At 50.7% G+C, this 244,939-nt stretch overlaps 13 protein-coding genes, 2 long non-coding RNA genes and 2 other non-coding genes across 99 annotated transcripts, besides 40 other annotated features; 13 read left to right on the forward strand and 4 right to left on the reverse strand.

Annotated features, from left to right (window-relative positions):
* Positions 31,820-32,159: a silencer, noted in NCBI's record as "silent region_14958". NCBI's record gives its function as "represses an Ori minimal core promoter by ATAC-STARR-seq in GM12878 lymphoblastoid cells {active_cell/tissue: GM12878}" and the evidence as "EXISTENCE:reporter gene assay evidence [ECO:0000049][PMID:35858748]".
* VWA5B2 (von Willebrand factor A domain containing 5B2) lies at positions 32,052-44,796 on the forward strand. Of its 10 annotated transcripts, none has more exons than NM_001320373.3 (20): positions 32,052-32,263; positions 32,847-33,134; positions 33,214-33,384; positions 35,645-35,921; positions 36,043-36,200; positions 36,733-36,864; positions 37,098-37,222; positions 37,620-37,775; positions 38,619-38,729; positions 38,810-39,018; positions 39,105-39,216; positions 39,693-39,878; positions 40,770-40,941; positions 41,027-41,340; positions 41,861-42,050; positions 42,156-42,503; positions 43,258-43,395; positions 43,491-43,574; positions 43,654-43,871; positions 43,957-44,796. In NM_001320373.3, the coding sequence occupies exons 5-20, from the start codon at positions 36,170-36,172 to the stop codon at positions 44,503-44,505; spliced, it is 3,075 nt and encodes a 1,024-aa protein (NP_001307302.1). In that variant the 5' UTR covers positions 32,052-32,263; positions 32,847-33,134; positions 33,214-33,384; positions 35,645-35,921; positions 36,043-36,169; the 3' UTR covers positions 44,506-44,796. The 10 variants fall into 10 exon arrangements, with proteins under 10 accessions (NP_001307302.1, NP_001377771.1, NP_001377773.1 ...); NM_001390842.1 differs by having other exon boundaries at positions 35,645-35,876; NM_001390844.1 differs by having other exon boundaries at positions 35,645-35,864.
* On the forward strand, positions 43,872-43,956 carry MIR1224 (microRNA 1224). Its single transcript, NR_030410.1, has one exon. It is a non-coding gene; the product is annotated as a microRNA 1224 (primary transcript).
* Positions 44,388-44,682: a silencer, noted in NCBI's record as "tiled region #15257; HepG2 Repressive DNase unmatched - State 25:Art". NCBI's record gives its function as "represses a minimal TATA promoter and a strong SV40 promoter by Sharpr-MPRA in HepG2 cells {active_cell/tissue: HepG2}" and the evidence as "EXISTENCE:reporter gene assay evidence [ECO:0000049][PMID:27701403]".
* Positions 44,768-51,992, reverse strand: ALG3 (ALG3 alpha-1,3- mannosyltransferase). 4 transcript variants are annotated; one of them, NM_005787.6, is made up of 9 exons: positions 51,212-51,429; positions 48,180-48,279; positions 47,935-48,082; positions 47,665-47,825; positions 47,068-47,188; positions 46,258-46,463; positions 46,021-46,097; positions 45,280-45,424; positions 44,768-45,143 (listed from the first exon to the last, which is right to left on the reverse strand). In NM_005787.6, the coding sequence occupies exons 1-9, from the start codon at positions 51,405-51,407 to the stop codon at positions 44,981-44,983; spliced, it is 1,317 nt and encodes a 438-aa protein (NP_005778.1). In that variant the 5' UTR covers positions 51,408-51,429; the 3' UTR covers positions 44,768-44,980. The 4 variants fall into 4 exon arrangements, 2 of the variants coding, with proteins under 2 accessions (NP_005778.1, NP_001006942.1); NR_024534.1 differs by having other exon boundaries at positions 44,796-45,143; positions 51,249-51,438; NM_001006941.2 differs by lacking the exon at positions 51,212-51,429 and adding an exon at positions 51,693-51,992 and having other exon boundaries at positions 44,796-45,143.
* Positions 50,010-50,753: an enhancer, noted in NCBI's record as "H3K27ac-H3K4me1 hESC enhancer chr3:183965331-183966074 (GRCh37/hg19 assembly coordinates)". NCBI's record gives its function as "activates a minimal SCP1, AML or CMV promoter by ChIP-STARR-seq in primed H9 embryonic stem cells {active_cell/tissue: H9 hESC(primed)}" and the evidence as "EXISTENCE:reporter gene assay evidence [ECO:0000049][PMID:30033119]".
* Positions 50,754-51,497: an enhancer, noted in NCBI's record as "NANOG-H3K27ac-H3K4me1 hESC enhancer chr3:183966075-183966818 (GRCh37/hg19 assembly coordinates)". NCBI's record gives its function as "activates a minimal SCP1, AML or CMV promoter by ChIP-STARR-seq in primed H9 embryonic stem cells {active_cell/tissue: H9 hESC(primed)}" and the evidence as "EXISTENCE:reporter gene assay evidence [ECO:0000049][PMID:30033119]".
* Positions 51,696-51,745: an enhancer, noted in NCBI's record as "active region_20905". NCBI's record gives its function as "activates an Ori minimal core promoter by ATAC-STARR-seq in GM12878 lymphoblastoid cells {active_cell/tissue: GM12878}" and the evidence as "EXISTENCE:reporter gene assay evidence [ECO:0000049][PMID:35858748]".
* Positions 51,826-51,885: an enhancer, noted in NCBI's record as "active region_20906". NCBI's record gives its function as "activates an Ori minimal core promoter by ATAC-STARR-seq in GM12878 lymphoblastoid cells {active_cell/tissue: GM12878}" and the evidence as "EXISTENCE:reporter gene assay evidence [ECO:0000049][PMID:35858748]".
* Positions 51,916-52,025: an enhancer, noted in NCBI's record as "active region_20907". NCBI's record gives its function as "activates an Ori minimal core promoter by ATAC-STARR-seq in GM12878 lymphoblastoid cells {active_cell/tissue: GM12878}" and the evidence as "EXISTENCE:reporter gene assay evidence [ECO:0000049][PMID:35858748]".
* On the forward strand, positions 52,139-61,226 carry EEF1AKMT4 (EEF1A lysine methyltransferase 4). The gene is made up of 3 exons (NM_032331.4): positions 52,139-52,357; positions 59,940-60,223; positions 60,755-61,226. The coding sequence occupies exons 1-3, from the start codon at positions 52,162-52,164 to the stop codon at positions 61,040-61,042; spliced, it is 768 nt and encodes a 255-aa protein (NP_115707.2). The 5' UTR covers positions 52,139-52,161; the 3' UTR covers positions 61,043-61,226.
* EEF1AKMT4-ECE2 (EEF1AKMT4-ECE2 readthrough) lies at positions 52,139-95,498 on the forward strand. The gene is made up of 19 exons (NM_014693.4): positions 52,139-52,357; positions 59,940-60,223; positions 79,359-79,494; positions 79,718-79,933; positions 80,392-80,516; positions 80,634-80,780; positions 80,959-81,024; positions 86,252-86,440; positions 87,430-87,572; positions 87,945-88,059; positions 90,304-90,414; positions 91,904-92,002; positions 92,108-92,185; positions 92,722-92,825; positions 93,024-93,134; positions 93,260-93,327; positions 93,507-93,697; positions 93,811-93,906; positions 94,529-95,498. The coding sequence occupies exons 1-19, from the start codon at positions 52,162-52,164 to the stop codon at positions 94,703-94,705; spliced, it is 2,652 nt and encodes an 883-aa protein (NP_055508.3). The 5' UTR covers positions 52,139-52,161; the 3' UTR covers positions 94,706-95,498.
* Positions 61,558-61,744: a silencer, noted in NCBI's record as "fragment chr3:183976879-183977065 (GRCh37/hg19 assembly coordinates)". NCBI's record gives its function as "represses an EF-1alpha promoter that drives an FKBP-Casp9 reporter gene in an ReSE screen in HepG2 liver carcinoma cells {active_cell/tissue: HepG2}" and the evidence as "EXISTENCE:reporter gene assay evidence [ECO:0000049][PMID:32094911]".
* Positions 61,680-64,020, reverse strand: CAMK2N2 (calcium/calmodulin dependent protein kinase II inhibitor 2). The gene is made up of 2 exons (NM_033259.3): positions 63,584-64,020; positions 61,680-62,694 (listed from the first exon to the last, which is right to left on the reverse strand). The coding sequence occupies exons 1-2, from the start codon at positions 63,750-63,752 to the stop codon at positions 62,624-62,626; spliced, it is 240 nt and encodes a 79-aa protein (NP_150284.1). The 5' UTR covers positions 63,753-64,020; the 3' UTR covers positions 61,680-62,623.
* Positions 62,124-62,674: an enhancer, noted in NCBI's record as "H3K4me1 hESC enhancer chr3:183977445-183977995 (GRCh37/hg19 assembly coordinates)". NCBI's record gives its function as "activates a minimal SCP1, AML or CMV promoter by ChIP-STARR-seq in naive H9 embryonic stem cells {active_cell/tissue: H9 hESC(naive)}" and the evidence as "EXISTENCE:reporter gene assay evidence [ECO:0000049][PMID:30033119]".
* Positions 62,675-63,226: an enhancer, noted in NCBI's record as "H3K4me1 hESC enhancer chr3:183977996-183978547 (GRCh37/hg19 assembly coordinates)". NCBI's record gives its function as "activates a minimal SCP1, AML or CMV promoter by ChIP-STARR-seq in naive H9 embryonic stem cells {active_cell/tissue: H9 hESC(naive)}" and the evidence as "EXISTENCE:reporter gene assay evidence [ECO:0000049][PMID:30033119]".
* Positions 65,112-65,874: an enhancer, noted in NCBI's record as "H3K4me1 hESC enhancer chr3:183980433-183981195 (GRCh37/hg19 assembly coordinates)". NCBI's record gives its function as "activates a minimal SCP1, AML or CMV promoter by ChIP-STARR-seq in primed H9 embryonic stem cells {active_cell/tissue: H9 hESC(primed)}" and the evidence as "EXISTENCE:reporter gene assay evidence [ECO:0000049][PMID:30033119]".
* Positions 78,489-95,498, forward strand: ECE2 (endothelin converting enzyme 2). 3 transcript variants are annotated; one of them, NM_001100120.2, is made up of 19 exons: positions 78,489-78,659; positions 78,948-79,172; positions 79,359-79,494; positions 79,718-79,933; positions 80,392-80,516; positions 80,634-80,780; positions 80,959-81,024; positions 86,252-86,440; positions 87,430-87,572; positions 87,945-88,059; positions 90,304-90,414; positions 91,904-92,002; positions 92,108-92,185; positions 92,722-92,825; positions 93,024-93,134; positions 93,260-93,327; positions 93,507-93,697; positions 93,811-93,906; positions 94,529-95,498. In NM_001100120.2, the coding sequence occupies exons 1-19, from the start codon at positions 78,621-78,623 to the stop codon at positions 94,703-94,705; spliced, it is 2,436 nt and encodes an 811-aa protein (NP_001093590.1). In that variant the 5' UTR covers positions 78,489-78,620; the 3' UTR covers positions 94,706-95,498. The 3 variants fall into 3 exon arrangements, with proteins under 3 accessions (NP_001093590.1, NP_001093591.1, NP_001032401.1); NM_001100121.2 differs by having other exon boundaries at positions 78,948-79,034; NM_001037324.3 differs by lacking the exon at positions 78,948-79,172.
* Positions 101,376-101,715: a silencer, noted in NCBI's record as "silent region_14959". NCBI's record gives its function as "represses an Ori minimal core promoter by ATAC-STARR-seq in GM12878 lymphoblastoid cells {active_cell/tissue: GM12878}" and the evidence as "EXISTENCE:reporter gene assay evidence [ECO:0000049][PMID:35858748]".
* PSMD2 (proteasome 26S subunit ubiquitin receptor, non-ATPase 2) lies at positions 101,708-111,517 on the forward strand. Of its 3 annotated transcripts, NM_002808.5 has the most exons (21): positions 101,708-101,868; positions 102,318-102,374; positions 102,747-102,911; positions 104,004-104,125; positions 104,314-104,538; positions 104,837-104,995; positions 105,146-105,290; positions 105,469-105,529; positions 105,787-105,933; positions 106,110-106,216; positions 106,414-106,541; positions 106,771-106,858; positions 108,235-108,397; positions 108,521-108,622; positions 108,817-108,962; positions 109,218-109,301; positions 109,824-109,992; positions 110,081-110,175; positions 110,357-110,483; positions 110,916-111,034; positions 111,175-111,517. In NM_002808.5, the coding sequence occupies exons 1-21, from the start codon at positions 101,734-101,736 to the stop codon at positions 111,355-111,357; spliced, it is 2,727 nt and encodes a 908-aa protein (NP_002799.3). In that variant the 5' UTR covers positions 101,708-101,733; the 3' UTR covers positions 111,358-111,517. The 3 variants fall into 3 exon arrangements, with proteins under 3 accessions (NP_002799.3, NP_001265637.1, NP_001265638.1); NM_001278708.2 differs by lacking the exons at positions 101,708-101,868; positions 102,318-102,374; positions 102,747-102,911 and adding an exon at positions 103,048-103,152; NM_001278709.2 differs by lacking the exons at positions 101,708-101,868; positions 102,318-102,374; positions 102,747-102,911 and adding an exon at positions 103,048-103,152 and having other exon boundaries at positions 104,325-104,538.
* Positions 116,496-116,996: an enhancer, noted in NCBI's record as "H3K27ac hESC enhancer chr3:184031817-184032317 (GRCh37/hg19 assembly coordinates)". NCBI's record gives its function as "activates a minimal SCP1, AML or CMV promoter by ChIP-STARR-seq in naive H9 embryonic stem cells {active_cell/tissue: H9 hESC(naive)}" and the evidence as "EXISTENCE:reporter gene assay evidence [ECO:0000049][PMID:30033119]".
* Positions 116,496-117,153: a biological region, named in NCBI's record as "H3K27ac hESC enhancer GRCh37_chr3:184031817-184032317".
* Positions 116,824-117,153: a silencer, noted in NCBI's record as "silent region_14960". NCBI's record gives its function as "represses an Ori minimal core promoter by ATAC-STARR-seq in GM12878 lymphoblastoid cells {active_cell/tissue: GM12878}" and the evidence as "EXISTENCE:reporter gene assay evidence [ECO:0000049][PMID:35858748]".
* On the forward strand, positions 117,073-137,825 carry EIF4G1 (eukaryotic translation initiation factor 4 gamma 1). Of its 8 annotated transcripts, NM_001194946.2 has the most exons (34): positions 117,073-117,141; positions 117,956-118,012; positions 118,230-118,323; positions 118,599-118,685; positions 119,180-119,200; positions 119,788-119,964; positions 120,184-120,283; positions 122,156-122,268; positions 123,097-123,189; positions 123,394-123,460; positions 123,749-124,570; positions 124,829-124,917; positions 125,011-125,197; positions 125,288-125,421; positions 125,550-125,708; positions 125,875-126,060; positions 126,247-126,444; positions 126,668-126,814; positions 127,345-127,581; positions 127,736-127,840; positions 127,947-128,106; positions 128,318-128,418; positions 128,994-129,096; positions 129,348-129,450; positions 129,683-129,915; positions 130,053-130,171; positions 130,297-130,469; positions 131,098-131,223; positions 131,376-131,457; positions 133,733-133,831; positions 133,939-134,073; positions 134,195-134,276; positions 134,413-134,553; positions 137,194-137,820. In NM_001194946.2, exons 3-34 carry the CDS (start codon positions 118,264-118,266, stop codon positions 137,373-137,375), a joined length of 4,821 nt encoding a protein of 1,606 aa, NP_001181875.2. In that variant the 5' UTR covers positions 117,073-117,141; positions 117,956-118,012; positions 118,230-118,263; the 3' UTR covers positions 137,376-137,820.
* Positions 117,174-117,883: a silencer, noted in NCBI's record as "silent region_14961". NCBI's record gives its function as "represses an Ori minimal core promoter by ATAC-STARR-seq in GM12878 lymphoblastoid cells {active_cell/tissue: GM12878}" and the evidence as "EXISTENCE:reporter gene assay evidence [ECO:0000049][PMID:35858748]".
* Positions 117,174-118,342: a biological region, named in NCBI's record as "H3K27ac hESC enhancer GRCh37_chr3:184033042-184033663".
* Positions 117,721-118,342: an enhancer, noted in NCBI's record as "H3K27ac hESC enhancer chr3:184033042-184033663 (GRCh37/hg19 assembly coordinates)". NCBI's record gives its function as "activates a minimal SCP1, AML or CMV promoter by ChIP-STARR-seq in naive H9 embryonic stem cells {active_cell/tissue: H9 hESC(naive)}" and the evidence as "EXISTENCE:reporter gene assay evidence [ECO:0000049][PMID:30033119]".
* Positions 128,163-128,238, forward strand: SNORD66 (small nucleolar RNA, C/D box 66). Its single transcript, NR_003055.1, has one exon. It is a non-coding gene; the product is annotated as a small nucleolar RNA, C/D box 66 (small nucleolar RNA).
* Positions 129,820-130,320: an enhancer, noted in NCBI's record as "H3K4me1 hESC enhancer chr3:184045141-184045641 (GRCh37/hg19 assembly coordinates)". NCBI's record gives its function as "activates a minimal SCP1, AML or CMV promoter by ChIP-STARR-seq in primed H9 embryonic stem cells {active_cell/tissue: H9 hESC(primed)}" and the evidence as "EXISTENCE:reporter gene assay evidence [ECO:0000049][PMID:30033119]".
* Positions 137,151-137,300: an enhancer, noted in NCBI's record as "active region_20908". NCBI's record gives its function as "activates an Ori minimal core promoter by ATAC-STARR-seq in GM12878 lymphoblastoid cells {active_cell/tissue: GM12878}" and the evidence as "EXISTENCE:reporter gene assay evidence [ECO:0000049][PMID:35858748]".
* Positions 138,271-138,700: a silencer, noted in NCBI's record as "silent region_14962". NCBI's record gives its function as "represses an Ori minimal core promoter by ATAC-STARR-seq in GM12878 lymphoblastoid cells {active_cell/tissue: GM12878}" and the evidence as "EXISTENCE:reporter gene assay evidence [ECO:0000049][PMID:35858748]".
* Positions 138,271-138,817: a biological region, named in NCBI's record as "ReSE screen-validated silencer GRCh37_chr3:184053938-184054138".
* FAM131A (family with sequence similarity 131 member A) lies at positions 138,393-148,742 on the forward strand. 7 transcript variants are annotated; one of them, XM_047447437.1, is made up of 7 exons: positions 138,393-138,590; positions 139,778-140,185; positions 140,854-140,996; positions 144,191-144,284; positions 144,533-144,715; positions 145,211-145,327; positions 146,962-148,742. In XM_047447437.1, the coding sequence occupies exons 2-7, from the start codon at positions 140,098-140,100 to the stop codon at positions 147,435-147,437; spliced, it is 1,101 nt and encodes a 366-aa protein (XP_047303393.1). In that variant the 5' UTR covers positions 138,393-138,590; positions 139,778-140,097; the 3' UTR covers positions 147,438-148,742. The 7 variants fall into 7 exon arrangements, with proteins under 7 accessions (XP_047303393.1, NP_001353063.1, NP_001164564.1 ...); NM_001366134.1 differs by having other exon boundaries at positions 139,778-139,838; NM_001171093.2 differs by lacking the exon at positions 140,854-140,996 and having other exon boundaries at positions 139,778-139,838.
* Positions 138,617-138,817: a silencer, noted in NCBI's record as "fragment chr3:184053938-184054138 (GRCh37/hg19 assembly coordinates)". NCBI's record gives its function as "represses an EF-1alpha promoter that drives an FKBP-Casp9 reporter gene in an ReSE screen in K562 erythroleukemia cells {active_cell/tissue: K562}" and the evidence as "EXISTENCE:reporter gene assay evidence [ECO:0000049][PMID:32094911]".
* Positions 138,741-138,810: a silencer, noted in NCBI's record as "silent region_14963". NCBI's record gives its function as "represses an Ori minimal core promoter by ATAC-STARR-seq in GM12878 lymphoblastoid cells {active_cell/tissue: GM12878}" and the evidence as "EXISTENCE:reporter gene assay evidence [ECO:0000049][PMID:35858748]".
* Positions 140,609-141,220: an enhancer, noted in NCBI's record as "H3K27ac-H3K4me1 hESC enhancer chr3:184055930-184056541 (GRCh37/hg19 assembly coordinates)". NCBI's record gives its function as "activates a minimal SCP1, AML or CMV promoter by ChIP-STARR-seq in primed H9 embryonic stem cells {active_cell/tissue: H9 hESC(primed)}" and the evidence as "EXISTENCE:reporter gene assay evidence [ECO:0000049][PMID:30033119]".
* Positions 143,312-143,391: an enhancer, noted in NCBI's record as "active region_20909". NCBI's record gives its function as "activates an Ori minimal core promoter by ATAC-STARR-seq in GM12878 lymphoblastoid cells {active_cell/tissue: GM12878}" and the evidence as "EXISTENCE:reporter gene assay evidence [ECO:0000049][PMID:35858748]".
* Positions 146,563-147,315: an enhancer, noted in NCBI's record as "H3K27ac-H3K4me1 hESC enhancer chr3:184061884-184062636 (GRCh37/hg19 assembly coordinates)". NCBI's record gives its function as "activates a minimal SCP1, AML or CMV promoter by ChIP-STARR-seq in primed H9 embryonic stem cells {active_cell/tissue: H9 hESC(primed)}" and the evidence as "EXISTENCE:reporter gene assay evidence [ECO:0000049][PMID:30033119]".
* Positions 147,316-148,067: an enhancer, noted in NCBI's record as "H3K27ac-H3K4me1 hESC enhancer chr3:184062637-184063388 (GRCh37/hg19 assembly coordinates)". NCBI's record gives its function as "activates a minimal SCP1, AML or CMV promoter by ChIP-STARR-seq in naive H9 embryonic stem cells {active_cell/tissue: H9 hESC(naive)}" and the evidence as "EXISTENCE:reporter gene assay evidence [ECO:0000049][PMID:30033119]".
* Positions 148,068-148,820: an enhancer, noted in NCBI's record as "H3K4me1 hESC enhancer chr3:184063389-184064141 (GRCh37/hg19 assembly coordinates)". NCBI's record gives its function as "activates a minimal SCP1, AML or CMV promoter by ChIP-STARR-seq in primed H9 embryonic stem cells {active_cell/tissue: H9 hESC(primed)}" and the evidence as "EXISTENCE:reporter gene assay evidence [ECO:0000049][PMID:30033119]".
* Positions 148,652-164,072, reverse strand: CLCN2 (chloride voltage-gated channel 2). Of its 7 annotated transcripts, none has more exons than NM_001171087.3 (24): positions 163,884-164,072; positions 161,442-161,598; positions 161,149-161,280; positions 160,649-160,777; positions 160,429-160,562; positions 160,246-160,323; positions 160,087-160,165; positions 159,829-159,954; positions 159,649-159,733; positions 159,460-159,561; positions 158,161-158,245; positions 157,841-157,996; positions 157,371-157,440; positions 157,015-157,074; positions 156,568-156,781; positions 156,129-156,262; positions 155,717-155,889; positions 155,500-155,614; positions 155,204-155,277; positions 154,910-154,963; positions 154,760-154,798; positions 154,480-154,584; positions 149,402-149,488; positions 148,652-149,267 (listed from the first exon to the last, which is right to left on the reverse strand). In NM_001171087.3, exons 1-24 carry the CDS (start codon positions 163,944-163,946, stop codon positions 149,073-149,075), a joined length of 2,646 nt encoding a protein of 881 aa, NP_001164558.1. In that variant the 5' UTR covers positions 163,947-164,072; the 3' UTR covers positions 148,652-149,072. The 7 variants fall into 7 exon arrangements, with proteins under 7 accessions (NP_001164558.1, NP_004357.3, NP_001164559.1 ...); NM_004366.6 differs by having other exon boundaries at positions 157,015-157,125; NM_001171088.3 differs by lacking the exon at positions 161,149-161,280 and having other exon boundaries at positions 157,015-157,125.
* Positions 148,821-149,572: an enhancer, noted in NCBI's record as "H3K4me1 hESC enhancer chr3:184064142-184064893 (GRCh37/hg19 assembly coordinates)". NCBI's record gives its function as "activates a minimal SCP1, AML or CMV promoter by ChIP-STARR-seq in naive H9 embryonic stem cells {active_cell/tissue: H9 hESC(naive)}" and the evidence as "EXISTENCE:reporter gene assay evidence [ECO:0000049][PMID:30033119]".
* Positions 161,704-162,217: an enhancer, noted in NCBI's record as "H3K4me1 hESC enhancer chr3:184077025-184077538 (GRCh37/hg19 assembly coordinates)". NCBI's record gives its function as "activates a minimal SCP1, AML or CMV promoter by ChIP-STARR-seq in naive H9 embryonic stem cells {active_cell/tissue: H9 hESC(naive)}" and the evidence as "EXISTENCE:reporter gene assay evidence [ECO:0000049][PMID:30033119]".
* Positions 162,218-162,729: an enhancer, noted in NCBI's record as "H3K4me1 hESC enhancer chr3:184077539-184078050 (GRCh37/hg19 assembly coordinates)". NCBI's record gives its function as "activates a minimal SCP1, AML or CMV promoter by ChIP-STARR-seq in naive H9 embryonic stem cells {active_cell/tissue: H9 hESC(naive)}" and the evidence as "EXISTENCE:reporter gene assay evidence [ECO:0000049][PMID:30033119]".
* On the forward strand, positions 162,794-163,778 carry LOC124906311 (uncharacterized). Its single transcript, XR_007096193.1, has 3 exons — positions 162,794-163,224; positions 163,331-163,417; positions 163,686-163,778. It is a non-coding gene; the product is annotated as an uncharacterized LOC124906311 (long non-coding RNA).
* Positions 163,847-164,436: a silencer, noted in NCBI's record as "silent region_14964". NCBI's record gives its function as "represses an Ori minimal core promoter by ATAC-STARR-seq in GM12878 lymphoblastoid cells {active_cell/tissue: GM12878}" and the evidence as "EXISTENCE:reporter gene assay evidence [ECO:0000049][PMID:35858748]".
* POLR2H (RNA polymerase II, I and III subunit H) lies at positions 164,177-171,058 on the forward strand. 24 transcript variants are annotated; one of them, NM_001278699.3, is made up of 6 exons: positions 164,177-164,613; positions 165,340-166,041; positions 167,433-167,516; positions 167,600-167,693; positions 169,184-169,267; positions 170,644-171,058. In NM_001278699.3, exons 3-6 carry the CDS (start codon positions 167,468-167,470, stop codon positions 170,759-170,761), a joined length of 345 nt encoding a protein of 114 aa, NP_001265628.1. In that variant the 5' UTR covers positions 164,177-164,613; positions 165,340-166,041; positions 167,433-167,467; the 3' UTR covers positions 170,762-171,058. The 24 variants fall into 24 exon arrangements, with proteins under 24 accessions (NP_001265628.1, XP_006713729.1, NP_006223.2 ...); XM_006713666.4 differs by having other exon boundaries at positions 165,340-166,032; positions 170,580-171,058; NM_006232.5 differs by having other exon boundaries at positions 165,340-166,032.
* Positions 164,997-165,266: a silencer, noted in NCBI's record as "silent region_14965". NCBI's record gives its function as "represses an Ori minimal core promoter by ATAC-STARR-seq in GM12878 lymphoblastoid cells {active_cell/tissue: GM12878}" and the evidence as "EXISTENCE:reporter gene assay evidence [ECO:0000049][PMID:35858748]".
* Positions 165,337-165,606: a silencer, noted in NCBI's record as "silent region_14966". NCBI's record gives its function as "represses an Ori minimal core promoter by ATAC-STARR-seq in GM12878 lymphoblastoid cells {active_cell/tissue: GM12878}" and the evidence as "EXISTENCE:reporter gene assay evidence [ECO:0000049][PMID:35858748]".
* Positions 165,667-165,846: a silencer, noted in NCBI's record as "silent region_14967". NCBI's record gives its function as "represses an Ori minimal core promoter by ATAC-STARR-seq in GM12878 lymphoblastoid cells {active_cell/tissue: GM12878}" and the evidence as "EXISTENCE:reporter gene assay evidence [ECO:0000049][PMID:35858748]".
* Positions 166,067-166,186: an enhancer, noted in NCBI's record as "active region_20910". NCBI's record gives its function as "activates an Ori minimal core promoter by ATAC-STARR-seq in GM12878 lymphoblastoid cells {active_cell/tissue: GM12878}" and the evidence as "EXISTENCE:reporter gene assay evidence [ECO:0000049][PMID:35858748]".
* Positions 166,547-166,616: an enhancer, noted in NCBI's record as "active region_20911". NCBI's record gives its function as "activates an Ori minimal core promoter by ATAC-STARR-seq in GM12878 lymphoblastoid cells {active_cell/tissue: GM12878}" and the evidence as "EXISTENCE:reporter gene assay evidence [ECO:0000049][PMID:35858748]".
* THPO (thrombopoietin) lies at positions 174,402-182,155 on the reverse strand. Of its 11 annotated transcripts, NM_001290027.1 has the most exons (8): positions 182,058-182,155; positions 180,542-180,844; positions 178,714-178,871; positions 178,355-178,482; positions 177,982-178,068; positions 175,882-176,049; positions 175,565-175,645; positions 174,402-175,448 (listed from the first exon to the last, which is right to left on the reverse strand). In NM_001290027.1, exons 3-8 carry the CDS (start codon positions 178,724-178,726, stop codon positions 175,065-175,067), a joined length of 861 nt encoding a protein of 286 aa, NP_001276956.1. In that variant the 5' UTR covers positions 178,727-178,871; positions 180,542-180,844; positions 182,058-182,155; the 3' UTR covers positions 174,402-175,064. The 11 variants fall into 10 exon arrangements, with proteins under 11 accessions (NP_001276956.1, NP_001276955.1, NP_001276951.1 ...); NM_001290003.1 differs by having other exon boundaries at positions 174,402-175,645; NM_001290026.1 differs by having other exon boundaries at positions 174,402-175,628.
* On the forward strand, positions 182,521-193,206 carry CHRD (chordin). 14 transcript variants are annotated; one of them, NM_001304473.2, is made up of 24 exons: positions 182,777-182,933; positions 183,159-183,262; positions 183,543-183,597; positions 183,702-183,831; positions 183,963-184,091; positions 184,183-184,282; positions 184,400-184,487; positions 184,856-184,997; positions 185,101-185,241; positions 185,352-185,405; positions 185,483-185,630; positions 185,779-185,885; positions 185,990-186,109; positions 187,004-187,160; positions 187,485-187,705; positions 188,513-188,626; positions 188,959-189,222; positions 189,312-189,405; positions 189,518-189,574; positions 189,841-189,944; positions 190,398-190,500; positions 191,054-191,208; positions 191,360-191,462; positions 191,834-193,206. In NM_001304473.2, the coding sequence occupies exons 11-24, from the start codon at positions 185,528-185,530 to the stop codon at positions 191,887-191,889; spliced, it is 1,758 nt and encodes a 585-aa protein (NP_001291402.1). In that variant the 5' UTR covers positions 182,777-182,933; positions 183,159-183,262; positions 183,543-183,597; positions 183,702-183,831; positions 183,963-184,091; positions 184,183-184,282; positions 184,400-184,487; positions 184,856-184,997; positions 185,101-185,241; positions 185,352-185,405; positions 185,483-185,527; the 3' UTR covers positions 191,890-193,206. The 14 variants fall into 14 exon arrangements, 13 of the variants coding, with proteins under 13 accessions (NP_003732.2, NP_001291401.1, XP_016862877.1 ...); NM_003741.4 differs by lacking the exon at positions 183,543-183,597 and having other exon boundaries at positions 182,521-182,933; positions 185,323-185,405; positions 191,834-192,296; NM_001304472.2 differs by lacking the exon at positions 183,543-183,597 and having other exon boundaries at positions 182,521-182,933; positions 185,323-185,405; positions 191,837-192,296.
* Positions 188,466-188,967: an enhancer, noted in NCBI's record as "H3K4me1 hESC enhancer chr3:184103787-184104288 (GRCh37/hg19 assembly coordinates)". NCBI's record gives its function as "activates a minimal SCP1, AML or CMV promoter by ChIP-STARR-seq in primed H9 embryonic stem cells {active_cell/tissue: H9 hESC(primed)}" and the evidence as "EXISTENCE:reporter gene assay evidence [ECO:0000049][PMID:30033119]".
* On the forward strand, positions 204,004-242,115 carry LINC02054 (long intergenic non-protein coding RNA 2054). 2 transcript variants are annotated; one of them, NR_161199.1, is made up of 4 exons: positions 204,004-204,152; positions 225,420-225,599; positions 229,059-229,482; positions 241,711-242,115. It is a non-coding gene; the product is annotated as a long intergenic non-protein coding RNA 2054 (long non-coding RNA). The 2 variants fall into 2 exon arrangements; NR_161198.1 differs by lacking the exon at positions 225,420-225,599.
* Positions 218,746-219,247: an enhancer, noted in NCBI's record as "H3K4me1 hESC enhancer chr3:184134067-184134568 (GRCh37/hg19 assembly coordinates)". NCBI's record gives its function as "activates a minimal SCP1, AML or CMV promoter by ChIP-STARR-seq in primed H9 embryonic stem cells {active_cell/tissue: H9 hESC(primed)}" and the evidence as "EXISTENCE:reporter gene assay evidence [ECO:0000049][PMID:30033119]".
* Positions 242,116-244,939: the final 2,824 nt, after the last annotated feature.

The following is a 244,939-nucleotide window of genomic DNA, read 5'->3' on the forward strand; positions in this document are numbered from 1 at the left end:
TCGGCCAGGGACTTTTTTTTTGTTTTGTTTTAACTTCCCCTTGTTTCAAGACAATGCTAAGGAACTTTAAAATTGTAGCAGTTCATATTTGCTGGGCTCTTACTGTGTAGTGGCAGGGTTGTAATTGCGTTACCTATATTAACTCAGTCAATCCTTACAACAGCCCTATATGACTGGCATAATTATACCCTTGTTTTGTGCATGAGGAAATACAGGGAATTGACATACTGGATGGCAGGGCTGGGACTCAAGGACAGTCTGACTCTGGAGCACAGCTCTTTTGTTTTTCTTTTTTTCTTTTTTCTTTGTGTTTGTGTGTGTGTGTGTGTGTGTGTGTGTGTGTGTGTGTGTGTGTAGGAGAGAGAGACAGAGTCTCGCTGTTGCCTAGGCTGGAGGTGCAGTAGCTCAATCTTGGCTCACTGCAACCTCCACCTCCCAGGTTCAAGGGATTCTCCTGCCTCACCCTCCCCAGTAGTTGGGATTACAGGCGTGTGCCACCACCCCCAGCTGACTTTTTGTGTGTGTATGTGTATGTTTTTTTTTTTTTTTTTGAGACGGAGTCTCGCTTTGTTGCCCAGGCTGGAGTGCAGTGGCGCGATCTCTGCTCACTGCAAGCTCTGCCTCACGGGTTCATGCCATTCTCCTGCCTCAGCCTCCCAAGTAGCTGGGACTACAGGCGCCCACCACCACGCCTGGCTAATTTTTTGTATTTTTAGTAGAGATGAGGTTTCATCGTGTTAGCCAGGATTGTCTCGATCTCCTGACCTCGTGATCCACCCACCTCGGCCTCCCAAAGTGCTGGGATTACAGGCGTGAACCACTGCGCCCGGCCGACTTTTTTTTTTTTTTTTTTTTTCTCAAGACAGAGTCTCACTGTGTTGCCCAGGCTGGAGTGCAATGGTGAGATCTCGGCTCACTGCAACCTCCACCTCCTGGGTTCAAGCGATTCTCCTTCCTTAGCCCCCCGAGTAGCTGGGACTACAGGCGTGTGCCACCACACCCAGCTAATTTTTGTATTTTTAGTAGAGACAGGGATTCACCATATTGGCTAGGCTGATCTCGAACTCCTGACCTCAGGTGATCCGCTTGCCTTGGCTTCCCAGAGTGCTGGGATTACAGGCATGAGCCACTGCGGCCGGCCGAGGAGCACAGCTCTTAACTGCCACACTGTGCTGCCACCTGCCTTTTAATGTGCAGTAGAGTCGTGGCTTGTTAATTCCATCACTTAAAACTCATCCTTAGTGGCAGGGGCAGGGGCCTTGAACACACTTCTCTCAGGAGAGCAAGCCGGTGAGTAGAAGTTCCTGGGACAGTGGCTGACACATGCTAGGTGGTCAGTGAGTAGTTAGTTGTTCGTGAAATAAATGGGGCTGGGCACGGTGGCTCACACCTGTAATCCCAGCACTTTGGAAGGCCAAGATGAGCAGATCACTTGAGCCCAGGAGTTCAAAACCAGCCTGGGCAACATGGCAAAACCTCGTCTCTAAAAAAAATACAAAAATTAGCCAGATGTGGTGGTGTGTGCATGTAGTCCCAGTTACTTGTGGGGCTGAGGTGGGAGGATCACTTCAGCCCAGGTGGTTGAGGCTGCAGTGAGCTGTGATCATGCCACTGTACTACAGCCTGGGGGACAGAGCAAGACCCTCTCTCAATAAATAAATAATTAACACACAATTCATGGAAGAGTCATGCACTGGGATTAGCCCAGCTCTACAGCTGATGGTCTTAGGCAAGTGCATCTCTCTTGGAGTAAATCATTCTAACCCATAAAATGGGTGTAACAGTTTGTCTTGCCTGCTTCTTTTGGTAATTGGAAGGATTGAATGAGACAAGGTCCTGTGTAAACAGAATAAAAATTTTTGTAAAGTCTTATGGATCTAAGAGGTGTTATTTCATAAGGAGAGAGCTGGCTCTGGGGTCAGCAGCCTGGAGCCTCCTTGAGACACATGCTTACACACATGCACATAAATATTCCAGGCCATCCTCACGATGATCACCCCAAGACAGCCCCCATAGCCTCCATGTCTGCTGAACCAGGCATCAGAAAGCATGCGCGTAGCTGGATGTGGTGGTGCAGAACTGCAGTCCCAGCTATTCAAGAGGCAGGGGCAGGAGGACCACTTGAGCCCAAGGCTGCAGTGAGCTATGATCTCATCACCTCATCCAGCCTGGGCAACAGAGCAAGTCTGTCTCTAAAAAATAAGGCCAGGCTCACGCCTGTAATCTCAGCACTTTGGGAGGCCGAGGCGGGCAGATCACTTGAGGTTAGGAGTTCGAGACCAGCCTGGCCAACATGGTGAAACTATGTCTCTATTAAAAATATAAAAAATTAACTGGGCATGGTGGCGGGCACCTATAATCCCAGCTACTCAGGAGGCTGAGGCAGGAGAATCGCTTGAACCCGGGAGACCGAGGTTGCAGTGAGCCAAGATCGTGCCACTGCTCTCCAGCCTGGGTGACAAGAGCGAAACTCTGTCTCAAAAAATAAAAATAAAAATAGTAAGCATGCACTCTGGCTGCTCAGATGTGAGGGAAAAAAAAAAGCGTGCACATAGAAGTGCCACATGAGGCTCTGCCTGGCACCCACTGATTCCCATGGCGTGAGGCAGAAATCACCATGCAATTGAAGCCTGTTCTAATAATATGTATAGATCATGCCCTGTCAGTAATTCTAGGTTTCTTTTTTCTTTATGTTAAATAAATACGTAGTTTGGAAGTGATTTCTGTTTTACTGTATATAGAGAAACCTGTGAAACCCTAAATTAGAATAAATATTCATCAGCCCATACTACAGCATTTTTAACACTGGGGAATGCTTTCCCAAATTTTTTTTTTTTTTTTAAGACAGTCTCATTATGTTGCTCAGGCTGGCTGGAGTATAGTGGCTCGATCTCAGCTCACTGCAACCTTCATCTCCTGGATTCAAGCGATTCTCATGCCTCAGCCTCCCAGGTAGCTGGGACTATAGGTGTGCACCACCACACCTGGCTTTTTTTAATTTTTAGTGGAGACGGGATTTCGCTATGTTGGCTAGGCTGGTCTCAAACTCCTTTGCTTAAGTGATCCACCTGCCTCAGCTTCCCAAAGTGCTGGGATTACAGGCGTGAGCCACCACGCCCGGCCTCTGAACCTTTTCTTTTGGTCCTCTCAAAAGCCAGGCGTGGCGGCGGGCGCCTGTAATCTCAGCTACTTGGGAGGCTGAGGCATGAGAATCGCTTGAACCTGGGAGGCAGAGGTTTCAGTGAGCCAAGATCGCACCACTGCACTCCAGCTTTGGTGACAGAGCGAGACTCCATCTCAAAATACAACAACAAGAGGAGTTTGGGGCAGAAAGATGTTGTTTTGCTTGGTTTAAATACCTGTGTGCACAGAGATGGGGCAAGAACCCAAGTATCTGGGTCCCAGCCTTTTTACATCCAGGTCAACTGGTCTCAAATTTGTTTTGAGCCCCCTGTGGGGCTATTCATGCAATGGGTGACATTCTCATGTCCCTCATGCCTTTGAGCACACCCAGGGGCATGCCCATCTGTCCTTTTAAGGAAGTATTTTGAACCCAGAATGAGGGATAGTGAATCTGATTTAATTTGTTTTTAACTTGTAAATTAGGGAGCCCACTCTGGAGTCAGGAAGAACTGCATTTGAGTCTGGATTCTATTATGTATTGGTTGTGTGACCTTGGCAAATTAAGCCTCTCTGCACTTCAGTTTCCTGTTCTATAAAATGGGAATGATAATAGACCCTGCACTGAAGAATTACGGTGAATATTAAATAAGACAATACAAGCAGGCCAGGCACAGTGGCTCACGCCTGTAATCCCAGCACTTTGGGAGGCTGAGGCAGGCAGATTGCTTGAGCCCAGGAGTTCAGGACAAGCCTGGGCAACATGGCGAGACCCTGTCGTCTCTATTTGAAAGAAAGAAAAATAATTTTTTTAAAAAAAGATAATGCAAGCAAAATTCTCATTATGGTTTCTAGCAGTTCAATAAGTATTAGCCATTATGATGACTATTAGTATTTGTTGAGCCCCTCACTACTTTGTTGATTTTTAGTGAGATATTGATTGTAATGTTCTGTGGCTGAGAACCACTGTAGGGTCAGACCTCCATATCCATAAATTTCACATCCATGGATTCAACCAACCATGGATAGAAAATATTCCAGAAAAAGTCTGGGCGAGGTGGCTCACACCTGTAATCCCAGCACTTTGGGAGGCCAAGGCAGACAGATCACAAGGTCGAGAGTTCGAGACCAGCCTGGCCAACATGGGGAAACCCTGTCTCTACTAAAAATACAAAAATTAACCAGGCATGGTGGTGTATACCTGTAATCCCAGCGACTCGGGAGGCTGAGACAGGAGAATCGCTTGAACCCAGGAGGCGGAGGTTGCAGTGAGCCGAGATCACACCATTATGCTTCAGCCCGGGTGACAGTGCGAGACTCAGTCTCAAAAAAACAAAACAAAACGAATATATATATATATGTGTGTGTGTGTGTGTGTATATACACATATATATGTTCCAAAAAAAGAGGCATCTGTACTGAACATGTACAGACTTTTTTCTTGTTATTCCCTAAATGATACAGTATAACAACTATTTACTAACATTTACAATTTGAACAATCTAGGTATTACTTAGGTATTATAAGTAATCTAGAGATGATTTAAAGTATACGAGGGGGAGGAAGTGCGTAGGTTATATGCAAATGCTATACCATTTTATATCAGGGACTTGAGCATCCACAAATTTTGATACCTGCAAGAGGTCCTAGAACCAATCCCCCATGGTTACCGAGGCATGGCCATATTTAGTCATAGTGCCTCAGCAAAAATGAAAAGGTATCCTCGCCTCCAACTTTGTTTCCTTGGGCCCAGAAGAAACCCCTCCTTGGTTGCCCCCACTGCACACACATGCACACACACACACATACACGTACTTCTGCTTCTTTCTATCTTGTTCCAGGTTGGTAACTCTCCATCAGTGTAGGGTCCAGGTGTTTCTTGACTGTTAAGGACCCTTGAATGTGGTCATTCTTTTATTTTTATTTTTATTTTTTTGAGACAGAGTCTCGCTCTCTTGCCCAGGCTGGAGTGCAGTGATGCAATCTCAGCTCACTGCAACCTCCACCTCCCAGGTTCAAGCAATTCTCCTGCCTCAGCCTCCCAAATAGCTGGGATTATAGGTGTGCACCACCGCGACTGGCTAATTTTTGTGCTTTTAGTAGAGACGGGTTTCACCATGTTGGCCAGGATGATCTCAAACTCCTGACCTCGGGTGATCCACCCATCTTAGCCTCCCAAAGTGCTGGGATTACAGGCATGAGCCACCGCAACCAGCCCAAGTGTGGTCATTCTGAACCTCCTTCCCACCAAAGATCCAGTACTCTTCTTCCACCATGAACTCTGCAGTGAGAACACAGGTATAGCATACCCAGAACTTGGGAGTAGAGTTATATTAGAGTAAAACTAGTGAGAACCTACAGATAGTGGTTGAGATGTAGAAGTCATTCAAGATATTGTAAACAGTGGTTTGGTGGTGTCAGGTTAGGGGCATATTTAAGAACCATCAGGTTGGCCGGGCGTGGTGGCTCACGCCTGTAATCCCAGCACTTCGGGAGGCCGAGGCGGGTGCATCACGAGGTCAGGAGATCGAGACCATCCTGGCTAACATGGTGAAACGCCGTCTCTACTAAAAAATACAAAAAATTAGCCGGGCATGGTGGTGGGCACCTGTAGTCCCAGCTACTCAGGAGGCTGAGGCAGGAGAATGGTGTGAACCTGGAAGGTGGAGCTTGCAGTGAGCTGAGATCGCACCACTGCACTCCAGCCTGGGCGACAGAGCGAGACTCCATCTCAAAAAAAAAACAAACAAAGAAACATCAGGTTGACTAGGGCACAATAAGCCAAAGAAGAACACAGTGATTGGAAGAACACGTGAGGTATGATCGGATCCTGCAACGGGGAAGGGTGTGACGGAGCGAGCTGTGGTCACGGGATCCCCAGCCCTGCCTTGGAGGAGGCAGACCCTATCTAGTGACTGTCCTGCGAGCAGGACTGGGCAAGGCCCTGGGTGCCTCAGTTCATCAGAGCTTGACACCACCGGCCCCTGAGCTCCTTCTCGTTCCCTAACTGCATTCCACTCTCGCGTAGCTCCTTTGGTGTATGACTCGGCTTCTGGTGTAACTTCTCACCCACAGAGGATGTGCTGACTTAGGAAGACGGACTTTCAGGCCACCTGTCAGCTGCGTTTCTAATGATGAATTAATAAACTGGCATCTAGCTTACATATCAGTCTCTAAGTTTCACCAGTATAAGATAGAACCCCTTAGCTTGATCCAATAATAACACAAGCATTCTGTACAAAGCATTGTTCTAAGCATTTAACATGAATTAACTCATTTAATCCTTACAACAAGCCAATGAGGTATGATTTACACCCCATCCTTTTTTTTTGAGACAAAGTCTCACTTTCTCTACCAGGCTGGAGTGCAGTGGCGCAATCTTGGCTCACTGAATAGCCTTAACCTCTCTGATTCAAGCAATCCTCCCACCTCAGCCTGCCAAGTAGCTGGGACCACAGGCACACACCACCACGCCCGGCTAACTTTTGTATTTTTTGAAAAGACGGGGTTTTGCCATGTTGCCCAGGCTGGTTTCAAACTCCTGATCTCTAGCGATCCTCCTGCCTCGGCCTCCCAAAGTGCTGGGGTTACAGGCATGAGCCACCACACCTGGCCTTATCCCCATTTTATAAATGAGAAAATGGAGACCCAGAAAAGTTACATAAATGAATGTTTGCTCAGGTCTGCCCAGCTAGTAAGACTCTGTGTTGGGCCTTGAACTAAGGTCACCTTGGGCCCAAAGCTTAAGCATGCCGACTTAGCACAGCGAGACACCCCAACCACGGACACTGGGGACATGAGGTAGAGGGACCTGGTGCTCTGTGCTGTGGTGACCGCTGAAGGTCATATCTGAACAGCCTTCCTGGGGCATACCACATTTCAAAAGACTTTATCTATGAAACAAACCTAATTTGTTAAATAACAATTATTTTCCATAAAAATTTCATCAACTAATACTAATCATGGTTTCTGATCAGCCTTAAATAATCACAGTTGTCAACTCAAGTTATCTAATATCAGCTTCAAGAAAATAAATGTGGGCTGGGTGCAGTGGCTCATGCCTGTAGTTCCAGCACTTTGGGAGGCCAAGGCGGGTGGATCACCTGAGGTCAGGAGTTTGAGACCAGCCTGGCCAACGTGGTGAAACCCTATCTCTACTAAAAATACAAAAATTAGCTGGTCATGGTGGTACACACCTGTAACCCCAGCTACTTGGGAGGCTGAGGCAGGAGGATCGCTTGAACCTGGTGGGTGGAGGTTGCAGTGAGCCAAGATTGTGCCACTGCACTCCAGCCTGGGTGATAGAACGAGACTCTGTTAAAAAAAAAAAAAAAAAAAGAAAGAAAGAAAGAAAAGAAAAGAGAAAAGAGAAGGAAAAGAAAAGAAATGTGGCCGGGTGTGGTGGCTCACACCTGTAATCCCAGCACCTTAGGTGACTGGGGTGGGAGAATTGCTTAAGCCCAAGAGTTCAAGACCACCCTAGGCAACACAGTGAGACTCCCATCTCAAAACATTCTCATTCACACTTTTTTTTTTTTTTTTTGAGACAGAGTCTCGCTCTGTCACCTAGGCTGGAATGTAGTGGCATGATCTTGGCTCCTCATTCACACTTCTTAAAAACTGTCTTGAGGCCGAGTATGGTGGCTCACACCTGTAATCCCAGCACTTTGGGAGGTCAAGGTGGGTGGATCATTTGAGGTCAGGAATTCGAGACCAGCCTGGCCAACATGGTAAAATCATGTCTCTAGTAAAAATACAAAATTTAGCTGGGCGTGGTGGCGCACACCTGTAATCCCAGCTACTGGGGAGGCTGAGGCAGGAGAATTGCTTGAACTTGGGAGATGGAGATTGCAGTGAGCCAAGATCCTGCCACTGCACTCTAGCCTGGGCCACAGAGTGGGACTCTGTCTCAAGAAAGGAAACAAATAAAAACCTTCCTGAACTTTTTTGCTCATTATATACAGTAGCTTTATTTTTCTGCAGTATCTTAGAAATCTCGTTTAGGGAAATTATCATGCTAGGAATTGTGAGATCATCTCTCTTTCTCCCCCTTCCCCCTAGTCCATCTTTATCTCTGTCTCTGTCTCTCTCTTTCTCTCTCTCTCTCATGGCGTTGTTTTCCCTGAAGCTTGTTGAGCACCAGAGATCCTATGTTTCTGAGACAGTGAACACATAGACAAGTTTTGTGCAGCAAAATACATTCAGCCCCATAGAAAAGGCGAAATTAGGGTTGGCGTGGTAGCTCACACCTGTAATCCCAGCACTTTGGGAGGCCAAGGTGGGAGAATTGCTTGAGGCCAGGAATTTGAGACCAGCCTGGGCAATACAGAAAGACCCCATCTCTAAAAAAATTAAAACCCGCAAAAAAAGAAACCCCTTCCTCCTGAGTAGTCTCTCCCGCTCCTCCTCTGGCTTCCTATGGCACTTTGGTTCCACCCCTCTTGGTGAACTGGTTACTTGCGGCCTTAAAGGACCATCCTCTGCATACAAGTTGCAAGACAAGAGGCCCTGTCTGATTCATCTTTGAATCCCTTGTGGGGCCAGCATTGAGCCAGGAACACAATGGCAATACTCAAAAGTATGTGGAAAGGAATATTCTTAGGTCTCCATAGCTGCACTTCTCTAGCCTTATGGGTCTATATCCCAGCAAGTCCATGGAAGTATTTGTACAATTAACAGTGCTGTGTATGGTTCCTTGCGTTGGAACAGCTGGTGCAGCTCCTTTGAAAGAAAGACTATGGCAAGCACTTATTTAGCATCCTCCCTCCCTCCCTCCTTCTCTCTCTCTCTCTCAATCTCTCAGATTGCTGTCACCCAGGTTGCCACTGAAGATATTAGTTGTGCATTTCTGCTACTGCCTAATTTCAGGTAAAGCTTTCTACTGATTTTGTTTTTGGTTTGTTTTTTTTTATAAAAGCAATTAGCACACTGGTTGGATTTTTGAAAATTAAAAAAGTCCTGCTTCTTCTTCTTCATTCTTCCCCTTCCCTTCCTGAGTAATTCAGTCCTGATGCCATTAGGTGGAGAAGAATGGGGTTAGGTATCTGCACTAGGGTTGGGGGCTCCCTTGGTATTTCAGAGCAGGATGTCCGACCCTGAGGAGGGCATCTGTGTAGGAAGGTTGCCCAGTGTGAGTGTCAGAGCCTGAGCAAGGTGAGGACATCCATGTATGGCCTGGTACCAGAGCGTCAGAGACTCAACAGCGTGAACCTGCAGCAATGGGGTGGGAGTGAAGCCCGGTGTGGAGAGTCAGAGCCCAGGAAGGGCCCAAGGAGGGCATTGCTGAGGAAGGAAGGGCCAGGGCAGGGTGTCTGGCAAGGCTGGGATGCAGAGGGCATTCATCATTTATCGTAGGTGATGGGGAAAGCAACCCAGTGCAACCCAAGACTGAACAAAGTGAGAAGGGCACTGAGTGTGGAAGCGGGAGCAGTGACAGGAGACTGATCTAGAGGTAAACGTGTGAAGGAAAATGAGAGCCAAGATTCTCACGGGTGGAGAAAAAATTACAAATATAGAAAGAAGAAAACTAGAATGAACTCTGTGGTGCTGGATCAAAAATGTAGATACTGGTGTGAACTCACGATTTTCAATACAAAGAGGCAGATATAGAAATAAATACAGATTTAAGTGTGTATGTAAGCTCTGTCCCAGCTCTGTCCATTGAGAGGGACTTGGAGAAGTGACACCCACGCCCCTCTCAATGAGCACACCCAGCGTCCAGATCTTGGGTTCCTTTTTTTGAGACGAAGTCTCACTCTGTCACCCAGGCTGGAGTGCAGTGGCAAACATCTGTCTCCTGGGTTCAAGCAATTCACCTGCTTCAGCCTCCTGAGTAGCTGAGATTACAGGCGTCTGCCACCACGCCCAGCTAATTTTTTGTATTTTTAGTAGAGACAGGGTTTCACCATTTGTCCGGGCTGGTCTCAAACTCCTGACCTTGTGATCTGCCCGCCTCGACCTCCCAAAGTGTTGGGATTACAGGCGTGAGCCACCACACCCGGCCCCAGATCTTGGCTAAATACCATTCTCTACTATAAGGTACCAGGGCTCCCTGGTGAAAAGCCTGAGACAGAAATTACAGGATGAGTCTAGGACTCTTATACTAGAAAGCAAAGAAGCACTGAAACAATGATGGAGACATCTAAAAAGGATACAGGGCTGGCACAGTGGCTCTTGCCTATAATCCCAGCACCTTGGGAGGCGAAGGTGGGCAGATCTCTTGAGCCCAAGAGTTTGAGACCCCTGTCTCTGCAAAAAATACAAAAATTAGCTGGTGGGCTGGGTGCAGTGGCTCACGCCTGTAATCCCAGCACTTTGGGAGGCTGAGGCAGGTGAATCACCTGAGGTCGGGAGTTCGAGACCAGGCTGAACAACATGAAGAAACCCCGTCTCTACTAAAAACACAAAATTAGCCAGGCATGGTGGTGCATGCCTGTAATCCCAGCTACTCAGGAGGCTGAGGCGGGAGAATAGCTTGAACCTGGGAGGCGGAGGTTGCAGTGAGCCAAGATCGCACCATTGCACTCCAGCCTGGGGAACAAGAGTGAAACTGTCACCAAAAAAAAAAAAAAAAAAAAAAAAAAAAAAATAGCTGCTGTGGTGGTGTGCACCTATAGTCCTGGCTACTCAGGAGACTGAGGTAGGAGGATCAATTGAGCCTGGGAGCTCGAGGCAGCAATGAGCTCTGATTGGGCCACCGCACTCCCTGTCTCAAAAAAAAAAAAAAAGAAAAGAAAAGAAAAGAAAAAAAGACAAAAAAGTCAGCTCGAGGTGCTCCCACTTCAAATTAGGGACTGTTTGAGCATCAGCATAAATAATGATAAGTCTGAGGGTAGTGGCTCATGCCTATAATCCCTGCACTTTGGGAGGACGAGGTGGGCGGATCACTTGAAGTCAGGAGTTTGAGACCAGCCTGGCCGACATGGTGAAACCCCGTCTCTACTAAAAATACAAAAATTAGCCAGGCGTGGTGGTGTGCACCAGTAGTCCCAGCTACTTGAGTGGCTAAGGCAGGAGAACTATTTGACCCTGGGAGGCGGAGTTTGCAGTGAGCCAAGATGGGGCCACTGCACTCCAGCCCAGGCAACAGAGTGAAGCTCTGTCTCAAAAAAAAAAAAAAAAAAAAAAAAAATATATATATATATATATGTATGTATATATATATGTATGTGTATATATATGTATGTATATATATGTGTGTATATATGTATGTGTATATATATGTGTGTATATATATACATATATGTGTATATATGTATGTATATATACAATATATGTATATATGTAAGTATATATACATATATATGTGTATATATGTATATATACGTATATATGTGTATATATGTATATATACACATATATGTATGTGTATATAATGATAGCAATGAATTATAACCCCTGAATAAAGTAGAAAACCACAGGTTCATACTGATATATATAAATACATTAATACAGTAAAAATTTAATGAGAAATGAGATACATATGTTGAACATATCTCCACCCCAAACATTAATTCACTATGGGGGCGGGGAAGAGTCACTTTGCAATGAAGGAGCCTGGCAGACACCGCTTTAATCAAGTAATCGAGTGAACATCATGAATAACGGGATAAATCAGCATCTTGTGCCACCCGATAGGAGGCAGTCAGAAGAACACAGCATTGCTTCTGTGATATTCTTGCCAAAGTTGCATAACCTGAATCTAAGCCCAAACTGAGGGACGGTCTACAAAATAAACATCCTGTACTCTTTCAAAATGTCAAGGTCAAGAAAAGACAGATAAATTGTTCTGGAGTGAAGAAGAGATTAAAGAAATATAACAAAATGTAGCATGTAATCTACACTGGCTTTTTTTGTTTTTTAAGAGACAGGGTCTCACTCTGTTGCCCTGGCTGGAGTTCAGTCATGAAATTATAGCTCACTGCAGCCTCAAACTTTTGGGCTGAAGCAATCCTCCCAGCTCAGCCTCCCAAATAGCTAGGGCTACTGGCACTCACCACTGTGCTGGGCTAATTTTATTTTTGTAGGCATGGTGGGAGGTCATGGTTTGCTGTGCAGGCTGGTCGTGAACTTCTGGCTTCAAGCGATCCTCCCACTTTGGCCTCAGAGCGCTGGGATTACAGGCGAGAGATACAATGCCCAGCCAGGAATTTTTTTTTTTTTTTAAGACAGAGTCTCACTCTGTCACCCAGGCTGAAGTGCAATCGTGAGATCTCAGCTCATTGCAACCTCCACCTCCCAGGTTCAAGCACCACCATGCTCAGCTAATTTTTGCATTTTTAGTAGAGACAGGGTTTCACCATGTTGGCCAGGCTGGTCTTGAACTCCTGACCTCAGGTGATCCGCCAGCCTCCGCCTCTCAAAGTGTAAAGTGTTGGGATTATAGGAGTGTAATCCCAGGCCCAGCCAATTTGTTTTGTTTTGTTTTGTTTTGTTTTGTTTTTTAGTCTCGCTCTGTCGTCAGGCTGAAGTGGAGTGGTGCGATCTCAGCTCACTGCAACCTCCGACTCCCAGGCTCAAGTGATTCTCCTGCCTCAGCCTCCCAAGTAGCTGGGACTACAGGCACCCGCCACCATGCCCAGCTAATTTTTGTATTTTTAGTAGAGATGGGGTTTCATCATGTTGGCCAGGATGGTCTCAATCTCTTGACCTCGTGATCTGCCCACCTCGGCCTCCCAAAGTACTGGAATTACAGGCATGAGCCACTGCGCCCAGCCAATTTTTTTAAATTTAATTTATTGAGACACTAAACAAAACTGGAATGAAGTTTGAGGATTTGATGGTAGAGATATATCTAGGTTAATGTCTTGATTTTGATGGTTGTGCTGTGGTTATGTAGGAGAATGTTTGCATGAAATATACTGAAGTATTCAAGAGTGACAGGGCATCAGATTGGCTACTTACTTGTAAATGGTTCATGGGGTAAAAAAGCTATTGGTTCTGGGACTACAGGCGCCTGCCACCACGCCCAGCTACTTGGGAGGCTGAGGCAGGAGAATGGCATGAACCCAGGAGGCGGAACTTGCAGTGAGCCAAGATCATGCCACTGCACTCCAGCCTGGGTGACAGAAGGAGACTCTGTCTCAAAAAAAAAAAGAAAGAATAAAAAAAGCTATTTGTTCTGTACTTCCATTTTTCTGTATGCTCAAGATTGATTATAGCTCATTGCAGCCTTGAACTTCTGGACTCAAGCAATCCTCCCATCTCAGCCTTTCAAAGTGCTGGGATTATAGGCATGAGCCACTGTATCCAGCCCAATTTTCTTTATAGAAAAATACAAACAGCTGGGCGCGGTGGCTCACGCCTGTAATCCCAGCACTTCAGGAGGCCAAGGCAGGCGGATCACCTGAGATCAGGAGTTTGAGACCAACCTGGCCAACATGATGAAACTCAGTCTCTACTAAAAATACAAAAATTAGCTGGGCGTAGTGGCACACACCTGTATTCCTAGCTACTCGGGAGGCAGAATCACTTGAACTGGGGAGACGGAGATTGCAGTGAGCCCAGATCCCGCCACTGCACTGGGGCCTAGGGGATAGAATGAGCCTGGGGCCTGGTGGATAGAATGAGACTCTTGTCTCAAAACAAACAAACAAACAAAACAAAAAAACAAAAAACAATGTTTTTTTGATTCAGGATCCAATTCAGGATCCCATATTGCATTTAGTCGTTACATCTATTTAGGCGTCCTTTTATTTGGAACAATTCTTTAGTCTTTATCTTTCATGACCTTGACATTTTGGAAGAGTGCAGGGCATTTATTAATTTGGGCTAGTCTGGTGTTTTCTCATGATTAGATTGGGGCTATGCATTTTTGGCAGGAACACCACGGAAATGATGCTGTTCCTTCTCAGTGCATCTTATCAGGAGGCATGTGATGCCAATTTGTCCCATTACTGCTGATGTTAACTTCGATTACTTGGTTAAGGTGGTGTCTGCCAGGTTTCTATGCTGTAAATCACTATTTTTCCCTTTGTAATTAACAAGTTTCCTGTAGAGAAGAAATATGTAATTTTTATCTAATACAAATTATCGATGTTTTGCAAGAATAATTTGTTCTTTTGAAGCTTTGAGTCCTTGAGATTTTCTACACCATTGTTTTCTATTGATAGTATCATTTTATTTTTATTTAGGTCTTTAATCCATCCAGAATTCACCCTGTACGTACTGTTGTATAGGAACATGCTTTTCATTTCTCTCCATAGAATGAGCTAATTTTTCCAACATTACCTATGAAACAGTCTGTCCTCTCTTCAGTGATGGTGATGCCACATTTACGCACATGATGTTCTCATTTATATTACATTGTGGGTCAGGTTCTGTTTTGGTCTCTTTGTTCTTACACCCGTACCATACTGTTTTGATTACTGTAGATTAGAATCTTTTTTTTTTTTTTTTAAGACAGAGTTTCACTCGTCTCCCAGGCTGGAGTGCAGTGACACGATCTCAGCTCACAGCAACCTCTGCCTCCCAGGTTCAAGCAATTCTCCTGCCTCAGCCTCCTGAGTAGCTGGGATACAGGTAAGCGCCACCAAACTCGGCTAAATTTTTTTGCATTTTTTAGTAGAGATGGGGTTTCACTATGTTAGCTAGGCTGGTCTTGAACCCCTGACCTCAAGCAATCCGCCCACCTTGGCATCCCAAAATGCTGGGATTACAGGTCTGAGTCACTGCGCACGGACTGATTACTGTAGTCTTTAGTCTTGTAGTATGTCTTGATATCTGGTAGAGCAAGCCTCATTCTTTTTTTTTTTTTTTTTTTTTTTTTGGAGTTGGAGTCTTACTCTGTTGCCCAGGCTGCAGCGCAGTGGCACAATCTGGGCTCACTGCAACCTCTGCCTCCCAGATTCAAGTGATCCTCCTGCCTCAGCCTTCTGAGTAGCTGGGACTACAGGCACATGCTGCCTGTGCCACCACGCTCGGCTAATTTTTTGTATTTTTAGTATAGATGGGGTTTCACCATGTTGGCCAGGCTGGTCTTGAACTCCTGACCTCAGGTGATCCACCCACCTCGGCCTCCCAAAGTGCTGGGATTACAGGTGTGAGCCACTACACCCTGCCCAAGCCCCACTCTTTACTCTTCTTTTTATATATTGACTTTGCTAATTTTGAAAATGAACTTCTGCAAATAAATACTAAAGTAAGTTTAAGTTTTTCAGAAAATTCCCATGGATTTTAAGTGGAATTGCATTGAATACACACATTAACTGGGGAGAACACTAATATCATTTGTTATTAAGCCATTCTGTCCAAGATAATGAAATATCTCTCTATTTTATTTGGATCATCTTCTGTGCCCTTTGAGTTTTTTTCCCCCATAACACTTCTATTGGACTTTGAGTTTTAATGTTTTCTTCAGAGTTTGCTGTGTTTTGTTTTGCTTGAGATGGAGTCTTGGCTCTGTTGCCCAGGCTGGAGTGCAGCGGTGTGATCTCGGCTCACTGCAGCCTCCGCCTCCCGGGTTCAAGCAATTCTCAGCCTCCCAAGTAGCTGGGATTACAGGCACCACCAGCACACCTGACTAGTTTTTGTAGTTTTCAGTACAGATGGGGTTTCACCATATTGGTCAGGCTGGTTTCGAACTCCTAACCTCAGGTGATCCACCCGCCTTGGCCTCCCGAAGTGCTGGGATTACAGACATGAGCCACCACGCCTGGCTATAGAGGTCTTATATTAATTAAGTTCCTAGATACTTTATAGTTTTTGTCATTATTGTGAATGGCTTCTTTGATTGTCATTTTCTAGTTGGTTACACCTGGTATAGAGATATGCTATTGAGGCCGGGCGCAGTGGCTCACACCTGTAATCCCAGCACTTTGGAAGACCAAGGCGGGTGGATTACTTGAGGCCAGGAGTCCAAGACCAGCCTGACTAACATCGTGAAACTCTGTCTCTACTAAAAATACAAAAATTAGCAAGGTCTGCTGGCAGGCGTCTATAATCCCAGCTATTTGGGAGACTGAGACAGGAGAATTGCTTGAACCCAGGAGGCAGAGGTTGCAGTAAGCCAAGATCAGACCACTGCACTCCAGCCTGGGCAAGAGAGCAAGACTCCATCTCAAAAAAAAAAAAATAGATACGCTATTGATTTTTGTAGATCTTCTATCTGGCTACCTTGGTGAATTCTCTTACTAATTACAACAGCTTCTTGACTCTATTGGTATTTTGAAGTATACCACATAAATAATTATGGTGTTATGTATATGAATACATACCTATAAATATTTTTACATGTGGCTATCTATATCTACAGTAAGCTACACATGGATTCATACTGATGACTCCAACTCCAATCCATTACTGCATGGATCATTCTGACCTTTCCCCCTTGCTCACCTATATGTTCTCATTCTTCTTTTTTTTTTTTTTTTTTTTGAGATGGAGTCTTGCTCTGCCACCCAGGCTGGAGTGCAGTGAGACGATCTTGGCTCACTGCAAGCTCTGCCTTCCGGATTCATGCCATTCTCCTGCCTCAGTCTCCTGAGTAGCTGGGACTACAGGCGCCCGCCACCATGCCTGGCTAATTTTTTGTATTTTTAGTAGAGACGGGGGTTTCACCGTGTTAGCCAGGATGGTCTCGATCTCCTGACCTCGTGATCCGCCCACCTCAGCCTCCGAAAGGCTGGGATTAGAGGCGTGAACCACTGCGCCCAGCCTATGCTCTCATTCTAACAGCAAAAACCTGCCTCTTGGCTAGGCACAGTGGCTCATGCCTGTAATCACAGCACTTTGAGAGGCCAAGGAGAGCAGATCACTTGAGGTCAGGAGATCGAGACCATCCTGGCTAACATGGTGAAACCCCGTCTCTACTAAAAATACAAAAAATTAGCCAGGCATGGTGGCGGGTGCCTGTAGTCCCAGCTATTCGGGAGGCTGAGGCAGGAGAATCACTTGAAACCAGGAGGTGGAGGTTGCAATGAGCTGAGACCTCATCACTGCACTCCAGCCTGGGTGACAGAGCAAGACTCCGTCTCAAAAAAAAAAAAAAAAAAAAAAAAAATCTACCTCCCACCATGCACCACTGGAACTTAATTGTTCAAATCCAGGATACACGTGGAGTGATCTCAACAATTGTTAACCTATTTCCTCAAGGAAACAGCTGTATCCACAAGAGTACAGTACTTGTGTACAGTTCATTTTACCTTTAGTCTTACAGACTCTACACATTTCCAGTCGACTTAGGTCAGCACCATTCTCCCCACTACTCTTCTTCAGTGAAGTTATTTCATATGTTTGTAATACAGGTAGATTCTTTTATTCCATTCTTCACTCCATCCTTGGATCTCTCAATCTCCTAAATGATTTTTTAAAATTTGCATACATGATGTTTTACTCTTTGAGCTGTAAGGGTCTATGGGTTTCCACAAACACATAGTGTCACGTATCTATAATCACAGTATCATACAGAAAAGCTTCAATGCCCCCCTCCGAAATTTCCTGTGTTTCCTCATTTAACCCTCACTGCCCCCTCCCTCCCAAACCCTGGCAACCACTAATTTGTTTGTTATTTCTATAGTTTTTCCTATTCCAGAATGTCATATAAGTTACATTATACACTCGGTAGCCTTTTCAGACTGACTTCTTTCGCTTAGCACCGTGCATTGAAAATTCATCTATGTATTTGTGTGGTTTGATAGCTCATTGCTTTTTATTGCTGAATAGTATTTCATTGTAGAGATGTATCACAGTTTGTTTACCCATTCACCTATTGAAAGATATTTTGGTTGCTTCTACTTTTCAGCAATTTTGAATAAAAATGCCATAAACATTTATGTGCTAGTTCGCTAGTTTTTGTGTGAACACAAGTTTCGCATCAGCTGGGTAAATACCTAAGAGTGTGATTGCTGGATTGTGGGTAAAACTATGTTTGGTAAAACTATGTTTGGCTTTGTAAGAAACTGCCAAACTATCTTCCAAAGTGGCTGCATCGGGCCAGGTGCACTGGCTGACGCCTATAATCCCAGCACTTTGGGAGGCCGAGGCTGGCGGATCACCTGAGGTCAGGAGGTCAAGACCAGCCTGACCAACATGGCGAAACCCTGTCTCTACTAAAAATACAAAAATTAGCCGGGCATGGTGGTGGGCACCTGTAATCCCAACTACTCAGGAGGCTGAGGCAGGAGAATCGCTTGAACCCAGGAGGCAGAGGTTGCAGTGAGCCAAGATAGCGCCATTGCACTCCAGCCTGGGCAACAGAGCGAGACTGTCTCAAAAACAACAACAACAAAAACCGAAGTGGCTGTATCATTTTACATTCCCGCCAGCAATGAATGAGCATTCCTGTGTCTTCACCTCCTTGTCAGCAATTGGTATTGTCAGTTTTCTGATTTTTGCCATTCTAAAAGATGTGTAGCAGTTATTTATGGTATTTTCAAAGTGTTCTTTTTGTTATTTATTTTTAGTTGTACTGCATAATGGTTAGGGAACATAGTCTATGTGACACTGATGTGGATCTAATGGTGGAATGAATTTTGGTCTTTCTTTGTGACCTAATGCATGGCTTATTTTTGTAAATCTTCTGAGTGTACATGAAAAGAGTATTTCCTGTTTGTGCAATCCAGCAGAACACAGGAGTTCAGAGCATAAGCTTTGGAGTCAGCCTGCGTAGTTTCCCACCCTGCTCTAAGGTTAGTAACAATATGAGCTCAGGCAAGCTTTATTCCCTATGCTTCAGATCCTTTAATAAATGGAAATAATAACAATAGTATCTACCTTTTAGAGTTATCGTAAGGATTAAAACAGCTAGTATTTGTAAAGTACCTAGAACGGTGCCTGGCACTGTAGTAAGTATGATATAAATGTTTGTAAAATAAACTAATGTATCTAAACTTATTGTATATTTTAAGTCTTTTACTATTTTATTTCTATTTATTTATTTATTTATTTATTTTTGAGACAGAGTCTCGCTCTGTCACCCAGGCTGGAGTGCAGTGGTGCAATCTCAGCTCACGGCAACTTCCGCCTTCCAGGTTCAAGCGATTCTTTTGCCTCAGCCTCCCGAGTAGCTGGGATTACAGGTGTGTGCCACCACGCCCAGCTAATTTTTGTATTTTTAGTGGAAGTAGGGTTTCACCATGTTGGCCAGCTGGTCTCGAACTCCTGACCTCAAGTGATCCACCCGCCTTGGCCTCCCAAAGTGCTGGGATTACAGGTGTGAGCCACCGCGCCCAGCCTGTTTTTATTTTTTTAGGGAGAGGGTCTCACTCTGTCACCTAGGCTTGAGTTTAGTGGCACGATCATAGCTCACTGCAGCCTCGAACTCCTGGTCCCAAGTCATCCTCCCGTCTCAGCCTCCTTAGTAGCTAAGACTACAGGCGTGCACCACCACATCCAGCAAATTTTTATTTATTTATTTTATTTCTTACAGACAGGGGTCTTGCTATGTTGCCTAAGCTAGTCTCAACCTCTTGGCCTCAAGTGATCCTCCTGTCTCAGCCTCCCAAAGTGCTTGAATTACAGGTGTGAGCCACTTCACCTGGCCTATGTTTTTGATTTTTCCTTTTTTTTTTTTTTTTTTTGAGACAGAGCTTCAATCTTGTCACTCAGGCTGGAGTGCAATGGCACAATCTCGGCTCACCGCAACCTCCACCTCCCAGGTTCAAGCAATTCTCTTGCCTCAGCCTCCCCAGTAGCTGGGATTACAGGCGTGCGCCACCATGCCAGGCTAATTTTTGTATTTTTAGGAGAGACGGGGTTTCACCATGTTGGTCAGGCTGGTCTTGAACTCCTGACCTCAAGTGATCTGCCCACCTTGGCCTCCCAAAGTTCTGGGTTTACAGGCATGGGCAAACATGCCCGGCCTTAACTGCAGTTTTCATATCTAAGAGGTCCACAATCATTTACTGAAAATCCATGGGTCCGGGCCCAGTGGCTCATGCTTGTAATCCCAGCACCTTGGGAGGCCAAGGCGGGTGGATCACCTGAGGTCAGGAGTTCGAGACCAGCCTGGTCAATATGGTGCAACCCCGTCTCTACTAAAAAAAAAATACAAAAATTAGCTGGGCGTGGTGGCATGCGCTTGTAATCCCAGCTACTCGGGAGGCTGAGGCAGGAGAATTGCTTGAGCTTGGGAGGTGAAGGTTGCAGTGAGCTGAGATTGTGCTATTGCACTCCAGCCTGAGTGACAGAGTGAGACTCTGTCTAAAAAAAGAAAGAAGAAAAAAAGAAAAAATCCATAGGAACACATATTTTTCAGAATTCAGAATATTTCAAATTTTAGAAAGTTAATACAATAATACTTTAACACAGGAGTCCTCAACCCCTGGGCTGCACATCAGTACCCTATTAGGGTGGCCTATTAGGAACCGGCCGAACAGCAGGAGGTAAGCCACGGGCCAGGAAGCATTATCACCTGAGCTCAGATCAGCCCCGCATTAGATTCTCATAGGAGCGCAAACCCTATTGTAAATTGTGTGTGCGAGGGATCTAGGTTGCCTGCTCCTCATGAGAATCTAACTAATGCCTAATGATCTGAGGCAGAGCAGTTTCAACCGGAAACAGTCCCCTGCATCCGTGGAAAAACTGTCTTCTAAGAAACTGGTCCCTGGTGCCAAATAGATTGGGGACCATCGTCTAATTCAATACTGCGTGTTAGGTAACATCCCCAGTGGGGTCTGGAATGGTACTCTGTAATCAGACACATTCTTACTTCTGAAGCAAAACATGAATATTCACCCTGAATGGGATAACTACTATTATTATATAAACAGCCCCTTGTTGGTTCAGATTTTGCTACCCAGTGAGTATTGTCCTCAAAATTATTATTATTGTTGTTGTTGTTATTTTGAGACGGAGTCTCACTCTGTTGCCCAGGCTGGAGTGCAATGGTGTGATCTCGGCTCACTGCAACCTCCGCCTCCCGGGTTCGAGCAATTCTCCTGCTTCAGCCTCCCGAGTAGCTGGGGTTACAGGTGTGAGCCACCACATCCGGCTAATTTTTGCATTTTTAGTGGAGACAGTGTTTCACCACGTTGTTCAGGCTGGTCTCAAATTCCTGTCCTCAAGTGATCCGCCCACCTCGGCCTCCCTAAATTCTGGGATTATAGGCATGAGCCACCATGCCCGGCTAATAAAACTTCACTTTAGAATGTACATGTTGTTCAGTTTGTTGTCCTTCACCTGGACTCCCTAAGTGTGTGATGATTTTGGCCTGGGAGCTTATATTCCGCTGGGGGGTCTCAGCCATTCCATCTGGTAGAGGGTGTTGGGAAAGCTCTGAAGGCTATATCACCCAGTCTATGGTAGTCCTGGTGAGTTCCAGGAAAGAACCCTACGGCAGAGAGCAGCACACTACACGACTAATCACTCCCATTTGCTGCCACCCACCAAGACATTTAAGCCCTTTAAACTCATAGGGAGAAGCAGGTGGGGAGGAGGTAATCTCCCAGCCCTGGGGTTTTAGAAAGAGGAAATGGCAGAGTGGTGCCAAGGTGATTCAGTCCCCTTCTGTTCTCATCAGATCCTCTCATGGCAGGACTTCTGCACTCTCCTGATATTAGAGGTAGTGATAATTTTTTTTTTTATAAAACAGGTCATAAAAGTGATAAACGTGATCTAGAAGACATTGACAATTATTTGTTTTTATAAAAATGGAATCATACTATAAAATCATTCTGCACTCAGCTTTTTAAAATTTTATCGATATACATAAATAGAACCCATTCTTTTTTTTTTTTTTTTTTTTTGAGATGGAGTCTCCCTCTGTTGCCCGGGCTGGAGTGCAATGGCATGATCTTGGCTCACTGCAACCTCCGCCTCCCGGGTTCAAGCAATTCTCCTGCCTCAGCCTCCTGATTGGCTGGGATTACAGGTGCCCACCACTACACCCGGCTAATTTTTTGTATTTTTAGTAGAGATGGGGTTTAACTATGTTTGCCAGGCTGGTCTCGAACTCCTGACCTGGTGATCCACCTGTCTCAGCCTTCCAAAGTGCTGGGATTACAGGGGTGGGCAATCACGCCCGGCCAGAACCCATTCTTTTTAACAGCGGCACAAAACTGCACAATATTTTCTGGTATGGATGCACCATCATGTATTCAATGGTTCTCTCTTTGGTGAACATTCAAGTTGTTGCCCTCTTTTTTTGCCCCTTCAGACAGGTTTGTATCTGTGACTATATTCCCTTACCCAATAGTGTGCTCATTTCTGTAAGACAGCTTCCCAGTGTATTATGGAAGGATAATAAGAGATACCGATAGCACTAATTACTTCTAGGAGTGGGACAGAGAAGGGAAAGGGGGGTACTTTTTACTTTCTACTGAATACCCATTAAGACTTTATATCTGGAATGTGAACTAATTTTACAATATTAAAAATAATTAAAGCACAACAATGTGAATGTACTTAGTGCCACAGAGGTGTATTTAAAAATGGTGAGAACAGTACATTTTATGTCATGTATATTTTACCATTTAAAAATATAAATATGGCCAGGTGCAGTGGCTTATGCCTGTAGTCCCAGCACTTTGGGAGGCTGAGGTGGGTGGATCACTTGAACGCAGGAGTTCGAGACCAGCCTAGACAACATGGCAAAACCAAAAAAAAAAAAAAAAAAAAAAAAGAAATACAAGAAAGCTGGGCATGGTGGCGCACACCTGTAGTCCCAGCTACTCAGGAGACTGAGGCAGGAAGATGTCTTGAGCCCTGGAGGTTGAGGCTACAGCAAGCAGAGGTCATGCCACTGCACTCTAGCCTGGGCAATAGAGCAAGACTCTGTCTCAAAAAAAAAAAAAAAATATATATATATATATATATACAAACACACAAACACACACACATATATATACACACACAGGTGCACACCTGTAGTTCCCAGCTACTCAGGAGACTGAGGCAGGAGGATCACTTGAACCCAGGAGTTCGAGGTTGCAGTGTGCTGTGATTGCGCCAGCTTGGGTGACAGAGTGAGGGTCTGTCTAAAAAAACAAAACAAAACAAAACAAAAATAACCCTCCACTAGTTTCCAAACAAGTTTGAAAGTCCTTATCAAGGTTCCAAGGCCCTGAGTAATCCAGCACCTCCTGACTTCTCCAGACTGTCTGGCCTCACTCTCCGCTTGCTTTCACAAGAGCTTCCCTTCATCCCCTGTTAGGCTCCAAGCTTTCTCTCAACTCATGGCTTCTGCACACACAGGTCCTTGTGCCTGAAAACTTATCCTTCATCTTATTTGCTTTACTAATTTTTTTTTTTTTTTTTTTTTTGAGACGGAGTCTCGCTCTGTCGCCCAGGCTGGAGTGCAGTGGCGCAATCTCGGCTCACTGCAAGCTCCGCCTCCCGGGTTCACGCCATTCTCCTGCCTCAGCCTCCCGAGTAGCTGGGACTACAGGCGCCCGCCACCACGCCCGGCTAATTTTTTGTATTTTTGGTAGAGACGGGGTTTCACCGTCTTAGCCAGGATGGTCTCGATCTCCTGACCTCGTGATCCGCCCACCTTAGCCTCCCAAAGTGCTGGGATTACAGACATGAGCCACCGCGCCCGGCCATTTTTTATTTTTTTATTTTTTATTTATTTTTGAGACAGGATCTCACTCTGTTGCCCAAGCTGGAGTGCAGTGGCATGATCATGGCTCACTGAAGCCTCAACTTCCCAGGCTCAAGCAATCCTGCCACTTCAGTGTGCACCACCACACCCAGCTGATTTTTGTATTTTTTGTAGAGATGGGGTTTCACCATGTTGCCCAGGCCGGCCTCAAACTCCTGGCCTCAAGTAATCTGCCCACCTCAGCCTCCCAAAATGCTGGGATTATAGGCATGAGCCACCACACCTGGCCAGCTCACTAATTTTCCTTTTTTAATTATTGTGGGTAAACAGCAGGTGTATATATTTACGGGGCACATGAGATGTTTTTATATACCATGTTGCCCAGGCTGGTCTCAAACTTCTGGTCTCAAGCATTCCTCCTGCCTCGGCCTCTCAAAGTGCTGAAATTACAGGTGTGAGCCACCATGCCTGGCCTTTTGTTTTCTTTTTTTTGAGACAGAATTCCGCTCTTGTTGCCCAGACTGGAGTCCAATAGCGCAATCTCAGCTCACCACAACCTCTGTCTCCTGGGTTCAAGCGATTCTCCCGCCTCAGCCTCCCGAGTAGCTGGGATTACAGGCATGCGCCACCACGCCCAGCTAATTTTGTATTTTTAGTAGAGATGGGGTTTCTCCATGTTGGTCAGGCTGGTCTCGAACTCCCGACCTCAGGTGGTCCGCCCTCCTCGGCCTCCCAAAGTGCTGGGATTACAGGAGTGAGCCACCGTGCCCTTGTCTTTTCAACAAGTGGTGCTGGAGCTATTGGATATCCACAGACAAAACTAACAAACAAAAACTTGACCTAAACCTCATACCTTATACAGAAGTTATTTCAAATGGGTCGAAGATTTAAATGTAAAACTATAAAACTTTTATAAGCTAACTAGAAGAAAATATCTGGGATGCAGGGCTTAGTGAAAAGCTATTAGACATGATACCAAAAGTATGATCTATAAAAGAACAAAACAATAAACCGAGGTTTTGGCCGGGTGCGGTGGCTCACACCTGTAATCCCAGCATTTGGAAAGGCTGAGGCAGGCGGATCACCTGAGGTCGGGAGTTCGAGACCTGTCTGGCCAACGTGGTGAAACCCTGTCTCTACTAAAAATACAAAAGTAGCCAGGCATGGTGACAGGCACCTGTAATCCCGGCTCCTCGGGAGGCTGAGGTGGGAGAGAATCACTTGAACCCGGGAGGCAGAGGCTGAAGTGAGCTGAGATCACGCCATTGCCCTCCAGCGTCGGCAAAAAGAACGAAACTCCATCTCAAAAAATAAATAAATAAATAAATAAACTGAGGTTTGGATTTGTGTTGGTGAGGCTGTGGGGAAATAGAAACCCTTACACATTGCTGATGGAAATGTAAAATTGTCCAACTGGTGTGGAAAACTTCAGCAAGTTAAACACAAAATTATTCTCTGACCTAGCAATTCTATTCCTGGGTGTACACCCAAAATAACTGAAAACAGTTGTTCAAACAAAAACTTACATACCAGTGTTCATAGCAACATTATTCACAATAGCCAAAAGGTGGAAACAACCCAAACTTCTATTTACAGATAGATGGATAGATAAAATGTGGGATATCCATACAATGGACTATTATTTAGCCATAAAAAGGAATGAACTGGCCAGGCGTGGTGACTCATGTCTGTCATTCCAGCAATTTGGGAGGCAAAGGTGGGCGGATCACCTGAGGTCGGGAGTTTGAGACTAGCCTGACCAACATGGAGAAACCCTGTCTCTACTAAAAATACAAAAAAATTAGGTGGGTGTGGTGATGCATGCCTGTAATCCCAGCTACTCGGGAGGCTGAGGTAGGTGAATTGCTTGAACCCGGGAGGCAGAGGTTGCAGTGAGCCGAGATCATGCCACTGCATTCCAACTTGGGCAACAAGAATGAAACTCCGTCTCAAAAAAAAAAAAAAAAAGGAATAAACTGATTAATACTACAATGTGGATGAATGTTGAAAACACTATACTAAATGAAAGAAACCAGACACAAAAAGTCATATATTATAGGATTCCATTTATATGAAATATACAGAATAGGCAAAGCTACAGAGACAGCCATATTGGTGGTTTTTAGAGACTGGGAAGAGGGGAAATAGAGAGTGACTGCTTAATGGATACAAGGCTTCCTTTTGGGGTGAGAAAAATGTTCTGGAGCTAGATAGAGGTGAATGAGTGCACAATATTGTGAATGGAGCCAGGAGGGGTGGCTCACACCTGTAATCCCAGCACTTTGGGAGGCCGAAGCAGGCAGGTTGCCTGAGCTCAGGTGTTTGAGACCAGCCTGGCTAACATGGTGAAACCCCATTTCTAATAAAAATACAAAATTAGCCAGGTGTGGTGGTGGGCGCCTGTAATCCCAGCTACTTGGGAGGCTGAGGCTGGAGAATTGCTTGAACCCAGGAGGCAGAGGTTACAGTGAGCCCGGAAGGCTCCATTGCACTCCAGCCTGGGCCACAGAGACTCCATTTCCAAAAAAAAAAAAAAAAAATCAATCAATCACTATTGCAAATGTGCTAAATATCACTAATGGCAAATTTTATGTTATGTATATTTTACCACAATAAAAAATAGTGCATTTTACTACATGTAAATTATACCTCAATAAAACTGATGTAAAATATTATTTAGGTAATTAATGGATGCTAAAACTGGTGGGTGAAACTTTGATGACGATTGGAATAGTTACATACAATCAAATTGTCTCCCTACAAATGTACTTATTTAATTATGAAAAGAAAAATAGTAGCATTATAGTGGAGAAATCTGGCAAGCAACACCCGTGATGGTTAATTTTATGTGTCAACTTGAAGTGTTTTTGAATGAGATTAACACTGAAATTGGTGAATTTTGAGTAAGCACATTGCCCTCCAGAATATGGGTGGGTGTATGAGTCACAGTTCTCCAGACAGACAGAACCAATAGGGGATAGATGATGGATGAATGGTTGGATGGATGGATGGATGGATGGATGGATGGATGGACAGACAGATAAATAGATAAATGGATGAGAGGGGATTTATTAGGCGAATTAGCTCACATGACTATGGATGCTGAGAAATCCCACAACCAGCCCTCTGCAAGCTGGAGACCCTGGGATGTGGCAGTCCAAGTCCAAGTCCAAATCCAAAGGCCTAGAGCCAGGGAAGCCAATGGCGTAACTCTCAGTTTGAGGCCATCGACAACCTGAGAACCTGGGAGGCCTCTGGTATAAGTCTCAAGGCCAGAGAGCCTAGAGTTCTGATGTCCAAGGGCAGGAAAAGGAGTGTCCCAGCTCCAGGAGAAGGAGACAGAGGAAATTCTTTTCTCTCCTTTTTTGTTCTATGTGGGCCACCAGCAGATTGGATGGTGCCCTCCCACAATGAGGGCAGATCTTCCCTACTCAGTCCACTTACTCACATGCCAATCTCTTCTAGAAACACCCTCACAGATGCACCCGAAGGAATGTTTTACCGCTTCTCTAGTCTTCTTTTTTTTTTCCAGACTATAGTCAGGCTTCTTTTTTTTTTTGAGTTGGAGTTTCATTCTGTCACCCAGGCTGGAGTGCAGTGGCGTGATCTCAGCTCACAGCAACCTCCGCCTCCCAGACTCAAGCAATTCTCCCACCTCAGCTGGGATTACAGTTGTCCACCACCACACCTGGCTAATTTTTGCATTTTTAATAGAGACAGGGTTTTGCCATGTTTGCCAGGCTGGTCTCAAACTCCTGACCTCAGGTGATCTGCCCACCTCGGCCTCCCAAAGTGCTGGGATTATAGACGTGAGCCACCGCGCCTGGCCCCGGCTTCTGAATAGGTCTTCCTTAATTTAGTCAAGCTAAGACCCAGAGTTAACCTTCACAATGTTCCTCATCTAATCACTTGAGGCCTGAACAGAACAAAAAGATGGACCTCCATGAGAAAGAGGAAATTCTCCAGCAGGCTGCCTCCAAATTTCATCTGCACCATCCGGTCTCCAGGGTCTTTAGCCCGCCAGCCCGCACTGGACTTGCCTGTACAAGCACACGAGCCAATTCCTTATTTTATATATACGTATTCTCTCTCTCTCTCTCTCTCTCTCTCTCTCAATCTCTGTTGGTTCTGTTTTCTCTGGAGAACCCTAACACACCACCTTATTGAAAGGATCAAAGTTAAAATCGCCAGTAACTGTAACTGACATGTACATCCTCCCAATGAGATATAGTGAGAAGGGTACAACGTCACTTATGTGGTGTTCCTATGGGAAGTGCATATCCTGAATCTAATTATGAGGAAACAACAGACAAACTCAAACTGACGGACATTCTACAAAACAACTGGCCAGTACTCTTCAAATGTGTCAGTATCACAAAAGACAAAAAGGAGAAACTACTCCCAGTAGAAGACTCTTAAAGGCTGGGAGCAGTGGCTCACACCTATAATCCCAACACTTTGGGAGGCTGAGGCAGGCAGATCACTTGAGGTCAGGAGTTTGAGACCAGCCTGACCAACTTGGTGAAACCCCATCTCTACTAAAAATACAAAAATTAGCTGGGCATGGTGGTGGGTGCCTGTATTCTCAGCTACTCGGGAGGCTGAGGCAGGAGAATCGCTTGAACTGGGAGGTGGAGGTCACAGTGAGCTGAGATTGCACACGCACCACTGCACTCTAGCCTGGACTACGGAGTGAGATTCCATCTCAAAAAATAAAAATAAAAACAAAAACACAAAAATTAGCCAGGCATTCTGGCGTGCACATGTAGTCCCAGCTACTCTGGAGGTTGAGGCATGAGAATCACTTGAACCCGGGAGGCGGAGGTTGCAGTGAGCTGAGATTGAGCCATTGCACTCCAGCCTAGGCAAAACAGTGAGACTGTGTTTCAAAACAAACAAACAAACAAACAAATAAAAAAAACTACCCCCCCCCACACCAACTGGCTGGGCATGGTGGCTCACACCTGTAACCCCAGTACTTTGGGAAGCCAAGGAGGAAGGATCCTTTGAGCTCAAGAGTTCAAGACTGCAGTGAGCTATGATTGTGCCACTCCACTCCAGCCTGGGTGACAGAGTGAGACCCTGTCTCTGAAAAAAAAAAAAAAAAGAAAAGAAAAGACAAACCGAAGTGTTTAGGGGTAAAGAGGTCGGATGTGTAAAACTTAATTTGAAATGGTTCAGAAAAAAATGCTTTATTTGCAACTTTTGTAGAAGTTTTGAAGTTATTTTGAAATACAAAATTTAAAAATTAATTGTTTAATTGACGTCTTTCGTGAGGGGAGGGGCTACCACTGTCTTGTTTTCTGCTGTAGTTCCAGCTCTAGCACACCGCAGGCTTCAACAAGAAATATTTCTTGAGTGAACAAATGAATTAATGAACTAAACCATCTTCCAATTTGGGTTTCAGGCAGGGGCTGGGATTTTGGAAGTCAAGCTTTAGACAGCAAGAGGCAAAATTCCTCTTTTTCTCTAGGTATATCTCTTCTGGAGCTCCAATCTGAGAGGGTAGATCATCTATAGTTTGGGGAAATAAGACCTCTGCCCTCCAAAGGCCGACAGGCAGCCCACAAGCAGGAGATAATTGAGTTGTGCTTTGCAACAAGAAGACCTGGCTGAGTGCCATTTTCTAAGTCAGTTCCCTAAGGTTCACCCTATTCCCCACATCACCACCACCCTTGGTTAAGATTTGTTTTTTAATTTTTAATTGTTATGGAGATAGGGTCTCCCTATGTTGTCCAGGCTGGTCTCAAACTCCTGGCCTCAAGGGATTCTCCTGCCTTAGGCTCCTGAAGTGCTGGCATTACAGGTGTGAGCCACCGCCAGCCAGTTAAAAGCTTTTATAATATCCATTACTATTACTCTTGTAATGCAGCACTTATCTCAAGCTACTGTAACTGTATATTTGTCTGCCCTTTTCACTAAAGTGTGAGACTCTCCTAGGCAGAAGCTAAGTCTTTTCAGCTCAATATCCTCCTATGGGCCAGGCGCAGTGGCTCATGCCTATAATCCTAGCACTTTGGGAGGCTGAGGCAGGCAGATTGCCTGAGCTCAGGAGTTCAAGACCAGCCTGGACAACATGGTGAAACCCTGTCTCTACTAAAAATCCAAAAAATTACCCAGGCATGCTGGTGCTCGCCTGTAATCCCAGCTTCTCAGGAGGCTGAGGCAGGAGAATCACTTGAACCTGGGAGGCAGATGTTGCATGCAGTGAGCCGAGATCGCTCCACTACACTCCAGCCTGGACGACAGGGCGAAACTCTGTCTCAAAAAATATATCTATATATCTATATCTATATGTATATCATCTATATCATCTATTCTCCTATGACTACCACGTAGCCCACCCCATGCTATCCCTCAGCCCGGCCTCAGATCTGGAATCTGGTTCCTGTGCTGTCCCCTTCTGCCCTTGGCTGTCATGCTGCTGCCTCACCACCAGAGGGCCTTCCAGCTGGGCCTCAGAGACCCTTCTTACTGCCCCACCCAAGGTGCCAGGCAGCCAGCACTGGCTCCCCACCCCCTGCCCCTCATCCTGCAGGGTGCCCTATGCTTTTTGTGGAGCCATTCACCTGTCTCTCCCTCCATTTGCCTCAGCTAAGGAGACCTTCCTAGCAAGATCTCAGGGTTGGTCCAGCTTTGCAGCAAAGTTTGACTTCTGCCAGTGTGTGTGTCTGGTCTCTGATAGGGATGCTATCTTCCTGGGAGGCTGTCTTACATCTAAGCTCTCCTCAGGACCAAACAGAAGGACCTCTTTTTCCATTTCCATGTGTCGGAGACCTCCCTAATGACTGCTATTTGCAACCTCATGTTTGTCCAAGGGCTACATGTAGCTCTTGGTTCATTTGTAGAAGGGGCAGAGCACAAGGTGCTTGTGGAAAGGTGGCCACTGCCTGGACCTTTGTGAGGCCCTCAGGGCCAGGGCTGGTCCTACCTGAGGCCCTGGATCACCTGGAGGGACCATCAGCCCATCCACTGTTTCTCCCTAGGCCTGAAAGAGGGACCCTCGTTCAGGATGAAGCTGAGAACAGACTCAGTAGAGAAAGGGGGAGAGAGGTGAATGGAACCATGACCCAGGTAGTATGGAAAGAGGGCTAGGACCCAGCTGGAGCTCCCTGTGTGTTGGGTACGTGTGACTGTGTCTGTGCTCCCTGTATCATTCCTGTGCATTTCCACCCATGAAATTCCCTGGGAAAAGGTCAAGCTCTCTCCACCATGCTAAGTAGGGTGAGCAAAGGAGATGGTTGGGGTTGAGGGCTCAGATACTCAAGGAGGCAGGGATCCCCCGGGGGGATGATCCCTGGTGATAGTGATTGAAATCAGAAGGAGAGAGTTAATGCGGAGGAGTGAGAACCATGGGCCCGACTCGAAAGCTCACTTCCTACTGGCTGTCCTCCATCCCCAGCTCTCCTCAAGCTCTCTCTGCAGAATCTCAGTATGGCATCTGCCAAAAAGCTTACATGGATGATCCCCAAACATGGTCATCTCCTCTCACTTCCCCAGGGCTCTCAGACTCTTCCTTGGGGGACCTGGGAGAGGTTTTCCGGACCTTCCTACTTTTTGACAGCATAACACTGTCAAGCACATGCAAAGTCTGCCAATAACAAGGGGCCCTCCTGACAAGCAGAGATGTTTTCTCTTCAGGGCTGCGGTGATGGGTGGGGGTCACTGCTATGAGGGGACGGTCTGCAGCCATAAGAAGGCTCTTCAGGCTAGAAGGCTTCACTCCCAAGGCCCGCACAGCTGAAGAGACCAAGGGGTTATAGGCTGAGGGCGCTATTGTGCACACCCTCCCACCCCAGCAGAAGTGGTTGGCACTGCAGCGATGCCAAGGCCGGCTGCTTGGGGGTGGGAGGAGGTCGCTGCAGTGATGAGGAATCCCTGCTTGGAGTGAGTGGTCACTGAAGTGGCTGCATGAACTAAAAGTACCTGCAGGGATGGGGGAGGTTTTCTGCAGTGATGAAGAGCACTTTGCAAAGGAAAGGGGCCAGCTTCTTGGGGGAAGAGTCCTGCGGTGACGGTGATGGGGGGCTGGGGGGTTCGCTGCAGTCAGGAGGGAGGGTCTCTGCAGCGATGGGAAGCAACCCAGGGCAGGGGGTGGGGTGGGCTGGGGAATGGGATGCCGTCGTGGTAATGGGATAGCTGGGGTCGCGGCAGTGTCGGTGGCACTTGCAGGACGCCTGATTCCTGAAGAATGGAAAGGGTGGGGTCTCTGAGGCCTCGGTCCTGCAGTGACGGGGATCCGTGCGGCGGCGGGGACGCGGTCCCTGCACTGCGGTGCCCAGTCTGGCTCGGGCTGCCGCGGCTGGCGCGGAGGCGGTACCGCGCCCGAAGGAGGGGGGAGCGCCAGCCCCGCCGCAGCAGCAGCAGGCGTGGCCAGGGCAGGCTGGAGGGGCGGCCTCTCGGAACGGGGGCGGGACCACCGCCGGCAGGGCCCGCGCCCCTGCCGGGACTCAGAGCCGCTGCAGCCACAGTCACGAACTGGCGGCCGGCAGGTGCCGGGACCGAGGGCCACCCGGAGCGCAGAGGCGGCACCACCCACACGGATCCCGTGGGCACCTAGAACTCCGCGGAGGGCGCGACGGTGAGGCTGAGACTGCCACAGGGAGCGGGGCGATCCCCAGAGCCAGCCCGCGGCATCCCCTGCGCGGGCCGCGGCCACTGCAGGTGCCCCCTCCTCCCACATCAGCTCTGCCGGGGTAGGGAGCGGTAACCTGGCGGCTCCCACGGACTCTCCCTGGCCCGACACCTCTCCCGGGCTTGCCTCCCAAAGACCCCCTCTTTTCGCTTTCCCAGCTCGTTCTTCCCACCCTTAACCCCTCCACTCCGGCCAGCACCCCCGTCGGATGAGGCACCAGGGAGAGAAAGACCAAGGCCCTTTCGGCGCCCCATCCACCCTGCCCCCGCGATCCCTCGCAGGGCCGGGGGCCTCCGGGGGGATTCGGGCCCTTTAAACCTCCGCCTTCCCGGAGCATCTTCCATCTCCACCCGCGCCGCTTCCGACAGCTGGCGGCCGCGGGGGGCCCCGGGGGGCCGGCAGGTACGGGGGTGGCTGCGAGGTTGGGAGTGGGCGGTGGAACAGCTGTGACCGCCCCCACCCCCGGGGGAGCCGCGGCGGGACTGCTGGGCGCCGAAGCGCGCGTTAATCATTAACCCTCCGCGGCCCGGCTGCCCAGGTAACGCGTGAGGATGCCCTCCTCGCCACCACGCCTGCCGCCCCCTTATCTCCCCCGCCACCTGTCGCCCTCAGGAGCTCCCGCTCGGCCTCGCGCCCCGGCAGGCCCCGTCCGGGTGCTGGAGTGAGACTCTCGCGCTGGCCTCTGGAGCGCGGGGTGGGCGTCCCGTCACCCTGCGCCCAGCTTCCCCGGCCCGTTCCCGCAGGGCCGGCCTCCCGGCGCCATGCCCGGCCTGTACTGCCCCTCCAGCTGGACGCCGCTGCCGCTCACGGACTCCTGGGTCCGGGCCTGCGCCAACGGCCCCTGCCTCAGCGTGCGGGCCCGGCTCACCTACCGCAACCCGCAGCCGCAGCCGGTGGACGGTGAGGCCCGGGTGGGGCGCGGGCGCGGCGGGGGGTGCGCCGGGCAGGGTCCGACGCCGCCTCCCGCCGCCCTCCCCAGGCGTGTTCGTGTACCCGCTGGCCGAGGCCGAGGTGGTGTCCGGCTTCGAGGCCGAGGCCGCCGGACGGCGCGTCTCCTTCCAGCTGCAGAGCCGGCGCCGCTCGCAGGCCGCCTGCTGCCGCGCTCTGGGCCCGGGGCTGGGGACCCCGACGCCCCGCCGCTGCGCGCAGGGTGAGTTCCGCGCGCCCGCACCCGCGCTCCTGAAAGCCGGGCGCAGCTCAGGCTCCCGCATCCGCTCGGCCTCCGCCCGTCCCCCGCCTTCCTCCGGGCACTGCCTTGTGCATTCATTGGCTCATCCTGGTATTTAGCAGTCGTGGGCTGGGCACCTGACCTGCGCCAGGTGCTGGGAGAACATGGCCCGGAGGTTCACAGCCTGGGAGACAGACACAGCAGGCAGCACAGGGCTTGCGGGGGCGCCAGCAACCCTTACAGCCCAGGAGACCGGTCTCTCTAGGGGGCTGCAAAGGGAGCCTTCTCCCCTGGTGGTCCCCTCCGGCCCCTTACTATTTTAGGCTGCACACCTCAATCCGGCCCCGCGTGGGCCAGTGAATCAAGTGTAGACTCCTGTGCCTAGCAGCCAAGGCCCTCGCTCTCACCCCATTCCATCCCTCTCCCAGCGACCCCATACACCAGGTACCGCTGCCGCTGGCCACACTGACTGACAGGTCCTTTCCCAACTCTCTGCTCTGTCTTTCCATCTTCTATTGAGCAAATTCCTACTTGTCCTTTAAGATCCACTAAACGTCATTCCTAGGGAAACCCTCCCTGACTCTCCCACAAATAGCTGCACTGTTTCCTGGCTCCCCAGCCTTTTGTGCCCCCTCGTTATGGCACTTACAGGGGGAGTCATTGTCACAGATCTGCCTGTCTGTCTCCCCGCTGGAGCATCTCCAAATCCCAGCACCTCACACAGAACCTGGCACTATGAGGCCCAGCGAGTGCCCGGGGAAGGGACAGAAGCCCAGCCCTGTGCTGTGTGCTGTGCTTGCACCTGGTTCTTTCATTGATTCATTCATACATGGCTTTGATTCCTGCCCAGGGGATTTGCAATCCAGGTAAGAAGAAGAGGAACAGAATCCAGTGGTGTTGAGAGCTGGCATAAGCCCAGCACGTTAGGGGCTTGTGGTTAGAGGCTAGAGTGAGCTCTGGGCTGAGGCCCCAGGAATGTTCCAGAAGGAGGTAGAGCCAGCATTTGACTGCAAGAAAGGGTAGGACTCAGTTAAGTGGAAGGTAGGGGCAACAGTATAAGCAAATGCTTATAAGTAGGTTACAGTGGGTAATGACAATAAAATATCTCATGTTTATAGTGATTTACAGTTTACAATCGCTAGTATCACCTCATTTGAATCCCAAGTAGTGGGTAATGCAGGCTTCTTCCTGTTATGGGGGATGGAAGGGGGATAATCCCCCTTCCTCCTGTTATGGGGGATGAAAGTCATAGCAGGGGTCACTGACTTATATGTTGGGTGCTTTGCATACATTGCCTCATTTGTTCCTCACCACAATCACAGAGTTATTATGATCCCCACTTTATGGATGAGGAAACAGGCTCCTCAGAACAAGAGAGCTGCCAAAGGACTCAATTAGAGGTCACCGAGCTGATATTTAAAACTTGATGCTGTGCTGTCTCCACTGTGTCGGTTGGCTGGGATGGAAGCCCCTTTCTTTCTTTCCTTCCATCTTTTTCTTCCCTTCAGTTATTCAGCAAGTATTTATTGAAAGGATGAACAATTGGTCATTGTGAGGAAGTGAGGTACAGTAGGGCTGTGAACGTGGGCTGGGGCCAGACCACGTCGGTGGTGTACACAGCTGCCACTGTACATGGCTGGTCATTATTCCTTTAGCAGCCCCACCAGTCCCCAAACAAACCTAGGAGCTAAATAAAACAGTGTGTGCAGTGTGCAAATGGAGCTTTATGTCCTCCAGCCTGCTTCCTGCTTCTCTATTCCTCCTGCCCGGGAGGAGTAGAGAATTCTGGAGCCACCTTAGTGGGCAATGGGGGAGCTCCTGATGGTTCAGGAGCAGGAAATTTATGAGCAGAGTGGGGTCCCAGGCCACAGGGAGATGTCTATCCACAAGGGATGGTGGCCAAGGGTTGAATGGAAAGAGGCAGGCAGGGGGAGAGGGGCAGAGGGTGTGGGTATTCCCAGGGCCTTGAGAGTGGACATGGCCCCTTCTCCTCAGCCTTCCATTAGCAAGGATGTCACTGCTGCTCTTGCCTGATGACAGCCAGATCTGTTCACAGTTAGTCTGCCTCTCCTGCCATCATTCATCTCATGCCTCCATCCTGCGTCACCAATGCATTAGCCTAGTGCCAACACGCAAAGTCCCCCTTGCCCAGGCTCCCTGACCCAATGCCTGCTTCCACATCTAGCTTCCTCCCTCTCCTCTGCTTCCAGCATGCTCTGACCCCATTTCTCACCCATCATAGGTCATCTTGTCTTGGATCTGGCCCAGGCCCGGTCCACGTTGGTGCTGCCCACAGGCATTATCGCCGCGGCTGGCACCATGACGGTGACCCTGCACAGCAGCCGGGAGCTGCCCTCAAGGCCTGACGGGGTGCTGCATGTGGCCCTGCCCACTGTGCTCACCCCGCTGGCCCCGCCAGGCCCGCCGGGGCCCCCCAGGCCTCCGGGGCTCTGTGACGACAGGTTGGGCCTATGGTGATTCTCTTCGTCCCTCCCTCGGCTTCTCTGGGTCTAGTGCGGGTGAGGGGGCACTGGCAGGGTACCCAGGGATGGGAAGGGTGAGGAAGGGCTGGGGCCAGTCAGCCGGAGGGTTTAGGGGCCTTCACAGTGGCCCAGTGACCCTCCTCATGCTCCCTTCCAGCCCCACCAGCTGCTTCGGGGTGGGCAGCCTTCAGGAGGAAGGGCTGGCCTGGGAGGAGCTGGCTGCCCCTCGGGACGTGTTCTCAGGCCCTGCCCGCTGCCCTGCCCCATATACCTTCTCCTTCGAGATGCTGGTGACTGGGCCATGCCTGCTTGCAGGTGGGTGCATCTGGCTGGCCTGCCCTCTTTTCAGATGCCCACTCCACCCAGTGTAGTGACTGGAAGGGAAATAAGGCTCAGGGATAGGAGGGACACAGGACAAAAAGACAGGGACCCCAGCCTCCGGAACATCTGGGTTAGTGGTGGGAGCATCCCCTGGTCACCTCTACCCAACACACACACCCCAATTTTATCAAGGTAATTTATTTATATCTCATCCCACCCAGCAGTGGGAAGAGAGATACTTACAATGGGACTAGTACCTGTGATGAAGTAGGTTTTCCTTACACAGAAGGTGGGGGGTGAATGCTAAATCAGCACCTGGCTGATGCATGACTCTTCGACCAGCCAGAAACCCTGCTGGAATCTACTTCCCAGCCCATGAAAGCAGGCACATCCTCCCTCGTCCATCTGACCCCATATAGATCAGACTCTGAGAGCTGACTGAATCAGCCATGACCCCTGCCAACATTTGCTGTCCCTGGGAAGGTGTTATGGCTACATCTCCCCTTCCTGCCTCTATGTCCCTCAGGCCTGGAGAGCCCCTCTCATGCTCTGCGGGCAGATGCCCCCCCTCATGCCAGCTCTGCAGCCACCATCTGTGTCACACTGGCAGAGGGCCACCACTGTGACCGGGCCTTGGAGATCCTGCTGCACCCCAGTGGTGAGAGACTGGGACACACCGTGGGCCGGCTCTGACCTGCTTCTACATGAATGGGGGAAGCATTTCTTAAGTGCAGGTTTCTGGGCCCCAGCCAGATGGACTGAGTCATCTGTGAGGGCAGAGCCTGTGGTGCAGGAAGGCTGGACCTGCAGGCTCCTCCTGGACAGTGAAACTGGGCACTTGGGGTCCAGAGGCAGGGCCTTCCTTGACAGAATTGTGTCCTCTCCTCTCAGAGCCCCATCAGCCACACCTGATGCTGGAGGGCGGCAGCCTGAGCTCAGCAGAATATGAGGCCCGGGTGAGGGCCCGCCGAGATTTTCAGAGGCTACAGCGAAGGGACAGTGATGGGGACCGGCAGGTACCGCCATAGGAGCCTGGCCTGGCCCCTGGCCTTGGCTGCATTTGTGCACAAGGAGCAGGCAAGCAGGCTTACATTGGAATGGGTGCGGGGAGGCCTCTTTTCTCGGTAAGATCTCTCCACAGCTGCCACCAACCATCACAGAGGACAGATGAGTATTGTCATTGGAGGGCCGATGTGAATCTCTCTGGGGTGTGTCTCAGAGGATGGAGGCTAGGTCTGATATAAACAGAAGACAGCCACCTGCCTTTGCTCCTGCCTTTATTCGAATTACTACAAAAAGATGTCCCCTCTGGGTGGATCAGACAGAAAAAGGCCCCAGAGCCAGTCCCACTGCCCACCCTCAACAAAGTAGCACTAAGCCTTGCCCAGGCTGACTTGGGACTCCCCCGCTCAGGTGTGGTTCCTGCAGCGACGCTTCCACAAGGACATCCTGCTGAACCCCGTGCTGGCGCTGAGCTTCTGCCCAGACCTGAGCTCCAAGCCCGGACACCTGGGGACAGCTACTCGGGAGCTACTCTTCCTTTTGGATAGCAGCAGCGTGGCACACAAGGCCCGTGGGGGTGTGGTGTGGGCAGGCCTGGGGGTTGGGTGGGGCAGTGGGTCTGAGGAGGGCTGGGGGCAGCCTCTTGAAGCCAGGAGTTACCTTGTTGCTTCAAACACCATCTTCCAAAGAGGAAGCAGATGGCAACTCCTCAGGGGATTCCCTTAGACAGCAGCCCTGCTCCAACCGCCAAACAGACACTGTCACGCTCTCTTGCTCATATTCACGCACACACATCTCTCCAGGATTCCAAGAGCCTCTCACACATAGACTCGCACTCAGTCACAGGGAGTCACTCCAATCACAGGGACACTCAAGTTTCATGTGTACCTCCAGAGTCCCACACACAGCCATGTGTACCTCCAGAGTCCCACACACAGCCATGTGTACCTCCAGAGTCCCACACACAGCCATGTGTACCTCCAGAGTCCCACACACAGCCATGTGTACCTCCAGAGTCCCACACACAGCCATGTACACCTCCAGAGTCCCACACACAGTCATGTGTACTTCCAGAGTCCCACACAGTCAGGTATACCTCCAGAGTCCCACACACAGTCATGTACACCTCCAGAGTCCCACACACAGTCATGTATACCTCCAGAGTCCCACACAGTCATGTATACCTCCAGAGTCCCACACACAGTCATGTGTACCTCCAGAGTCCCACACAGTCTCTCACACACACTTGGGGGCTCACTGGCACACTTTCCCTCACACCCAGGGCCTCTCCCAGGTTACCACAGCCTCTCACTTGAATCACAGCCTGGATAACGCAGTGATCTGGCTTCCCTTGCTCTGTATCAGGGCCCATGGGGCCGGCCTCACGCCGCCCTCCCTGGCCCTCCACAGGATGCCATTGTTTTGGCTGTGAAGTCCCTCCCGCCCCAGACGCTTATCAACCTGGCCGTGTTTGGGACGTTGGTGCAGCCACTCTTCCCAGAGAGCCGGCCTTGCAGTGATGTGAGTGTGGTCCAGGGATCTGGGGGCCTTACAGAGAGGTTTCAGCCCAGTGCGTCCCAGCCTGTGCCTTCTCGCTCCAGGATGCTGTGCAGCTGATCTGCGAGAGCATTGAGACCCTGCAGGTTCCGAGTGGGCCCCCAGACGTGCTGGCTGCTCTGGACTGGGCCGTGGGGCAGCCCCAGCACAGGGCCTACCCTCGGCAGCTGTTCCTGCTCACTGCTGCCTCACCCATGGCCGCCACTACCCACCGAACCCTGGAGCTCATGAGGTGGCACAGGGGGACAGCCAGGTATGGGATGGGCAGAACCAGATGCGTAAGACTGAGCCCCCACAAGGGGCTCCTGAAGATCACAGCTGCTTCCTTTCCTTCATCAGATGCTTCTCCTTTGGGCTGGGGCCCACCTGCCACCAGCTGCTCCAGGGTTTATCTGCCCTCAGCAGAGGCCAGGCCTACTTCCTGAGGCCTGGGCAGAGGCTGCAGCCCATGGTGAGCTTGAGCCTGGGCCCTGTTCCCTACACCTGGAAGTTTTTCTCCCAAGTTACACATCAAGTCTGAAACAGAACTCAGGCAGGCCATGGGGGCTCCTGGCGCCCTCACCAGGCCTTCTCCCCACTCCAATCAGGGGAAGAGCTGTTGGTGCTGTGAAGGCCAAAGGTGTCAGGACACTGTCTCTGACCACCCTCTGAATCCCATTTAGTCCTGGAACGGAGCCTCGTCCTCACAGTCTTGCCCCATCCATGTGGCAAAGCTCAGGCCAGGAGACAGACCAAATCCTGAGGGCTGAGCACTCAGCCCCCTGCTTGCTCCTACCCTCATTCCTTCTCCTGACCCCAGCCTGGCCCTGTGCCCCATCAGCTTAGGGGCTGGGCAGATGGCATCAGGGGAAGGGCAGCCTTCCTGCTCTGTCTGGCCGTATGACACCTCTTTCCTTCCCATGTCTTCCCTGTGGCCACTCCCCACAGCTGGTACAGGCTCTGCGGAAGGCACTGGAGCCTGCTTTGAGTGACATCTCTGTGGACTGGTTTGTGCCCGACACTGTGGAGGCACTGCTGACCCCCCGGGAGATCCCAGCACTCTACCCTGGGGACCAGCTGCTCGGTTACTGCTCACTCTTCAGGGTGGATGGCTTCCGGTCCCGCCCACCAGGGGTAAGCTTGGGCTGGGGTGTGGTAGGGGGGCTAGGGTGAGGTAGGGGGGCCTGGGATGGCTGAAGTCCCCGCATCTCTTCCAAACCCTTTTTCCATTCTCTGTGCCTCTCTCTACCAAGCTTCTCTACTATCCCCTAGGACTCCACAGAGATCACACTGGGCCCCCTAAGATGACCACACCCTGTCCCCTTCATGGAGTCTTCCACTGAGTTGTCCTGCAAAGTGTTACCCCTCAGTTTTTACCCAAGGTCACTAAAGCACACAGCCACAGAAAACAGCACCTGCATTTGCTATGAGGTTTCCGTCAAGGCTTGCTCATGGCTTCACATAGTTCCCTATAGAAAGCACCAGCCAGCGTATTTTCTGGGACACGCAGTGATGGATGAGCATAACCTAGGCACAATCTCTAATCCCAGCTCTGTCACTTACCAGCCATTTGATTTGAGCAAGTCACTTCACCTCACTGACCCATTTCCTCATATGGAAATGAGGTTTTTCACAGGTGGTTGTCATCAGGGGTCATAAAGTGAGTACTCCTGGCAGAACACTTGACACAGTAGGAGCTGGGGACATGGTAGTTATTTTTTAATGAAAAGCTTTATCTCTTTAGAAGAACTCTGCACGCTTCCTCCTTTTTGATCATGAGAGCTGCATAACAGACTTTTTTTTTTGCCTGGCTGCCAGGGAGCTCAGGGCCAAACTTAAAGCTCAGCTTCCCAGCAGCTCTATTAACCCTTACAGTGAACATGTCTGCTTCCTCCTTCTTTAGTACTGGTCTTTTGTTTCTGGTTTATTAGCTTTGTTGCCTCTTGCTGTGAGCCATCTAAAAATGTTTGGAAAGAGGTAGCACATAACTGCAGTTAATTTTTTTCCCAATAATATTCTCTCTAGGGCCAAGAGCCTGGCTGGCAGAGCTCGGGTGGGTCCGTGTTTCCATCCCCAGAAGAGGCCCCGTCTGCTGCCAGCCCTGGCACTGAGCCCACTGGCACCTCAGAGCCACTGGGAACAGGCACTGTCTCAGCAGAACTGTCCAGCCCATGGGCTGCCAGGGACTCGGAGCAGAGTGAGTGCCCAGGTGTATGTGTGTGGCTGTATTGGAGTGGGCGCTGGGAGGGGTCAGGGCTAGGGCCCATTCTACTGCCTCCCAGCAGGTACTGATGCTCTGACAGACCCAGTCACGGATCCTGGACCCAACCCCTCTGACACAGCCATATGGCGCCGCATCTTTCAGTCCTCGTACATTCGGGAGCAGTATGTGCTCACCCACTGCTCTGCCAGCCCCGAGCCAGGCCCAGGCTCCACAGGCAGCAGTGAGTCCCCAGGCTCACAGGGCCCTGGCTCCCCCGAAGGTAGTGCTCCCTTGGAGCCCCCTTCTCAGCAGGGCTGCCGCAGTCTGGCCTGGGGAGAACCTGCAGGCTCCCGCTCCTGTCCCCTGCCTGCACCCACACCAGCTCCATTCAAGGTGAGATCCAACCCACATTCATTCGCCTTGTATCCAGCAAATATTTATTTACCACCTGCTGTGCACCAGATATTATGTAGAGTTTACTATTAAGTCTAGCTAGAGAGAAAGGTGGGTAAATCCCCAACGATACCATGTAACAACCAGTGATGAGCACAAGGACATGTATTAAGGGGGCTTAAAGTCAGGGTGACTAATTCTGCCTGAGAGAGTCAGGAAAGTCAGAGCCATATCTGGAAGAATAAGCACGAGTTAGCCATGCAGAGAGGGAGAAGACATAAACGAAAATACAGAGACAAGCAACAACCACAAGTGGGAAATAGGGAGTGGAGTGGGATGATGCTGGGAAGGGGCCAAGGCCAGAGGTCACTGTAGGCCATAAGGAACTTGGCCTTCCTCCTCAAGCTGGTGAGCGGCCACCCAGGGTTTCAGAAAAGGGGCATGGGCCAGCTGTGCACCCATGTATGATGGTCAAGGGTTCTGCATTCCTTGACCAGTGGCCCCCATATCTCACATGCAGGTGGGGGCCTTGAGTACTGAGGTGCTGGGCCGTCAGCACAGAGCGGCTCTGGCTGGCCGAAGCCTCTCATCCCCTCCAGGCCGGGCAAACCAAGTCCCCGGCCGACCCCGGAAACCCTCTTTGGGTGCAATACTAGATGGCCCAAGTCCTGAGCCAGGCCAACAGTTGGGACAAGGCCTGGATGACTCAGGTAAGTGTTGGATGGGGAGCTGGTTTCCCTGACACCAAAGAGGCCTTGGGGAGGTAAAGCCCAGAGGACCACTCTGCCCATGCCCCTGCTGTCTTGCCTCCCCAGGAAACCTGCTCTCCCCAGCCCCTATGGACTGGGACATGCTGATGGAACCACCCTTCTTATTCACGGCTGTGCCTCCTAGTGGGGAGTTGGCCCCTCCAGCAGTGCCTCCCCAGGCTCCACGCTGCCATGTGGTGATCCGGGGCCTGTGTGGGGAGCAGCCCATGTGCTGGGAGGTGGGTGTTGGGCTGGAGACACTGTGGGGACCTGGAGATGGCTCACAGCCTCCCTCACCTCCTGTAAGAGAAGCTGCTTGGGACCAAGCACTCCATCGGCTGACAGCAGCCTCTGTGGTCCGGGACAATGAGCAGCTGGCCCTCCGAGGAGGGGCAGAGACCACAGCTGACCGGGGTGAGTTGCTCATGGGTCCAGTCAGGACCCAAAGGCATGGGCTAAAAACAGCAAAGGTAGAGGTCTGTGTGTTTGATCACTCTCTATACCTCGCTTTGATCACAAAGGATTTGAGGCTCATCACAGACAAGATAAAAAATTAAGCGGGACAATGGGAAAAAGTAAAAATAAAAGGAAACTGAGAATGAGGTTATATTAAAGGTGCATGCTGTGAGGTTATATACTCTTGCAAGGATCAGATCCAGAACTGACAAGCTTCCTAGCAGCCAGCACAGAGGGCAACGTGATCCTGTCATGATTCACAGCACCCACAACGTAAAAACAAATCTTTGTCATTTAGGAAAATACTTAAAGTTCATTTCCTCAGTTGCACTAACCACAGCTGAAGTACTCAATAGTCAAATGTGACTAGTGGCTACCACATTGGATCATGAAGAGAGAGAACATTTCCAAGTTTTATTAGTGCAGAAGCAGGTGGAGGAAAATGTGCCAGCTAATGCTTCCTCTGGGTGTTGTCCAGAGTGCTGAATTTCTGGGCAGCCAGGGGGCTCTTGCTCTGCTATGGGTTGAAGATTCAGCCTGATCACTTCTTGTCAAAGTTGGGGAGTCTGAGCTGGTTCTGGGCCTAGCAAGGCAATCTACTCTGTTAAAGTCGATAGAGGGAGAAGCTGGGGAGAACACTGCAATTTTTTCTATGAGCCCTCTGTAGAGGGTGGGTGGTGGGGGCTCCACAGACTGCTCCTTGGTTCCACAGGCCATGCCCGGAGGTGCTGGCTTCGAGCCCTTCAGACAAGTAAGGTCAGCTCTGCCCCCTCCTGCTTCACTTGCCCTGTAGCTGTGGATGCTACTACTAGGGAGGTCCTGCCTGGGGCCCTGCAGGTGTGCAGCTCAGGTAGGGGCCTCTTCTGGTGACCTCTCAGGTGCAGCTCTCACCTCACTGGCCACTCTCCTGGACAAACCTGACTCCTGTCCCATGTGCCCCTGCAGAGCCCGCTGAGCCCCCAGGAACCCCTCCTGCCTCTCACAGCCATCTAGATGCAGCTCCTCTGCCCACTGTTGTCTACTCTAAAGGTAACACCCAAAGGTAGGGAAAGGGTAGGGGCACTTGGGCTTAGAGACCGCCCCCTGGCACTGATGATCCCCACTGCAGGACTTCAGAGAGGCTCTCCAGCAGGCGCCTGGGACTCGGACCAAAATGGCAACTCCAAGCGTGCTTTGGGGGACCCTGCCACTCCCACGGAAGGTCCTCGCCGCCCACCTCCCCGTCCTCCCTGTCGGCTCAGCATGGGCCGCCGTCACAAACTCTGTAGCCCTGACCCGGGCCAGGCCAACAACAGTGAAGGCAGCGACCATGACTACCTGCCCTTGGTGAGGACTCGGGAGGTGGAGGGTGGTGCCGCCGGGGCCGGGCGCTGTTTCAGCTCGCTTCTCCCCCCACCTCCTCTCTCCTCAGGTGCGGCTGCAGGAGGCACCAGGCTCCTTCCGCCTGGACGCGCCCTTCTGCGCCGCTGTGCGCATCTCGCAGGAGCGCCTCTGCCGTGCCTCGCCCTTTGCCGTGCACCGCGCCAGCCTCAGCCCCACCTCGGCCTCATTGCCCTGGGCACTTCTGGGCCCTGGTGTTGGCCAGGGTGACAGTGCCACGGCCTCCTGCAGCCCGTCCCCCAGCTCGGGCTCTGAGGGGCCAGGCCAGGTGGACAGTGGGCGGGGCTCAGACACCGAGGCCTCCGAGGGGGCGGAAGGGCTGGGCGGCACCGACCTGCGGGGCCGGACCTGGGCCACTGCCGTAGCACTCGCCTGGCTGGAGCACCGATGCGCCGCTGCCTTCGACGAGTGGGAACTGACAGCGGCCAAGGCTGATTGCTGGCTGCGGGCCCAGCACTTGCCTGACGGCCTTGACCTGGCCGCCCTCAAGGCCGCAGCCCGAGGGCTCTTCCTGCTACTGCGCCACTGGGACCAAAACCTGCAGCTACACCTGCTGTGCTACAGCCCAGCGAACGTGTGAAGGCTGCCCCCTGCTGCTTGGGCTGGCGCCCCACCCAACACACTCAAGTCACTGCCGCCCAGGGCTGGCCTCTTGGTGCTGGGAAAGTGTAGGCTGGTGCCAGCCTGTCCCCCACTGCTTCTTACTCCCTCCCTAGAGCCCTCTTGCCCCCACAAAAAGTGCCTGCCTGTGCTCTCTCCCTCTCCTCCCACCCCACTCACACTCCCCTCCATCCTCTGAGCTCCCTGCAACACAGTGGAAGGGTAGAGAGCCACAGTCCCCAAATCCTATGCAATAAAGTGCCTCTTAGGACTGCTTGAGTGAATTCTTTATCTGCTCCATACGTGTCCCTCACAGCCTGGACCAGGCATCGGCTGCCCCCACCTCCATGTAGGTTGCACAGAGTTGGACTTAGCAAGGTTTATTTGGAAGGGCAGAGTCCAACCAACCCCAGGTCCTGAGGGTAGACTCAGGTCCTGAGGGAAAGGGGTGGACTTCAGTGGGCTTTCTTGCTGTGTTGGGTGCTCTTGGGGAAAGGCTGCGGGCCCAGCCAGAGCTGCAGCAGGATGACGGCATGGCATATGTGCAGGGCAGCAGAGCTGCAGGATGTGGAAGGGTATGTGTTCCAGGAGAGCTCGATGAGCCCCAGCACCAACAACCTGGAGATGAGAAACAGGTTCCACGTTTCATCCAGTTGCAAGGCCTGCAGACCTGCAGCTCCTCATGCCCTAGACATAAACCCCCAACAGGAACTCCCTATCCCTTCCCACTCCCCCAGGTTGTCCCAGCTGGTACCTGAGCAGGTGTGTGAGCCAGCGTGCAGGCATGGCCCACAGGAGGTAGGGCAGTGTGTGGAAATACCAGACGTAGAACTGGTAGTGGAGGGAGCGGCTGAAGCAGATGCCAATGAAGTTGGAGGTGAAGAGGGTAGAAACGATCTGTATGCGGTGGTCAAGGCCAAGGGCAGGAGTGTGTGTGGGGGGGACTATCCCAAAACAGAGGGGCAATAGTTTTTAGGTCACATAGCCCTCTGGCTCTGCCATTCCTTGATGCATGCCTTTGGGCAAGTTTATTAACCTCTCTGGACCTGCTCCTCAACCAAATATGGAATATGGAGAGAGTAATACCTAGGGCCATAAGGTCTTGTGGGTTTGAACCCCTAACTTACTGGCTGTGTGACCTTGGTAAGTTACTTAACCTCATGAAGTCTTAATTTTTCCATCTGTAAAATGAGAATAGTAAATGTAAGTGTACCTCCCTGTCTCGGGGTCTCTTGTGAGCTTTCAATATTAGAACATATGTAAATCTCTTATGATAGTACCAGGGAGAAGTACTCATAAGAGTAGCTCGTATTTAGAATTAAGAATCAAATATCCTTCAATATGTGAAGTGCTCAGCACAGTGGTGCAGAATAGGACTTCTATGATTGGGGTCCCCTTTCCTCGCCCAGGTCACCAGCTGTCAAGGGATACCTGACCAGGACTCTGTCAGCACCTAGAGAGGGCAAGACTTACCTTCCCACAATTTAAAGGATATGGTTGGGTGTAAGGGGCTGGGGTGGAACCTTCCTTTTGGAGGGATCCCTCAGCAGCGACAAGATACTTTCCCCTGTCCTGGAGAAAAGCCATTCAGACAGTTATCAAGCCCCTTTTGTGAGTCAAACTCTAGACTCACCCCATGAGCTTAACTGACACTTCCCCCAAGCAGCCCCTAAGGCTTAGGCCCTTCACTCCTTCCCCCAACTCTGCCCATGGCACTACTGCCTTTTCTCACCTGTGCCACCTGCAGAGGGCAAACAGCAGGAGCAGGGTGAGGTGGGCAGTCAACAGGGCCAGGTGGAAGGCTCGATGCAGGAAGAGCGCCTCTGGGAGGAAGCGCCAGTTCACTGTCCAGTGGAACAGAAACTGGCGGCCAAGGTCAAAGGAGCGGGACAGGTAGCCGCTGGGGTTCTCCAGCAGGAAGGGCAGCCCCAGCACCACCTGAGGATTGGTGTGATGTCAGCAGAGCTGCCAAGGCTCATTCCCAATGACCAGCCTTCATGCTACTCATTGAGGGGTGTGGGACGGGGATGTAGGCCTCAGAGGTTCCCCAATTCCCACTAGAAATAGCAGGAAAACCACGTTCCCCACCCCCCGGCCCAGGCCAGTGCCTGGGGCCAAAGAAGCTCAGGAGGCAGGTCATAACAATGCTTTAAGGTGTGGATTCACCAAGTCATAACTGGGCAGAGCAAGGAAGGCTCTCAGAAGCCAGGCAGGGTGGCTCATGCCCAAAATCCTAGCGCTTTGGGAGGCCAAGGCAGGAGGATTGCTTGAGCCCAGGAGTTTGAGACCAGCCTGGGCAACCCAGCAAGAGCCCATCTCAAAACTTAAAATTAAAAAAAGCAAAAAGGCTCTCAGAGACCATCAAATTTAATACCCTATTTTACAGCTATGGAAACTACAGCCTAGCGATAGTGGCTCCCTAGCTCAGAATCAACTCCAAAACCCTGTCTCTTGGCTTTGAGGGAGTCTCAGGGATAGAGCCCCTCAATCAAGACAAGTGGCTTCTCCTTGATTAGAAAGAGGAAGGGTGAGATGGGGGTACCTGAAGGCCAGCACAGATTCCCAGCTTGGGGAGGGCCCCACGGAAGCCAAACTGTGTGAGGAGAAGAAACAGTAACCCAGGGGCGAAGAGCAGCACATTCATCTTCACAGAGACTGCCAGGCTGGGGTGAGCAGGGGAGAGGAAGGGTGGAGATCAGCTCCAGGGCCATGCACACAACACCCAAAGACATACCCCCCACCATCACCACAGCAACCTCCCCCCCGCCGCCACGCCAACAAACTCCAAGATGGGACCTACACTCACAACTGTTGGAGGGAAGAGCCTGGAGTAGGCAGGAGGCAGATACATAGTCTCTATGCCTACTAGATGCGAATGAGCATATACTGAGTATTTAGAATGTGAAGGACTAATTCCAACAAGGAATGCTGTCTGGGAGGAAGACAGGATGGAAAGAGGGCATGTGTGTATGTTGGGGGATGGCAGGGCAGAAACTTTCTATAGATCCTGGACTCGCTTTGTGGAGCCCTGAGTGACCCATGCTGTCTTGGCTACTCCTTTACTCCCTCTGCTGCAGGAAATTGGGAAGAGATGGAAATGCAGAAAACGAGAGGGGACCAGAAAGGAAGAGGTGTTGACCTGAAAAAGCAGCAACCCCAGCCCCAGCGCTGGGCCAGCAGGAGGTTGATACTGAGGAAGAGCAGCACCATGGCCACTGGGTCATTGAAGAGCCGCAGCACAAAGATGGAGTGGACACGGTAAGAGGCGCAGCACATGAAGAAAAAGACGAAGGGAGGTACCTAAAGGGAAAACACAGTAAGGTACAAGGTCAGCTCAGCAAGCCTGAGCCATCCCCACCACCCAGCCCTCCCAGGCTGGGGCCCTCTAGCCCTGGTAGCATGGACTCACCTTGCAGGTCTGGTGATAGATCAAGAAGACAAGCAGCAAGGTAGCCAGGTAGAGCACAGCAAAGATGTTCTGGGCCATGCGGATGTCAGTGCCTCGGCTGGTGGCATAGTACAACCCCATAAAGATGTACACGAAACCAGCTGGGTACCTGGAAGATGAGAGAAAATGTGAGCCTGGGTCAGGTCACACAGACTAGTACCTAACCAGCCCCTCACATCCTCCCTGAACTTCCTGTCCCCACTCACACAAGTGGTCCGGTGTCACCCTGCAGTTGGGTATAGTCATAGGTACCATTGATGACGCCTTCTACCTCGGCCATGTAGGCCTTCCAGTCAATCTCTGTGTCTGGAAGAAGACAAGATGATCTGGTTACTTCTGAGTCTAGAACTTGTCTGCCACCCTCCCCATGCCTCCAGACCATCAAAACACAGACTTTCAGCCAATTCCCAGGGCTTTACTACCTCTTAATCTAACTCTTTATCTGACATTCTCTGGGTGAGCCCAGGCATCTCAAACTCAACATTTCTATAAGTGAATTTGTGATCTTTCTTCCCATTCCAATCTACTCCTTTTCCTGGGTTCCGCAAATGGCACCACCGACCTCTTAGCTACCAGGTCACGAACCTGAGTAACATCTTTGATACTCCCTCCTCTCTCATTTGCAACCCTTCGTCAACAAGTTCTGCCTGTTCCTCACCGTAAATATCTCTATCTCATCCTTCTCTGCTACTACATACTCAAATTTGAGCCTAAAGTAATCTCTAGCCCCAATGAGTATACAATAGCCTGCTAATTAGGCTCCTGACTTCTACTTTCACCCTGCTACAATATATTTTCCACCTCGTACACCAAAGAGCTCCTCCTAAAATACAAATCATAACAGGCCTCTGCTTAAAACCTCTCAATGATTCCCCAAGACCCTTAAGATAAAGAAAACTCTGTATTATTCCCATTTTTTGAAGGGGAGCCTAAGAATTAATTAGGTTAAGTGACTGGCTTAAGATAATTGAGCTAGGATGGTGGAGTTGGGATTGAAGCTTGCAGGGTCCCAAGTTCTTAATTATCATGCTATCTTCTTAACAAAGCTTTCAAATTCCTTCATGATCTGGCCTCAGTTTCTGCATTCCCATCTCTTACTACTCCCTTCACTTGATTTCTACACTCTAGCTCTAAAAAAATCATTTCAGTTCCTCAAAGGAACCAGGCTGTCTTCTTTTTTTTTTTTTTTTGACAGAGTCTCACTCTGTCACCCAGACTGGAGTGCAGTGGTACGATCTCAGCTCACTGCAACCTCCGCCTCCCGGGTTCAAGTGATTCTCCTGCCTCAGTCTCCCGAGTAGCTGGGACTACAGGTGTGTGCCACCATGCTTGGCTAATTTTTTAAGTTTTGTATTTTTAGTAGAGATGGGGTTTCACCGTGTTGGCCAGGCTGGTTTGTTTGTTTGTTTTTCTTTTGAGACAGGGTCTCGCTCAGCCACCCAGGCTGGAGTGCAGTGGTGCGATCTCAGCTCACTGCAACCACCATCTCCCCGGTTCGAGCCATTTTCCCATCTCAGCCTCCCAAGTAGCTGGGATTACAGGCACTTGCCATCATGCCCAGCTAATTTTTCTATTTTAGTAGAGACAGGGTGTCAACATATTGGCCAGGCTGGTGTTGAACTCCTGACCTCAGGTGATCTGCCCGCCTCGGGCTCCCAAAGTGCTAGAATTACAGGCATAAGCCACCGTGCCCAGCCAGGCTGGTCTTTAACTCCTGCCCCCAAGTGATCCGCCCACCTCAGCCTCCCAAAGTGCTGGGATTACAGGCATGAGCCACCGTGCCCAGTCTAACTGAATTTTTTTTTTTTTTGACACGGAGCTTGCTCTGTCACCCAGGCTGGAGTACAGTGGCGCAATCTCGGCTCACTGCAACCTCCACCTCCCGGGTTCAAGCAATTCTCCTGTCTCAACCTCCCGAGTAGCTGGGATTACAGGCATATGCCACCACGCCCAGCTAATTTTTGTATTTTTAGTAGAGACAGGATTTCATCATGTTGGCCAGGCTGGTCTCAAATTCCTGACCTCAGGAGATCCACCCGCCTAGGCCTACCAAAGTGCTGGGATTACAGGCGTGTGCCGCTGCGCCCAGCCTAGCTGGAGATTTTTAATAGAGGATCCTCTGTCCACAGCACTCCTTCCCCTCACCTTTTTCTTCTTTCCTTAAATAGCTAATTCCTACCTTCCAAGGGTGGCTCTATGAAGCCTTTGCTGACTCCTCCAACCTGGTTTAAGTGACTTCCTATGCCCTTTATGGTATCCTGTGTTACTACTACCATGATTATGATGCATTATAATTGCCTGCTAACTTACTGTCCAGGCCCGAGTTAGAAATGCATCCTTTTTCTTTTTTTTTTTTTGAGACGGAGTCTTGCTCTGTCGCCCAGGCTGGAGTGCAGTGGCGTGATCTCGGCTCACTGAAAGCTCTGCCTCCCGGGTTCACGCCATTCTCCTGCCTCAGCCTCCCGAGTAGCTGGGACTACAGGCGCCCGCCACCATGCCCGGCTAAATTCTTTTTTTTTTTTTTTTTTCAGTAGAGACGGGGTTTCACCGTGTTAGCCAGGATGGCCTCGATCTCCTGACCTCGTGATCCGCCCGCCTCGGCCTCCCAAAGTGCTGGGATTACAGGCGTGAGCCACCGCGCCCGGCAGAAATGCATCTCTTATTCACCACTGTACCTCTCTCTGGTAACCAGCATAATGCTAGGCATATAATAAGCACTAAATAAATATTTGTTGAATTAAGAGTCTTTAGCAAGAAAGCCAAGTGCCTTAAGCCTAGAGTATAGTTTCAGCCTGGAAAGGAGTAGCCAATAATGCCTAATGGACTCAAGTGGTCACAAGATGCCATCATTGAGAAGGGACGTTCAAAGATCACAGAACTGAACACATGGAAAAAGCTGAGATCCAGGAGGAGACCTGAGGTGTCCAAAGCCACAGAGAAAAGCAGCAGCAGCAGCAGTACAACAATTTTGGCTCAAATCTGACTTCTAAGCTGGTTTGCAGGCTGTAAGTTCAGTGCAGAAGGCCAATCTCTAGGGTATCCACCTCTGCCATGCGGGCAGATTAAGATCCGGTTTTCTGTAGAGCAGGCTTGGCGCTCAGGTAAGGGATATGGATGGGTTCGCAATTGACGAGTGAGTGGATACAGAGTCTGGTTTGGAGTTCCAGGTCTGAGATCCAGTTTGGGTCGCGGGTTCAGGTCTCCCTCCCTCCCCTCCCCTCCCCCTCGGCGCACTCACATGCCACCCTGTGAATGACCCAGAAGGTGATGCCCACCTCCGCCAGGCAGAGGCAGGCGGCCACCAGCAGCGTGTAGCGCGGCTCCCGCAGCAGCAGGCGCCGCTCTTGCCAGGCGCGCTGCAGCCATTGCTTGCAGAGTCCCTCTGCCTGGGCCGCGGAACCGGACCGGCCGCGTTTCCGCAGCCCAGCCGCCATCTTAACGGTGCGCCGCTTGTGTGGGCCCACCACCCCCGGAAACCCGAACCTTCGACACTTAGGTTCCGCTTCCCGTGCCTGGCGTCCCACCAGGCTAAGCGCCGATCCGAGTAGCCAGTCTTCATTTACTCCACTAAAATGTAATTTTTCTGCATTTGTCTCCTCTGATGCACTCCACGCTCCATAGGAGCAGGGACAATGTCTTACTCCTCAGTTTATACCCAGCCCTGGGTACACAGGCGCTAATTTAGAACGAATGTCCAGAAAAGCAACATTCCTGCCTACCTCCCCCACAACCGCTGAAGCCAGCATTCTCCTTCGCCTGCGCTGGGAACATCTGTGTTCATGCTGTCTCTCCAGGAGGGCAAAGCCCCTGTTCGCGCCCCTCCTGCCTGCCCTTCGAGCCTTCCGGATGCTGAGAAAAATGAACCTTTCACTAATTTTCAGATTTCCTGATAAAAGTCATTCATATTGAAAATATGAGAGGACGCAGTGATGAGCCCACGTGAGTCTGACACCTTGAGTGCGGCCCTAGGAAATGACTTGGCAGTACAGCCGGAGGATTCAGGGTCTGGACGATAGTTTTCCCAGCCGGAGGATTCTTCGAAGAGCGCTTAGTAAAGGACGGAAGTTCCACGTGTTTGTGTTGAGCAACTGCAGGTGGTGGGCGGAGACACCAGCGCCCCGCCTTCTGCATCCTGCCTTCCGTATTGGCTGAAGGGCCGGCGGCTCTGGCTGCCCGGCGGTTGAGAGCATGGCCTCTCCAGGGGCAGGTAGGGCGCCTCCGGAGTTACCGGAGCGGAACTGCGGGTACCGCGAAGTCGAGTACTGGGATCAGCGCTACCAAGGCGCAGCCGATTCTGCCCCCTACGATTGGTTCGGGGACTTCTCCTCCTTCCGTGCCCTCCTAGAGCCGGAGCTGCGGCCCGAGGACCGTATCCTTGTGCTAGGTGGGTAATCCCGGCGCGGCCCCGCCAGGTAGAGCTGGCAGGACCGGCGCCGCATGGGCTTGGCCTGGTCCGCTTTCCTCCCGCCTGTCTATCCCTCTTGGAGGACGCCTGCGTTGGGACGCGAGATCCAGCTCCTTCAGAGTCCCGGCTGTATTTAGTCAAGGCTAACAGGAGTAAGAGATTGTTGGTCCCGGGGCCCTCTGGAGAAAGACAGTCCCTCAGAGTTTGAGCGTTGGGGGTACCCAAGACCCTGTCCGGACCCTCGGGAGGCAGGCAGCCTTGGGGACCGGATTGCTCAGAGGACCGAGATCAAGTCCTAGCGCTAATTGACTTGTAAAACTTAGGACAAGTCATGAACCCGTTCTGAGCTTTAGATTCAGTTCTAGAAATGGTACTGCGAGTTCACATCGGAGGCGGCACGCGCAGGCACCTCGAGAATAATGCCCAGCGCTTTTCTTTTTGCCCCTGGGCACTGGGAGCCAGAGTCACCTAGAGAGAGTCCTGTCTGAAACTTGGTCCTATGCCTTAGAGAGTGAGAACAGCACCCTCTAGGGGTGGAGGGGAGATTGCCGCCCAGGGTGATACGATTCCCCAAAGGGAGACGTGCTGGAGGAAAGGTAGGGCTCTGGGGTGTTCGGCTGACCTCTTGAGGTTCTCTCCTAGTGTCAGCCTTGGAGGCGCTAGTAAAGTTTGAATGAGCAACAGATTTTCTTCCAATTGTCGTTTTTACTTTGCTCTTTGTAAAAGCCTTTGTATGTTTAAGTGAAGTCTTTAATAAATAAAAAAGGTATATGTAATATATATGTAAGGTATAAATAACAAATCTAATGTGTGTGTCTATTCCACTCAGTTTGAGAAATAGAACATTACTAGGGATAGAAAAAAAAGTATAATTTAGTGGTTAATAACTTGGCTGGGCGCGGTGGCTCACGCCATTAATCCCAGCACTTTGGGAGGCCAAGGCGGGCGGATCACCTGAGGTCGGGAGTTCGAGATCAGCCTGACCAACATGGAGAAACCCCATCTCTACTAAAAATACAAAAAATTAGTCGGGTGTGGTGGCGCATGCCTATAATCCCAACTACTTGGGAGGCTGAGGCAGGAAAATCGCTTGAACCAGGGAGGCGGAGGTTGTGGTGAGCCAAGATCATGCCATTGCACTCCAGCCTGTGCAAGAAGAGCAAAACTCTGTCTCAAAAAAAAAAAAAAAAAAAGAAAAGAACTTGGACTCTGGGCTGGCCTCATGATTCATGCTCATAATCCCAGCACTTTGGGAGGCCAAGGTGGAAGGATCACTTGATCGCAGGAGCTCAAGACCAGCCTGGGCAACATAGTGAGATCCCATCTCTACAAAAAATTTAGGCCAGAGCAGTGGCTTATGCTTGTAATCACAACACTTTGGGAGACCAAGGCGGGTGGATCATTTGAGGTCAGGAGTTCAAGACAAGCCTGGCCAACATGGTGAAACCCCGTCTCTACTAAAAATACAAAAATCAGCCAGGTGTGGTGGCACGTGCCTGTAATCCCAGGTACTTGGGAGGCTGAGGCAGGAGAATCACTTGAGCCCAGGAGGTGGAGGTTGCAGTGAGCTGAGATTGCACCACTCCACTCCAGCCTGGGTGACAGAGTAAGACCCTGTCTCAAAAAAAAAAAAAATTAAAACTTAGCTGGGCATGGTGGCCTGTGCCCATAGTCCGAGTTACTCAAGAGGCTGAGGCAGGAGGATCGTTTGAGCCAGGAGATCCAGGCTGCAGTGAGCTGTGATGGCTCCAATGGGCTCCAGCCTAGGCGACAGAATGAGACCCTGTCTCAAAACAAAGCAAAACAAAAAACAAACAAACAAAAAACCACCTTGGACTCCAGAGGCAGTGAATTATGTTGGAATCTTGGCTCGGCTTATACTGGCTGTGTAATCCTGGACAAAATACTTGAATTTCTGTGCTTCCATTTTCTCAACCTTAAAAACATAAGCATATTTATTAATTGGGCTTTAAGTTGATTAAATGAGCATGAAGGATACCTAGAACAATGCCTGGCAAAATGAAAAGTATATTCAAGGTTCTCTGTGTGGTCCTCCTAAAACCCCTTCTCCCCACAAGTAAACACTTTCTTGAATCTGTGATTTTAAACCATTGCACTTATTTATAGATTTACCTTAGATCTGTTTTCTCAAGCTTTAGTGTGTATCAAAATTACCTGGGGAACTAGACTGCACTGTGAGATTCTAATTCCAGGGATGGTCTAATGTGGGTCTCAGGAATCTGTATGTTCAACAAGCTTCACAGCAGATTCTTATGCTGGTGATTGGCAGAGTAACACTGCCTTAAAATCTGCTTGACTGGTTTTTCACCAAACTGATGCTTTAAAAAAAATCTGCTTAACTGGGAACTATCCTTTTCTGGATAGGAGGGGCAAGAAGTCTAAAAATCAAAAGGGGAATTTCTAGAATCCCCAAGATGTAAGAACAGGACCCACAACTTGGGAAATACTCTACGTTACATTCCACCTCAACAGACTTAAGTTGAGTGCCTGATAAGAGCCAGAGAATGTGCTGGGCCCTTTCTAACTTACTTAATCCTTATGACAACCCCTGAAGACAAGTCAAAAGTACTAAGAGACTTACTCCAGGTTAGGGGTCTGTAAACTTTGTTTGAAAATGGCCAAACAAGTAAATTTTTTAGGCTTTGCAGGCTACACAGTCTCTTTTACAATGACTTGGTTCCGCTATTGTAGTGGAAAAGCAGCTACAGACAATACAAAAGTGAATGATGGCCGGGCAGGGTGGCTCACGCCTGTAATCCCACCACTTTGGGAGGCCGAGGCGGGCGGGTCACCTGAGGTCAGGAGTTCGAGAGCAGCCTGGCCAGCATGGTGAAACCCCGTCTCTACTAAAAACATAAAAATCAGCCAGGTGTGGTGGCAGGCACCTGTAATCCCAGCTACTCCAGAGGCTGAGGCAAGAGAATTAATTGCTTGAACCAGGGAGGCGGAGGTTGCAGTGAGCCAAGATTTCACCACTGCACTCCAGCCTGGGTGACAGGGTGAAACTCCATCTCAAAAAAAAAAAAAAAAAAAAAAAAAGTGAATGAGAATAGCCATGTTTCAATATAACTTTATCTAACAAAATAGGTGGCAAGCTGCATTTGGCAACCCCTGCACTCATTGTCTTAGATTGAGTTCCCCAGAAGCAAATCCTGAGATGAGGATTCATGTCCAAGTTACTTGTCAAGAATGTGCTCCCAGGAGAATTGGTAAGAGCTAGAGGGAACAGAGAAAGGGAAGAAGCAAAGTTTCCCTGAAGGTAGTTTCAGCCTGAAGAGTCACAGATGTACACCATTAGAAGCAAACACACACCAAAACCCAGGGATATAAAAATAAAAATCGGTAAAAAGACTCCCAGGGCATCTGGTCAGAACACTGACAGTGTCCACTACTGTCATGCAGCAAGGAAGTGGTAAAGTAAGGGTGCTTTGTGACACCACACAGATGGGAGTAGGGAGGCATCTGGAACTCTTAAAACTGGTAAAATGACTACATTGTGAATTATAGCCTAATGGTCATATGGATATAGCTAACAATGGAATGTCACGACTGAAGGTGAGTGGGCCTCTTGAAAACTGGGAGGCAGTTGAACACAGTGGTTTAAGAGCTCTGGCTCTGGAGCGATAGAGGCCTGGGTCCAAATTCTGGCTCTTCCACTGACTATGTGACCTTGAGAAAGTTTCTTACCACTTTCCTCAATTTTCCCATGTAGAAAATGGGAATAGTAATAATAGTGTCTTTTTTTTTTTTTTTTTTACATGGAATCTCGTTCTGTTGTCCAGGCTGGAGTGCAGTGGTGCAATCTCAGCTCACTGCAAACTCCACCTCCTGGGTTCAAGCGATTCTCCTGCCTCAGCCTTCCGAGTAGCTGGGATTACAGGCGCCCACCACCACACCTGGCTAATTTTTGTATTTTTAGTAGAGACGGGGTTTCACCATGTTGGCCAGGCTGGTCTCCAATTCCTGACCTCAAGTGATCTGCCCGCCTCGGCCTCCCGAAGTGCTGGGATTACAGACATGAGCCACTGTGCCCAGCCAATAGTATCCTTTATATGGCTCTAACATGAAAGTAAACTGAAATAATTCTTATAAATGCTTAACATAGTACTTGGTGTTCAATGACTGTTAGCTATTATTATTTTTATTGAAAATGGGAATCAGAGAGGCAGTTTATCCAGGACTGTTCAGAGAACAGAGTACCCTGTTGGAAGACTCGTGTGTCTGGTCCCTATGGCTGAGACATCCTCATAGCAAATGAATGTATATGGATGGCTGGCCCCACTTTGCTGTTATTGAGCTTCTCCAATTTGTTATGCTTGCTTGACTTCATGCTCTGTAGGAATCTTCTTGTTTTTTTAGAGACAGGGTATTGCTCTGTCCCCAGGCTGGAGTGCAGTGGTGTGATCTTGGCCCACTGCAGCCTCTTGAACTCCTATGCTTAAGCGATTCTTTGGAATCTTTTGATCATAATCAAAAATTAATTTGGAAGCAGCCGGGTGCGGTGGCTCATGCCTGTAATCCCAGCACTTCGAGAGGCGGAGGCGGGCAGATCACAAGGTCAGGAGATCGAGACCATCCTGGCTAACACGGTGAAACCCCGTCTCTACTAAAAAAAAAAAAAAAAAAAGAAATTAGCCGGGCGTGGTGGCGGGCGCCTGTAGTCCCAGCTACTCGGGAGGCTGAGGCAGGAGAATGGCGTGAACCTGGGAGGCGGAGCTTGCAATGAGCGGAGATCAAGACTCCGTCTCAAAAAAAAAAAAACTTAATTTGGAATCAATTTGACTTCCAATTTAGATTTCCTATAAAGAGAAAAGGGACTGGCCAGAGGATTCAACTCCTGTTCCCATGATGGCTATTTTTCTTGTTATAAATTAGTAAATTGGCATTCTGGCTTATATTTCAATCTCTTGGTGTTGAGTTAGGATCCACTCAGCTCTAGGCCCTCATGTGATGTATTCTTGGATATGGATCAATTCTCCAAGGCTCTACTTCCCTCAGGCTCCACTTTGGAAGGCAGTGGCTTTCCCAAGCCCCTTCTTAGTTGCTGGCCCCAAATCTCTGAGTCAACAGAATCAAAAGTCACTGCTTGTAAAAATGACTGCCCCAGTGACCAGCTTTTGTTTCCCCTTCACCTTTGGTAAAGTTATCTTGGAAGATGCCATCCTGTACTAAGGAGAACAAAGGAAGGAAATCTGGATTTGTCCACAGTTTGGCAGAGCTCTACAGGTATATGAGGTCAGGTGTGGGGGTAATGAAGGGATTGTGGGTCAGCAAACCCAGTGGGATTTCAACCTGGAACTAAGTCAGGTTCTGCCACCCTTACCCCCATCCCATGTGCTGTATCTATCATGGCTTTTTGTGGCTTCAACTTTGGGTAGCACATGTTGGGTTTTCCTAGGCAAGATAGTTTTCCTTGAGCCCCAGGGCTTGAAGAGGAACATGGGAAGGGGCAGCTGGGGAGCAAGCAGCCAGCTGCCTCTGGGTACATTGTCCAGGTGCCAAACCCTGATAGATTAGGGCTATCCCAACTGCTGATCCCATGATCCTCTTAGGGAGGCAAGTGGGGATTAAAGGAAATCTAATCCCAAGAGCTGAAGATCCCCAGTGGGGCTATCAAGAGCTGTCACCCAGCTCCATTGTCAAGCTGGGACTGGCCATAGGAGGGCCTGGAAGAGGCCACTGGATCTTCTAAGGAAGTCATGCCCATTGGACTATAGATCCACATCCACTCCTCTCACCTCTATCCCTTCTCCATCCTGACCCTACCCCCTTTGGGACTGCTTTCCAGGCACTTCCTACCAGAGTGTTGGGAAGTTGTCAAGACTCTGTTCTTCAAGACTTTGCTTGGTTGTCAGCTCCCCGGAAACTCTTGGCTGACTCACCTGAGGTGAGGTCCAGACCTTCCTGTGTGCTCTCACAGCCTGTCTCTATTGAAACACTCATCATGTTTTGCAGCAACTGTCTGATGACACATTTGTTCCTACTGGAGCATGAGCTCCTTGAGGGCAGGGACTTTTATTCATGGGCAGAGCCTAATATGTAGTGCTCAATACATACGTTAAGAATTGCGGCCAGGTGTGGTGGCTCATGCCTATAATTCCAGCACTTTGGGAGGCCAAGGCAGGTGGATCACCTGAGGTCAGGACCAGCCTGACCAACATGATGAAACCCCGTCTCTATTAAAATACAAAATTAGCTGGGCATGGTGGTGCGTGCCTGTAGTCCCAGCTACTTGAGGTTGAGGCAGGAGAATTGTTTGAACCCAGCAGGCAGAGGTTGCAGTGAGCCGAGATCGTGCCTCTGCACTCCAGCCTGGGCAACAAGAGTGAAACTCCATCTCAAAAAAAAAAAAAAAAAAGAAAAGAAAAGAAAAAAAGAATTGCAAGGAATTAGTCAGCTCCACTGTGTGTCCCCACCTAGTTTCCCCTTCACTTGTTAATTCTGTTTTGGAAAACAAAGTAGAATAACCCCTAACATGAGGCCTTCCCAGGGTTGATATCTTCTAAGGTTTTCTAAGAGGTTGGGGATTAGGATAATACTAATTTATATCATTATTATGCTACTGATAATATTATGGTCCTAATGATACCAGTATTATCCCCATTTTGAATTTGAGGAAACTGAGGCTCAAAGAGTTGAATGATTTGCCGTGGCTGTGTGACTAGGAATATCAGACCCAAATCTCTGAACTCCTAACTTTAGAGCTCCTTCAGCTACTCTACAGTTCTTAATTCTTTTTTTTTTTTTCTTTTTTTGAGACGGAGTTTCGCTCTTGTCACCCAGGCTAGAGTGCAATGGCACAATCTTGGCTCACCGCAATCTCCGCCTCCCGGGTTCAAGCAATTCTCCTGCCTCAGCCTCCCAAGTAGCTGGGATTACAGGCATGTGCCACCACGCCTGGCTAATTTTGTATTTTTAGTAGAGATGGGGTTTCTCCATGTTGGTCAGGCTGGTCTTGAACTCCTGACCTCAGGTGACCCGCCCTCCTCGGCCTCCCAAAGTGCTGGGATTACAGGCGTGAACCACCGTGCCTGGCCCCTAGCTCTTAGTTCTTAAGTTTAATGCATCATATCCTGTATATGGCCTACGTATTATTATCTTCATTTTTCTGAATAGGAAATCCAAGTTTTAGCCAGGCGTGGTGGCACGCGCCTGTAATCCCAGCTCCTCAGAAGGCTGAGGCAGGAGAATCACTTAAAGCCGGGAGGCGGAGGTTGCAGTGAGCCGAGATTACACCACTGTACTCCAGCCTGGGCGACCGAGTGAGAATTCATCTCAAAAAAAAAAAAAAAAAAAAATCCATGTTTCTAGTATTTAAACAACTTGTCCCAGCCCACACAGCTAGGAGTGATAGAGCCAGGGTTTGCACCCAGGCCTGTGCGATTCCAAGGCTTGTGCTTTTTCTGCACTCTGCCACCTCCTCTCAGTACTAGAGGGTTTGGATTGAGAGAAAACGGGGCCAAGAGTGGATGGATATTCAGGGGGAGGTGAGAACCAAAACTAACGTAGCTCTTTTGCTACCCATTCCCTCCCACCCCAGGTTGCGGGAACAGTGCCCTGAGCTACGAGCTGTTCCTCGGAGGCTTCCCTAATGTGACCAGTGTGGACTACTCATCAGTCGTGGTGGCTGCCATGCAGGCTCGCCATGCCCATGTGCCGCAGCTGCGCTGGGAGACCATGGATGTGCGGAAGCTGGACTTCCCCAGTGCTTCTTTTGATGTGGTGCTCGAGAAGGGCACGCTGGATGCCCTGCTGGCTGGGGAACGAGATCCCTGGACCGTGTCCTCTGAAGGTGTCCACACTGTGGACCAGGTGTTGAGTGAGGTGAGGGAGCAACAAGAGAGGAAAGCAGATCAATAGGTGGGGCTGCGGGGTTGAGGTTTCAGGGGACTGGAAGAAATCAGAAGCCAGAAGCATGTTTTGGAGCAAGTAGTGGGTCGCCCTCAGGAGTGTGGCTCTCTGAAGGGAGGGAAGGGTTAAGCGGGGTCGAGATTTATAGAGGCGGCTGGAGTAGTCAGGCTCACAAAGGCTGACATGTGGTTACTGGGTTGCCATAGGGATGAGGTAGCAGCCAGGTTCCTGACAGGTGACAGAGACTGCCAAGGTGAGCAGTTATAGGAAAGTGGTGCCCCTATACCTGATATCACTCCTATACCCTTCCCTGAATAGAATATAGCCCTAATCCCAAGGAATGGCCAGGGGCAGAGAAAGTGGCTCACTCTTTGCCATGGAAAGCCTGAGCTACAGATGTGGGGTGGTTCCTGAGGTTTGACTGGGAGAGCATCTGGAGCAGTACTGACCTTTGAGAACCTGAAGATCCACTTCTCACCAATGGCTTCTCTGTCTGCCTTGCAGGTGAGCCGCGTGCTTGTCCCTGGAGGCCGGTTTATCTCAATGACTTCTGCTGCCCCCCACTTTCGGACCAGACACTATGCCCAAGCCTATTATGGCTGGTCCCTGAGGCATGCTACCTATGGCAGCGGTTTCCACTTCCATCTCTACCTCATGCACAAGGGCGGGAAGCTCAGTGTGGCCCAGCTGGCTCTGGGGGCCCAAATCCTCTCACCCCCCAGACCTCCCACCTCACCTTGCTTCCTTCAGGACTCAGATCATGAGGACTTCCTTAGTGCCATTCAGCTCTGAGGCCAGAGCATGGTCCTCCACCCTTCCTGCCATTCTGCCCTGGGCTCCTCAGGTAGTTGGAATTCCTGACTTAGGACTTGGGGTTGGGTCCAAGGTGCTTACATCCCAGGGGCCTCATGCCTAAGATAGAGGGTGGGAGCGAACCCACATGAACCAATACAGCCCAGCTCCAACTAGATCCAGATTCCAGGTTTCTTGCTTCTTTCTTGGGTTCCTCAGTTCTCTCCTGGGTTCCCCAACCTCCTCTGCCACCACACCAAACCACCAGTGATGCATCCCCTGGGGCAAAGCTCATCATAACCCCTCTGCACACCAGCCAGCCTGGAGACCGTTGTTCCTGGGGCCTGTTACTGATCCTCATCTAGCCTTGATTTATCCACAGGAGACTGCAGGCTTTGAACCTAGATTGCTTTATGTTTCTCACCCTAGCTCCATCCCCAACACTGGTGACCAGTCACGCCTGGGTTGTATCTCTACCCAAGGAGGCCACATCATAATGAGGTTCCCAGGCCAGCCTGGCCTGTCTGTCTTACTTGGCAACCGTCCCTCACCAGCAACATGCACCTGAGATTCCCAAGTACCTGCCCCCCCTCCCATTTTGGCCTGGCTCCTGAGACCTAAGCAGCGGCCACACACACACAGAGGGGGTCTGTGTTTATTCACACACTCCTGGTACAGTGAGGATGGAGGAACATTTACGAAGGGCACCCCTGGGTTGAGAACATCTCCGGGGCCACAGATGTCATCCAAAGGTTCAGAGCAGTCCCCATTTGGGTTCCCAGGGGCAAGACGCAGGGGTCCAAGGTAAAATCGGATCTGGGCCCTTGGAAGGTGATGATACCTTGGGGAGAAGGGGTCTGCCAGAAAGCCTCCTGGGGTCAGGCCTGGGCAGACTGGCCATGTGGTTGGTAACCGTGTCGGGGGCTTGTCTCATCCCAGCCTCAACACCCATCCTATCTGCCAGGCGCAGAAGAGCGTGGCCGAGACTGAGGGGAGGGCAGGAACCATGAGCAGAGCCAGTAAACAAAGAGTCGGATATAAAAATACAAATGTGCTGAGGAAGTCCCTTAGAAAGAGGCTGAGGCTGGGGTCACGCCAGACAGGGGTGGGGGCGAGGAACGGCCCGGAGGACTGGGCTCAAGTGGGTGGAAAGCTCATGCAAGTACGCAGCCAAACATCCCTGGCCGCGCGCGGTCCGACACCGGCGGCCGCCCGGTCTGCAGACCAGACTGGCCGGAGGGGGGCGGGGCAGGGGAGCCGTGCGGGAGGGGGCGGGCCGGGGGCTGGGGGCCGCGGGTCTCCGTGTCCGTTCCGGTGTGCGGGGTGGGGCTGCGGCCCGAGGTTTTAAAGTGCATGAGCGCGGCGGCGGGTTCCGGGCGGGTCCGCGCCGCCGCTACCGCGGCCGCCGTGGTGCTGAAGCGGACAGCTCCGGAGTGCCTGGCGGCGGCGGCGGCACGGCCCTGCAGCCCCCGCCCGCGGGCGCCTGGGCCGGGGCGGGGGGGCGCCGGCAGCCGCATCGCCGGCCCGCGCTCCTGGCCGCTGCGAGGCTGGGCCCGGAGCCCGCCGCCCGAGCCGGCGCGTCTACACTCCGGACGGCGGCTTCTCCCCCATCCCCTTCAGCACGTCGTCTATCCGGTCATCCTCGATCACCACTGCGCAGGGAGAAAGCGCGTCAGCCGCGCGGCCTCGGGGGGCGGCGGCGATGAGAATGAGCCCCGCGTCCTAGCTTCCCGCGCAGCTACTGCCCGTGGCCCAGCGACGCCCCTCGGAACCCTGTGCCGCGGTGTCCTCCCCGTCCGAACTCTTCTGGAGACCCAACCCGCCGCCAAGCCTAGACCCCCTCCCCTCCCGATGGCGGAACGCCCCTCTTCCAAAGGCTCCAGCTATTCTCCCTCCCAGTGCGAGCCCTCCTGCCACCTGAGCCTTCCTCCCTCTGAGTTGATCAGAAACCTCTTGCTCACGGAATCCCCCTCTTCAACCCGCACTTCAACAGATCCCCCTGCTCAAATGGGGCTCAAACCGAGTATCCAGCTGGTCCAGCCCTCTCCTCAACCTGAGCCCTCTCGCCGCTGGAACCCCTCTTCCGATCCTGGCACCAACAGAGCTCCCCTCCCCATGCAAACAACCAAGACAAGCGGACCCCCGGCCTCCTGCCCTCTCTTGTTAGACGTCCCTCTCGACCCGAAGGTTCTTCGTATTGTCCACCGACTCAGTATTTGATCCCAAAGAATCAGCCCGTTACCCCGTGCTCCCACTTCCGTGCAGCCCCAAATGCCCCGACCGGCCCCTCCCCCTCGCCCGGGTGCCAGGGCTCTGCTTCCAGAGGTGGCGAGCATCGAATCCGGGGCACCGTGTTCCCGGGAGAAGGGAAGAGGGGGACACACACTGCAGCGGGGACCCCCCCCTCCAGCCCGGGCTGGAGAGCGGCTGGTGCGCTGGTCTGCGGCAAGAGCTGCGGGCACTCGGCGGGGAACGGCAGCCGGGGGGCGCCCGGCGGAGGGTTTCTGGGTCAGGCGGCGACTCCGGGCCCGGGCCGCGTACCTCGCTTGGCTCGGCCGATCTGGCCCAGCTTGGGGGGTCGCTTGGCCTGGTTGCCCGCGAAGAAGGAGTTGGTGTCCTGCAGGCGGCAGCTGAAGGAGAGGTCGGAGCCCTCGGGGTCTGCGCCGAAGCGGCCCATCTTGTCTTCGCTGTAGGGCAGGATCTCGGACATGGCGGGCGCGGGGTGGGCGCGGGGCGGGAGCGGGACTGCGGCGGGGCGCGGGCGGCGGGCTTGCTGCCGGACCGGCCCTACCTCAGCAGGGGAGCCGGCGGAAGGATGAAGTCATGCAGCATCCGGGGCTGAGGAGCCAAGCGGGGCCTCCTCCCCCGCGCCTCCGCCTCCCGGGCCGCTGGGCAGGCGGCGGCGGCGGCGGTGGCGGGGACCGGGCGGGGGCGGGGGCGGGGGGCGGGGGTGGCGGCGGCGGCGGCAAGAGCGGAATGACGATGAGCGCCCGACTGCGGCAGAGCACGGCGGGCGGGGCGCGGTGGAGGCGGGGCGGGCACTGGCCAGGGGAAAGAGGCGGGGCCGGGGGCAGGAGCGCGCCCAGCTACCCCGGGAACAGAGGCAGCTGGAGTGGGAGGTTCCCGCACTGTGGCGGGGAATGGCCAGCACGTGGGTCTTGGGGAATAGTACCAGCCAACCCGGCCGGGACCTCGCGGGGAGGGGCGGGACCGAAGGGGGGTGGGATCGAGCCTGGTACTGGAGGAGCTTGGAGGAGGGTCTGACCCCTAGGCTGGGAGAGGCGTGCAAGGGGGACTGGGAGCAGGAGGGCAAAAGCTGGCCGGGCGCGTTGGGGCGGGAAGGCGGCCGCAGGGCTGGCAATGGAAAGCGGGGAGCGGGAAATGCGCGGGGAGGAGACTCGGGTACAGGGTGACTGGGGAAGGCACGAACCCACAGCGCGGGAAGAGCTCGGGCCAGTGGGATGGTGCCCTTGCCGCTGACGCGCTCTTGTACTAGTTGCTCTGCTGGTCTTAAGTAGATCGTCAGGGTCCGTGCGCCTCTGAGTGCCGGTCTGTGTCTCTGTCTCCGCCTTTGTGTGTGTCAGTCCATCTCTAAGTGTCTGTATCTCTCTGTCTCTGTGCCCCGTATCTCTTTCGCTGTGTTATGGCCTTTGTCTATGCCTGTCCCTTAAGTGTCTGCCTTTCTCTATCTATCTCCATTCTTGACTCCTGTATCTCTGTGCCAGTGTCTCCGTCTCCTGAATCTGGGTATTTCAGTCTCTCCTAGGAGGGGTCTATAGAAACTGGGCCGACGCGCGCGCACCAGGGCAGACACCCCCAGCCCTAGTCCGGTGGCTGTAGCCCCCCGCGGCTCTGGAGTGGTGCGCTCGCAGTGTAGGAGGAATGAATGGCGGCGTCGCGGGGGGCGCCCTGGGCTGCGGGTGACGCGGGGAAGCTCGGAGCACCTGAGGACGCGGAGCGCGCCAGTGTGTGCCCCGAGGGAGTGCGGTAGAGATGGAGGGTGCCCCCCGCCCTCGTTGCTTTGGACCACGGGTGAGTTCTCGCCTCACCGATGGGAACATGCCCTCTTCTCCCCTTGCCTCCCGCCCCCACAACCCCCGCCCTGGCTGGCCGTCACCCGCGGCGTCACCTGCTTGCCAGCGCGCAGGAGCTCTGGCGCAATCACTGGCCTTGGGGAGGAGGGGGTGTCTCACATGCGGCGACAGTGACGGCAGCGCTGAAAACGGTAATGATCACCCTGTACGTTCATTCCACACTCCAGGCGAACGCGCTTTCCTTCCTTAATCTGGCCAAATTACCAAATCACACAGCTGGTGAGGCTGCCTTGTAGTGGGTCTCCTTCCAACACTTTCTCGCCAGGTGTTAATACCGGAGACACAGGGACAAACGCAATGGTGGCTGCCCAGGGAACTGGATGGGGGGGGCGGTATGCCACAGGATACCTTGATGCCAGCCTCACTCAAGGGCCCAGGCCTGGGGGCCCATCACTATGAAGCCCTCCTCTGCTCTGTCCTAGTCTCCGGGATGAGGGCCACAGCTGGAGGTGGAGGCCCAGCCTGGAGTGAGAGGAGCCCTGAAACTGGAAGGACAATAAAGGCGGAAGACTGGGGTCACTGGAAGAGAGTCCAGAAAATTCCACATACACTGGAAGTTGTCCAGTAATGGGTTCCAATCCTGACTCCCACTTTCTCAGTGACCTTGAACTGAAGGACCCATAATCATGGTTTTAAAAAATTAATTCGTTTGTACTTAAAACATTTTAGGAGGCCGGGCTCAGTGGCTCACGCCTGCAATACCAGCACTTTGGGAGGCCGAGGTGGGTGGATCACCTGAGGTCAGGAGTTTGAGACCAGCCTGATCAACATGGCAAAACCCTGTCTCTACTAAAAATACAAAAAAAATTAGCCAGGTGTGGCACACACCTGCAGTCCCAGCTACTTGGGAGGCTGAGGCACAAGAACCGCTTGACCTAGGGTGGCAAAGGTGGCAGTTGGCGGACATTGGGCCATTGCACTCCAGCCTGGGTGACAAAGCGAGGCGAGACTCCGTCTCAATAAAAGAAAGAGAGAGAGAGAGAGAGAGAGAGAGAGAGAGAGAGAGAGAGAGAGAGAAAGGAAGGAAGGAAGGAAAAAAATTTTAGGAAAATTAAGAAAATCACATAACATCTTTTTTTTTTTTTTTTTTTTTGACACGGAGTCTTGCTCCGTTGCCCAGGCTGGAGTGCAATGGCGCGATCTTGGCTCACCATAACCTCTACCTCCCAGGTTCAAGCGATTCTCCTGCCTCAGCCTCCCGAGTAGCTGGGACTACAGGCACACGCCACCATGCCCAGCTTTTTTTTTTTTTTTTTTTTTTTTTTTTTTTTGAGATGGAGTCTCACTCTGTCGCCAGGCTGGAGTGCAATGGCGCCATCTCAGCTCACTGCAACCTCCCCCTCCTGTGTTCAAGTGATTCTCATGCCTCAGCCTCCTGGGTAGCTGGGACTACAAGTGTGTGCCACCACTCCCAGCTAATTTTTGTATTTTTAGTAGAGACAGGGTTTCACCATGTTGGCCAGGATGGTCTCAATCTCTTGACCTCGTGATCCGCCCACTCGGCCTCCCAAAGTATTGAGATTACAGGTGTGAGCCACTGCGCCCTGCCAGTCTTTGTATTTTTTGTAGAGATGAGGTTTCACTATGTTGGCCAGGCTGGTCTTGAACTCCTGACCTCGCGATCCGCCCGCCTTGGCCTCCCAAAGTGCTGGGATTATAGGCATGAGCTACCACACCCGGCCTTATAACTATATATATATATATATATCCTTCTAGTCTTTTCACCATGTGTCTGCATGATATGATACCTCTGTAAGCCCCATGTTCTAGTCTGAAGCATGGGGATGATAAAACCTACTTATTAAGGAACGTTTTGCTGGGCAACATTCATGGCTCACACCTATGAATTCCGCCACTCAGAAGGCTGAAGCAGAAGGATCGCTTGAAGCCAGGAGTTGGAGACCAGGCTGGACAACATAACTAGGCCCCATCTCTAAATAAATAAGTAAATAAATAAGCAAGCCGGGTATGGTGGTACACACCTGTGGTCCCAGCTACTTGCAAGGCTGTGGTAGAAGGATCACCTGGGCACAGGAGTTTGAGGCTGCAGTGAGCCATAATGGTGCCACTGCACTCTGGCCTGGGTGACAGAGCAAGACCCTGACTCAAAAAAGAAAGAAAAGGACAGTTTTGTAGATGAAACTGTCCTGGGGTAAAGTGGGTTGTCTCGGGAGGTAGTGAGCTGCCCCTCACCTAAAATGCCAAAGAAGAGGCATGAGGGTTCTTGCCAAGGATGAGATAAGAGTATTGTGTGAGGAATTGAAACAATTCTCCTTTCTCTCTGCACAATGAGGGAGATTGGAAAAATGACAGTTTAATCCAGAATTCACTTGGTTACCTCCTTCTTAAATAATTATATTCCCGTCCCGGCCGTGCCTGCTGGATCATGGTTAAAGCAAAAGTCCTAAGTACAAACCTGTGGACTATTATGATATATAAGCTTCAGCTATGTTGTAAAAATGTGGGGATTTCTTTAAATTCTGCTCCTCTCTTTAAAATTCTGATATTCTGCTTCCTTCCCATGAGAGGAAAATACATTTTCACTAAAATGAAATAAAGCTTGTATAGAGTTGCGTGACAGTGCATTGAGTCTCTCAATTGGAAGTCCCTCAAACCTAGTATACTTGTCCACGTGCTCTACACAGATAACATGCCTTTTGACAATTGAGTATTAGTGACACTTTTAGTCAAGTGGAAACTGTAGACCCCTGTAGTGGATTGAATAGGGACTCCCACAACAATTCAATGTTCACCTGTAACCTCAAAGTGTGACCCAGGGCCAGGTGCAGTGGCTCATGCCTGTAATCCCAGCACTTTGGGAGGCCAAGGCGGGAGGATGACTTGAGCCTAGGAGTTCAAAACCAGCCTGGGCAATATAGTGAGACGCCATCTCTACTAAAAAAAAAAAAATTAGTTAGGCATGGTGGTGCATGCCTGTAGTCCCAGCTACTTGGGAGGCTGAGGTAGGAGGATAACTTGAGCACAGAAGCTAGTTGACAGTGAGCTATGACTGTACCGCACTGCACTGTAGCCTGGGTGGCAGAGCAAGACCCTGTCTAAAAAAAAAAAAAGTGTGACCTTATTTGGAAATAGGGCTTTTGCAGATACAATTAGTTAAGATAAGGTACAGTCAGGCTAGGTGGCTAATGCCTGTAATCCCAGCACTTTGGGAGGCCCAGGCGGGTGGATCACCTGAGGTCAGGAGTTCAAGACCAGCCTGGCCAAGATGGAGAAACCCCATCTCTACTAAAAATAGCCCAGATTGTGCCACTGCACTCCAGCCTCTGTGACAGAGTGAGATCCTGTCTCAAAAAATAAAATAAAATAAAATAAAAAAATATAGGCCGGGTGTGGTGGCTCATGCCTGTAATCCTAGCACTTTGGGAGGCCAAGGCAGGAAGATCCCATGAGCCCAGGAGTTGAAGACCAGCCTGGGCAACATAGGGAGACCCTGTCTTATATAGAAAGAAAAAAATAAAAAATAAATTAAGATGGGGTTATACTGGATTATGGTGGGCCCTAAATCCCATCACCAATGTGTTTATAAGAAGAGAACAGACACACAGGGAAAAAGGCCACATGAAAGACGCAGAGATAGGAGTGAGGGAACTACAAGGTAAGGAAAACCAAGAATTGTTGGGAGCCACCAGCAGCTGAAAGAGGCAAGGAAGAATTCTTTACTAGAGTCTTCCAAAGGAGCTTAACCCTACCAACACCTTGATTTTGGACTTCTGGCCTCCAAAACTGTGAGAGAATAAGTTTCTGTTGTTTTAAGCCCTCAGTTTGTGGTACCTTGTTACAGCGGCCCTAAGAAACAAATACAAGCTGTTAGAAATATTTTGGGGTAAGCTGGGTGTGGTGGCTCACACTTGTAATCCCAGCACTCTGGGAGGCTGAGGCGGGTGGATCACCTGAGGTCAGGAGTTCAAGACCAGCCTGGCCAACATGGCAAAACCCCATCTCTACTAAAAGTACAAAAATTAGCTGGGCATGGTGGTGGGCGCCTGTAATCCTAGCTACTGGGGAGGCTGAGGCAGGAGGATTGCTTGAACCCGGGAGGCAGAGGTAGCAGTGAGCCAAGATTGGCCACTGCACTCCAGCCTGGGTGGCAAAACAAGACTCCATCTCAAAAAATATAGGCCGGGTGTGGTGGCTTACACCTGTAATCCCAGCACTTTGGGAGGCCGAGGCGGGCGGATCATGAGGTCAGGAGATTGAGACCATCCTGGCTAACACGGTGAAATCCCGTCTCCACTAAAAATACAAAAAATTAGCCGGGCGTGGTGGCGGGCGCCTGTAGTCCCAGCTACTTGGGAGGCTGAGGCAGGAGAATGGTGTGAACTTGGGAGGCAGAGCTTGCAGTGAGCTGAGATTGCGCCACTGCACTCCAGCCTGGGTGACAGAGTGAGATTCCATCTCAAAAAAAAAAAAAAAAATACATATGTATATATTTTTTGGGGGGGTAGTATTTTTACTATCATATCTCATGATCATGTTTCTCCTTCCTTAGACTTTCTCTGGGCCTTTTGATCCTACCCTATCCACCTGATGGAAGCCCACACCATGAGGGTATTTCTAGGGCCCATTCTATTTAAAAGAAACTGATAAATTACTGTATCAGTCTGTTTTCACACTGCTGATAAATACATACCTGAGACTGGATAATCTATACAGGAAAAAGAGTTTAATGGACTTACAGTTCCACATGACTGGGGAGGCCTCACAATCATGGCAGAGGGCAAGGAGGAGCAAGTCATGTCTTACACGGATGGCAGCAGGCAAAGTGAGAGAGCTTGTGCAGGGAAATTTTCTCTTATAGAACCATCAGATCTCATGAGACCCACCCACTATCACAAGAACAGCACAGGAAAGACCTGCCCCCATGATTCAATCACCTCCCACCAGGTCCCTCCCACAACACATGGGAAGTCAAGATGAGATTTGGGTGGGGACACAGCCAAACTATATCAATTACAAAAAAAAGAATGAGAAAGATCTATGTGAACAGACATGGTAAAATCCTCAAGACCTGCCAAAATGTCATCAAATAACAAGTTTAGAGTAGAATTTTACATATGTGGGAAAAGTACACATACACACATATGTATACACACTTACATTCACATATATACATACAGTATATGTAGGAACATAAATGCACATAAAAGAAAGATCTGGGCAGGCTCAGTAGCTCACACCTTTAATCCCAGCACTTTGGGAGGCTGAGGCAGGTAGATTGCTTGGGCTCAGGAGTTTGAGACCAGCCTGGGCAACATGGCAAAACCCCATCTTTATTAAAAATACAAAAATTAGCCAAGCATGGTGGTGAGCACATATATTTTCAGATGCTCAGGAGGCAGGAGGATTGCTTAAGCCCAGGAGGTAGACGTTGCAGTGAGCTGAGATTGTGCCACTGCACTCTAGCCTGGGTGACAGAGTGAGAACATGTCTCAAAAAAAAAAAGAAAGAAAGAAAGAAAGAAAGATTTGGAAAGATACATACCAAAACGCAAATGATAGTTATCTCTGAGGATGGTACCAGGATCCCAACAGAATGAATTTCATCTTTTATTCAATATAATTCTGGAGTATATTACATTTGCAATAAAAACGTTTAAATATATTTTACATTTTATTATTTAATTTTCTTTATTATTATTATTATTTTTGAGACAACGTCTCAGTTCCATCACCCAAGTTGGAGTGCAGTAGCATGATCTTGGTTCACCACAGCCTCAACTTCCATGGCTTAGGTGATCCTCTACCACATCTGGCTAATCTTTGTGTATTTTTAGTAGAGACGGGGTTTCACCATGTTGCCGAGGCTGGTCCTAAACTCCTGGGCTCAAGCAAACCTCCAGTCTTGGCCTCCCAAAATGCTAGGATTACAGGCATGAGCCACTGAGACCAGCCTTAATATATATTTTTTAAGGGCTTAAAACCAGTGATATAGCACATTTATCAAACATTATACTCTAGCCCCAGACAAATTAGTTGCCTTTGAAAGGAAAATAGTGGGCTGGGTGCAGTGGCTCACACCTGTAATCCCAGCACTTTGGAAGGCTGAGGCTGGTGGATCACCTGAGGTCAGGAGTTCAAGACCAGCCTGGCCAACATGGTGAAACCCCATCTCTACTAAAAATACAAAAATTATCCAGGTGTGGTGGTGGGCACTTGTAATCCCAGCTATTCTGGAGGCTGAGGCAGAAGAATCGCTTGAGCCCAAGAGGCAGAGGTTGTAGTAAGCCAAGATTGTGCCATTGCACTCCAGCCTGGGTGACAAGAGTGAAACTCCATCTCAAAAAAAAAAGGAAAATAGTGTAGCAGTTAAGAACATGAAGCTTAGATTCAAATCCAGGCTCTGCCCTCTACCTGCTTGTAACTTTGGACAAGTTATTAAGCTTCTCTGTGTCTTAGGTTCCTCATCTCTAAAATATGGACAATGATATTGGTAGAACCCATCTTATAGGCTATCGCAAGGATTAAATAAGTTAACATATATATAAACTGCTTAGGTAAATGTTGGACTATAGAAATGTTATTATTATACAGAAAAACATAAAGAAAAAATAATGCCATCACTAGATATATTTATAATTAATATTTTGTTGTATGTACTCCTAATCTTTTTTGCTTTTTTTGTTTGGTTGGTTTGTTTTTCTTGTTTTCTTTTTTTTTTTTAAGGCAGAGTCTCGCTCTGTCGCCCAGGCTGGAGTACAGTGGCGTGATCTTGGCTCACTGCAACCTCTGCCTTCCGGGTTCACGCCATTCTCCTGCCTCAGCCTCCCGAGTAGCTAGGATTACAGGTGCCTGGCTAATTTTTTGTATTTTTAGTAGAGACGGGGTTTCACTATGTGGGCCAGGCTGGTCTCGAGCTCCTGACCTCGTGATCTGCCCGCCTCGGCCTCCCAAAGTGCTGGGATTACAGGCATGAGACACCACGCCCGGCCTTGTTTGATTTTTGAGATAGGGTCTCACTCTGCCATCCCTTCTGGAGTGCAGTGGCACAATCATAGCTCACTGCACCCTCAATTTTCCAGGCTAAAGTGATCCTCCCTCCTCAGCCCCCTGAGTAGCTGGGACTACAGGTGCATACCATCATGCCCAGCTAATTTTTTTTAAAAATTTTTAATAGAGATGAGGTCTCACTATGTTGCCCAGGTCTCGAGCTCCTGAGCTCAAGCAATCCTCCTGCCTTGGCCTCCCAAAGTGCTGGTATTACAGGCATGAGCCACTGTGCCTGGCAATTCCAATTTTTTTTTTAACCTATGCTTTTATACCTTCTGCTTAACAAAAATGAGATTTTGTAACCCTTTTTCTCCTCCGCTTAACTGTATGTGGGGAACATTTTCCCACAGCATAAACTCTTCTTGTCTATCATTTGTAAATGTTGCATAGCATCTCATCATATGGATGTTTAATTCAACAAGCCCTCTACTCTTGAACATTGAATTCCCTCCTAATTTTTTGTTTACGATTATAAATAGTGCTGTGATGAACAAATGTCGTAGGAAAAAAATGGCCACATTATTTTGTACCTCCTCCAATCAAGAAGTAGCATCTATTTCTCCAGCCCTGAATGGGCTTGATCATGTGACTTGCTTTGCCCAATGTGGACGTTGGTAAATGTGTTGCAAGCAGAGGCTTGAAAAAAGTGTTTATGGCCAGGCACTTTGGCTCACCCCTGTAATCCCAGCACTTTAGGAGGCCAAGGCGGGTGGATCACCTGAGGTCAGGAGTTCGAGACCAGCCTGGCCAACATGGACAAACTCTGTCTCTACTAAAAATACAAAATTAGGAATGGTAGCACATGCCTGTAATCCCAGCTACTCGGGAGGCTGACACAGGACAATCACCTGAACCCGGAGGCAGAGGTTGCGGTGAGCCAAGATCGCACCATTGCACTCCAGCCTGGGCAACAAGAGCGAAACTCTGTGTCAAAAAAAAAAAAGTGTTTATGGCCGGGCGCAGTGGCTCACGCTTGTAATCCCAGCACTTTGGGAGGCCAAGGCTGGTGGATCACGAGGTCAGAAGATCGAGACCATCCTGGCTAACATGGTGAAACCCCGTCTCTACTAAAAATACAAAAAATTAGCCGGGCGTGGTGGCGGGCGCCTGTAGTCCTAGCTACTCCAGAGGCTGAGGCAGGAGAATGGTGTGAACCCAGGAGGCGGAGCTTGCAGTGAGCCGAGGTCGCGCCACTGCACTCCAGCCTGGGCGACAGAGCAAGACTCCATCTCAAAAAAAAAAAAAAAAGTGTTTATGTACTGGGGCTTGCCCCTTCTTTGTTGCTGAGAATCTTAAGGCCACCATATGAAGAAGCCTGGGCAAGCCTACTGGAAGAGGAGATAATACACAGAGACACTGTTCAGGCATCCCAGCTGAAGCCCAAAAATGTAAATGAAGCCATTCTAGACCATGCTAAACCATCCAGCTCCTGCTGAGCTGGCCAATCCCAAAAAATCACAGAACATGAGAAATAATCAATGTTTGTTATTTTAATCCAGTTTGAGATGATTTGTTACACAACAAAAGCTAATTGATAAAACTATCCCATGGATAATGATTATTTCCTGGAACAATTTCCTAGAAGTAAATTTTCTGGGTCAAAGAGTATGCACACTTTCATACCTTTTGATTCATATTGCCAAAAAGGTTGTATCAACTTCTAAGCTACCAGCAATGTATGAGTGTTCATATCTTCCATCTTTATCTATACTGGACTTTGATGTTTCTTTTGTTTTTGAGATGGAGTCTTGCTCTATCGCCCAGGCTGCTGTGCAGTGGCGCCATCTTAGCTCACTGCAACCTCCATCTCCCAGATTCAAGCAATTCTCCTGCCTCAGCCTCTGGCGTAGCTGGGATTACAGGCACCCGTCACCACGCCCGGCTAATTTTTGTATTTTTAGTAGAGACTAGGTTTCACCATGTTGGCCAGGTTGGTCTCAAACTCCTGACCTCAGGTGATCCGCTCACCTTAGCCTCCCAAAGTGCTGGGATTACAGGCATGAGCACCACACTGGGCCTCATCGATGTTTCTTGTTATCTTCATGACTACATTGTGTTTGTAAATTTAACACACAAGCCATTGTCCATTCCCTCTCAATTCACAATCAATTTAGACCAAAAAAAAAAAAAAAAAAAGATTATCCATGTAGGAAAAAAGACCAAAAAAAAGATTATCTATGTAGGAAAAAAGATCAAAAAAAGATTATCCATGTAGGAAAGGAAGAGTAGAAAAGAGAGAGAGAAAATAGGAGAATAAGAGAGAAACAGAGTCAAAGATGAAAAATACAGAGAAAGAAAATAGAAATATAAAACAGAGCAACCTCCAAGACTCTTATACATAGGGTATTTAACATGTAGTCGGAAATAGTTATGGGGGGCTGGGCGTGGTGGCTCAGGCCTACAGTACTTTGGGAGGCCAATGCAGGAGGATTACTTGAGCTCAGGAGTTTGAGACCAAATTGGGCAACATAGTGAGACCTCATCTGTATAAAAAAAAAAAAAGGCCAGGTGTGATGGAATGCACCTGTAGTCCCAGCTACTTGGGAGGCTGAGGTGGGAGGATCGCTTGAGCATAGGAGGTTGAGGCTGCAGGGAGCTCTGATAATGCCAGCCTGGGTGATAGAGCAAACCCTGTCTCTAAAAATTGGAAGGAAGGAAGGAAGGAAGGAAGAGAGGAAGGAAAGGGGAGGGGAGGGGAGGGGAGGGGGGGATGGTTACGGGTCTAAAAATAATTTGGGTCATGAAAGAGACTTGAAAAGAAAATGCCCATTTAGGCCAAGCCTAGTGCATCTGAGAGCAGTGTAAAAATAGGTAACAGGCTCTATCATATGTGGTTGCATTTAATTCTCACAGCAACTCTCTGAGACAGGGGTGATTATTCCCATTTTATAGATGAGAAAAATTAACAGTCAGAGCTTTCAAGTAACTTGATAAAGATGATACAGCTGATAAAGAATTGAGCCCAAATTTGAGCCCAAGTCTGCCTGTCTTGGAAATTTATGTATTTCCACTTATTCTTCCTAGAAGGGATGTAGCAAAACACTAGCAACTAATGCAGGGAGGAAGTGTAGCCACCTTTTGATTCATATTGCTAAACTGCACTCCAGAAAGGAACCATACTCCCTGGGTTTGAATCCCAGCTCTGCCACTTACAACCTGTATAACTCTGAGTGTTTCTATGTCTCAGTTTCCTCATCTGTAGAATGGCTTCATAAGTGTCATGAGTGCATAAGATGTAAACCACTTGGAGCAGTGGCTGCCACATAGTAAAGTGCTGTCTAAACTTGCTATTTGTAGTATGCTGTTGCAGTGACCCTGGGAATATTTCTAATGATCCTGTTGCCAGGTGGCCCATACGTAGTAGCTTTCATTATGCAATCATGCACCACATAACAACCTTTATGTCAATGATGGACTGCATGTATAATAACAGTGGTTTCATAAGATTATAATGCTGTAAGCCAGGCGCAGTGGCTCACATCTGTAATCCCAGCACTTTGGGAGGCCAAGGTGAGTGGATCACTTGAGGTCAGGCATTGAAGACCAGCCCGGCCAACATGGTGAAATCCCGTCTCTACTAAAAATACAGAAATTAGCTAGGTGTGGTGGTGCGTGCGTGTAGTCCCAGCTACTCAGGAGGCTGAGGCAGGAGAATCGCTTGAACCCAGGAGGCGGAGGTTGCAGTGAGCCAAAATCGTGCCACTGCACTCCAGCCTGGCGACAGAGCGAGACTTCGTCTCAAAACAAACAAACAAACAAACAAACAAACAAAACACATTGCCCATTATGTGTCATGCACTGTCCCATATACTTTACAAGTACTATTTCATTTAATTCTCACAACTAGCCTTTGAAGTAGGTATTAGTCTTTTTTTTTTTTTTTTTTGAGACAGAGTTTTGCTCTTGTTGCCCAGGCTGGAGTGCAGTGGCGCGATCTCGGCTCAATGCAACCTCCACCTCCTGGTTCAAGCAATTCTCCTGTCTCAGCCTCCCGAGTAGCTGGGATTACAGGTGCGTGCCACCACACCCAGCTAAGTTTTTGTATTTTTAGTAGAGACAGGGTTTTATCATGTTGGCCTGGCTGGTCTTGACCTCCTGACCTCAGGTGATCCACCCACCTCGGCCTCCCAAAGTGCTGGGATTACAGGCATGAGCCACCGTGTGTGGCCTGAAGTAGGTACTCTCATTTCCATTTTACAAATGAGGAAACTGAGTCTGGATCCAGAATCTTTTATCCTTACTGTACTGTACTGTCTCCTGTTTAAGAACCATGCAATTTTGGGGTGCAAAATGCCAACAAAAGCAAATGCAACACTTCTCAGCCTGCTTCATTCATCATCTACTCTTTCTCAGCCGCAAGAACATTCTGCATTAGATCCACTGCAGCAAGTTGTCTGAGAACTGAGGTGAGTGTCAATAAATGGATTATGGGCCAGGCATGGTGACTTACGCCATAATCCCAGCACACTGGGATGCTGAGGTGGGAGAATTGCTTAAGGCCTGGAGTTCAAGACCAGCCTGGGCAAGATGGTGAGACCCCGTTTCTATAAAAAAAATTTAAAAATTAGCCAGGCACAGTGGCACGTGTCTGTAGTCCCAGCTACTAGGGAGGCTCAGGTGGGAGGATTGCTTGAGCCTAGGAATTTGAGGCTGCAGTGAGTTATGACCATGCCACTGCACTCCAGCCTGAGCAACAAAGTGAGACACCCTTCTCTTATTTTATTTATTTATTTTTTTTGAGATGAAGTTTTGCTCTTTGTTGCCCAGGCTGGAGTGCAGTGGCATGATCTCAGCTCATTGCAACCTCCACCCCCCTGGGTTCAAGCGATTCTCATCTCAGCCTCCCAAGTAGCTGGGATTATAGGCGCCCGCCACCATGCCTGGTTAATTTTTGTATTTTTGGTAGAGACGGGGTTTCACCATGTTGGCCAGGCTGGTCTCGAACTCCTGACCTCGTGATCCACCCGCCTCGGCCTCCCAAAGTGCTGGAATTACAGGCGTGAGCCACTGCACCCGGCTGACACCCTTCTTGAGAGAAAGATGAAAGAAAGAAAGAAAGAAAGAAAGAAAGAAAGAAAGAAAGAAAGAAAGAAAGAAAGAAAGAAAGAAAGAGAGAAAGGAAAGAAAAGAAAGAAAGAAAGGAAAGAAGAGAGAGAGAGAAAGAAAGAGAGAGAGAGAAAGAAAGAAAGAGAGAAAGAAAGAAATGGATTATGTGTTTGCTACCCACTCAAGCCTTCTCAGGTCAAATTCTTGTACTTTCTCAGTGGGGGTGGAGGATGGGGAGAGGAAGATGAAGCGCACTCTCTTTTCCTTTTTTTTTTTTTTTTGAATTGTAAAACACTAGGCACTTTTCAGTGCAACAGACTGCAATAACACCAGGCCTGATTAAGGAATGACAATATGGAAGGCAGATGGCAGATGCATGGGTGCCACACTATTGCTTTTCAGTTAAATATTGCTTGGTGTTAGTTTTTTTTCTCCTTGTAAATCTCCCAAATAAAACGGTTTGCTTTCCCCAAGTTAGAAGTGTTAGCACGTCTTTTCTTTAAATATCTGTGCATGGCTGTTTTTTTCCCTGCCAATTTGTCACCATCTGTAACCCTCCCTTTATGAGACGATCTGATGACAGCAGTTATCTTGGAGAGTAGAAGTGTGGTCTTGAAGCGCCATGGAAGAGTAGAGTCAGTGTAGGCTGTGTGTGTGTGGAGTGTATGCTCCCCCTGCACTTGGTGTGTGTACATACAGAAACACAGTGTGCGTGTGTGTTGGCTCTGGGTGTGTTGTGCGTGTGTACACTGTGTGTGAGTATGCAGTGTGTGTACATTCTGTGGGCATCTCGTGTGTGTGTGGACTGTGTGCTGGGCGTCGTGCCTGCCCGTGTCCTTGGCGCCTTGGCGTCTATGCGTTCTCTGCACATAGGTAGGTACCACGTGCACACCCTGAATGTGAGTGAACTGCCTGTGTGCTATGTATTTGCCGGCTGAAGAGGGGCTGTGTGGACTACTGGGGGAAGACGTTCCTCAGGAGGGCATAATTTCTCTAAAGTGCTTAAAGGGGATGGAGAGAGCCTGAAATTTGGGGGAAGTAGGCCAAGGAGTATTAGCAACGTCTGGGCCTGGTTGAATTTCATTACTTTTCCTAGGAAAGTAAATTATGGGTGGCTTGAAGGAGGGTGCTGCTGAGATGGGGGGCGGACCATGAAGCGTGGAGGGGTCTCCGGTGTTGCTGGAGGGCAGCTGGAGCCTGCGGAGAGCCTCGGCGCGCTCCTCCCTCTCCCCCACCCTCCCCCCACCCCGGGCGGGGCTCCGCGTGGGGCGGTGGACTCGGGCGGGGGGGGGGGCGGCCGCGGCCGAGCGGGGGTGCTGCGCGGCGGCCGTGATGGCTGGTGACGGCGGGGCCGGGCAGGGGACCGGGGCCGCGGCCCGGGAGCGGGCCAGCTGCCGGGAGCCCTGAATCACCGCCTGGCCCGACTCCACCATGAACGTCGCGCTGCAGGAGCTGGGAGCTGGCAGCAACGTGAGTGGGGGCCCCGGGCTCCACGGGAGGGGACTGGGTGGAGGGGGACGAGGCAGAGGGGTCGGCCGCGGAGGGGCAGGCGGTGCCCGGCTCGCGGAGGTAAGGCTGCCTCCCGGGCCTGGTGGAGGGGTGATAGAGAGACCCCGGGCCCGAGAGCAGGGCAGGTGGGAAGGGAAGGGCCCTCTTAGCAGGGCGGAGGGGTCCGCGAGGCAGGGAGCACTGGGGCAGGGTCGTGGGCAAATAGCCCTCTCTGCCTGACCTCGGTTGGCAACCCCGACTGTCTGGCAGATGGTGGAGTACAAACGGGCCACGCTTCGGGATGAAGACGCACCCGAGACCCCCGTAGAGGGCGGGGCCTCCCCGGACGCCATGGAGGTGGGCAAGGGGGCTTCCCCTTTCTCACCAGGCCCCAGCCCTGGCATGACGCCTGGCACACCCAGGAGCTCTGGGCTGTTCTGGAGGGTCACCTGCCCCCACCTCCGCTCCATCTCTGGCCTCTGCTCTAGGACTATGGTGAGGCGATGCTAAGCCGTGACGTTGCACAAAACAGACTCAAGGCTCAACTCACTGGCTGGCCTCATTGCCCCCGGGCCCAGAGTTAACCCTGTGGCTCTGAAAACTGCCTGTGGCTTCACCCTCTGGTAATCTTGGATCCCTGCCCTGCATCTCAGTCACTCTCTGTCCCCCTGTGTTCCCCAGGTGGGATTCCAGAAGGGGACAAGACAGCTGTTAGGCTCACGCACGCAGCTGGAGCTGGTCTTAGCAGGTGCCTCTCTACTGCTGGCTGCACTGCTTCTGGGCTGCCTTGTGGCCCTAGGGGTCCAGTACCACAGAGGTAGGTGGGCCCACACTCTTCGTCAGTATTCATAACTAGGGGTTCTGGAGGCCTAAGGGCCTCTAAGATTTTCACTTGTGGGAACCAAGCCTTCCCTGCAGAAAAGCCCCCGGCTTTGCTTTCTCTTCCCAACCTTCCTGCTGTCATGGCCCTTGCAGAGTTTGCCTCTTCCAGACAGACAGACTGACAGTCTCCTACCCTCCGGCCATGTTCCCTACCACAGACCCATCCCACAGCACCTGCCTTACAGAGGCCTGCATTCGAGTGGCTGGAAAAATCCTGGAGTCCCTGGACCGAGGGGTGAGCCCCTGTGAGGACTTTTACCAGTTCTCCTGTGGGGGCTGGATTCGGAGGAACCCCCTGCCCGATGGGCGTTCTCGCTGGAACACCTTCAACAGCCTCTGGGACCAAAACCAGGCCATACTGAAGCACCTGCTTGGTGAGTGGGGCTGTTAGGGAGGCCTTGGGCCACCTATGTGCCTTGTGCCCAGCACAGGGCCTGGCACTTAGCAAATAGGCAGTGTCCATGAATGAGGAAGTGGATGGTTCTGTGAACACTCCAGAGGGTGGGGAGGCAGAGAGCAGGGGACTATTGAGAAGTGCAGATGGGTTTGATGGGGGCAGAACTCTGGGTACAATGGAGGGCCGCTTCTCTGCACTCTGTTTGGAGCACTGTCGTGGTGTGGTAGACACCAGGGAGCCTGTACTGCTTAGATATCCTTGGGTCTCCATGGACAGGGAGAGGAAGCCACGGCTTGCTGTTTCAGACACTCTTCCTGGGTCTGCGTTAGCAGGACTGCTCATTGACAAGGCAAGGAGAGAAACCGAGCAAGGGCCAGGGACTCCCCCTCAGCAGTTAACGTAATTGCCACCTGGATCCTGTGTTCTGCCCCACAGAAAACACCACCTTCAACTCCAGCAGTGAAGCTGAGCAGAAGACACAGCGCTTCTACCTATCTTGCCTACAGGTGGAGCGCATTGAGGAGCTGGGAGCCCAGCCACTGAGAGACCTCATTGAGAAGGTAGGGCCACTGAGCCGGTTGAGGGCAGGGGAGCAGGAGAGGCCTTGAGAGAGGAGATGGCCCAGGAACGCTTTGGGAGCTCCTGCACTAATCATTCCACTTATGGTCTCTACATAGATTGGTGGTTGGAACATTACGGGGCCCTGGGACCAGGACAACTTTATGGAGGTGTTGAAGGCAGTAGCAGGGACCTACAGGGCCACCCCATTCTTCACCGTCTACATCAGTGCCGACTCTAAGAGTTCCAACAGCAATGTTATCCAGGTGATGAGCTGGGAAAGGGTGGGGAGAGACTTAGGGACACTTTGCTGAGCCCAGACTTCCCTCTCCTGTGACAGGCAGGCTGGGCTGACCCCCCGGCCCCACCCCTACCCCCGCTCGGGAATTCAGGTTCCCATGGTGGGGAAAGCGAGGGGCTCACCTCCTTTCCTTGACATTGCAGGTGGACCAGTCTGGGCTCTTTCTGCCCTCTCGGGATTACTACTTAAACAGAACTGCCAATGAGAAAGTAAGGAACATCTTCCGAACCCCCATCCCTACCCCTGGCTGAGCTGGGCTGATCCCTGTTGACTTTTCCCTTTGCCAAGGGTCAGAGCAGGGAAGGTGAGCCTATCCTGTCACCTAGTGAACAAACTGCCCCTCCTTTCTTTCTTCTTTTCTTCCTCCCTCCCTCCCTTTCTTCCCCTTTTCCTTCCTTCCTTCCTCTTATTCTTCTAGTAGGTTTCATAGACACCTACTGTGTGCCAGGTCCAGTGGGGGAATTCTGAGATATAAGTTTCCGAGCCATTGCCACAGGAAGCGTTCAGTGTCGATGGGTTCATGGACCTAGATAGCTGAGAACAAAGCTCACAAGAGGGTCCTGAGGATTCAGGAGAGACTTAGGGAGCCAGCAAAGTCTTCCTGAAGAGATTGCATTTGAGCCAGGTCCTGTAGAATACATAGGAGTGGATGAGGGCATGCTGGGTAGAAAGAAGTTTAGGCCAGGTGCGGTGGCTCACGCCTGTAGTCCCAGCACTTTGGGAGGCCGAGGTGGGTGGATCACCTGAGGTCAGGAGTTCGAGACCAGGCTGACCAACAAGGTGAAACCCCATCTCTACTAAATATACAAAAATTAGCCAGTCGTGGTGGCAGGCACCTGTAATCCCAACTACTCGGGAGGCTGAGACAGGAGAATTGCCTGAACCTGGGAGGCGGAGGTTGCAGTGAGCCAAGATTGTGCCACTGCACTCCAGCCTGGGTGACGGAGAGAGACTCCGACTCAAAAAAAAAAAAAAAAAAAGAAAGAAAAAGAAAGAAGGAACAGTTTAAACAAAAGTGTTGATGAGGCTGAGCACAGTGGCTCACACCTGTAATCCCCGCACTTTGGGAGGCTGAGGCCGGCGGATCACTTGAGGTTAGGAGTTCAAGACCAGGCTGGCCTACAAGGTGAAAACCCGTCTCTACTAAAAATACAAAAATTAGCCAGGCATGGTGGTGTGCACCTGTAATCTCAGCTACTTGGGAGGCTGAGGCAAAGAGAATCGCTTGAATCCAGGAGGCAGAGGTTGCAGTGAGCTGAGATGGCACCACTGCACTCCAGCCTGGGCAACAGAACAAGACTTCATCTCAAAAAAAAAAAAAAAAGTGTTGACGAGGGAAAGGCTAGGTGTGTCTGGACCATGGCAAGGGGTCCACTGTGGTAAAATATAGAACTCAAGGCAGATGAGAGGCTGGAGAGGTGGGCAGGAATGGGTTATGGAGGGGACCTTGAATAGCACACTACGGAGTTTATTCTGTAGCTCCCGGAGAGCCATTGCATGCTCCAAAGTAGGGAGGGAGCGCAGTGCTTTGGGAAGTCAGTTTGTTTGGGGTGTGAAGAGTAGATGTGAGAAAGAAAGCCTGGAGATGAATTAAGAGCATCTGCGGTACTCCGTGCTCTGAGTCAGGAAGGTCCCAAATGAAAGAGTGGCAGAAGGAATGGTAGGAAGGGGAGGATGTAAGCGATATCATCAAGTCAGAATCATGAGTTCTTGGTGCCCGGATGTTAGAGGAGGGAAAAGGTGAAGATGGCTGAAGCTGTACACTTTCATGATGGTGGAATGGAGGGGTCCCTTGGGAATTAGGGGTGTCTCTAGGAAGAACCAGCTTAGGGTACATTGAGAAAGAGGAGACAGTGCAACATCACAGGAATAGGAGAGACTTTGGAGTCAGACCTGGATTTCAGTCTCAGCTCTGCTGCTTGGTGCAAGTTGATTAATCTCTCTGAGGCTGTTCCCTCATCCGTAAACAGGGGATCATAGCATCAACCTCATATGGCATTTGGAGTAGGTTAGGGGTACAAACTTATGCTCCTGCATGTGGCAGATGCTCAATCAGAGTGTGGGAGCTGCTCCTTTTAGACATGTGAGTTTGATGGGACCTGGGCACCTTACATACAGAGAGGTCAGCAGGCAGCTGGGAAAGCTGTGTGGAGTCCTGAAGAGAGAATAAGCGTGAAAGGACCCAGAGGCCTGAGGGGCATCTCCTTAGAAACCTAACCAGGCCAGGCAGGGTGTCTGTAATCCAAACACTTTGGGAGGCCAAGGCGACCTGATTACTTGAGGTCAGGAATTTGAGACCAGCTGGCCAACATGGTGAAACCCCATCTCTACTAAAAATACAAAAATTGGGCCGGGTGTGGTGGCTCTCACCTGTAATCCCAGCACTTTGGGAGGCCAAGGCAGGTGGATCACTTGAGGTCAGGAGTTTGAAACCAGCCTGACTAACATGGTGAAACCCCATCTCTACTAAAAATACAAAAATTAGCCCGACGTGGTGGCGGGTGCCTGTAATCCCAGCTACTTGGAAGGCCGAGGCAGGAGAATCGCTTGAACCTGGGAGGTGGAAGTTGCAGTGAGCTGAGATGGCACCACTGCACTCCAGCCTGGGCAACAGAGCAAGACTCTGTCTCAAAAAAAAAAAAAAGAAAGAAAAGGAAAAAGAAACCTAAACAAAGGCTTTGAAGAGGTGAGACAGGAGGAGGACAGAGAAAGGACAGAAGGAGATCCTTGTATTTTAAGGGCAGTGGGAGAGTCAGCAAAAGAGATTGCTGTGGAGTAGGACAACCATTTGTCCTTCTGTCATTCATTCAGAAACATCTGCTGAGCATCCCTTGGCCAGACCCTCCTCTAGGCATATGGTGAACAAGACACTTCTACTACCCTCTGAGTGGAGGAGAAGGCATAAAACAGTTCGCTACACAGTTGTCCTGTTTCCAGTTGTTGGGACTATTATAGAGGAGAAGCATAGGGTTCTGAGAGCAAGTGTGACCAGGAACCTGCCTAGTTCCAGGGTGCGGATAGGCTGCAATGAAGGGAGAGGGCTCTACAAAGGCAACAGGTTATGCAAAGGCTCCAAGGTGGGAAGGCATATGGCCAGCCCACTGGCCATTCTCAATGGATGAGGGAGCAGGAGGGGCATGCGGGCCAAGGCCTTCTGGACAGGCCCATAGCCTCACACTATGCAGGAGCATTGTGGGCCAAATTTAGGATTCATCCCGAAAGAAATGGAAAGGGAAACTCAAAAGTGATGTGAACAGATGTGTGATTTTGACATCATCTGAGTCAGGGGAGGAGATAATTTTTACAATTTGGGAGAGAACCACATCCTTCAACCCTTTGGAAGGGGCAAGAGGAAAGACTTCGGTTTGGCTGTCAGCATGTCACTGGTTGCCTTCAGGAAGCCTCCTGTGCTGGGATCTAGAGAAAGATGCAACACAAAAGGTTAAGATAGGATGAAAACTAAGAGTAGGCTGGGTGCAGTGGCTCACGCCTGTGGCCCCAGCACTTTGGGAGGCTGAGGTGGGCAGATTACCTGAGGTCAGGAGTTCGAGACCAGCTTGGCCAACATGGCGAAACACTGTCTCTACTAAAAATACAAAAATTAGCCATGCGTGGTGGCCCGCGCCTGTAATCCCAGCCACTGGGGAGGCTGAGGCAGGAGAATCGCTTGAACCCGGGAGGCGGAGGTTGCAGTGAGCCGAGATCACACACCTGCACTTCAGCCTGGGCGACAGAGGGAGACGCCATCTCAAACAAACAACAACAAAAAAACTAAGAGTAAAGCAGGGTTCAGGAGAGTCTCAAAAGTAAGCACTAAGCTGAAGGTGAGGAGGTAGGGAGAGAAGGGGTAAGGTGAGATCACTGGTTTAGCTAACCATCCCCCTCAGGAGCTGGGATGACTGGGATTGGTACTCAAACCTCTTCCTCTGATGCCAGCAGCAAGTAAGAGGAGAGGTGAGAGACAGGAGGAATTTGAAATACACAGAATGAATATTAAGGGATCTAAAACTTCTTGGTAAGTAGAAGAAGAGATGGCCTTTGGCGATTAGTGGAGCCCAGGTGGGCCTTCAGGTTGAGTGGGAAGTGGTTTCTGGGAGGAGGGTTAAGGGAATTGGCACAGAGCAGTGTTGAGTGTCTGTTTGCAGGTTTTCGCCCTGTTATTCAACAGATATTTATTGAGCACCTACTCTGTGGCAGACAGCTGCGCTTGGGTCTGAAATTACAGTGGTGAACAAAGCAAACCCAGCCCTGCTTTCATGGAGCCTCAGGGCCAGCAGGGGTGAGGCCACATGAGTTTGTACTGGACCCGAGCAGGGCCAGGGCCGCCATGGCCCTGGGGTCATCAGGCCTGGGCCACATTCTCACTCTGCCATCTGCTAGTTTGTGATGGAAGTCAAGCCGTGTCATCTTCCCAAGCTTCTGCCCTGGGGTGTGAAATGGGACTCATCTTCACTTCATGAAGTTGCTGTGTGGGGAGGAAAAGATACACTGTATGGAAAGCCTCTAATAGAGAGTCTGATGTATGTCTGCAGAAGTGGTCACTAAATATTTCTTCTCCATGCTTTTCTCTCCCTTGGAGACCAGCGGGTAGTGGAGAAAGCAGCTAGCTTGAGGCCTGGCAGGATGGGAGGTAATAGAGGCCTGAGGACACCATGGCCCCGATCCCCTGTGAGGTCCAGTCAGCTGTTCAGAGAAGGCACATGGTCACTGATGGGCTGGGACAACTAGCAGGGATCTAGGAAATGAGAAGGCAAAGCAGTATGGGAAGTAGGCCCATCTGCTGGACAGACATTTGCAGAGCACTTACTCTGTGTTCTAGTCCCTAGAGACAGCAGTGAGTAAGCTGCTGTAACTTGGAACAATGCTCTGCTGGAACTCACCTTCTCCTTGGAGAAATAGATGATAAACAAGTACAGAAGTAAGTAAACATGGCCGGGTGCAGTGGCTCATGCCTGTAATCCCAGCACTTTGAGAGGCCGAGGCGGGCAGATCACCTGAGGTCAGGAGTTCGAGACCAGCCTGGCTAACATGGTGAAACCCCGTCTCTACTAAAAATACAAAAAATTAGCCAGGCGTGGTGGCACACGCCTGTAGTCCCAGCTACTTGGGAGGCTGCAGCAGGAGAATCACTTGAACCCAGGAGGTGGAGGTTGCAGTGAGCCAAGATCGCGCCACTGCACTCCAGCCTGGGCAACAGAGTGAGACTCCATCTCAAAAAAAAAAAAAAAAAAAAAAAAAAAAAAGAAGAAGAAGAAGTAAGTAAACAATACTTAGCCAATGGAGGTAAGCAGTGTGTCAGAAATGAAACAGGTCATCCAGAAAGGCTTCCAGAAGGATCAAGCAGAAGAGATATTGGGCAGAGGTGGTGGTAAGAACAGATCTCAGCCTTGGGCAGGACTTGTTGCTGGGCTCTGAGGATCACCCGGGCCTTGACAGGTGCTCACTGCCTATCTGGATTACATGGAGGAACTGGGGATGCTGCTGGGTGGGCGGCCCACCTCCACGAGGGAGCAGATGCAGCAGGTGCTGGAGTTGGAGATACAGCTGGCCAACATCACAGTGCCCCAGGACCAGCGGCGCGACGAGGAGAAGATCTACCACAAGATGAGCATTTCGGAGCTGCAGGTGGGGCAGGCAGGGGGCTGGAGACAACTGAGAGGGGCCAGCCTTGGCATGGACCACCCAGCTTCCCTCCATGCCATCTCCCCAAGGCAGCCAGTCCTTTCCTCATTCCCTTGCTTTTCTGTGCTCCCCAGCTGCACTGCTGCTGTCCTGGGGAAAAAAATGGTGTCCATTTAGGCCACCTCTCACTGGGTCATCCTTTGGTCCCTTTCTTGCCTGGGGATGCATGGAGGGATTGTGTTAAAAATGTGTAACAGTTTGTATGAGATGTCCACAAAACAATCAGAATAGGCTGGGCATGGTGGCTGACATCTGTAATCCCAGCACTTTGGGAGGCCGAGGCGGGTGGATCGCCTGAGGTTGGGAGTTCAAGACCAGCCTAGCCAACATGGTGAAACCCCATCTCTACTAAAAATAAAAAATTAGCCGGGTGTGGTGGCACATGCCTGTAATCCCAGCTACTCGGGAGGCTGAGGTAGAAGAATCGCTTGAACCTGGGAGGCGGAGGTTGCAGTGAGCTGAGATTGCGCCATTGCACTCCAGCTTGGGTGACAAGAGCGAAACTCCATCTCAAAAAAAAAAAAAAAAAAAATAGAAGTGAAAGTTTCCACTGGGGGACCCGTACTGTGCCAGGCCATTAACACTTTAGATGTTGGATTATGGAAAAGTTGGGATGGAGTGTGGTTCTGGAGGAGAAGCCAGTACGTGCAGGGTGTTGGGAGTGGTATTTTATCAATTGTTAGGAAAATATTTGAATATCTAGGCCCCAGCTGAATGTCACATGTAGTGGTTATCCTTGTATAATAAGTGGTTGGGCTCCCAGATTGGAGGTGTCCAGGCCTGGAAAAGGGTATATTACAGGAAGGATACACCATGAAGCCAGTAGTTGTTGCTATGGCAATGGGAAGGGCTCCCAGGCTACAGCATACAGTGGGGGAGGGTTCTGCTGGAAGCGAGTCGGGCAGGCAAGGCCTGAGATTTTTTTCTTTCAGGCTCTGGCGCCCTCCATGGACTGGCTTGAGTTCCTGTCTTTCTTGCTGTCACCATTGGAGTTGAGTGACTCTGAGCCTGTGGTGGTGTATGGGATGGATTATTTGCAGCAGGTGTCAGAGCTCATCAACCGCACGGAACCAAGGTGTGGGGGTAGCCCAGGGTGAGGGTGGGTTCTGTGGAGGTCTCCAGCAAGGCTGGGCATAATGGACAGGCCCAGCCACACAGAACAACATTTGGTAATGCTATGGGCCTTCCAAACATTGAATCAGAATGTCTATGGGCTTTTCCTCTGCGCTAGGGTTGCAGGGTGCTCCCTGTGATCTCTGTCCCCCCACTGCTCTCCAACCTGACCTCTACAGGCAGGTGTGTGGCCCCGGGACCAAAGAGGAACCCCGGGACAGCTTCCACATATGCCTCTCGGGACTCCTGCAACTTGCATGTTCCTGGGGGCTGGTTTGAGGGGTGTGAAGGGCATCCCACCTGCCCTTTTCTTATTTTCTGGTCTGGTTGTCAGCATCCTGAACAATTACCTGATCTGGAACCTGGTGCAAAAGACAACCTCAAGCCTGGACCGACGCTTTGAGTCTGCACAAGAGAAGCTGCTGGAGACCCTCTATGGCACTAAGAAGGTGGGCTTTCTGATTTTGCCTCCACGTTCTGATCCAGTCTAACCGATGCTGCATACCTTCAGTGTGACAGGCACCATGTGCCTCATGGTGCACAGGTGCATAGTATGGAGCGCAGAATTTGGAAGCAAGCCGACTTGCGTTTCAATCCCAACTCATTCATTTTCTAGCCTGTAGGACCTTGGGCAGATCACCTAGCCTCTCTGACTCTCCATTTCCTGCTCTGTAAAGCAGGAATAACTTGGAGGGTTGTCAGGAAGAGTATTAGCTGAGTTAATGTAAGTGAAGCACCTGCACAGTACATGGTATGTATAGGCACTCGGCTTTGATGAGGAGGATGGAGAGGATATAATAAATAAGTGAGTATTTAGTTTCAAGATGCCCCATTAAGTGGGGGGAGTGGACATGTAAACAAATACATTATATTTTGTGGTGATAACTGCTCACACTGAGTGAAAGACTTTTCTGCTATAGGACAGAGGTGGGACAGCACATTTCACCTGGGGGGATGGTGGGGAAGGGCATCAGAGAAGCCTTCTCTGAGAGGTGCCATGTGATGGAAAAGTTCACCAAGAAAGCCGGGGAGAAGGGCATTCCAGGGACAAGGAACGGCATGTGCAAATTCCTAGAGGCCAAAAGGAGCATGGTGGCTTTACACACGTTCTGGCATGAGCTTGAGAAGAGGGCAACTGAGAGACGGGGTTTGGTAAGGTGGGCATGGGGCACTTGGGAAGGGATCTGAATATTGTATTGGGAAGTCCGGCCTTGATTCTTTCACAGATGGGGCTCCATGGGAGTAGCATGGAGAGGAGAAACACAGTTGGGTTATGTATGAAATGATATTTCTGGTGGCTAAATGGAAGATGGAGGGGAGCAGCAGGGAAGCGGGGATGAGAATGGAGTCAGGGTGTCCAGTTAAGAGGCAATTGCAGGCCAGGCTTGGTGGCTCATGCCTGTAATCCCAGCATTTTGGGAAGCCAAGGCAGGTGGATCACCTGAGGTCAGGAGTTCAAGACCAGCCTTGCCAACACGGTAAAACCCCATCTCTACTAAAAATACAAAAAATTAGCTGGGCGTGGTGGCAAGCAACTGTAATCCCAGCTACTCGGGAGGCTGAAGCAGGAGAATCACTTAAACCTGGAGGTTGCAGTGACCTGAGACTGCGTCATTGCACTCCAGCCTGGGCTACAAGAGCAAAACTCTGTTTAAAAAAAAAAAAAAAAAAAGGCAATTGCAGACTGAGTGTGGTGGCTCGTGCCTGTAATCAGCATTTTGGGAGGCTGAGGTGGGTGGAGTGCTTGAGCTCAGGAGTTCAAGATGATAGTGTTATAGGTCAGGGAAGTGGTAATCATTTTCCCCGTCCACTTGAGTGGATGGGAAAGATGATTAAGAAATCAAAGCAGGCAGGGCGCCGTAGCTCATGCCTGTAATCCCAGCACTTTGGGAGGTCAAGGTGGGCGGATCACTTGAAGTAAGGAGTTCAAGACCATCCTGGCTAACACGGTGAAACCCCGTCTCTACTGAAAAGACAAAAAATTTAGCCGGGCGTGGTGGCGGGCGCCTTTAGTCTCAGCTACTCGGGAGGCTGAGGCAGGAGAATGGCGTGAACCCGGGAGGTGGAGCTTGCAGTGAGCTGAGATCGCACCACTGCACTCCAGTCTGGGTGACAGAGTGAGACTCCATCTCAAAAAAAAAAAAAAAGAAGTCAAAGTAGTAGAAACTGCTGATAGACTGAATGTGGGGGGTTAGGGAGATGGAGGAAGCTGAGTGACTCCCAGGTTTCTTGCATGGGGGACTGACTGGATATAAAATTAGTTGTGGGCCGGGCACGGTGGCTCATGCCTTTAATCCCAGCACTTTGGGAGGCCAAAGCGGGCAGATCACTTGAGCTCAGGAGTTCAAGACCAGCCTGGGAAACATGGTGAGACCCCTTCTGTACTAAAATTACAAAAGAAAATAGCTGGGTGTGGTGGCATGTGCCTGGGGTCCCAGCTATTCGAGAGGCTGAGGTGGGAGGATCGCTTGAGCCCAGGGGACAGAGGTTGCAGTGAGCAGTGATTGCACCACTATACTCCAGCCTGGGTGACAGAGCAAGACCCTGTCTCAAAAAAAGACAGATGTGGCACTGAGCAAACCCAGGACTCTTGTCCAGAGCTGAGAAGGGCTGCTAGCCCCAGTGACAGAGAAAGGCCCTCTGACTGGAGGACACAGCCATCTCTAGGGTCCTGGCTCTTTGTCCTTTAACAGTCCTGTGTGCCGAGGTGGCAGACCTGCATCTCCAACACGGATGACGCCCTTGGCTTTGCTTTGGGGTCCCTCTTCGTGAAGGCCACGTTTGACCGGCAAAGCAAAGAAATTGTGAGTCTACAAGATTCTTTCAACACTATGCCCTCAAAATTGACTGTTCATGTATGTGCAGACATATAGAAAAACAACGGGAGCCAGGCGCGGTGGCTCACGCCGGTAATCCCAGCACTTTGGGAGGCCAAGGCGGGTGAATCATGGGGTCAGGAGTTCGAGACCAGCCTGGCCAACATGGTGAAACCTGGTCTCTACTAAAAATACAAAAAATTAGCCGGGCGTGGTGGCGGGTGTCTGTAATCCCAGCTACTTGGGAGGCTGAGGCAGGAGAATCACTTGAACCCAGGAGGCGGAGGTTGCAGTGAGCCGAGATCGCGCCAGTGCACTCCAGCCTGGGCGACAGAGCAAAACTCTGTCTCAAAAAAAAAAAAAAAAAAAAAAGAAAAGAAAAGAAAAACAACTGGATGTAAATTGATGAACAAATGAAGTAGTGCTGCTTTGGGCAGTGGGATTATAAGAGTCCTTTAAAGTTGTCTATGTGTTTATGTTTAACTATATAACTAGAAGAAATATTTATTTATTAGGATATGATAATGGATGTGCTTAAAGTATTACCTGTAAGGATGTTTATGGTTTTTATGGCAATGTTGTTTATAATAGCAGAAAATGAGAACAGGTTAAATGTCCAACTATAGGGTAAAGGAAAAATAAATTGTGGTTAGGATGGGTTGTGAGGATCCTTAAATGGCTGATATATCTTTCAGCAAAAAAAGTAGGTTACAAAAAATATATACCCTATACAACATAATTCCATATTTTATATGCATATCAGGGGAGGGAAAAACTCTAGAAGTGGGTAATCAAAATGTTAAAAGAACTTATCTATGAATGAGTGCTTTATAACTGGTCTGTTCTTCAATTCTCAATTTTCCAAATTTTCTGTGAATGTCCTCTTTTCATAATCAGATAAAAATCATTGCACTAGGCTGGGCGTGGTGGTTCACGCTTGTAATCCCAGCACTTTGGGAGGCTGAGGCGGGTGGATCACGTGGTCAGGAGTTCAAGACCAACCTGGCCAAGATGGTGAAACCCCAGCTCTACTAAAAATACAAAAATTACCCGGGCATGATGGCGGGAGCCTGTAATCCTAGCTACTTGGGAGGCTGAGGCAGGAGAATCGCTTGAACTCGGGAGGCGGAGGTTGCAGTGAGCCGAGATTGCGCCACTGCACTCCATCCTAGGTAACACAGCCAGACTCTGTCTCAAAAAAAAAAAAAAATCATTGCACTATATTAAATTATAATATAATTTGATGAACTTATTGTCAATTAAAATGTGTACTTAATTAAGAAAAAAGCCAGCCACAATCCCAGTACCTTTACAAATGGTGTTTCCTTCTCATCGTCTCCAGGTGCTCAGCCGTATTTCTTTAGTCTAGACGTTCCCATTTCCCCTGGGTGGACAGGGATGGGGCACCAAGGGTGGATGGGTGGGGCAGGGATGCATTCAGTGCAGGGGAAGGCTGACTTTACCTCCTCCCTCCCAGGCAGAGGGGATGATCAGCGAAATCCGGACCGCATTTGAGGAGGCCCTGGGACAGCTGGTTTGGATGGATGAGAAGACCCGCCAGGCAGCCAAGGAGAAAGTGAGCGGTGGCTAGGGTTGGGGCGCCATCTTGAGGTGGGGTTCAAGGATACAGTTTTGCTAGGAACCTGGGGAAGGAAACAAACCCTTAACCTGGTCTCTTCAGGCAGATGCCATCTATGATATGATTGGTTTCCCAGACTTTATCCTGGAGCCCAAAGAGCTGGATGATGTTTATGACGGGGTGAGTACCTACGCTCATCAGTACTGAACTTCAGCCCTGTAGAGGGCACTGTTCCCTGGGCTTAGAAATTGGGGCTCAAGCACTGGGAAAGAGGTGCTTGTCGGTTTCTTTTAGAGGCAGATGGAGGTAACCAGCATTGTTAAAATGTTGGCTCTGTGACAGGCTGCAGGCCAAACAGCAGTGAAATATAGTGCTAACGAGCCAAGATTTGGAGTCAAGCCTAATCAAATTCTGTTTCTACCTCTAACTTTGTAACCTTAACAAAATCTCTCTAGGCCTTGGTTTCATTTTCTGTAAAATGGGGGTCCTACTAGTGCCTTCCTCATAGGGTTGTTGTGAGATAAATGAATACAGTATGTAAAAAAACAGCACCCATAACATAAATGGCCTTTAAATATTGCCAATTATGGTTTACTAGATATTTTACAGTTGAGGAAACTGAGGTTTGGAGAGATACTAATGAGTAGCCAAACTGGCGCTATTATCTTCTCCAATGGATTCTCTTGCTCTCTTTCTACTTCCCACCTTTCCCACAGTACGAAATTTCTGAAGATTCTTTCTTCCAAAACATGTTGAATTTGTACAACTTCTCTGCCAAGGTTATGGCTGACCAGCTCCGCAAGCCTCCCAGCCGAGACCAGTGAGAATGACGGGGTGGACATAGACACTAGGGGTGGCAGGAGAGGTGGGGGAAGGTTCCTGGGATGGGGGAAAAGGGTGGCAAGACTGGTCCCAGACCGGCGGCCCCATACCCTTGCAGGAGGTAGGGCAGGGCTGTTGGGAGGGGAGCAGTGTCAGGAGAGTCGGGAGCCTCAGCCCCTCACTCTTCCTCCGCCAGGTGGAGCATGACCCCCCAGACAGTGAATGCCTACTACCTTCCAACTAAGAATGAGATCGTCTTCCCCGCTGGCATCCTGCAGGCCCCCTTCTATGCCCGCAACCACCCCAAGTGTGTCTGAAGCAGGAGGGGCTGGGTGCTGGGGCCTGGGCCTGTGGTTGAGCTGGGAGCAGGGCTGGAGGTGGGATTCAGAAGTACCCCCGCCATGTCCTCACTTGCTATTCCTCACCCACCAGGGCCCTGAACTTCGGTGGCATCGGTGTGGTCATGGGCCATGAGTTGACGCATGCCTTTGATGACCAAGGTAGGGGCCCATGGAGTCGTCCCCTCTAGCCTAGAATTCCCAGTGGCTCCTGCAAGGCCTTGGGACATTGATGTAGCCCCAAGGGCCCTGAAGTCTGTGGACCAGGGCTGGTGGGGGCACTGCTGCCCCCAAGAGACGAGCTCTGGTTTTGGTGGGGTGCAAAGGTGAGTTCTCCTCAGGGCGCGAGTATGACAAAGAAGGGAACCTGCGGCCCTGGTGGCAGAATGAGTCCCTGGCAGCCTTCCGGAACCACACGGCCTGCATGGAGGAACAGTACAATCAATACCAGGTCAATGGGGAGAGGCTCAACGGCCGCCAGACGCTGGGGGAGAACATTGCTGACAACGGGGGGCTGAAGGCTGCCTACAATGTGAGTGGCCTGACCAGCCCTCCAGCGGCTGAGGCCTGCTGGCCTGGGGTGAAAGGTGCCGGGTGGGTGGGGGCAGGCCTGGATGGGCTTGTTGCCCACTGTTCTGTCCCCAGGCTTACAAAGCATGGCTGAGAAAGCATGGGGAGGAGCAGCAACTGCCAGCCGTGGGGCTCACCAACCACCAGCTCTTCTTCGTGGGATTTGCCCAGGTATCACCCTCTCGGAAGGCCTGGGGTCTGCCCCTTTGTCCTGCTCCCTCCTGAGTATGTCATTAGGAGAACTCTGGGGCACGTGTCAAACGGGCTGGTGAATGGGGCTGAGGCTGGGGCATGAAAGGTGGGCTGGGAAGGCCCATGCCCAGAGCCTCCGGCCAGCCAGGGCCCACAAAGGCAGCCTGAAGAGGCCTGAGCGGGAGAATGCCTTGGTAGGATTTCGCATAGTTCAAAGGGCAAGGTTGTCGTGCTTGCGGGGCACAGGGTGGCGAAGGGGGCAAACGTTCATCCTCACGCTGTTCCTGTGAGGGAGACATGCAGGAAACGAAAGCTCGGGACGCAGAGTGGCCTGTCCAGGGCTGCCCAGGAATAGAGTAAGTGGCAGAGCAAGGACCCAGGCAGAGCCTCCGCTGGGCAGCCACAGCAGGCAGCTTCTGGGGCTCCGCTTTTTCCCCTCGTCATGTCCATGCTGGGCAACCCGATGTCCAGGGCAGTTTTGGAAGGAACTTGGGAGGGGCTGCAGCGGTGGTGGTTTGTGCCCCTGGGATGGCTGTAGCTGACTCTAAGGCCCGGCTCCACACTAGACACCATATGCCCCCATGTCTGTCCTGGCCCGCAGGTGTGGTGCTCGGTCCGCACACCAGAGAGCTCTCACGAGGGGCTGGTGACCGACCCCCACAGCCCTGCCCGCTTCCGCGTGCTGGGCACTCTCTCCAACTCCCGTGACTTCCTGCGGCACTTCGGCTGCCCTGTCGGCTCCCCCATGAACCCAGGGCAGCTGTGTGAGGTGTGGTAGACCTGGATCAGGGGAGAAATGGCCAGCTGTCACCAGACCTGGGGCAGCTCTCCTGACAAAGCTGTTTGCTCTTGGGTTGGGAGGAAGCAAATGCAAGCTGGGCTGGGTCTAGTCCCTCCCCCCCACAGGTGACATGAGTACAGACCCTCCTCAATCACCACATTGTGCCTCTGCTTTGGGGGTGCCCCTGCCTCCAGCAGAGCCCCCACCATTCACTGTGACATCTTTCCGTGTCACCCTGCCTGGAAGAGGTCTGGGTGGGGAGGCCAGTTCCCATAGGAAGGAGTCTGCCTCTTCTGTCCCCAGGCTCACTCAGCCTGGCGGCCATGGGGCCTGCCGTGCCTGCCCCACTGTGACCCACAGGCCTGGGTGGTGTACCTCCTGGACTTCTCCCCAGGCTCACTCAGTGCGCACTTAGGGGTGGACTCAGCTCTGTCTGGCTCACCCTCACGGGCTACCCCCACCTCACCCTGTGCTCCTTGTGCCACTGCTCCCAGTGCTGCTGCTGACCTTCACTGACAGCTCCTAGTGGAAGCCCAAGGGCCTCTGAAAGCCTCCTGCTGCCCACTGTTTCCCTGGGCTGAGAGGGGAAGTGCATATGTGTAGCGGGTACTGGTTCCTGTGTCTTAGGGCACAAGCCTTAGCAAATGATTGATTCTCCCTGGACAAAGCAGGAAAGCAGATAGAGCAGGGAAAAGGAAGAACAGAGTTTATTTTTACAGAAAAGAGGGTGGGAGGGTGTGGTCTTGGCCCTTATAGGACCCTGTGCCAATAAACAGACATGCATCCGTCAGCCTGTCTCTCTTCCTTCAGTCCTGTTTTCATGTATCCATTCACTCATTCCACCAGCGTCTATAGAGCAACTACTGTATGCCAGCCACTGTCGTCAGTGCTCATTTACTCACTAGTGGATACAGGGGACTGAGATTTGAAGCCCAGAGAAGACAGAGAAAGAGAGGCAGGATGGAGGAATGGAAGGAAGTTGAGTCTGACTGGGCAGAATACATTGTCTGCTAACTGGTGGCCATAGCCTCATCCCCAGCTGTTCTACAGCTGGAAGGATTTGCTGCTTTCCTCCACTGGTGCGTGCAGCCAGGCCTGACACTGAGTGTGGGTAACTACTGGGCCAGGGTCAACTTGGAAGATGGGCGGCCCTTACCCTGCAGTGGTGGGAAGTCCTGGGCATATCACTCCCTGAGCTCCCAGAGCTCAAAGCCCTGGCCTCTGCTTGTAGCTGAAAAGACAAACATTTCCTTCTAGCCTCAAAGGCTCAGAGCTCCCAAGAGTCAGCCATTCCACCTACACACACTCATTAGGCCTACCAAGTGCCAGGCACAGAGACTGCATATATGGCCTCTACCCTCCAGAGTGAGGGAGGGAAAAGGAACGTTGATTGAATACCTCCTGTGTTCCAGGCACCTGTGCTAGGTGGCTCATTTCTTTATTCATTCATCCATTTATTAATTTATACATTCATAGGCTTATTTTCAAAAAAAATTGCTTTATCAACAATGTGTCAGGCACTGGTGATACACAAATGAATAAGATAGGTGAGGTGGTGCGCCTGTAGTCCCAGCTACTCGGGATGCTGAGGTGGGAGGATTGCTTAAGCTCAGGAGTTCAAATCCAGCGTGGGCAACATAGCAAGACCTCATCTCTTAGGAAAAAAACAAAACAAAACTGATGAATGAGAAGTTTCTTCTTCCCTTAGGTGACTCTTCTTCTGTTGGCACTTTCGCCTTCATGAGCTCACCTAATCCTTGCAACAACCGCCCTTTTCAAATACTCTAGTCTCCATTTTACAGATCTATCCCTAACTACTTCACTGCAGTCAAAGAGAGCTGGACTGAAATGGAAGCTCTGATAGTTTTGTGAGCTTCAGCCTGTTCCCTAAACTCCATGAACCTCAGTGTCTTCACCTATGAAATGAGAACTACAGCAAAACAGTGGAAAGAGTCCAATCTCAATTCTCTTTATTTTTTATTCTTGAGATGGAGTCTCACTCTGTCACCCAGGCTGGAGTGCAGTGGTGCAACCTCCACCTCCCAGGTTCAAGTGATTCTCCTGCCTCAGCCTCCTGAGTAGCTGAGATTACAGGCGCGTGCCACTACGCCCAGATAATTTTTGTATTTTTAGTAGAAATGGGGTTTCACCATGTTGGCCAGGCTGGTCTCAAACTCCTGACCTCAAGTGATCCACCTGCCTCAGCCTCCCAAAGTGCTGGGATTACAGGCGTGAGCCACAACACCCAGCCTCAATCTCAATTCTCTTTAAAACTCAGTGCTTTAGGCTGGGCGCGGTGGCTCAAACCTATAATCCCAGAGCTTTGAGAGGCCGAGGCGGGCTGATCACAAGGTCCAGAGTTTGAGACCAGCCTGGCCAATATGGTGAAACCCCATCTCTACTAAAAATACAAAAATTAGCTGGGCGTGGTGGTGTGTGCCTGTAATCCCAGCTACTTGGGAGGCTGAGGCAGAATTACTTGAACCGGGACCTGGGAGGTGGAGGTTGTAGTGAGCTGAGATTGCGCCACTGCACTCCAGCCTGGGCTACAGATCGAGACTCCATCTCAAAAACAAACAAAAAAACACAAAAAAACCTTAGTGCTCTCCAAGGTGCAAGTAGGGATGAGTTTGTTCAGTGTGGAAGGGGAGGAGTGAAGCTCTGGTTATGATTGCTGCTGGTCCTTGGCCCCTTGGTGAATGGCAATAGTATGTGTCCCACAATCTTTCCATAAAGAGCTGTATGTGGATCTCTGTCATGTGACCTCAAAGTGCTGGCTGGCCACAAAAGGAAGAAAGTAGCCAACTGCTCAGAAAGGAGAAAAGTGTCCTGAGGAACTCCATGACCCAGGGAAAGCACAGCCTGAGTCTCTAAGAGCATGACTCCAGGGTAAATGGCTGCGTGTATTGGAAAGAGGAGGCCATCACATCTGCAGGCCTGGTCTACCTCCAGCTCTGCCACCCTTGAGCTGTGTGACATTAGGCCTTCAGGTCTCAGTATCTTCTGCAGTCTGTAAAACAAGTGAATTGGATGAGACGATCTTTGAGGAGCATTTCTGCTTTAATGCTCTAAAAAGTGAATCCATGGGCTTAGCAAATTCCGGAACCCAAAGAGATAGTAAGTGACTCGTGACATTCAGATGAGATTTATAATGTCAGACAGCATAATGACTGAGGAGACAGGCTTGGCAGATAAAGCCTTACCCTTTCCCTGACACCTAATTTCAGAGGCCAGCTTAGGATTCTGACAGGCTGGCCAGTGGGTTATTAAAACCTCATATTGCAAAAAGGTCAAAGTGTCAAATGATGATGATGATGGCTAGCCTTAATTTACTGGGTCACTATTTTGCTTAAGCTTGTGCTAAACACTTTAAACATACCTTCTCATTAAATGCACACAATGATTTGCAAGGAGGTTCTATCATTGTCTCTATTTTACGAATGGAGAAACTAAGGGAAAAGATCACGTAACTTCCAATGTCAGACAAGACAGATTGCATTAAAGTTAGATTTGGAACTCAGATGCCCTTAATCACTATCAGTTAGTCTTCCAACACGACAGAATTTAGACTGAAACACACACATCTGTCTTCTGGGCAATTTCATCATGCTTCTGAGTGGGACCATCACCAGCAGGTGCATTTCCATGCAACCCAGATTCCCTGGGCAAGGCACATGTGACAACCAGACAGCTTCAGGAAACCTAAGCACACATTGAGCTGAAATCAAGCCAGGGAACACCTGTTTGTTGAACACTCTGCAGGTGCTTGGTTCCAGAGGCAAGCCAAGGTGAACATCAGGTAAGAGATGTAACCTTTACCCTTAGTAGCCCTGTCAGGCTGAGTATGCGTATGTGATATGCTCTGGTGTGTCCAGGCAGAAGGGGAAATAAGGGATGGTGCTCCTCGGTGGACACAGGGAAGCAATTATAGGTAAAGTGCTAGGCCATCCCTTATGCAGTCCCATTGGTAAGTCTAACTAATTCCCATCCACAATAAGCTAACATATGCCAAGAAGTATGATTTCACACCCTTGATAGCACTTTGGAAATGTCCGGGTGGAAGAGAGTCCCTCATAAAAATAAGCACAGTTTTCTGCAGGATTGGAGGTCCTATTTTTTTTTTTTAATTAAAAAAAGCAGGCTGGGCGCAGTGGCTCATGCCTGTAATCCCAGCACTTCGGGAGGCTGAGGTGGGTGGATCACTATGTCAGGAGTTCAAGACCAGCAGGAGAATCGCTTGAACCCGGGAGGCGGAGGTTGCAGTGAGCCGAGATCGTGCCACTACACTCCAGGCTGGGCGACAGTGGGAGACTCCATCTCAAAAAAAAAAAAAAAAAAAAAAAAAAAAAAAAAAAAAGCAGTTTTAGTGGGTCTATCATGATTTACAAATGGAGAAACCTCATGATTTTCCAGTGCCTAGTTCTGGCCTCCAAAGACAGCTCCCAGTGGGTTGTTATTATACACAAAGATGGCCTGAAGATGAATGCAAAGCCATTCATTCATTCATTCATTCCGCATGCATGCATTCTGCAAATATTTATCAAGGCTCACTACAAGCCAGGCGCTAGGCTGGAGGCTAGGAGCATAAAGATGAATAAGACACAGTTCCAGGCCGGGCGCAGTGGCTCATGCCTGTAATTCCAGCACTTTGGGAGGCCAAGGCAGGCAGATAACTTGAGGTCAGGAGTTCAAGACCAGCCTGGCCAACATGGTGAATCCCCGTCTCGACTAAAAATACAAACATTAGCGGGGTGTGGTGGTGCATGCCTGTAGTCCCAGTTACTTGGGAGGCTGAAGCAGGAAAATCACCTGAACCCGGGAGGCAGAGGTTGCAGCAAGCTGAGATCATGCCACTGCACTCCAGCCTGGACGACAGAGCGAGACTCCGTCTGGAAAAAAAAAAAAAAAAGAAGAAGGAAGTCATGGATAAAGAGGAGTTTTAGAAAAAAATCCCTCTACAGATGACTGAAGAAAGCATGAAAATGTATGGACACCGTGAAGCCAGAGATAGAATAGGCAGAACAGTTATGGACTGTTGAATTTTTGTCTGCAGACCAGCGCTGGGGGAGTCATTGGCAATGGCAATGGAAGGTCATGCCTAGAATCCAAGCACTGAGTGGAAAAGAGCAACAGGTATTTAAAATGGATTCAGACCTTTACTTCCGTATCTACACAAACATTTACCCAACATTCACTCTGTGATATGTTGTACTAGGTGTCTTTTTCTTCAATGTGTCAGAACCCATAAAATAAGATTGCTAGAAGACTCCTGAGTGTTCCCACTAGGTGAAAGGGAGAAGAGATACTTCCTTTTTTCTCACCTTACACGCACACACACACACACACAGCTGAAGAAGAAACTCTGGGGTTTGCCTAAAACAGTCAAGGGCTTTGAAGACTGAAAGACTGAGCTTTAAATTTTGATTCCGCCGGGCGCGGTGGCTCACGCTTGTAATCCCAGAACTTTGGGAGGCCGAGGCGGGCGGATCACCTGAGGTCGGGAGTTGGAGACCAGCCTGACCAACATGGAGAAACCCCGTCTCTACTAAAAATACAAAAATTAGCCGGGCGTGGTGGCACAAAAATTCAACAGTCCATAACTGTTCTGCCTATTCTATCTCTGGCTTCACGGTGTCCATACATTTTCATGCTTTCTTCAGTCATCTGTAGAGGGATTTTTTTCTAAAACTCCTCTTTATCCAGCTACTCGGGAGGCTGAGGCAGGAGAATCACTTGCACCCGGGAGGCGAAGGTTGTGGTGAGCCGAGATTGCGCCATTGCACTCCAGCCTGGGCAACAGGAGAGAAACACTATCTCAAAACAAATAAATAAAATAAAAAATAAATCCTCATTTTACTACTTGATATGATCTTCTCTGTAAAATGGACCTAACCCTACCAATCTCAAAAGATTGTAAGAAGTGCATGGAATCACTCGAAAGCAGTCCTGACATAAGCGCGTCAGTCACACGCCTCTAAGGCTTCACAGGGAAAGACGAGAAGATAGAGGACGAAGACCTTGTCTTGTTCTGCTTTTAGCTCCAGAACTTGGCGGGGAGCACAGGGCTTTATTGATCGATGTCAACTCCACCTGGCTCCCCAAAGTATTTAAAATGGTAGCCACGGGAATAGCAGAGTACTCTCTTTCAACTGGGGAGGAATATCAAATGAGGTTAATAGGCCGGGCGCGGTGGTTCACACCTGTAATTACAGCTCTTTGGGAGGCTGAGGCGGGCAGATCACTTGAGGTCAGGAGTTCGAGACCAGCCTGGCCAACATAGTGAAACCCCCGTCTCTACTAAAAAATACAAAAATTAGCTGGGCGTGGTGGCGGGCGCCTGTAATCCCAGCTACTCGGGAGGTTGAGGCACGAGAATCACTTGAACCTGGTAGGCGGAGTTTGCAGTGAGCCGAGATCGCGCCACTGCACTCCAGCCTGGGCGAGAGAGCGAGCCTCCTTCTCAAAAGCAACAACAACAACAAAACCAAATGAGGTTAATATTCCACAGTGGTGTGGGGCTAGACACAGTTACACAGACTTTATACAGGCGGCAATCAAGCGTCCTGGACGTCAAGAAATCTAGTTTGTCTGTCGCGCCACGCAGTCAACTGGAGTGTCACTGTGGGTTCTATTTACACCGTTATGAGAAAAACCTGTGGCGGAGTAAAACTCGGTAACTCCGCTCGCAGACCGCCCATCTACAGCAGTGAGCGAACCCAAACCCCACACGGCCAAGTCCCGCGGGTTTCAGGAAACTCCGAAGAGGTCGGGGGCCAGGGGCGACTATGGCGCGGGGGAGGCTGGGAATTGTAGTCTCCACCTGCCTCCGAGGGCGGGGTCCGAGGGCGGGGCTCTCAGGCCGAGGGGGTGGGTGGGTCGCCGAGCGCCCCGGCTCGCCCCGGCGTTTCCGGTCGCAGGCGGGCTCTGGAGGAGGAGGGGCGCCGCGACCGACGCGCGCGAGTTGGTCTGGGAAAAAGGGCGGTGCGAGCGGGTGCGCGCGCAGCGGGCCGGCAGTGGCGGCGGAGATGGAGGAGGGAGGCCGGGACAAGGCGCCGGTGCAGCCCCAGCAGTCTCCAGCGGCGGCCCCCGGCGGCACGGACGAGAAGCCGAGCGGCAAGGAGCGGCGGGATGCCGGGGACAAGGACAAAGAACAGGAGCTGGTGAGGCGCGACCCCGAGAGTCGGCGAAGGAGGCTGCGGGGCTGAGTCACGGCGGCTCCGCAGGCCTCAGGCCCGACACCCAACTACCCCACCGCGCCAGGGAGAGGGCGGTTGGGGCGACCCTCGGGACTCCCGGCACCTTGCCTCTCTGCTCCTCATTCTCCGTTCCGCGCTGTCACCTCCGCCGTCCCCACCAACCCTCACCACCGCCGCGTGAAGTGGACTCGGGCAGGTCATTGTCACCTCCGTTTCCTAGAGTGGCATTCAAGTAGAGCCTGATTCAGAACCCAGGCTGATTTCTCACCAGGGCTTCCCATTCCCACTCGGTTTCCTTGTCCACCTGGCCCCTCCTAAGGAGGCAGGCTTATTCTTCACCTGCCCCGGGTAAGTGGGAGGAGGACGTCTTTGGGATTCCTTCTCTTCATGAGCTGCTTCTCCCAACCCTCCAGTCTGAAGAGGATAAACAGCTTCAAGATGAACTGGAGATGCTCGTGGAACGACTAGGGGTGAGTCACGATGTTAACATGATTCGGTGCATGTTTGGATCTTTCCCACTTGTTTTATTCTTTTTTGAGGCAACTGCTATGTACGGTGGACTGTATTTTAGGGTCAGTGTTATGATGATGTTGGGAGGCAGGAGAGTTACAAAGGGTATTTGTACAGTTTTGCAGCTTTCTCTTGTGGGAGAAGCAGAGTTCTTACCTCTTAACTTGGGTCATTTGTTTTTGTGCCAGGCAGGGTGCAGGGAGTTGAGGAATCACAGATGAATGAATAAGACACAGCATTTCCTTGGAGGAGTTGTTAAGTTAAATATCTCTGTATTATGACTTGAAGGGGTGTGACTCCTTTTTGTCTGAGCCCTGTCGTCTCTTGATCAGGAGAAGGATACATCCCTGTATCGACCAGCGCTGGAGGAATTGCGAAGGCAGATTCGTTCTTCTACAACTTCCATGACTTCAGTGCCCAAGCCTCTCAAATTTCTGCGTCCACACTATGGCAAACTGAAGGAAATCTATGAGAACATGGCCCCTGGGGAGAATAAGGTAAAACTGTTTCAAACCTGGTGGAGGCCTAGTTTAGGAATTCCTTTTTACCCAGATCATGGGGGGACTCATTGTGAGTCACAGGAAGCCTGATAGACCTAAGCCGTGATCTATTTGAGCAGAGTTCATCACAGTCAAAATATCTACAGAAGAGCTGAAAGGAAGGTCAGCTTCTCAGAAGACACTGTTTCTGTCATGTGTATTGGACTTTGGGGTTTCATTAGCATGGTCTACTTTTAACGTATGTTTAACCTTGATTTTTCTCTTTTCTTCTATCCCATATACATTCATTTATCTCTAAAATATGTTCCACATTCAGTCACTTCTCTGCCTGCTGGTACAACCCTAATCCTGGAAATGTTCAGTTTTTGCATGGGTTATTGCAGCACCTCTTAACTGATGTTGTTGCTTTTGTGCTTTGTTCCTACACAGTCTGTCTCTCATGTAGCAGCTATCGTGATCTTTCTCGGTTATAGGTCTTTTCTGCTTAAGACCTTTTAATAGTTTATAATTGCAATTAAAGTAAAATTGAGAGCCTCCATTTTTTTCCACTTTATCCCTCATTTATCACCCTTCAGCTGTGTTAGTTTAAAAGGAAGACAGTGGCTGGGTGTGGTGGCTCACACCTGTAACCCTAGCACTTTGGGAGGCCGAGGGGTGGATCACCTGAGGTCAGGAGTTTTAGACCATCCTGGCCAACATGGTGAAACCCCGTCTCTACTAAAAATTAAAAAAAAAAAAATTAGCTGGGTGTGGTGGTGGGCGCCTGTAATCCCAGCTACTTAGGAAGCTGAGGCAGGAGAATCACTTGAACCCCGGAGGCAGAGGTTGCAGTGAACCGAGAGCACACCATTGCACTCCAGCCTGGGCAGCAAGAGCGAAACTGAGTCTCAAAAAAAAAAAAAAAAGGAGATAGCAACAACACCAACCTTGGTTTTTGTGAGGTTTAGCTTACATAACATGTTAAATTTCTAGTACAGAGATTGGTATGTAGTTAGTTCAGTTTCGGAGACAATGATCTTGATTCCACAATGCATGCTCCCTTTATGCTGGACTGCTGGGTTTGACTTCAAAGAACTCTTTTCTTTATAGCGTTTTGCTGCTGACATCATCTCCGTTTTGGCCATGACCATGAGTGGGGAGCGTGAGTGCCTCAAGTATCGGCTAGTGGGCTCCCAGGAGGAATTGGCATCATGGGGTCATGAGTATGTCAGGTAAGATCTTTCTTCTTGGGAATCCGAAGGGGGCTCTGAGGCTCTGAGATAATTCAGAATTTTCTTGTGGAGTACAATCTGTCTTGGAGCATCAGTGTATTGAATTTCCCAGACGCTGGATTCCTTGACCCACAGAGAAGTGCTTCCCCTGAAGCTGTGCTCTCTTAATCGTCTGGGACTATCTGTAGGCATCTGGCAGGAGAAGTGGCTAAGGAGTGGCAGGAGCTGGATGACGCAGAGAAGGTCCAGCGGGAGCCTCTGCTCACTCTGGTGAAGGAAATCGTCCCCTATAACATGGCCCACAATGCAGAGCATGAGGCTTGCGACCTGCTTATGGAAATTGAGCAGGTGGACATGCTGGAGAAGGACATTGATGAAAATGCATATGCAAAGGTCTGCCTTTATCTCACCAGGTGAGTGAACATGGTAGGGAAGGGTGGCAGGCATGCCCTCCTCAGCACCTCTCTCTCAATTGCGCCTCCTCTATTTTCCCAGAGCATTTGCTCAAGCATAGCATCACGCTGTAGTTAATCTTTTGATGTGTGTGAGTTTCTTGAGGACAGAGACTTTGTGTCTTCTTAGTAGTTCTAACATCTAGCACAGTGCCTGGTGTATATAGTAGATATTTATTATTTATTTTGGGTAAGTGAATTCATGGGGAAAATGAGTGCCTGGGACTTTCTGAATTCTTTGTTACTTTTACTTTTGTAGTTGTGTGAATTACGTGCCTGAGCCTGAGAACTCAGCCCTACTGCGTTGTGCCCTGGGTGTGTTCCGAAAGTTTAGCCGCTTCCCTGAAGCTCTGAGATTGGCATTGATGCTCAATGACATGGAGTTGGTAGAAGACATCTTCACCTCCTGCAAGGATGTGTATGTAGGGAAGAAGCTGGCAAAGAGATAAGCTTACGAATAGGACACTTGCATAAAGAGCTGGGACTTGTAGTTTCTGGTTAGGGCTTGAGGGGTTTTCCTGTGCCCTTAGTGGACAGTGATGAGCAGATGTACGGGCTCTCTCCACAGGGTAGTACAGAAACAGATGGCATTCATGCTAGGCCGGCATGGGGTGTTCCTGGAGCTGAGTGAAGATGTCGAGGAGTATGAGGACCTGACAGAGATCATGTCCAATGTACAGCTCAACAGCAACTTCTTGGCCTTAGCTCGGGAGGTGAGACTGCCCTTTTTTCATCAAGGCCTTTTCGTCATAATTCTACCTGCCATTTCACCTCCCTGACTCTACCTCTGACTAGACTCTCCTTGATTAGAATTGCCATTCAGTGGGATAGCAGAAGGGACAGCTGGGGGAGTTCTAGGGAAGCAATTGTGACCCTCTGACTTCTCTTCAGCTGGACATCATGGAGCCCAAGGTGCCTGATGACATCTACAAAACCCACCTAGAGAACAACAGTGAGTAGCCCTCTCTGTGTATGGGATTTGGGGGATTGTAGGTATGCCCCTTGTATTGGGAGTGATGGCTTGGCCAACATGCTTATCCTATCGAGCTCAGAATCCTCATGAATCTTTTTCAGGTCACTGCTTGGGGGGGTATAGGTAGAGGATACTAAGGGACTAGCTCAGAACCAGAGACCAGTTGCCATGCTGTGTTTCTTTCCTGTCCTACCTGAAACCTTCTTTCCTTACTTTTCCTCTCCCTCCTGTTGCAGGGTTTGGGGGCAGTGGCTCTCAGGTGGACTCTGCCCGCATGAACCTGGCCTCCTCTTTTGTGAATGGCTTTGTGAATGCAGCTTTTGGCCAAGACAAGCTGCTAACAGATGATGGCAACAAATGGCTTTACAAGAACAAGGACCACGGTATAATTCTGTTCCTGCTTTGTCTTTTGTTTTGCTTTGATCACTTCTTTTGTCCTCTTGGAGTCATAAGTTATCTGACAAGGGATCCACCATGCAGTTCTTTGGAGAGCTCTTTATAATAACAGGATCCTCAGGATAGGGCCATTTTAAGACTAATAGATTCTTCCCTGGTATAGGAATGTTGAGTGCAGCTGCATCTCTTGGGATGATTCTGCTGTGGGATGTGGATGGTGGCCTCACCCAGATTGACAAGTACCTGTACTCCTCTGAGGACTACATTAAGGTTGGTCTGCATACAGCCTGCTCATGGGGACTTCCCCGTTCCATATTCTAGTGCCTAGCAGTGCCTCTCTTTCACTGATGAGGTCTGCCCAGTTTTTAACTCTAGTTAATAAGGGTGCTGCAGTGAGGCCCATGTTGCATCCTTTGCGGTGAGGAAGATAGAGTATCCTGAGTGAAGAATCTGTTTGCTCTTTGTAGTCAGGAGCTCTTCTTGCCTGTGGCATAGTGAACTCTGGGGTCCGGAATGAGTGTGACCCTGCTCTGGCACTGCTCTCAGACTATGTTCTCCACAACAGCAACACCATGAGACTTGGTTCCATCTTTGGGTAAGGTTCCTCGCTTGTCTTTCTGGTAGTGCTCAGCCTGTACACTCTGGAGAACAGGAACTGGGCCCTTTTCACCCATATTGCCAAGGGCTACCACTGTGCCTATTGGGTATCTGGCTCTTGGTGAATGTTTGTTGAAATGGTGAATGAATGACCGATTCTCCTTTTGTTCTTTTCTTGCTGCATCGTTGGGTATGTGTTGGGGACCGCCTTTCCATGGCTTTTGCAGGCTAGGCTTGGCTTATGCTGGCTCAAATCGTGAAGATGTCCTAACACTGCTGCTGCCTGTGATGGGAGATTCAAAGTCCAGCATGGAGGTGAGTAGAGGCTATTGAGCATTTAGAGTAAGTAGGGAAGGTGCTTTGAGTCTTACTTTCTGTGATAAATAATGAAAAAGAAGTAAGTGTGTGCATGTGTGCATACATGTACATGCCTGTTGGTGTGTATTGAGGGGCGTCACCTCAGTGAAACCCCTTGATCTGGGATTCTAAGCCTCTGGTGGTTTTAAGGCTAAAGAGTTAACATTTTAGGCCTGGCACGGTGGCTCGTGCCTATAATCCCAGCACTTTGGGAGGCTGCAGTGGGCGGATCACTTGAGCCCAGGAGTTCGAGACCAACCTGGGCAAGATTGTGAAACCCCATTTCTACCAAAAAATAAACAGAAAAATTAGCCGGGTGTGGTGGTGCTCGCCTGTAGTGCCAGCTACTAGGGAAGCTGAGGTGGGAGAATTGCTTGAACCCAGAGGTGGAGGTTGCAGTGAGCTGAGATCGCGCCACTGCACTCCAGTCTGGGTTACAGAGTGAGACCCTGTCTTTAAAAGAAAAAAAAAATTAACATTTTAGTGTTGAGTTCTGTCCCTTGGAATCTCTGAGAAACTACTTGGACTAGAGTGAAGTGTAACTTAACACAGCCTGGGGTTGATGATTCTCCTTAGTATTGTAGTCATTGGTCAGCCTTAAATGTTCATACTTGTGCAGAGTCATTAATGGATAAATACAGCATGGTGGCTAGTGGCATAGATTTAGAGTCAGAAAGACTTGAGTTCAAATCTTGCCACCTCTGCTTATAAGCAGTGTGATCCTGAACAAGTAATTCAATCTCTTTAGGCCGTATTTTTCTCATCCATAAAAGGGGATAACAGCCAGGCACTCATGCCTGTAATCCCAGCACTTTGGGAGGCCGAGGTGGGTGGATCATAAGGTCAAGAGATCAAGACCATCCTGGCCAAGATGGTGAAACCCTGTCTCTATTAAAAATACAAAAATTAGCTGGGCGTGGTGGCGCGCACCTATAGTCCCAGCTACTTGGGAGGCTGAGGCAGGAGAATCGCTCGAACCCAGGAGGTGGAGGTTGCGGTGAGCCAAAATCGCGACACTGCACTCCAGCCTAGCGATAGAGCGAGACTCTGTCTCAAAAAAAAAAAAAAAAAAGCAGTGCAGGGGATAACCTCAGGATCTGTGACCTTGGGGCTGTCACAAGGGTTAAATGTCAATAGTATGTAAAACAGTTGGCCTAGTGGCTGGCATATAGTATATACTCAATGAATAATGACTACTATTGTTATTTTGATATTATGAACTAATGTTATTAGGGAGAATATCTTGCAGTGGACTGTAGGAATAGGCTATCTTGAATCAAGACATAAATATTTTAATAACTTACTCTGTGTAATACTGATTTTCCTACCTCTAGGTGGCAGGTGTCACAGCTTTAGCCTGTGGAATGATAGCAGTAGGGTCCTGCAATGGAGATGTAACTTCCACTATCCTTCAGACCATCATGGAGAAGTCAGAGACTGAGCTCAAGGATACTTATGCTCGTTGGCTTCCTCTTGGACTGGGTCTCAACCACCTGGGTGAGGGGATGTTTCTATTTGGGCAAAGAGCTGACAGTAACTGGATACAACAGGGAGGGTTTATGTGTCAGGCTGTGCTGGATGGAGGCAAGTATCCTCTGACCCCTTGAATCTGTCCTGTAGGGAAGGGTGAGGCCATCGAGGCAATCCTGGCTGCACTGGAGGTTGTGTCAGAGCCATTCCGCAGTTTTGCCAACACACTGGTGGATGTGTGTGCATATGCAGGTCTGTGTCTTTATGAGTCTGTCTTGTGCTTCCCCAGTGACTCCTCACTTCTTTCTTGGTCCTTATTTTCAGGTTGTTTCTCCTTTCTCCTTCATTCTGATCTGCTCTAGATTCTTTAGACTTCTCCTGTTTTCCAAAGCTTTTCCTTGGTAACTTCTCATTTCTGTCCATTCTCCCTCACCACCCTGACGCAGGCTCTGGGAATGTGCTGAAGGTGCAGCAGCTGCTCCACATTTGTAGCGAACACTTTGACTCCAAAGAGAAGGAGGAAGACAAAGACAAGAAGGAAAAGAAAGACAAGGACAAGAAGGAAGCCCCTGCTGACATGGGAGCACATCAGGTTATATGGGCAGCTGGGCACTTGCAGAGAGGCTGTGAGAAGAGATAAGCATATAGGGGAGGCTGGGTTTGGTTTTTGCTTTAGGGCCTCTCTGGGTATTGCCATGTATTGAAATAGCGTGTGACTGGGTTCTGTATGTAAGGGGTAAAGGTGTTCCCCACAGGATGGCTTTTTATTTTCAGATGGGACTTGAGTCAAGGGTGACTGTTTTTTATTCCTTGAGCTTAATGGGTTCTGCTCTCTCTTCAATTGCAGGGAGTGGCTGTTCTGGGGATTGCCCTTATTGCTATGGGGGAGGAGATTGGTGCAGAGATGGCATTACGAACCTTTGGCCACTTGGTGAGTATAGCATGAAGAAAATTGGAATATACTGGTTTTGATGGCCTGGGGTTCCCCAGGGAAGATTTTTCTGATGGGTTTTCTTGGTGGAGAGCTGGTCTTTTTGCTGTGCCTTTTCTTTCTTTTTTCTTTTCTTTTTTGAAGCGGAGTTTTGCTCTAGAGTGCAATGGCACGGTCTTGGCCCACTGCAACCTCTGCCTCCCGGGTTCAGGTGATTCTCCTGCCTCAGCCTCACAAGTAGCTGGGACTACAGGCACATGCCACCATGCCCAGCTAATTTTTGTATTTTTAGTAGAGACAGGGTTTTACCATGTTGGCTAGGATGGTCTCTATCTCTTGACCTCATGATCCACCTGCCTCGGCCTCCCAAAGTGCTGGGATTACAGGCATGAGCCACCATGCCCAGCCTGCTGTGCCTTTTCTACAGAAGTTAAGGCCCCCTTTTACCCATCAGTCCACTCCTGTAATGGAATTTGTTTTTACTGCATTCCGCCTTACTGTTGTATTTTCTTGGATCATCAGCTGAGATATGGGGAGCCTACACTCCGGAGGGCTGTACCTTTAGCACTGGCCCTCATCTCTGTTTCAAATCCACGACTCAACATCCTGGATACCCTAAGCAAATTCTCTCATGATGCTGATCCAGAAGTTTCCTATAACTCCATTTTTGCCATGGGCATGGTGGGCAGTGGTGAGTATCCGGCAGAAGAAGGTCATAAACAGATTGGGGGAAGATTTGAAGCCCCTTTTTTCACTTCTGTAATGCTTAACATTTCCAGGTACCAATAATGCCCGTCTGGCTGCAATGCTGCGCCAGTTAGCTCAATATCATGCCAAGGACCCAAACAACCTCTTCATGGTGCGCTTGGCACAGGTAAAGAATAGAACTCCTCCACAGAGCGTGCCGGGGAAGTATCTGTGGTGATGGAAGGAGGAACATGGAGTGTTGGCCCAGGAGGAAAGATGTGACCAAGTGGGAGATTTCTGTTTGGCTGGGTTAGGCGATGTCTCCTCAGTGGTAACTCCTCACCTCTACTTCCCTCTGTTTTTTTCAGGGCCTGACACATTTAGGGAAGGGCACCCTTACCCTCTGCCCCTACCACAGCGACCGGCAGCTTATGAGCCAGGTGGCCGTGGCTGGACTGCTCACTGTGCTTGTCTCTTTCCTGGATGTTCGAAACAGTGAGTTCCTGTCAGAAATTTTATATCATAGCATGCAGGGCTCTGACTCCACCCTTTCCAGGGCCACTTTGATAATTTAGGTTCAAGACCCCAGTTTAGCTCTGTATCGCTCTAGGTTTCTGAGACAGGCTTTGGGCCTGTGACATGAGACTTTCATCACCCACACTTTTGATCTGGCCCAAAGAGATTTGAGGGTGATGTGCCCAGCGTCTGCTCCTAAGTCACTGGGGAAATGCGATTTTCAAGTCTAAGGGCTGTAAGCAAAGTGAGGTGGGGGCGTCTCTGGTTCGTAGTAGGGTGTATGAGGGGAGGAGTGTGGATTCAGTCGTATGACTGACGGGTTAAAGGGTCAGCGCTGAGGTGGGCTCTCAATGTTTCTGGCCAGGCCTGTCTTTTTGTCTCTTAACTTTTTGTCCTGTCTGCTTCCCTCAGTTATTCTAGGCAAATCACACTATGTATTGTATGGGCTGGTGGCTGCCATGCAGCCCCGAATGCTGGTTACGTTTGATGAGGAGCTGCGGCCATTGCCAGTGTCTGTCCGTGTGGGCCAGGTGAGAGGCTGAGTAGAGGGGAGGGCTCAGGCTGTATTCTCAAACTGGAGAATGTACATATACTTGCTTTGCTGAAACTGGCGTGGGCGGTGGCTTGTCGCTACTTTTCCATCTCTCTTTTCAATTTTCTTACCCTACAGGCAGTGGATGTGGTGGGCCAGGCTGGCAAGCCGAAGACTATCACAGGGTTCCAGACGCATACAACCCCAGTGTTGTTGGCCCACGGGGAACGGGCAGAATTGGCCACTGAGGAGTTTCTTCCTGTTACCCCCATTCTGGAAGGTTTTGTTATCCTTCGGAAGAACCCCAATTATGATCTCTAAGTGACCACCAGGGGCTCTGAACTGCAGCTGATGTTATCAGCAGGCCATGCATCCTGCTGCCAAGGGTGGACACGGCTGCAGACTTCTGGGGGAATTGTCGCCTCCTGCTCTTTTGTTACTGAGTGAGATAAGGTTGTTCAATAAAGACTTTTATCCCCAAGGTCTCTCTGTGTCTGTTTTCTGGGGTGTCATGGCTGGAGTCTAAACTAGAGTAAGGAGTGGAAGTGAGAGGGCATTGTTAGGAGCAACGCTGAGTTTAGGTTAGCAGCACTGCCCTGGATGGAAAGAACTGAGCCCCTTCCCTCCCCTGGGTGGAAAAAACTAAGCCCCTCCTTTCTAATCATCTTCTCTTTGCATTTTCTTAGAACCCTTGAGAAGCCAATAAATGTAATGGATCTTCTTTTTGTTTTGTTTTGTTTTGTTTGAGACAGAGTCTTGCTGTCTCCCCCAGGCTGGAGTGCAGTGAGGCAGTCTCGGCTCACTGCAACGCCTGCCTTCCGGGTTCACGCCATTCTCCTGCCTCAGCCTCCCAAGTAGCTGGGACTACAGGTGCCTGCCACCACGCCCGGCTAATTTTTGTTTTTTGTTTTTGTTTTTTTGAGATGGAGTCTCGCTGTGTCATCCAGGCTGGAGTGCAGTGGTGCGATCTTGGCTCACTGCAAGCTCCACCTCCCGGGTTCACGCCATTCTCCTACCTCAGCCTCCCGAGTAGCTGGGATTACAGGCACCTGCCACCACGCCTGGCTAATTTTTCATATTTTTAGTAGAGACGGGGTTTCACCATGTTAGCCAGGATGGTCTCGATCTCCTGACCTTGTGATCCGCCTGCCTCAACCTCCCAAAGTGCTGGGATTATAGGCGTGAGCCACCGCACCCGGCAAATTTTTGTATTTTTAATAGACGGGGTTTCACCATGTTGGCCAGGATGGTCTCGAACTCCTGACCTCAGATGATCCACCTGCCTCGGCCTCCCAAAGTGCTGGGATTACAGGTGTGAGCCACCGTGCCCAGCCAATGGATATTCTTCCTAGGAGACGCAAATACACAAATTTTTACACAAACTCTTCCAAATAACTTCAGGGGGCTTGTGGATCCTGTAAATAACCCCCCACACTCACCCTCCACCACCAATACACCCTCTTCAAGCCTATCATCTTCTGACCTTGGGCTAAGGATGCCCAAGAGTGGGCAGCCTCATACTTTTCTAACTTGACTTACGTGCTACTGAATGAAAAGGACATCTTTACCTCCCGCAACCATCTGTCCCTCTTGGGAGGCTGCTATGAGGAATTTGATCATGTTAACATCTACTTCTAGGATGTCCTTGTAGAAAGTGGATTCAAGAAGGCTTGACCCTCAGCCTCCCAAGCAGGTAAGGTAGGGCTACAGGTGTGTACCACCACTTCTGGCTTTTTTTTTTTTTTTTTGAAATGGTCTCACTCTTATCACTCAGTCTGGAGTGCAGTGGCACAGTCATAGCTCACTGTAGCCTCAAACTCCTGGACTCAAGTGATCCTCCTGACTCAGCCTCCCAAGTAGTAACTAGGACTATAGGCATGACCCACCACAGCTGGCCTACTTTTATTTTTGTGGAGGTGGGGGTTTTGCTGTGTTGCCCACGCTGGTCTCAATCTCTTGGCCTCAAGGGATCCTTCCACCTCAGCTCCCAAAGTGCTGGGATCACAGGCATGAGCCAGTATGCCTGGCTATTTATTTATTTATTTATTTTGAGACAGAGTCGTGCTCTGTTGCCCAGGCTGGAGTGCAGTGGCGTGATCTCGGCTCACTCTGCGTCTGGGGTTCAAGAGACTGTCTGCCTCAGCCTCCTGAGTAGCTGGGACTACAGGCATGCGCCACCATGCTCTGCTAATTTTTGTATTTTTAGTAGAGACGGGGTTTCACCATGTTGGCCAGGATGGTCTCGATCTGACCTTGTGATCCACCTGCCTCGGCCTCCCAAAGTGCTGGGATTACAGGTGTAAGCCACCACACCTGGCCCAGTTATTTTATTACTAAATTTTTTTAGAGACAAAGTCTCACTTTGTGGCCCAGGCTGGAGTGCAGTGGCATGATCATGGCTCACTGCAGCCTTGAACTTCTAGGCTTAAGTGATTCTCCCACATCAGCCTCTCAGGTAGCTGGGATTACAGGCATGAGACATCAGCAATTTTGGATTGAGTCATCTTGGCAGCCTGTATAAAAAGGTTGAAACAGGATTAAGGAATCCCTGTTGAGCCCCTTTATGGTTCCTGCCATAATCTTCAAGTTAGCATGTGTGATGTGATGAGCCTCTGTTATTATATAATGTGGATATAGTAGTTGCCTTACCTGATTTCCAGTGGTGGTGATGTTAGAATAAAAAGTGATTTGTAAACTAAAAAGAATGATTCTCTCCCAAATTGTGATTTAGGTGATTGTGCTTTAGAATAAGACAGTTTCATAGTGGCTTTTAACCTTTCACCTTTAGTTCTTCATTCATCAGTGAATAGCAGTGGAGCCTTACTCTGCATCAGACATTCGTCTAATTTATGGGGATGCAAATACAGAAAAAAACCCCTATGCTCAAAAAGTTTAATGAAATGATGAAAACAACTGTGATCGATACTTACCAGGGTGTGAACAAGGTACCCTGGTATCACTGAGATGGGGCCTAAGTGCCTGGGGCAATCGGGGGACTTTGAGGAAGCTTATATCCTTAGAGGAAGATAAGTTTGTACAGAGGAAAAGAGGGCAGAATATAGCTAAGGGAGTAGCAAAGGCAAGAAGGAGGAAAAGCTGTTTTCAGAAACTTACAGATAATTTGGTTTGGCTAAATGTATAGGGGCCAGGGAAAAGGGTGGTAGGAGATACAGCTGGAAATTCAGGCTCAGACTAGGTTTACAAGAGCTTTGTTGTGCTAAGAATTTGACAGTATCTTTCAATGGGGCCCACTGAATGAGAGCAGAAAAGTGACATGATCAGCTATCTGGGTGAGAAAGCTAACCCTGGAGGACAGGAGAGCAGGCAAGGAAAATGAATGCTTGAACTAAGGCAGTTGAAATGGGGACATAGGGAAGGGTAGAATAGTTATTTTTTAAAAGATAAGATCAATAGGACTTGATTTTGATCCAAATACCAGTAAGACCTGGTGTCTGATTAGATGTAGTGTGTGGATGGAGAAGGAATATAGGATGAATCCCAGATTTTCAGGTTAGGCACTATCTATTACGTAAGCAACAATATATTTGGGGGACTTGATTGAGTAGGGAAAGTTAACAAATTCTGGCCAGGTAATAAGTATCAGAGTTTGGATGAAAACTCAAGCAATCTGACCTGTGGATTTGGCTGTAGATGATGGTCCCTTCTGGCCTCTGTCAGCTTTTTCTTTTTTTTTTTGAGACGGAGTTTCGCTCATGTTGCCCAGGCTGGAGTGCAATGGCAGGATCTCAGCTCACCGCAAGCTCCACCTCCCGGGTTCAAGCAATTCTCCTGCCTCAGCCTCCTGAGTAGCTGCGATTATAGGCATGCGCAACCATGCCTGGCTAATTTTTGTATATTTTTAGTAGAGACGGGGTTTCTCTATGTTGGTCAGGCTGGTCTCAAACTCCCGATCTCAGGTGATCCGCCTGCCTCAGCCTCCCAAAATACTGGGATTACAGGCGTGAGCCACCGCCCCCGACCGGCTGTCAGTTTTAAGATTACTTCTCTTCTGTCCTTATTCTTCCATCCTTACGCTTTTGCCCCTCCGTGGGAGTGTCTGCTCTTTTTATATTTTATTTCATTTATTTATTTATTTATTTGAAACAGAGTCTCACTCTGTTGCCCAGGCTGGAATGCAGTTGTGATCTCAGGTCACTGCAGCCTCCAACTCCCAGGTTCAAGCGATTCTCCTGCCTTAGCCTCTCCACTAGCTGGGACTACAGGTGCTTGCCACCACATCTGGCTGATTTTTCTATTTATAGTAGAGATGAGGTTTCACCATGTTGGCCAGGGTGCTCTCGAACTCCTGACTTCAGGTGATCTGCCTGCCTTGGCCTCCCAAAGTGCTGGAATTACAGGCGTGAGCCACCGTGCCTGCCTTTATTTTTTATTTTTATTTTTATTTTTTGAGACAGAGTCTCACTGTCATCCAGGCTAGAGTGCAGTGGCGCAATCTTGGCTCACTGCAAGCTCTGCCTCCCGGGTTCAAGCAGTTTTCTGCCTCTGCCTCCTGAGTGGCTGGGACTACAGGCGCACGCCACCAGACCCGTCTAATTTTTTGTATTTTAGTAGAGATGGGGGTTTCACCATGTTGGCCAGGATGGTGACCCCGTGATCCGCCCTGACCCCGTGATCCGCCCGCCTCGGCCTTCCAAAGTGCTGGGATTACAGGCGTGAACCACCGCGCCCGGCCCATGATCCTTTTAAACGACAAATCTCATACTACTTGCCTAGTTAGAATGTTTCTAACTTTTTAAACGACAAATCTCATACTACTTGCCTAGTTAGAATGTTTCTATCCTTTTAATTTCCTTTGTTATAGGCCTTTCAAGGACCTAATCTAAATTCTTTTCAAAGCCTGCATAATTCGTGTTGTATCACGATTTACTTAGGCAGGACTGAGTCTTTAATTTCTTTTTTTCTTTCTTTTTTTTTTTTTTTGAGATGGAGTCTCACCCTGTCGCCAGGCTAGAGTGCAGTGGCGTAATTTCGGCTCACTGCAACCTCCGCCTCCCGGGTTCAAGCAATTCTCTGCCTCTGCCTACCGAGTAGCTAGGACTACAGGCGTGCGCCACCAGGCCCAGCTAATTTTTTGTATTTTAGTAGAGACGGGGTTTCACCATGTTGGCCAGGATGGTCTAGATCTCCTGACCCCGTGATCCGCCCGCCTCGGCCTCCCAAAGTGCTGGGATTACAGGCGTGAGCCACTGCGCCCGGCCCATGATCTTTTTAAACTACAAATCTCATACTACTTGCCTAATTAGAATGTTTCTATCCTTTTAATTTCCTTTGTTATTGGCCTTTCAATGACCTAATCTAAATTATTTTCAAAGCCTGCATAATTCGTATTGTATCACGATTTACTTAGGCAGGACGGAGTCTTTAATTTCTTTCTTTTTTTTTTTTGAGATGGAGTCTCGCCCTGTCGCCAGGCTAGGCTAGAGTGCAGTGGCACAATCTCCGCTCACTGCAACCTCTGCCTCCCGGGCTCAAACAATTCTCCTGCCTCAGCCTCCCAAGTAGCTGGGACTACGGGTGCGCCACCACGCCCGGCTAATTTTTGTATTTTTAGTAAAGACGGGGTTTCACCATGTTGGCCAGGATGGTCTCGATCTCTTGACCTCGTGATCCGCCCACCTCGGCCTCCCAAAGTACTGGGATTAAGGTGTGAGCCACCGCGCCCCGCTTATTTTTTTTTTTTTTTTGCCGAGACTTTGATTTCAGTTTCTCAGCCCTCAACCAGCACTTCGCCTTGTACTTAGCATGCACTCAATAAATGGTTGCTTAAAATATGAATGAACTAAAGAATCGCGGAACAGAGAGAAACACAGAGGGGAATCGGTCTGGGAGTTTCAAAGTTCGGGAGGGGACACGGGGGCGGGCTGTGGCTGTCACGTGACGGGGCGGGGGCAAATCCCATGTGCTCGGCGGCGCAGATCGCCCGGCGCGGCTCCGCCCCCTGCGCCGGTCACGTGGGGGCGCCGGCTGCGCCTGCGGAGAAGCGGTGGCCGCCGAGCGGGATCTGTGCGGGGAGCCGGAAATGGTTGTGGACTACGTCTGTGCGGCTGCGTGGGGCTCGGCCGCGCGGACTGAAGGAGACTGAAGGTAAAGCCGCCATGTCCGGGCCCGACCCGGCCCCCCCACCCCCTCCCCCCGCATCCGCCGCCATCCGGGCCGGGACCGGCCACCCTGCGCCGCCGCCCCGGCGCCCTGGCCCCGCGGCCCGACCCAGGGCCCCGGCCCGCCAGGGTCCCGATCCCCGGCCCACGTGTGCCTGGCCCGGCCGGGCCTGGCTGCTGGGTGGGGGTGGGGAGCGCAGGGCCGGACTATGCGGGCCCCGCGGGCTGGTAGGGCGCCGGGTTCGTCGCCGCGAAATGCCACCTCGGCCTGACCCGAGGAGGCCCGGCAGCCCACGGGCGCAGGCACCACGGCTCCCGGCCCGCCGCCCCCTCCCCCCTTCGCGGCCAGGCCGCCGGGAAGTGACACGTTGTTCTTTGGCACTGGCCCGCGCTGCGCAGGGAGGGCGCAGGGGAGGGAGGCGGTGGCGGCGGGCAGGGAGGAGCCCCCGGCCCCGCCCGCCCTCCGGGCCGACCCTCACTTGCCTGAAACCGGCTCCTCGACGGCCGCCGCCCGCCTGGCCTTTTAGGGCCTGACTCCCGCCCTTCCTGGCCTACACTCCTGGGCGGCGGCAGGCCTAGCTTCTGGCCCAGTGCGGGTTCCCCGGCGGCAGGCGTATCCTGTGTGCCCCTGGGCCAGGCCCGAACCCGGTGTCCCCGGGTGGGGGGTGGGGACGCCACGGCCGAAGCAGCTAGCTCCGTTCGTGATCCGGGAGCCTGGTGCCAGCGAGACCTGGAATTTCCGGTCTGGTTGGTCTGGGGCCCCGCGGAGCCAGGTTGATACCCTCACCTCCCAACCCCAGGCCCTCGGATGCCCAGAACCTGTAGGCCGCACCGTGGACTTGTTCTTAATCGAGGGGGTGAGTGAGGGGTCTGTTTCAGTAGGTCAGGGGTTGGTTGGAAGTGATGCGGGTTTGACAGCATGTTGGTGGGGACAGGCTGTATCTTTTCTGCTTCACCCTCTTGGCATCTCTGGGACTCCGTATGGGACCCAGCCCTTGCATCAACCCTTTCACCGCCCCATTTGCCTTAAGCTTGGGTCCCTTCCTCTTCCTGAGCGCCACTCTTTCCCAACAGGTGCTGGGGGGACCCTGATGTGGCACCAAATGAAATGAACAAAGCTCCACAGTCCACAGGCCCCCCACCCGCCCCATCCCCCGGACTCCCACAGGTAATTAGGGAGGAATTAGCAGGGGTGGGGGTGGGGGAGACCAGGCAGTCTCCAGCCTCTGGATCTTCCTACCCCCATCTGTGTCAGGGCAAAGTGCAGCCGCCTGCTGCCAAATTGAGACAGGGCCCCTGGGCTGTCCCCGGGGGCTGTCACGGGGAGGGGGTATGTGGATTGTTAAGGCTCTTGCCGCAGATCTGCTCCCCTTATTTCACCAGCTTGGGTTTCTGCCCCACCTGGGCTTCCCCTCTTGCTGAACTCTGGTCTCCCCTCTTCAGCCAGCGTTTCCCCCGGGGCAGACAGCGCCGGTGGTGTTCAGTACGCCACAAGCGACACAAATGAACACGCCTTCTCAGCCCCGCCAGGTGAGGGGCTGTGGGGAGGGGAGTAGGGGACCTGGGTGGGAGCAGTGGAAAGCTTTGGCCAGTTTAGGTCTAGGATGGAAACTGGAGGCCCCATACCTGGCCTTAATCCTCTGTGTTCTTTCATGCGGCTCTGCGCCTTGCCCTGTTGATTACTCACGGTGGCTGGTCCCTTGGATAGTATGTTGTCAATGAGGGTGGCATTACTGGGATCCTAGTGCCTCTGAGAATTGGGGGCAGTGCTTTGGGCCCTGCTGCCAGCTCTTGCTTTCCTATTTGCTCCTTTTACCGGAGGCTGCTATTGCTCTATTGCTCTCTCTGCTTTCTCTTTGGACTGTGGTGAGGTAAACACTCCAGCTGGTCCTTGCCTTTCTCTGTTCCCCAGCTTCTTCCTTACTAAGTGGGAGGATTCTTGTCCTGTCTTATTGCCTTCATTCCCTCCCCCCGCCATCACCTTGGGGGTAATTCTCTTCTTTCCTATCCCCATGTGCTCTCAGGGAGGATTCAGGTCTCTGCAGGTAATATCCCTTTCCCAACCCTGGACAGTCTTCTGGTCTCATCCTTACCCTCCACCCTAGTCAGGGGCTAGACACAGGGAATGGGGATCTTCAGGGTAGTGACTTGTTTGGTGTCCAGGTTCTCAGTTGGAGGCCGAGTGATGCATGTTAGGGGCTACATCTTGAAGAACGCGCATCTGGGGACTGGGATGCTGTTGCATGTTATGGTTAGCTCCTCATTACATGCTGGTGGAGCAGTGCATGCTGGGGATATGTTGCCCGAAAGGGCCTTACTTAGGCATGATGCATCTCGGTGTTAGGAAGCCTCTGCAGAGGGGTAGTTTGGTAGAGGTGACGTGTGTATGCATGGCAGTGAGAGAGTAAATCTCTGCAGGATGCAAAGTGTACATCTGAATTTGGAGGTTTGGAGGGCATGTGTGTGTACAAGAAGCCGCTTAGCCATTTGGTCAAGTGGTCTTGGAAGGATTGGTCGCCATGTTCTGAAGCCCACAGTACTTCTTTCCAGGCTATAGAGACATTGTGGAGTGGCAATTTTTTGTCCACTTCCTTCTCTTTACAATGCCAACTGCTTTCCTCCCTCCTGACAGCACTTCTACCCTAGCCGGGCCCAGCCCCCGAGCAGTGCAGCCTCCCGAGTGCAGAGTGCAGCCCCTGCCCGCCCTGGCCCAGCTGCCCATGTCTACCCTGCTGGATCCCAAGTAATGATGATCCCTTCCCAGATCTCCTACCCAGCCTCCCAGGGGGCCTACTACATCCCTGGACAGGTGAGGCTGGGGGCTTGGAGCCTAGAAGCCACAGACCCCTATACCTCTCACTTAACTCACCCTGACCCTCCAGTTCCATTGCTTTTCCAGAGGTGGGACTTCCTTCTGGTCATTGCCCAGAGTTGGCTTGTCTTGTCTTGACCTATGTTCTTTTTGGAGTCTGATATGGAACTCATAGCTCCCTCAACTCCTTCTCTCCCTCTCCCCCTTCCCCACCAGGGGCGTTCCACATACGTTGTCCCGACACAGCAGTACCCTGTGCAGCCAGGAGCCCCAGGCTTCTATCCAGGTGCAAGCCCTACAGAATTTGGGACCTACGGTAAGCAGGGGAGGGAGTCAGAGGTGAGAACAAGCCCAAGGGAGCATCTAAACTCATCTGCTGATTTCTAAAGCAGAAGACCCTTCCCAGGCTTGGCTTCTGGTCTAAAAATGATAAGGTTAATAGGTGGTAGGGATTGGTGCTTAATATTTAACTGGTGTTGATTGTGGGGAGAAAATTTGATTTTATTGCCAGGAGAGTTAAGAGTCTTTCCCACATCAGGGAATGTAGGATCAGGCACCAGCCTGAGAGCCTATTAGTAGGCTTTCCCTGTGACACTTCTTCCATGGTTGGGAGCCCATGTAATGCAAATTTGGGAGGTTTTTGTAGCTATTTTTTATTTATGTTCTAGGGAAGGATTAGTCTGTTCTTTATGGCAGTGGCTTCCAAGTTTTTTGATCACCTATCAGGAAAAGTTTTGAGTATGAATCTCTCATACATGTATGTTTTTGTTTATATGTATGCAAAATTTAAACAAATACACTTGTGCTTGTCAAAAACAAGTGGAATTTAGGGATGAAATTAAAGAATGTGCCCGGATCTTGCTTGTAATCCCAGCACTTTGGGAGTCAGGAGGACTGCTTAAGGCCAGGAGTTTGAGACCAGCCTGGGAAACTTAGTGAGACCCTGTCTCTATTTTAAAATTTGAGGGGGGCTGAGCACGGTGGCTCACGCCTGTAGTCCCAGCACTTTGGGAGGCCAAGACAGGCGGATCACTTGAGGTCAGGTGTTCGAGACCAGCCTGGCCAACATAGTGAAGCTCCGTCTCTACTAAATTTTATTGTTATTATTTTAATTTTCTTTTTGAGACGGAGTCTCGCTCTGTCACCCAGGCTGGAATGTAGTCGCACAGTCTTGGCTCTCTGCAGCCTCCGCCTCTTGGGTTCAAGTGATTCTCCTGCCTCAGCCTCCCGAGTAGCTGGGATTACAGGCGTGTGCCACCACACCCAGCTAATTTTTGTGTTTTTAGTAGAGATGGTGTTTCATCATGTTGACCAGGCTGGTCTCGAACTCCTGGCCTCAAGTGATCCACCTGCCTCAGCCTCCCAAAGTGCTGAGATTATAGGCGTGAGCCACCACGCCTGGCCCTGTCTCAACTAAAAATACAAAAATTAGGCCTGGTGATGCACTCTTGTAATCCCAGCTATTCGGGAGGCTGAGGCAGGAGGATCGCTTGAACCCGGGATGTGGAGATTGCAGTGAACCAAGATTGTGCCACTGTATTCCAGCCTGGGCAATAGAGTGAGACTCCATCTCAAAAAAAAAAAAAAATTAAGGGGAAAAAAGAACTCACCCACTTTGGAGATAGTTTGCTTTAAGGAATTAATTTTTCTTCATCTTGAGCCTAGTTCATAATGTTACTTTGTTTCTTTGCCCCTTTGTAAAGGGCTGGAGACAGGAACTAGACTCAAGTTAAATGGAACAGGGTTGGCAGATCTCTTTCTCTCATTACCAGCCAAAGACCTGGTTCTGTTTCAGGTTCAGAGTATGTGTGTACATGTTGATAGCGGGTGGGGTACACACACGAGAGTAACTTGTACGGTGGAAGGACAGACATAAGTCCTCCTGGTCACTGGTGTGTGGTAGGAAAGAGTGCCTGCCTACGAGGGGTGTGTGTGTGTGTGTGTGTGTGTGTGTGTGTGTGTGTGTTTGTGTGTGTGTGTGTGTTAGGAATTCTTGTAAACGCAGTTCAGACTGGTTCCCCAGCTTTGACAGACACCTAATTCCCTGGGGGAGGAGGGCAGGGCAGGGCAAGGCAAGGGGCCGGCTGTGGGTGGTGAGAGGTTTTGGGGTGGGAGGTGTCAGGCAGGCATTAGTATATGGTTGGGCCCTGACGCTACCACCATTCTTCTCCGTCCCCCCTCCCCCAAGCTGGCGCCTACTATCCAGCCCAAGGGGTGCAGCAGTTTCCCACTGGCGTGGCCCCCACCCCAGTTTTGATGAACCAGCCACCCCAGATTGCTCCCAAGAGGGAGCGTAAGACGGTGAGTAGCAGTGAGGGGCTCCGGGACATCTGGGAAGGGGAGAATCAAGGTCAGGTGCTGCTGGGACATTGTGCCGGAAAGAGCAGTGACTTGAGGAGGAAGGAGCTGAGAGTGGGCAGAGAATGGTGTCTGTGGAGGGCTCAGGTTCTTTGTAAGATGCTAAGATTTCAGCATAGAAGCAGGTCATGGGAAGACTGAAGTGCCTAGCGAGGAAGTTCCTGCGAGACCTGGGTGCTGGGGGGTTGGAAGAACTATGCTTGGTTTTGGGTTTCTAGTGGCTTGCCTTGGAAATGGTTTGTTTTCTGTGGCCCCAGCCCCCATTCCCCCCTGCCCCCCCAGTCCTGGAAGCTCTCAAGGCCTCCGCCTCTGCTCAGTCCTCAAGCCCTGGGCGTGGTGCCCAGAATAGGGTGCCAGAGCTGGGGAAGCCGCTGAGTCACCCTGGCTCCACCTACTGGATCTGGGCCCTGCCCCCAGAGATCAGGCACACTAGCCACAAGTGAGCCGATTGGGTTCTAGATGGGGGTCCTGGGCCCCAGGGTGTGCAGCCACTGACTTGGGGACTGCTGGTGGGGTAGGGATGAGGGAGGGAGGGGCATTGTGATGTACAGGGCTGCTCTGTGAGATCAAGGGTCTCTTAAGGGTGGGAGCTGGGGCAGGGACTACGAGAGCAGCCAGATGGGCTGAAAGTGGAACTCAAGGGGTTTCTGGCACCTACCTACCTGCTTCCCGCTGGGGGGTGGGGAGTTGGCCCAGAGTCTTAAGATTGGGGCAGGGTGGAGAGGTGGGCTCTTCCTGCTTCCCACTCATCTTATAGCTTTCTTTCCCCAGATCCGAATTCGAGATCCAAACCAAGGAGGAAAGGATATCACAGAGGAGATCATGTCTGGGGCCCGCACTGCCTCCACACCCACCCCTCCCCAGGTACTGTCTGCTTTTCGAGTGATACCCTGGCTGGGATGTCTGTTCTGCCCTGGACTCCCAAGTCCCTGGATCTTTTCTTTCAACTAAGGGATTTATTTCCCTGCTTTCCTGGATTTCTAGGCAGAGCTAAAGTAGAAATGGCTCTAGTAAAGAAGGGTTGTGGGACTCTTCAGTGCAAACTTGGTAACCCTTTGTGTCCTGCAGACGGGAGGCGGTCTGGAGCCTCAAGCTAATGGGGAGACGCCCCAGGTTGCTGTCATTGTCCGGCCAGGTAAGTAAGCCGGTGGGACGGAGCTTTTATGGGGAAAGGGAATGTTAACAGTTAAATGCTGAGGTGGTGGAGTGACTTGAACTGGGTACCAGAGAATGATGACTTAGATTTCAGGTTGTGGGATTTTGAGGGTGAATTGGGTTTTGGATGAAAGTGGAAGTATAGCTTAGGTGGGGAGAAGATGATGCGGGGTTATTAAGTTGGGAATGCCTGGGCTGGAGGATGGGGAGGAACAACAGCAGTTAAGCACTTGCCTTTAGTTGCTCATTCTTCCTTCCTATGGTGCAGATGACCGGTCACAGGGAGCAATCATTGCTGACCGGCCAGGGCTGCCTGGCCCAGAGCATAGCCCTTCAGAATCCCAGCCTTCGTCGCCTTCTCCGACCCCATCACCATCCCCAGTCTTGGAACCGGGGTCTGAGCCTAATCTCGCAGTCCTCTCTATTCCTGGGGACACTATGACAACTATACAAATGTCTGTAGAAGAATCAACCCCCATCTCCCGTGAAACTGGGGAGCCATATCGCCTCTCTCCAGAACCCACTCCTCTCGCCGAACCCATACTGGAAGTAGAAGTGACACTTAGCAAACCGGTTCCAGAATCTGAGTTTTCTTCCAGTCCTCTCCAGGCTCCCACCCCTTTGGCATCTCACACAGTGGAAATTCATGAGCCTAATGGCATGGTCCCATCTGAAGATCTGGAACCAGAGGTGGAGTCAAGCCCAGAGCTTGCTCCTCCCCCAGCTTGCCCCTCCGAATCCCCTGTGCCCATTGCTCCAACTGCCCAACCTGAGGAACTGCTCAACGGAGCCCCCTCGCCACCAGCTGTGGACTTAAGCCCAGTCAGTGAGCCAGAGGAGCAGGCCAAGGAGGTGACAGCATCAATGGCGCCCCCCACCATCCCCTCTGCTACTCCAGCTACGGCTCCTTCAGCTACTTCCCCAGCTCAGGAGGAGGAAATGGAAGAAGAAGAAGAAGAGGAAGAAGGAGAAGCAGGAGAAGCAGGAGAAGCTGAGAGTGAGAAAGGAGGAGAGGAACTGCTCCCCCCAGAGAGTACCCCTATTCCAGCCAACTTGTCTCAGAATTTGGAGGCAGCAGCAGCCACTCAAGGTAAGGTGTGGTTGGACGGTAGAGGTAGGGCGGGCTAGGGGATATCGTTCCTTGCCCTCCTTGATGACCGCCCATTTTTGACATGTTTCTGGGTCCCTGCAATGGAATCTAAGAACTAGATTAAGGACTTTTAAGCCTAAAAAGGGTGATGCAAAGGGGAAATACTGTTCTTTGGCTGCTTTCTATTTCCCAGGGATTAAGGGTACTCCTTAAATTATTGGCAAAGATCCATGCTTTTATTTATTTATTTTTAATTAGTGGCAGTATCTGTGCCAAAGAGGAGACGGAAAATTAAGGAGCTAAATAAGAAGGAGGCTGTTGGAGACCTTCTGGATGCCTTCAAGGAGGTAAGGGAGCAGAAAATGGGAGGGGAGAGGGCCAAGTTGAGGTATGGAGCAGTGGTCATTCTGCAACCAAAACTGGATGTTCTGTTGTTCTAGGCGAACCCGGCAGTACCAGAGGTGGAAAATCAGCCTCCTGCAGGCAGCAATCCAGGCCCAGAGTCTGAGGGCAGTGGTGTGCCCCCACGTCCTGAGGAAGCAGATGAGACCTGGGACTCAAAGGAAGACAAAATTCACAATGCTGAGAACATCCAGCCCGGGGAACAGAAGTATGAATATAAGTCAGGTATGCTGAAGAAAGGGTTGAGAATGGCTTGAGTTTTCTTATTAGGGCCAGAGGAGGCAGTATGATTGCTTCATTCTGTTTTCCTTGCAGATCAGTGGAAGCCTCTAAACCTAGAGGAGAAAAAACGTTACGACCGTGAGTTCCTGCTTGGTTTTCAGTTCATCTTTGCCAGTATGCAGAAGCCAGAGGGATTGCCACATATCAGTGACGTGGTGCTGGACAAGGTTAGTGGCTTCAGTTGGGGAGGGGACGATAAGTTTGTGCTGGATGGATTGGGGAGGAGCCTGAGGTCCTGAAAGAGTAGTCAACCGCTCTAGCCTGCTTCTGAGACCTTTTCCTGTCCTCTTTGCAGGCCAATAAAACACCACTGCGGCCACTGGATCCCACTAGACTACAAGGCATAAATTGTGGCCCAGACTTCACTCCATCCTTTGCCAACCTTGGCCGGACAACCCTTAGCACCCGTGGGCCCCCAAGGGGTGGGCCAGGTGGGGAGCTGCCCCGTGGGCCGGTGAGTGGGGCTGGGTAAAGTGGCAGGTGGGCAAGGAGTGGGAGTGGATGATTCCGTGTCTCAGTGCCCGCGGGGAGGGGTTTGCCCTGGAGGCGTGTAGTAGTGGTGTCACATATTGTGCTGACTAGTTCCATGTCCCCTCTTGTCTTCATCCCTTGCTTAGCAGGCTGGCCTGGGACCCCGGCGCTCTCAGCAGGGACCCCGAAAAGAACCACGCAAGATCATTGCCACAGTGTTAATGACCGAAGATATAAAACTGAACAAAGCAGAGAAAGCCTGGAAACCCAGCAGCAAGCGGACGGCGGCTGATAAGGATCGAGGGGAAGAAGATGCTGATGGCAGCAAAACCCAGGTACTGGCAAGTCCTGCTTTTGGTCTCTCTCCATTTCTTCTCCAGGTCTGCCATCTGTGCCCTCTTTGCTTCTTTTTGTCCTTATCACTAGCATCTGTCATGCCTAAGTCCCCACCACCCTCTCCTGTCCCTCCCAACAGCCTGTTCTGAGACCCTCACTGGAACTCTTGTCTCTTCTCCCTCCAGGACCTATTCCGCAGGGTGCGCTCCATCCTGAATAAACTGACACCCCAGATGTTCCAGCAGCTGATGAAGCAAGTGACGCAGCTGGCCATCGACACCGAGGAACGCCTCAAAGGGGTCATTGACCTCATTTTTGAGAAGGCCATTTCAGAGCCCAACTTCTCTGTGGCCTATGCCAACATGTGCCGCTGCCTCATGGCGGTTAGTTTCCAGTGGGTTCTAAATCTAATGGTCTGGTTGCCCATTCCTATTCCCAAGACTCCTTGAGTCCAGCTTCTTGGTTCCCCTCCAACTTGTGCCTCTTCCAGCTGGAAGGAGGCAGAGCTGGGGCCAGAGATCTTCCTGGGTCAGGTAGTTAAAGGCTCTTGGAGGGCCTTCCCTGCCCAGGACTAGTCTTGAGTGTGACATTCTCTCTGACCTACAGCTGAAAGTGCCCACTACGGAAAAGCCAACAGTGACTGTGAACTTCCGAAAGCTGTTGTTGAATCGATGTCAGAAGGAGTTTGAGAAAGACAAAGATGATGATGAGGTTTTTGAGAAGAAGCAAAAAGAGATGGATGAAGCTGCTACGGTGAGAGAAAACCCACTATCGATTCCACTCACCACTTACCTCCTTCCCTTACCCAGATGCTACTCAGCTGTAGAATTTGGAATGGAGGTAGTGGTGTCTTGGGGATTTCTCTGGCTCAGGACGTTTTTTTTCCTTTTTGAGACAGTCTTGCTCTGTCACCCAGGCTGGAGTGCAGTGGTGTGATCTTGGCTAGCCTCCACCTCCTGAGTTCAAGCGATTCTCCTGCCTCAGCCTCCCAAGTAGCTGGGATTACAGGCATGTGCCACCATACCTGGCTAATTTTTTTGTATTTTTAATAGAGACGGGGTTTTACCATGTTGGCCAAGCTGGTCTCAAACTCCTCCTGACCTCAAGTGATCCGCCTGCCTCAGCCTCCCAAATTGATGGGATTACAGGCATGAGCCACTATGCCCAGCCAGCCGGCCTCAGGACTGAGTGCTTATTGCTAGGTTTGGATATCCAGGTAGAAAAGGGTTTTAGCCGAGTGGCTGGTTATCTTTTTGACACAATCCCTGTCCTGTGAATGGCAGGCAGAGGAACGAGGACGCCTGAAGGAAGAGCTGGAAGAGGCTCGGGACATAGCCCGGCGGCGCTCTTTAGGGAATATCAAGTTTATTGGAGAGTTGTTCAAACTGAAGATGTTAACAGAGGCAATAATGCATGACTGTGTGGTCAAACTGCTTAAGAACCATGATGAAGAGTCCCTTGAGTGCCTTTGTCGTCTGCTCACCACCATTGGCAAAGACCTGGACTTTGAAAAAGCCAAGGTAGAGGTCCTTGCATCTGGAGGGGGATGGGCTGAAGCATATGTGGGGCTCACTGAGCCCACAATGATGGGGCGGAAGGCCTGAGGAGGGGTGGGGCCTGCAGTTATAGGTGGGACATGAGAAGTTCCTGGTCTGATGCCTTTCTCCTTCCTAGCCCCGAATGGATCAGTATTTCAACCAGATGGAAAAAATCATTAAAGAAAAGAAGACGTCATCCCGCATCCGCTTTATGCTGCAGGACGTGCTGGATCTGCGAGGGGTGTGTGTCCCCCTCCTCCCCACTGCCAGCCTGCTGCCTCCAGTTTCTGACACTGCCTTGTCTTGCCTTCCCTGACATCATCGTGACTGGCCCTCTGTCTCCACAGAGCAATTGGGTGCCACGCCGAGGGGATCAGGGTCCCAAGACCATTGACCAGATCCATAAGGAGGCTGAGATGGAAGAACATCGAGAGCACATCAAAGTGCAGCAGCTCATGGCCAAGGGCAGTGACAAGCGTCGGGGCGGTCCTCCAGGCCCTCCCATCAGTGAGTTCCAAGCTGGGATTGAGAAGGGAGCAGTGAAGGGACCGGGAGGTTATACTTTCCTCTGATGACTTCCTGTTAGTGCCACGTGTCTGGGCCACTGAGACACCATGATGGAACTGAGGATCTGAGGAAGGGAGGCTGGGGGTGGCCCAAGGGGAAGGGGCTGCTAGGATTTATTCATTATTCCAGTATGCCCCTCTTTTTGTGTCAGGCCGTGGACTTCCCCTTGTGGATGATGGTGGCTGGAACACAGTTCCCATCAGCAAAGGTAGCCGCCCCATTGACACCTCACGACTCACCAAGATCACCAAGGTAGGGGTGTGTGTGGGAGTGGGTGATTCAGCTCAGGTTTAGATCTTAGTCCCTTCACTTTTCTAAAGTTGAGAAGGTGACAGCTGAATGTTTCCTCTTAGACTAACTGGTTGGATTGCTGGAGACAGGACTGCCAGCTGTAGAGGGAGGGTGGTACTCCCATTAGTCTGGACCAGTGTTTGGCAAACACACACACACACACACACACACACACACACGTGCCAGATCCAGCCCATTCATACATCCCAGGACCCAGTAGTGGTTTTTACATTTTAAAGTTGCGAAAAATCAAAAAGTGAATGGTAATTTATGCTGTGGAAATTAAATAAAATGTAAATGTCAGTGTCCATGAAGTTTTATTGGAACACAGTCACAGCATGCCTTTATCATCTACAGCTGGTTTCATGCTACTGTGGCAGAATTGAGTAGTTGCAATAGAGACTGGCCCTTTATTAAAAAAGATTTTCTGACCCCTGGACTGGGCCATTCACTACCTGTTTGGTTGCATATGGTGGTGCTGGCCAAGGGACTCAGCCGGGTTGGACCTATGATTCTACTCCCCTTTTCTTCTTCAGCCTGGCTCCATCGATTCTAACAACCAGCTCTTTGCACCTGGAGGGCGACTGAGCTGGGGCAAGGGCAGCAGCGGAGGCTCAGGAGCCAAGCCCTCAGACGCAGGTATGGAGGCAGTGTCAGGAGCTGGGTGGTTACCCGTCAGAGCTCCCTTGAGGACAGAGCCTTTTCTGTTAGGGAGGCCTTCAGTACAAGGTGGTTAGGCAATGCGGGCAATAGAGGAGGTTTGTGTTGTGGTTCCAGGGATTGAACTGCTTTACTTTTGGGACTGGGACCAAGTGTCCTAAACTGGCAAGTAGGGGATAAAATGCAGGAAAGGAGAAAAAGATTTTAATACGGATTTTCTGCATCCCCAGCATCAGAAGCTGCTCGCCCAGCTACTAGTACTTTGAATCGCTTCTCAGCCCTTCAACAAGCGGTACCCACAGAAAGCACAGATAATAGACGTGTGGTGCAGAGGTGAGGTTTCCTGGACATCTTTGTTATTCACACTGGGGGTACCGTGATTGGGTTCTGGTTGTTGCCATAGGTTGGAAATTTCTTCATACCTGTCCTGGTTGGAGCCCTTGGGTTAGATTGGGGCATACTCATTATGCTAAGAACAAGGCCCAACAGTTGCTCAGCATGTTGTGTAATTACATGAGTGCCTGGGCAGTGCAAGTGAGTGAAAATTTGTCTGTCTGTCTTCCAGGAGTAGCTTGAGCCGAGAACGAGGCGAGAAAGCTGGAGACCGAGGAGACCGCCTAGAGCGGAGTGAACGGGGAGGGGACCGTGGGGACCGGCTTGATCGTGCGCGGACACCTGCTACCAAGCGGAGCTTCAGCAAGGAAGTGGAGGAGCGGAGTAGAGAACGGCCCTCCCAGCCTGAGGGGCTGCGCAAGGCAGCTAGCCTCACGGAGGATCGGGACCGTGGGCGGGATGCCGGTGAGAGTCTGGGAGAGGAATGGAGGGAAAGGCATTGGCTGCCTTGGGACTAGCTGGTCCCCAGCTTTTTGAGAGCTCCAAATCTTGTTTGCTGGGAAGACTGAAAAGTCCCTCTAATCTGTGTTCTCTTCCCACAGTGAAGCGAGAAGCTGCCCTACCCCCAGTGAGCCCCCTGAAGGCGGCTCTCTCTGAGGAGGAGTTAGAGAAGAAATCCAAGGCTATCATTGAGGAATATCTCCATCTCAATGACATGAAAGTAGGCAGTGGGAGCGGCGTGTGATTGAGGAGTGGGCAGGGAGGGATCATGCTGGCAGGCATAGGGGTCCGGGGTCTGGGTCAGACAGTGACTGGTCTCTTCCTGCTGTGCCCTGCACCCCTCAGGAGGCAGTCCAGTGCGTGCAGGAGCTGGCCTCACCCTCCTTGCTCTTCATCTTTGTACGGCATGGTGTCGAGTCTACGCTGGAGCGCAGTGCCATTGCTCGTGAGCATATGGGGCAGCTGCTGCACCAGCTGCTCTGTGCTGGGCATCTGTCTACTGCTCAGTACTACCAAGGGTATGACCAGCTTCTCTGGGCCTCCCACTTATACAGACCCACAATTTTCTATCTCCTTTTTGGGACCCTTGGAACCTTGCATAAGAGTGTAGGTTCCCTGGCCGGGTGTGGTGGCTTATGCCTGTAATCCCTGCACTTTGGGAGGCCAAGGTGGGTTGGATTCCTTAGAGGATCACGTGAGGTTGGGAGTTCTAGACCAGCCTGGCCAACATGGTGAAACCCTGTCTCTACTAATAATACAAAAATTAGCCAGGCGTGGTGGCACAGTAATCCCAGCTACTCGGAGGCTGAGGCAGGAGAACTGCTTGAACCCGGGAGGTGGAGGTTGCAGTGAGCCGAGATCGTGCCATTGCACTCCAGCCTGGGTGACAAAAGCAAAACTGTCTCAAAAAAAAAACCAAAAAACAGTATGGGTTCCTTGACCATCCTGGTCAGCATAACTTTAGGGGGTTAAGCGGGGTGAAAACCATCTAAGGACACAGAGGTGGCCTTAGCTTGAAATAATTGTCCCCATGTCTAGAAAATGTTCCTGGGGGTTCCATAGTTGATGCCCTAGCCATGCCACGTTGCCCCAGAAGGAGAGTGGGGACCTGGCCTAGAATGTCTTGACTTTGAATTCCCTTGGCAGGTTGTATGAAATCTTGGAATTGGCTGAGGACATGGAAATTGACATCCCCCACGTGTGGCTCTACCTAGCGGAACTGGTAACACCCATTCTGCAGGAAGGTGGGGTGCCCATGGGGGAGCTGTTCAGGTAAGTCCCCCTGGGTGGAATTCAGGGGAGGTAAAGACCAGAGGAAAGGTGGTAGGGAAATGGCTGGGTTGGATACCCTGGTTTGGAGGGAGATGGAGTAGTGGTGAGAGAACTGTGGAGGCTGTCAGCATTAGGTTTTTCTCTTCTTGTAGGGAGATTACAAAGCCTCTGAGACCGTTGGGCAAAGCTGCTTCCCTGTTGCTGGAGATCCTGGGCCTCCTGTGCAAAAGCATGGTGAGTGAGGGCCAGGAGTCCAGAGATGCCTCCCACGGTGTGGTTTTGGCTGTTTGCTGTGGCCCTGAAGCTTCATGGTCCATTGGTGGAGTGGAGTGATGGTGATGACAGGATTGTGTTGGTACCTGGGAGAGGAAATACTGAGGTGGGCCATCTCCCGCACACCAGTTCCTATCATGAGTTCTGGCCAAGACTGGAGGAGAATGGCAGTCTAAGACCCTAGGCCTGTGATTGATGCATTTATTTATTCATTCATTGAACTAGGGTTTTGTTGATGATCATTTATCATATACTAAGCACTAGGGACACAGCAATGAATAAAACACAAGAAACAAGTTGGTAGAGAAAAAGGAAGAAATGGGCCGGGCGCAGTGGCTCACGCCTGTAATCCCAGCACTTTGAGAGGCCGACGTGGGTGGATCACGAGGTCAGGAGTTCAAGACCAGCTTGGCCAATATGGTGAAACCCCATCTCTACTAAAAACACAAAAATTAGCCGTGTTGTGGCAGGTGCCTGTAATTCCACCTACTCAGGAGGCTGAGGCAGGAGAATCACTTGACCCGGGAGGCGGAGGTAGCAGTGAGCCGAGATTGTGCCACTGCACTCCAGCCTGGGAAACAGAGCAAGACTCTGTCTCCAAAAAAGAAAAAAGAAATGACAGCTTGATAAAAACAACAGTAAAGCGTGACATAAAACAGTTGAAATAGAGTGGAGTATCTTAAGTACTGTGGGGTTGCAAAGGAATATTTGACAATATTTGTGACAGGAGGCTTTCAGGGTGCTGAAGCGGCTTTGTGAAAGTTAATTGGTAACTAGCGAATATAAAGGTAAAGAGATGGGGAAAGGTAAGTTGAATGTGGTACTTAGTGGAAGTGAGAAGTTGGGGTGAGTGTGTGCAGTTTCAAGGGTTCAGCCATCTGGAACCTGGAGGAATCACACTTGGGATTTAAAGGAATTGTTATGTCAACATCATTTAATTCTTTTAAATAGACGTGTACCAGGACAAGTTGTTTTTTAACAACAAATAAGCATATTGAACTATTTGTGTATTTCATCAACTCCAAGGTGCCATAGATTATAAGACATTCTTTATGCGCTGTTAAGAAAGAAAAGACTGGGCCGGGCGTGGTAATCCCAGCACTTTGGGAGGCAGAGGTGGGTGGATCACGTGAGGTCAGGAGTTGGAAACCAGCCTGGCCAACATGATGAAACCCTGTATCTACTAAAAATACAAAAAAATTAGCTGGACATGGTGGTGCGCACCTGTAGTCCCAGCTACTTGGGAGGCTGAGGCAGGAGAATTGCTTGAACCCAGGAGGGGGAGGTTGCAGTAAGCCAAGATTGTGCCACTGCACTCCAGCCTGGGCGACAGAGCAAGACTCTGTCTCAAAATAAAAAAAGATATATATCGGCTGTAAGACAACTTTTAGTTAAAATGTGAAAAAATGGGCATGTTTTAAAATCTGTGAACTGCAATAATCTTGCTAAGAGCCAGTGCCATTAGTCTGTTATAAAGAAAAGAGTGATGTCTTCATAGTCTATTGCCCCTTACAGAAAATGCACTCAGACTGCTGGTTTTATGAGGATTTTTTATTTGTGTTAGGGATGGGGTATATTTGTGTCTTAAGATTTTCTGGGTTTAGGAAACAAGCATACTTGTTAGAAGTTGTCCCTTCCTAGAGGCCCTTACATCATTTTTCCTACCCTAGTGTCATAGCACTTTGGTGGACAAGTTCTCTTTTATTTTATTTTATTATTATTATTTTTTTGAGACAGAGTCTCGCTGTGTCGCCCAGGCTGGAGTGCAGTGGCGTGATCTCAGCTCATTGCAACCCTCGCCTTGGGTTCAAGCGATTCTCCTGCCTCAGCCTCCCGAGTAGCTGGGATTACAGGCACCCACCACCACGCCTGGCTAATTTTTGTATTTTCTGTAGAGACGGGGTTTCACCATGTTGGTCAGGCTGGTCTCCGACTCCTGACCTCAGGTGATCCGCCCACCTCGACCTTTCAGAGTGCTAGGATTACAGGCGTGAGCCACCGCCCGCTCCTGGGACGAGTTCTTATTTATTTGGGTGGTTATTTGACTGACATCTGTGCCCTGCACCAGACCGTAGGAATGGAAGGGCTTTGCCTATTAGTATTTCTATAGCATCCTTAATGCCTAGCAAGTACCTAGTAGGCTTTCAGTAAATATTTGTTGGATTAATGTGGTAGAGCTGTTGGGTCCTTGGAGAGAGAGAGCTTTGGTAAGCTGGGTTGGTCTTGTGTTTTCCAGGGTCCTAAAAAGGTGGGGACGCTGTGGCGAGAAGCCGGGCTTAGCTGGAAGGAATTTCTACCTGAAGGCCAGGACATTGGTGCATTCGTCGCTGAACAGGTTTGGGGATGGAGTTGGGTTAATTCTAGCATTTGAGGCTGGCCAGTCTTCTTTCTTGTCTCCTGTTGGCAACCTTACCTCTTAACTGCGGGCCTTTTCCATTGCAGAAGGTGGAGTATACCCTGGGAGAGGAGTCGGAAGCCCCTGGCCAGAGGGCACTCCCCTCCGAGGAGCTGAACAGGCAGCTGGAGAAGCTGCTGAAGGAGGGCAGCAGTAACCAGCGGGTGTTCGACTGGATAGAGGTAGGTTTCTCCTGGATATCGATAAAGGAAAGGTAGTTCTTAGGGTGGGGGTGGGGGCAGCAAGAATGAAGACTGAAGGGCCCAATTCAGAATCTGGGGATCATTTGTTTCTCCCATACAGGCCAACCTGAGTGAGCAGCAGATAGTATCCAACACGTTAGTTCGAGCCCTCATGACGGCTGTCTGCTATTCTGCAATTATTTGTAAGAGGAACCAGGGAGATGGAGGGGCAAGGGTGGGCCTGACAGACAAGTGGAGGGAGGTGGGTGTCAGCCTTGGCCTCCCAGTTCTGAACCGGGGTAAGGGTATATTGCTCCACTCATCCCTGTCTTCTTGTAGTTGAGACTCCCCTCCGAGTGGACGTTGCAGTGCTGAAAGCGCGAGCGAAGCTGCTGCAGAAATACCTGTGTGACGAGCAGAAGGAGCTACAGGCGCTCTACGCCCTCCAGGCCCTTGTAGTGACCTTAGAACAGCCTCCCAGTAAGAGCCAGGCCATGGGGACAGGGGTGGGGTGGAGGGACTGCCAGATAGCAGGGCATGAGACCCTTCATGGAAGGGTCTTAATCCAAGAAAGGTAGGTAGTCATTAGAGAGCAAAATGCCCTCTGGGTTTCATTCTTTCCTTTTACGTTTGTGTTGTGTTGTTCCTACAAGTGGAAGGAGTTAGACACAGCCTTGAAGGGTAATTGCCTGTTTTGTGCCTAGCCATGTGTTTGATGCCAACAGTGCAGAGGTGATAAATGATAGGATCTTCCCAGTACCGTGTGCCCCCACGGCGTGGCACAGGGCTGAAATGCTTTGCTTACCTTGCCTCATGTAGTCCTCACAAATGTTGTTTAGGGTGGATGGTATTACCCCTATTTTCCACATGAGGAGACTGAGGTCTCAGTGAACATGTCTCAGGTTATGCATTCAGAACATAGGTATGTGTCAGGGCATTGGCATGCTCACAGAGAGGAAGCCGAGCAATTTCCTGTGCTGGCCTGGAGTTAGTACTGGCGTGAGCAATGAGCCTGGGAAGACGGGTGCTCTCGGAGGGAGGACACCTGGTCTGAGGGGTAATGAGTGGTAATTCACTCCACAACAACTGGGAAGGGGAGGGGGAGAATGTTTGAAGCGAAGGCACTATGTGTGTTCTTTCTACCTATGGTAGGAAGAACTTGACACAGGGAAAAGAACTATTAAAGAAAGGCCAGTGTGGGAGAGCACAGCAACCAGTCCTAAGTGAGGCAAGATGGGGCCGAAGAGAGGGATGTGGGCCTGACCACACAGGGCCGGGTGTAAGCCATGGCCAGAGTCTGGGGCTTTAGCCTGGGGGCAAGAAAACGCCTTTGTGGGATTTTAAGCAAGGAATAAAGGAATTTGATTTTAGTTTTTAGATCATCTTGGCAATAGAGGGAAGAGTGGTTTGGAATGGGGTGAGAGTGGATGTGGCAGTGTTAGCACCAGTGGCTCAGCCTTGCTGGTGATGGTGGAGAGGAGTAGGCAGATCAAGAGATACTTAGGAAATGGAGTTGGCAGCTTTTGGTTACACTGGTCTGGGGAGGGGGCCGTGAGAGATTAGAAGTCATGGATGACTCCCAGGATGGTTTTTAAATCACAGTGGGCTTAGAGGCCATAGTGTGATGTCATTTGCTGGGGTAGGCAACGGTGGATCAAGTTGAGTTGTGGTCCTTGAGTAAGGGAATCGAGATGTCAGCTCAATAGCTGGGGTATCTGGGTCCTTTTGGAAAAGAAGAGATCAGGGCAGGAGGCAGCTTTGTGAAATGCCGGCACAGGGTAACTCATGTGCAAGTCATAAGAGGATACGGGCTTGCCTGAGGGAGAGTGATAAGGGCCTGAGATACAGCCCCAAGGAGGTAGAGCGGACATACTGGTAGGGACCAAAGGAGGACAGGCCCCTCTGAACCAAGGACAGAGAAATTTGAGGAGAGGGATGTGGTTGATAATGCCAGATGCTGCTGTGAGCGTTTGTAGGAGTGGGCCTGAAAATGCAGGATGTTTGGAATATAAAAACATAGAGGCCACCCTGGCAAAAACAGTATTTAGTGGGGCAGGGGACAGATTCTGGATTGGAAAGGACTGAGAAATACTTAAGTGAGACAGAAAGAAGGGAAAACATCAAGTGTAGACAAAATATTTTATTAGCTGTAAGATAGTGGTTGAAAACAGGGCTTTTTGTTTTTAGGTTAGAGAAACTTGGGCTTGAAAATACAGGGCAGAGTGCATAATCGATTGGATGGGGTCCCTGGGTGGGTATGTGTGGGATTTGGAGTGTAGGTACGGGTTAAGTGAAGGTTCTGCCCTGCTATGGCCCATTGCTATGGGGTGGGGGTAGCAGGTGACTGTGCCCCTAGGCAGTTTGTGACTTTGAGGCTGGGCATGCCCTGCAGAACATCCTGGCTGGCAGCATCTCATAGATGGCTTAGAAGTGTAAGGTTTGGTTTGGAAAGACTGGTGGTGCCTTGTGGGCACTGGGGTCGGTTGTGTTTCAGGGGTTATAGGACACGTTGCTTGGGAAGGCTACCCAGCAGCTAGGGGTTGAGGAGAAAGAGGGCCCGAACAGGTGATGCTTGAGTTGAGTCCTGAAGGAACAAGACACGAGGAAGTTTCCGGCAAAGGATATAGCATCCACAAAAGTGTCAAGGCCAGAGAAGGTGTGTATGTACAGGAAATGTGTGGGGAAGGAAGGGAAATTGAGATCAGGAGTTGTCAGGATCTGTTTGGGGGGCAGTGAATGTTCAGGTTACATGTAGGATATATATAGGACTTTATGTATGATATATATAGGACTTTTAGCGATTTCCTGAATTCAGGAGTACCAATTCTGAATATAGTTTTCTCCATTAAATACATCATGGGCAGAGAGGTTTCAGGCTGCCAAGGTGAGGCCAAGCAAGTTTGTAAGGTTTTTCTGATGGCCAAGTGACTCATTGCTGTGCAGCAGTCTCAGATCATGAGATTAGCATCCTGTCAGAGGCCTAGTCACTCTGGAATGGCCACAAATGTCAGGCTGGTGCATCAGGGCCTTGTTTGAACAGTGGAACTTGGGAGGGTTCCCTGGGGTGGGCTGGGGTGGCGGTGGCCAGTCACCTCTAACTGCTGTCCCGCCTGCTTGCAGACCTGCTGCGGATGTTCTTTGACGCACTGTATGACGAGGACGTGGTGAAGGAGGATGCCTTCTACAGTTGGGAGAGTAGCAAGGACCCCGCTGAGCAGCAGGGCAAGGGTGTGGCCCTTAAATCTGTCACAGCCTTCTTCAAGTGGCTCCGTGAAGCAGAGGAGGAGTCTGACCACAACTGAGGGCTGGTGGGGCCGGGGACCTGGAGCCCCATGGACACACAGATGGCCCGGCTAGCCGCCTGGACTGCAGGGGGGCGGCAGCAGCGGCGGTGGCAGTGGGTGCCTGTAGTGTGATGTGTCTGAACTAATAAAGTGGCTGAAGAGGCAGGATGGCTTGGGGCTGCCTGGGCCCCCCTCCAGGATGCCGCCAGGTGTCCCTCTCCTCCCCCTGGGGCACAGAGATATATTATATATAAAGTCTTGAAATTTGGTGTGTCTTGGGGTGGGGAGGGGCACCAACGCCTGCCCCTGGGGTCCTTTTTTTTATTTTCTGAAAATCACTCTCGGGACTGCCGTCCTCGCTGCTGGGGGCATATGCCCCAGCCCCTGTACCACCCCTGCTGTTGCCTGGGCAGGGGGAAGGGGGGGCACGGTGCCTGTAATTATTAAACATGAATTCAATTAAGCTCACTGCCTTTCTGCTTTATGCCCTGCTCCCTCTAGAGAAGGTGTTTATAGGTGGGGATCCTTCCCAGAGCTGGTACTGTAGCGCTGTTCCCTGTAACCTGGCACCCCTCCTGCCTCTTCCCCTGTCCATGATTGCAGGGATCTGAGGTTTCCTGGAAGGTTGGGCCCTCAGATGGGCTTGATAGGTGCCTTCCTGGTCCGGAGAAAAGGGAGATTAGTGATAGGACATCCTTGCTAGGCTCTGCTCTCCTACCAGAATGATTCAAGCCCCTGTGTGGGGAAGGCTTTTGGGTTTCGGGTTGTTTATAGCTGGAGAATCCCTTTATGGCTTGAAGGTGTCATCTGTAAAATGAAGGGGCTGGATGCATGAAGGGAGGTTTTGCGACCCCGTGTAGTGTGACTGGGCTGGCTTAGTGAGTGTTCGCCGCCCCTGCCTTCAGGTGGCAGTCGGCTCTGGGAGGAGAGGACCGGCATTTTCGAACCCGGTCCAGGCCGCCTCTGCGTGGCTGTGACGTCGCTGCGCCCCGCCTACTTTGGGTGGTGACGCGGCGGTCACGCCCCCGCGCTTACGTCACCGGCCCGGTTCCCTCTCCGGGGAGCGGCGGCGGACGCGCGGCTCCCACCCCTCCCCTCTCACGGGCTCTCCCCTCCCCAGTGTGGCCGCGACCCTACCCTCTGCAAGGCGATGGCCCGCGCCCCGAGCGCAGGCTAGCGTGCCTGGGTGCCCGGCCATGGGCTGTATCGGCTCTCGGAGCCCGGCGGGTCAGGGTAAGAGGCGGAGGCCGGGTACGGGTTGGGGAGTCGGGCTGCGGCCGCCGGTGCGCGGGCCGCGGGTGGGTGGGGGCCTTGAGGAGGGGGCCGGTGTCGGGAGAGGGAGGAGCCTGCACCGGGAGGCGGGCCAGGCAACAGGAGGGAGCGGGAATGAGCAGGGAAGGGGCCAGACCGACTCCGGTTCGCTCCCACGGCCTGCCTGCCTTGGGGTTTTGCAGGGCAGACGCATGGTCTCGCCGCTGGCTGCCGTGTGCCCACTGCTCAGGGTGGCCGGAGACGCACAGCCCCGGGAGGGGCTGGGCAGCCCGATGCCCCCACCACTCCAGCCCTCGGCGACTGGCCTTGCGCGCCCACACACACACTCCCCTCCGCCTACACCTCTGCCTTCACAGTCCTGGGAGTGGCCCTGTGCTGGGAACCTGCTTCTCCCAGCCGTGTCCCCATCTTCTTAAAGAGGTAGCCTTTCGGTCCTGGCTAAGCACCCTACCACAGAATTTTTGTCGGACATTGACTCCCCTCTTCAGTCAGTCGGCGAAGGGGGACTGAGGTCCCGTTTGGGGCACCTGTGAACACTGAATCACCTCTCACCTATTACAGTTGTTTTAATGTCCTGCCCCCACTCAGCAAAAACAAATCACTCTACTCTGTGGAGGGAAAGAGGAACCCAGAGGCAGGCCATCAGGGCTTCCTTCCCACAGTGCTGACCCCTGCCTGGGCCTCGGTTTCCGTGGGTGGCCATGCACACCGGGCCTGGCCGTAGTCCTGTGCATCAGAGGTCGGCCAGCTTCCTTTACTCCGGTGTGGTGGATTTCTCCACGCATAAGGCAAGGCAGGACTGGGTTTGGGATGGGTCCTGGACCTTCAGGGCAGGTGGTCAGTCACACAGGCCTTGGTGTGGTTGGTACTTGATGTTCTTTGGAGCTAAGACTGGCTGAGATTTGTACTTCCCTTGAGGAATTCTGGGATTTGTAGTCCTAAGTTAACCTCGTGGCTTTTGAAGCTGAGGAGCAGCTGACTGCTCTGATCTCTCTGGCCCTATCAAGGCTTGGAGTTCAGGAAGTCATCACCTTCTCTTGTCAGGGGTGAGTTTGGCTGACCTCAGGACTGGCCTCGAGAGCCCTGGTTAGGTACCAGTTGGGGGCCAGGGATGGCCTGTAACCTCCTGTTTTCCTTCTGGTTGGTAGCATTTCTGGGGACCAACAGCTGGCCGAGGCTCAGGGATAGAGACGGCTGCTCCAGCTAAAGGTCAGTTGTGATGTACATTGCCTGTTGGCACTGTCTAGGGAATGGGCCTCAGCTCCCCGAGTCCCAGAGAGCTTGGCTGAGCCCTGGTGTTCCCACCTCCTCAGAGCCATGAGGCAGGAATGTTCTCCTTATGTGACTAGGCACAGGTTCCAAATGGGGAGGGGACTGGCTCAGCATCCGGAGCCAAAACAGGAATAGAACTGGGAGCTGAGCCTGGAGCGGTTCTGGGCTTTTGGTTCTCTGCATCAACACAGCCAGCATGCCTATGATTTCTGTGCTGGGCAAAATGTTTCTGTGGCAGCGTGAAGGGCCTGGAGGACGATGGACTTGTCAGACAAGTCGCAGAGGTGAGACCAGGGATCATGGATGTGATCTGGGAGATGATGGGAAGCTGAGCAGTAGGGTGCTTAGGTGGAAAAGGAAAATTACTCTGGCTTAGATATTAAGAACCAGGCTGAAACAGGGAGAACCAGGCTGGGGCCAGACAGGGCATCAGGAAACGGCTTCAGGGGACAGGGGTGAAAATCAGAAAAAATATCATGAGTTCGTCAGAAAAGAAGAGTAAAGAGCTGTGGACCAGCTGAGGCTGGCGAGAGGAAAGAAGGCAGCAGGAAGAGAGAAGGAAGGCAACCCTCCTGCAAAGGGTCCAGGGTGGCGGTGGTGGGGGGGACAGTGATGGCGGAAGAACTCAGTGTGCTTTCCAAGAGGAATGGGTAGGCTGGGAAACGGGAAGGAGAGTCAGAATTTATCATTGTTTGGTTTCACCCTAGGGTTTTGAGGCAAAATTTATCCAGAGCAGGAAGGTGGCAAGTGGGCTGCCACAGAATGGCCCCAGGGGCCCGAGGGTCAGTGATGTGTGGGATGGGGGCTTTTAGAGTTGAGGAGAGCACTCAGTGGGCGCTGGTCTTCTGGAAGGTGGGGGAGGGGCCGAGAAATGATACGGCAATACTGGATGAAAATGGGGATCTCTGCAGAAGTAGGGGCACAGCTCAACAGCCTTTCCCCTTCCTCTCAGTGTCCTCGGACCCCGCTTGGGCTGTGGAGTGGATCGAACTTCCTCGGGGTCTCTCTCTATCCTCTTTGGGATCTGCTCGAACCCTCCGAGGCTGGAGCAGGTCCTCCCGCCCTTCCTCGGTGGACAGTCAGGACTTGCCAGAGGTGCTGGGCCCCTGGTGGTGGGGGGAAGGAGGACGTCATCCATATAAAGGGGATCTGCAGCCCCCACCCACGCCTGGCCAGCCAGCTTCTGGCTCCCTTTTCCGGCGGGCGGAGGCGCTATCCGGCGGCGGGCCGGGAGGCCGCCCCCGTGCCGGTCTGCTCTGCTCGGCGCTGTGCCAGCAGGCGGAGAGCTCGCGCCTTCCGCGCTGACGTCAGCGCATCCCGGGCCGTATCCCGGGAGACCCTGTTGCGTGGTGATGGGTTGCCAGGGAGACATACACCTTTTCTCTGGGCCTGGGCCGCAGCTGCGCGGAGCGCCGGGCACGGATGGCGGCGGCTGAGGGGAGCGAAGCGAGGGAGGGAGAGCAAGCTAAGAAACACCCAGCAGGTGCTCCCCCGCCTAGGCCTGGCTGGAGGCTACTGGCGCCACCCTGGGGGCCCTGTCAGCCAGGTACCCAAGGGGAGGGATCGAGGGTGGGCCTCAGGTCAAGGGGCAGTGTTGGCTGCCCTTGTGAGGGACGGGAACGTGATAGAAGAGAGCTGGGCAATGCCGGGGAGGGATGTGTGCCTCCAACTTCATTAAGTGAGGGAAACATTTGCTGGGGCTTGTCAGGGAGCCCTGAGCCAGGTACAGGGTGGAGTTAGGAACTTACGTGCATCAGACTTAGGCCTTGCCATCCTGAGCTCCCTCGGGAGACAGACAAGGGCAATGATGGGGGCGGGGTGTGTCAGAGAAAAGAAGAGGCTGTCGGCTGAAAGCATTATTTGCAGGTGACACTTGAGATGGGCCTTAAGTGATGGCAAGCATTTTTTCACGTAAGGATGGCATTCTTGGCCCAGAGGAAAGCTGAGTTCCTTTTCCTGGAGGCAGGCGGGCTGCTTGCTGACAGGGATTGGTGGAGAAGGGTTTTTGTTTTTTGTTATTTATTTTTATGTATTTATTTATTTGAGACGGAGTTTCGCTCTTGTTGCCCAGGCTGGAATGCAATGGTGCGATCTCGGCTCACCGCAGCCTCTGCCTCTGGGGTTCAAGCGATTATCCTGCCTCAGCCTCCAGAGTAGCTGGGATTACAGGCATGCGCTGCCACGCCCGGCTGATTTTGTATTTTTAGTAGAGGCGGGGTTTCACCATGTTGGCCAGGCTGGTCTCCAACTCCCGACCTCAGGTGATCCGCCTGCTTCGGCCTCCCAAAATGCTGGGATTACAGGCGTGAGCCACTGCGCCCGGCCTGAGAAGGGGGGTTTTATTGGGCAGAGGAGATCAGCAGTGGATTCAAAGGAGGCTTGGAAGGAGGCAAGGGTGTCACAGAGTGGGATCCTTCAGGGCCTGGGTATGATGCCTGCACTAACCTCACTGGACAGTAGCGTAGGCTAGACAAGATTTTAGAGATGTGTTGTGACCAGCTGCACTCCAGGAAAACTGTTTACATTATATCTTACCTCATTCATCCAGCCTTTGCATTTTTGTTTGCTTGTTTTTGAGACAGAGTCTTTTTCTGTCGCCCAGGCTGGAGTGCAGTGGCACAATCTTGGCTCACTGCAATCTCCGCCTCCTGGGTTCAAGCAATTCTCCTGCCTCAGCCTCCTGAGTAGCTGGGATAACAGGCACCCGCCACCATGCCCTGCCCATTTTTTAAATTATTTTTAGTGGAGATGGGGTTTCACCATGTTGGCCTGGCTGGTCTCAAACTCCTGACCTCAGATGATCTACCCACCTTGGCCCCTTGGCCTCCCAAAGTGCTGGAATTACAGGCGTGAGCCACCACGCCTGGCCCAGCCTATGCATTTTTTTTTTTTTTTTTTTTTTTTGAGATGGAGTCTTGCACCGTAGCCTAAGCTGGAGTGCAGTGGTGCGATCTCGGCTCACCGCAACCTCCGCCTCCCGGGTCCTGGTTCAAGCAATTTTCTTGCCTCAGCCTCCTGAGTAGCTGGGATTACAGGAACGTGCCACCATGCCCAGCTAATTTTTGTATTTTTAGTAGAGACGGGGTTTCACCATGTTGGCCAGGCTGGTCTTGAACTCGTGACCTCATGATCCGCTCACCTCGGCCTCCCAAAGTGCTGGGATTACAGGCATGAGCCACTGACGCCTGGCCAGCCTATGCATTTTTAAGAAATTATTCTGTATTAGGTGCTGTGCTAAACATTGGGCACTACAGTGACCAAAACAGACTGAATTCCCCAAGAGCCAAAGACCAGTGAGGGAGACCAACAAGAAACAGGAAATGCAAAAGAGACCATTATTACTCACTATGACTAAGGGCCACAAATGGGGTACGTTGATGGAGAGTGATTTGTTAAGAGACTACAGAGGGAGGACAGACTACCAAGAGGGGGGCCAGGAAAGCTCCTCTGACGAGGTGGTATTTCAGCCCAAACTGGAAGAATGAGAAAGAGCTAGCCAGCCATCAGAATAGTCCAGAAGAGATGGGGAGCACTACACTCACTACACTTTGGCCTGAGAAAATAGCATGGGATTGGAGGAGGCTGGGGGAACACCACTTCTGCCGACCTGGGCAGGAGGCATTGAGGGCTTGAGAAAGGGCAATGGCAGTAGCAGTAGAAAGGACAGGGTAGGAGCAGGGACTTTGCAGGTGGAATCATTAGGTCTTATCAACAGATATGGGCAAGCAAAGCCAGGGGAGAATTGATGGTAATGCTGAGGTTTGGAGCCAGGCTAGATGGGACAGTGGTGGGTGATGCAAAGGAAAGAGGTCAGGAAGCAGGGCCAGACGTGGGGAGAAGGTGTGGGGGTTTGGTTTCCATCTTGCCGAGTCTGCCGGAATGTGGATGGGAAGACCAAGAGGAGGAGCAAGGGGCAGAGGGGAAGGGAATCTTAAAGAAGTCCTGGATGCCACACTCTTCTTCCTTCCTCCTCTTCCCTCTCCTCAGAGGTCTCACTCGTGGTTCTTCATTTCCTGCCCTGCCTCCATCTCCTCTGGGTGCTGGGAAAGTGGAGGATTAGCTGAAGTTTTGCTTCTCGGGGCCTGTCTGAATCTCCATTGCTTTCTGGGAGGACATAATTCACCTGTCCTAGCTTCTTATCATCTTACATTTCCCTGTAGCCACTGGGACATATGTGGTGTTCCTTCCTAGCTCCTGTCTCCTCCTCATGCCTTTGCTGGGTATGGGCATGTTAGGGGGAAGGTCATTGCTGTCAGAGGGGCACTGACTTTCTAATGGTGTTACCCAAGGTGAATGTTGGAGACACAGTCGCGATGCTGCCCAAGTCCCGGCGAGCCCTAACTATCCAGGAGATCGCTGCGCTGGCCAGGTCCTCCCTGCATGGTATGCAGCCCCTCCCATGTTTCTGGCCACTTTGTCCTTTCTCCTCCCGTTTGCACATCCCTTTGGAACTGTTTCCTGTGAGTACATGCTGGGGTCTCCCCTTTCTTCCCTTGCTCAGGTGAATCTCAGCCCCTTCTCCCACCCAAAGGTTCACATGGATCCTAACTACTGCCACCCTTCCACCTCCCTGCACCTGTGCTCCCTGGCCTGGTCCTTTACCAGGCTTCTCCACCCTCCCCTATCTCCAGGTATTTCCCAGGTGGTGAAGGACCACGTGACCAAGCCTACCGCCATGGCCCAGGGCCGAGTGGCTCACCTCATTGAGTGGAAGGGCTGGAGCAAGCCGAGTGACTCACCTGCTGCCCTGGAATCAGCCTTTTCCTCCTATTCAGACCTCAGCGAGGGCGAACAAGAGGCTCGCTTTGCAGCAGGTGGATGGCAGAAAGGGGATAAGCTACACTCTTGGCACAGGGCTGCTTTCTTTCTTTATTTTATTTAATTTTTTTTTGAGACGGAGTCTCACTCTGTCGCCCAGGCTGGAGTGCAGTGATGCAATCTCAGCTCACTGCAACCTCTGCCACCCCAGTTCAAGCGATTCTCCTGCCTCAGCCTCCCAAGTAGCTGGGATTACAGTTGCCTGCCACCGTGCCTGGCTAATTTTTGTAGTTTTAGTAGAGATGGGGTTTCACCGTCTAGGCCAGGCTGGTCTTGAACTCCTGACCTAGTGATCCACCTGCCTCGGCCTCCCAAAGTGCTGGGATTACAGGCATAAGCCACCACACCCGGCCAGGGCTGCTTTCTTATCTCCTCGGGTCTGACATGGGGGTTGGAGTCTTCCCATACCCTGTTTCTCCTCTCTCCTGTCTTCAAGCTGAGCCCTAGACTTAGCTCACCTTCTCTGCTTATGCATTCTGTCCCTGCGACAGGAGTGGCTGAGCAGTTTGCCATCGCGGAAGCCAAGCTCCGAGCATGGTCTTCGGTGGATGGCGAGGACTCCACTGATGACTCCTATGATGAGGACTTTGCTGGGGGAATGGACACAGGTGAGGGACATCCTGGGCTAGGGCTGTGGTGGACCCACCTGATAGACCTTGGCATTCTTTCAGAGCCACATCCAGAACACTCTCAGCCTTTGCAAGGGGAGGGAGAGGGACAGACTCAGTCCAGGCAGGCCTGGACACTCCAGGGACAGGAAGGCTGTCCACACTCATGGGTGGGAAATGAGCAGACAGAAATGGATTCGTTCCTTTCCCACAGGTGCTGAGGCTTCTCTGCCTGTCTGCACAGTTGTGCCTTGCAGTCCTCAAAAAAAAAAAAAAAAAAAAAGCCGAAAGACCTCAAGGACACCTTCTGTGCAGCCATGTCTCTGGGAGGGTCTGCAGTGCCTTTGCCTCTTCCTCTCCGAGGCAGCCTTCTGGCTGGCTGTGGCAGGGCAGATGAGCTGCAGTGCACAGCCCAGCACCTCGCAGGGCTGCAGCCCAGGTCAACAGGAAGGCATGCTGGGCCTGGAACACCCACGGGGCCATGCTGGCTCCAACTCAGCATCCTTGCATTCCAGCCCGTGGGCCTTTCTCTGGGCCAGTGCTTGCAGAGGGGACCCTGCAGGGCTCTGCAGCTGTGTTCGGCCCTCCTTTCATCTTTCATTCCCTAGACCACATGGCTGACTTTCTCTGTAGCTTCTGGGCTCAAGTCTCACAGGCCACCATTCCCCACAACCTCTTTGCCTTTGAAGATTACCTCTACCATCCCATACCCCTCCAGTGAATTAACAAGTTCTCCAAAGCAGGCAATACATGAGAGCAGGTTGGAGACTGCTGCTGTGGTCTGGAGGGCTGATTTGGTTGTCTGAAGCCAAGATGGAACCTTAAACCACAAGCATTTTTGTTTGATTGAGTTCCAGGCCTACTTTGACCCCTGGGGTAATGATAATAACTAACATTTATCCAAGGCTGCTACTAGCCTGTGTGGAATCTTTGTGCAAATTAGAAAAAGGCACCCCTTTCTCTGGCAGGCACAGCCTTTCTCTGGCAGGCCAGGGCATGCTGCTTGGTGAGCAGAGTATGGGTTAGATTTTGCTATTTCTCACTGCCTTGGACAGGCCCTGTTGTGCGATGAGCAACCTGTATGGCCATAGGCGGTGACCCTGCATTTACTGCTTGTTAACTGTGTGCCAGACTTTTTTTTTGAGACGGAGTTTCACTCTTGTTGCCCAAGCTGGAGTGCAATGGCACGATCTCGGCTCACTGCAACCTCCGCCTCCCAGGTTCAAGTGATTCTCCTGCCTCAGCCTCCCGAGTAGCTGGGATTATAGGGATGTGCCACCACGCCCGGCTAATTTTGTGTTTTTAGTAGAGACAGGGTTTCTCCATGTTGGTCAGGCTGGTCTCGAACTCCTGACCTCAGGTGATCCACCTGCCTCGGCCTCCCAAAGTGCTGGGATTACAGGCGTGAGCCACCGCACCCACCTGTGTGCGAGACTCTTGTTCTTGTATTGTTAGAATCTCCAACTCACCATTAAGGACACTGAGGTCTCAAAAAGTTGTGACTGGTTCAAGGTTACCCAGCACCTATCCACCCCTAGAGCTATGCCAGGGGTGGAGTGGGGTGAATGTGGCTTCCAGGTTGTCCAGTTGAAATGGAGCCAGCAGGACTGTCTTCTTTTCTCTTCTCCTCACAGACATGGCTGGGCAGCTGCCCCTGGGGCCGCACCTCCAGGACCTGTTCACCGGCCACCGGTTCTCCCGGCCTGTGCGCCAGGGCTCCGTGGAGCCTGAGAGCGACTGCTCACAGACCGTGTCCCCAGACACCCTGTGCTCTAGTCTGTGCAGCCTGGAGGATGGGTTGTTGGGCTCCCCGGCCCGGCTGGCCTCCCAGCTGCTGGGCGATGAGCTGCTTCTCGCCAAACTGCCCCCCAGCCGGGAAAGTGCCTTCCGCAGCCTGGGCCCACTGGAGGCCCAGGACTCACTCTACAACTCGCCCCTCACAGAGTCCTGCCTTTCCCCCGCGGAGGAGGAGCCAGCCCCCTGCAAGGACTGCCAGCCACTCTGCCCACCACTAACGGGCAGCTGGGAACGGCAGCGGCAAGCCTCTGACCTGGCCTCTTCTGGGGTGGTGTCCTTAGATGAGGATGAGGCAGAGCCAGAGGAACAGTGACCCACATCATGCCTGGCAGTGGCATGCATCCCCCGGCTGCTGCCAGGGGCAGAGCCTCTGTGCCCAAGTGTGGGCTCAAGGCTCCCAGCAGAGCTCCACAGCCTAGAGGGCTCCTGGGAGCGCTCGCTTCTCCGTTGTGTGTTTTGCATGAAAGTGTTTGGAGAGGAGGCAGGGGCTGGGCTGGGGGCGCATGTCCTGCCCCCACTCCCGGGGCTTGCCGGGGGTTGCCCGGGGCCTCTGGGGCATGGCTACAGCTGTGGCAGACAGTGATGTTCATGTTCTTAAAATGCCACACACACATTTCCTCCTCGGATAATGTGAACCACTAAGGGGGTTGTGACTGGGCTGTGTGAGGGTGGGGTGGGAGGGGGCCCAGCAACCCCCCACCCTCCCCATGCCTCTCTCTTCTCTGCTTTTCTTCTCACTTCCGAGTCCATGTGCAGTGCTTGATAGAATCACCCCCACCTGGAGGGGCTGGCTCCTGCCCTCCCGGAGCCTATGGGTTGAGCCGTCCCTCAAGGGCCCCTGCCCAGCTGGGCTCGTGCTGTGCTTCATTCACCTCTCCATCGTCTCTAAATCTTCCTCTTTTTTCCTAAAGACAGAAGGTTTTTGGTCTGTTTTTTCAGTCGGATCTTCTCTTCTCTGGGAGGCTTTGGAATGATGAAAGCATGTACCCTCCACCCTTTTCCTGGCCCCCTAATGGGGCCTGGGCCCTTTCCCAACCCCTCCTAGGATGTGCGGGCAGTGTGCTGGCGCCTCACAGCCAGCCGGGCTGCCCATTCACGCAGAGCTCTCTGAGCGGGAGGTGGAAGAAAGGATGGCTCTGGTTGCCACAGAGCTGGGACTTCATGTTCTTCTAGAGAGGGCCACAAGAGGGCCACAGGGGTGGCCGGGAGTTGTCAGCTGATGCCTGCTGAGAGGCAGGAATTGTGCCAGTGAGTGACAGTCATGAGGGAGTGTCTCTTCTTGGGGAGGAAAGAAGGTAGAGCCTTTCTGTCTGAATGAAAGGCCAAGGCTACAGTACAGGGCCCCACCCCAGCCAGGGTGTTAATGCCCACGTAGTGGAGGCCTCTGGCAGATCCTGCATTCCAAGGTCACTGGACTGTACGTTTTTATGGTTGTGGGAAGGGTGGGTGGCTTTAGAATTAAGGGCCTTGTAGGCTTTGGCAGGTAAGAGGGCCCAAGGTAAGAACGAGAGCCAACGGGCACAAGCATTCTATATATAAGTGGCTCATTAGGTGTTTATTTTGTTCTATTTAAGAATTTGTTTTATTAAATTAATATAAAAATCTTTGTAAATCTCTATATACATCTGGTCATTGGAGGTTCCAGTTATAAACCCATCTTAGTTCCACCCCTTTCCCCTCAAAGGGGGAGCAGGGGTCAAGTGACCCCAACCCATCCTGCCAGGGCAGGGCCTATCTTCCTGCCTCTGGAAGACTTGTTGCAGGTGGGTAGTGGGTCAGATTCCAGGTAGGATGAACTGGGAGAAGCTGGCACCCCAGGTCTGGAGGGGGCTGGGGTGCAGCCTCCAGCTGTAGCTGCCTCCTGCCTTCCGAAGGCAGAAGGAATGAAAGATGCACATTCTGGGCTGACGGGCATGGCTAGCACCATCCTAGGCCACCCACGAGGGGCTCATTGGCATTTGTCGTCGCTGTCGGAAGGGCTGCCCTCCCGGGGGAGGCCATGACGGGAGTGGGGCCCCCAGAGTGCATGCACCTCAGTGGTCTCCGTGTCACTGCTGCTGGTGGCACTGTCTCGGAAGCTGGCGAGGGGCGGCCGGACTTTCACACCCTGTGCTGTGACAGAGCCCTCGATGGCCTTCCGGAGCTGGAAAGGTGAGAGGGACAGATGTCTGGACCCAGATGTCAGACTCCTCCCCGCCTTCCTCCCCAGGTGAGCTGGACATAAGCCTCCATGACTTTTTGGAAGTGGAGCAGCTTTGGAGGCCACCATCACCTCACCTCCTTTAGAGTAACGATTCCAATGAGTCTGCCAATACTGGTGACATAAGCATGGTCCACTCCCAGCAGTGAGAAGATAGTGTGAGTCTGCAGTGTGGGGAGAAAAGCGATTGGACTTGATGGACGAGGGGCAGCTCTAAATGACAGGCCACAGGGGCCCAGGACAAGGTTGGTGTGGAATAGGAGGGGTGCCCCAGATTGGGAGGGAAGGAGACAGGACTGCTGGAGGGAAAATAATAACAATCGTAATAATAATGAGAATGTTTCTGTGTCCAGGCCTCAGGAACTTGATACTCAAAATCCTTATATTGCTTACACTGACGGAGAAATAGGATGGGGGAGTAATTCTTAGTCCCATGTTAGAAAGGGGGACGTGGGACAGAACAACTGTTCACACGTGAAATCTAGTGATTGGCCAGGCTCCGTGCTAGGTCTTACATTATCATTTAATTCCAGTACTGTCCTGAGAACTAAGCATTAGGAGAAGCAGCATGGGGCTCAACAGTGAAGTGACTTGTTCCAGGCGGGTCCTCAGGAGTGGCTGTGCAGCCCCAGTCACTTTTCATCACACCGGAGAGGGACGCACAACCCCAGTCCTGTTTAGTTGCAGATATACCGAGAAGGGAGAGCCCACACCGACCTTAAGGGCACTTGGGCCCTGAATCCTATGCCTCTCGTTCCACTGCTTCTCAGTTGCCCTCCTACCTGGCTGGCCAGGTTTGGAGTCTCTCTCCCCTGCTCTGGCATTCCAGTCTTGGCCTGAAGCACGCTATGCCTCTCATACAGTCTGCCTTTTCTAGGGTCCAAGCAGCATCCCAAGTTCTGTTGAGATGCAGCTTGCAGTCCAGGAGGACAACGGTCACCCCCATCTTCCCATGTTTTTCTTGCTTTAAGCCCTCCCCTAAGCTTTCACATATAATCACCAGGGGTTCAGAAATTGTCAGCCAGTTCTCCTTATGCTTTAAGTAGATTTTCTTGGGGCCAGATGTCTTGAAAAACGCTCTCCTGACTCAGCAGTTCCTGGAATTTTTGGCCTATCATTTATCTCACTGTTCTGAGTTTACTTGTAAGCCTCTTCGCTTAATGTTTGAATCAAGATGAGCAGTAATAACAGCTTCTTGTGTACCAATTACTCAGAACTCACTTAAATTGCCTTAACACTTTTTAAATGTTCTTACACATTTGAAATTCTTTAGGGAGGGATTTCCAGAACTTTCCTAAATTTCTCCACCCATGGCATGACAGTACTTAGAGGGGCAAGAAGTTCAATTTTAGAATAAGCTCTTCTGGGCGCGATGGCTCATGCCTGTAATCCTAGCACTCTGGGAGGCCAAGGCGGGTAGAATGCTTGAGCCCAGGAGTTTGAGACTAGCCTGCAATATGCGAAACCCTGTCTCCACAAAAAGCCAGACATAGTGGTGCATGCCTGCAGTCCCAGCTACTTGGGGGCGCTGAGTTGTGAGGATCACCTGAGCCCAGGAGGCAGAGGCTATAGTGAGCCATGATCGTGCCACTGCACTCCAGCCTGGGTGACAGAGTGAGACGCTGTCGTCTCAAAAAAAAAAAAAAAAAAAAGTTCTTCTGTGTTTCTTGAATACCTATAACACAGTTGTCATGTGGTTAGCGATTCCTTCTGGCTAACTGGAGTCCTACGTGCTACAAGTTAGCTTTAATTTCCTTGTCTGACTTCAGAGGGAAACGCTTTTATTATAAGGCTTCCTATGTTACTAATCCCTTAGCCTTGTCTTCTTATGGTCAAATAACCCCTCTCATCTTCTCCCAAGGAGCCTATTAAATAGTTCCCTTGAATTTTCTTTTTCTCCACAATCCTAACCAGGTGAGCTTCTGGCGGGCGATATGCCTTTCAGGTTTGCAAACCACTTGCCCCTGACAGTCACCAAGCCTTACCAATTCACTTCCTAAACATCCTGGCCATTACTGACTGTAGCCTCACTATCCTCACTAAGACTGGGGCTGCAACAGCCTGATGGGTTCTTTCTGCCTCCCTTCCCTCCAGTCTGGCCCTGCTTATCCTATGCCCTTTGTCAAACTTGAGTACAGCCCAGACTCCCTAGAAGGCCCATGAGACCCTTCCCAAGCCAACCCCAGCCTGTCTTTATAGCCTCACATTCTACTGTGTACTCCAGCTTCCAGCCTGCAGCTTCACATAATCACTCTTCTTTTTCTGAAAACATTCATTTCTTCCACACTTCAGCTCTTCTCTCATTACAGTATTTTTTTTAAACAATTTTTTTTAGTTAAAAAAATTTTCTGGGCCGGGCGCAGTGGCTCATGCCTGGCCAACATGGTAAAACCCTGTCTCTACTAAAAATATAAAAAATTAGTCAGACGTGGTGGCACGCTCCTGTAATCCCGGCTACTCGGGAGGGCTGAGGCAGGAGAATCACTTGAACCTGGGAGGTGGAGGTTGCAGTGAGCCAAGATCGCACCATTGCACTCCAGCCTGGTGACAGAGTGAGACTCCGTCTAAAAATAAATAAATAAATAAAATTTTTGTGTTAGAAGACAGTCTCACTATGTTGCCCAGGTTGGACTTGAACTCCTGGGCTCGTGCAGTCCTCCCACCTCAGCCTCCTGAGTAGCTTGGACTACAGGTGCCCACCACCATGCCCAGCATATGCTATCTTTTAAAATTCATCTCTCAGTATAAGTAGTAGGAGTAGTAACAGTAATTCCTAACATATATTGAGTATTTACTGTGTGCTAGGCCCTATTGTAAGTGCTTCACATGTTTCAAGTCCTTTAATTCTTAGAAAACCCAGTGAGGTGTGATCCCCATTTTACAGATCGGGAAAGTGAAGCACAGAGAGGCTAAGAAACTTACCAAGGTACACAGCAAGCCAGCATGTGGCAGAGTAAGGATTTGGGTTCAGTTGGTCTGGCCCTAGCTGTGGCCGCCACTCTGGCCTTTACCATTGCTTCTCCGTGGGTGGCCTCTGAATGAATTACTTATTAGCCGGCACAGCGATCTCCAGTTGCACGGGTTCCTAAGTAGTCTCCAGTGTTTTCTCTCTCTTATCTGAATGTTCCCCTCCTGAACTTAATTGGGCGACTACCTATTGATTCCTCAGGCCTGTAAGGACATTTTGAATTCTAATCTTTTATGTTCTTATCACTTCTAGTTCTTTGTACTTTTGTTAGTTGGTTCCTCAAAGACTTCTTCTCTTCTGATTTTTAAGTTTGTAACAAATATCTACTTTGTTCTTTTTCATTTAATTCAATTAGACATCATGGAACCCATTGGAGGGCCCATACTTCTTGGGCCTGGGAACAGTGAACTGACATGGAGAGGGACAACATGGCCTTCTGAAAGAATCCTGGGAGCAGGGCCAGGAAATCTGGGCTCTGGGCCTGACTCTGCTGTGCTGACTCAGGCACGTGACCTCCTCGCTGCATGCCTCAGTTTCCCTGTGTATTAATATGGTTAAGGCCACAGGCTTTTGAGTCAGACCATCCTAGATTCCAGGCCCAGTTCTGCTACTTATTATTATTTTTTTGAGATGGAGTTTCGCTTTTGTCACCCATGCTGGAGTGCAGTGTCATGATCTCGGCTCACTGCAACGTCCACCTCCCATGTTCAAGCAATTCTCCTGCCTCAGCCTCCCATGTAGCTGGGATTACAGGTGCCTGCCACCACGCCTGGCTAATTTTTTGTATTTTTAGTAGAGATGGAGTTTCACCATGTTGGCCAGGCTGGTCTCGAACTGCTGACCTCAAGTGATCCACCTGCTGCAGCCTCCCAAAGTGCTGGGATTACAGGTGTAAGCCACTGCGCCAGTTCTGCTACTTATTAGCTGTGTGTCCTTGTGCAACTTGCTCAACCTCTCTGAATCTCAGTTTTCTTATCTATAAAAACTGGAGGATCGCAATATCTAAGTGCGTGCTTGTGATGATTAAACAGTTGAAGAGCTTAGCACAGTGTCTCGCACATAGCAAGCACTCGAAAAATGTCAGCATGATCATCATCATGGATGTTTGAGGAGTAAGATCATTGTGGAAAGGCCTCAGAGGTTTTGGGAAGAAGGGCTTTAGATAAAAGCCCTCTCAGGCCTATTACCTTTTTTCTTGCAACTGCACTGCAGTTTGCCACTCATCCAAGGACTTCTAAGTTCCTTTATTTTTGCCTTTTTGTTTCTCTTTTGTCCCCTATGCTTCCTGCCTCAGTCTCCGCTTGTCCATGCTATACTGGCTCTTAGGCAGAGCTTGTGTGTAAGCTGAATGCCCAAGCTGCAGGTTTTGGGTACATCTACCTGCTGCTTATCCCCTCCCCCAAACCCCCCAACGCTTCAAGGCTTGTACATTATGCCTGTCAAAAGTTTAGCTAAAACACCCCTTGGCTTCTGCTGGTCCCAGGAGCCATTTTACCAATGCAGGCTGCCCCCCTTAGGAGTCCTGGACGCAGAGAGCTCCTGGCCTCCTCTGGGGTCTGCCTCGCCCACCCCAGGCAGTCTGCTCAGTTCCTCGCCGCATTTCTGCAGGCTGCTTTGCAGTTCTGCTGAGCCATCTTCCCGCGTCCGTACCAGTTTTCCTTCGGCCCACATTAAGGCAGACTTTCTGGGGTCTGGCATTCCAAGCCCCCCACTGGGTGTTTCTCATCTTTGTTTATCTCTACTCTGCAGTCTCCCCACCCCTACTTGGATGTTTGTTGGCTTGTTTATTGCATTTTCTTATCCTGCCTGTTTCTCACCCGTTTTTTTCCGCATGGGCGTATCAACCTTGCTGGGCTGTGGTGGCCTCCCGCCTAGCTCTGACCCTGGCCTGGCCTTCTGGCTTCCACCCAGCTCAATCCCTGTCTTTGTTGCTTCGTTGGTCCAGAGTTCCCTCGAGGGCAAGGCTGAGCAGAGGAAAAACGATGCCTGGCTCCACCACAGAGCAGGAGGAGGCTGCTCCCACCTCCCATCATCCAAGCAGTATGTCTAAAAAACATCTCCGCACTGAGCCAACTCCCTTCTCCTCCCTCCTTCCCCACTGGCCTGAGTCCAAACTTGTAGGGGGACCAAGATCCCCACTGTGTCCTGAGAGCCTAGACCAGCCCTGGGCCAGGCTGCTGGCCCTACCTTGTGCAAAGAGGTCCGCTCCACCAGCTGGAAGGGAGCAGGATCAATTTTGCAGTCACTGAAGTTGACAGGTTCATCTAGTTGCTGCTCCTCCCACTCCAGAATCTGAGGGGAAGAGACTATGAGGTTTAGGGAGAAGGTGCCTGTAGCTGACCTCACCTCCCTGAAAGCTGGCCTGCCCTTTTTCCAACCCCGTGGTCCCTCCCATGGGGACAGCAGCCAACATGATGATTGAACACAACCAGGAAGAAACAGGGTCCAGAGTCCAGTGGCACCTTACCTCTTCAGGGCTCATCTCGCCTTCCAGGTCCGCGTCACTCTAGTAGAGAGGGAGGGAGGCTGGCAGCTAGGGGCTCTGGAGTTTATCCAGCCTAGACCCTGCCCTCCCTGCCCGGTGCCGCCGAGATGCTAGAAGAGCAGGCATACTTACTGCCAGGGAGATTCGGACACGCTTCAGCTTGCGCTTCTCACAGGATTCCAACTTCTTCAGTTTTGTTAGAGCCAAACCAGAAAGATGAGGAGTTGAGGTTATAGGGAGAGGGGAGGTGAGGGGAAGTGGTGGAGCCCAGGGGAAAGGGCACGCCACAGGACCTGAGCTGACAGCAGGGAGGGCCGAAGGGCAGGGAGAATAGAGGCAGGCACTGCAGGGTTAATGACGTGGTCTCAGCATTGGAGAGGGAGCTGGGGAAAAAGCAAGCTAGGAGGACAGGCTCCAGCCACTCACCTCCGAAGCAGCCTCAGGGGGTGGACTGCCACAGAAGAGGCTCCGGAGGGCGATGCCTGCCGACTCTGCGCTCCCTGTGTTCCCAAACATAAGGCCCCAGGGGGCAATGTCATCTTTTGGGGAGAGGACCAGGAAAGGTAAGGAAGACACAGGGAGAGGTATCCCAGTTCCAGCCCTGGCCCATGTGGGCAGCCTCTTCCAGCTGGGATGTACCCCAGCAACAGGGCTGGGCAGGGACTCTAATGGATCTCAGTAGCTTGGCTGAGGCTCTGTGGACACAGGAGACATGGGCTTACCTGTGGGACTCTCTCCGAGGTTCCTGGTGACACTGGGCCCCCTCTTGAGTGCAGGCTTTAGGGGCTTGTGGGTCTCCCCCCGGGCTGCTGGGAAGGCTGAGTCTTCTGTGTTCACCTGCATAGGCAGGAAGGGGCTGGTGAGGCCACGGCCCCAGACCACCCTCCCAATCAGTCTACACAATGACATTTAGGAAGCGTTTGTGGCTTTTCCCCTCACCTGGAAGCAGACAGAAGCCTCAGGGGTAGGGGGACCCTCCTGATCAGATAGTGGAGAGGTCTGGGTGGCTCTGCGCTCCTGCATGTGCTGCCGCCGGCGGGCTGGGCTCAGCTGGGCCCCCAACAATGCCACCACCTGTGAACGCTCGATGGAGCCCAGCAGAATCATGGACTCTGGACAGAACAGGTGGAAGGACTCAGGAGCTGAGAGGGAGCCCTCCAGCCCCGTCCTTCTCTCACACTCAGAGTGGGGGGCCTTGCATGCAGGCCACACACCAGAGGGAAGCCCCCACCTGGCAAGTGCTGGTCCATTCCCTTTGGAACCAAGGAGACTGGTCCTGAGCTCCCTGCCCCTTCCCGAAGCTTCGACCCTGGGCAATGCCCCTAGCACCTGGGACCCCTCCTGGCCTCACCAGGGGACTCCACTAGGGCCAGCATTCGGCCCTTGGTCCTGTGCAGTGCCAAACGCAGGTCCCGGAAGGTGCAGCTGAGGGCCACATGGGGAACATCCCGCACCATGATGTCCTCCACACGCACCCGGTACTGCCTGGGGGCCGAGAGAGGCGCTTGGTTTGTGGTCAGCATGGGGAGAGGTGCCCAGAGCATTGCCATCCCAGGGCCACAAGGAGGGCTCCAGAGCCCATCCATGGGGACGGGAGCTAAGGACCAAGGGGTGCTCCCACCCTTCTTTCTGAACAGCAGGGGCCAGCTACAGCCCCTCCAGAGTGTGGACGAAGGTGGCTCATCTCCCAGCTTCGTAGGCTCCAGGACCTTGCTAGAGGTGGCTGTAGGGGGATCTAGGATGCCCTCTGCCCTTCACCCACAGCCCCCTTGGCACCCAGCCCTCCGTACTGGTGGCGGCCCCAGCCGAGCTCAGGCAGGTAGGGCAGTTTCTTGATTCGGATGATGCTGTCATAGAGGGAGGGCTGCAGACTCTGGGCGACAGCGTTGGCCAGGATGACGGCGATCATGACAGGCAGGATGTGGGCAATCTGGCCTGTGAGCTCGAACACGATCACAGCCGTGGACACTGTGTGTGTCACCGCTCCTGCCAGCGCAGCTGCCCCTGGGGACAGTCACACTCAGTCTCCTCAGGGTGCCCAGGTCCCAGAAGACCCTCCACAACCAGGGCAGGTCCTGAGTGGGTCCCTCAGGGCTGCCCAATACAGTCCTGGGATTGGACCTGTGCATCTGAGGGAAGCCTGGTTTCTGCCAGCAGGGGGCACCAGAGTCTCGGACCCTGTGGCTGGGGCGTGGGTGGGGGGGTCTCCCAAGGCCGATGGGACCTGAGGCACTCACCGACCACAGCGTAGCCCCCAGGCACAATCCGGTAGGTGCTGCTGTCCGTATGAATTCCATCTGGGAACCAGGCAGCCATGCTTTCACCCACCAGACGCCCAAATGCTGCTCCTTCAGGGAGGGGGGTGGGAAGAGAAAGAGGCAGTGGAGGGGGAGGGCAGGGGGCACTAGGAAGAGAGAGGGTCAGAGGGTGAGGGAGGGGCCAACGGGTCATTCAGTGTAGGGCACAGCCCTGTGGGGTCAGGGTTCGGGCTAGGGCTGGACCAAAAACCCGCTCTTGGGCAGAGGGTTGGCTGGGGGGGTGGCCAGAGGCTGAGGAAGGTGCAGGCTGGGTGAGCAGGCAGCTGAGAACTCACCAATGACAAAGACAGGCATGAAGGCCCCACAGGGAACTGGGATGGTGGTGGCCAGTGCAGACATCCAGAACTGCAGGCAGGGGGTGGTTCAAAGGCGAAGAGGCTCCACCTGGCCCCAGGCAGCCCACAGCGCCACCCAGGAGAAGTCTACCTCGCTGATCAGGTGGGCGTAACCCTCCCAGCCACCCCGTAACCCTCCTAGCTACCCTGGGACCCCCAGGCCTCCCAGGTGATGGCAAGGGGAAGGACTCTGGAAGCAGATGGCTTGGGTTCAGATCATCGCTCTGCCCTCTAGCTGTGTGACTTTGGGCCAGCTACTTGTGTTTCGACTCCCCCATCTTTCAAACGGGGGTGATAATAGTGCCTTTCCCATGGCACTGTGGAGAGGCTTCGAGGAGTGAGCACTGCGTGGCAGGTGCTTAGAAGGGCAAGCTATGTAAAGGTTAGCAGTGTACACGTGAGGAGCCCACCTTCATGAGAATGAAGATGACCAGGGTGAGGAAGACGTTGGCACGTGGTGGGTTCCAGGCCTGTGAGGTGCTGGGTGGTTCTAGCTCCTCCACCAGGCCCTGGCGGACCCACGTCCGATTGTCAAACAGGGTGACCAGCGTCTCTTTCTGTGAGAGCTAGAGTGAACAGGGTGCCTCAGGCTGGGAAACCGACAGGATGAAGGGAAGAGGCCATGGGATCCCACGGGGAACAAGGGGTCCCACAGTCACACTGGGGCTGTTGGCTTTGGAGGAATGCCTTCCAAGGGAAAGCACAAAACTCCTGTTCTGCCTGTGGTTACCTGTCCAGCCATGAACTGTCCAAAGCCAGGGGGGAAGGTCAGCGTGGAGATGAGCAGGGTCACCAGAGCCGGGAAGAGCAGGCGTCTAGAGTCGTAGGTTTCACATCAGTCGTGGGTGGCCAAGGGCTGGGTGGCCTCGCATATCTCAGGGCTGAGGTCAGAGCAGAGCCTTGGCTCTTTCATGAAAACACTCAGTCCTGACAGAAGGTCTCCTTTGCTGTTTATGATACGATAGCCCCAAGGCTGATGGTGGACTGGGGTTATTCTAAGAGCAGGGGTCTGACCCAAAGACCTTTCTGTCAGCCCCTGACTCTGTAGGTGGGTAGCAGCAGCAGAAAGTCCATCCTCCAAGCCCTCCCTTGGGGCCCTCCGAGTTGTTATTCCACCCTCCACCCTCAGAAGCCCATCAGGGCATATTGTGTGATGGGGTGGAGAAGTTTCTGCCTCTCTTTGTCTCTCTGCAGTGACTTAGAGTGAAGGTCAATGTTGGGGGAAGCTGGGGTCACTTGTAAAGTTGACCAGAGGTGCGTAGGGAGCAGGTTCAGCTGGCTGCCCTCTCTCTGAAGGATGTCAGTCCCAAGGGAAGTCATGTCTCGCCCTCCCCACTCCCAATCCTCAGGGTCACACTGAGAGAGCTGTGTTCTGGAGATTAAAAAAAAAAAAATCTCGGCCGGGCACAGTGGCTCACGCCTGTAATCCCAGCACTTTGGGAGGCCAAGGTGGGCAGACCTGAGGTCGGGAGTTCGAGACCAGCCTGACCAACGTGGCGAAACTGTCTCTACTAAAAAATACAAAATTAGCCGGGCGTGGTGGTGCATGCCTGTAATCCCAGCTACTTGGGAGGCTGAGGCAGGAGAATCGCTTGAACCCAGGAGGCGGAGGTTGCGGTGAGCCGAGATCGCACCATTGCACTCCAGCCTGGACAACAAGAGTGAAACTCCGTCTCAAAAAAAAAAAAAAAAAAGAGATCTCATCTATCCCCATGGGTCATGGGGGGAACCTGAGGCTCAAACACTCTCCAGGGAGCATTCCTATATGGGCCAGCCCAGAGGACCTGAGGAGGCCTTAGTCTTTGATTCCCAAATGTCCTCTACCGCTGACTATAAACTTAAAAATGCCAATTTTCAGGTAATTCATATGAATATAAAAATGCTCAGTCAGCCTGGAAAACACTGCTGGCTGATTTCTCAGTGAAGTGCCTGTTTTGACTGGGCCATTCTCTCCCCATCACTGTCCCCTGACCTACTGTGGCCCTTATACAACTCAAAGCAGCCTGGAGAGGAGCCGAGAGCCACTCACTTCCTCATGAGGAAGCGATTGATGGTTTTCTGCTTCCGCATCACCTGGACAATCTTCCGGTTCAGGTAGACAAAGAGGGCTCCACCGAAGCCACTAGCAATACTGGAAAGGGAAGAGGCACCTGAGTGAAAAGGAGCCTTCTAGAAACCCCCCTCCTCTCTGATACCCCCAGCCCCCTCAGCTCCTCACCCAATGACAGCAAAGGCTGGCAGCTCCTGCAGGTCAAAGGGGAAGTCGAGCCGGAATCGGGTTTTGAAGAGGGCTGTAATAGTCTCTAAAGGGAAGAACAGCAGAGGGAGGCAGGCCTAGCCTCGTGGGCCCCCTACCTGGCACCATCTCGGGCTGCCCTCATCCCCTGGGTGCCCCCACCTTCATCCCGGTTCCAGACTGCCAAGACCCGGAAGATGAAGGCACTGAAGGTGGCAGCGAAGAAGCCCCGCCAGTAGTTCCGCACTGCAAAGAAGGTGGAGGTGACCTCGATGCTGAAGAGGACGCCTGTGAGGGGGAGGGAGACCAGCACTTGAGGCCTGGGCCTGGCCTAAGGCCTCAGACCCAGATAAGAGGGGCCAAGGAGGAGAGGCCAAGGGCAGGGTTGTGGGGCTGGACTGACCTAGGAGCCCTGCCTACCTCCAATAGGTGCCGCGAAGCAGCAGCCCACCCCCACGGCACAGGCGGCAGCCAGCATCTCTGTGTTCCGGGATTCATTCTGGCGAGAGTGGTGGCAAGAGGGGGTCAGCTGTGGGCTCAGCAGCCTCTGCCCCCTACTTGCCCCAGGGTTCCCCTTACCTCATAGATACCCCCAAAGAGGGAGAGGAACTTGCTGAGAAGGGCAGCACACATGCTTGCGATATGCACAAAAGGGCCCTGCGGGGTGGGGCAGGCGGTGAGTCGGGAGGGGGCCCGCCCTGACCTTGGCCTGGCCTCCTCTTCCACCAGGAGGGACTCCTTCATTCCCCAGCCTGCAGTTACCTCTTTGCCAAGCGGCATCCCGCTGCCTAGGGCGCAGGTCAGCCCAATGACCTTAGCTATAAAGGTCTTGAGTGTGAGGTATTCTTTCAGCACCACTCCCCGCAAGATGGTCTTCATCTCAGGGATGCCAGAGCCTGGAGAGGGAACAGTCTCAGGAGAGGCATTCGATGCACCCATTTCAGGGGTCCCGCCTCTGCCCTCCCCTTCTCTTCTAACATACCGACAGCCTGAGGGGCCAGGATCTGTGTGAATCCGGCTGAGAAAGTGATGAGGACAACAGGGTAGGTGACCCAGGCCAGGTACTGGAGCAAGATGCTGGTGTTCAAGCCCCGGGACATCCACTGCTGGGCTGTGGGAAGAGGACCTGCTGGACCCCCAGTGCACACACCCACTGCCTGCCTGGCCAGTGGACCACGCTGATACGACAGGCTGTCCCAGGGAGTACCACACAGAGTCAGGGCATGGGTGAAGGAAAGGGTCCCTGAGGGTATTCACTGGGACAAAGCGCAATCTAGGCAAGAGGATCACTTGGAGAGGGGATGCAAGAAGCTGTGCCCTGTGGGAGTGGCCGAGATGATGCCTGAATCTGGGCAGTCAGACTGGCTGGGGAAAGTGGTCAGTGGCCAAGAAGCCAAGACGCCTTCCTCCATGTCTAGACGAGTGTGGCATGGACGCAGGAGGTTTATTCCCAGTCCTCCCCCTGCCAGCTGTCACCCTCACCTTGCAGACAGGCAGCAATGGCATAGTCCATGACCCAGCTGACCAATGCCATGAGAAGCCCCAGCAGGACCAGGAAGATCCAATCTTCACCAACCCTGGATACTAGGAACTTGTGGCAGCGGACAGAACAGACTGGGTGCAGGGAAGGGAAGAAGGGGGAGGATGGCACCAAAGTGCTCCTACCCCTTTTACTGCCCCCTCAACTGTCCCCTCTCCCCCATCAGCAGCTCTAATGGCCTCTGCTTCCCTCAGCACAGCACAGCCAGGTCCCCTGCCCCCACCCCAGTTCTCACCGCGGCATCGGGCGCAACGGCTCCGTCCATATTCCAAGAGCTCTGGGGCAGCCCGAGAGGAAGGGGGACCTTTCCAGGGTTCAGGCCCTCCCAGGCGAATCCGAGCAGCTTCCTCTTTGGCAAAGGCCCCAAGGTCCTGAGTGTACCGGCCATACATCTGGAGCAACAGAGGGGATGGGGGCATTCGAGGTCATGGGCTGAGTGGGAACGCAGGGAGAGTTCTTAGAGCCTCCACTCCTCTTCTCCCAGCCCCCACACTGGATATCCCTCTTGAACGCACAGTTCCCACTCTGGCCCGAGGTGTGGGAACAATGCACATTGCAGACTGTGGAGGCTGTCCTGGCCAGAGTGATGGGGACAGCCAAGGTACAGGGACACAGCTCTGGGGGTGGCAGAATAATCGGTCCTCTTCTCACAGGCCTGGGGCTGGGGCACTGAAGAGGAGTGAGAGGGAAGCCCCAGAAGAGGAAAAGGTGGAAAAACCTGTGGCACAGTCTAAAAGTGGGAGGCGGGAAGGCCAGGGAGTAAGGGATGATCAGGGGCACATGGGCAACAATAAGAGCCTCGTGGAGCTCGGGGCAGCTGAGTTGGGCCCAGGAGCAGGCGCAGCCCCAATCCTTATCACGTTCCTGCTGGGCCTCCGGCCTGTGACCAACTCAGCTGCACCTCTCCCACCCACCCTAATCCCCTTGTCCCCATTCTCCACTGCCACCCCCACCAGCCTGCCAGCCCAGCTGGGAGTGGAAAGCCTCTCACTTAGGGTGGGTGGAGAGGGCTTGGTGGCCTCAGCCCCATTCTGGAGCTGCACTGAGCCCAGCGGTGGGTTGGGGGACAGCGGAGGCTGAGGATGGCTGGGCTGTGACTGTGGATGCTGGGGTGATGGGACGGGAGAGTCGCCTGAACCATGGCTAGACCTGCCAAGCTGGGCGTGTGTTGGGGGGCGGGGAGGAGTAGATTCTGGCTGCCACCCGCAGAGCTTCGGGACACAAAGGGCTCCTGTTGGGGCTGGGATGGGGGGGAGGGAGGGAGGGAAAGATAGAGACAGAGAGAGGGTGAGAGATAGGAAAGGGAAAGCAAAGAGAAGAGAGGGAACTAGAGAGGAGAAAGTAGAAGAGAAAAGAGAGGGAAGGCGAAGGGATGGAGAAGAGAAAGAAGGGGATGAGAGAGGAAGAAGTACGGAGGAGGAAGAGAATGGAGAGTATTAAGAGGCAAGCACGGTGTAGGAGGAGGGAGGTGAGAGTGGGAGAGAAAGACAAAGGGATAGGATGGTGAAGGGGGGCGGGAGCAGGCTGGAGCACAGAGTGCCCGGGACAGAGCTCGACCCTGAGAGCTCATTCCAGAGACAGCTGGAAGGGACGGAGATGGAGAGGTGGCTGGTGTTAAGAGGCACCATTTCAGAGGCCAGGTGCCTGGCTTCCTTGACCATGCTCCTATCCTGGTCTGGGCAGATTGGCAAGTGTCTCCTACCCCATCCCAAGGGTTGGCCCCTCTACCCTTGCTCTACTCCCACCTCTCCCTGACATCCTGATTCATCCAGCTACTTTCTCCTAACTGGGCACCTCCCAGACTTATAGCCTCTCCTCTCCAAGACGTTCCCTCCCTGCCACCTTCCTGGGCAAATTCCAGCCCAAGCTGGTAAAAAGGAACCACGGGCCCCTTCCTTTCCCTAGGGCTTGGGTCTTCCACCCCAGTGACATGAGGAGGGTCACGTGGCTTCTCAAACACCAAGTAACAATGGGGGCGATAAGTCAGCTCAGAGCCCAGGACCCCTGCTTCTAATGAGGTCAGGGGACACACCCTGGGGTGGGTGGGGGCTGGATACCCCGCATCAGCATAGACAAAGGTCCCAATTCCCACACCCATTCCTGCTTCACCCACCCTCCCTAAAGCTCCTGTCCCCCAGAGTGGCAAGCCACCTTTTTCCAGAGTCAACTGAGGGGCTCCTGGAGCCAACGCTGGGTGTGGAGCCTCCAGAGGTAGGGTCTGGGGCTGACCATCTTTCTACACACTCGATTCTATGCTTAGCATGGTGCCATGCACATGGCAGGGACACAGAGAATGTCTTGGGTGGTGGAGATAGTGGCGTAGAGAAAGTTCAATGGTGTGAATGGTGCCGCGGAAGGGGCAGTGGGGTGCTGAGACTTGGGCCCAGGTGGTGAAGGGGAGGTGCAAAGAAAACGTGCATGTTGTGGGGTGAGGGGAAGGACACCTGAGACAAGTACCTGGTGTCCTTGTCCTCTGCAGGCCCTCAGCCTCAGCCAGAAACCAGCATGCAGTTTTCCATCCCTTCGGCCCTGCAGCCTCAGACTTCCAAGCCTCAGTTTCCCCAGCTCAAAATGCTAGGACAGGATTAGGGTAGGCCCCTGGTCCTCGCGCTTCCCAGGGTAACCTGGAGCAGGGGTCCCGGAGCGCACTCCTGGGGCTCAGCTCAGCTTCACTTACCAGGGTCTGCTCGTACTGCAGCGCCCGTGGCTCCATCCCTTCCTCCGCCGCCGCGGCCGCCATCTCCGCGCACTGCCCTCTCGCCTCCCTCGGCGGTTCCGGCTCTGTCCTGGACTCGGCTCCCGGCCCGCAAAGTCCGCGCCGGCAGCCGTCCCGTCCCCGCAGCCCGGGAGGCCGAGAGCAGAGTGCGGCGGGCCCCCGGCGGGCGCCGCTGGCGCAGCCTCCCGCTCGCGTCCCCTCCCCGGCGGGCGGGCCGAGGGCGGTGCCCTCTGCGCTGCTCCGCCCGCCGGCCCATCCGGAGGGGACGGCCCAGCCAGGCTGGGGTCCGCGCGGGGCCTCCCGAGAGGCGGCAAGGGGCGCTGGGAAGGCGCAAGCCCGCGCCGGCTCCCTGCGGATGCCCGGGTCGGAGAGGGGCGCCCGGGAGGGGCGGGTCTACTGGCACGTGGAGGGGCCGGCCCGGGTTCGCGGTTCCCCGTGCCCAGGCAGGAGGGGCTGCAGACGCCTGAGCTCCGTAGGGGTTGGGGCTGGGGGCTGCGGAGCTGTCTACATCGGACTCCTCCGGGTCAGCCCGTTAGGAGCCGCCTCCCCTCTGCCCCTCCGAAGAGACGAGCGGCCCAGACAGGCCTGGGAAGGCCCCTCTGCCCCGTCAGGGGTGAAAAGCAAAGCTGGAAGGATTCGGAGAGGGTTGGGGCCGTCTTCCTCATCCTTCCTTTTCTCGGGGCTCCCGTGGGTAGGTGCACTTGGAGCAACCGGGCCTGCGGGGTGTGCGGGGGTGGAGGTTGGGGAGGGCACCGGAAGGGGTAGGCCGGAGGGAAGGGAGCTCCAGGTGCCGGGAAGTCTACTCCTGGGACGCGGGCGTGGGTCGCTTCTCCCTGGCTGGGCCCAAGGAGGAACCCAAGTCGCTGCTTCCATCCCTCCGCTTTGGGGGAACTGCCTGCTGGTGTTCTGGGTTCTCTATCAGGGGCTGGGGAAGGATAGAACAGAGGGCGGAGCGCGCGCAGGGTGGATGGGCAGCGTAGAGATAGTGTGAGAGGAGCGAGGGCAGCGCCCAGGAAACGCACAAGTGTGCGGGAGAGCCAGCACCAGGAGTAAGGGGCATTTGGGAGGCAGAGGCGGGGCTCAGGGGGCGGGAGCAGTGCCCGGGAAGGGGGGGCCTTGTGATAGAAGCCAGCACTCAGGAGGAAGGGCCAGTGTGAGGGAAGAGCTGGTATCCAAGGGACAGGGCAGTGCCAGGCTGAAGGGGCACGGAGGGGATCCGTGTCCAGGAGAAGGCAGTGGAGGGGGAACGCGCAGCACTAAGCTGGAGGGGTAATGCCCGGGGGAGGGGGGTGGCGGGAGCCCGGCTGAAGGGGCGGTGTAGGGGAAGAGAGCAGGGCCTGGGGGGAAGAGGGAGGGCAGTGGTGGGAGGGTGCAGTACGAGAGGAGGGGACAATGCAGGCTTTCCTCTTCTCCATAGCGACGTCATGGCAAATTCCCAAACTGGACGGATCCGGCTCGGGTTACGTCCAGCAGGGCCGAGCCGGCCCAGGCCGGCCCCGGGGTCCTCGGTGCCGGCTGGAGGGGCTGGGCACCTCTGGGGCGGGGTTCTGCTCCACCTGCCCTCGGCGCGGACTGTGCCCTCGGCGGGCACGCGGACCGGCGGGGTAGGGCTAGGGCCCGGCTTCTCTGGGCCAAGGATCAAGGTCCCTGCCTGGGTTAGGCCCCCACGCATTCCAGTCTTCGGAACCCGGCCTCTGAAGAGGGCGCAGTAGGGCCCCAGCGGAGCGCGAGAACCCGCTCTACAGCCTATTGCTTCCCCGCCCTGGGCAGAGCCACCTGGACATGAGACCCGCCCTCAATGCCGAAGCCTCTCGGAAGCAATCTTTCGGGACGGAAGTTAAGTAGCCCCGAGCGGGAGGCTGTGGCGGAAGTGGTCGCGTTACCGCTTGTTTGTGCGCATGCGCCACTCTCGTCTGGCCGCCGCGCTTTCAGGAGGTGCTTTTGGTTCTCTCCGGTCTTGTCCACGCTAGGGGGTGCACGTACTCCCAACTGTGGTCGCGCTCTCACCCCTTCTGCTGCTCTCGTGGCCCCCTCGCGATGGCGGGCATCCTGTTTGAGGATATTTTCGATGTGAAGGATATTGACCCGGAGGGCAAGAAGTTTGACCGAGGTAAGTAAGGTATGTAGGGGCGGTTTGGAGGAAGAGGCTAACCTCGCGGACATGCCCCTGGGCCCCGTGTCCACCCAGCTCTTGTGGCCTGCCCCTACCAGCAGGTCCTGGTGTAGGGACCTCCCTCAGTAAACATTTTATGGATGAGAAAACGGAGACTCCCGAGCTCTCTCTGGCTTCACGCATGCCGTGCCCGGTGCCTGGGTGGCCTTTTGTCATGGTGCTGGCAAACTCCTAGGCATATTTATAATCGCTACCTGCTCTGTGCTAGACACTGTCTTGTGAGACCAGCCTGGCCAACATGGTGAAACCCCGTCTCTACCAAAAATACAAAAATTAGCCTGGCGTGGTGGCGGGCGCCTGTAATCCCAGCTACTTGGGAGGCTAAGGCAGGAGAATTGCCTGAACCTGGGAGGCGGAGGTTGCAGTGAGCCAAGATCGCGCCACTGCACGCCAGCCTGGGCGGCAGAGCGAGACTCCGTCTCAAAAAAATGACAGTCCTCATGAGGTGGGTGGTGCCTTTCCCATTTTTCTCTGAGAGGTTGAGTAAACCACCCAAGGCTTCACAGCGAGTAATCTGACTTCAGAGCCTATATTCTTGTATTGCCCTCAGAATCTTTAGCGCTTTGTGAAGTCTTCTTTGAGTTAGAGTTAGCTGCTTGGTATATACCTTTTTTTTTTTGAGACGCAGCCTTTCTCTGTTGCCCAGGCTGGAGTGTAGTGGCACGATTTTAGCTCACCACAACCTCCGTCTCCCGGGTTCAAGCGATTCTCTGCCTCAACCTCCCAAGTAGCTGGGATTACAGGCATGCGCCACCACGCCTGGCTAATTTTGTATTTTTAGTAGAGACAGGGTTTCACCGTGTTGGCCAGGCTGGTCTCAAACTCCTGATCTCAAATGATCCACCTGCCTCGGCCTCCCAAAATGTCGGGATTACAGGCATGAGCCACTGCACCGGCCTACACCTCTTTATTTTGTCATCTATCAATAATTTTCTCTTTGATGTCTCTTTCTTTGCCTGGAGACTAAGATGTTTTTCAAGACGGATACCAGTTCTTATACATCTTGGTCACTCCCCTCAGCACAGTGCCTAGCATAGAAAGAGAAAACCTTTGGATGATTGAATAACTTGCCCAGAGTCAGGTTCTCAGTCATCCAGGCAGGCTTTGCTGCTGGAGTATCTTTGGTTGTTTTCTGGGGATTACGTTCGCTTGCCACAGTTTTTCTCCCCTTTTCCTTCTTGCATATCTGGTTCTGATTGAGCCTGAATTTCTATGAGAGCAGATGAGAGACCACTGGATGTAGACTGGGTTAGATTGAGTATCCTGTTGCATACAATCCCACACTGTAGGATCTGCCTTGGCAATACCTCTGTCACTCTTTTCCTGCTTCTCCCCAGTGTCTCGACTGCATTGTGAGAGTGAATCTTTCAAGATGGATCTAATCTTAGATGTAAACATTCAAATTTACCCTGTAGACTTGGGTAAGTATTGAATACAGACAATAATAAGAGACTTTTTGCTGCTTCTGCTATTCTTTACTCTCTGATATTGCTGTTATTTTCAGGTGACAAGTTTCGGTTGGTCATAGCTAGTACCTTGTATGAAGATGGTACCCTGGATGATGGTGAATACAACCCCACTGATGATAGGCCTTCCAGGTGAGGGAGTGGAGAAGGTAATACTTGAAATATGCCTTGAGGACTAAGTAGATAAGTGATATAGAAAGACTCTTCTAAAATTCCTGGAATAAATGATGATCAGCAGAATCTGAGTAACCTTAAGGAAATTTCTGCACTTAAGAATTCAAACAGGCCAGGCACCGTGGCTCACACCTGTAACCCAAGCACTTTGGGAGGCCGAGGCAGGAGGATTGCTTGAGTCCAGGAGTTCAAGACCAGCCTGAGCAACATAGCGAAACCTCACTGCTACAAAAAAGAAGAGAGAAAAAAAAAAAAGGCTGGGCATGGTGTCATGTGCCTGTAGTCCCAGCTGCCTGGGAGGCTGAGGTGGGAGGATTGCCTGAGCCAGGGAGGTTGAGGCTGCAGTGAGCCATGATTGCACCACTGCACTCCAGCCTGGGTGACAGAGCAAGACCGTGTCTCAAAAAAAAAGAAAAAAATTCGGGCCGGGCGCGGTGGCTCACGCCTGTAATCCCAGCACTTTGGGAGGCCGAGGCGGGCGGATCACGAGGTCAGGAGATCGAGACCATCCTGGCTAAAACGGTGAAACCCCGTCTCTACTAAAAATACAAAAAAAAATTAGCCGGGCGTAGTGGCGGGCGCCTGTAGTCCCAGCTACTTGGGAGGCTGAGGCAGGAGAATGGCGTGAACCCGGGAGGCGGAGCTTGCAGTGAGCCGAGATCCCGCCACTGCACTCCAGCCTGGGCGACAGAGCGAGACTCCGTCTCAAAAAAAAAAAAAAAAAGAAAAAAATTCAAACAACCAGGTATTTATCTATAACAGTGATTACATGCTTGTGAGTTGCAGCCTTTTGAAGGCTGAGGAGGTAACTGCTGAGTGACCTAGGCCATGTGGGTCTTGTGTCTTGGGAGGGAGCTTGGTGTGATGGAAAGACTTTGGCACCCCACTTGAGTTCATTTCTCAGCTCTACCACTTATTTGTTGAGTAACCTTAATCTCCTTCAGCCTGTTTCCTCATCAATAAAATAGAGATGGTCATGCCTAGCTCATGGGGTTGCCATGAGGACTAAATGACATCATGTTTGTAATGTGCCTGTTGTTATAATGCTGGCATTTAGTTACCAGTAACCATTTTTTTTTTTTTTTTTGAGACGGAGTCTTGCTCTGTGGCCCAGGCTGGAGTGCAGTGGCGCGATCTCAGTTCACTGCAAGCTCCGCCTCCCGGGTTCACGCCATTCTCCTACCTCAGCCTCCTGAGTAGCTGGGACTACAGGAGCCCACTACCACGCCCGGCTAATTTTTTTGTATTTTTAGTAGAGATGGGGTTTCACTGTGTTAGCCAGGATGGTCTCGATCTCCTGACCTCGTGATCTGCCCGCCTTGGCCTCCCAAAGTGCTGGGGTTACAGGCTTGAGCCACCACGCCCGGCTGACCAGTAACCATTTTTAAATGGGATCTTTTATATTGTTAATTACTGTTAAGAATAACTTTGCTGCTATTGCTCCATAGGGCTGACCAGTTTGAGTATGTAATGTATGGAAAAGTGTACAGGATTGAGGGAGATGAAACTTCTACTGAAGCAGCAACACGCCTGTAAGTTACGTAATCTTGTGAGGATTCTTTTCCTCTTCCATGTTCTGAGACTTTGAGCTATGCTCCTGCTTCCTCTGTTGAGTCCCTCTCCTCAGGCACCTCAGACCGAGGTGGGAACTAGAAAGAAATAGTTCTGGGAGCAGTTTCCAGTCTGAAATGTAGACTGCCCTTTGTCAGGCCCTCCTGGCCCAGTGGTCCACATGAGAAACTGATTATCTCACTGTGTAAAGTGCAAAGGAGACTTGCTTCCCCAGGAATAAATGCAGCATTAAGTGATTAGACTGTTAGGCTTTGTGTGTGTGTGTGTGTGTGTGTGTGTGTGTGTTTTGCTACTCTGTAAAAGGCTGTGTGTGTGTGTGTGTGTGTGTGTGGCTACTCTGTAACCCAATCCCTAGTTCCTTGGTTTTCCTGTCCAGCTATTTTTTCTTTTCTTTAAAGTCTTATTAAAACAATATGTGCTTTTTGTAAGTAATTTGAAATGCAGAAGAGTAATGTGAAGAAGGAAAAAAAAGTCACCTGTAATTCCATATCCAGAGAGAACCTTTTACATAGACTTTTTTGCATATCCTGGTGTTCTGTTTTTTTCTTGGAGACTGTGGTGTTTATTATGTTTTCTTCTGCTCTTTTTGCTTAACATTATGTAAAACATGTTTCCCCATGTTAGTGTAAAGCTTTTCTTTTCTTTTCTTTTCTTTTTTTTTTTTGAGATGGAGTCTTGCTGTGTTGCCCAGCCTGGAGTGCAGTGGCGCGATCTCGGCTCACTGCAAGCTCCGCCTCCCGGGTTCACGCCATTCTCCTGCCTCAGCCTCCTGAGTAGCTGGGACTACAGGCACCCACCACCATGCCTGGCTAATTTTTTTTTTGTATTTTTAGTAGAGACAGGGTTTCACCATGTTAGCCAGGATGGTCTTGATCTCCTGACCTCGTGATCCGCCCGCCTCAGCCTCCCAAAGTGCTGGGATTACAGGTGTGAGCCACCGTGCCCGGCCGGTGTAAAGCTTTTCTTAAACGTTTCAATAGTTGCATAACATTTCAGTAAGTGGATATGTCTTGATTCATTTGAACATTCCCCTGATTTGGGGCATCTAGGTGTTTTCCACCCTCGATAATATAAAGAACAGTGCCTTGCACATATCTGTGCATTGATGTTTGTCAGAATTTTGGTTCCTAGTGACAAAACAGTAGGAAGATGCCTCTTCTGTTTCTTAGGCTGAGATGGAACAGTGCCTTGCACATACCTGTGCATTGATCTTTGTCAGAATTTTGGTTCCTAGTGACACAACAGTAGGAAGATGCCTCTTCTCTTTCTTAGGCTGAGATTGAGAGCTGCTGAGTGGCAGTGCTCCAGAATCACGGGATGGGGCCTTCTGTTTCAGCTCTGCGTACGTGTCCTATGGGGGCCTGCTCATGAGGCTGCAGGGGGATGCCAACAACCTGCATGGATTCGAGGTGGACTCCAGAGTTTATCTCCTGATGAAGAAGCTAGCCTTCTGAACCTCGCCTGAAGCCAGCCTCTCTGCCAAGTCACTCAGGTCATGGGCATTGTTCAAGCCTGAGTGGCAGCCGCTCTTGCTCACCTGTTGAGGAAGGGCTGGCTCACTGTCCACCGTGGCGGCATCTTTAACTGGCCTCCACTCAATGGGAAACTGACTCGCCTGTGAAAGACACAGTGGGAGAGCTGAAAATGAATCAGAAGCTTTATGTATATGATTTTTAAATTAAACTTTACTTTTTCAGACTGCCCCTCCCCTTTTTGTAAAAAGTCCATTTACTGTAAAATCGTTTTTTCCAGTTTGTCTGTGGTGTATTGTTTCTGGCCCACAGCCAGCTGATCACTTGTCAATGTAGGATCTATTCCAGCCTTTTGGTATCTGGGTTCAGGGTTATCTCAGTCTCCTGGCTGACTGTTCTCAACATTTATCCTCCAGTGTGGTTTTCAGTCTGGGAGAGAGTTGTGCTTTTGGCTCCTGAGGGTACCCCAGGCCCAGAAGATACCACCCATTTGGCGCAGAATTTTGAATTGGCAAGGAGCCCTGCTCATGTCCTTCCAACACTTTCAGTCTCTTAGGAAGTCAGTTCATGCTGACTTGAATGAGTCACTTGCATAGTCTAGAAATGTTCATTATTTTTATGGAAGCTTTGGGTAGAGGCTTTTAGCTACAGGCATGGGAGATGACTATGAAGAGAGTAGGACGAGAGGACTTGGTGGTTCTGGAAGCAGCTGGAGGAGCTGGCTCTCTGCTCTACATTCCAGTGGTGACCTGGGAGGGAGGGTAAGTGGAAGTGGACAGGGCAGCAATACCAATGAAGTTGGCAGGCCAGAGCCAGGGCCAGTGCCAGGACCATGTAGCGGCCTGACTACAGTCACTAACTTATGAGTAGGGGAAGAAAAAACATTAAGGAAATGGCTATGATAAGGGCTCCAGCATGTGAGCTGGCTCTTCAGCTTGGCATTAGAGGTCTCTAGGAAAGCATATGGGGTTCTGTTTTCCCCTAGGAAGTTTAGGGTAACAATCCAAAAAGATTCTCTGTGCATTAAACAGTTGTCTGTTTGATCTGGTTTTGCCTGGGAGCTGGTCCCCTGCTGGGATACCTGGGGTATTTCCTTCCCCATCATTTTCGGATCTTCATGTGAGGTGTTAGAAATAGTATTTAGGGAAATGGGTTGAAAATGAATGGCCTCAGCAGGGAGGAGGAAGAGGTGTTTCTTTTACCTTACTATGGGTAGAGTAGGGGGAGGGAGTTGGGATGAATTTTTATGAAATCCTAGAACCTTTCCATGGGGTGGGTTTTTTTGTGGGGTTGGAGAACGACAAATGAGAGTGAGACAAACGAATTACAAGTAATAGTGTGTAGGTTATCATAGACTGTCCTGGCGGTCTTGGGGTAGCAGAAGAAAGAGAACTGGTAGAGCATTGAATAGGGATAGGAGTGTTCTGGTTGTAATTGTTTTTTTGTGTTAGTGGGAAGAAGGGATGGGACCAACCAGACTGATTTGGGAATGGGTTAGATTTGTAATAGGGCAGGTAAGTTCACACTGGAGAAGCCCATGAGTTACTCGCATTTGCCCACAAGTGGAGTAAGTCACATACCAATACCAGATGCCTGGAAGTTTCTGGTGACATTTGCAGTTTTGACATTCTATTTCTTTTTTTCTTTTTTTTGAAATGGAGTTTCGCTCTTGTTGTCCAGGCTGGAGTGCAATGGCGCGATCTCGGCTCACCACAACTTCTGCCTCCCGGGTTCAAGCGATTCTCCTGCCCCAGCCTTCCGAGTAGCTGGGATTACAGGCATGTGCCACCATGCTCAGCTAATTTTGTATTTTTAGTAGAGACGAGGTTTCTCCATGTTGGTCAGGCCAGTCTCAAACTCCCAACCTCAGGTGATGCACCACCATGCCCAGCTAATTTTGTATTTTTTAGTAGAGATGGAGTTTCTCCATGTTGGTCAGGCTGGTCTCGAACTCCCGACCTCAGGTGATCCGCCTGCCTCGGCCTCCCAAAGTGCTGGGTGTGAGCCACCATACCTGGCCCTAAAGTTTTGCCATTCTTGTCTCTCATCTGTCTGTGCTGGGAACCCATCATTCTCTGGTTCTATTGGTGTATCGTGTCCTAGGTGCTGGCACTTTCATGTGCTATAAAGTGTTTCATTTGATTATTAAATTTAACCCAGCTCAATATGTCAGTAAGTTAGTTTCCACTTAACATTCCCTTGACTGCATGCTGGAATTTGTAGTATGAATGAACTACTTCTCTTCCATGCAGAAACTGACAGCATTTGAGATTTGGACAACATTTTTGAGCTTTGTGCATTTGTTGATTCCTTCTCTAGGAAAACTATTCTGTCCGTGAAGGGAGAGAGGGACATGGGAAGATGTCTAAATTGGTCACCTCCACTAAGAACTTTGGTTTTCTACTCAGAACTCTTTTTTTTTTTTGAGATGGAGTCTCACTCTGTTGCCCAGGCTGGAGTGCAGTGGCGCGATCTTGGCTCACTGCAACCTCCATCTCCCGGGTTCAAGACTACAGGCGCTTGCCACCACACTCGGCTAATTTTTCATATTTTTAGTAAAGGCAGGGTTTCACCGTGTTGGCCAGGATGGCCTTGATCTCCTGACCTTGTGATCCGCCTGCCTTGGCCTCCCAAAGTGCTGGGATTACAGGCGTGAGCCACCGCGCCCGGCCTCAAAACTCTAACTGTTACTCCTTAAGGACTTGTATGTCTTTCCCAGTAAACAGAATCATTAAATGACATATAGGACAGTGTACCACACTGGAGAGAGTATGGACCCTAGAGTGAGGTCAGACTAGGGTGTTTCTTCTCCTGCCCACAGGGCGTGTAACCACTGATAACTCACCTGGCTTCTCTGAGCCTCAGTTTCCTCATCTCTAAAACAGAAAAGATAATACCTACCTTACAGAGTTGTGTGAATGTTACAAAAGGTAAAGTACACGAGGTTCCTAGCACATTGCCTTTCATTCTGCTGCTTTGGAATGCCTTTGGTGACCCTGGGGTATTTGTGGCAGTGTTTGGGTTTCTGGGTTCCTGGCTCCTCTACCTCCGTGGTAGCCTTTCCTTCCTCAGGGGTCGGGGAGAGGAAGAAGCTTCCACTAGTTTTCCTACAGGAACCTCTGGAGGTAGCAGGTTGATTTTTGCAGTGGAATTTGTGTTTTTGTGCAACACAAACCTTTTCCTGAGCACCAAGGCAGCACTTATTTGCAAAGCCCCATAAGCCTGACTCCTTTTTAGAGATCCCCTAGCAGAGTTTATGGTGGTCACACAGAGCTGCTTTTTAGATGCATTTGCGGGAACTGGGAAATGAGCCTTCAACTTGTACTTGACTTGTACTTGTTCTCCTGCTGTGTGAGCTCAAGGAGCCTGACTCATGCCACTTCCTGCACTTCCTCCTGACCTCCACAGGAGGGAGGCAGGCGTCCATGCCTGGCAAAGCCTCCTGCTGAGCTGCCAAAGCTCTAGCTGTTTGCTCAGCTGTCACATCCAGGTCCTGTCTTTACTGAACTGTCTACACAGCCTTACCTGGGGTGTGAGGCTCTCCAAGGCTTCCTGTTAGCTTTTTTGTTTGGGGTGGCAGGGTGAGGGGGATCTATTGCCACCCTCGAAGAACATCTTTCCCTTGCTTTTTAGGGAGCTTTTCGGCGCTCCCATTTATTCCTTATACAGGCTCAGTTTTGTCTAGTGTATAGGGACAGCATTTCTGAGAGAAAGCTTATTCATTTCTCAAGAGTAAAGATCTGTTAAGAATATGGGATCAGAGTCCCACTGAGAATGATAGTAAAGGGGATGGGGGCGTTGGAAGGCCTTGAATTTGAAGCAAAGGAAATTACCCTTTCTCTGTTTTCTGACTCAAGGTTAGTCTCTCCCTCTGTTCAACTGCCAGGCCAGCCCAGGCCTTTGCAGAGTTATCACAGAAAAAGAGCATGTAGAGAATCAGTGAGTTGCAAATTTCTGCAGAAAATAGACCAAAGAGCTAGCTGCTCTGATGAGTATTGCTGATAGCTTAAAAAAATAGCTTCTGAAGGTTTATAATGTACAGTGAAAAATGATTCCCTTTTCAGTCCTGTGTATCCCTTTTACCAGGGCTTTGGGTTTCAGGAGAAAGTAGGAAATCTTGTCCAGTTGTCTCCCAGGGGCGCCCTGCAGGGAAGGGAGCTGTACACGAGACAATGCTGATGTCGGCAGTGTCTGAGAACCTTACCCTTCCTGAGACAGATTCTGGGAGTGGGTGTAGGATGTGTTTAGAAGAGGGCTGGTAGGGGTGGGCGTTGGAGCAGAAGGGTCAGGAAGCAGGGGGTGGAGCTGGACCACAGGGGTGGGCAAGGTGGGTGGAAGAGGGAAGAGCGTATACTGTCCAGTAGGAGGATGGGTTGGGGAAGGAGAATATCCAGGCTGGAGGTTGGGTGGCAGGGAGCCTGTGTCTGATGTTCCTGAGGAAATGTCCGGGGCTCCTAGGGTCCTGCGTGAGGGTCCAGGAAAGAGTCCACGAGTTCCATTCAAGAGTTCGTGTATCCTGTTCAGGTATCCGGGGATTTGGTCCAGGGACCTGGAGGTTTGGTTCAGCAGACCAGGAATCTTGGCTCTGAATCCCTGCTGCCACTTCAGAAGCCCAGAGCCAGTAGTTCTGGCTGAGGCAGTGAAGTTTGTCTCCAACAATCCAGAAGTCCTGTTTGGGAGCTCGTTCAGTGTGAGGACTAGAGAGGTTCTGCTGGGGACAGCTGTGGTGGGTGGGGCCCGCCTGACGCAGAGGGTGGACCCTCCTACAAGCATCAGGAAACGCACCTTTCCTCGGAGCAGGTGTTGGAAGCTCAGGAAGATGGCATTGGGATCCTTGTGAGCTGTGGTCCTGCCCTGTGGAGGAAGCTGAGGGCAGAGGATGGTCCTGAGGCCAAACACCAGGGCCAGATCTCAGGCCTCCCTTGTCTAAGTAGGAAAGACAGGATGCCAGTACCCAGGCATTGTGGCTGGCAGGGAGCACTCTTAGTAGATCAGCTCTTCTGCCCTTGAGCTCCCTGGAAGAGCCCTTCTTCCCTCAGGTCTTCTAGGGGGACTGAGTCAGAAAAGAACAGTTTCTACAGATCCCTTGACTGGGGACTTACCTGGGTTCCAAGGAGGCTCTGCAGGGCCCCAAGGAGGAGACGGACCTGTCCAGAAAGCTGCCCCAGGAGGGATGAGAGGCAAGTGGGTCCCAGTTGTCCCCGTGCTGCCATCACTCCCTCCAGCAGAAGGGTCACTGCTCCCAGAATGTCCTGTGCCTTGGTCTCCTCCTGAGAAAGAGATGGAAGAGAGAAGCGCACTGCCTCAAAGGGCACACTAAAAGCGGGTGGGGAGCCTTAGGAGTAGCCAGCAGAGTGAATCATACAGGCTGAGAACTGGACAGGACCAAGGTCCCACCCAGGGCAGGAATTCCTTCACAGTCTCCCGACAGCTGGTCATCAGCCTCTGCTTCAAAAACTCCCGTGTCCTCTAGTCCAGCCTGGTCTTACACTTGGTTTCAGTGAGAAGAGCTCCTTTTTTCTTACGTTGCTGAAATCTGCCCTGTTACAGCTTTTACCTCTTGGTTCTAGTGCTGCAAATTTACTCTTTCTGCTGCAAAACCTTAGGATCATTTGATTTTTAAACTGAATGAAGGCTGGGTGCAGTGGCTCACGCCTGTAATCCCAGCACTTTGGGAGGCTGAGGCAGGTGGATCACCTGAGGTCAGGAGTTCAAGATCAGCCTGGCCAACATGGTGAAACCCCATCTCTACCAAAAATACAAAAATTAGCTGGGCATGGTGGTGGGCACCTGTAATCCCAGCTACTTGGGAGACTGAGGCAGGAGAATCGCTTGAATCCGGGAGGCTGAGGTTGCAGTGAGTTGAGATCATGCCACTGCACTCCAGCCTGGGGGATAGAGTGAGACTCCGTCTCAAATAATAATAATAAATAAACTAAATGTAGGTATGAGACTCTACCATAATGATCATAAGGATGAAAAGAAAGGACTAGAAGGGACCCATAGGAACTGCCCTTCTTCCCTGACTCAGTCCTGAAGGAAGAAGGGACGCTAGGGTTCTTGAGGATAGATTTTAGTTTTTTAAACTATTGCCCATAAAACATGCTTCTAGTCTCTTTCTGTTCAGGCTGCTGCTTTCTAGACACATGTTAGTTTAATATGGTCCCTCTTAATAAATTAGCATATGTCTTCAGGGGGATGTCCGGTGTTCAGGCCAGTATATTTAAGTGTAGTCCACTCGGAATAGAGTTCTGTACGAGCATTTCCACAATGGGGATGCTAAACATCAAACAGACAAGAATTACTAGCTTTAAGAATAGCAGCTTCAGTAATGTTACATGGTAAGTTTGGGGGCAATTTAATTCTCTCAGATCCTTTTCGTAGGAAGTGCTAGGGCCAGAGGCTTAAATGATGGAAGCAGGGCATTGTGGCCTGAAAGCTGGAATAGGACTTTACTCATTAATTTACACATGTAGAATTTTTTTTTCTTTTTGAGACGGAGTTTTGCTCTTGTCACCCAGGCTGGAGTGCATTGGCATGATCTCAGCTCACTACAACCTCCACCTCCTGGGTTCAAGGGATTCTCCTGCTTCAGCCTTCCAAGTAGCTGGGATTACAGGCATGCACTACCATGCCCGGCTAATTCTGTATTCTTAGTAGAGACGGGGTTTCGCCATGTTGGCCAGGCTGCTCTCAAACTCCTGCCCTCAGGTGATCTGCCTGCCTCGGCCTCCCAAAGTGCTGGGATTACAGGCGTGAGCCCCCGGCCCACATGTAGAAGTTTATATCTCTGTTGTTTCACCTTGTTTTTGACCTAGTCTTTCAGTGATTTGAATCTTGATTCAGTCTTTTGTTATTTTAGTGGTACTTCCCAGCTTTGTGTCATCTGTGGATGACATATGAGTCTTGCTTCTTCATGCCAATTTAAGAAGACTGAACGGGAATAGGTCAAAGGCATGGCCATGAGCGATTTCTCTCCAGCTTTTCATGGTGTTCAGCTTCAAATCTATTCACATATTGGACCTGCAAGCCATCATCTTATCCACAGGCTATCATCATAGGTGAATGTAGATTGGGTTAGGGTGGCCAAGCTGAAGGTGAGATATTTTTAAAAAGCTCAAGAATGTTGGAGAATCCATGGGAAGCAGTGGGAAACTGAAGACAGGACTTAGGGAAGCCAAGGTTAGGGATGGCTTTCTTACCATCTGGGTTTTCCATTCTCCCAAGCTAAAGTCCACAGCAGGCAGCAGGACAGGTGTAGGCAAAGGGTGAACCTCTGGGCACTGGCTCTGTTGAAAAAGATTGGTGGGGGGAGAAGGGAGCTGAAATAGAGAGAGCTATGGTAGCCTAATAAGCAGGCTAGTCCTCCATGAGTACTATCTCTAGACGAGAGCTTTTAAATGCGGGCTGTATTGTGAAGAATAATCCTTGTCAGAGAGTGTGATCAGTAGGTGGGGACAATATGGGAAGAATAGTCATTGGGTCAAGGAGTTAGAGGAAGTGATGGTGTCTTCCTGGGAGTATGGGTGTCTTACCAGTTACGCGGATAAAGGGGATAATGTTGGGAGTTCTCACCAGTCTGCTGTGAAGGACATGGGAGTCACGAAGCAGTTTACTGAGGACTCGGAGGTCACAAGCAGGAGGAGCCGGGCTGGACAGCGTTAGCCTTGCAGTTAGGAGAAGCATGACCACGAGGAGCAATTCTTAGATGAGGAGAGGTGAGGTTGAAAGATGAGGAGGAAATCATTGTCAGCTGGTATTCCAGGAATTCCCATTCAGGACCCAGACCTGAAACCCAGGGAATCCACCCCTCAGACCCCTTATTTTTGGGAGAATGGGTTCCCCCAGCTTCCTGCCCCCTGCAGCGTGTCTCCTTTCTCTCTCCCCTTCTGTCATGTTTCCATATGGCCCTAGCCCCTCAGGTGTGTTCTCACCAGTCAGCTCCATTCTGGCCGGGGTGTCTGGCTGGCGTGGCTCCCTGTTTGGGGCCTCTCCCCTGAATCCTTCCTGGGGCCATGGAGGCGGCTTAGGCTCTTGCACTTCTGGGCAGAGTAGGGTGGGGCAAAGGCGGGCCAAGGGTGAAGAATCTATCCTGAAAGTAGCAAGAAGAGTGAACATTTAACCAAGTTTCTAGGAAGAGACTGCCTGGCAGGGTGAACAGATGCTGGGGAGGGCTTGAGATGCTGACCAGCCTGGAACTGCCAAAGCCCTGAATTCTCTCACATTTTCTTGTGATGAAAGCATATGGTGTGCCGGGTGCAGTGGCTCATGCCTGTAATCCCAGCACTTTGGGAGTCCAAGGCGGGTGGATCACCTGAGGTCAGGAGTTCGCCACCAGCCTCACTAACATGGTGAAACCCCGGCTCTACGAAATACAAAAAAACTAGCAGGGTGTGGTGGTTCATGCCTGTAATCCAAGCTACTTGGGAGGCTGAGACAGGAGAATCGCTTGTACCTGGGAGGCGGAGGTTGTGGTGAGCCGAGATCGCACCATTGCACTCCAGCCTGGGCAATAAGAGTGAAACTCCGTCTCAAAAAAAAAAAAGAAAGAAAGAAAGAAAGAAAGAAAGCAAGAAAGCATATGGTGTCTCCTTTTTGTCAGGACTCCTCAGTGAATCGGACATGGATTTGGTGCCACCTACCCCTGCTGAGAGCAGCAGGACATGATATGTATACACACATATCTTAATTAGCCTTAAATTCTGAGCAACCTTGGTTGTTAGGTCAGAGAAAATCTGGGATGGGGATAGAGAAGGAAAGTATTGTGGCTTCAGCCTGGAGAAGAGAGTGGAAAATGGGATGCAGGGCCTGGGTGAGGAACTGGCAAACGGGCGCAATATGTTGAGGGGTAACTTCTGCGGTGGGGAGTGGGGCTGGGGAGGGGAACTGCACAAAGCTGTAACTGGGACCACTAGAGGTCAGGATTAAAAGGCGGTATGGGAGAAATTAACCTCTATTCTTTCCCTATCTACCCCCACACATAAAGCCACTGGAGCTTTTCTCTGGACTCCAAGTCCTGAAATACTCCATTATCTGAGGCCAAGAGATGGGCTAACAGTTCTGGGACTTCCTTCCTGAGACCAGCTGCCCAGGAACGGGCACCTGCTGGGTGATGCCCACCTTAGGGGCTTACCTTGTCTTAGGCGCCCACTAACATATCTGTCTCATAGCTCACACCTGCCTCCCTGCCCCCTTGGCAGAACCCCTTCCGGTTCCTTCACAGGACCCCCCACATGGCTTCCTCCTCCTTTCACAAGTTGTGCAAAGAGGCTTGCACCTGATTCAATATTGGGATTTCCTGTAGGTCTGTCAACATGAGTGGGCCCTCCTCCCATTACCCTCTCCTTGCGCCCTGGCTTGCCTGGCCCAGCTTCCCCAGCACCAGATTCAGAACCTTAAGCTAACGAGGAATGACCAGCTAAGAATGGGGATTGGGGCTGTGTCCATCTTACTACTGTGTTTGCTAAGCCCTAAGTGCAGCTCCCTCTCTTATTTTCTCCCTGGGCTCATGTCCCCTTTCCTTAGGGCCAGCCAGGGCTGTGCTGTATTCCACCAAGTAAGTGATCAGTCCCTCAGAAACCAGCACCCCACCCCCTACCCCTGCTCTGCCCTGCTCCTCCCATTCTGGGAAGGCTACACTCTTCTCGACAAAGGTCAGTGCCTGTAGGTTCCAGTTTGCCTGCCCCTCCCCCAGCTGGGAGCCCATTTCTCTTTGCTGTCCTTTCTACCCTCACATAACCCCACACCCTGCTGGCCACTCACCGGGTGGAGAAGGGCTCCAGGACCCAAGTGCACAGCAGGCAGCCCTCTGGGGAGCAGATGGGTAGGAAGACATGTGGCGGTGGGGCACAGCCCCTCCACAGCAGCAGGTCATACGCCTGCCTGGGCCACTTCTGCCCAATCAGAGAAGGGAGCCACCAGACACTGGTGAAGGCCCCCGGAAGTGACGCCTTCTCTTCCCTGGAGCCCCTGCCTGGACCAGGGTCCACTCCTCCACCCACACACACCACGGAGAAGATTTGGATAGGGGGATCCATCTTTTCCTGGACATGGGCAACCTGGGACCTGGAGGGGGACAGGAGCAGAAGTTTTTTTCCAGGAGGAATCTGGCAGGACATTTGTGTTGCTGGGGAAGAAGCACAGAGGTCTTGTTTAAGATTGGTGGGGTTTTCACTCCCTGGCTATCCAAATTTCTTTTCCCTGGACATCATACCTGCTGCTGAAATCCAACAGGATGCTTGCTTTCCTGCTTTTCTTTCTGTAATCCCCTAGGGAGTCCTATCTTGTCATTCCCCCTTTCGAAGTGGGAACACGGATATTGCCCACATGAGAGAAATCTCCTGTTATGGGTTGGTGTTATGGGGAAAGGGTTTGGACGGGTTGAGTGGACTGTCAGGTGCGGGGCACATGTATGTGCGCACACGTGCACTGGGTTAAGCCTGAGCTTAGGTGCTCGTCTGCTGGGGTCCAGTGGCTTAGATGGCTACACACACAGACCTCTGTGCCCAGGGCCCTCCTTTGCTTGTTCTGTCTCCGTCTTCCATCTCCTACCGTTCCACATGTGACAAGAGGAATAACCAGGCCCATGTGTCCCTGTCTTAGGAAAGACAGCTGCTGGACCTCCCCCGCAAATACCTCCCTGCTGGCCCCCCTTTTCCTTTGGCCCTGGCTCTAGCTCCTTTGCTTTCTTCCCAGTCCCAGTCTCCCCACAGTCTCTGTCCTCAGGGGCTTCCTGGCCTGACCTTGATCCCATCATCCCCCTGTCCCCCAGAACTTCCTCAGGCTCTCTCCTGTTCCTCCTCCCCAAGGATGGGCATGTCTGCTGAGAAGTGTGGCCTAGATCCTGGAATTTTCCCGTCCAGCCAGACGAGATGTCTCCCAAGATTAGGAAGGAGGGTGCTGGGATAGCTGGGAGGATAGTGGGTGTGTGTGGGAGGGAGAGACAGGAGACAGGGAGGCAGGCATGACCAGGGAACCAAGAGAAAGGAGGCTGGGAGTGGGCTGGAGAGGCAGAGGGTCCCTTGGGTGAAGGAAGGGGGTGAGAAAGCAAGAGGGGACTGTCGAATGCGCCTGAGGATAAGTTACAATGAGAGGGAGATACTGTCACTCCACAGAAGGGGGAATGCTGCCGGTTTCTGGCTAGGTCCCTGTCCTGGGTAACACAAGAATGAGGAGCGACCTCAGAGAGAAGGTAGGGAGGCAGGCTAGGCAGTGAGAGAGGGTGGTGAGGGTTTGGGGGGCGCTGTGGGCCCAGGCAGGGGGAGATCGGCTGATGGACCTTTCCTGTACGTTGTCATCTTTAAAGACAAGTCTTCATCCTTCGGGCGGAACCGGGTCCTCGCTCACAGAGCGGTCCAGGCCTCAGGCCTAGCCTCTGCCCCTCCCTAGCCTGAGGCTCCCTTCCTGGGCTGGACACCGACCTCCTGGTCCAGCCGCCCTGTGGCCGCCAGCAGCGGGGGGCTCCGGGCCCGCCTCTCCTCCCCCTCTTCGCGCCCCCTGGTCCCTCCCCTCCCCCTCCCCCGCTCCCCCTTCCCCTCCCGCCCCTCCCTCCTCCCCTGCCCGGTCCCAGCCCCTCCCTCCCCTCCCCCACCCGCGATCCGGGCCGCTGCTGCTGGGTCGGACCCCCCGGGCTCAGCCCGGCCCCTCGCCGAGCTGCCGCCGCCGCCCCGTTTGCTGAGGAGGAGGCCCCCGGCCGGGGCGTCGGGCGCGGGGCATAAAACGGGCCGGAGCCGGCGCCCGGGGCAGTAGAGCCGCGTACGGCCCGGGTCAGCGCCCGCCCGCCCGCGCTCCTCCCGGCCGCTCCTCCCGCCCCGCCCGGCCCGGCGCCGACTCTGCGGCCGCCCGACGAGCCCCTCGCGGCACTGCCCCGGCCCCGGCCCCGGCCCCGGCCCCCTCCCGCCGCACCGCCCCCGGCCCGGCCCTCCGCCCTCCGCACTCCCGCCTCCCTCCCTCCGCCCGCTCCCGCGCCCTCCTCCCTCCCTCCTCCCCAGCTGTCCCGTTCGCGTCATGCCGAGCCTCCCGGCCCCGCCGGCCCCGCTGCTGCTCCTCGGGCTGCTGCTGCTCGGCTCCCGGCCGGCCCGCGGCGCCGGCCCAGAGCCCCCCGTGCTGCCCATCCGTTCTGAGAAGGAGCCGCTGCCCGTTCGGGGAGCGGCAGGTAGGTGGGCGCCCGGGGGAGGCGCGGGCGGGGAGTCGGGCTCGGGGCGAGTCAGCGCCAGCCCGGAGGGGGCGCGGGGCGCAGGTGGCTCGGCGCGGCGGGCGGCCCGGAGGGTGGGCGGGGGCAGAAGGGCGCGGTGCCTGGGACCCGGGACCCGCGGGCAGCCCCCGGGGCGGCACACGGCGCGAGCTGGGCAGCGGCCTCCAGCCAAGCCCGTCCCCGCAGGCTGCACCTTCGGCGGGAAGGTCTATGCCTTGGACGAGACGTGGCACCCGGACCTAGGGGAGCCATTCGGGGTGATGCGCTGCGTGCTGTGCGCCTGCGAGGCGGTGAGTGCACCCCGCGGCCGGCCCGGGCCCTGGCGGGTGGGGAGCGCCGGGTCGCGCGGGCGTCGGAGTGGACTCGGAGCTGCTGAGAAGGAGCCCAGTCGGCAGATGTTGGGGATATTTTTCTGGTGGAGGAAGGGGAATCAGCCCCTCCAATTCTTAGGTGCTGTTACTGATCGCCCACTCTGTGTGAGGCTCTGTGCCAACTCCGTTTCGTTCCCTGCTCATCTAACTCTCATGGCAGCCTTGCTAGATAGAGAGTATTATTATCCCCATTTTCCAGACAGGGACCTTGAGGCCCAGAGAGATGAAGTAGCTTGTCTAGGGTCACGCAGCTTGTAAGTGGCAGAGCTGGCTGACTCTGCGGGACATCCTTGCCTGGGGGGGTCTCATCAGTTGGCATCTTGCACTCACTTGGGTTTCCCGCCTTTTCCGGGAGCAGCCTCAGTGGGGTCGCCGTACCAGGGGCCCTGGCAGGGTCAGCTGCAAGAACATCAAACCAGAGTGCCCAACCCCGGCCTGTGGGCAGCCGCGCCAGCTGCCGGGACACTGCTGCCAGACCTGCCCCCAGGGTAAGTCTTGCTCCGCCCTGCGGGGAGGGAGGCAGGGCCACGATACTAGGTCCCGGGCCACTTGGATGGGGCGTCGGACTGGCCTTTCCCATGGCCAGCTGAAGCCCGTGTTCTTACCCCCCCGCCCGCAGAGCGCAGCAGTTCGGAGCGGCAGCCGAGCGGCCTGTCCTTCGAGTATCCGCGGGACCCGGAGCATCGCAGTTATAGCGACCGCGGGGAGCCAGGCGCTGAGGAGCGGGCCCGTGGTGACGGCCACACGGGTAGGGGGCTGGCGAACAGCGGGGTTGTGGTTGAGGCTGGGCCACCAAAGCGGCGTTTGACAGTGCTCAGGCCATCTTCCTCCCGTCCCAGACTTCGTGGCGCTGCTGACAGGGCCGAGGTCGCAGGCGGTGGCACGAGCCCGAGTCTCGCTGCTGCGCTCTAGCCTCCGCTTCTCTATCTCCTACAGGCGGTGAGAAAGGGGAAGGAGCAAGGAGGGGTCAGCTGCCGGGGCCCGGGAGGGAAACTGGGAGAGCTGGGAGGGGCTGCTTTTGGCTCAGTCCGGCCTCACCCGACCTCTCATTCCCAGGCTGGACCGCCCTACCAGGATCCGCTTCTCAGACTCCAATGGCAGTGTCCTGTTTGAGCACCCTGCAGCCCCCACCCAAGATGGCCTGGTGAGATGATGCCATTTATGAGCACTTGCCCAGTCTGGGCACTGTGCCGAGAGCATGCTCTGCATTGCCTCCCGTGGTCCTCACCACAGCCCAGTGGGAGGAAGGCACTGACATTATGATGCCCATTTTACAGAAGGGGGAACTGAGGCTCAGTAGGATAATGTGATTTGTTCAAGGTCACACAGCTAGTAAGTGGTGCAGCCAGGATTGGAACCCAAGCATCTGGCTCCAGCGTTCTTTCTTAAGCTTCCTAGGGCACCCTGGAGGTTCCTTTCCATGTTCCTTTTTCATAAGCCCTGCCTGGGCATCCTAATTGGCCTAGCCTGCACAGTGTCTGAGCGTAGGGCCTTCTTGTCTCTCTGCTCCAGGTCTGTGGGGTGTGGCGGGCAGTGCCTCGGTTGTCTCTGCGGCTCCTTAGGGCAGAACAGCTGCATGTGGCACTTGTGACACTCACTCACCCTTCAGGGGAGGTCTGGGGGCCTCTCATCCGGCACCGGGCCCTGGCTGCAGGTAGGGAGCAAAGAGCCCCGGGCGTGAAGTTCTGAGTCTTCTCTATCACCCAGGAAAGGGGGGGAGGGTTTCTGACGGGCTCTCATCATCGTCCCTTCCCCAGAGACCTTCAGTGCCATCCTGACTCTAGAAGGCCCCCCACAGCAGGGCGTAGGGGGCATCACCCTGCTCACTCTCAGTGACACAGAGGACTCCTTGCATTTTTTGCTGCTCTTCCGAGGGCTGCTGGAACCCAGGAGTGGGGGTAAGTGGGATGGGGGCAAAACACGTGAGAAGGTTAGGGAGAGCACCTGTCTCAGAAAGGCCCACATGTGCGGCCTTGCAGGACTAACCCAGGTTCCCTTGAGGCTCCAGATTCTACACCAGGGGCAGCTACTGCGAGAACTTCAGGCCAATGTCTCAGCCCAGGTGAGTGGGGATCTGGCTCTCGCTGCCACCTGTCTTGGCCTCTTGCTATTGCCCATCACACCCTGCTCTGTCCCCAGGAACCAGGCTTTGCTGAGGTGCTGCCCAACCTGACAGTCCAGGAGATGGACTGGCTGGTGCTGGGGGAGCTGCAGATGGCCCTGGAGTGGGCAGGCAGGCCAGGGCTGCGCATCAGTGGACACATTGCTGCCAGGAAGAGCTGCGACGGTGAGGCGGGGGGGGGGCCTGGTGCGCCGGGCATGCACAACTGAGAGACACAGACAAGTGCCAGGGTGGGTGTGGGAGAGATCCTGTGGACTGGGGGTGTAAGCGGCCATGGGGTAAACCTAGCCTCACCTGTCTTGCCCCTCCGTAGTCCTGCAAAGTGTCCTTTGTGGGGCTGATGCCCTGATCCCAGTCCAGACGGGTGCTGCCGGCTCAGCCAGCCTCACGCTGCTAGGAAATGGCTCCCTGATCTATCAGGTAAGAGCCAGGGGCTGCAGAAGGTGGGGGAGGGGTGGCGTGGGCAGCAGGCCCCAGGCCTTTACTGCCTCTCCACTTTGCCCTCCTCCATCCCTGCCCATCAGGTGCAAGTGGTAGGGACAAGCAGTGAGGTGGTGGCCATGACACTGGAGACCAAGCCTCAGCGGAGGGATCAGCGCACTGTCCTGTGCCACATGGCTGGACTCCAGCCAGGAGGACACACGGTGAGGGCTCCAGGTGGAGCTGGACCCCAGGGCCCAATGCATGGGCTGTGGGAAGCCAGGTTGGATGAGCAGGGATGTTCATTATCATCCACTCACTCATGGGTTCTCCCACTCATTCATTTATTCATTTGACTTTTTTTTTTTTTTTTTTTTGAGATGGAGTCTGGCTCTGTCACCAGGCTGGAGTGCAGTGGTGTGATCTTGGCTTACTGCAACCTCTGCCTCCTGGGTTCAAGCGATTCTCCTGCCTCAGCCTCCCAAGTAGCTGGGACCACAGGTGTGCACCACCACACCCAGCTAATTTCTGTATTTTTAGTAGAGACGGGGTTTCACCGTGTTGGCCAGGATGGTCTTGATCTCTTGACCTCATGGTCCGCCCACTTCGGCCTCCCAAAGTGCTGGGATTACAGGCGAGAGCCACCGTGCCCGGCATGATTTGACATTTTTAGTGAGCCCCAGACTAGGGACTAGAGTACAAAGCAAATCATATGTGGCCCCTGTGCTTAGCAAGCTCACAGTCAAATGGGAGCATTGGACCTGGAGAACAGTGCCACAGGCCACATATTAGTAAATGTAATGGCAATGGTTGCTACTTATAGGGCCTTTCCATGTGCTAGGTGCTGCATTGGTGGCCTTACATAGTTTTTGGCTTTCACAGTATCCATTTGAGAGATGAGGAAGTGAAGACTTGGAGAAGTTAAGTTACTCTTGAAGGTTGTTACATAGCTAGGAAGCAGCAGGGGAGGGCCTTGAAACTGGGCCTGCCAGGTCCTTATCCTGTGTTTCTGGTGTGTGGAAGTGTGTGTGGGTGGAGTGGGGGCACAAAATGGTCCAAGACTTCAGAACCTTGGACTCGTGTGAGAGCTGAGAAGGCCTATCCTCCCCTGCCCCCAGGCCGTGGGTATCTGCCCTGGGCTGGGTGCCCGAGGGGCTCATATGCTGCTGCAGAATGAGCTCTTCCTGAACGTGGGCACCAAGGACTTCCCAGACGGAGAGCTTCGGGGGCACGTGGCTGCCCTGCCCTACTGTGGGCATAGCGCCCGCCATGACAGTGAGTGTCCTTAGGGGTCTGTCTGCCCTTTGGTTTCCTAGAACATTTGAGGGATGGTGGCAGACAGCCGGAGCCTGGTGTGTCTTTCTTTGTGCCTAAGCTCCGGTTGCCATCTGAAGGTGGGGACATATAGGGTGGCCCTGCTGGCGGACTCTTCCTGTTGCTGAGGTTCAAGGGTCTAAAACTTGCTGCTCTCCAGGCCCTGGACCTATGGACAGTGTCTTCCAGCTCGTGGAATGTGTGCTGGGGAGCTGGGAATGCTGGGTTTGAGGGCTTGCCCTAGGCCACCTTCTCACCTGTCATCTCTCCTCTGTCTGGACCCAGCGCTGCCCGTGCCCCTAGCAGGAGCCCTGGTGCTACCCCCTGTGAAGAGCCAAGCAGCAGGGCACGCCTGGCTTTCCTTGGATACCCACTGTCACCTGCACTATGAAGTGCTGCTGGCTGGGCTTGGTGGCTCAGAACAAGGCACTGTCACTGCCCACCTCCTTGGGCCTCCTGGAACGCCAGGGCCTCGGCGGCTGCTGAAGGGATTCTATGGCTCAGAGGTAAGGATGTGATGGTAGGCGGCAGCTTGGAACATTTCTGTTTTTTAGCTTGAAGGGCTGTGTGGGCCTGTGTTGGGGAAAGCAGAGAGCAGGCAGCCTGGTATAGAAGAGCTGGCATAAATAAAATAAATTAAACAGTGATTTGTAGGCTGGGTGCAGTGGCTCAAGCCTGTAATCCCAGCACTTTGGGAGGCCAGGTGGGTGGATCACCTGAGGTAGGAAGCTCAAGACTAGCCTGACCAACATGGAGAAACCCCATCTCTACTAAAAATACAAAATTAGCTGGGCGTGGTGGCACATGCCTATAATCCCAGCTACTCCAGAGGCTGAGGCAGGAGAATCGCTTGAACCTGGGAGGTGGAGGTTGCAGTGAGCCGAGATGGCGCCATTGCACTCCAGCCTGGACAGAAAGAGCAAAAATCCGTCTCAAAAAAAAAAAAAAAAAAAAAAAAAAAAAGAGCTGGCATGGGCTTGGGAGTCAGATAGACCTGGGCATGACTCTGACTGGCTTTTTATTATTCATTCTCCTTTCTAAGTCTTTTTTTGGTGGGGTGTCTTGGATAGTATGTAATATCCTGGACCTCAGGGGGGTAGGTGGGATGGACTAAGCCCTTCAAGTGGGGTGAGTTCTCATGGACTTGGTCAGAGAGACCTGGCTTCCAAGCTCCACACTATTGCCAATGGGCTTTGCTACCATGAAGACTTTATTTAACCTCCCTGGCTCTCAGTTTCTTCATCTGTGAACTGGGGACAGTAGGCTCAGCCCTAAAGTGCCTTATTCCTATCCATTGTCCTGTCTATGTGCAGGCCCAGGGTGTGGTGAAGGACCTGGAGCCGGAACTGCTGCGGCACCTGGCAAAAGGCATGGCCTCCCTGATGATCACCACCAAGGGTAGCCCCAGAGGGGAGCTCCGAGGGCAGGTAGGTGGCGAGTGTGGGCAGTGGGGGCAGTGGGGAGGGTGCAGAGTTGGAGGGGCACTGTGTGCCATTGCACTAGTCACTTGCTGTCTCTGAGTCCTGGGGGTGGTCGTATCACAGCGCCCCCCCGGCTGGTGGGGAGGATGAGCTACATGAGGAGGCTGGCAGCCCGGCACCCTATCCCTGGCAGCTGAGATGATTGTGGAGCGAATGGCATCCTCCTGGGCCACTGCAGCGCTCAGGGGGCCGAGGTGTCTCCTGCTGGCTGGCCAGCTGCCGCTGGTAAAGACGCGAGGGGGAGCCCCAGCGCTGCCTCAGTTGGCCTCTCCTCCCAGGTGCACATAGCCAACCAATGTGAGGTTGGCGGACTGCGCCTGGAGGCGGCCGGGGCCGAGGGGGTGCGGGCGCTGGGGGCTCCGGATACAGCCTCTGCTGCGCCGCCTGTGGTGCCTGGTCTCCCGGCCCTAGCGCCCGCCAAACCTGGTGGTCCTGGGCGGCCCCGAGACCCCAACACATGCTTCTTCGAGGGGCAGCAGCGCCCCCACGGGGCTCGCTGGGCGCCCAACTACGACCCGCTCTGCTCACTCTGCACCTGCCAGGTAGGAGGTCCTGGAAGGGCACACTGGGTCCTGGGATCTGGAGCAAGGGGCCTGGACACTCCCGTCAATGCCTCTGCTCCTCTCTGCAGAGACGAACGGTGATCTGTGACCCGGTGGTGTGCCCACCGCCCAGCTGCCCACACCCGGTGCAGGCTCCCGACCAGTGCTGCCCTGTTTGCCCTGGTGAGTTCCCCGCAGGGGAGTGGAGGGAGGAGTTGGCCCAGTGCGGACAGGTCCTTTGGGGAGGGAATGAGGGTGGTCACTCTCTGCTTTCACCATTTCTTTGGCTCCACAGAGAAACAAGATGTCAGAGACTTGCCAGGGCTGCCAAGGAGCCGGGACCCAGGAGAGGGTGAGCTGGAAGGGTGCGTGCAGGGTGGGAGGCCCCAGAGGAGCCATTAGGTTGAACCAGGAGGGGGACAAGAAGGGGAGAGTATATAGGGGGTGGCCTGAGGGGCACAGATTCCAAGTGATGCCTGACAGGACTCATTAGTGTTACTGGCCCCCAGGTGGGCCCTTGGCTTAGGCTCGTGTGGGGGTGGCCTGAGGCTCAAGCCTTGGTTGTGGGCCCAGCTGATGAGCTCATACTAATGGCTGCTGGGCCCTGTTCCCCACCAGGCTGCTATTTTGATGGTGACCGGAGCTGGCGGGCAGCGGGTACGCGGTGGCACCCCGTTGTGCCCCCCTTTGGCTTAATTAAGTGTGCTGTCTGCACCTGCAAGGTATGGCCACCCAATCTTCTCTGGTGCCATAACCCAGCGGGGTCTGCAGAGATGGGGAGGGGCTGCCAGGTGAGGAAGGCCCGTCCTTGGTGAGGAGGGCTCAAGAATCAAAACGATATGAGAAAAGGCCCTTGCGCTCTGAGAGTCGGCTTCCTGTGGGAAAATGAACAGGGCTGACCTGGGTGTGGATTCTGGCTCTGCCAGCTAACTAGTGCCAGTGACCCTAGGCACCTTCTGTCCCTGAGCCTCACTTTCCTCTCCTGTAAGCAGATATGATGGCACCTACCTTGCAGGGTTCTGATGAGGAGCTGAGTTTAGGTCTATAAAGCCAGTCCGGGCCTCTGAGTAAAAGGCCACAGAGAGACTGCATTTGAGGTGTGGAATAGGAGAGGGAGTGGGCAGGAGGCTTATGTGCCCCCTGCCTGACACTCCTTGCTCAATGGATCCCTACAGGGGGGCACTGGAGAGGTGCACTGTGAGAAGGTGCAGTGTCCCCGGCTGGCCTGTGCCCAGCCTGTGCGTGTCAACCCCACCGACTGCTGCAAACAGTGTCCAGGTGAGAGAGGTGGCTGAGCACTGAGGCCTCACCTTTGGGTTGAGGCAGGCTTTGTCCTGGGTGAGGGGAAGGGTGCTCAGTTAATTGAGCATTATACTGAGCACTGCTCTGTGCCTAGCCTGGAGCCAGGACTCTAAATGCAGTGGAAAGAATGTGATATACTAGTGGGGTATGATGGGTTCTGGTTCCTGCTCCATCCATCCGTCCATCCATCCATCCATCCATCCATCCATCCATCCATCCATCCATCCGTCCATTCATCTATCTATCCACCCATACAACCATCCACCCATTGATGCATCCATCCATGCATCCATCCATCCCTCCATCCATCCACCCATCCACCCATTGATGCATCCATCCATCCATCCATCCATCCATCCATCCATCCATCCATCCGTCCCTTCATCCATCCATTCATCTGCCCACCCACCCATCCAAATTTATCACCTACTAAGTGCCAGAAACTGCAACGTGCTGGGTATTCAAAGAGAATACTCATAAAACCTTGTTGGTCCTCCTGGGCTGATCCTTTCTCTTTCCCTCTCAACAGTGGGGTCGGGGGCCCACCCCCAGCTGGGGGACCCCATGCAGGCTGATGGGCCCCGGGGCTGCCGTTTTGCTGGGCAGTGGTTCCCAGAGAGTCAGAGCTGGCACCCCTCAGTGCCCCCTTTTGGAGAGATGAGCTGTATCACCTGCAGATGTGGGGTAAGTGGGGAGCAGAGGCTTGTGTGAGGTGGGTACTGGGAGCCTGGTCTGGAGTAGGGAGACCTTCCCAGGGAGGTCCCTGAAGAAGCTGAAGGTCACTGTGTCCCAGTGCCTCTGGGGGACACTCAGTGTCTGCTCTGTCTTGTACCAGGCAGGGGTGCCTCACTGTGAGCGGGATGACTGTTCACTGCCACTGTCCTGTGGCTCGGGGAAGGAGAGTCGATGCTGTTCCCGCTGCACGGCCCACCGGCGGCGTAAGTGAGGGAGTCCAGGGTCAGCAGCTGTGAGTGGAGGGCTCACCTGCCTGTGGGACTCCTGATCAGGGAAGGGAGCACTCACTGTGTGCAGGAACAGTGCAGCCTGCCTCACAAGTGCCATTCCAATCCACCCTCACAGCAACCTGGTGGAATTGTTATTTATGACCTTTTCTTTACAAATGAGATTTCTGAAGCTCAGAGAAATTAAGCAACGAGATGAAGGTCACCCAGCTGTGTGCACTGACCTGTTTAGAAAATACTGGCCTTTCTGGGACCAAGGCAGGGATGCTTTGCCCTGCCCTCTATGCCTCTCTGTGCCTCTCCACTCCCTCTCCCCTCCTCCAACATTCCCTCCCTTCTGTCTCCAGCAGCCCCAGAGACCAGAACTGATCCAGAGCTGGAGAAAGAAGCCGAAGGCTCTTAGGGAGCAGCCAGAGGGCCAAGTGACCAAGAGGATGGGGCCTGAGCTGGGGAAGGGGTGGCATCGAGGACCTTCTTGCATTCTCCTGTGGGAAGCCCAGTGCCTTTGCTCCTCTGTCCTGCCTCTACTCCCACCCCCACTACCTCTGGGAACCACAGCTCCACAAGGGGGAGAGGCAGCTGGGCCAGACCGAGGTCACAGCCACTCCAAGTCCTGCCCTGCCACCCTCGGCCTCTGTCCTGGAAGCCCCACCCCTTTCCTCCTGTACATAATGTCACTGGCTTGTTGGGATTTTTAATTTATCTTCACTCAGCACCAAGGGCCCCCGACACTCCACTCCTGCTGCCCCTGAGCTGAGCAGAGTCATTATTGGAGAGTTTTGTATTTATTAAAACATTTCTTTTTCAGTCTTTGGGCATGAGGTTGGCTCTTTGTGGCCAGGAACCTGAGTGGGGCCTGGTGGAGAAGGGGCAGAGAGTAGGAGGTGAGAGAGAGGAGCTCTGACACTTGGGGAGCTGAAAGAGACCTGGAGAGGCAGAGGATAGCGTGGCAGTTGGCTGGCATGCCTGGGTTCCGCAGAGGGGCTGGGGATGGTTCTTGAGATGGTCTAGAGACTCAAGAATTTAGGGAAGTAGAAGCAGGATTTTGACTCAAGTTTAGTTTCCCACATCGCTGGCCTGTTTGCTGACTTCATGTTTGAAGTTGCTCCAGAGAGAGAATCAAAGGTGTCACCAGCCCCTCTCTCCCTCCTTCCCTTCCCTTCCCTTTCTTTCCCTCCCCTCCCCTCCCCTCCCCTCCCCTCCCCTCCCCTCCCCTTCCCTTCACTCTCCCTTCCCTCTCCCTTCCCTTCCCTTCTCCTTCGTTCACAGCAATGGGGTCTTGCTATGTTGCCCAGGCTGGTCTTGAACTCCTGGCCTCAAGTGATCCTCCTGCCTTGGCCTTCCAAAGTGTTGGGATTACAGGCATGAGCCACCACACCCAGCCCAGCCTCTACCTTCTTTGTCTAAAGTGAGGCAAACACTTTTCTGTTTTTTTCCTGGAAACTCGTGTTCTGGACCAGTTCTGGGGCAAACTGGGGTCAGAGTGGATTGGAATCAGCTCTGATCCAGCTTTTGGCTGTGCTTACCTTGAGACCAAATCATGTAGAGAATAAGACAAGACCCTCCTGCCCTGTTACCCTCTTCTCTCTCCCCTCCCTCATTCCTACCATCAAGACCCAGGCATTTTGACAAGCTCTAGGAAATGAGGGTATCAGAACAGAAATCTAACAAATGTATGTAGCTGCAGATCCATCTTTCATATAAACAATGTGGAGTCAAATGAATCTGGGATTTTATGATCTGGTAGGGCAGGGGAAAGGGAAATCATAGCTTGCTTATGGAGTGTTAGGCATGCTGTATGTGGTTAAGAAGTTATTGTCTTAGCCCATTGAAGCATCGAGTTCCAGTTCTGCTGTTAACTAGCTGAGTTATTTAACTTTCACAAACCCCCATTTCCCTTTTATAAAACACATGATATCCCCCTCACAGGATTCAATCAGAACACGTGCATTACACAAGCTCAGGGCCTGGCACGTATTCGCTGCAAAAGGCACTCTCCCCGAGGTGGGATTTGTGGGGCTGGTTTGGAATGAAGGCAGGGAGAATCGCAGGGAGGAGAGTGGCCATGGGCTTCACTTGCGTTTGGCAACTGATATGCTGCTGAATGCTTAGGGGAGAGGAGGGGCTGGACTGAGGATTCAGGGATGATGAGGATGGGGATAACCACTTGGGCCAGAGCCCTGGCTGTTAATAGGAGGATCGTGAGGGCCAGATAGGGATGAAAAAGCAGCAGTATTCAGCACGGGGTTAAGTGTGGGAGTGAGGCACCAGTTGTGGTATGATGGAGATTTGGCCCAGAAATGGTGTGCTGACAGTGTTGTCCTCCTTGGTGTGGAACTTTGGTGGGAAGAAGGGTTGGAAAGGGAAATTTTGATCCTTGGATTTAACCCGAGTTTGTTACTGATGCTCACAAGACTAGGGGAAGGAATAAGGCAGGTGAGTCACTCTAGGATGGCTCAGTGAGCTCCACAGAGCTGGAACCACAGGCACCAGGAGGGATTCAGAGCAGGCCTCAGTGCACGTCAGCTGAGTGAACCAATGAGCAGGTGATGGGTCCAGGCAGAGCCCTGTCCTCTTTAGGCAAAAACCCTTGAAACACCGTTCCCATCCTAGCCTGTGTTCCAACCAAAGCTGGCCAGTCTCCAGGCCCTGCCTGAGCCCCAGGGAAGTGGTATGGTGAAACAGAAGGGCCAGCCCTGTCCAGTGTGTGAGGAACTTCATTTCAGACTTGTTGGAAGCCCTGATGTTCAGAGACCTCAATAATATCATTCATTTTTCCCATCCATTCAATGCCCATTCAATGCCCATCCATTCAATGCCCCATCCATTCCCCTTCAGGCAACTGCACATTGGTCAGAGAGCCCTTTCCCTTTCCAAAAAACCAAACCAAACCAAAAACCCTGCAAAAATGCAGCAAAATCCAAGCAGAGGACCATTTTCCTGGGTTTAGTATTTCTGTGTCTCAAAACAGTTACCTGTAGTATTTAAAATTTGATCTCTCACCCTGGGGTCAGTCAGGCCTTTTACATGGCAGAGGGTTTGACTCAACCACTGAGCTTCTCCAGCAAAACAGACAGAAGGGAATACATACCTGCTTGGCTGAAGAAATGGGGTGGTTTTGATACAACATTTTTTGAAGAGAAAACTCCTTCATGTGCAGTAATCCACTTTGCCAAGTTCTCCTTGTGCGACTACCTCTTAGGCATTCCCTAGTGATACTCTGCCCACTTTTAATATACCAAATCCAGATTGTGCTAAGGTAGGTGATGAACAGCAAACAGTTTGGAGCTATGGCATGGTGGTATGCTGGCAGCTGTCAGTTCACTTTTGTCCATGTCACCAGAGCAGGATCTGTGCAGTGACTTAAGAACAATAGTTTTCAAATCTTGGCCATGGATATGTGAAATTGCCACAGGGCAGAGGGACAGATGGGGGTTCCAGGGACCTCCTGGGAGTGGGAGGGCCGAGGCAGGCAGATCACCTGAGGTCAGGAGTTCAAGACCAGCCTGCCAACATGATGAAACCCCGTCTCTACTAAAAATACAAAAAATCAGCCAGGTGTGGTGGCGGGTGCCTGTAATCCCAGCTACTCGGGAGGCTGAGGCAGGAGAATCGCTGGAACCTGGGAGGCAGAGGTTGCAGTGAGCCGAGATCGCTCCATTGCACTCCAGCCTGGGCAACAAGAGCAAAACTCTATCTCAAAAAAAATAAAAATAAAAAAATAAAGTCAACTCCATCTTAAAACTAGCAGGTAGGCCGGGCATGGTGGCTCACGCCTGTAATCCCAGCACTTTGGGAGGCGGAGACAGATGGATCACCTGAAGTGAGGAGTTCTAGACCAGCCTGGAGCCTGGCCAACATGGTGAAACCCCGTCTCTACTAAAAATACAAAAAATTAGCCAGGCGTGGTGGCAGGCGCCTATAATCCCAGCTACTTGGGAGGCTGAGGCAGGAGAATCGCTTGAACCCAGGAGGCGGATGTTGCAGTGAGCTGAGATCGCGCCATTGCACTCAAGCCTGGGCAACAAGAGCAAGACTCTGTCTCAAAACAAACAAGCAAACAAAGAAACAAACAAAACAACAAAACTAGCAGGTACGTTCCTTGCCAGTCATGACCCATGGTCATAAGATGTCTACAGCTCAGGAAGCAGCTTCACAATGCCTGCAAAGACAAACTCCTATGACAGCAGAATGTCCTGATGTCCCCATATCACATAACAATGTATGCTTTTATGATGGTTATAGTCAAGCTTTGATGTACTTACGCACTAAAATGCCAAGGATAGTTTTCTTTAAATCAGCAACATAATAAATGTCATGCTGTCAGTCCCCCACATGTAGACATAACTTAGCTTTTACATGGATAAGAAACCTATATAAGAAAACCTTAGGCCAGGTGTGGTGGCTCATGCCTGTAATCCCAGCACTTTGGGAGGCCGAGGCGGGTGGATCACTTGAGGTCAGTAGTTTGAGACCAGCCTGGCCGACATGGCGAAACCCCGTCTCTACTAAAAATACAAAAATTAGCCCGGCATGGTGGCACATGCCTGTAATCCCAGCTACTTGGGAGGCTGAGGCAGGAGAATTGCTTGAACTCGAGAGGCGGAGGTTGCAGTGAGCCGAGACTGCGGCCATTGCCCTCCAGCCTGGGCGATGAGAGCGAAACTTCATCAAAAAAACAAAAACAAAACAAAACAAAAAACACCTTAGAAGAGGCGTTCCTCCTCTTGCTTTCTGAAGACACTCTACGCTGAAACAGTAGCTTTCAATAAACCATCTCTTCTCACCGCACTCTGCGACTTGCCTTGAATTCCTTTGTGTGCAAGATCCAATAAGCCTCTCTTGCGGTCTGGATGAGAACCCCTTTTTTTGGCAATACTTCTGACACAACAAAAATGGCAGAAAGGAGAGGTCTCATCATGTAATAAAATTAAGGCAGAGAAAGATTTCTCTGGGCATGCTGAAAGAGACACAGTTTCACTTGTCAAATATTAGGTAGTCACATATGATGTGTGATGAAAAAAGCCTGTGTGTATGGAATGCCTACATAGAGGGTATTATGGAATGCTGGAAATACATTGTTAGGGATGACAAAAGGGGAGGACTTATTAGAGATTGTGGAATGACTGTGCTGCTCTGAGAATGGAGCTTACAACATTGTTTGGCTTTGATACGTTTTCATGTACAAAGGGAGCTGCCAGAATTATTTTTGCTCTTCATAAAACTAAATCATTGTTAACAATTATGGTAATATACAAATATGTGAGAAGGAAAGAAAAATCCACCTGTTATTCCAACTCCTGGATAGCCAACCACTCTTAAAACAAAATTACTGATGGCTGGGTGCGGTGGCTCACGCCTGTAATACTAGCACTTTGCAGGGCTGAGGCAGGTGGATCACCTGAGGTCAGGAGTTCGACACCAGCCTGGCCATCATGGTGAAACCCCATCTCTACTAAAAATACAAAAATTACCCGGGTGTGGTGGTTTGCGCCTGTAATCCCAGCTACTTAGGAGGCTGGGATAGGAGAATCAGTTGAACACTGGAGGCAGAAGTTGCAGTGAGCCGAGATCGCGCCATTGCAGCCTTGGGGACAGAGCGAGACTCCATCTCAAAAAAAAAAAAAAAAATTCACTCAGTATTTTTCTAAGTGTTAGTCAGTGAAAACTTCATTACCCAGCTTTGGCCCCGCTCCCACTCCCACGCCAGGTTCTACCCCTACAGTGCCTTCTGCAGCGCCTTGATCCTCACCTGTGAAGTGGCTGTGATGTCCCAGCATAGGGTATTTGTGCGACAGCTTCAGGAGCAGGAGTGCACTTCTTTCTGCAGAAATAAGGAAAGCTCTGGAGTGCGTTTAAGGGAAATCTGACCTTTGCATTGAAAATGGCCAGGGAGGTACACAAACAAAAAGTTTGAAAAAAATCTTCCCTAGCTTAGAGAATCGGGCAAATTTTCTGCAAACTGGCTAGAGCTCCCCCAGGGGAATCCATGCTTCTCAGCTGATGGGTGTTGAGCAGGCCTGGAGGTTGTCCTCTCCTCACGTGAGCAGCAGAGATTGGCCAGGGCCCCAGCCATTTCTTGGGAGGAGTCATTCACAGTTTTTTCTTGTCCACCTGCCTTGGCTGGGCTGGCTCAGCCTCTTTTGGAGCCTCCATTTTTGGAGTTCGTCATGCTCCACTGAGGTGCCAGGCCTACTGTGGGGACAGAGACTCCTCACTCTCTCATTTGGGCAGTGGGACAAGCAGGGGGCACAGATAGAGGCAGCCGATGCCAGTGCAAGGGTTGCTGCCTGACAGGCATTGAACTGGATACTTCTCCATGCAGGGGCAGAAGGGCTGCTGTTGAGGTCTTGGGAAGACAACTCGGTCAAGTACATGTGCTTCCGGCCCAGCAGCTGGCGGGTCTCATGAGCCTGCCTGGCAAAGAGGCCTGTGAGACTGGAGCAGGTGGCCATGGCTGTGACCTTCCACACTTATGGTAAGAACACCCTGGAGATCACAGGCAAGGCTGGTTGGTGCTGCTGGTCTTCCTGGTGGCCCGGCAGCTTTTAACATGGTGGCCTGGGTCCCTGACCAGCCCCCGACTCTGAGGGAAGGTGGGGAAGAGGGAGGGAAGCCAGGGGCTTTCTCCCCAACACTAATATAAAAAAAGGAAAGGACTTGTCCTTTAGGGAGAAAAAAAGAACGGAAAAAAAAACCCCCAAGAATTTGTCCTTCAAAACCCGAACCTTTTGTGGTCTTTTCTGCCTTCTATAGGGGTAGCAGTGGAGACATATTCTTTTTTTTTTTTTTTTTTGTTTGAGACAGAGTTTCACTCCTGTTGCCCAGGCTGGAGTGCAATGTTACCAATTTCTTGCATATAAGAAAAAAACCTTTTAAGAATGGGGATGTCTAAGATCCAAGTTTAAGTTGTTTGCATTGTTGTGATACAGACCAGTGTTTTTCTTTTTCTTTGTATTATTTTTATTTTTGAAATAGAGATGGGGAGTCTCACTATGTTGCCCAGGCTAGTCTTGAATTCCTAGTGTCAAGTGATCCTCCCAACTCAGCCTCCTAAAAATGCTGGGATTTCAGGCGTGAGCCACTGCACACATGGCCTAGACCAGTGCTTTTCAAGCATTCATGCACATGTGAATCATTTGGGAGTCTTGTTGAAATGCAGATGCTGATCAGAAGGTCTGGGGTGAGGCCTGGGATGCTGCCTTGCCGACAAGCTGCCAGGTAATGCTGCTGCTGTTGGTGCAGGAACACATTACGAGTAACAAGGCTGTGGACGGCCCATCACCTGACATTTTTAGCAAAATCCGCCATACTACAAAGCTTCATGTAAGTGTATTCACTCAACTAATATTTATTGAGCAGCTTCTTTTGTCAGGTACTCTTTTTTTTTTTTTTGAGACGGAGTTTCGCTCTTGTTTCCCAGGCTGGGGTGCAGTGGCGCGATCTCAGCTCACCACAACCTCCGCCTCCCGGGTACAAGTGATTCTCCTGCCTCAGCCTCCCAAGTAGCTGGGATTGCAGGCAATGTGCCACCATGCCTGGCTAATTTTGTATTTTTAGTAGAGATGGGGTTTCTCCATGTTGGTCAGGCTGGTCTTGAACTCCCGACCTCAGGTGATCCAACCGCCTCGGCCTCCCAAAGTGTTGGGATTACAAGTGTTAGCCACTGCACCCGGCTTATCAGGTACTGTCTTAAGTGCTGGGGGTTCGGCAGTGAATTAAACCAACAAAAAGCCCTGCCCATGTGGTTTATAGTCTAGTGGGGGAAAACAGTCAATAAATATAATAAACAAGTCAGTTATATAGTGTGCCAGAAGAAGATAGTACTATGGAAAAAATAGAGCAGAAGGAGAACTGGGAATTCCAGAGGGAGAGGATCTGATTGCAATTTTATTTTATTTGTATTTTGTTTGTTTTATTTTTGTTTTTTAAAATTCTCTTTTCAGTCAGGCTTGGTGGCTCATGCCTGTAATCCCAGCACTTTGGGAGGCCGAGGTGGGCAGATCGCTTGAGGTCAGGAGTTCGAGACCAGCCTGGCCAACATGGTGAAACCCCATCTCTACTAAAAATACAAAAATTAGCAGGGTATGGTGGTGCGCGCCTGTAATCCCAGCTACTTAAGAGGGTGAGGCAGGAGAATTGCTTGAACCTGGGAGGTGGAGGTTGCAGTGAGCAGAGATCACACCACTGAACTCCAGCTTGAGTAGACAGAGTGAGACTCCGTCTCAAAAAAAAAAAAATATATATATATATATATATATATTATTTATTTATTTATTTATTTTTGTCTTTGCTTTTTTCTGGTTGCAATTTTAAAAGGGGTAGTCAGAGAATGCCCCAGTGAGGTGACATGGAAATAAAGCCATGGGGATATATAATACTTTTTAAAAATTCGTGAACGTGACTAAGTTCCTTGTCAGGAGAAATGAAGGGAAGAGACCTGCCATAATGGTGAGATTCATGTGAAATCAATAGGTTGGTAAATATCACAGTAGGAGAGGACCCTAAGAAAATGAGTCCCTTGGGATATTGGGGTGAGAACTGGATCTCTACAAAAATAGAGGATAAAGTCTTGATTCAATTATATTTAAATCTCAAAGGACTTAGTGTTTCATCTAACATTTAAATGATATGCTATGTGAAGATGAAATATGACCAGAGTGAGCATAAAACAATAGCTACTACCTGGTACAATGAGGTCACATCCATTCATGGGTCAGTTATGCTTGCACAAGTTTGCTTACAAGATGCAACCCACCCAGGCATTTGCCAGTCTGGAAAAGGGGAAGAAGGAAGGGGGATCTACTCACGACTAGGAAGGGACCCTATCCTAAAATCTCCACTCAAGAAGAGTTGCAATTTAAGCACATATCTTGTGGTCGGAAACGTGAGAGGCCAAAATGCCACATGAAGCATAAATTGGTTTCCAGGTTGGCAGACAAGGGAGGCTGGAGTGTGAAAATCTCACTGAATGCCTCCTAAAGAAGCACTGGGCCAGAAAACATAAAGAATCTCCTGGAAGCTCTGAGGCAAGGGGTGAATTTGAAAGAAGGGGAACAGCTGGGTGCGGTGGCTCACGCCTGTAACCCCAGCACTTTGGGAGGGCGAGACGCGTGGATCATGAGGTCAGGAGTTCAAGACCAACCTGGCCAATATGGTGAAACCCTGTCTGTACTAAAAATACAAAAATTAGCCGGGCATGGTGGCACGCACCTGTAGTCCCAGCTACTAGGAAGGCTGAGGCAGAAGAATCACTTGAACCTGGGAGGCAGAGGTTGCAGTGAGCCGAGATCACACCACTGCATTCCAGCCTGGGCAACAGAGCAAGACTCCGTCTCAAAAAAGGAAAAGGAGAACAAAGGAAAGGTGGTGGTGAGGGGAGATACCCAGTGGACCGTCTTGAAAGAGGAGGCTCCAGATACTGGAGGACAAAAGATGCCTCATTCTCCCCCAGTAGCTCCAGCAGCTGGAACCAGCCCAGCCTGTTTTTCCTTCCAAAGGAGTAGGGGCTCACCTGGGGAGAGGCCCAGCGCTCTTCCTTCTGACACCCCCCCCCACCCAGGTCCGAGGACATCTAAACCAGATTTACAATACTTTCAGGAACCCACCACCCATCCCTTTGGCAAAAACATTCCTGCACCTGCTGGCTGATGCCTGAAATTCCTTCAGTAGAAGTTTTTTCATCTCAAACTGGAAGATGAGAATTTTAAAATGCTAATGACTGGTTAAGATATTAGGTCACCTGTTTAAGTATAATCTATCAGTCAACAAATGTGAATGATTATTGTCAGATCCCATTGCTTTTTTTCTTTTTTTTGAGACAGAGTCTGGCTCTGTCACCTAGGCTGGAGTGCGGTGGCACGATCTTGGCTCACTGCTACCTCGGCCTCCCGGGTTCAAGCAATTCTCCTGCCTCTGCCTCCCGAGTGGCTGGGATTACAGGCGTGTGCCACCACACCCAGCTAATTTTTGTATTTTTTAAGTAGAGACGGGGTTTTGCCATGTTGGCCAGGCTGGTCTCGAACTCCTGACCTCAGGTAATCAGCCTGCCTTAGCCTCCCAAAGTGCTGGGATCATAGGCGTGAGCCACCGTGCCTGGCCCCCATTGCTTTTTTTTTTTTTTTTTTTGGAGACAGAGTCTCACTCCGTCACCCAGGCTGGAGTGCAGTGGCGTGATCTTGGCTCACTGCAACCTCTGCCTCTGGGGTTCAAGCAATTCTGCCTCAGCCTCCCGAGTAGCTGGGACTACATTACCTGCCACCATGCCTGGCAAATGTTCTCTATTTTAGTAGAGATGAAGTTTCACCATCTTGCCCAGGCTGGTCTCAAACTCCTGAGCTCAGGCAATCCACCCGCCTTGGCCTCCCAAAGTGCTAGGATTACAGTCATGAGCCACCGTGCTGGGGCACGGCGGGGGGTGGGTGGGGGCGGGCATTGGTTTTTGATAAGAGGGAGGGTTAGAGAAAGGGATGGATAACGGAAGGGTAAGGAGGTAGGGGCATGGGGACTTCACAGCCAGCAGGAACATTTACAGCGGTTGGGTTGTTTACCTTCAACAGCTCCGCAGAGGAATAGTCACTGTGTGGGGAGGAATTTCTGTCCTGCGCATCTGTGTGCTCACCCAGCTTAGTGGGAACTCTGCCACTCAGACATATGATTCACATCAACTGTGTTTTTCATGAGTTTTAGAGACTTTTTTTTTTTAAAGCAAGGCTGACATCATTATGAAGGAACTTTTTTTTTCTCATAGGTTCCAGCCGAGGTACCACTGGAAATGGCACCAGGGAAGACCTTCAAAAGAAGGTTTTTTTTTTCCCCTCCCCTCCTCCAGAAATAGGTGAGTGAGGAGACTTCCTGACTTGGCTAAAATAAAAAATTATAGCACTTTATTGTTGACTGATTATAGATGTAACAATTCTCCACTGGAAAAGTTTCAGAAAATAGAAAAGTATAAACTGAAGAAAATTTATTTACTTAATAAAATTAGAACTGCAATTCAGAATGAGCCTCATTTACGTTTGATGTTTTCCCTAGTCTTTTTTATCCTGAACATTATGATGCCATGATTTATTTCAAAATTTCAGATGGTAGTTTTAGTGAATCATGCTTTTTAATTATAAAAATGTTTCCTTGAAGTAAAAAATTTTGGTTAAAAAATCAAACAACAAAACAAACTAGGAAAAATTCTTTGTGGAGAATACAGAGTTTTTTTTGGAGTTTTTCTTCTTTCTGTGTGTTTTGTTGAGTTTGCCTTGTGTTTATAGTTTTATATCTCTTTTCCTTGCTTGGCTCTATTACCGCACATATAAGTTTTGCCATAGATTGTCAGAATTTTAAGAGAAACGATGCTAGGCCAGGCATAGTGGCTCAATCCTATAATCCCAGCACTTTGGGAGGCTGAGGTGGGTGGATCACTTGAGGTCAGGAGTTCGAGACCAGCCTGGCCAACATGGCGAGACCCTGTCTCTACTGAAAATACAAAAATTAGTGGGGCGTGGTGGCAGGTGCCTGTAATCCCAGCTACTTGGGAGGTTGAGGCAGGAGAATAGCTTGAAACCGGGAGGTGGAGGTTGCAGTAAGCTGAGATTGCACCACTGCACTCTGGGGTGACAGGGCAAGACTCCTTCTCAAAAAAAAAAAAAAAAAGAAAGAAAGAAAAAGAAAAAAGAAAAGAGAAACGATGCCAGGTGGCTGTTCTCTTTGCACATCTGGATGAAGACCCAGAGGCTGGGGTGACACTAAAACTCCACAGCCTGAGCCCCATCCAGCTGATGGCAAAGCAGATACTTCACAACTGCGCCTTGGTGAGAAGTGAGTTTGGACACCCCAAATGAACTGCAGTTGGGAGCAGCTCCCAGCTCCAGCTCCAGCTCCCTGTTCATTTTCCAAGAGGTGGCAACAGCCAGAAGGAGTCTGAGATGTGACTCCCAGGGAGGAGGGGTCGCTCCTGAGGATCAGTCCAAAGTTGCTACAAGGCTGGACGCCCTCTCTCCATATAGCTGTGGTTACCTTAACAGTTTGCAATGTGTGTATTCATTTTGGTTGCCAAGAAGACTCAGCTGAGTAGATGTGGGCTCTGTAGACATTGTGAGAAGAAGGGAGGCAGGGAAGTGTGCTTTGCTAGTGACTTGGTTCTTGACCACCATCACCTCAGTTTTGTGACGACTTCCCGGAAATACGGCCAGCCTTGAACTGGCAGCAGTTTAGTAGAGTGGTATGAACCGAGAATGACACTTGTTAGCTGTGTGACTTTGGCAAGGCATTTGCCATGCCTGAGCCTCAGTTTGCTGCAACATGGTCTTAATGATGGTTACCTGCATGATTGTCACAAGGACCATAGAAAACGTATGTACATGCTTGGCGTATAGTTGGCACTGAATGCCGTCACTGTAATTGAATCTGACAATGGGTGTGAGAACCATTAGGGAGGGGTGAAATGCTCCCCATGCCCATGAAAAGGTGGAGGGGACTCAGTGCTCCGGCTTCTATTATGTGATGCGACAATAACTATTACTGTGGGCATGACCACAGCCTTTCTACCTTTGGCAGCCTGTCAAAGGGAATCTTCTGGAGCCAGCCTCTTCCCTCCTTTCCCACCCGAGAGAGGAAACATTCTTGCTGGGAATGAGGCTGTCAATCTACCTGATTAAGAGTGAGAGAAGAGAGGTGGGGTACAGCGGTGAGGGCTGTAGGGCTGGAGGGGGTGGGTAGGTGTGGAGGAGAAGTCTTCAGAGGCATGTGTGGGTGAGGGGGAGTGGAATGAGAGCAAAGAGATTCTAACATTCTGGGCTGTGTTTATAGGTCTTCTTTAATATTTTTCAAGATATGAATTAAGTGAAATTTCTCTTTCTTGGTAAAATATATATAACATAAAATTTACATTTTAAGGCTGGGTGTGGTGGCTCACGCCTGTTATCCCAGCACTTTGGGAGGCCGAGGTGGGTGGATCATGAGGTCAGGAGTTCAAGACTAGCATGGCCAAGATGGTGAAACTCCGTCTCTACTAAAAATACAAAAATTAGCTGGGTGTGGTGGTGGGTGCCTGTAATCCCAGCTACTTGGGAGGCTGAGGCAGAGAATTGCTTGAACCCGGGAGGCGGAGGTTGCAGTGAGCCGAGATCCAAACAGAAACTCTGTACCCATTAAATAATAACTTCTCACCCTACCTCCTCCAGCCCCTGGTAACCTCTATAACCTTGATTCTACTTTCTGTCTCTACACATTTGCTTATTCTCTATCCTAGACATCTTATATAAGTAGAATCATACAATATTTGTCATTTGTGTTGAGTTTATTTCGCTTAGCATAATATTTTCGAGGTTCATTCATGTAGTAATATGCATCAGAATCTCATTCCTTTTTAAGGCTAAATAATATTCCATTATATGTACAGTCATTCCTTAGTATCCATGAGGGATTGGTTCCAGGATCCCCGAAGATGTCAAAATCCAAGGATGTTCAAGTCTCTGATATAAAATGGCACAGTATTTGCATATAACCTACACCTATCCTCCATATACTTTAAATCCTCTCTACTTATAGTACCTAATACATTGTAAAACTATGTAAATTATTATGCTGTATCATTATTTATTTATTGTTATATTGTTACTTTTTCATTTTATTTTGTCTTCAATACATATACTTATTTTTATTTATTTATTTTTTTTTTTGAGATGGAGTCTCACTCTGTCGCCAAGGCTAGAGTGCAACGGCACAATCTCAGCTCACTGCAGCCTCTGCCTCCCAGGTTCAAGCTATTCTCCCGTCCCAGCCTCCTGAGTAGCTGGGATTACAGGCATGTGCCACCATGCCTGGATAATTTTTATAGTTTTAGTAGAGACAGGGTTTCACTATGTTGGCCAGGCTGGTCTTGTACTCCTGACTTCAAGTCATCTGCCCGCTGTGGCCTCCCAAGGTGCTGGGATTACAGGTGTGGGCCACCGCGCCTGGCTGTCTTCAAATATTTTTGATCTGTGGTTGCTTGCATCCCTGGGTGGGAAATCGTGGGTACGGAGAGGGCTGACGGTATAGTCCACGTTTTGTTTCTCGATTCATCTGTCGAGGAACATTTGGGTTGTTTCCACCTTTTGGCTATTGTGAATAATGCTGCTTTGAACACTAGTGTACAAGTATCTATTCGAGTCCCTGCTTTCCATTCTTTGGATAGATATTTAGAAGTGGAATTGCTGGATCATATGGTAATTCTGTGTTTAATTTTGGAATTTTTCTTTAAGTGCCTTTGGCTGTCAAACTGCATCTTTTGTTCTCACGATGGTTCTCAAATCCTTTCATTCTGTTATAGTTTCTCCCCCTCTTTATTTCATGCCATTGATTTGTTGGAGACACTGGCTAATTTGTCTCTAGAGAATGATCTACCGCTTAGATATATTTGTTCCCTACTCACAGTGTCATTTAATTTGTTCCCTCATCCCCCATGTTTCCTGTAAACTGAAAGTTAAATACAGTCTTCATTGGATTCTGGTTCAAGTGTGTGACAGGAATAGCCTATAGAAGTGCTCTGTGTTTTTCACTGGATCCTATCAGGAGCTACCAAAATGTACTTCTTTTTTTTTGGAGCCAGGGTCTCACTCTGTCTTCCAGGCTGGACTGTAGTGGCACCACCACAGCTCACCGCAGCTTCGACCTACTGGGCTCAAGTGATCCTTCCACCTCAGCCTCCCAAGTAGCTGGGACTACAGGTGCACAGGTGTATGCCGCCATGCCTGGCTATTTTTTTAATTTTTTGTAAAGATGGGGGGGGGGTCTCACTATGTTGCCCAGGCTGGTCTTGAACTCTTAGACTCAAGTGATCCTCCTGCCTTGGCCTTCCAAAGTGTTGAAATTACAGGTGTGAGAAACCATGCCTGACAAAATGTACTTCTTAAACATAAACATAAATTTACTCTGAGAATGACCCACCTGGGTATGTGGGGTAAAACCTCTTTATTCTGTGACATGAATTCTTAATTTATGTTTATTATTTGTTTATTTATTTACTTTTAGAGACAGGGTCTTGTTTTGTCACCTAGGCTGGAGTGCAGTGGTGTGATCATGGCTCACTGCAGTCTTGACCTCCCTGGTTCAAGTGATCCTCCTGCCTCAGGCTCCCAAAGTGCTGAGATTACAGGCATGAGCCTGTGATTGTGCAGTGGGATGATCTCAGCTTACCGCAACATCTGCCTCCCGGGTTCAAGTGATTCTCCTGCCCCAGTTTGCATTCTTAATTTCATTCATAATGCTCTGGGGTAGGTACTATCACTCCCACTTTATAGAAGAGGAGACTGAGGCTTAGAGAGATTAGATAAGATGTGCAAAAAAACACTGTTAGTAAGTGGCTGAGCTGGGATTCAAAGGAAGGGACTTGTGGAACATGGATTTGACGGGTCATTTCAGCTTTAAGGGAGAGGTCAGCTGTCCAAGGGTCCGCAGACTCAGTGCCCAGGATCCAGGTCCCCTTGAGGAAGGATTCATGGGGCCTCGTCTAGTCCACAGCGCTCTCTAGCAAGTTGTAGCTGCTTCACTGTAGATTTTCGTGAGATCTGCAAGGTACAGAGGATGTAGAGGAGTGGTTCTGGCCTGGGAGCTTTTACAAGAGAATGATGCTCTGTTCCTAAACCAGAATCTCCAGGAATGGGGTCTGGGCAGCGACAGTTTTAAAAAGCTCCCCGGAGACTGTGATGCAGGTGGAGGATAGGATGCAGGCAGGCCTTAGAGGCCTGGGCAGGGCTGTGACTGGCCCTTCCTTGGTGCAGAACTTTCCCTCAGAGCAACCAGCCAGGGAGGGTGCAGTGACTTTGCTATACCTTGCTTAAAAGCCATGGTCTGCCGGGCGCGGTGGCTCATGCCTGTAATCCCAGCACTTTGGGAGGCCAAGGTGGGTGGATCACTTGAGGTCAGGAGTTTGAGACCATCTGGCCAACATGGTGAAACCCCATCTGTACTAAAAATAAAAAAAAAATTAGTGAGATGTGCTGGCACATCCCTGTAGTCCTAGCTACTCGGGAGGCTGAGGCAGGAGAATTGCTTGAACCTGGGAGGTGGAGGTTGCAGTTAGCCGAGTTCATGCCACTGCACACCAGCCTTGGCGACAGAGCAAGACTCCGTCTAAAAAAGAAAAAAAAAAAAAAAGGAAAAAAAGCCGTGATCATAATCTATTATTTGTGTCCATGAGAAGAAAGATTGTTCTGTGGTGGTACCAGCAGCCTCAGGAATCTCCTGCGGAAGCCTCCTAAGCCCCACACACTTGTGGGTTCTGGGTAAGCTGCTTATCTGTCTCTGCAGTGTGCTGGGGCAATTGCTGTCAACTGCCAGAAGGTAAGGCCAAAGCCTTTCCCCTTGCTGTGCTTCTGCAGGTGCCCTGCAGTCAGGGATGAGAGTGGAAATAGTGATGGGGGTTCGTTTAAATTAGAGCAATGCCCTGGATCAACGGAGGTCCTTCTTCTCAGTTGCTAGTTTCACCATCCTTTGCTCCATCGGCCGCTGTCTCCCAATCCCTGCCTGCACCTCTGTCCCTGCTGTTTGCTGGTCATCTCTGACTACCAGTCTCTGGCCACCTCCTGCACCTCTGACAAGCATCTGTCACTCTGGCCCTCGGTGCCTGCTGCTCATGTGGGGATGACGGCCCACCCTCATCCTTGGTCCTTGGGTTGTGGGGCAATGCTCACTCTTTCACCACTACCTAGAACTCTCCCCAGACTTCTGGGACCCACGGTCTTCCTAGTTCCGTTTAGCTTTTTAAGGGGGAAGTGGGTGTGTGTGTTTCATAGCAGAATTGCTTGAGCTCCTAATGGTGGTCCTCCCCCGCCTCCCACTGGGTTTTACTCTGCAGCCTTTTACAGTGAGGCACGCCTCCTCCTCCTTCATCATCACCATCATGACCATGTGCTGAGTATCCCGAACTGACAGCACTGTGATGAGAGCGTAACATACACGTGGTCCTCAGTAGGAGCGTAGGAGGATTGATCGTAGGAGGTTGTTAGCATTGCCATCCCATCCCTATGTTGCAGATGAGGAAAACAAGGTACACAGAAGTTAAGTAGTATTCCAAGGGAATGTGGCTGAGTGGATTCCTCATGAGATAATTGCTCCCCCCACCTCCTGCCCCTTAAGCTCAGATCTTTGCCTTCCAGGAGGGAGGTGAGTTTGGAGGATTCAGGAGCAGCCTCCCAGAGCACCCTGATTGTTCTGCTGTCCCTGACTGTCACTCCGAGGTGCTGAGTCTGGCCCACTTCCTCATGCGTGGTGATTTCTTTCTTGGGGTACAGTCACCGCACATGTTACAGGCCTCCACTGGGCCTCTATCCCCCACCCCCACCCACACCCACTGGAGCATTATCGCTGCCTGTGCCTGAGTGAACCTCAATGTGATTAGGGTTCAAGCTGTTTTCCGTCGGGCACAAAACACATCTCTTAATGTCTCCAAGCATTTTGTGACAACTTAGTTGGCACAAGGGTGTCTACAGGGTGGTGTCGCTTAACTCCACTGGCCACTGTGTGAGTGGGGTGCGGGGGGTGGGGGGGTGGTAAGGTAAGAAGTCAAAATGTCAGTCATCATGGTCTCCGAGTGCCAGGATTCTTGCTGAAAACTGCTGTTGTTTTTCTTATAGTTTTTGCTATACCAAATACTTAGTACTTGCATAATCAAAGTAAAATAAACGTAATCTGGGAATTTTTTTTTTTTTTTTTGAGACGGAGTTTTGCTCTTGTTGCCGAGGCTGGAGTGCAATGGCACAATATCGGCTCACCACAATCTCTGCCTCCCGGGTTCAAGCAATTCTCCTGCTTCAGCCTCCCGAGTAGCTGGGATTACAGGCATGCCCCACCACGCCCGGCTAATTTTGTATTTTTAGTAGAGACGGGGTTTCTCCATGTTGGTCAGGCTGGTCTTGAACTCCGACCTGAGGTGATCCGCCCTCCTCGGCCTCCCAGAGTGGTGGGATTACAGGCGTTAAGCCACAGCACCAGGCCGGGAAAAACTTTAAAAGCATAGAAGAGGCAGGGCACGGTGGCTCACGCCTGTAATCCCAGCACTTTGGGAGGCTGAGGCGGGCAGATCACCTGAGGTCAGGAGTTCGAGACCAGCCTGGCCAACATGGTGAAATGCCGTCTCGACTGAAAATACAAAAATTAGCTGGGCCTGGTGGCAGGCGCCTGTAATCCCAGCTACTTGGGAGGCTGAGGCAGGCGAATCACTTGAACCCGGGAGGCAGAGGTTGAAGTGAGCTAAGATTGTGCCGTTGCACTCCAGCCTGGGGGACAAGAGCGAGACTTCTCTCAAAAAATAAATAAATGAATAAAATAAAATTAAAAAATAAATAAAAATTTTTAAAAAGTACAAAGAAGAAAATGAAAATCTAAAATCTTAATACCCAGGAATAACTACTGTTGATTTTGGTATAACTACCTAGACTCTTCCTCTGCTGTTATAGATATGCATGATTGGGGTTATCATGCTCTTTTGGTCACAAATAACAGAAATCATCCCTAATAAGATTAACCAAAAAGGAAAATGTACTCAGATGATGGAGGGGGTTTGAAGAACGTGGGGCGCTTGGCCTTCTGAGGCTGGAACCAGGAGTCAGGAAGCTGTCTCTGAACAGGACTGAGGACAATGGATTTGTTGACCGCTCCTCATGTTTTCCCCACTCTGTCCCGCTTTGGGGATTCCTCTCCCAGTCCACGTGGCCCTGGGGACTGTCAATCACAGAGTTTCCACCCCCCCCAACCTGCAGATTCTCACAGACATCGGGGTGTTCTTTGGCCCACTTATTAACTCAGGGCTGAAGCGTGCTCCGAGCGTCCGAGTCTTCCTTGGGATAGGCCCATGGACAGCATGGAAGGAGTTCTCATTTCCCTAGCTGGTGATAGAGTCTGGCCCTTCTGAAGGCTTTTATAATTACAATGGGGCAATAACTAAATCCAAGTAGGGTAAGGAAGTGGAGAGAGGAACAAGGCAATACCACACCTACTTAGCAGCTGGTAAGCTCAAGTCATTCTTTTTTGCTCAAGCTGATTGGATCTGGGTTTCTACCACTTGTTTCTGAATAAGGCCTGAACAATACCATTTATCTTGGCTCATCTGCTACAGTCCCTTCTTTTTATTTGTTTGTTTGTTTGAGATGAACTCTCACTCTGTCGCCCAGGCTGGAGTGCAGTGGCGCAATCTCAGTTGACCACAACCTCTGCTTCCCGGTTCAAGCGATTCTCTTGTCTCAGCCTCTTGAGTAGCTGGGATTACAGGCGTGCACCATCACGCCTGGCTAATTTTTGTATTTTTAGTAGCGATGGTGTTTCAACATGTTGGCAAGGCTGTTCTCGAACTCCTGACCTCAAGTGATCCACCTGCCTCAGCCTCCCAAAGTGCTGGGATTACAGGTGTGAGCCACCATGCCTGGCCAGTCCCTTGTTTTTGAATGCAGGTCTTTGCTGCTTTTCCAAGTCCAGAAGGGTGTGTCCACTGCCTGGCAGTTTCTAGATACCCAGTCCCACCCATGCTCAGAGACTTGCTGGTTGTGTTTGAGTCCCAAATTCCCAGAGAAGGAATTTGCTTAGAGAATGGAATCACACAGGAATATGATGGCTGCCAGGGGCCCACCTTTGTGGAGGTGTGGAAGTGTAGGTCGGGAGGGATCACAGAGAGAGAAAGAGGACTGTTCTGAGCCAGACAGGCCTCCTGGAGGGATTTCTTAAGCGTCACTTTGCATATTTTTGCGTGGGCGGCCGTGATACAGTGCCACTGATTCCTTAGTTTCTCTTGCCCTGAAGATGTCAGGATCTGCCTTTTGCTCTGGGCCCCCTGCCTCCTGTCTCCTACTCTGGGCCTTTCTGCTCCTTCCCTGGGCTCCCCCTATCCACCCTTTGCTCTAATCAAGGCTCTGCTCTGGACAGACTTTGCATTCTTTTTTTTTGAGGCGGAGTCTCGCTCTGTTGCCCAGGCTGGATGGAGTGCAGTGGCGCGATCTCGGCTCACTGCAAGCTCCGCCTCCCGGGTTCAAGCCATTCTCCTGCCTCAGCCTCCCGATTAGCTGGGACTACAGGCGCTCACCACACCCGGCAAATTTTTTGTATTTTTAGTAGAGACGGGGTTTCACCGTGTTAATCAGGATGGTCTCGATCTCCTGACCTCGTGATCCGCCCGCCTTGGCCTCCCAAAGTGCTGGGATTACAGGCATGAGCCACCGCGCCTGGCCTGCATTATCATTTAGTCAGAGAGACTTGAAGTATGCAGAAAACTCCGATGACGCGGAGCGATGTGAGGAGCAGTGGGGCCCCTGGAGATCACGGAGGGAGACATGCTCCCAGCTAGGGGAATTAGGGCAGATCTCATAGAGGAAGTGGGTCTTGAGCTGAGCCTTGGAGGACCCCTACACGCAGACACTGCAAGTGGACGGAAGGACCCAGGGCCCTGAGGAGAGTGTGGATTCAGTGGGGCTGGAGGAGGAATATGGAGTGGGAGGATAAAACTGGACAGGCAGGCCCGGGGCGGCTTGTGGAGGGCCCTGAATATCATACATATCTGCGCTAGAATAACCAGGGGCCTCCAAAGCTCAGGGCTGAGAGGATGGCTGGGAGTTACCTGTCTCTGTGGGCTGATACCACACTCAGATGTGGGAGAGCAGGTCCGTGCCCAGGGCTGGGCCTCAGAGGGCCCAGTACTTTGGAGTGCCTTCCTTGCAATGTTCTAAACCCTTCTTGGATGTCTGGGCTGGGCCGACAGTGCTAGCTGGGCTGGGTGCCCAGTGCCTGGACGGTCTGTGTGGGTCATGGTTTCTAGAAGCCTGTTCCTCAAACATTTCTCTGATGACAGAGGCCAGCCAGAGCTGCCCTCCTGGCAGACATGAGTCTGCCCAGGCCCTGTTTCTCTCCTTTGTGGTGTTCTCTGCCCCCTACTCAGGGTGTGAGGTCAATCTGATGCCCTGAGGAGCTCCAGCACGTATGCCTATTCCAGGAGGGAAGCCTGGTGATTGAATTGCTCCCGTTGGCACGCACAGTATTTCTTTTGTGGGATCATGTGAGTTTGGTCCACCTTAATTTGTCAGACACAGGATGAGTTCAAGGTTCTGGGCTGCAGATGGTCCACTACCAACTCTTGGCTTGATTGTGAGTGTGCCTAGGCATCAGCCCTCCCACTGCACTCCAGCCACAGTGCTGCCTCAGGTCGACAGTACTCGAGTGTACCCGTGAGCCCTCCTCACTTTGTCAATGGCACTAGGGCGGCCAGCCCAGCCCTTCTGTGGTCTCCACACCACGTCAGGCAGTCCTCTGAGGGTGGCCCACCTATCTCCTCCGAGGGCCCTCAGCACTGGCTCACAACACCAAGGGGCCTTCCCATGGATGTCCTGCTTGCCTTGACAGTTATGTGAGAACCAAGGAGACTGTTCTCTCTGTCCATGGGCCCCCTGGCCGATCCTTCCTGCTGGTGGTGTGTGGAGCTGTAGGGGGTCAGCGGGGAGAAAGATCACATTCTAGGGATTCGGCAATTATGGCCTGAAGAGTTCTAGAGCAGTCATGTTTGGGTGATGTGCTGTTTTATGTTTATGCTCTACAATTCTAAATGATACATTTAATATAATCAGAACACAAAGAATTGCTCTTTTTTTTTTTTTTTGCATACTCTGGGTGAGACTTGCCTTGGTAATCATTATCGAGGAATCACCATCACCACCTTTGAGAGAGCCACTGGAAGCCAGTCCTCAGGGGCTGCACTGCGGATGATGCAGTGTGGAATTATGATGCAACCAGCCTTAAATACATGGTGTTAAGGAATTGCAGAGGCAAAAAGGTCTATATTGTTTCAATATAAACAGGTTTTCTAAAGCAATGACATTGTGGATAATTACTGTCTTGCTACCTGAGATTTATGAAGTTAGTCAGGAATGACAAATTTGATCATAACAAATGTGAAGAGACGGGGCCGGGCGTGGTGGCTCACGCCTGTAATCCCAGCACTTTGGGAGGCCAAGGCGGCGGATCACCTGAGGTCGGGAGTTCGAGACCAGCCTGGCCAACATGGTGAAACCCCATTTCCACTAAAAATACAAAAATTAGCTGGGCGTGGTGATGTGCGTCTATAATCCCAGCTACTTGGGAGGCTGAGGCACGAGAATCTCTTGAACCCGGGAGGCGGAGGTTGCAGTGAGCTGAGATCACGCCATTGCACTCCAGCCTGGGCAACAGAGCGAGACTCCATCTCAAAAAAATAAATAAATAAATTAATTAATTAATTAAATAACAAATGTGAAGAGATGGTTCCTGGACTCAACAGGAAAAGATGGGTCCTGTACATTCTGAGGAATCTTCATGTTCATTGACTGGACAATAAACAAATACAAAAGGACCTCTTCAATCAATCTGTATCACTCCTGTGGACTCATGACTTTTTGTAATACATTATAAAATGAAATTGTTCATGTTGACAGGAGCCCACGAAATGTATTTGCCCAGGGCCTGCAGATCCTAGGAGTGCTTTTGCCCTGGGCAGTACTGGAGAGACCATAGGCCCCTACCCGCCACCCCTGTGGCAGTTCCATCCATTCTGGCCTTGAGGGAATGGTCACTTCCCGCCCTTGGGACCCAAGGCTCTGCATCCTGTGCCTGCATGCTGGCCTGGCCCCATGCACCAGGTAGACACGGGGGACAAGAAGTGTGTCATGGCATAAGAGACCTGGCGTGGGGAAGGAAAAGTCACAAGTCAGGAGGAAGAGATTGGTGGGAAGAGACATACGGGTCAGTCTCTTTTGAAACCAGGTGAACAGCCCTAGCCAGGTGTCCAGGCTGTAAGCCAGGGACTCGTCCTTGAGTCCCCCCGTCCTTCACCCCCACAGTCAGTTAGTCACTATGTCCAGCCAGTTCTGCCTCATATATATGGAGCTTGCATTTGCCAAGGTTCTCCGGAGAAATAGGACCAATAGGAGGTACATATGTACATCCTATTATTATTATTATTAATTATTTGAGATGGAGTCTTGCTCTGTCACCCAGGCTGGAGTGTGGTGGTATGATCTTGGCTCACTGCGACCTCCATCTTTCAGGTTCAAGCGATTCTCCTGCCTCAGCCTCCTGAGTAGCTGGGACTACAGGTGCGTGCCATCACTCCCGGCTAATTTTTGTATTTTTAGTAGAGATGGGGTTTCACCATATTGGCCAGGCTGGTCTCGAACTCCTGACCTTGTGATCTGCCCGCCTCAGCCTCCCAAAGTGCTGGGATTACAGGCGTGAGCCACTGTGCCCGGCCGTACAAGCTATTATTAGATATACTACGTATTACGGGACTTGGATCATGTGATTAGGGAGGTGGGAGGTCAAGAAGTCCCACCGTCTGCTCTCTGCAAGCTGGAGACCCAGAAATGCTGGAGATGTAATTAGGTCTGAGTTCAGCTATCTGAGAACCAAGAGCTCTGATGTCTGAGGGTGGGGGAAGATGTCCCAGCTCAAGAGGAGAGAGGAAGAAAATGTGTTCTTCTTCCACCTTTTTGTTCTATTTGGGCCCTGGGGATGACACCCACCCACCTTAGTGAGGGTGGTCTTCCGTGCTTAGTCTACTAATTCCAGTGCTAATCTCTTTTAGAAACACCCTCACAGGCACACCCAGCAGTAATGTTTTCTTAGCTATCTGGGCACCTCTTAGCTCAGTCAAGCTCAAGCATAACCTTCACCATCACAGAGCTATTCTGACTTCCACCTCCTCTTCCTCCTATTGCCCCTGCCTCAGTTGAGGCCTTGCGGTCTCTGTCCTGGACCACTGCAATAGGTTCCTCATTCCTCTTGCTCTGATGGTGCTCCCTCTCCCCATCTCTTCTAGACATTTTTCTCTTTCCATTTGGTATCTATTTTTTTTTATGACAGCTTTAAATGCATCTAGTTTTTTGTTTTGTTTTGCTTTTTTGAGACAGGGTCTCACTCTGTTACCCAGGCTGGAGTGCAATGGCACAATCTTGGCTCACTGCAACCTCCACCGCCCAGGTTCAAGTGATTCTCCTGCCTCAGCCTCCCTAGTAGCTGGGATTACAGGCGTCCACCACCGCGCCCAGCTAATTTTTGTATTTTTAGTAGAGATGGGGTTTCACCATCTTGGCCAGGCTGGTCTCGAACTCCTGACCTCAGGTGATCCCCCTGCTTTGGTCTCCCAAAGTGCTGGGATTACAGTGTGAGCCACCACGCCCAGTCAGTTCTAGTTTAAAGAGTCAAGTAACTCAAGATGACTTTTTACCAAAAACAGTAGCCTCTTCCCATCCTTCCTCTTCAACCCCTCCCCCACTCACCCCAATTTACTGCTTCCTATAGGCAACCACTTTCCACTCACAGAGCTGATTGCTTTCCTGCTTACCTGAGTGTGTATGTGAGGATGAAGGGAGGATGCTTCGTTGCAAGCTTTGCTGCAGAATGGTCTGGGCTGGGCCAGGCTTCTTAATGAGGAGTGTGGATGTCAGAGTCTTTAGGGCTTTCTTTGTGGGCTAGTCAGGTTCCTGCAGATGGCTCTTCCAGTCCTGGCAGGGATTAGGGACCTGGCTGCCAGTGTTGGGGAGAAGACAGGGAAGAGGCTGGGGACAGGGCATATTTCTGTCTTCGACTTGTAACTCCTGTTTGATCCCATTTTTGGTGTGGTGGCCCTGCCCTCACTCTGCTTGATGTGCTAGTTCAGAGACCCCCGATTTTACTTTTTTAGAAGAAAAACACCCAAGTCTGTGAAGGAGCAGGAGAAGATGAGGTGGGGGGAGGAGCCAATCCCCAGTTGTCCTGTTTTTGGCTCCATCTTTACCGGCCTCCTCTTCCCTGCTTTCAGAGGACCTGGTGCCACCAATACCTGAACCATTTGTGGGTCTGGGGTCTAAAGAAAATTGGCTGTTTACTTCCCTCATGGTTCAGGATTGAGCTTTCTTGGTTCTAATACGTTGGTTGCCATTTTTCTAGCTGCTTTCCAGTTTCAAAATGTTGCTATCGATGTCTCTTCAGTTCTCTTTTTCCTTATGGATTTTTTTGTCTTAAAAAAAAAAAAAAGAATTTCAGAAAGGAGTGAGGATAAATGTACGTGCCCAGTCCACCACTGTTAAGCTACTGGAGAGATCCTTCTAGCATTTCAATCTGATTATGTCTTCCTCCCGTTCAAAATACTTCCATGGTGCCCCATTGGCAGTAGGATAAAATATAGAAGCCTTGTGAATGGCGTTTTTGGGCTATGCCCTAAATCAGGGCTCACTCCTCTCCTGGACTAGACTGTACTTGATTCTATTAATTTTAATGAAACAAATTTCAGGACACCTAGAAACGGACAGACTCAAAACGTTTACTTTTTTCCCCTATTAAATGGCAACGCTAGAACAATGCTTAGCTATCACCTTGCATGACCTTTAGTTCTTTCTCGCTGGGAAACTGTAATTGCTGAGCAGTTAGGAACCCTGAGATGACTGGGTTTGGTTTGGGTTAAAGCTCAATGCCGGTGTGGGGTGTGTGTGTGTGTGTGTGTGTGTGTGTGTGGCATGTGTGTGTATATGTGTGTGTGTGGCGTGTATGTGTGTGTGGGGTGTGTGTGGTGAGTGTGTGTTTGTGGCACGCGCGTGTATGTGTGGCATGTGTGTGGTGTGTGTGGCATGAGTGTGTGTGTGGCTTGTGGTATATGTGTGTGTGTGTGGCGTGTGTGTGTATGTGTGTGACGTGTGTATGTGTGTGGTGTGTGTGGCATGTGTGTTTGTGGCGCACATGTGTGTATGTGTGTGTGGCGTGTGTGTGGTGTGTGGGTATATGTATGTGTGTGTGTGGTGTGTGGGTATATGTATGTGTGTGTGGTGTGTGTGTATATGTGTGTGTGTGGCGTGTGTGTGGTGTGTGGGTATATGTATGTGTGTGTGTGGTGTGTGGGTATATGTATGTGCGTGTGGTGTATGTGTATATGTGTGTGTGTGTGTGTGTGTCTTCCTTCACACCTGCAGCCTTGAGCCTCTGCAGGGAATTTCCAGTTTATGTTGCCAGCAACTAGAAGGCAGACTCTTTTTTGTATTCTTTCCGGGGCATAAATTGCAGCTGGTGATGAAATGTATTCAATCTCTCTCACTACTAAATCACATCGGACCACACAGATACTTGGCCTAGGTAATCCTATTAGACCTAAACCAAAGGGGCAGGCTTTCCCCTAGATGGATCATGAAGACGCAAAACCGTGGGGTGGGCTGGCAGGGTCACCCGAAAGTGAGGAGCACTGCCATCTGTTTTCTCTTCCCTCTTAGTGATAACATGAAGGAATTGTCCCGAACAAGTGCATTTCCCTTCGGTAGGCCTCACTACCGAGGCTATTGATCAGCTTACTCTATTACCACATCAAAGGAAAATGCCATCATGGGTGGCTCCGGCAGAGCATTTGGGTTCTTGGTGATTTTGCTAAGAATCTCTGAGGAGAGGCAATGAAGGCTCTTAATTGCATATTTCCTGTGTACTCATCCTTCTTCTCCAAAACAAATGACATTAGCTTTCTTTTTTTTTTTTCTTTTTTTTTTTTGAGATGGGAGTCTCTCTCTGTCACCCAGGCTGGAGTGCTGTGGCACTATCTTGGCTCACTGCAACCTCCGCCCCCTGGGTTCAAGCAATTCTCCTGTCTCAGCCTCCCGAGTAGCTGGGACTACAGGCGCCTGCCACCATGCCCAGCTAATTTTTGTGTTTTTAGTAGAGACGGGGTTTTACCATATAGGTCAGGCTGCTCTCGAGTTCCTGACCTCAGGTGATCTGCCTGCCTTGGCCTCCCAAAGTGCTGGGATTATATGCGTGAGCCACCGAGCCTGGCCTAACTTTCTATTTCAACTGCACAGAACTACCCATACGTGTCAGCAGGGGCCTACTTTCCTTCACATTAGGTTTTCACAGTCTTTTCCCTCTGCCTGGAATACCTGCTCTGCCTTTTCTGCTCCAGCTAGGTTGGCATATTTGCAGGTTTCAAATCTGCCTGTCATATTCCATCCTCAGAGCCTTTACGATGACTGTTCCGTCTGCCTGGAATGTTCCGCCCTGACGTTTCCGCATGGCTTGCCCTTCATTTCATTCAATCTCCACATTTCCACTCAAATCCTACCTCTCAGCCATCACTGTCAATTGCCCTCCACCCGAAGACCACCAGGATCCCACCTATAGTGGAGCACTTGGGGTTTATGGCTGGTTGCAGTGAAGGGGAACGCACGCCATGGGGCACTGTGGGCGTATCAGTGAGGGGGTGTCAGAAAGAACTTGTAGGGTTTGGGCTTGTTTCTGTCTAGTTCCATCACAGCCACAGAGTGGCCTTGTCTGATGTTGATGTTCTGTGAAACTGTTTATGTTCAACAGGAGAGCACCATGGGCCTGCAGTGAGTGCCAGGCCAAGGTCTGGACAGCAAGAACTGCTTTACTCTTCTTCACCACTGAATCCTTAGTGCATAGAACAGCAGCTGCAGGGAGGGTGGCAGGTGTCGAATGAAAACGTATCGAATGAATCGATCAAGTCTGTCTGCCTGGCAAATTCTTACTCCACATTCAAGTGCCCAGCCAGAAGCCCCTCTTCTGGGTGCCGTCCCTGACTCTCCTGGGCGGACCCTGATCTGGGCCCGGGCTGTGCCTGCAGAGTCTCACTAGAGCGGCTCCTGTGAGTCATGTCAGGGGGCTCTGCAGCCAGTCTCCCCACTGTGCTGCGAATGCCTTGAAGGCAGAGACACATCCCTTCCCTTAGAAGCCCCAGTGCTAAATACAGAGCAGGTGCGCCATAACTTTAGTGTGACTGACAGACCAGCTGCAGGCCCAGCTCTGCTGTGTTTGAACTGTGCCTCTGGCAGGGGCTCCAGAATTCTGTGTGTGTTCCCTGAGAGTATAGGACCTGTGGGCCACTGGGTGGGAAATCATTAAACAGGAGAAGCCCAGGCCCCAGCAGCCAGAGGGTATGTTTGTGAGTTTGTGATTCTCTGGGACACCTTCAGGGCCTGAGGACTTTGGCCCCCATGTGAGGCCTCTGCAGTGTGACTCCATCTGGGCCTGGCTCCTCCTCAAAAAATGCCCCCAACCAGGAGCGGTGGCTCACGCATGTAATCCCAGCACTTTGGGAGGCCAAGGCGGGCGGATCACCTGAGGTCAGGAGTTTGAGACCAGCTTGGCCAACATGGTGAAATCCCACCTTTACTAAAAATACAAAAATTAGCCAGGCATAGTGGCACACGCCTGTAGTCCCAGCCACTCTGGAGGCTGAGACGGGAGAATCACTTGAACCCAGGAGGCAGAGATTGCAGCAAGCCAAGATCGCACCACCACATTCCAGCTTGGGTGACAGACTGACTCTGTCTCAAAAAAAAAAAAAAAAAAAAAAAAAGACCCCCATCCCTGTCGCCCAAGGCCCAGAGGAGGCTGATGGAAGCCCGCAGTTTCCAGGAAGGGCAGAGGAAGAGGCAGTAAGAGCCCAGGCACCTCCAAAACAGGGGCCATGGGCGGGGGGCGGAGAGGGAGGAGGGACCTGGTTATCTGGCTCTATTCTCACAGCAACCCCTTAAGGTATATACAACTATTATCTTTATTTTACAGATGAAGAAACAGAGGCACAAAGAGGTTAAGTAACTTGCCTAGAGATACACAGCTAACAAGTGGCAAGTGGGATTTGGACTCAGGTCTATCTAATCCTCAAACCCATGTCCTGGACCCCTACACAGACTGCCCTCCCTCAGTCCTCTGTGTGGCCTCAAGAAGGGTCTGGACATTCAAGTTTAAAAATCCATCCAAAGAATCTATGGACCCAGTGGTCTCTGGAGTCAATGTTCTGAGGCTCAGAAGGGCCAGGCAGGAGGGAGCCGCCTCTACACAGTCCTGAGCAGAGTGGGCTGTGTCCCGGCACAGCAGGGGAGATCATAGACAGAATTCTGCCCTGGGCCCTATTTAAGTAGGACCTTTAGGCTGCCGGTGTCATGACCACAGGTCCCAGGTCTGCACGATTGGCTGTGTGTGGAAAATCTTCACTCCTTGCGGCCTTGTCCTTGGCAGAGAGCACCGCTGCTTCCTCTGATGGCCACCAGGGGGAGGCGCTCCCCTGGGAACGGTTTGAAGGGGAGCCTCACCCCACACGTGCCTTCCGTGGTACCCAGCACCAGCTGCTACCCATGGTTACCCACAGGCCCAGCTCTGCTCTGAGGAGGGAGGAGTGGTGGCGATCAGGCCTTGTCTGCATCCCGTGGCTGCCCCTTTCTTTTCTTTCTTTCTTTCTTTTTCTTTTTTTTTTTTTTTTTGAGATGGAGTCTCACTCTGTTGCCCAGGCTAGAGTGCAATGGCACAGTCTCGGCTCACTGCAACCTCTGCCTCCCAGGTTCAAGCGATTCTCCTGCCTCAGCCTCCCAAGTAGCTGGGATTACAGGCATGCGCCACCACGCCCAGCTAATTTTTGTATTTTTAGTAGAGACGGGGTTTCACCATGTTGGCCAGGCTGGTCTTGAACTGCTGACCTCAGGTGATCCACCCACCTCGGCCTCCCGAAGTGCTGAGATTACAGGCGTGAGCCACCGCCCCCAGACGTGGCCTCCCCTTTCAAAGAATAACCCTCAGCGTGTGTGTGTGTGTGTGTGTGTGTGTGTGTGTGTGTGTGACTGGGGAACACACGGGCTCAGTCTGTTATCCTGAGAGGAAATTCATAGTGAAGCATAAAAGCCCCTGAGTGGGCTGGGGACAGTGGCTCACACCTGTAATCTCAGCACTTTGGGAGGCCAAGGTGGGCAAATCATTTGAGGTCAGGAATTCAAGACCAGCGTGGCCAACATGGTGAGACCCTGTCTCTACTAAAAATACAAAACTTAGCCAGGTGTAGTGGCGCATGCCTGTCGTCACAGCTACTTGGGAGGCTGAGGCAGGAGAATCGCTTGAACCTGGGAGATGGAGGCTGCAGTGAGCCAAGATCCCACCACTGCACTCCAGCATGGGCAACAGAGTGAGACTCCATCTTTAAAAAAAAAAAATGCCTATTGGATTTTAATGAAACCATCTCTCCTCTTTTACCTGAATGAAAGCAGACATGGGACTTTCTACAGGTACGGCAGCCTCACAATTCAGTGCTGGACTTCCAGCCAAGACGGCAGAGTGGGCTCACGCTGTGGCCTCCTCTCTCTGTTCCAAACACACAGCAATCAGGAATAAAATAGAAAAAATGATAAACAAAAGGACATAGTTGGGCCCCAACCAAAATGGCTATCTCTGTGTACCACAAGCAGATCAGAAATGCAAATTGGTGACTGGGGCCAGGGGCCTGCTGGCCTCGGGGTCTGGAAACAGCAGTAGCTGCCAGACACAGAGCTCCTGGTAAGGGAGTTAAAGTGCTCCATGCTACAAAGGGGCCAACAGCCAGGTGTCTGGAAGCCAGGGCTCGGGGAAGGTTCCCTCTGCTTGTGAAAAGAATCGGGGGTGGCGGGGATGGAGTGAGGAAGCCAGCTGTCCACAAATAGCTTGGGGCTTGAGTTGTGGGAAGATGAGGACAGACTCTTGACTAGATGCTGAGCCAAGCCACCCTCTGGCTACGTGCTTGTAGCTGTGGTGTCCTCATGCCACAACAGAGTAGAGCCCTGCAATGCTATTGTAAGACCTCAACTGGGCCTGAGGTCCTAGCTCAGGATAGTTAGAGACAGAGTGAAAAACAGATGTAAAAACAAGGTGGAAAACCCTCCAACTCACTGTAAAGTTGTAAGCCAAAATAGATGAGAAACAATGGTAAGAAAAACAGTCAACAAGGCCGGGCGTGGTGGCTCGTGCCTGTAATCCCAGCACTTTGGGAGGTGAAGGTGGGAGGATCACCTGGGGTCAGGAGTTCAAGACCAGCCTGGCCAACATAGTGAAATCCCATCTTTAGAAAAAAAAAAAAGCAAGAAAGAAAAGCAGTCAACAGAATCACCATGTGGAATATGAGTTCACTGCAGATTAAATTAATTTTGTGAAAGTCTTACAAAGAATTAAAAATGTTTAGGATGCCAAAAATGGCAAATGAAGGCTTAATATCCATTGGAAATTAACAAGACATAAATGAAGGCAGATCAAAATGAAACTAGAACAAGTAGATGTGAAAAGAATCAATTAGAAATCTTAGAAATAGAAAGTTTGTTCATTAAAAGAAAGCTCAGTAGACAGAATAAATGATGCAAAAAGAGAATTATTGAGTTAGAAGACATTACTTAGGAATTAACATGAATACAATACACAAAGATTAAAAAATATAAAAGCAGTTATGAGATATGAAGGACAGCTTGCATGAAGGGCTATGTATGTCTAATAGGAGTTTCAGAGGAAGAGAATAAAGGGAATGGCAGTGAAAAATACATGAGGAAATAGTAGCTGAGAAATTTCCTTGGGGAAATTGCAGAACATCAAGGGCAAAGAGAATAAAACCTTACCATGGACCTGAGAAAAAGACAGATTACTTAAAAAGTAATTTCTGGACCTCAGCAAAGACTGAGGCTGGGGATGAGGGGGTAGTATCTTCAAAGTGCCAATTGGATTTTTATGCCCAGCTAACTTACAGTGGAAATTTAAGACAAAAGGGGCGTTTCGATACATGTAAAGTGCAGCCCCTCATTTAAAGAATTATTATAGGTTATACACTTCAGGAAGAAAAATGAACCAGAAAAAAAGGGGAGAGCACATGAAACACTGTTAAGCATAGAAATAGATAAAACATGTTGATAAATTTAAATGAGTGTTGACTACAACAGAAACTCCTTTATTTTTTATTTATTTATTTTTGAGACCGAGTCTCTGTCACCCAGGCTGGTGTGCAGTTTTGTGATCTCGGCTCACTGCAACCTCTGCCTCCCGAGTTCAAGCAATTCTCATGCCTTGGCCTCCTGAGTGGCTGGGACAGGCCTGGCTAATTTTTGCTTTTTTTTTTTTTGTTTTTTTGAGACGATGTCTTGCTCTGTCTCCAGGCAGGAGTGCAGTGGTGCTATCTCGGCTCACTGCAACCTCCGCCTCCTGGGTTCAAGGAATTCTCCTGTCTCAGCCTCCCGAGTAGCTGGGACTATAGGCACGCACCACCATGCCCAGCTAATTTTTGTATTTTTAGTATAGACGGGGTTTCACCATGTTGGCCAGGATGGTCTCAAACTCCTGACCTCGTGATCCGCCCGCCTTGGCCTCCCAAAGTGCTGGCATTACAGGCGTGAGCCACAGTGCCTGGCCTAATTTTTGCATTTTTAGTAGAGATGGGGTTTCACCATGTTTGTCAGGCTGTTCTTGAACTTCTGACCTCAGGTGATCCACCCTCCTCGGCCTCCCAAAGTGCTGGGATTTACAGGCATGAGCCACCATGACTGGCCAAAAACTCATTTAAACTTCTCATTTTTATTAAAGATATACATATTCATGTTTTTTTAGAACTCAAATAACTCTGCAGGGCTTATGTGGGAGCCAGCTTCTGGTCTGGCCCCAGTGATCCTCACCTCCTGGTGCTCATGCCCTTGTGTCACACCTTTCCACAATGAATAGGGCTGATCTGTGTAACCGGTAGGGTGGTGCAGAAAATAATGGTGTGTGACATCTCAGCTTAAGTGATGACAGACATTGCAGCTTCCACCTGTTTATTATTGTTATTATTGTTATTATTTTTGAGATAGGATCTCACTCTGTCGCCCAGGCTGGAGTGCAGTGGCACAATCGTGGCTCACTGCAGCCTTGACCTCCTGGGTGCAAGCGATCCTCCTGCCTCAGCCACCTGAGTAGCTGGGACTAGAGGTATGTGTCACCACTCCCAGCATATTTTATTGTTGTTTCAATCAGTTATTGTTATTTCAATAGTAATAGAGAACTGATACACTCACTTATGAACATAAATACAAAAGTCATAAATAAAATATGAGCAAAATGAATTAACTAGCCTATTTTTAGAGTTTAATACTAGAATGTAAGAATGTTTAACTTAATTTATGAATACTACTCACCATATTAAAAAATTAAAGGAGAAAATATTGATCATCTTAATAGATGCAGAAAATTCATGTGATAAAAAATTATATCCATTCATGGTAAAACTTAACCAAATTTGGAATAAAAGGAAGCTTTTTGAACATGATAAGGGTTATCTACCAAAAATCACCAGCAAACAAACTCAAATGGCACAAATCTTTTTTTTTTTTTTTTTTTTGAGATGTAGTCTTGCTCTGTCGCCCAGGCTGGAGTGCAGTGGTGCCATCTCAGCTCACTGTAACTTTTGCCTCCTGGGTTCAAGTGATTCTCCTGCCTCAGCCTCCTGAGTAGCTGAGACCACAGGCACCCACCACCAAACCTGGCTAGTTTTTGTATTTTTAGTAGAGATGGGGTTTCACCACATTGGCCAGGCTGGTCTTGAACTCCTGACCTCAGGTGATCTGCCTGCCTTGGCCTTCTGAAGTGCTGGGATTACAGGTGTGAGCCACCACGCCCAGCCCAGAAGCATTCTTTTAAACTCAGGAGTAAAACAAGGATGGCTGTTCTCATCACGTCTTTTCCACATTGGAGAACCTAGCCTATGCAATAATATAAGAAAAATGGTATAAGAATTGGAAAGGAAGAAATCCAAATGTGGCTAACCTCAAAAACATAAAGTTGAGCAAAAAATCACTTTGTATCACTTTGTAAAATGACATACAGAATGTGATACATTTTATATATAGTTTGAAAACGTAATGGGTATGTAGTTACATATATTTTATATAGTATAAACATACAGGAGAAAGATAAATGTCAGAATTCCATAGAGCTGGGTGTTGGGTGCTTGGGTGTCAGATATGTTAGTGTCTTTACTTTTTTGTTTGAAATATTGTAAAAGGAATAACAATCCAGATTTATGTAACTTAGTTAAGAAAGAATGGCCTCTGAGCTCCTTGTGTGTGCAAATTTCATGATTCTAGGGTTCTTGACATCCCTGTCCTGCTATATTGTGAACTCCCTGACCTTAGGGGCATTGTCTTTTTTTGCTCTTTATATTTCTAGGGCCTAGCATGGTATAGATGTTCAACCTGTGTTTGTTGACTGACTGAGTGAATGGAGAAAGAGGGAAATGCAAAAGAAAGAAGGAAAGGAGGAGGATGGATATGAACTCTGAGACAATTCTTTGACTGCCTGCATCTGACATGGACTTGTATGGAAAGAAGCAGATGGGTTTAAGCAAAGGTAGGGAAATTAGCTCAGCTGGACTTCAGGCATGATTAGAGGAAGAAGTCCAGGATGTTTTGTGAGCCTCCCAGTAGAAGGATGGCGTTGATGGCATCACCATCTAGGTAGGGAGCCCAGAAGGACATGCACGTTTAGGAGGATAAGTGCAGTCTAATTTTAGACAGGGCTGTGAGACCTCCAGGTGTAAACATCCAGCTTGTACTAGGATATGTGGGTCTAGTGCTTGCGAGAGAAGCTGGGGCTAGAAATGGAAACTCTATTGTTATAGGAGAAAGGTGATAAGTAGCATGGTAATCCATAAGCTTCTCCAGGGAGAGTGGGGAGGATGAGGAGAGGAGGAGGCTGCTGACAGAGTCGTGGGGAGCATCAACATGTAAGGACTGGGCAGAGGGAAATAACTCAGGTGAGGAGGCTGAGATGAGAATCCAAAGAAGTAGGAGAAGAACAGGAGAGGCAAGGAAAGAAAGCTTCAGGAGAGAGTGAGTTCAGTGGGGTCAGATAAGGAAAAAAGATCAAGAAATATAAAAACTGAAGTGTCCTTTGAATTTGGCAAATGGCGGTCACTTGTGGCCTTTGCTGGAAGAGTTTCATTAGAGAAGTGGGAGGAGAAACAGGTTGTGCTGTGTCATCAGTGGTGGTGAGCTAAATCCAAGTAAATGTGCTAGACTGAATCTCGAAACCCACTTTTTTTCAGATGCCTAGCCTTGAGGGGTGGAGACAGGTTGGCCGATGAGATCATGGGGTGGATTTGGGGGATAGGAAATAGTTGACTCAATAAACTAAGAGAAGGAATCTGAAGACAGATTTAATTGTGGGAGAGGCCAGGTATGGTGGCTCATGCCTGTAATCCCAGCACTTTGTGAGGCCAAACCAGGAGAATCACTTGAGGCCAGGAGTTTGGGACCAACCTGGGCAACACAGTGAGACCCCTATCTCTAAAAAAAAAAAAAATTGTGGGAGAAAGGGGAGATAATGGATGAATAAGGTTTTGGAGGAAATGGAAGAATGTACAAATACCAGCAATACTGATTAGTCCTGCTAATACTGGTGCTAGCAAACACTTACAGAGCCCCTTCTATGTGCTGAGAGCTTTTCTAAGTACTTAACATACATTTGGCTCATTTAATCTTTTTTTTTTTTGAGACAGAATCTTGCTCTGTTGCCCAGACTGGAGTGCAGTGGTTCAATCTCAGCTCACTGCAACCTCTGCCTCCAAGGTCAAGGGATTCTTGTGCCTCAGCCTCCTGAGTAGCTGGGATTACAGGTGCCTGCCACCATGCCTGGCTAATTTTTGTATTATTATTAATTTTTTTTTGAGACAGAGGCTTCACTCTTGTTGCCCAGACTGGAGTGCAATGGTGCCATCTCAGCTCACCACAACCTCTGCCTCCTGGGTTCAAGTGATTCTCCCGCTTCAGCTTCCCAAGTAGCTGAGATTACAGGCATGTGCCACCACGCCCAACTGATATTGTATTTTTAGTAGAGACAGGGTTTCTCCATGTTGGTCAGGCTGGTCTCGAACTCCCGACCTCAGGTGATCTGCCCACCTTGGCCTCCGAAAGTGCTGGGATTACAGGCGTGAGCCACCGCGCCCGGCTTAATTTTTGTATGTTTAGTAGAGACAGGGTTTCACTATGTTGGCCAGGCTGGTCTCAAACTCCTGACCTCAAGCAATCTACCTGCCTCAGCCTCCCAAAGTGCTGGAATTACAGGCGTGAGCCACAGCACCCAGCCTCATTTATTCTTTCTAACAATCCTATGAGGTAGGTGCTGTAATCACCTAATTTTACAGTTGAGGAAACAGAGGCACTGAGAAGTGAAGTAATTACCATCATTACCATGTATTGAGCTCTTTCTCTTTTCTTTTTCTTTTTTTTTTTTGAGATGAAGTCTCACCCTGTCACCCAGGCTGGAGTGCAGTGGTGTGATCTTGGCTCACTGCAGCCTCTGCCTCCCGGGTTCAAGCGATTCTCCTGCCTCAGCTTCCCAAGTAGCTGGGACTACAGGTGCACACCACCATGCCCGGCTAATTTTTGTATTTTTTTTTAGTAGAGATGGGGTTTCACCATGTTGGCCAGGCTGGTCTTGAACTCCTGACCTCAGGTGATCTGCCCACCTCGGCCTCCCAAAGTGCTGGGATTACAGGCATGAGCCACTGTGCCCAGCCGAGCTCTTTGTATTGATAAGGTACTACATGAAGAATTCACAAGTCTTACTCCTGACAACTCTGCGATGTATTCGGAGATGAGTTTTACATAGCAGGTAGAGCAAGGACACGGTGAGAGGCAGTGAGAACACAGATGGAGAGTTTGCCTCAGGCTCTGATTCTAGAGGGAGGGATGGATGTGGGTTCAGAGACGGTTGTGGACTTCAGGGAGGGAGGGGGAGAAAGCAGTAGGAATTTGAGGCAGTTCAGGGCAATGGGTTTGATTTCTTTGGTAACGTAGAGAAGGAACACATTTATTGTAGAAAACACAGGTAGTGATAAAAGAAAACAAGAGTATTTTAATATCAATCCCTTGTCACAACCACTCTTAACATTTTGCTGTGTTTCTTTCCAGAACTTTTTTTTTTCCGAGATAGAGTCTTGCTCTGTCTTACCCACGCTGGAGTGCAGTGGCAAGATCCTGGCTCACTGAAGCCTCCACCTCCCCAGTTCAAGCGATTCTCCTGTCTCAGACTCCCGAGTAGCTGGGATTACAGGCACGTGCCACCACACGGGCTAATTTTGTATTTTTAGTAGAGATGGGGTTTCACAATGTTGGACAGGCTGGTCTCGAACTGCTGACCTCAGGTGATCCACCCGCCTTGGCTTCCCAAAGTTCTGGGATTACAGGCACGAGCCACCATGCCAGGCCTCTTTCCAGAACTTTCTTTAAGAATCCATATGCAAGTGTATATGCATAACAGAGAGAGGTCAGTCCTTCCTTCTGATGGAGAGGTTAAGAGTCAAAATAAACAGACCCAGAAGCTGGGGGTGGGGTGGGAGTAGGGCCTCCTGGCATCACTGAGGGGAGCATGTAGCAGATGGGTGCCCAGTGAGTGGCCCAGTTGTCTGAGGAAAATGGTGTGGGGTATGAAGACTCCCTTTGTGTTTAGAGCATGTAGAAGACCAGCCCGCAGGTCCCTGAGAGAGGATATAGGAGAGATGGAGGTGAGTGGCTATGACTGCAAGAAGGGGAAGGGGCTGGACTTTGTCCTGCCCCCATACCTGTGGGTCAGCCTTGGGACCCTCTTTGACCCTTCGAAGAACCCACAGGAATCGATGGAGCCAAGCACCCAGGCTGCGCCTTTACCTTTCAGGCCTGTTCTCCAGAAGCAAGATCACTGCTTTGATGAAGATGGGCTCCTGCTGTCCAGGCCCTTCACTTAATAATGTATTGTAAATCTTAATAATGTATTGTAAATCTTAATAATGTATTGTAAATCTTGTAAATCTTTTTCCATTTCATTCAGTGTTTGCTGCGCATCAGGATGTTTGGTGGACATTCCATTGTGGATGGACCCTGGCTTCTTGCCCAACCGCTTATGTTGGAAATGCCCACCAGACTGGACCTCCCTGGAGACCAAACGCAGCCCATCTTGGGAGCTGGCCAGTGCCACATCCTCCCCCTCTTGCAGGGACCAGCTGAGTCAGTTGCTCCATCTCGCACCTCTCAACACCTTCCTGTGTGGCACTGGACCACCTGTGGAAGCCCTGGCATGCCTTGCTACCATAGCTCGCAGAAGTTATGGAGAAAAGGAGGCCCACACAGACTGAGAAAACACCAAGGCGAGGGCATGGCTGGGATCCCAGCGCAGGATCCCCGTTCTTCTGCAGTCACAGTCTTGGCTGAACTGAGCCCTTTCCTCCCAGTGTTTGGCTTGGATGCTAGACCAGGTGAGTCAGCCGTCCTGGCGCACTCTTTTGAGCTGAAAGTCACATCCAGATGGGGCTCTTGCCAGAAGGGCAGAATTATCGATCTCGTCTTCCCAGCCCGCTCTCTGAAACTAGGTCCCAGAACGTGTCCTGTGGGGAAGTGGGCAATGACAAGCCATAGGAGCTGACATAGATCAGCTCTAAGTAGCACGGAGCCTCTCATAGTCACCCAGGGTCTGGGCCCTCAAGCGAGAGACACACTTCTCTATGTGTCCTCAGATTCTTGGGCTTGAGCATGCACCTCCCAGAGGATGCCAGATAGACCTGGTTGGAATCCCAGCTTCATCACTGGCCAGTTGGGTGACCTTGGCCTTACCTCTCTGGGCCCTCAGAGATGAATTATTCTCATCTTAAAAATGGAAAATGTTGTCTGAGCTTATGAAGATAAAAAGGTCAATGCATATAAATAGAATAATAGGGCCTTAAAATTTCCACTAGACACTAATATGCACCATAGATGTGAAGATCCAAAGTGAGAGCCCGAGTCACCTTATGGAAGATTTTCTATGGAAATGCCAAAAAATCTGATCCAAGACTTTGAAACCCCTTTCCCACTTTGAGACACTGAAAATGTAGACAGACAGGTGATGGGAGGATGTTGTATGGCGGACGTCCTTGAAGAAAGCTGTGCTGTGAGTCCCATCCTGGGGACAGGTGAGCTCCTGCTCCCTTACCTCACACTTGGTAAGGGTGAGTGTCTGTGGGGCAGCTTCTTTAAGAGTCTAACATGAGGCCAGGTGTGGTGGCTCACACCTGTAATCCTAGCACTTTGGGAGGCCAAGCCGGGCAGATCATGAGGTCAGGAGTTCGAGACCAGCCTGGCCAACATGGTGAAACCCCATCGGTACTAAAAATACAAAAATTAGCTAGGTGCGGTGGCACACGCCTGTAATCCCAGCACTTTGGGAGGCCAAGCCAGGCGGATCATGAGGTCAGGAATTCTAGACCAGCCTGGCCAACATGGTGAAACCCCATCTCTACTAAAAATAAAAAAATCAGCTGGGCATGGTGGCAGGCACCTGTAATCCCAGCTACTCGGGAGGCTGAGGCAGGAGAATCACTTGAACCCAGGAGGCGGAGGTTGCAGTGAGCTGAGATTGCGCCACTGCACTCCAGCCCGGATGACAGAGTGAGACTCCGTCTCAAAAAAGAAAAAGAAAAAACAGAGCCTAACATGAGACCCCTACAACTGGGGAGCGGGGTGGCCTGGGGTCTAGTTTCACCTGGGAAATCTGGAAGGTGACAGGAGGGCTCACCAGCTGCTCTGGTGGGGCTGCTGCCACCTCACTGGGACCAGCCTGCACCCTCAGAGTTTTTTCTGGGGTAGGGAGGCAGGAGAGTTTCTTCTGAACAGACGTAGGTCCTGTGGCAGAGAGAGCCTGCAAGGACTCCCTGTCTTGAGTCTATGTAGAGGGATCCTAGCGGGAGAAGGTTGGAACTGAATGCCCATGGGCTGAGGATGGGGTCTCAGATGACCACCCGAAATGAGATTGGACTTGAGACACATCCATAGATAAAAGAGGATTTTGGGAGAAAGGCTGAGGCGGCACTCAGCCGGTAACTTGAGTGGAGGGGGTGTAAAATCACTCCATGAAAAAGAGGCAAAATTTAACATCTGCCTGCCAAGACAGTCTGAAGCCAATTCTATGGTAACTGGCTCGGGGAGGCCAAGTGGAACGAGAGAGAAGACAAAGCCCTCTCCATTGTGTCCACTGGAGGTTCCCAGCTGGCCAGGCACAAGCTGGGGGAAGAGAGAAGGATGTAAGGTAAAAATAAGCTCAGAGTTTTGATGAATACCTCACATTAAAGTTCCAATTTCTGGCTTGAGACTGCGTTTGCAACTAAAAGCAACCACAGACTATTCTAAGCATGAGCAGAAAAATCTCAGGCCTGCTGAAATTGGCATCCAGGCTGGGGAGGGTGTCCTATTCTGAATAATTATGGTGCAAAGAAATAGCACACTGGTTACTTAAGGCTCAGCAGCTTGGCAGCTGGGACACGCACAGCAATAGCTCTTTGTTTCACTGCCCCAGTCACCTGATGGTCTTTGGTTCACAGACTACTCTTTCTCTAGCTCATAGATTATTCCTTGAAGGATGTTTGTCTGAATATCAAGGTCAAGTTCTCTTAGCAAACGCCACTTCTTACCACTGATTATCTTGAGCCTAATTTCCCTAGAAGTCAGATGGGCCGGGTGTGGTGGCTCACACCTGTAATCCCAGCACTTTGGGAGGCTGAGGCGGGCAGATCACCTGAGGTCAGGAGCTCAAGACCAGCCTGGCCAACATGGTGAAACCCTGTCCCTACTAAAAATACAAAAATTAGCCATGGCAGTGGGAGCCTGTAATCCTAGCTACTCAGGAGGCTGAGGCAGGAGAATCACTTGAACCCGGGAGGCGGAGGTTGTTGTGAGCCAAGATCGCGCCATTGCACTCCAGCCTGGGCAACAGAGCAAAACTCCGTCTCAAAAACAAAAACAAAGAAGTCAGATAACCTCCCTGATGGATACTATCCTGAGAGAGAGAAGAACATGCCATGTTTTTTTCTCTGTTCCAGACAGCGGCAGTGCTACCCAAGAATCAGGCCAGGAGATGGAACCAGGCAGGCTGGCTTCTGCCTCTTAGAAGTCATGTGGCCCCATGGACAGACTTAAGCTCTCTGCCCTACTAGCTGGTCATCTGTAAAACAGTTGATAGTAATAATGTGTATCTCATAGGGTTAAGAGTATGTAATAAAATTATCTATTAGGTTCAACCCTAGAAATCCCTAACATTCAACCATTTTTTACTCTACAAAAATAGCAGTTTCTAATGATTCATCCAAATATGTAAACAATGCTTTGCAACCTCTCCATTGCTAGTTATTGTGTTAGACAAAACAAAACAGCAGTAACAACAAAATGTTTCCATCCGTGCTCCGAATAATGAGTCTCCAGAATTCTGTTTCCAGGAATGTCTCAAGGAGCCTGGTGAGTTGTAAAGCAGCCACGATCGACAGCTCAAGACCTGTGAATGCTCAAGACCTTCCTGGTTTCCTTGCTAGATTTTCCCAGTGCCCAGAGAGCTCACTGTCTCTCTTCTGGGCCTCACTGCAAAAACAAGCACAACCTGTGCCTCAAACACAAAAAACTCTCAATCATATTCTGAAATTTCACTACACTGCATCTCAATGGATGTTTATTGCATTCATCCTGCTTAACATCAAGTGCACCCTCTCAATTCTAAAGACTCGCATTTTTCTTTGGGTTTGAGAAATATTCATTTATTCTTTTTGTTTTTTGAGAATGGGTCTCACTCTGTCACCCAGGCTGGAGTGCAGTGGCGCCATCATGGGTCACTGCAGCCTCAACCTCCCAGGCTCAAGCAATCCTCCCACCTCAGCCTCCCAAGTAGCTGGGATTACAGGCACAAGCCACCACACCCAGCGTTTTGTTTTTTTTTTGTAGAAATGAGGTCTTGCTGTGTTGCCCAGGCTTGTCTTGAACTTCTGGCCTCAAGGGATTCTCCTTTCTTGGCTTCCCAAAGTGTTGGGATCACAGCCTTGAGCCAGCACGCCTGGCCTATTCATCTATTCTTTAAAAACTATATCACTCGGGCCAGGCGTGGTGGCTCACGCCTGTAATCCCAGCACTTTGGGAGGCTGAGGCGGATGGATCATGAGGTCAGGAGATCGAGACTAACACGGTGAAACCCCATCTTTACTAAAAATACAAAAAATTAGCTGGACGTGGTGGTGGGCGCCTGTAGTCTCAGCTACTCGGGAGGCTGAAGCAAGAGAATGGCGTGAACCTGGGAGGCGGAGCTTGTGGTGATCTGAGATGGGGCCACTGCACTCCAGCCTGGGTGACAGAGCAAGACTCTGTCTCAAAAAAAAAAAAAAAATGTGTGTGTATATATATATACACATTATATATATATACATTATATATATATACATTATATATATATATACACATTATATATATATATGGCTTGTCAGGTTGATAAATTTGACTATATAAAAATTAAAAACTTGTGTATGAGAAAAGACTATATAAATGCAATAGAAAAAAGAGTTAAAGAGGAAGTTCACAGAAAAAGTGTCCCAAATGTCTAATAGACCGTGAAGGATAATCAGCCTTAGCAGAAATCAGGGTCATGCAAATTAAAATTATAGTGAGGTATAATTTCTCACCTATGAAATTGGAAAAGCTAAAAAGTCTGAAAATAATAAGTATTGGTGAGGATAAGGAAAATAGGAAGAGCTGTATACTGCTCGTGGAAGTATAAATAGAAGAGTAATTTGGCAGAATCTAGTAAAATAGGAAATGTGCAAATCCTATCATTTTGTAATTTTTCTAGATATACACTTGGAGAAACCTTCATCTATGTGCAGAAGGCAATATGTACTATTATTATATTGTTTCATTGTTTCGTGATGGTAAAAATTTGGAACTACTGCATAAGTCCATCTATAAATAAAGCACTATATAAAAATGTGGTATAGTTAGTTGTACAGTGAAATGTTCTATAGCAGTGTGCAGAAATTAACTGGCTGTTTATAAATGTGGAGAAAGCCAAAACTTATAGTGCTGAGTGAAAATAGCTAGTTGCAGAACCCTACATACAGTATGTTATTACTTAAAGCCACATACAAAGGCATCATATATATTATATACATTCTTATACTGTGTATTGTATTGGAAAAGTATATACAAATTTATGATGGTGGTTGCTGCCCTAAGGGAAAGGGAGGAGATTGGGGTCAGTAAGACCATTAGCCTTGTTTGTAATGTTTTATTTCTTTTAAAACATTAATTGAGCTGGGCACAGTGGTTCATGCCTGTAATCCCAGCACTTTGGGAGGCCAAGGCAGGAGGATCACCTGAGGTCTGGAGTTCGAGACCAGCCTGGCCAACATGGTGAAGCCCTGTCTCTACTAAAAACTCAAAAATTAGCTGGGCATGGTGGTGTGCATCTGTAACCCCAGCTATATGGGAGGCTGAGGCACGAGAATCGCTTGATCCCAGGAGGTGGAGGTTTCAGTGAGCCGAGATCATGCTACCGCACTCCAGCCTGGGTGACAGAGTGAGACTCGGTCTCATGAAAAAAAAAAATTAATTGAAGCACATGTAGTAAAACAATAAATTGTCAGTATTGATTGGTGGTAACATAGTATTATATTATTTGCTGTTCTATTTTGTAACTTTAACATTTAAAAAATTCTATTCTGTTTTCTTCTTCTGGAACATCCATTAGAGGGATGTTGGAACTTCAGAATGTATTTTTCATATCTCTTAAATATATTAATTTATATTTTTCTTTTCTCATGCTGCATTCCAGAAGGGTCTCTCAGCTCAATTTTCCAGCTCAGTAATTCTTTTTATCTAACCTCTTTTTTGTTTTCCTTTTATAATACTGTTTTTATCATATTGTTAAAATAGTCACTGGTCAGTGTTTGTGTTTACAAAACCATTTTTGTTAAGACTTTGTCCCCTCTTTTGTCTGTCTATGTGAAGATGTTAGGAAGAAATGAAGCCGGCCAGGCGCAGTGGCTCACGCCTGTAATCCCAGCACTTTGTGAGGCCGAGGGGGGCAGATCACAAGGTCAGGAGTTTGAGACCATCCTGACCGATATGGTGAAACCCTGTCTCTACTAAAAATACAAAAATTAGCCAGGTGTTGTGGCTCATGCCTGTAATCCCAGCTACTGAGGAGGCTGAGGCAGGAGAATCACTTGAACCTGGGAGGCAGAGGTTGTAGAAAGCCGAGATTGCACCACTGCACTCCAGCCTGGGTGACAGAGTGAGACTCCATCTCAAAAAAAAGAAAGAAATGGTCTACCTCATATATACACACACACACATACACACACACACACACACACACACATAGCTATATGCTTATTAGAATGTCCAAGATAATAATTTAAAAAATGAACAATACAAAGAAATGGTCACAGGAACTCTGAAATACTGCTCAAGGGTATGCAAAATGATATGGTCATTTTTTTTTTAAATTTTACTTTAAGTTCTGGGATACATGTGCAGAACATGCAGGTTTGTTACATAGGTATACATGTGCCATGGTGGTTTGCTGCACCTATCAACCCATCATCTAGGTTTTAAGCCCCACATGCATTAGATATTTGTCCTAATGCTCTCCCTCCCCTTTCCCCCCACCCACCAACAGGCCGTGGTGTGTGATGTTCCCCTCCCTGTGTCCATGTGTTCTCATTGTTCAACTCCCACTTATGAGTGAGAAAATGTGGTGTTTGGTTTTCTGTTCCTGCGTTAGTTTGCTGAAGATGATGGTTTACAGCTTCATCCAGGTCCCTGCAAAGGACATGAGCTCATTCTTTTTTATGGCTGCATAGTATTCCATGGTGTATATGTACCACATTTTCTTTATCCAGTCTATCATTGATGGGCATTTGGGTTGGTTCCAAGTCTTTGCTATTGTAAATAATGCTGCAAAAAAGTATGTGTGCATGTGTCTTTATAGTAGAATGATTCATATTCCTTTGGGTATATACCCAGTAATGGGATTGCTGGGTCAAATGGTATTTCTGGTTCTAGATCCTTGAGGTATTTCCACACTGTCTTCCACAGTGATTGAACTAATTTACACTCCCACCAACAGTGTAAAAGCCTTCCTATTACTTCACATCCTCACCAGCATCTGTTGCTTCCAGACTTTTTAATGATCGCCATTCTAACTGGCATGAGAAGGTATCTCATTGTGGTTTTGATTTGCATTTCTCTAATGACCAGTGATGATGAGCTTTTTTTCATATGTTTGTTGGCCGCATAAATGTCTTCTTTTGAGACGTGTCTGTTCATATCCTTCACCTACATTTTTTTTTTTTGAGATGGAGTTTTTGCTCTTGTCATCCAGGCTGGAGTGCGATGGCATGATCTCGGCTCACTGCAACCTCCGCCTCCCCAGTTCAAGCGATTCTCCTGCCTCAGCCTCCCGAGTAGCTGGGATTACAGGCACCCACCATCATGCCCAGCTAATTTTGTATATTTAGTAGAGACGGGGTTTCTCCATATTGGTCAGGCTGGTCTTGAACTCCCAACCTCAGGTGATCCACCCGCTTCAGCCTCCCAAAGTGTTGGGATTACAGACGTGAGCCACCACGCTGGCCGTCTAACCTCCACCTCCATTTGTTTAAAAAAAATTTGTTTTCTAACCTCCTTCTTTTTAAAAAAAGAAAAAATTTGTCATAGAAGACTTAATATTAGATCTCTCCCCTTAACTAATTTCTAAGTGTGCAGTACCTAACTGTTGACTAGAGATTCGATGTTGCACAGCAGATCTCTAGAGCTTATTCATCTCGCTTGACTGAACCCTGATGCCTACTGGTTAGTAAGTCCCCAGTCCCTGGTAACTGCCATTCCACTCTTAGATTCCATAAATTTCACCATTTTAGACATCTCATATAAGTGGAATCATGCAGTTTGTCCTGTGACAGGATTTTTTTTCACTTAGCCTAATGTCCTCAAGCTTTATCCATTTTGTCACATATTGAAGAATGTCCTTTTTTTTTTTTTTTTTTTTTTTTTTGAGATGGAGTCTCACTCTGTCACCCAGGCTGGAGTGCAGTGGTGTGATCTCGGCTCACTGCAACCTCCGCCTCCAGGTTCAAGTGATTCTTCTGCCTCAGCCTCCTGAGTAGCTTGGACTACAGGCATGCGCCACCACGCCTGGCTAATTTTTGTATTTTTAGTAGAGATGGGGTTTCACCATATTGTCCAGGCTGGTCTCGAACTCCTGACCTCATGATCCACCTGCCTCGGCCTCCCAAAGTGTTGGGATTACAGGCGTGAGCCACTGTGCCCGGCCAGAATGTCCTTCTTTTTAAAGGTTTAATAGTATTTCACTATATGTATATACCACATTCTCCTCATATATTCATCTGTCAATAGACATTAAGGTTGTTTCTACATCTTGCCTATTGTGAATAGTGCTGCAGTGAACGTAAGAGTGCTAATATCTCTTTAAGATCCCGATCTCAATTCCTCTGGGTAAATATCCAGAAGTAGGATGCTGGATTATATGGCGGTTCTAGTTCTAATATTTTGAGAAACCTCCATACTGTTTTTCATAGTGGCTGCACCTGCAACATTTTGCATTACCATCAACTGTGTGCAAGAGTTCTGATTTTTCTACAACCTTACTAACACTTGTCTTTTTATTTTATTTTATTTTATTTTGAGACAGAGTCTCGCTCTGTCACCCAGGCTGGAGTGCAGTAGCATGATCTCGGCTCACTGCAAGCTCCGCCTCCCAGGTTCACACCATTCTCCTGCCTCAGCCTCCCGAGCTGGGACTACAAGCGCCCGCCACCATGCCCAGCTAATTTTTTGTATTTTTAGTAGAGACGGGGTTTCACTGTGTTCGTCAGGATGGTTTCGATCTCCTGACCTCATGATCCGCCCACCTTGGCCTCCCAAAGTGCTGGGATTACAGGCATGAGCCATCACACCCGGCCAACACTTGTCTTTTATGTTTTTGGTAATAGCCATCCTCATAGGTGTGAGGTGATAGCTTATTGCTGTTTTGATTTGCCTTTCCCAGATGATTAGTGATGATTAGTGCTCAATTAGGGATTGAACATTTTTTCATATACTTGTTGGCCATTTATATGTCTTCTTCGTAGAAATGTCTATTCAAATCATTAGCCCATTTTAAAATCAGGTTATTAGTTTTTTCTAAACTATTGAGTTGTAGAAGTTCCCTATATTTTTTATTTTATTATATTTTATTTTTGAGACAGAGTTTCGCTCTTGTCACCCAGGCTGGAATCTCAGCTCACTACAACCTCTGTCTCCTGGGTTCATATGATTCTCCTGCCTCAGACTCCCTGGTAGCTGGGATTACAGGTATGCACCATCACACCTGGCTAATGTTGTATTTTTGGTAGAGATGAGGTTTCACCATGTTAGCCAGGCTGGTCTGGAACTCCTGACCTCAGGTGATCCTCCTGCCTCGGCCTCCCAAAGTGTTGGGATTACAGGCGTGAGCCACCGTGCCTGGCTCCTTATACTTTTTAGAGATTAACCCCTCACCAGTCATATGGTTTGAAAATATTTCCTCTCATTTCATAGGTTGCCTTTCATTCTTGATTCTTTTCTTTGCCATGCAGAAGCTTTTTAGTTTGATGTAGTCCCACTTTTTATATTTGCTTTTGTTGTCTGTGATTTTGGTGTCATATCTGTGAAATCATTGCAAAGATCCATGTCACAAAGATTTTCCTCAGTGTTTTCTTCTAGGAATTTTACAGTTTCCTCTTTCTTTTCTGATCTCACTTAACTGTTTTACCTTTTTTTCTGAGTTAGTCTAGCCAAAGATTTGTCAATTTTCTTTATCTTTTCAAAAAGCTAATTCTTAGTTTTGTTCATTTTTTTCTTTTCTTTCCTTTTTTTTTTTTTTTTTTTTTTTTTGAGACGGAGTCTTGCTTTGTTGCCCAGGCTGGGGTGCAATGGCACGATCTCGGCTCGCTGCAACATTTGCCTCCCAGGTTCAAGTGATTCTCCTGCCTCAGCCTCCGAAGTAGCTGGGATTACAGGCATGCGCCACCACACCCGGCTAATTTTGTATTTTTAGTAGAGATAGGATTTCGCCATGTTGGTCAGGCTGATCTTGAACCGCTGACCACAGGTGATCAGCCCACCTCAGCCTCCTAAAGTGCTGGGATTACAGGTGTGAGCCACCGTGCCCGGCCGATTTTTTTCTATTGTTTTTCTTTTTTCAATCTTATCTGTGCCCTAATCTTTGGTATTTCTTTCTTTCTGCTAACTTTGGGCTTAGGTTGTCATTTTTTTCCCAGTCAGTTGAGTTGTGAAACTTATGAGATGCAACAAAAGCAGTCCTAAGAGGGTATAGTGATACATACCGACATTTACAGTTAAAGTAATTATTGATAGAAAAGGATTTACTATTGCCATTTTGTTAGTTGTTTTCTGATAGCCTCGTGGGGTTTTTTTCTGTCTTTTCCCCCTTGCTGTCTTCCCTTGTGTTTTATTTTTTTGTATTGCTATGCTTTGATTCCTTTTGTGTGTGTGTATGTGTGTGTGTGTGTAACTTCTTCTTTTTTTTTTTGAAGACGGAGTCTCGCTGTGTCACCCAGGCTGGAGTGAAGTGGGGCAATCTCGGCTCACTGCAACCTCTGCCCTCTGGGTTCAAGTGATTCTCCTGCCTCAGCCTTCTAAGTAGCTGGGATTACAGGCATGCGCCACCATGCCCAGCTAATTTTTGTATTTTTAGTAGAGGTGGGGGTTTACCATGTTGGCCAGGCTGGTCTCAAACTCCTGACCTCAGGTGATCCACCTGCCTCGGCCTCCCAAAGTGCTAGGATTACAGGGGTGAGCCACTATGCCTGGCCCTTGTGTAACTTCTATAGGTATTTATTTTGTAGTTACCTTGGGGCTTAGGTAAAATATTTTATAGTTATGACAGTTTATTTTAAGCTGATAATTTAAGTTTAATCATGTACAAAAGCTTTACACTTTAACTTCTACCCCCATCACACTTTATATTATTGTCATAATTTATATCTCTTAATTCTGTGCATATGCCAAGACTTGAATATTTGTGCCATCAGAAACTCATGTTGAAACCTAATCCCCAGTGTGGCAGTATTGAGAGGTGGGGCCTTTAAGAGGTGATTGGATCATGAAGGCCCTACCCTCATGAGTGGATTAATCCATTATTGGATTAATGGATTAATGGGTAAATAGATTATCACAGAAGTGGAACTGGTGGCTTTATAAGCAGAGGAAGAGAGACCTGAGCTAGCGCTCTCAGCCCCCTCACCATGTGATGTCCTGTACTGTCTTGGGATTATGCAGGGTGTCCCCACCAGCAAGAAGGCCTCCACCAGATGTGGTCCCTTGACCTTGGACTTCCCCAACTCTAGAACTTTAAACAATAAACTTCTTTCATTTATAGATTACCCTGTCTCAGGTATTCAGTTATAGCAACAGTAAATGGATTAAGAGTATATTTTAATATATTTTTGGTTATAGTTCTTTTCTTTTCTTTCTTCTTCTTCTTTTTTTTTTTTTTTTTTTTTGACAGAGTCTTGCTCTGTGGTCCAGGCTGGAGTACAGTGGTGTGATCTCAGCTCACTGCAACCTCTGTCTCTGGGGTTCAAGCGATTCTCCTGCCTTGGCCTTCCCAGTAGCTGGGATTACAGGCATGTGCCACCATGCTTGGCTAATTTTTTATCCTTTTAGTGGAGGTGGGGTTTCAACATGTTGGCCAGGCTGGTTTCGAACTTCTGACCTCAAGTGATCTGCCCGCCTTGGCCTCCCAAAGTGTTGGGATTGTAGGCATGAGCCACCATGCCTGGCCAGTTATAGTTATTTTCCATCTTTTTTCTTTTAACTTGTATAGGAGAATTAAAAGTGATTTCTCCATCACCATTACAGTATTACAGTATTCTATATTTGTCTATACATTTACCTTTACTAGTGAGTTTCACACTTTCTTTTAATATTGTGTGGCTATTTAGCATACTTTCATTTCAACTTGAAGAACTTCCTTTAGTATTTCTTGTAAGGCAGGTCTAGTGATGAACTCTCTCAGCTTTTATTTGTCTGGTAGTCTTTATTTCTCTTTCATTTTTGTAGGACAGTTTTGTCAGGTATAGTAGTCTTGGTTGGCAGTTTTTTCTTTCAGTGCTTTGAATATATCATCCTACTCACTTCCTAGCTCAGTAATTCTTACAAATTGTGATTATTTTGTTGTCAGCTCATCTGCTTAATTTTTTATTTCCATTACAAAATTTTTGAGATGCCTTATTGACTTTTTTTTTTAAATCACAGCTTGCCTAAATTTGTTTTTATGTCTTGGCTATTAGACCTTCCCTTATTCTTCCAAGTAGTCCTAGCTACTCGGGAGGCTGAGGCAGGAGAATTGCTTGAATCCAGGAGGCAGAGTTTGCAGTGAGCTGAGATCATGCCACTGCACTCCAGCCTGGGCAACAGAGCAAGACTCCATCTCAAAAAGAAGAAGAAGAAGAAGAAGGAGAAGGAGAAGGAGAAGGAGAAGGAGAAAGGGGGAGGGGGAGAAGAAGGATTACATGAATTAAGTGTGCCTATAATTTTATAGTCATTTGCAGAGTGCTTGGCACACAGTTGGGTGATATAAATGCTGGTTAAGGGGCATTTTTCTACTTAAACCCTCCTATGGAATCTCCTAGGTCCTGGGAGAAACCTCACTCCTGGGAAGCTCCTGCGTGCTACCCCTGTCAGCTGGGAGACAGCTCTGCCGCATTTTTTTCAGCTCCTCCATTGCTCTGCTGATTCACAGCCTCCAGCTTCCAGAACCTTTCCCCTGTCGGGACAGTAGTCCAACTCCGTTTTCACATGCTTGTCCTATTTGCTCGTTGGGTTCCAGGAGGCTCTCTCCGTCCCCTGGCTCTGTGTATGGCCCATCGTCCTTACCACACTGTCCTGCAAGTGCTCGTTAACTCACCTGGCTTCTCCACTGCCCTCTCTGTTCCCTCAATGAAGGAACCCTGGGATCTTGCTCGCCCCTAGTATCTGGCACATAGTATACCCCCAGGAAGTATTTATTGTGAAAATCAATAAATTACTTGAATTGATATTTGTTGAGCATCTGTGTGCGCCAGGCTGGTGGTAAGCCTTTTGCACAATCATTCCATGCAGATTGCAAAGCCCCTCTCTGAGGTAGCATCGTAACCCCTGCTTTCCCTTCGAAGCTTGTGCTCCCCAGTCTCCTACCTTCCGGTCCTCCCGTATCTGTCGCTGGGTCACCTCGCTTGCCCACTAAAGATTTTGGCATGAATTCCATGGTTTTCCCTGGCAGCTCAGGGCACTTCCCATGTCCTTGTTGAGAAAGCCCCATGCTGGCTTCCCTGTTCTTGAGGCCCCTCATCTCTGGGGGATTGACTCACTTCAGTCACCCACTCCTGAGGCCACACACAAGATACAAACTCCAAAGCCCACCCCCATTTTGTGCCCCACACCCCTGTCCTCCCCTCATGCAGACCCCCACTACTCTCCATGTAAACATCATTTTATAACGAGTCATCTTTCAGCACACCAACCTGCCATTCCCTGCAAAGCTCTACACATTGGTTTTGTCTGCATCTGTTTTTTAGCAAAAGGACTTACTGCCACATTTTAAAAGATCCAGTCATTTTACACACAAAAAAAATCCAGATTTATGGCTTTCCTTAGAGGAGAAAAATCAGAAGATCTGAACTCGAGCCTTGCATTCCTGCCAGAGATCAAGCAGCCTGGGCTCCTCTCCAGTTTGCCTAATTTCTACCACACCCTCTTCTCTTATTTATCTTACCTGACCGGCCTGAAGGCATCTGAGTACGTGACCTTTGTCTTGGGTGGAAAAGTTTTCAAGGCAGGCAAAAAAATCTTATGTTGGCCAACCCAGAAGTTTCTTGGTCATAAGACAGTATGGATGACAATGTCCCCTGTTTGTTGAGCACTGACTATATGCTGGCACTTCACAGGCAGTGCGCCTCTTGATCCTTACACAACCCTAAGAGGTGCAAATTATTATTCCCCCACCTTTTTTTTTTCAGGTAAGAAAACCAGGTGCTCAGAAAGGGCAAGTAATTTGCTTACTGACACACAGCTAGAAAGTAGCAAGACTTTGTAGGTGCATGAACAAAGATTGCTCCAAGTACCAGACCATTTGGATCTTGGTGAAACGTGCAAGATATGAGTGCAGATTGTGAGGAAGCCCCTGACACCTTTGGCCAACAGGATCTGGCTTTCATAGAGAACCAAACCCTTCATAGGGTTTGGTATAGTCTTAAATACAGTAGACATGCTGGAAGATTTTTGAAGAGAAATATTTTGCTTGTAAAACTCTTGGCTGGCTCATGCCTGTAATCCCAGCACTTTGGGAGGCCGAGGCGGGTGGATCATCTGAGGTCAGGGGTTCGAGACCAGCCTGACCAATATGGTGAAACCCTGTCTCTACTAAAAATACAAAAATTAGCCAAGCATAGTGGTGTGTGCCTGTAATCCCAGCTACTCAGGAGGCGGAGGCAAGAGAATTGCTTGAACCCGGGAGGCAGAGGTTGCAGTGAGTTGAGATCGCACCATTGCACTCCAGCCTGGGCAACGAGAGTGAAACTCCATCTCAAAAAATAAAATAAAATAAAACAAACTCTCTAATGACCTGATTGGTAGGGTTGGGAGTGAGTGTACGTGGTTATAGGTCCAGAATGATGCTCCAATAAGGATAGGAAGCAAAAAGGAGGAGGCCCAGACCCAGGGGGAAATGGCTGAGGGCAGAGAGGCTGCAGGTGAGGGTGGAAAGGACACCAGTTTGCTTTTGCTTCCGGAGACAGGAAGCAGGGCCCTTGCAGGCTCCCGGAGACAATGGCATCTCTGCTGTAGGAGTTTGAGGGGGAAGTCTGGGGCTGCCTCAGACTCTGAGATAGAGGGGCTGTCAACTCTGACTCTCGAAACATGCATTCCTGCTACCTATTTCTTCTTCCTCTTTGGTTCTTACCTGACTCTCCTGGGGGTGTGTACCCTCCCTCGCCTCTACTTCTGAAACAAATACTCCATTGGCTCTGCTGCAACCTCATCTCCCTTTGGGTCTGACACAAAGTGGTCCCTCTGCCTGGGGTTTCACTTCTGGGGATCTGGGACTTATCACTTGTCTGAAGCTCTCTCAATGACAGGTTGAATGAAGGCCCAGGGTCTTCCCAGACAGGGCGGCACCCAGGCAGCCAGACAGGGGAGCATGGTGCCTGGGCTTCTGTGAAGGCCTTTTCCCACGCGGAAGGGAAACAGTGGCCTCTTGTACTTTGTCTTTCAAAACTCTGACAAACATGGGGTAATGCTTATGATAGGGGTTAAGAAAAGCAGGATTCAGTCGTGTAAATACCGTGTGAGTTTAGCAATCGAGAAAGGTACGAGGAGGGAGATGTACCAACACATCTGGAGGGATTATCCTATGCTGGTGCCATTGTGGGAGATTTATCTTCTCTCTCCCTTTCCCTTCCAGATTTTCTACCACTTCCAGGTCTTCTACAATGAACAAGTATTACTTTTCTTTATTTTTCTTTTTTTTTTTTTTTGAGACAGAGTCTTGCTTTTGTTGTCTAGTGCAGTGGTGCCCATAGCTCATTGCAGCCTCAACCTCCCAGGCTCAAGCGATCCTCCCACCTCAGCCTCCCGAGTAGCTGGAACTACAGGTATGTGCCATCATGCCTGGCTAAAGGTGTTGCTTTTCTAAGAAAGACTTTTTTTTTAAAGTAGTTTCATCTAAAAATTTGTGACTGATAATAAGAACGTTAATATTTAATTGAAAGCTTGGAAGGAAAAACATCCAAAATTTCACTCTGCTTCTTTCTGGAATCTCACCTGACCCTCCAAATAGGGAACGCCCAGCTCAAGTAGTGTGTCTGTCCCTCTTGCCCTGTGTAT

This window comes from Homo sapiens, chromosome 3, assembly GCF_000001405.40.
Source record: "Homo sapiens chromosome 3, GRCh38.p14 Primary Assembly".
NCBI classification, from domain to species: domain Eukaryota; kingdom Metazoa; phylum Chordata; class Mammalia; order Primates; family Hominidae; genus Homo; species Homo sapiens.

Bases quoted from the DNA above. Each gene is read 5' to 3' on its own strand.
- PSMD2 (NM_002808.5), top strand. From the start codon at position 101,734: ATGGAGGAGGGAGGCCGGGACAAGGCGCCGGTGCAGCCCCAGCAGTCT. The intron at 105,291-105,468 runs GTGAGACTGCCC...ACTTCTCTTCAG, and splicing joins TCTTGGCCTTAGCTCGGGAG to CTGGACATCATGGAGCCCAA. The intron at 106,542-106,770 runs GTAAGGTTCCTC...TGGCTTTTGCAG, and splicing joins AGACTTGGTTCCATCTTTGG to GCTAGGCTTGGCTTATGCTG.
- POLR2H (XM_006713666.4), top strand. From the start codon at position 165,960: ATGGCGGGCATCCTGTTTGAGGATATTTTCGATGTGAAGGATATTGAC. The intron at 167,517-167,599 runs GTAAGTATTGAA...TGTTATTTTCAG, and splicing joins AATTTACCCTGTAGACTTGG to GTGACAAGTTTCGGTTGGTC. The intron at 167,694-169,183 runs GTGAGGGAGTGG...ATTGCTCCATAG, and splicing joins ACTGATGATAGGCCTTCCAG to GGCTGACCAGTTTGAGTATG.
- EIF4G1 (NM_001194946.2), top strand. From the start codon at position 118,264: ATGAACAAAGCTCCACAGTCCACAGGCCCCCCACCCGCCCCATCCCCC. The intron at 124,571-124,828 runs GTAAGGTGTGGT...ATTTTTAATTAG, and splicing joins GGCAGCAGCAGCCACTCAAG to TGGCAGTATCTGTGCCAAAG. The intron at 130,470-131,097 runs GTATGACCAGCT...TTCCCTTGGCAG, and splicing joins ACTGCTCAGTACTACCAAGG to GTTGTATGAAATCTTGGAAT.
- CAMK2N2 (NM_033259.3), bottom strand. From the start codon at position 63,752: ATGTCCGAGATCCTGCCCTACAGCGAAGACAAGATGGGCCGCTTCGGC. The intron at 62,695-63,583 runs GTACGCGGCCCG...CTCCCTGCGCAG, and splicing joins GATCGGCCGAGCCAAGCGAG to TGGTGATCGAGGATGACCGG.
- ALG3 (NM_005787.6), bottom strand. From the start codon at position 51,407: ATGGCGGCTGGGCTGCGGAAACGCGGCCGGTCCGGTTCCGCGGCCCAG. The intron at 48,280-51,211 runs GTGAGTGCGCCG...GTCTTCTTCCAG, and splicing joins GGTCATTCACAGGGTGGCAT to ACACAGAGATTGACTGGAAG. The intron at 48,083-48,179 runs GTGAGTGGGGAC...CTCATCTTCCAG, and splicing joins GGTGACACCGGACCACTTGT to GTACCCAGCTGGTTTCGTGT.
- VWA5B2 (NM_001390842.1), top strand. From the start codon at position 32,996: ATGCCCGGCCTGTACTGCCCCTCCAGCTGGACGCCGCTGCCGCTCACG. The intron at 33,135-33,213 runs GTGAGGCCCGGG...CGCCCTCCCCAG, and splicing joins GCAGCCGCAGCCGGTGGACG to GCGTGTTCGTGTACCCGCTG. The intron at 43,575-43,653 runs GTAACACCCAAA...TCCCCACTGCAG, and splicing joins CACTGTTGTCTACTCTAAAG to GACTTCAGAGAGGCTCTCCA.
- EEF1AKMT4-ECE2 (NM_014693.4), top strand. From the start codon at position 52,162: ATGGCCTCTCCAGGGGCAGGTAGGGCGCCTCCGGAGTTACCGGAGCGG. The intron at 79,934-80,391 runs GTGAGTGGGGCT...TCTGCCCCACAG, and splicing joins CATACTGAAGCACCTGCTTG to AAAACACCACCTTCAACTCC. The intron at 87,573-87,944 runs GTGTGGGGGTAG...TCTGGTTGTCAG, and splicing joins ATCAACCGCACGGAACCAAG to CATCCTGAACAATTACCTGA.
- ECE2 (NM_001100120.2), top strand. From the start codon at position 78,621: ATGAACGTCGCGCTGCAGGAGCTGGGAGCTGGCAGCAAC. The intron at 81,025-86,251 runs GTAAGGAACATC...GGGCCTTGACAG, and splicing joins ACAGAACTGCCAATGAGAAA to GTGCTCACTGCCTATCTGGA. The intron at 92,826-93,023 runs GTGAGAATGACG...TTCCTCCGCCAG, and splicing joins AAGCCTCCCAGCCGAGACCA to GTGGAGCATGACCCCCCAGA.
- CLCN2 (NM_004366.6), bottom strand. From the start codon at position 163,946: ATGGCGGCCGCGGCGGCGGAGGAAGGGATGGAGCCACGGGCGCTGCAG. The intron at 159,955-160,086 runs GTAGGCAGGGCT...TCCCCCTCACAG, and splicing joins CTTCGCGGCACCTATTGGAG to GCGTCCTCTTCAGCATCGAG. The intron at 149,489-154,479 runs GTAGGGCCAGCA...CCCACACTGCAG, and splicing joins AGCGGACCTCTTTGCACAAG to ACTCACACTATCTTCTCACT.
- EEF1AKMT4 (NM_032331.4), top strand. From the start codon at position 52,162: ATGGCCTCTCCAGGGGCAGGTAGGGCGCCTCCGGAGTTACCGGAGCGG. The intron at 52,358-59,939 runs GTGGGTAATCCC...CTCCCACCCCAG, and splicing joins GGACCGTATCCTTGTGCTAG to GTTGCGGGAACAGTGCCCTG. The intron at 60,224-60,754 runs GTGAGGGAGCAA...TCTGCCTTGCAG, and splicing joins TGGACCAGGTGTTGAGTGAG to GTGAGCCGCGTGCTTGTCCC.
- FAM131A (XM_047447437.1), top strand. From the start codon at position 140,098: ATGCCTATGATTTCTGTGCTGGGCAAAATGTTTCTGTGGCAGCGTGAA. The intron at 144,285-144,532 runs GTATGCAGCCCC...CCCTATCTCCAG, and splicing joins GGCCAGGTCCTCCCTGCATG to GTATTTCCCAGGTGGTGAAG. The intron at 145,328-146,961 runs GTGAGGGACATC...TTCTCCTCACAG, and splicing joins TGCTGGGGGAATGGACACAG to ACATGGCTGGGCAGCTGCCC.
- THPO (NM_001290003.1), bottom strand. From the start codon at position 180,816: ATGGATCCCCCTATCCAAATCTTCTCCGTGGTGTGTGTGGGTGGAGGA. The intron at 178,872-180,541 runs GTGAGTGGCCAG...TGCTACTTTCAG, and splicing joins CTGGAGCCCTTCTCCACCCG to GATAGATTCTTCACCCTTGG. The intron at 176,050-177,981 runs GTAAGAAAGCCA...TCTCTTTCTCAG, and splicing joins GAGAATGGAAAACCCAGATG to GAGGAGACCAAGGCACAGGA.
- CHRD (XM_017007388.2), top strand. From the start codon at position 182,786: ATGCCGAGCCTCCCGGCCCCGCCGGCCCCGCTGCTGCTCCTCGGGCTG. The intron at 183,263-183,701 runs GTGAGTGCACCC...TTCCGGGAGCAG, and splicing joins TGCTGTGCGCCTGCGAGGCG to CCTCAGTGGGGTCGCCGTAC. The intron at 184,998-185,100 runs GTAGGGAGCAAA...TCCCTTCCCCAG, and splicing joins GCACCGGGCCCTGGCTGCAG to AGACCTTCAGTGCCATCCTG.